A 288,358-nucleotide genomic window follows, 5' to 3' on the forward strand; every position below is an offset into this window, starting at 1 on the left:
TTTGTCATTTGTAAAAGCTTTTGTTGGCTGGGTGAGCTCAGTGGTGGAGTACTCACCTAGGAGGCTTGAAGCCCTGGGTTTCATCCCCAGCATTGGGGAAAAGAGTGATCTTAGTTGCTTTAAGAAATTAAAAATGGGGCTGAGGGGATAGCTCAGTTGGTAGGGTGCTCACCTCGCAAGCACTAAGGCTCTGGGTTTGATCCCCAGCACTACAAAAAAAAAAAAAAGAATTAAAAATGGTGACTTGTTTCAACTTACATTTCTTTTTCTTACTAATTGAGGGAGGCTAAGCCATTAAATCATTTTTAAGTTTTGGGGACTTATGCAGTCTTTATTTTGTGAATTTGTCGGAGTCTTAAGCCCCCTTGCCCTTCTCGACCAGCAGCAAGGGAAGGCGACCCTCCCCAACAAGGTCAGATCAGGATAGGTAAGGCCGACTGATCGCCCGCTCCCAGCCCTCCAGGCGGAGGACAATCAGACACATCAGGGAGACCCGTCACAGCAGGAACTCGTTTATTGAGGAAATCCCACAGCTTTTATGTAGGGTGGGAGCTAGGCGGGAACCAATCGGCTTAAAGGTCAGCAAGGCAGGGGTGTTCACGCAGGCGAGAGTCCCATTGGACTATATGGCAAGCACGAGCTGATCACGTTCGCGGAACTGTTGTTAACCAATCCCTGACGGTGGTCCCGTTTATCGTCATGAACCTTTGAAACCGCCTTTGAGCCTTGATTTTGCTCACTCGCCAGGGAGTAAGGAGTCAGCCTGAGTTAGTTAACATGTCATTAGTCCCAACATGAATTATCTTTTTTTGTTCTTGGACTTTTTTTTTCTATTGAAGTATCTTTTCCTAATCAATAAGTTTTTTTTGTCTTTGTTGTTTTGGTTTTTTTAACACGAAAATTCCCAGCATTTATGTAAAATTGTTTATGTTTGACTTTTTAACTTTGTTTTTGTATTTATGTGTCCATGATGGTTTGGATCTCAAACCTTTCCCAGAGGCTCATGGACTGGAGCTTATGTGGTCCTGATGCGCAGGGCTCCCGAGTGCCCGTGGGAGGCGACTGGCTCAGAGAGCTCCGCCCTCACCAGTGCACTGACATGTTTTCAGGTTCATAACTCAGCAGGCTATTGGGAGGTAGTGGAAACTTTTGGAGGAAGTGGTCACTGGGGACATGCCCTTCAAGGGCGGGTATTGTCCCCAGTCCCTTCCTATCTTCCTCTCTCTGGCTACTGTGAGGTGAGCAGCTCTGCACTGCCGCAGGCTCCCCCCTCGATGCTCTACCAGAGGGATAGTGCCAAGCAACCTTTGAAACTGAGCCCAAATAAGCCTTCCTCCCTGACAGGAAGCCCGCTAACACGGTGCCTGGAAAGGCTGTTCCTACTAGCTGTCAGATATATCAGCACTGTATTTTTCTTAGATGTTTCTGGGAGATCAGTTTGTTAAATTAACTTCTCATCCATCTGGAATATAGTTTGGTACGTGTGGAGTGCTTTCATATCTATATATGTTTAAGTCAGTTTTCCCAACACCATTTATGAAATTGTCAGTTCATCTTTGATTTGATATTCCAATTTTATATTCAAAGTTCATACTGATATACATGTGTGTATATAAATATACATATATATTTGTACATTAAAATCTCATTATATTATATATGTGTATATCTCAGTATATATACACCATATATATATAAACTTATTTATATAAATATCACAATATATAAATATATGCATATGTATGTGTGTACACACACACATATATTCAATATACAAGTTTTGGAATTTTCTATTATGTTCTGAAGAGCTATCTCTTTGAGCGATAATATCATAATTTTAGTGCTTATACATTATGGTTTGATTTAAAATCTGAGTGTGTTTAGCAGTATGTGTTAATTTTTAAGCAATTTTTATATCCAATAGTTATATAATATGATTTTATCTTGGATATAAAAATGTTCAATTTTATATAAAATTTTATATAAAAATTATGTATAAGAATTTTATATAAAAAATCTTGTCCATTTTTTTGCAGCTTAAATATACATCGTAACCCTTCTACTATTCTGAAATGAACTACATAGATAATATCATCTAGTTACACATAATATATTGCCCAAATTTTAATAGAAAGTGTAAATGAAAGGAAATTGTATATAATGAAGTAGTTAGTGTGCAGATCAATATGTGTAGGCAGAGGCTCTGTTACATCAGATGATACAGTGAAAGAATCTGCTTCTCACATCCATGTAAGATTGAATTTAAGATAAAAAGTATTAAAAAATTTTCCCCTATATGTATTAGTTATCTTTTGTATTAGTTATTTGAACAGCTTCATTCATAGTTTCTTCTAAGGTTTCTTGCATGTTTTATACTAGATTATTTGCTTTTTGATTGATTCATAAGGGTAATTTATATACTCAGGATCTCAGCCCTGTGTTGGTTTTTTTAAAAAAATCTAAATGATTTGAAAGAAGGGCTTAAGAAATATATCTATCTATTCATAGATTTACACCCAATTCCCAGGAATCTGACAGCTGCTGATAGAGACTGATTGAGAGACGTTGCCACCAGACTTAATTTTCTGAAATGTTGAATAACTCTCAGTCAAGTCCAAACAAACTGAATCACAATCCCTCCCTGATTTGCAATATGACTGCATTCCTGGAAAATTCGATCTATATTAAAACCATGCAAGCAAAGCATAATATGTGAAAACTGGTTAAGTTCTAGGCTTAGATAATCATGAGGTTTTTGCTTATGTTAAAGGACCTTTAAATGTGTATAGGATGATTTTTAGTTGTGCAGTATTACCTAGGTCTTTCTGAGTGTCCAGCATGCCTAGCCCTAATACATTAAATCCCAATAGCACCCTTCAATCACCTTGACTTTTCAAAGCACACCATGAAATTCCTCAAGTGTCCCCTAGGGGGAAGTCTATCCCTGTTAAAAACTACCATCTTAGCAGGTATATATTTTGTAAAACCTAAGAATGTTTATGATTGCTTGCAGAGAAAATAAAGGCACATAAGTAAAAAAATCATATTAATATTTCTGGTATTAGTTTTAGAACTAATCTGCACTCTGAGTGTCTTGTACATAGGAACTGGTTACATGTGACAGATCATGATTCCAATTTTAAAAGTGTACTTCAGTAAGAGATATAATCTTGCAATTATGAAGTTAAAAGTATTCTATTTTAAAAATAATTTTGTAAACAAATTTGTTTAAGAAAACAATTTCAAAGTTAAATAAGTTTATTCAATTTATAAAATTCATCTAATTCAGTATTTAAAAATAAAATTGATTACTTTCTATAAAAATATTAAGGGGAATTTGAATAACCAAATTGTAAAAGTTCTCAGACTTATAAATAAAACCTCAATATTATAATTTAAAATAAAAATTTAAGAATTACTAGATTTTAAATTTTTTAAATTTACTTAATAAGTTGAATATTAATTAAATCCAAGTTGTCACAAATAGGCTTTTCTGTTTATAAAAACTGCTCTCGAGAAAAAAATCCAAAATTCATATATGTACCAGCTACCTTCTCAGCTCTCCTGAGCCAACTGGGTCTTATAAAATTTCCTGTAATATGTGAACTAAGACCGTAAGCGTAAACCAAATTCAGAAAAGCGCTGCACTTAACCATAAGGGAAAATGTTATTTGAACACAATAAAATTAAGAACCTTTATTTCAACAAAAGGCACCATGAGAATGAGAAGTGAAGCCCACAGAGGGAGAAGCTGTTTGCCATACATGCAACCAACACAGGGCTGAGATCCTGAGTATATAAATTACCCTTACGAATCAACAAAAAGCAAATGATCTAGTATAAAACATGCAAGAAACTTTAGAAGAAACTATGAATGAAACTATTCAAATAACTAATACAAAAAATAACTAATACATATAGGGGAAAATGTACGATCTTCTTAGGAATCAGGAGATGTAAATTAAAACTACATTACAAGGAGTTCTGCTTCTGGCTAAAATGTAGAAGGACACCGAAGACTCTTTTTACACTTGAAAAATAAGAAATCACCAAATAAATGAAAAATATATATTTTTATCTAAAGCAGGTGTTGACAAATATTCTATAATAGGCCAGGGAGTAAATACTTTAGGTTTTCAGACCACATATAGTCTCTGTTGTGTATTCTTCTTCTTATCTTTTCTTAACAATCTATAAAACTGTAAAAAAAAAAAAAGTCACTGTTATATCATGGTCTGTACAAAAATAGATGCTGGTTTTGGATTGTGGGCCACAGTTTTCCAACCCCTTCTCTAAAGCTACCAAAGAGCTATGTACAAAGAAATCTAAAATAACCAAACTCTAGAGGAAAAGCTTCTCCTAGACACACTGTCCAGCATCCAATAAAAAAACAAAAAAATTTGTTTTAAAAGACATACAAAGAAGCAGGAGAATGTAAACTGTAATCAAGGAATAAATAAATCAGTTAACAAGAACAGTTTCACAAATGATGTACTTCTTGAAGTTATTAGAAATGTACCTTAAGTGATTATGCTAAATATATTCAAGAATCTAGAAGGAAGTGTAAATATAAGGATAGAGAGAATTAGAAATATCAGATTTATAGCTATAAAAAGGAACTATATGGAAATTATGAAACTGAAAAATAATATATGATTTTTTTTTCACTGGAGGTGTTTAATAGCATACTAGACACATGGGAGAATGTGAACTTAAAATAACCCAAACCAAAGGCATAAAGGAGAAAAAAGAAAAAAAGAGAGAGAAAAACCAATTACCAGAGCCTCCATCACCTGTGGAACAGCATCAAGTTGCCAAACATGTATAACAGGTGAGAAGAGAGAATGGGGGAGAAATAATAAATATTATTAAATAATAAATATTATTAATTATTAAATAATTTTAAAAAATTTAATTATTTAAACAAATTTTTAAATAATTAAAAATTAAATAATAAATATTATTAAAAATAAAATATTATTTTTTCAAGCATAAGCATAACACAGTCAAACTTGAGACAGCCAGATATTAAAACAAGAAAAGCAACAAAATTAACAACAAATTTCTTATTAAAAATATAATGGCAGCCAGAAGACACTGGAACGACATGTGACTTAGCTTTCGGTCACTGAGAGGAAAATACTTGAGAAGATCACCTCATAAGGAGTAGACGTTTATCCCGGTTCACAGCCTCACAAGGTTCTCTCCATGATCACTTGCCCTGTTGCTTGGAGCCTGTGGCCAGGCAGAACATCATGGCTGGGGCACATGATTGCATGGCTGCTGAGAAGCAGAGGGGCGGGAGGGGTTGGGTTTCACTATCCCCTTTGAGGTCATGCTCCCAGGCACCTAACTGCCATCTGCAAGATGCCACCTCCTAAAGGTTCCACCACCTCCCAGCAGCACCACAGGCTGGCGACCAATCCTTTAGCATTTAGGGGTTGTTATGGATTGGTTGGCATCTCCCAAAAGCTCATGTGTGAGACGAGGCAGGAATGCCCAGAGGTGATATGAGGAGATTATGAGAACTGCACCATGTGTCTTCTGGGATTTTTTTTAGACACTTTAAAGTTGATCAAATTATTTTTAATTAAAATATATCTCTCTGGAAGTGTCATTGCATCAGACAGATGCCGTGCAATCCCTTTGAGTAGGTATGTATCATCTGATCCTTCTGGATCCCCAGAAGTGGGTCTGTTTCCATCTCCTCACCTCTTGTAGTGCATGCTCTTGAGCCAGGAAAGGGCTGTAGAATGACCATCAGGGATGGTTGGGGGCCATCGGCTGTCAGTCAGAACTACAAGGACTTCAGCAAGTTTTGCAGTCTCTTTGCTTCAGTTTCCCTCCTCTGTGAAATTGAGTGACAGTTTGGGTCCTCCTGGAATGCAGCTGAAGATGAAGGGAGGTGGTCTGGTGGAGCTGAGCAGAGGACCACAATACCCACTGAGCTGAGCCAGGGTCCAACTATGATGTGGACAGGAGGGTCGTAAGAGTGCCCCAACACTATCTGGACCTCTTTTCCTTTCGGCCCATGGAATACAGTCCAAGGTATTGGTGCCAAGCTGATTTATACAAGGTTAATTAGACACTTTAAAATCGAGTAATTTGCCACATAAACAGAACAAAGGAGAAATGGCCTATGCTAATCTCAGTAGATGCTGTCACTGAAATTTCTAAGCAATTTAGGAATAATTGGGAAATTTATCTTACCAAAGTTTCATATAGAAAAAATGAACAGTAAATATCATGCTTAGTATTGTTAAATTGAGTACATTTCATTTTAGATCCAGAGCAGACAATGATGGTTACTCTGCCCCTCTATTCAGTATAGTGTTAGAGACCCTCGACAGGATAGTGGAAAGGGAAAGAAAAAAGAATCAAACCCAAAAAGGCATCAAGATTGGAAAGGAAGTAAAACTTTCTTCATTCATGTGCAACATTATTGTTTATGTAGAAAACCCTAAGAAATTCCCCAAAAGTTCTAGGATAAGTGAACATAAGACTATTGCAAAAATCAATTATTCATGAATAATAGCAAGGAAAGTTAAAATGATACTCCAATAGCATCAAAGTGTCTTTAAATGACACAATGGCACTTAAAGGAATAAACTATATCAAAATATATGCAAGATAGATGTTCTGTAGGGGCTCAGACCCTGAGAAACAGACTCAAGATCCCTGCGAGTGAAAGAAGACGTGAGGTGTAGTTAGGGTAGTAGTTGTGGTTTGTTCAGAGGCAGCAGCAGCTCCAACCCCCAGCCCCCTGAATCTTTCCTCAGGCCTTCTTTGTATGCAGGCCAGACAAAGAAGGCACATTATCAAAAGGTTAGATAAGTAAGCTCATGCTTGTGACCTTGAGTACAAATGCTGAATCAGGGTGTTTATGACCTTGACTTCATACTAAAACATGGAAGTCTCAGTGAGAGAGCCTAATTCTAGCCATCTTGGGCTTGCCCTACAATATGTAAATTTTAAGACATTGAAAGTCCAAAATATTTCTGAAAGGAATTGAAGGGGATGTAAAAAAAGAAAAGAAAATCCGTATTTGCGAATTGGAAGAATGAAGTTTAAGTTGTCAATACTCCATAAATTGTCCTGTAGCCTCAATACAATCCCAATCAAAATCCCAAAGGATTTTTCTTTTATGAAATTGAGGATTCTCAGTTGTATATGGAAAGGCAGAGGACCTCAAATAGCTATTTTTTTTTCTTTTTCCCTGGAAAAGAACAAAGTTGGAAGATTAATAATACTTGATTTCAAGATTCAGTATAAAACTTCATAATTAAGACCATGTGTGTTGATGTAAGGATAGGCAAGAAGACAGGTGGAACAGAACAGAAATTCCATAAGTAAAGCCAAATATAACTCAGCTGGGTTCCAGCAAAGGTAATAAGGTCATTTAGGAGGGATATATAGTTTTTTTCATCAACTGTTTCTGGAAGATCCATTTGGCAGGCTAATTAAGTATTTGGTCCCACAATATCAGGTCCTAATCCCTGGAACCTGTGAGTATTACCTTTTATGCAAAATTGCACATGTGATTGACTAAGGGTCTTGAGATGGAGAGATGTACTGGATTTCCTAAGTGGGTCCTAACTGCATCACAAGTACCCTTAAAAGAGGGAGGCAGAGGAGGATTTCACTCCTAAAACAGAAGAGGATGGTGTGACCACTGAGGCAGAGGCTGAGGCTGTAGTGATGCAGCCACAAGCCAAGGACCACAGCAGTCACTGGGACCCCGGAGAGGCAGGAAAGAGATTCCCTGTAGACCCTCGGATGCTTCAATATTGGCCCAGTGACACCGAATTCAGACTTCTGCTTTCCAGAGCTGCTAGAGAATACATTTATGTTGTTTTAAACCACCAAGTTTATGGCAATTTGTTACAGTGGCCACAGGAAAAGGAATATATTGCACATGGAAAAAAGGAACCTCAATTTCTACCTCATGCTATGTACGCATTATGAATTGGAGATGAATCACAGACTTAAAAAGAGCTAGGGATGTAGCTCAGTGGTAGAGTGCTTGCCTATCATACACAAGACCCTGGGTCAATTCCCAGCACTGCAAATAAATAAATAATAAATATGAAAGCAAAACTGTGAAACCTGTAGAAGAAATCATAGGAGAACATCTTTGTGCCCTTGAAATAGGCAAAGAATTCAAATCTTTAAAAGAGAAATTACTTATCAAAAAATAACTTCAATTCATCGGATAATATCACTAAGAAAGTAAAAAGGCAGACCAGAAACTGAAAACATTGTTTATAATACATATATTTGATAAGGGACTTATTAAGAATATATAAAGACTGCACAACATTAAAAGAAAAATTGGACACAATTTAGAAAGGGGCAGAAACTTTAAACAAATACTTCCTGAGGTAAGATACAGGAATAGCCAGTAAGCACGCAAAAGGTCTCCCAGGATCTTTAGTCCTTGAGGAAATATAAAATCACATCACAAAGGAATACCATTTCACATGCACTAGAATGGATAAAACTAAAGGCTTACTATGCCAAGTTTTGGAGAGGATCTGGAGTAACTATCATATATTACTAGAGGAGGTTTAAAATGGTACCACCCCTTGGGTTGGCTGTTCTTATAAAGTCAAGCATATACACAGATAAACCTCTATTAATTCTACTCCTTTGTACTTATTCAGAAACAATGAAAGTGTATGTCCAGACAAAGACTTGTACAAAATATTCAGAACAGCCTCATTTATAATAGCCCCCAACAGATGATAACCAGAAAATTATGTTCACAAGGGAATAGTACAATTCCCTTCTTAGAGTATAATTCCCTTGTTAACATACTTTTGAGCAATACATGCTCATTAGATGTGTGATGTGAAAAAGAAATAAAAAGTTCTAGGACTTCCTACCTGTTTCTGGTGCAAAGTCTTTATTTTTATTTTTCACTTTTTGGCCTTTAATATCACCTTGGGCCCTCCTCAGGCTGAGGTCTCCATGTGCTGCTCTGAAAATCTGCGGGGCTCATGATCCAACCATCCAACTCATGACCATGAATGCATTTGCCTGGGACACTCCATCCTTCAGGAGAGGCAGCTCTGGGTGGCAGGCCAGGGCGTCGGAGGCCTCCTGTGCTTCCTTGGGTCAAGCTCCCAGACTACCTACACCTAGCTGGTTAGCGGGTCTGCAGGGAAGCTGCATTCTGAGAGTTGGATTTGGGAGACTCCCTTCTTGCTTTGGAGTGCCCTCTTCTGGCACTATCTCAAACTGCCACCGCAGCTGTGGACATGGCAATGCACAATGGTTTTGAGACTGGAGCAGGCTTGTCCTGAACCTCAAACCAAAAGGACGAGAGGGCAGTTTCTTGGAGCAAAGATTTGTATTGAGAGAGCAGAGACCTCGTGCTGGAAGTGTTTCTCAGCAGCTGTTTAACAAGTCTCCCTAACTCAGTCCTGCCCTATTGACATGACCTCTCTCCCCCAAACACACTGATAGGCCCAGTGGGCACTTGGTCATTCTAGATCCAGTGGTCTTCTTTCCACACCAATCTGGAGAAAGAGAGATAGACAGACAGAGGAGAGTGTAGACATTGAAATTAAAGCCCACTACTCTTACTTTGTGACCGGTGAGACTGACTTGCTGGATATTTAAGATCAAATTTAGAGATTGAGATTAAATACAGAGGTCAAGAAAAGCCAGTATTTGCCCTCAGAGTCAGCCTGAACCCAGAGAATGGGAAAGCTTCTCTAAGAAACCTTGCAACTCTGGGCCACATGACCTCCCGATCAGGGAGATTAATGAGACCACTAGAGGAGGAAAAGCCAATCAGTGCCCCTGCTGCAAAGAGGATGGTCACTGAAAAAGGGAGACATCCCTAATGCTTCCAAAGGAAGCCACCTCATCAAGGAGACCCTACCTAGCAAATGGCACTAAAGGAGCTAAGAAGCTGCTCTCAAGTTCTCCACAAGTAACCCCTATAGGAACTCAGCTGACCCTTAACAACAGATAAGAACAAGGTCAATTTGACTAGCTTGATCTTGAACACCTAGCAAAACAGTTAAATCCAAAACATAGCCATTCCTGGGCATTTAAAAAAAGAAACAATAGTTAAATGTAACTTAAGATGTACACTTATGTTAGTCCTAATAAGTAAGACTGGAGGCTACAAAAGAGATTCAGCCTCAGAACACTTGCTATCTCTTGCTGCTGTTGCTCCACCGCGCCAACGCCTCCCATTCACCTAGGACCCCCAGCCGCTGCTAGGGCTGGACCCTGGTAGGAGAGAGAGATACAGAGGTGACACTCAGGCAGAGAGATCTATAATAAATATCAGGGAGGCCATGGGGCAGCTTCCCTCTGCCCTCTGCCCTCTGCACAGGGAACAGGGGATGTTCAGAGAAGCCAGAGTGAGAGAGAGAATCCTTCCTGTGTTCTGGTTACTAGACCACTTGAGGTCTGGCTGCGCCCCACCATCTGGATTCTGAGAGGTTCTTCAACCTTACTGTCCTGCCGGGTGTGTTTCAAGCTACCAGAACCCTAACCAATCCCTTCTTGGTGGCTGTTTCTGGTGCAATTCACTTAGTCGCTCATTTCATTCATTCAGTCAGCAAATATTTACTGAGAGGTTCTACCTGTCAAGCACTGCTGTAGAACCTGGGGAGAGGGCAGCGGACACAGTGAGAGGGAAGATGGACATTCAGTCAACACCAAGCGCATTACCTGTCATGGGGTGTGGAGGCTGTGAAGACAACTGAAGTGAAGCAAGGAGGACAGTGAATGTAGAAGTGGCAGCTGCTGCTCTGGAGTCTGTCTGTGTTGCTATAACAAAATGCCTGAGGTTGGGTAATTCACTATGAACAAATATTTATTTCTCATACTTCAGGAGGTTGGAAATCCAAGATGGAGTCACCAACATTTGGTGTCTGGTGAAACCTGCATCCTCCAGAGCAGAGGAACATGCGTCCTCCCACAGCAGATGGCAGGAGAGCAAAGAGACAAACTCCCTCCATCAGGCCTTTTGAAAGGGCACCCAACCCCAATCACCAGGAAGGAGTTCTCTGGTCTGATCACCTCTCAAGAGTTCCTACCTCTTAATGCTATCACACTGGCAACACCTGAAGTTTGGAGGAAACACATTTAAACACCAGCAGATATCCTCTCAAGAAGGGCATCTCTCCCAGGGTAGGACTTAACCCAAAATTTGAAGGAACTGAGGAAAAAGAGGGAGTCATGTAGCAACTTGGGGGAAATCTGGTCATATTGATAAACATTGGACAGACAAAAAACAGCAAATGCAAAGGCCCTGAGGCAGGAAGGGTCTGAAAAGTGGTCAGAGGAGTGAATGGGGGTTATAGGCAAGGTCAGAGTGGTGGAGGAGCCTGGCAGGGCAGGCTATGCATGGGGTGGGGCCATTCAGGGCCTTTTTGTATCAGAAGGACTTGACTTTGCAGCAAGTAAGGCAGAGAACAACCAGAGGGTTTTAAGGTGGTGTTATGGTTAATGGTGGTACTAATATATTTTAAAAAGAGAAGAATCAGACATTGGTGCTTGATCTGGAAGCCTGGGGAAATCCATTCAAGATTCTGGAACTGCAGAAGCATACATAGGGTGGATAACACGCCCTGGAGTGTGCAGGTCTGGAATGGACTTGTAGGAAGAAGGGACCTCACCCAGAACAGACCGGGCTCGGGTAAGGGCCTTTGTTATCTCCAGGTTTTGTCCTTGGGGTTTGTTCTTTTTTGAAAATTTCCATCTTCTTCCCCCACGAGACTGAGAGCTAAAAGCTGGGTCTGGTCTGGTCTACTCTTGCTTAGGAGGACGGATCCCAAAGGGATCTGCCTGGGAGTTTGCATATTAAACAATCTGGAAACTTCCTCAAATTCCCAATTTAAAATCTCTCTTCCATCTTGACACACAGCTCAGCAACTTCCTCTATCTTGTCTTTGATGAGAACCGTGTGCTGGGAAAGTATCTCACTGTAAGGACAGGTACCATCTGAGTCCATGAGGAACGGCTGAGGAGCCTGGGGATCCAGTGTGGCCAGATTGTCTGAATTTTGAAGACAAGGGAAGTCTCAGATGCTTTACAGAAAGATAACATCAGCAGCCACACTGTGGCCGAGTCGGCCTTGGGCGGATCCAGTCAGGGGCCACCAGGCCTCAGCTCCAGGCCTCTGGGAGAAAGGCCTTCTCTCCCTCAGTCTTTCCCCTGATACCCACAGTGCCAGGCCCGTGGCCCCACCTTGGAGTGACCTGCCTCCCTGTCCTCTGCACGGAGGGGACCAGCTTCCTTTAAGTCTTCCTTTTCTGACCCTCATCATCCTGGAGAACTCGGTGGAGCTCCCGGCAGCCTGTGGGGCCACCTCTCACCGCTCCTCCGCGGGTTACTGCGACCTACGTCAGAGCAGAGCCGGTTGCTTCATTCCCCAGCAAGTACTTGGCGGAGTCTCCCCGCCAGACCTTCAGAGCGCACAGGTCACGGCAGGCAGAGCTGCTGGAGCCTACTCCACCAGCCTTGCCCTGGGAGTGTGCTGGATGCTGTGTCATCCGGGTGGCCTTGAATCTTCAGTGGTGCCCCATTTCCCACTTTTAAAATCTAGAAAAGATGCCACCATGGAAAATTAATCCCAAGTCACAAGCCCTCATTCGCAGGTAGTGAGATCACAAGCTGCTCTTGTGATCTCACTACCGTCTACCAAGAGCTTTACAAGTGTTCAGTCCTGCTACCTGCTGGGTGAGTGAGCCCACACCCAGGAATAATTCTGAATTCCCGCTTGCCAGCTCTGCCAGGCTAGATCCGGGATGCAGAACCCGTGGGGCAGGGTGGACCGGGGAGGGGCTCTCTCCCCCCTGTCATTTTCTCCATCCCCATTTATTCCCCACCTATTTTATTTTGTCATAGTTCAGTTTGCTACAACCAAAATAATGAGGTGATATAAACTCTCCCCAAAGACAATGGCTTACAGAACCCTTTTTATGCACTTTTTACTTCCTGTGGGTGTGTGGGCAGCAGGTGTGACTCTGTTGGGCTTGGCTGGGTGGCAGTTTGGTGACCTGACCTTGAGCAGCGTCAGCTGCAGCAGCTTCAATGTTCCTGGCTGGCCTTGGGTCAGTCGAGGTGGCTCTGCCTGAGGGTCTGCCTGATGGGCAGCAGCTCTGTCCTTTTCATGGCGATGGCAGAAGCAGTTTGCAATTGTCATACTGTCACTTTCCATTGGCCTAAGCAAGTCACATGGTCAAGTCCAAAATCAAGTGACCTGGCACTGCTGGGCCTGAAATGCTGCCACCGCAAGGGACGCAGAACCGGGGCTGGGGACCCAATCCACCACTGTGACCAGTGTTCAGTGAATCCTCGTCCCCCATTCCACATGTCAGTTTGCATATTCCCGAGGCTTTGAGAGTGCACCCTGGAACATTCAAAATTGCTGTCTGAGAGGACTTCTTTCACCTGCTTTCTTCAAGGGATCAGGTTCAGCTACGGCACGTGCAGAGGGCCAAGCTGCTTATGGCACTTGGAAAGAATCAAAGAGCTGTTTCAGAAATGAAGCCGACAGCCAGGAGTTGGGGCTTTCAGGACCAGGGCTCCATCACCATGGACTTGAAACATCCATTAGCAGAGTCATTAGTCTGTAGCTGCCTGGGTGAGGTCAAGGAAAGGGCTCCGGGCCAGAATGGAGCTGTCGCTTCATCTGGAAAAGCTCCTCCTGGAAAAAGGCCCAGAAAAGACTAATCAGACACCTGTGCCAAGCGGGGTCCACCCATTATGCCATTTAATGATCAGAGAGCTCCATAAAACTGGTATTTTTAAACCCGCGGAATGGGGCACTTACACGGGTATAATTATAATCCCTCCACTCGCTGGGTAATCATTCAAACTTTGTGGAGTGTGGTGTAGTCCTTTCCCGGCATTGCTGGAGCATTTGGAAACACGGGTCAAGCACCCGCACCTTCAAGTCACAGCATGAAGCAGATCGCTCATTAAGTATGCAGACGAGGGCCTGGGGACAGCCTGCAAGGCCTGCTGTGCACCCTGGCGCAGGGGCTGCTCCGTGGTTCCCCATCTGTGCTCTGACCTGTCCTCAGGCTCCAGTCGCATGGGGGGGGGGATGCTCTGTGGCCTGGGGCAGGCTGGAGACTCTCCAGCCCTCTCGGTGCCACTTGGGATATCTGACAGCCAGGCCTTTGCTGTCCATCCTTCAAGCATATGAGTCTGTGCCAAGAAGCTGCCTGGGAAGGGACAGCATGGGGGTGAGCAGAAGGAAGCATCCTCACCTGTTGCCCTTCTCTACTGCTCCATTTCTTGCCTGGCCACAGTCACACCCTGATTCCCTCCTTCCCCTCCACTCCACCGGGAAAAGGCTGCCTGTCAGGCCCTCTGTCCCTACTCCTCTCCATTCCACCTTCTCAGACTGCCATTTTCCAGTTGAGGAAACCGAGGCCCCAGCAGTCCCTCCAGGTTCTGAAGGCCTTCCATGGCAGAGCTGAACCCCAACGAAGAACTCCAGGCTCTGCACGTTCTTGTCTCCCCCACACTTGATGTTGGTATATTGTAGTGCTTCTGCCAGAAATCACTTGAGAGTCTTGTTAAAATGCAGATTATGATTCAGTAGTTCTGGAAGGGTCCAGCCAAACCAGGTAATACCAATGCTGCCGGTCCGTGAAGCAAATGTTGAATAGCAGGGTAGAGTGTTTTACAGAAAAAAATTAAACTTTTTTTCCCCTCTTTTCTTGATCCTTGTTCCAACCCAGCAAGATTGGCAGGGCAGAAGCAATGCATTTGTATTTTCTGGTTAGTTGGCTGAGGTCCAGAGAGTTGACATGCCTTGTTTGAAGCCCCCTGGATAGCAGGCAGCGTCCAGAAAATGAAGCCAGCCTTCTGATTAGGAACCTTGGGTCTGGCTCATCACACAGCTCAGCTGCAAAGATGTGGCTGCAGTGAAGTGGGGTCCCAGCAGCAGCTGCAAGCCAGCTGTGTGTTTAATGTCACACCCCATCTCTGAGAGCAGCCTTGAAATTGTGGTCATTGTCCTATTATCCTGAGGTCCCATTTTTCCTGGCCCAGTGAGATGTCCCAGTAAAGCCAAAGACTTTGGACAAATTGTGAAGCTGGAGGTGAAGCACACACATCCCAGAGGGCAAAGCTCACTGTTTTCATGTGCAGGATCAAGTGTGCTTTGTGGGTTGTGCTTGGCGGCAAAAATGGGGCATATAAATTATACATTGAAAGTGTAGAGGCTGCTGCAACCTTCCAGGAGGTCTGCAATGGGAGATGGCCCTCTACTGGAGAACTGCAGGCCGGGCCAAGGACAACGAGAGAACTCAAGAAAGGAGGGTACGTCGAGGCCAGGTGTTCAACTTCTGGATCTCCAATCAGCTAAGACATGTTCTTTTATCTGTTGTTCAGGCTTGCTGGCCTTTGACGGAGGACCAACATGCTCAGGGGTTTGGATCTTAGATAGGAAAAAGAGAAGGAAAGCAGTACAACCAGTGAGGGACAGTTTCGCCCGCAGGCAGGCTGAAGCCCCCTGACAGTATCTCCGTCAGAGGGGTGGAGGTGAGCCTGAGCCACAGACAGCGGCATGTTCCCCAGGCTACGAGTACATTGCAGGCAGCTTTGGGGCCAAGGGTTTGGGCTTCTGAATTGTAGTCTCGAGTTCTTCACCTGGCTTCACCTCTGTGCCTTCTCCTGGTCCAGGTCTTGTCTGACTTCTCTTAAGCAGATCAAAGGGGTGGCAGCAGGGAAGCAAACTGAGGAGACTTGGAGAGCAAGGACTCATTCAGGGTGTTATAGTTTAAATCTTGGATGTCCCCAAAGGCCCTTGTGTTGAAGGCTTGGTCCCCAGCCTATGGCGCTATTGGGAGGTGGTGGAATCTATAAGAGGTGAACCCTAGTGCAAGGAACTTGGGTCACTGGAGGCATGCCCTCAAAGGGGACCTAGAGACTTTATCCCCTTTCTGTCTGTCTCTCTTGCACCTGGCCAAAGTGAGGGGAACAGGACTCCTCTACCATGTGCTCCTGCCACAAGGTGCTGTTGCCATCCAAAGCAAAAGGGTCAAGTAACAGTGAACTGAGATCTCTGAAACCATGTTTAATAACCCTTTCCTTCTTTAAAGTTGACTGTCTCAGGTATTTTGTCACAGTAACAGAAAACCGACTAACACAGGAAGTGCACATGGAAAAAGACCATATCTGACATCAGAGAAGACACATTCCAACAAATGGTCATCCCCTTTGACCCCTGTGCAGAGAAGACTTTTTCTTGGGCCTGTTAAAGCTGGCATTTCTAACTGCCTTGCAGTAGATCTTATTGTTTATTTGTCTGACTTTCAGTAAATGTTTGTCAGTCAAATGAGGGAATGAACTATTGTGGGCAAGTTATTTTCCCTGCAGGTCCTCATACTCTTCTCTGACAAACTTGATTGGACACTGCTGTGCAAGACAGGTCCTGTGCCTGGCGTCAGCCATAAAAATTGGAATATTTAGTTTCTTGCTTGCTAAAGTCAGTGGTTTAGGGAGTGTTTTCTTTTTTTTAATTTTGAGATTTTCTATGTAGATGATAATAGAACTTTGTATTTTTCATGGGTAAAATTTGCCTCATGGCCCTATCAGGAAACTCAAATAATAGTAGCTTAAAGGACATCTATAGTAGCTTATTCTCACTCAGCTCTGCCTGTGCAGCCTTTGGAGCCTCCTATCCCCAGGAAACTGCTTCCATTTGCGATCTGAGTTCTCCCACGTAGTCTGCATTCCGATGGGGACAGGAAGGAGGAGGCAGACCCTGGGAATTCTGCTCACATCTAGCTGCAAAGGATGCTGGGAAGCAAGGTCTTTATTCTGCAAGGCCTTGTTTCCAACCTCTTCTGTGAGACGGAAAGGGGCAGCAATTGACCATCCTACTACAATGATGAGATCATGAAGTACCTGATTTCTCTTCTTTTTATTTTTATTCTGTACCAGGAATTGAACCCAGGGGTGCTTAACCACCAAGCTACATCCCCAGCCCTTCTTAATATTTATTTAGAGACAGGGTCTCACTGAGTTGCTTAGGAACTCACTAAGTTGCAGAGGCTGGCTTTGAACATGTGGTCCTCCTGCCTCAGCCTCCCAAGCTGATGGGATCACAGACCTGTACCATTGGGCCCAGTAATGCCTGATTTCTTTATCTTTTCAATAGAATAAACTCTGGCTTGGAGCTGCGCTGGGACAGCTGCCGTGGGCCGCGCTGCGGGCTCCTCCCACACACTCTGCCTCTTCTGTCTGGAGCCAGGTGGGCTTGGGTGTCACTCCCTCTGCTGCTCTGTGCTGCTGACGGGGTGGGGGCAGTTTCTTCATCTTCTTCAGGGCGCTGCAGGTAAGGGGCGGTGGAAGATCCCTCCCAGCTGGGCCGCAGGGACCAGTGCCCCTGCAGCCTCTTCTCAGCCACCCCTCCCAGGCCCCTCGCTGTGAATCACGCATGGCAAGAGGGCCAGGTTCTCCCTCCAGGTCCCAGGCTCCCTGGCACATTCTCAGGGAATGTCAAGGATAAATATTTAAAGCAAGTATGAATTTTACATTCACACTAATAGTGTTCTTAAAATGCATCTATATTTAAAATGGTCTTAAAAAATACATCCAGAAGAGGCTCAGGGAACCAACTAACCCATGACCTCTGACTAGACAAAACATGATAATGTACAGTATTTAGAGAGTAGGTGTCTCCATTAGGGTCCTGGCAAGAAAATCGATATCAGGCAGCCTCAGGGCGCCAGGGGAAAGGCTGCCGTCAGACGTGGAGAGGGAGAGAGCTCTGAGAAGGCAGCTTCTGATGGAGGCTGTGGCCTCAGCCCCAGCAGCCGAAAGGAGGCTCTGGAAGGAGACCATTCCCTGGCAACGCTCTCCTCCCTCCTCCCCTTGCTCTTCAGAGCCTCTCTTCATTTCGGGACTGAAAGGCAACAGCAGGAAGCCAGAGGCAAGGGATCCTGGGGATGCAGTCCTGGAAAGGGCTGGGAAGGCCTGTGGGATGCAGGCAGCCCAGGGGATGGAGGAGGAGGAGCAGGAGAAGGAGGAGGGGGAGGGGCCATGCCACCACTTCCATGGTGCTCCTGAATGGCTCTGTGGGTTTCCGCAGGTTACCTCATTCCATTCTCACAGGGTCAAGAGCAAAGGAGGGCAGAGTGAAGTGAGCAGGCAGCCCTTCCAGGTGACTTCTGGCCGAAAGGTGGAAGCACTCCAGAGAGAGGTGGCTTGGAGCTGGGCCCCGTGGGGTGGAGTGACTTGAAAAGGATACACTTTACTTAAAATGCCCAGACTGAGGCTCGGCAGAGGCGGAAACGGTGCCCCTGGACCAACACGGACAACTTATCTCATGAACCAACAATGACCAGTGAGTGGCATTCTGTGTGTGAGGGCGGGAGGGGTAGCTGGGACAGGAGGACTCTGCATGTTCAGACAGGCTTGGAACCAGGAGGAAGTCACAGACTCTGTTCCTGTAGCTGCCAGCGAGTTGTTTTTGATTACTACCTTTGAGAAGGCCGGGAGAAGGAGGCCTTAGAGGTCATGATACAATGGTGGCCACCATCATTGAGCTCTGTGTGTGCGTGCCATCTATGTCCAGTCCCCACAATCCTGCAAGGTAGGGTAACTGTCGCTTTTGAATAGATGAGAAAACGGAGGACCAGAGAGATTAGGTTAACGTGCCCAAGGTGGCACAGCTAATAGGAGACAAGGTTGTGGCTCAACTCTAAATCCCGTGAGCTTCCAGTTAGGCTCTACTGCTTTCTACACCTGAAACAGACATAAACACAGGAAAGGACAGAAGACAGAGCAAACCATGGGCACGAGTGATGGGGGAGGGGAGGATGTGCAAGGTTGTTCTGGGAGAGAAGCAGGTGCACTGAGAGGGGCAGGAAGGGTCACTGTTAGTGGCGAGAAGGGGAAGAACACTAGTGGAGTCAGAAGGAGCGTGGCTTCCAGCGCCCAGCGAGGAAGCCATCCTGACGAGGCTAACTTGGGGGGACTTTGGTGGCAAGCCTTGGGACAGGCTTCAGTAGGGCTTACGCATCAGACACAATGGAAATGGGGATTAAGGAGGATTAAAATCCAAGGGACACAGTTTATCGCTGCAAACAACTTGAAAGACAGCAGTGCGCACGTGATCCAGGCGTCCGATCAGCTCTTCATAGCCAGCGGCTCCTAAACAGCGTCACGGGCTTCGCTTTTCCTTTAGCAGCAGGTAGAAATGTAGCTAACACCTAAGTAAGTGTTTATTTTTTTTCCTTTTCAGACCTAATGAGTTTAACTGACGCATTATTTATCTAGAAAACGTGCTCACAAATAAACTCTGGGAGTGTGTGTGCCCGCACAGCTTGGAGGGCACTCTTGTGGCTTTGGCAGCATTGGTGGTGGGCACCTGTCATGTGGCGTCGCCATCGCCCCCAGTGCTGCCTAGACCCCCCACAGAGGCTGAGGAGGAGGGCGAGGTCTGAGGAGCTGCAGGACTGGGTGCCTAGACTGGGTTCAGGTGCTGAGCTGCTGGATCTCCTCCACCACCGTGTGCTGAGAACCTGGCAGCTGGTTTTGATTTTATAAAATTTTATAAAATTTTTTATAAAATTTTATAAAATTTTCAAATCAAACTTAAACACACATCACCTGTAATCTCAGTGAGTCAGGAGGCTGAGGCAAGAGGATCACAAGTTTGAGGCCAGCCTCAGGAACTTAGTGAAACCGTGTCTTAACATAAAAAATAAAAAGGGCTGGGGATATAGCTTAGTGGGCAAAGCACCCTAAGGCTCAATCCCAAGGGTTTGAGCCAAGTAAAACAACAGAGCCTAAACACACATCCGTGAGCTGGCCCTAGGGCTCCGTGAGTGAAGGGCAGGAGGAAGGGGGAACCCATTGGTGAGATGCCCGGACAGGGGATCAGGAAAGCTGATGGTCATTGCCCTCCAGCCTGTGGGGAGGCCCTGTGCTAGGTGCCGGGCAGAGTCAAAGACAGCTGAGCCACAGCCACCGGTCCTGGGAGGTCACCTCTTCAAGTACCTCCTGACCCATTCAGGAGCAGGCGTCTTACCCTGGCTCCGCAGACCCCGTGTGGATACTATGTTGCTCCCTGCACTGGGCCGTCATTTGCTAATTGTCCTGTCGTCCTGCGTGCTCCCAGCACTAGGACGTCATTGCTGTGAAAACATTGATCATCCAGGGAAACAAACTAAGGCTTTAACCTAACTGGGAGAGAGAATGAGTAATTTTGAGGTGAAGTCTAAAAATGTCAAAACCTCATAGAAAGTAGAAAGTAGAAGGGTAGCTACCAGGGATTGGGTGGGGTTGTGTTCGTCACAGAGTATCAAGTTGCAGTTCAATGAGATTAAGTCCTGGAAGGGACCCTCTGGGTCACCTGATGTACAGCAGGTGACCATAGTTAATGATCACTTGTGTATATTTGAAAGGTGCCAAGGGCATCAATTTTAAGTACTCCTACCACATACACGTGTGCGCACACACACGTAACTAGGTGAGGTGACAGGTGCGTCAATTAACTTGCTGTGGCAATCAGGTCACAATGTATACCTAAATAAATGTTTATATATTCAGACTTCGCGTGTATACCTTAAATATGCACCATTTTTTTCTTTTTTTTTTTTTTTTGCGATGCTGGGAATCGAACCCAGGACCTTTTGCGTGTGAAGTAAGCACTCTACCAACCGATCTATATCCCCAGCCCCCACGAGTTCTATTTGTTAGTTTTACCTCAATAAAACTGGGTGAAAATAATTTTGGGTTATCTTGCTTTCCTGAGAGAAATGATTTATAAAACATCCTCCAGAGCTCGGAAAGAAACCATCTCAAGTTTTTCTCCCGGGTGACTGTAGAGTTCTTGGGAAACCGCAGCCACCAGGCTTGTGGACACTCGGCTTCTGGGACAGGGTGGACAGTGTGACAGAGCTACTAGGAGGAGCTGCCAGTCCCCTTGACCCCCGTCCTTCTGGGGGAGGAGAATGCTAATGGCATCCCTAGTGGCACTTCATGGCTTCAAGTGCTGGGTGCCCACGCCTGACCAGTGGGGCAACGCAGTGTGGGAAGGGGAAGGACGGCGGGTGATGGGCTGCCAGCTTGTCAAGTGTGGTCACAGGTAAGACTGTCATGTGAAGGAGCGTTTCCTCCTCTTCCCCATGATCTCAGTTCTTCCTTGACCCCCTGTGTTCCTTCTCTTTGTTCTGGAAAATATTGCTTAGGCCTCTGGACAAGGGACAGCGGACGGCATGGGTGATGGGAATGAACCCACATTCCATCCTCCAGATGAGTTCACACGGTGACGCTGGTAAGATGAGTTGACACAAGAAATAGAGTGGTCACACGCTCCTGCCAGGCAGCAGCGGTTACTTAGCAACAAATTGGAAGCTGTGTTAAGTGAGTCCTGCTTGTGTCCTGGTTGAACGTGTAAAGAACCGAAGTCGCTGTTGAACATAGATGGACATTCTGTGCGTGCTTCAAGTTCTCCACAATGGACGGTAATGTGGTCACCTGACGAAGAGTCAGAAAGGCTGGGGCATTTCTGACACTGCCTCCGAGGTCCGGAGCTATGTTAAGAGTGACTTCTCTTATCTCCACAGGCTTTCCCTGGAGTTCCTTAGCATAGCCAGTCTTAAGATCTGCCTTAGTTTCTTGATCCGCCAATACCTCCTATTTTCTATTGCTCGAGTGAGTGATCTTAGAGAACATATTTCATTTCTATTTGCCTCCTGCAATAGAGGTTCAGAGAGGAGAAGGCACATGTTAAGGACAACACAGTATTGCAAGGAAGAAGGATAAAAGATGACCGGACGCCTCCTCCGTCCTATATGATCTCAGTTCTTCCTTCCCCTCCTCTGCCCCTTCTGTGATGCCTATGGGATTTGTGGAAGGTTTCTGCTTTGGGACTTGAATCCCTATCATGTGATTCTCAATGATGGCAGCCAAGGGGACCTTACAAATCTGTGACGTATGTTACCACTCTCCCAAAGCCCAGTATCAAAAGGTTGTGACTGGGCAGGCCCTCCCTCTGGGTCAAGATTCAGGAAGGGCTGAAGTGTGGCTGTAGGCTCTTCCATGTGCACTGCCAGCCCCGGTGGTCGCTGGGGCCCTGAGTAGGTGCTGAGTGAATGAATGAATGGACGGTTCCCCTTCCACCCCCAGCCCTGTCCTAAGCTTGCTGAGCAAGCTGAAGCAGAACATAAGGGTTTCCATGACCCAACACTTAAGGGATTATTTTCCTGTAAATGACACTACTTCTGCTTGTTGCTAGAGAATTCTAAGCTCTCATGGTTCAAACTATTGTTCTTAGTAATTATTGTGGTGACACCGGGAGAGGAACAGAACTGCCCTCTTACGAAACAGTGAGCCCGCTGAGGTCAGGGAGGAGCATGAGCCGGTTTGTGGGGAAACAGGTGACCGGGGACTGCCTGCGGCTCCGTTTGCCAAGGCAAATGCCCTGACAGCACAGAGCCCTCAGGACCCTTGTACAGCCTGGCTGGGAAGTCACGTGGAAGCGATCGGATACCAGCTCAGTCTGCTTCATCCTGAATGCGAGCCCTTCTGATGTAGGCTTATTTCTCAAGGGCTTCCGGTGTTTGTGGCCACGGTGTCTATTTATAAGCTGGGTCTTCAAATAGAAATGAGCGATGCTCAGCCTCGCCTCCCGTCCTAATGCTCCCTCCTAGGCGCCTTCGTGGTGTGCATCCTGTCTCTCAGGCTCTACCCCCACGTGAGGGTCGGAGTAAAATCCTCTGGCCACGATGTTGTTCATGTTCTCAGTTGTGTCTGTTTTATTCTTCTCTCTTGCTCATCAATTTCTTGCCAAGTGGCAGGCACACTGGGAGATGTAAGAAAGATTAAGTTATTCTTCACAGTGACGAAACCCCACTCACAGGCTACAGTGCCTTTGTCTCTGGGGCCAGTTTTATTCCAGATCTACAAGCAAAGAAGGGATCTTTACAACCCAGCAATGCAAACGACTTCGTATTGCTTGTTGTTCGTATTGCTGTCTCTAAAAATCTTTGCACTACTCTGCCTGGAGTTCCAAGGATCTCCTCTCTTTCCTTTGCCTCAGAGGGAGAGATTTTCATCCCTGCCTCCCAGGTGAGTCAGGGAATATCCTGTGAGCCAAAGATGGAGTAGTGCAATCTCACTGTCCTTGCTCTTACTACCCCCACACTGAAGGTGAGTGGCATTAAGATTTAATTTACCCCCACATATAAAGTCATGTCCTACACTTTGTCCTCCCCTCAGCCCCTGCCCTGCCCCTTAGACATAATTTCTGATGAAATACCGTCAAGTGTGGTTTTAAAATACTTACATGCACATAGTTTGTGTATCTTGTTTTTCCTCTTGGCTCATCAGCTCCTTCAGGCGGGGGCTGCATCTCCTTCAATCCCCACCCCTTGGGTTCTCTCTTAGCTCTAGGCATGGTGCTAGGTGAATGGAGTGAAGCTTTGTACATATTTTTGCCAGATGCAAAATGGTTTTCACATTGGGTTTGAATAAATGAATTGGTTCCTTTATGCAACAGAAGTGAACATGTAGGACGGGAAATAAAAACAGCCTTTCAGCTCTGATACTACTGAAGGAACAGGTGAAAAAATTTGGAGTAACATATGTGAGGCGGGGCCAGGTTAGAGTCCCGCCTAACAGTGAGGCTGGGGGCAACTGAACTGGGCAGCACTGTACAGGTTTGAAATTCAATTCCAAAACAAAACAAAATAATAGTGTCAGCCTTAAAAAGCACAGAAACTTGAATTGAGAAGCCAATGAATGAGGGAAGTTTGTCCTTGCCTGCCTGGAATAAATTGATGATGATGATGATAATGGTGATAGTGATGATGATGATACAGGTTGAATATCCCTTATTCAAAATGCTAGACCCAGAAATGTTTCTGATTTTGAGTCTTACAAATTTTGGAATATTTGCATATACATAAAGAGATATTTTAGAAATGGGACTCACATCTAAATAGAAATCATTTATGTTCCATGTACATCTTTTTTTGGGGTGGGTGGGAATGGGGGATTGAACTCAGGGGCACTTGACCACTAAGCCACATCCCCAGCCCTATTTTGTATTTTATTTAGAGACAGGGTCTCACTGAGTTGCTTAGTGCCTTGCCATTGCTGGGGCTGGCTTTGAACTTGTGATCCTTCTGCCTCAGCCTCTTGAGCTGCTGAGAATACAGGCATGCGCCACCATGCCCGGCCCATATACATCTTATACAGTCAGTCTAAGGTAATTTTATGCAATATTTTCAATTATTTTGTGCACGAAGTAAAGTTTCATGGTATGGAGTCTTCCACTCTTGGTGTTCGATTGGTGGTCAAATTTCAAATTTCAGATTACCAGATTAGGGATATTCTACCTATAAATGATAATGATGATGATGGTGGTCATGGTGATGATGGATGATGGTGGTGATGGCGGTCATGGTGATGATGGTGATGATGGTGGTGGTGATGATGGTGGTGATGGTGATGATGGTGGTGGTGGTAGTGATGGTGGTGGTGATGGTGATGATGGTGGTGGTGGTGGTGGTGGTGGTGATGGTGGTGGTGGTGGTGGTGATGGTGGTGGTAATGGTGGTGATGGTGATGATGATGGTGATAATAGTGATAATGGTGTTGATGGTGATGATGGTGGTGGCAAAGTTGGTGGTGGTGGTGATGGTGGTGGTGGTGGTGGTTGGTGATGGTGGTAGTGATGGTAATGGTGGTGAGGATGGTGGTGTGATGGTGTGATGGTGATAATGATAGTAGCAAATCCTTAGAATAACTATGTTCCAGGAGGTGTCTTCCACATTTTATTTGTACTAACTTATTTGAACTTCAGTGACTCTGTAAAGTCTGTCCTTTAGTCTTTCTCACATCCTTTAAAATAGTTGACCTACTTGCTGGGTTAGGACTGGGATATTTTCCAAAAGAATAAAAGAAAGAAGATATGAGCTCTTTGGAGATGGGCAATTCTTTCCCTTCTTATGACCCCAGTGTCTAGCTTGGTGCCAGGCACTGGGATGGCTACATAATTTGCATGGCCAAATGCAAAGTAAAAATGAAAGGCTCCTTGCTCCAAAAGAAGTCTAAAGCTCTTTCCTTTCTTTTTCAGTCTCTCCTTCAACTTGTGTATTTTTTAAAGGTTATTTAATGTTATTACAAGTAAAGAAAAATTAATATTTGAAATTATTAGCATAAAATAATTTTTAGCATTTGCATTTATGTTGTGCAATGCGAGTCTTAAGTACTTAATCATCTAAGTACTTAATTCATTATGAAATCACCAAAATTACACAATTTTCATTTCATGGCTTGTATGTCTTGTGTATTTCATTCTTACCAGGCCAGTGGAAATACTGCAAGAACCAAACTCAGCTGTTTTTCTTTCTCTTCTTGACATGAACAGCTTCTGCCAACTCTCAACCTTCCTTTCCCTGGGAGGAAAATGTTCTCTGGTTCCTGCTCTCCCCCTTTCCTCCCCTGCCTTACCTCTTCAATGTGAGCAGGTGCCCAACACAGGGAAGGTACACAGCAGGAAGCTAGGACGGGGTGCTTGCCTGTCAGTGTTCAATAGAGCATCACGGTCCTCTTTCTGTGTGTGAAGCAAGTCCTGGTGTGATTGAAAAGCCTGGTCTCTGAGTGGAACACACTTCCTTGGGCTCACTTTGAACCTCTTGAACTCTTCTGTGTCCTGGGTCTACCAGAGTTCCATGTTCATGAGGCACTGGGAAAGCTCTATGCAAATAGAGTGAGGAGGGTCATGGACACACACCGAGCGGTCTCCTCTGCCCTTGCCCATGCACCAGTGTCCCAACAGACTTCTCCCCAAACTCAAGATCAAGTTCCAATTGTTAAGAATCTCAAGATGGTCACAGCAGAAAACCAAGCTCAGGGCCCTTTGGAGATGAGGACCCTGCCCATATAGCCGGACTGGCCTGACACATAATAAGTATGCAATAACTATTTGGCTAAATGAATGAACAAATGTTACTTCTTAAGAATAGACCTCATTAACCAAAACTCAATTTTCTATCCAGAGTAGACAGAAATAGTATATTAATCCCTCAAATAATTTTTTAAAACTTTTGAGCCAAGTGTTTTAATTTCCTTTTCTTATATCAGATTGGTCAATCAGTTGCAAATGTTGAGTAGATTTGAGTTTCATCAATTCCATTTTTTGCTAGGCAGTTCTCACGAGAGAAAGGGATGGAAATTGATGGGGGATGGAAATTGATGAGGCATGAAAAATTCATGGTCAGGGAAGCAAGTCTCTGCAAGGGGAAGATTGATTCTCGTGGCAGATAGAGTTTGATGTATTAATAACCACTCTCGTTCAGATGCGCTCACATGAACAAATTTATGAGGCAAAACTACTCCAAAAGTTAGGGGGCTGGCTGGGTGGGTTGCATCTGCATGCTCTGGGCTTTCCTGGAGAAGGCCTGTATTAGTGCCAAGGTGACTAAATGCCACTTAAACAGGGCAGTTTTCCCAAAGGGAATAGGTGAAGAAATCCAGTGACAGATGCCTGGTGTCCTAATATTCCCTTTTATCTTTCTCTTAAACGAAGCTCGTTGTTAAGAGAGAATCAGATCCGCACTAGATTTATTCTTTCAGCCAGCATTTGTCAAGTGCCAGTGTATGTCAGGCACTGTGTTGGGTACTGGTACTTTGCAGTGAGAGTCAGTTAAGTCTTTGTCCTCCAGTGGCTGTCAGTGTATCCTGAAGTGACAGTTCAAGTAGTGGGTGGGACCGGGGCAGGCGGGGGTTGGAGGGACTCCCATTTCCTGGAGCCCTGTGGAATACCTTTTACACCCAGAGCCCTCCCATGTTGGGGGAAGTCATTTAACCCCACAGAGGTTGTCCTAGCTCTGATCACCATGGTAATAGATTACATGGAGCTGGAACTCTGGCGTGCAACCCAGCTGTGAGAGCCGCCTCCTCCTCCTCTGAGCGCCAGCCTGACTGCAAAGCAGAAATCTAGATGTGAGATTTGGCTGGGGAAGAACAAGAGCCTGGGAAGGGGAGGAGGGAAGGGGAACGAGCCACCTGGAATTCACAAAGAATGATAAGCTAAAAAGTACACATTTATTGGACGGTCCTATTGCCAGGCTCTGTGCCAAGCTTGTGCCTCGTTTGGTCTGATATTGGTCACCCTCCTTCCCTCCGTAGAGGGGGCAAGGAAACTGAGACTCAGGAGGGTTACAGGTAGATTGTCCTGGCTGATCCAGTGCTCGCGGTGCCAATGGCCATGGTTCTTAGGAGCAGCAGGTGAATGGCTAAGATGCAGATTCCGAGGCCTGGTTTGACTCTACTGAATCACGATGTCTGGGGATGAGGCCAGGATCAGACATGAAGGGATTTTGGTCAGCAGATCCAAGTGAGGCCTGGAGAGGGGAAGGGACTTGTCCCAGGTACCAGGGTTAACTTGGTCTACGCCAGCTCAGTGAACTTTGAGGGGGCAGGGTGGAGTTTCTCCAGGACCCAGCAAGGTGTAATGGGTCCAAGGGCTGAAAGTCACCCTTCATTTATTATGACAAGGCTCCCTCAAAGTGGCGCTCCAATCAAGAAAAAGGAGAAAGAGAGGCAATCTCTAACTGGTGCTTAATTTATTTTCTTTCCAACATTTCTGTCTGTAAGGCCAACCCACTTCCCAGCTCAGTCACCAGGGTAACCATCACCCCCACCTTGACAGTCAAGTGTGTTTGTGGCTTCTTGCATCACATCCAGGGCCGTGGGACCCGCCCTATAATCAGCCTCCTGCTGCCTCTGCAGGCAACCAGCAGCGACAGTCAGAGCCCCATCACCCCGATCACGGTTCTGCAGACACCCCCTCCCCACGCTCCCACACCCCGATCTGCTTGTGCGCCCACTGCCTCCCAGGAGACAAATGTGCAATCTGCTCTCTGCGTGTATCATCACCTCTGGAGGGAGGGATCTGCCCTCGAGTGGAGGCACAACCCAACACACAGGGCCCACACACGAGAGAACACCCCCTCCCAGAGAAGAAGACCGTGGCAGCCAATGCCCTCTCTCCTGCAGTGACAGCTGAGGGGGTGGCTAGAGTTTAGGAAGAGTTTGCAAAGCGCCCAGCACAGGGGAGGCTGGGCCGTCACCAGAGAAGGGGGTGGGGGGCTGGGCACCCACTGCCTGTTGCTAATGAAACAGCTCCTGCTGCCTGCCCAGCCCCGGTTCTCCCTGCTAGGATCGGTCTTTCCATGGCCACAGACACCTGCAGCAGGACCTGGCAGGTAATGGGTGCACTCCCTCAACAAGTTCAAGGTCCCTGGTAGAACAGTTTCATGAGGCCAGGCTGTGGGGGACAGGAACACTCTGTCAGGACTTTTAAAGCACCCATTCCATCTAGCTTCTTAGGGCTCAGGGAGTCCACCCTAGCACCCGCCAGAGCTCCTTCCTCAATGACCAGAGCCCTGCTGCTTCCTACCAGCTCCATCTCCACCTTTGTTGTGGATGCTCCAGATGTTTAGCTTACTTATCCCCATACTGTCTTGGGATCAGGGATTGTAGTTTGTTTGTTCATTTGTTTGGTACTGGGGATTGAAGGGGATTAAATCCAGGGGCACTTGACCACTGATCCACATCCCCAGTCCATTCTGTATTTTATTTTAGAGACAGGGTCTCACTGAGTTGCTTAGGGCTTCACTAAGTTGCTGAGGCTGACTTTGAACTCACATCCTCCTGTCTCAGCCTCCAGAGATGCTGGGGTTACAGGTATGCACCCCATGCCTGACTGGGATTGCAGTCTTGATTATCCAGCCTCAGTTCCCTGCAGCCAGTGGCCAGTCCCTTCTAGTTCTCCCTTGCTTCCTGACTGGGAAGAAGTCTCCCTTCTCAGGGCTGGGGATGGTCTCCCTGCAGAGGCTGCTTAAAAGTCCATTGAACTGCAAAGGCATTAACTCCCCAAGGAGTGGGGTTCTGGGCAGTGGAGGCCAAGGGTGGAAGGGAGCTTCACCTGCCTCCTTTCCTCAGACAGTTTCCAGGCCTGGGGTTTCTGTCCTCTGTCTGGAGGGCTCTGTGCACTGGCTGAGCCCTGCACGAAGTGGGGCTGCTTGTCTGCTTTCACTGGGATCGCACCTCCGCTGAAGAGGTCCCACCCAAGCTTTGCCTCAGACTATTTTCAAGGGAAGCCAGGCTACTCTGGCACTCAGATTCCAATAGCAGAGAGCTCTCTTTCTATGTTTGCAAACCTGACTCGCTCATTTGACAGAGGGAGCTGAGGCCCAGAGAAAGGAAGTGATTTTCCCAAGTGTTCAGCTAGTGAGTGGAGAAGCTCTGCTTACTTGTTACTACAACGAACAGTTGGTAAGCATCTACCATGTGCTAGGCCCTCCTTGAGGCCCTGCAAATGCAGTGGTGACCCAAATGGATGGAAATCCCTGTCTTTACAGAATACAACATTCTGGGGGAGGAGAAAGAGAAAAAGACCATATTGAATCAATATTCAGTATGCCAGACTGAAAATTGCTGGTTCTGGTGATGATGGAAAAAGTCGGTTAGCTCCTGCCCTAATTGGTACATTGAAGCCTTAATCCCTAGTACTTCTGACTGTATTTGGAGAGCCCTTAAAAAGGTGATTAAGTTAAATTGGTTCTCATTCAGGCTGACTAGTGTCCTTGTAAGACGAGGACATTTGGCACACATCCAAGAATGCCTGTACCCAAAGAAGAGGCCACGTGAGGACTAGAGAGAAGGTGGCTATCTGCAAATCAAGGAGCCAGGCCTCGCGAGAGACCAAACCTGCTGGCGCCTTCATCTTGGACTTACAGCCTCCAAAACTGTGAGAAAATACACTTCTGTTGTTTAAGCCACCCAGCCAGTGGCATTTGGTTATGCCAGCTCTAGCAAACTAACACAGTGTGATTTTAATTTCCCAAAAGGTCTCTGAGTTGGCCTTACCAAGAAGGTGGTATCTGAGCAGAACCTCAAAGTGGGTTATGGAGCAGAAGTTTTGAAAATTCCAGGGAAGAGCATACTGGGCAAAAGGAGTGCCCGAGAGGCTCAGATGGGGTCAAACCTAAGTGACCTTCTGGGGGACAGCAAGGAGGCAGCAGCTGGGGAAGGGAGCAGATAGGAGGATGCCCAATGGGAGAGGCCAGGGCATGTGGAGGGACTTTCTCTCCCGGAGATGGTAGTATTGCAGGGTTTGGGTGGGAAGGAGGCGTTTGGCAGTGTTCAAAGACATTTTTCATTGTCACAGCTGTGGAGCACCCCAAGAAGGGCTATCATGCTGGCATCTAGTGGGAAGAGGTCAGGGGTGCAGCTGAGCATCCTGAGACGTGCAGAAGAGCATTTCCCGCCCCACCCTGCAGCGATCACCAGCCCACGGTGTCCTTGGTGCTGAGGTGGTTCGCTCTGACTGCATTGGAAATGCCTTTAGAGAAGAGGGGCAGAGCAGAGACACTGTTAACCCAGCTGAGAAATCTTGGTGGCTCAGACCAGGTTGGTAGCAGTTCTAACGTGCCAGCTTTTCTTCCCGCTTACTCCTTTTCTGTCTTCTCACGTTCTCAATAAACGTGAACAGAGCCCTTCCAACATGCTAAGCATGGTGTCGGGTGCGGGGCTGGTTCCAACAGCTACGGCCTGCTGGGAACCTGGCCTGGTTCACACAAGTTCAACCTGAAGAACAGGGTGCTGTAGGGGACAGCTGCTGATAAGATGCAGCCAGCAGGTGACTGTGGATGGAGTGCTGGGACAGTCGTTGGCAGGTGCCATCTGCTCAGACACCGAGGAAAGCCCAGAAAGAGCACTGGGTGGTGATGTCCCCATCCGTCCAGTTGTACAAGCCAAAAACCTTGGGAGTCACCCTGAATGCCTCTGCATTTCTGATTGCTCCTCCACCTCTACTCCATCCTGGCTACTTCCAAACTTCTCTTGGATCTGTTCAGAACTCTGTCCTAATAACTCTAGTCTCAGCTGCTGTCAGTTCCCACCTGGTCCCTGTTGTCACTCTAAATAATAAAGCCCTATGGTCTTTTATTAGGATGGACGTCCAAGGGTGCAGAAACAGCTTGAAACCTCAGAGGCTCGACAATGAAGGTTCATTTCTCATTTATGCAAAAGTAGGTGGGGTGACCCTTCTCAGTGACTCAAATTCCCCGCATCTTCTCAGTGGTGTTGTTTTAGTTTGTGATTACATATTTAATGGTACAGTTATTGGATTAATTTTCATTGTTCTCACTGAATAAGCCCTCCTTGGTGGCAGCGTCTGTACCTGCTTGTCACCCTATGTATCCCTAGATACAAGTGGATCAAGGGACAAGGCCTGGATATTACAAGAACTCTGGAAGTATTTCTGAATGAGTGAGTGAATGGATGGGTGGATGAATGAAATGCCTCAACTATAACTGGAAACCATATAATCGCCCCAATCCCAAATATTCTAAAATACTATTTCATGCATAAAAATGATGTAAGATATGTAAGTACATTTTGGGTGTGGGGGTGGGGGTGGGAGATGCTGGGGATCGAAGCCAAGGCCTCACAAATGCTAGGCAAGTGATCTAACACTGAGCTACAACCCCAGTCCCTACATATATGCTTTTTAAGCATAAAGATAAAATAAACACTCCTATATTACTAGCTTATTCAAAACACAACACAAACCAATGCCCTTGGTGGGTACCTCCCTTGTCACATCTCATTTCTAGGAGTTAAACAATACATTGCATTTTGTGCTTTGCTTCCCGCTTCCTTTATGTATATTTTTAGTCATTTTTAACCTTATGGATATTACATGTATTATTGTTTTTGAACACTACGGAAATAGTATCAAGTTGCAATTTGCATTGTTGCTCAACATGCCTGTGAGGTCATCTTGCAGTTCAGAGTCCTGGTTCATTTTCACTTGGTTTCCCATGTACAGTGTCTAATGTAATTAATTGAGCCTTTTGCCTGTGGATGGACATTTTTCCCCAGGTTTTTGTTATTATAATTTGTACTGCTATGAACATTCTTGTGCATCTCTCTCTGTGCAAAGAAGCAAGAGTCCCTCCAGGGTATCTTGCCCTAAAGAGTATATACCTCAAAGAGGAGGTATATTTCATTTTAAAGTTAATGCCAAATTATTATCCAAACTGGGTGCACCAATTTGCACTTCCACTAGTAATGTCAGTTCTTGCTTGCAATCTGTAAAACACTCAAGAGGTAGGACCTTTAAGTGTTTGCCTGTCTAGTGAGTGTGTATATCTGCTTATGCCATTTTGTCAATGAGGGTTGATTTAATTAGTATTAAGGTTTTATTAATCATTCTTAATGAAAAATGGGTGTTTAGCCCCTTTCATAGGTCTATTGATGATTCTTCTGTAAAAGGGATGTTGATATAATTTTTCCTTATTTCCATTTGTCTTTTTACAGATTTTTTAGAGTATTTGATAGTAATCCTTCTATAATTAATTTGTTGCAAATATCTTTTCTCTATGATTTGCCTTCGATGAATACAAATTCTTAATTTTATAGTAGCTAGACTTCTCAGTCTTTGTTTTCATAGTGTACATTTTCCTGTTGCTTAAGACTTTTAGTTAAACATATTTTTTAGATGTTGATAGACCTTTATTTTATTCATTTATTTATATGAGGTGCTGAGAATTGAACCCAGTGCCTCATGCATGGAAGGCAAGAGCTCTACCACTGAGCCACCACCCCAGTCACAAGACTTTCTTGAAACTCATACGTCATAAACTATTTTATATTTTCTTTCAAAAGTTTGAAAGATTTATGTTCATGTTTAGGCTTTTTATTCATCTGAAGTTGGTTTTTCGTGTGCATTCTAAGGTGGAAATCACATTTAAATACTTTTCTCATGCAGATCATTGCATTGTTTCCGAATGCTGTTGTAACAAGTTACCACTGACCTCATGAACACAAATTTCTTATTTTGCAGTTTTGGAAATCAGAGTCTGAAATGGTTTTCACTGGGCTAAGTTCAAGGTGGCAATAGTGCTGTTGTTCTCTTCTGGAGAGTCTCTGGGAGAATTTTCAAGATTTTGGAATCCTCCCCAACTTGAACTTCTACAGGCTGCAGGCTCATGACCTTTCTGTCTTGAAAGCCAACAGCATCTGGTCAAGTCCTTGCATCGAATCAGTTTGACAGTGACACATCTGCCTCCCTCTTCATGTGTAAGGTCCCTATGATTAGGGCTAACTCGAATAATCCAGGATTATCTACGCATGTCAGGATCAGCTTAAATTAGCCACATCAAAGTCCCTTTCGTCAGATAACATCCACAGGCTTAGGGGATTAGACAGGTCATCTTTGGGGAAGCATTATTTTGCCTCTCACAGTAATCAATTAATTCAGTACAATTTTTAGAAATCTTTTCTGAATCTGAGTCCAGAAGAACCCTGGTCTGGTGGCAATAATAATAGTAATAGCAAACATTTGGGCCAGGAATTTTTCTAAGCATCGTGTATGCATATTATCTCGCTTATTCTCCTAATAACCCTTGATGTTTAATACTACCATTATCCTATCTTCGTGAAGAGTAAACTGAGGAACAGAGTGGTTAAGTAGGAAGGTTGGATGTGGAAGAGCTTGGATTTAAGTTAGATAGTTGGGCTCAGAACCCATGTGCTTAGCACCATGTTGTTGTTAAATGAATAAATGAGGTGGGTGAATACAGCTTTCCTTTGCTGTGTGTTCATGCCTAAGTTGCATAACTTCTCTGAGCTGCCGTTTCATTACCTGCCAAACTGGATGAGTGAAGCATCTTTTCTGCACTTTACAGGGCTGCCTTAAGGGGCACTGAGATGACAAGTACAAAAGCAGTGCAGGTGAGAAAGAGGGCCCTGAGAGTCGGTTTACCACTTGTCACTGGCGGAAACAGGACTGGGGCTCAGGTTTCCTGGCGGCCAGGCTGGGCAGGCTGCTTCCATGCTAGGGTGGTAATGAGAGCATTTACAGATTCCAGTCATCAAATTGAGCACCTTCCCTTCGGCAACCTCCTGTTCCCTTACCGTCAACATCAAAGCTACATCTGTGTGTTCAACCAATCCTGTATTAAGAATGCCACTGAGTCTCAGATGATATTGCTCCAAAATCAAAGGTGAGATAATACTCCTTAGCTGCAACAGGTAAAGTTTACAAGTAATATTTAGTATCAGTTACAGATCAAGGAGAAAAGGGGGGAGATGTCCAGAAACTGACAGAAAAGGGAAGCCACAAGGCATGTGCTCAGAACCACCTCCCCAGGACTTTGCCTCTTCTCCATCCGTGTCCGGTCATGTTTCTGCCCCCTTCCTCTGGTCTCTTCACTCCTCGTTAGTGCAGCAGGGATCTAAAAACCAGAATTTTAGCTGTGGGCTTACCACTGACCAGTTTTATTCTGAACTTCAAAGGCAATACTGAAAAAGAGCAAAAGCGGAGAGATTCACTCCATCAGACAGCAGGGCATACACTAGTCTCTATTAACCCACAGGGGATGCACATCCAGACCCCAGTGGAGGGCCTGAAAGCTCAGAAAGTATCCACTGCTCTACGTACCGTGCTTATTCTTATACGTATGTGCTTATGGTAAAGTTTAATTTACAAATTAGACACAGTAAGAGACGAACAATAACAACTAATGATCGCCATCTTAAGAAAAATAAGGTAAGTGAGCACAAGCACCAGAATGCCATGACATGTCTGACCACCAAGGTGGCTCCCAGGTGACAGGGGTAGGCAGCACTCACACGGCCTGTGTACACTGGGCGAAGAGATGATTCGCGTCCGGTCCCGGGTAGGATGGGACAGAAAGGCACATGATGTCATCGCTGCTCAGCACAGCATTGCTGCTCAGAAGGGAGGGCTCGGAATTTTCCGGTGAACACTTTCATACTATGACTGACCATGGGTAACTGAAACCACAGAAAGTGACATCGGAGATGAGCGAGGTGGGACTACCACACAACTGAGCCACAGTGGCAGCCAGCACAGCACTGGCACAAGAACCAACCCGATCCACGGAACAGCAAGGAGAGCCCAGGAACAGACAGGTGTGTCTGTGGAGATGTGGTGCTTGACAGAGATGCCATGACACCCAGAGCGGGTGTGTGGACTGTTGGGTGGTGCTGCCGGGAACTGGCTCCCAGTGCAGAGAAAGCATACTCAAGGTGACCTCGAGACTCACTGCAGTAGTGAAAACATGAAGGAAACAAAGGGGTTGTTCTATGATTGTGAGTGAGAATGGATTGTTAAATAAGACTCGAAAGGTACACTTCCCAAGACTAGCATTTTAAAGCATTTGGCTAGGTCAAAATTAAATAGTTCTCATTCACCGTGGGAGAGCAAAGACACAGTGAGCAGGCTGCACAAGGGACTGTAGGAAATATTTGTAGTCTTTGAAGCTGACAAGGGATTAGTATTTAGAATTTATAAGACCATCCGTCATCCATTCGGAAAAAATGATAGGAAATCCAGTAGAAAAGTAGGCAAAGGATGTAAAATAGGTAATTCATAGAAGGAAAAAATCTCAATGATTAAATATATAGAAAATAGTCAACATATCAATCATCAAAAAAATACAAATGAAAATTATGTGATACTGCTGGGACATTAGGACATTAGCTAATCCTGGATGTGCTGTTGGCTGGAATGTAAATTGGCAAAGTCATCCAGGAGGGCAAGGGTGACATGCCCTGTAGACTCCATGACCCAGCAATTCCTTTGCAAGCTTATGGTTGGCAAGAGTCATATGCAGAACCCCATTCAGCAGTGTGACAGCAAGAGCTGCTGGCAACCTAATGGCCCATTTTGAGGAACTGATAAAATGTGTCAGTTACATAAATGAATCCTATCAGTAGATTAAGGAACTCTTGGTGTATAGAGCCACATGGCTAGCTGGGTCTCTGTTGGGTTTACGGTTTCAATGTTCCTCACAGGCCAGTGGTAAGTCTTGGTTGCCAATCTGAGGTGCTATTAGGAGATGACAGAACCTTCAGGAGGTGGGATCTAGTGGAAGGAAGTTAGGTTGTTGAAGTTGCATCCTTGAAGAAGGTATTGGGACCCTGATCCCTTCTGTCTCGCACTCTTTGCTTCCTTGCATTAATAAAGTGACAGTCTTGCCCTTGGAAGTACTTCTGCTACCATAATATCCTGGAGGGGGGGCACAGCCCAAAGCAACTGGGCCCAGTGACCATGGACGGAAACCTCTGAAACCATGAGTCAAAATAAATCCTTCCTTTAGTTGATTCTCCCAGGTATTTTTCAAAGTGACGGAAAGCTAACACAATCCCTAAGATATTATGCTATAGAAAAAAAACCAGAATTTAATACAATATCATTTATTTTTGTTAAAACAGATACATAACTCTTGGGAAATACCTTATAGGAGAGGGTGCTTGTGGGGGTAGAGGAATGGAGAGGGAATGAGCACAAAATAAAAGAGATGAACCTTGTTGACTCTAACGAGATGAGGAGTATGAACAAAATAACTCTGGTCCCCAAGATCCAAACACTTGCCCCGGCTTCCCTTTCATGGCGACTCAACAAGCCTGCGGAGAAGACTCTGTAAGTTAGGATTCGGATGCCTCTCTTCCCAGCTGGCAGGCACCGGTTCCCAGCTGCCTAGGCTCCACTCGACCGCATTTCCCAGACACGCCCAGGCTTTCATCCCGGGGACCGACTCATCTCTCTTGGTATAAGTCTTGTTGACGAGCTTGGGTATCTGGAGGCCTTCTTCGGACACTGCCATTCCCCAAACGTCGCCCCTTTAGGTATTCTCATATACCTCCCCCATGACCTGCACGCACCTGGTCCTAACTGTTTAATTTGGGTACGCACCCCTCCGCCAGGACTGCAGCTGAGCTCGGGTGGGCCCAGTTGTCAGCAGCCCGTCAGCTGCGGTGCCATCGTAGCAAAACTCGGAAAGTTATACCCTCAGGTGAAGCGAGCACCCAACCCGCCCCCTCTCCCCTGCCTCCTCTCATTGGCTCAGCCGCCCGCGCCCAGCCCCCGCCCCCAGCCCGCCTCCGCCAGCTGTGCTCCGCGCACGCGCCGCGGGATGGGGCGCCTCGGTTGGGGGCGGGGCGAGGGCCAGGGAGGGTAAAGAGGTGCGGACTCAGAGCGACGTTGCCCGGCGGTTGCGTCCCGCCGCGCGCGCGCACAGCGCACGGAGCCCGACGGGGGGCGGGACCGAGGCGGGCTCTGTGGAGACTCCCCGCCTCTGCCCCTCCCCTCCCACCTTGCCCCGCCCCCTCGCCGCCCGCCCCGCCCCCTCGGCGGGCCGCGCTCCAGCTCCCGCCGCCCGCCAGCCGCACGTTCGGTTCCCGCGGTCGAGAGCGGGAGAAAGTCTTGCTGGTGGGCGGCGCGGGACTGCGCGCGTCCGGCATCCCGGGGCCGCTTCGGCCCGGGTGGCTAGGGGTCCCGGCGGTCCATGCATCCGCCGCCGCCGGCCGCCGGCGTCGCGATGGATTTCGGTCAGAACAGCCTGTTCGGCTACATGGAGGACCTGCAGGAGCTCACCATCATCGAGAGGCCGGTCCGCCGGAGCCTCAAGGTGCGCCCCGCCGACAGAGACTGCCCTCAGGGCGCCCGGCCGGCTGACCCGGGGCAGCCCGCCGCCCCCGCCCCTGCCGCGGCGGCCGGACCCTCCGTCCTCCTCAGCGCAGTCGCCGTGTCACCCGAAGCCCTCCTCCCAGGCCCTTCCTCGACGCGGCCCGGCTCCTCAGTCGGACCCTCAGCCCGAGGGCCCGCCCCGGCCCTGCCCAGGCGTGCCGACCCCGGCCTCCCCGCGAACCGCCGGCCCGGCCCCCGCGTCCCCCCGGCGGCCCCCGCGGCCCCTCGGGGCGCCCCGCCCCCGCCCTGCAGGGGCTGCCCCGGCGGCCCGCGCGGTCCCGGGGCCGCAGCCCCTTCCCGCGTCCCCCGCGGCTGGTGCCGCCGGGGTTCTGGCCCCGGCCCTGAGCCCAACTCCTCCCCGCCCGAGCCCCCGATGCCCCGCGCCGCATCTGCTCACGACCCCCACTCCAAGTGAGCTCAAGCTTGGTCCCTGTCCCCAGCGCAGACCGGCCTCCCCTCACGCCCCGGTGGGCGCCGGCACCCGGCGTCGTCCGGGTCCTCAGCCCTCCGCGCCCCTCCTGAGCACCGCTCTTCCTTTCCTCCAGCCCCTCCAGGACCCAGCAGGGACCCGCGCCCCGGCTCCCGTGAGGGAGTCCGCCTTCCGCCTGCGCCCTCCACCCGCTCCCCCGCCCCGCAGAGTCATCTTCCTTCCAGCCCCGCGGTGGTTCCCACCCCCACTGCTGGGAAACCTAGTTTAGGGACCCTCCTCCCTCCTGGCCGGTCTCTTATAGCTGGTTCCCACCTGCCGCAATGTCTGGACCCTTTGATTTTCTTCCAGCTCCTGAGTTTTTTCTCTCCCCTCCCCCCACTCCATATCTCGTCCCTTATATTCCCACTGGACTGCAGTCTTCATTCTCCCCCCTTTGAGCATTTCCTACGGTAGAGTCTCAGGGCAGTAGAGATAAAATGTGTTTATACATATACATATGATACATGCATAAGCATTATATACGCGTAGGAAATTGATTTCAGCAAGGATCCTAAGCTACGATGTGATTAAGCTGCAGTCTGGAACCTAGGAGAGTAAATGCGGAACAAAATAAAACACCCCTTCCCCGTGAGATCACCAATCAGAGACCTTTGTGGTTAATGTTGCCAAGAACCATCAGGTCCTTGATTACTCTTCATTGCTTAGTTTTCAGTGCTTAGTTGGGAAACTTTCATTAGTCTGTACTCATAGAGGGTCACTTGGAGGGGGGCAAGATTGACCAGTGTTTGTGCGTAATTTGTATTTTACCCTTGACAGACACCAGAAGAAATTGAAAGATTGACAGTTGATGAAGACCTCAGTGATATTGAAAGGGCTGTTTATCTGCTCAGGTATTTCCTAGTCTTTCTGTGAAATTGCTGTTCTTTCCTTGTGGTGGCATAGATGAATGCTTTCTGAAATGTCATGTTTCTGTTGTGTTCAGATTTACTTACTCACTTGAATAGAGTACTTTCGCATGCATAATGATTATGATATGAATTAGATTAGGTAAGGACTTAGGAATTTGAGAACTGAAATTGAATAAGATATCTAATATATGTAATTTTGCTTTGGAGGAGAACAAATAATAGGTTGAGTTGAACCTCATCCTTTATTTCTTTTCCAGCTTTTGGTTTTCAGTTAAGTTCAGATGAGACTTAAGACTATCCAGTGATTAATTTTTAAGCTCCCTGTAGAATTTAAATATTATATACCATTTACCATATAGAAAACAATCGCCAAATATGGATTTGCTGCTTAGGACATCCTGTTTATATTACTTTTGCTAGGTGAACTTTTGCCTGAGAGTTCTTTTTTTTTTTTTTTTAATTTAATTGAGCTACTCTCATTGAAGTTTCAAACCCTCTCATAGGCTTTACAGAATTTTTAAGGCAAATGGTTACTGCAAATATTCATAATATTTTTCTGAATTATTTTAAAAATTGGCTACAGATTTAGCTTCCCAAAAACTAATAGTGCACATTAATTAACATATTGATGAAAATTCTTCAGAATTGGAAATTTAAAGTCTTTTTGTGTATATTTACTTAAAAATTTTCCTTAATTTGCACATTTTTTCCTCTTTTGGCAAATTAGTCTTTACTTTCATTTTTCCAGAATCAGATTTTGAAAACTGCTTTTATTTACCTCTTTGGATATTTGTCATCCTTGCTTTTTTAGTTTAGGTCTATTTTGCCAGTTTCAGGTGCTGGCCAGTTTCTTGTTCTCTATTTTGGTTTATAGATCATGTTTTCAAACCCATGTTATTTGTTGGATAAATCTATAAAAAATTCTCCATCCAGGACTTCCAGTTTTTAAATTATTCCTTAGCCTACTGGAGACATCTTGAATTTCTGTCTTTACTAGTCAAAGCATCAGCCTGCTTCCCACGTAGGCCATGCCCGCCAACATTCCATCATTCAGCAGTGCCTCTGGGTCTCAGGCTTCATTTTGACGTTGTTACCCCTCACTCCCTGCTTTTGGTTATCTATTAGCATGGTCTCATAATTACCTCTTTTTTAAAAGAAAACTTGTACTTATGTTATCAATTCTCAGTTTATATTTTTGTTTTAACCTAGAGAACAATACAACTTTTAACCATTTTGATATTTGATTGTGTTATATTTGAAATATTTTATTCCTTAATAATTAATGATGAAAATGGTGAGTGATAGTTGTCAACATTTGTCTTTTCCCATAGGCTTTTTTTTTTAAAAAAATTGAAATACAACTGGTGAAAGTTTGGATAAATTCAATACACAGCATTTGAAGATTTGAAATAATGTCTTCTTACTCCTCCTGAATACTTTTCTTTAGTATAAACACTGCCTTGCAGTTAGGAAATGGAGAATCTTGCTCTCCTTACTTGTGATAGCAGATACCTTATTCTAGATATCAGTGATAAGACTTCTTTTTTAGGAAAGCTTACTTGTTTTCTATTTGCTTTTATTGTTGGTTAGAGAACCAGATCGTCTAGGTTTTCTTTATTTTTCAGACATAAAACATAAGTTGCACTTAGTTCTGGAACTTACAAAGCCCTTATAGAGGCAGATGGGTCCTCCAATTCTTAGAGAAGAGAGTTTTTTAAAAGAGATCCAATGTCTGCTTTAGTTTCTTGTGGCTCACCTACCTGTAAGGAGGGTTCAAGGTGCCTGGGAAGGGGAACACTAGATTGGTTGTCTGGATTCTCTTGCTTGGTTCTTCTTTTGTATTTCCAGCATCTCACCATCTCCTGGGGAAAGTGGGATTTCGCCTTCCAGCCAGCTTCTGGAGGGATGATGCCAAGACTCCCTGAAAGGTTCTTTCTTCCTTGGGATTCAGGGGAAGGGACGGGTTGTCTCCTAGATGTGCTCCAAACTGCCTCTGTCATAGCCTCCTCATCCACTCTGTATTGATAGCTTTCTATTTTAAATGTAATTTATTCCATTTAGAAAGTTTGTTCTTACAAATGCTATAGAACCCAATCCTGACTTCTGCTTTTTTCCTGTTAAAATTTCAGGCTCATTTTTGAATGTTTTACCTTTTCCTTGTATTAGATATTTAATATTCATAGATATATGGATATTGTATATTTATATATTTGCTCTCTGCTTTTGTGTTAGATTTGTTTCTTTAGTTCTCTTATTTTGCTTATTAAAACTCTTGGAATATTATGTTAGATTAGAATTTAGAGTCACATGTATAAGCATCAGCAGGAGAAATGCTTTATGTTAATGGAAATTCTGATAGCTCTTAAATTGAGTCCAATACCTAAAAAAAGTATGTACAGAGTACTGCCATCTAATGAAAAAACAAATGATCCTACCCTGAAATACGATAGGCCCGTTATTAATGCCATTTTCACCATTAAGTTTAGAACATTACTGTATTTGAAGACTTGAAACAGATGAATTTGTGGTTTTGCATAATTATGGTGCTGATATACCCATCTGTGGCTTTTAGCACTGAAGCAAAACAACCTTCCTAATAGTCACAGCTTGTGTCTTAGTCAAAATTGTATTACAGCATCTTTTTCCTGTTCTCTTTCTTCTGTGTGATTTTGTCATATATTTTAGGAATGCACTTGAAATATGCGGATAATTGTGTTAGAGAAGAGTCCTTAGTATATATTCCGTGCTTTCATTAAGTACGTCTTTACTCATGTATCTCTTAATTGCCTATCAGATAAATTCCAGATCTTTAAGCCTGGCTTTCAGAATACTCCATAAATGATTCTGTCTTAGCTGTGCAGTGTGAAGCTCCACCAGTCCCTCACTTTTAAAAATGACTATATGGAAATGTAATTCACATTCCATACAGTTCACTCGTACAGTATACAGTTTAGTGTTTTTTGATGTATTCACAGAATTGTACAGGCATTACCACAATCCATTTTAGAACCTTTTTGTCCCCCCAAAAAGAAAGCTTGCAGTTTAGATCATACCTCCCTTCCCAACTGCTAGCTTTTGGGAACCACTAATCTTCCTTCTTTCCCTCCCTTCCTTCCTTCCTCCCTCCCTCCCTATTCTGACCATTCTTGTAAATGGAATCATAATATATGGCCTTTGTGAGTGACTACTTTTTCTTAGCATTTCGTGTTCAAGGATCATCTGTAAAATTAGCACACAGTTCCTTTATTTTCATCACAATTTTATGGGTAGACGATGCCTTCTTAACAACTTTTGTGCATGATTATTTTTCTTTTCTTTTTTTCTTTTTGGCACCAGGGATTGAACTCAGTGACACTTAACCACTGAGTCACATCCCCAACCCTTTTTGTGTATTTTAATTTAGAGACAGGGTCTCAGTGAGTTGCTTAGCACCTCTCTAAGTCGATGAGGCTGGCTTTGAACTTGTGATTTTTCTGCTTCAGCCTCCTGAGCCATTGGGATTACAGGTGTGCGCCACCACACCTAGCCATGATTATTTTTGAAACATAAGTTCTTAATGAAAACTTTCACCTTTTCACTTAAAGGAAGCATTTTCTGGCTTCTCCTTGGTATATCTGAATTGCCAAAATCATTACCCTTGTGCTTTGGGACCATTATTAAGTTAAAGTAAGCATTTCTGTGCTGCAGGAGAGCCCTGCACGATGAGAGATGTTGAGATGGCACACTATTTAAAACTTATGGATTGTTTATTTCTGGAATTTTCTGTTTAATATTTTCAGAGTATGGTTGACTGCAGGTAACTGAAACCCTGGAAAGCAAAACCTGGGGTAAGGAGGGACATTTTGCTTATCCATTCTTAACATTGGTGGACGGATGTGCGGGGGTGCGGGTTGTTTCTACTCACACCTGCATTTTTTGAAACAGTCATGCTGGCTCTTTACTGTCACTCAGATACATTGTGGTCATCCTTAACTCCACCTTCAGCATCCTGGAGTATCCTTTCATTCTACCTGCCAACATTTTCCATCCCTGGAATGCAGCCACAATCCTGTACTGCCATAAGGAAGCCACATGGATGCCAGGCTTCTCTCAGCTTCCATATGACTTTAGGCTTGCATCCCTCAGCCAGCAATTAATCGTTGCTTTACATTCCTTAGCTTGTGTGTATGTGTCCATTTCTTTAACAGATTGCAAACTCTTGGGAGATAATCCATATTTTGTACATTTTAGTTCTTTCTTGTTCTTTGCTGTAATAGAAATGTAAACCTCTTAACAGAATGAAATGTATTTAAGTTGACAAACATACTAGATGAATTAAGCAATTTCTGATTTTTTTTTTTAATTGTGGGCAGTAGACTCAGAGAGACTTAGGTCTTACCTACTCTATTATTCATTATCTTTGTGACCTTAGCAAAGTTACTTAGGGTTTTTTTTTTTTTTTTTGGTGTTACTGGGGATAGAACTTAGGGCCTTGTGCTTGTGAAGCAAGCACTCTACCAGCTGAGCTATCTTCCCAGCCCCTACTTAGGGTTTTTGAGCCTGGTTTTCTCATCTATAAAATGGAAATAATAATCCCAGTGTCCCTGAGTGGTTGATTAATTGTAGAGCATGTGGCATACAGTGGGTACCCAATTAATGTTAATTACCTTCTGTCTCCCTGCTTTTTGTCCTTTAGGTGCTCAGGGTATGTTTCAAACTCTTAAAGAGATGATGGTACTAATTTTTCCTTCCAATAATTTAATAAAGTAACAAACAAGTTAAGTATATTAACTACAGCTTGTGATAGATATCCATTAACTTCCTTTGCTAATAGTATTTGTCAGAAACTAAAATCTTCACAAATTATAATGAAACATTTTTAACGGACTGATCATAGGTCAGCCTGTTTTATGATTTATATTTTCTGATAAATTACCCCATCTTAAGCAATATTTACCTTTTATATTATGCATTAAATGTGTTGATTAATGTACCTCACCCATGTTTTATGTTGCTTACTTTGAAAGTTGTTTGTGAGTTTTGAACTGTTTTTCACTTCATCTTGTGAGTTTCCATTTTTCTCTTTTCCTCCCATGGTCAGTCAGATTGAGAACTTCGTTCCTATTTTTCTCTTCTTTTCTTTTTCTTTTTTTTCTTTTTCTTTTTTTTTTTTTTAGGGCATTAGTGCTCCCCCTAGTGATATGACAAAGTGAGATTTCTGCCACCAGATCAGTGGACATAAATGCAATACTGTACTGGAGTTAGGCCTCCTGACATCTGAGAGCTGTGTCAACCCTCTGTGGTCAAGATCCAGATGAGCCATCAGTGAGGTGACTGCCAGTGGGCAACTTTCTACTTGTTTAGCTTTTGATTGCTTCATCTTTAAAAATACCTATCTCTCTTGCTATTCTGAAGTAAACATTTGTATTAAAAACTCTTTTTGTATGTGCACAGTTTTCAAATTTTCTGTTTCCTCACGTTTCTTTTACTTTCCTTATGATCTTGATTTCTATTTTTATTCCTTCTGCCTTTTACTACTGTTTCAGTGAGGTGTGGGTGTGAGTGTGTGTGTGTATGTGGACTGAGAGTAAGAGAGAGGGAGAGAGTGTGGGTACGTGTGTGTGTGGTCTCAAGTGTCAGCCTCGCCTGCCTGGTTCTCTTTAGGGATGTACAAGGGAAGTCCTCTTTGAATGCTTCACAATTGAGATGGATAGTTGGTTAGTTAATCCAAAAAATTGTTTAAAGTGGGGACTAATATAAATGACACATACCTTCAACATTTCATTTTAATGTAAAACATAAATTCTTACTCTTTTGCTTGTCTTTTTGATGGAGAGCCTTGACCTTTCCTTTTGAGTGTGGCTCTGGAGATTACAGTTCAGAATCCTCTTTCTTGCATAAATCACCCCTAGATGGCATTTACAATGCCAAGTTCAGTTTTCTCTAAAGTTGAGTGAGAATTTAAAGATGCTTATGAAGCAGTCTGAGAGCATGGTCCCGTTTTTATAATTTTTGCTTGTCTTACAAGTTAAGGCAACTTCTTCCTTATTAGTGGTTTTCTCTGATAACTGAGTTTTTGAAAAACTTTCAACTTAGTTTTCATAGAAATAACTTTTTGTGTTCATATACTTAGGTAGTATTTAACTTATGTAACTGAAAATTTGAGTGAAATTGTGAACTAGTTGAGGAACAAACTGCTTATTCTCAGTTACAACTTAACTAGTGAGAGTGGAAGTCTGGGCATTCTAGACAGTGTGTAGCCTGTTAGCCACCAGCAGCAGGGTGGCAGCTTCCACAGGCAAGGGGTTGGAGAGAGTTGTTTAATGGGGTGAGTCTCAGCACCTCGTTTTCCTCAAAGCATGCTCTGCGATGCCCTTGCTTCATCCTTGGTATTCCTTCTCTGACATCTAGTGAATTCAGTCCCGTAGTCTAGTCCGTTCTTCCTCCCACTTTATACACTTAAAAGAGAAATTTGAAATTTCAGTTAAAGAGGTACTCTCGTGAGCATATATTTTCTGTTTCTAAAAAGTGAGCTTTGAGTATGTGCAGAAATATGCACAAATCATGAATATACCGCTTGTTGGATTTTCGTAAGTGAGCACATCTATGCAACTTGCATCCAGATTAAGAAAGAGAATTACCTATGGTATTCACCTAGTAGCCTCCCTTGTACTCCTGTTCAGTCCCCCCAGCTCCCTGCACAGGGCGGTACTCTGCTGACATCTGACACTATAGATTAGTTTGCCTGACTTTGGGCTTTATATAGTAGAAACCGTGGCCTGTACTCTCTTGTGTCTAGCTTCTTTTGCTCAACATGTAAAAAAAAGAGATTTATCACTACTGTTGCATGGAATAATAGATGATTTTCATTGCTGTATCATATTCTGTTGTATAAATGTACCACAATTTCTTTGTTCTTCTGCTTTTGATGGGTATTTAGGTTTTTTCCAGTTTTGGGCTTTTATGAACAGTGTTATAAGCTTTTTTGTATGTCTCTTATTGAATACATATATAGGTTTCTTTTCATTATCTTCCTAGAGGTAGAATTATTGATGATAGCACATTTGTATGCCTACTTTAAAAAAATTGCTAAGCAATTTTTCAAATGCTTTTTATTAATATCTGCTTCTACCAATAGTGTATAAGTGGTCCTTACAGATATTTTCTAGGAGACAAAAGTGACATACTTTCTGGTATTATCAGTAATCGTTTTAGTCAACTTTTTCACCGCTATGACTAAATGATCTGACCAGCACAATTATAGAGGAGGAAAGGTTTATTTGAGGGCTCATGGTTTCAAAGGTCCTCGTCCATAGAAGGCTGGCTCCATTCCTTGTGGCTCGAGGTGAGGCAGAACATCATGGCAGAAGAGCATGGCAGAGGGAAGAAGCTTGTATCATTAGGAAGCAGAGAGAGAGGGAGTCTGCACTCTCCAGTTACAAAATGTATACCCCAAAGCCATGCCTCAATTCCAGTCTCCTCCAGCCACACCCTGTCACTTCAATTAATCCCACCAGTGATTAATTAATTCACTGATTAGATTAAGACTCTTACAACCCAATCATTCCTCTGAACCTTCCTGCATTGTCTCACATGTGAGCTTTTGGGGGACACTTCACATCCAGACTATAACAGTAATGAACTACCTACCTAATTACCTTTGGAAGTTTTTGTTTTTGGTGCATGATTTTCTTACATTGTCACTTTTTTTCTCTATTCCTATAAGAGAGGGAGTTTCTGTAAGCTTTTATAATTAGTGTTTATACTGCTAGACTGTTGGCTAGAAGACTAGGTTAAAAGGTTGTCTTTTAGGACATGAGACATTTTATGTATTGTCTTTGAGAAACAGAGACAAAGTGGATATTGGAGTCCTTTACCCATTTCCAGAAGTACCACCTCCAGTCCCTGTACTTTAATGATTTCATGAGGTCCTGTTTTGTAAAAAACTGTGAAGAGGATGTACAACTGACTTGCCTTTCTACATAGAAATTGCAGGTGTCTTCATTTTCATTTTGCTTGTCCAGAGGGACCACTGTTTCACATGTTGAGAGAGGTATGTAATGGATTTCAATGGTGTATCTTTCATTATTGCTAAGGCTGAGTTATTTTACTTCTTGGCAAACTCAGAATCCCCTATTTGGAAAAATACTAGGTCTCTGATTATAGGGAGCTTGGGGATTGTTTTCTCCTTTGTCCATGTCTTTTGTTCTGAGGACAACCATGGGAGGCATCTGTTCCTTTTTTCCTGCTTGCTGAAGCTTCAGAAGGCTCTCTTTGTGAATCAGTAGAAAGCAGAATGCTCTCATGGGAACTGTAGGAAAAACTTAAAAATAAAGAGTGGACTATTTTCATCAATGTAAAAGTGACCCATATAACGCCTGGAGCTTAATAGCATGGTATGATTATGAGAGAGCTGAGCAGAATTTTCATCTTGTAAATAGAGCTGTTCGATTACTTATTTAAAACAAACATTTCTATAATAATGTATATTAAAATGAGTGATTATACAGATTTGAATAAAGTACATGTTGTTTGTAAGTGCAGTATAGCTATATTTTATATGTGTTTAAGTGTATGCTTATGTGTATATGTATATTTATTTTCATGAACAATAAATTCATACCAGTACTTTTGGGAATTAGCTAAGTGAGACACAGGAAGACTGAACTTTATTCTAAATCATAGCTAATTCATTGCCAGTAAAAAACTGGAATTATTTTGGTTGGCTTCCAAGCCTTCAGTTGAATTGTATAATGATTTCTTACTATTCACATTAAGAATTAAATTGTTAACTGTACCAAGTGGTAAAAATCACAGCTCTCCTAGAATCATGGTTACATGAAAGAAATTAAACCATCAAATAAGGTCCACTGACCTTTTCAATCTATATATCTTTCAACTTGGATATTTTGGTTATTGTAGTATCTTTCATGGGCCATGTTGGCCATCAGGTATAGGAAGCACGGAGAAAGTTTCCAGGCTTAGTTCTTCAGAGTCACCACTGTCCTTGCTGTTATATAATAATCAGGTCAGAAATAATTGTGAAATCTTTTAGCTTTGTGTATGATGTAATACACAAAATTATAATGTAATTTTCCCTCCAGAGATTTAATAACGGAAAAGATTTGTAATGCAAATAATAGTTCTTTACAATGCTTATTGAATACTTAGGTACTAGGGAATGAACGGCATTGTACTAGTAGATGCCGTATTCAAGGAAGTGCTTGTTTAAAGAAACATTTTCCTTAAATTTCAGCAGCGTAGAGGTCATCTCCAAATAGCAAGTACTTTGGGCATTGAGAGGCAATAGTATGTTGTGTTGGAAATCCTATATGTGAAGATGGACCCAGATTTATTCTTGGAGGCTGAGGCTCACTCCTTTCTTTGACAGACCTTGGGTAAATTGCTTATCTCCTCTGAGCCCAACTGTCCTATCTAAAGTTGGAATACTAATACCTACATTGTAGAATTGTCCAGAAGATTAGAGGGCAGAGGTGTGGTCCAGAGTGAAGTGTTTAGTAGAGAATAGTTGTTAACTGTTATTTTAAATCATCTGTTTGCAGTTGAAAATGTATTTCATTTTGGATATAGAGGAATGTCCCCTTGCAGAAACTTCATGTAGTTATAAAGTTTTCTTTCCACATGATAAGTTTTCTAAGTTGGAACACCCAACCCCACCTCTAATTTTTTGAAAATAACTTTACTCAAGTGTAATTTAAATACAACAAGGCACAGTTTGTTGAGTTTTGACAAATGGATATGGCTTGCATGACTAGCACTCCAGTTAAAATGTAGAACATTTTCTTCACCCCTGAAAAAACACTGATGTCCTTTTGTAGATAGCCCCCTACTCTGGTCCTAGGCAACCACTGATTTGCCTTTTGTCCCTGTTGATCAGTTTTGCCTGTTCTAGACTGTAGACAGTTTTTATATCTCTTGGATAAGTGCCTTAGAATGAAATGCAGTTTTTTTTCCTTTTTAATGGTTTCCTTGAGGTATACTTCACATCTAATAATTTGTAAGCAGATTTAAATATCTATCAGCCTGTGAAAACATTATAAGCAGATAGGAAACACTTCTATCAACCCTGAAAGTTACTTTGTATCCTTTTGTCATTCTTTCCCTCTTCTCTAGGTCCCTTCCCCCCACTATAGACATTGACTGCTCTGTAAATTAATTTTCAGTTTCTAGAATTTTATAGTAGGTATTTTTTTTTGTCTAGCTTCTTTCACTCCATATAATGATTACATTTTGAAGTTCATCCATAATGTTGCATGTATCAGTAGTTTACTCCTTTTTATTATTGATAACCATTCTGTTTTATGGATATAACATTTTGTTCATCCATTCATTGGTTGATGGACATTTGGATCATTTCCAGTTTTGGGCTGTTACAAACTAAGTGGTTATAAACATTCATTTACAAATCTTTGTATGGATAAGTGCTTTCCTTCCTCCTTGTTAAACATCTAGAAGTGAAATGGCTGGGTCATGTAATATGTACTATATTTCATCACATAATCATTTTAGATTTCATGTCAGTTTTTTTTAAAAGGGTGTGACCATTATGTGAACCTTTTTTTTTTTTTTAAATTGTACTGTTACTACTTAAAACTCATTTACTATTAGCTGTAATCCCAGTGGTTTGGGAGGCTGAGTCAGGAGGATTGTGAGTTCAAAGCCAACCTCAGCAACTTAGCGAGACCCTAAGCAACTTAATGAGACCCTGTCTCTAAAATAAATAAATAAGGGCTGGGGATATGGCTTAGTGTACAATCCCTGGTACCAAAAAAAAAAAAAATTTATTATTAAATTGCCTTTGGTGCAAGATTTCAAATGCATGAAATGCTTATGAACATATATTAAAATTGAATAGTCCAAATTGATGTACATCATTTCTTTGTGACAGTTTAGTCAACATTTTTCCATCTGAAAAAAAAGTTAACACATTAGTTGTTATTGATTTGTGCATTATAGTTGAAATATTACATTGGGGAAAATATACTACAGTGTTGCAAAGTATGACTTACAAAATTTTATCTTCTGTGTCCAAAGATCCTGCGTTGGTTATCTGATGCTACATCTTCAGCACCACTCATAAAGTGAGTTAGTACTGCAGTGCTCCAAACAAACCATGCCAGTTGGCTTTCAGAATTATACTGGCATTGCCTATGCTGAGAGGTCTAGGCTCCAAGTTCCCAGTGCATCCATGTGTCATTGGTGAATACATTGCTGCGCTGTTTACCTTTTTAGTGGTGTGAGGAACATAATTATACCATGTGATAGTTATGTGATTGAAGAGTATAAATTAATTTTTGGACTGGAAAACAGGGTGTAATGATTTTGTGGTGGCAGCAATTATGCAGTGAAATTGGTATATGTTTATATTTTATACTTCTTATACTTTTAAGAAATAGCTAAGTGGGTAGGGAGACTGAGGCAGGAGAATTGCAAGATCAAGGCCAGCCTGGGCAACTTAATGAGACCCTGTGTCAAAATAAAATAAAAAAGAGCTGGTGATGTATTTCAGTGCTTTCCTAGCATGTGCCAAGCTTTGAGTTCAATCCCCAGTATTGAAAAAAAAAATTAAAAATAAGAATTAAATTAAAATAGCTAAACTGTTTCCAGAGTGATTATACCATTTTACATTTCTATGAGTAGTGTTTGAGAGTTCAAGTTGCTCTGTTTCCTCATTAATATGTGGTACGTTAGTTAAGCCACTCTAGTGGGTGTGTAGTGTTTATAATTTGGATTTCCACACTAATCAGGGAGGTTATGCATGCTCATGTATGTTTATGAGGCAGCTATATGTCTTGTTTGGTGATGTATCTGTTCAAATCTTTTGCCCACCTTTGGATATACTTTGCAAAATTTTTCTTCCAGTTGGTGGCTTGCCTTTTCATTTTCGTAAGTGTGTCTTTTGAATTTTAAGGGTCTTTATTTTTTTTTTTTCAATTTGCTTTTGTAAATTTCTGTTTAGAGACAGGGTTTCACTAAATTGCTTAGAGACTCGCGAAGTTGCTGAGGCTGACTTTGAACTTGTGATCCTCCTGCCTCAGCTTCCCAAGCTGCTGGGATTATAGGCATGTGCCACTGTGCCCAGCTAAGTCCTTTAATTTTGACAAAGTCTAGTTTATTGATTGTTTTCCTTTATAGTACTTTCTGTACTGAATTTAAGAATTCTTTGGCCAAACCCTAGGTCACCAAGATTTTTTTCCTGTTTTCTTCTAGAAGTTTTCACATTTTAGCTCTTACTTAGATCTCCGATCCATTTCCAGTTAAATTTTGCATATGCTGTAAGTAGTGGTTGAGGTTTCCCCCCCAACCCCCACATGACTTTAGTGTCCAATAGCAAGATCAGTTTGTTATTGTAAAAATCAGGGTATTTGACTTACATATCTGTGATAACATTTTAGTCTCTGAATTTCTTTAGGTATTGTTACTGGCAGGGGTCTCCAGGGGGTCCCAGTTTCAGGTTCTTGGCATATCAAGCAAAGAAGTGAACTAGATGCCAGAGATTGGCAAACAAAGCAGAGGTCCATTGAAAGTGACAGTAGACTCTTGGGAGAGTAGAGTAGGCCCAGCTGCAAGGAGCTCAAGGGCCTGGCTGTTCAGCAGAGTTTGCTTTTACTGGCCTGTGCTAGTTCTTCCCCTTCACCCCGGGTGGATTTGGGGTTGATCGACAACTTGATTGACAGCTGAATTTGTCATAATTTCTTCTCCACGGTTTTCCCCTGGAAAGTGATATAGCTATGTTAACTAGCAACAAGTTAACTTTAGGTCAGTCCCTCAGGCTATTGAGTATGTTTGGGGCCTTTACCTTTAGGGGCTTGAGTTCCCCTGTGATGGTCCAGTTTCTTCCCTTTAACCACAGAATGACCCAGTTTCCCCTCAGAGGAAGTGGCTTCAGGTGGAATGTTAGGTGGGGACTGAGTGCCTTAAGGGGCGGTTCCTTCCCATGTGGAGTCTCCTACCTAACAGTACCATTCTCTGGTTTTCCCACTGGTGGACAAACGATGGGCTGAATCTGATAGAATTTAAGAGTTCTTGATTCAACTGGGTATGCTTAGTTCTGAGAAAGAAGAAAAGAAAAAAGTTGAACCTTAGTTTCTTATTTTCTAGGCAGTACTGATGGGGATGCCTACAGGGCAGAGACTGCTTGGATAGTTTCAGAGCCTTTTAAGAAGGGCCATGTGTAAGGTAGATATTTATAATTCTGACATTGCCTGTGTTTTATTAAGGACTAGGTGCAATAATATTATAATAAAACCCAAACCCTTCATTTTGCAGAACTGAAAAAAAAAATTGGAGTTAATATTCTTTTCTTTAGAGAGTTTTGTACATTGTAGATTTTGCTTGAAAATGTTTTTGGCAGAATAAGTTCCACGGTTAGCATAAAAATGCTTATATATTTAATTATGAAAAATGAGTCTGAGAAGTCTCATTTGTTGAGTTCTCTTGGTAATGTTTATAAATGGAATTACTTGACAATAAGGTTATAAGTTTTTTTTGATAGTGTTTATAACCAGCATTTACTTGCAAGTACAACTGTGAACTATTTGTTTGCAAAGAGGATGATCTTGAAGAGGGAATGATTCACAGAAGGGACAGCTTGGGCCTCTTGGGGAGAGAACAGCTCTCCTCTGGCCCTGATGAGGGGAGGGAAATGATTTATACATGGACGGTCCTACTTAATTATGATATAAAAATATCAGATACTCCCAAGTTTTTAGCCTCTGACATTACATAGATGGTGCCGTTATCTGAGATAAGGAAGCAAACCACATTTGAGTAAAGAACTGAAGGAAATGGAGCTATCAATGCAGGTATCTGAGAAGAAGCACTAAAGCAGAGGGAACAGCAAGTGCAGAAGGCCTGAGGCACGCGTGTACAGTAAGAGTCTAACAAGATCTTTAGTCTGTGTTAATGCGTGGTATTGGTCTATTGGTTTTGTTTCATTTTTTTGGTTTTAGTGTAAAATGCTCCTAAAATGGCTTGAAAAATTTCCTATTTCATGGGGGAGGCTGTGTAGAATTGGTATTATTTCTACCTTAAATGTTAGGTAAATTTCACCAATTAAGTTATCTGGACCTGGAATGGTTTTTGTTCAGAGGTTTTTAGCACAAAATTCAGTTTCTTTAATAGATGCAGGGCTTTTGGGCTGTCTCTTCCCTTACCTGAGTTTTGGTAGTTGGGTAATAAGACTTCAGTCCTTGCTCAGTTTCATCTGAGATATGCTAGGCTAGTGTTCTCTTTTATCCTTTAAACAATCATATCAGTAGCGATGTCTTTTCTTTGATTCCTGATATTAATAATTGGTGTCTTCTTGCTTTTAGTCATGGTTAGCGTAGCTAGAAGTTTATTAATTTTATTGATCTTTTGGAAGAACCAGATTTCGATGTTAATTTTCTTTAGTGCTTTTCTGTTTTCAGTTCTGTTGATTTTTGCTCTAGTCTTTATCATTTCCTTCTTTCTTCTTACTTTGCATTTACTTTTTTTTTCACTGTTTCTTAAGGTGGAAACTTATTCATTTTAGATTTTCTAAATACATGCATTGTATGCTTTACTTTCCCTCCCGGCCTGCTTTAGCTGCTTCTCCCATATTTGGTATGTTGTATCTTCATTTTCATTTGTTTCAAAAAAGTACATATTTTATTTCCTTTGAGATTTCTTCTTTGTTACAGATTTCTGTAGCTAGTTGCATAAAGATCTGAGAACGTGCTCTGTCTGGTTTCTTTGATCTCCTCTTCCATTGTTGCTGTGATTTCATTTCCTACTGTTCCTTCTTCCTTTAGTTTGTACTCCAGTATCCTTGCTGTTCCCCAGAGACACCAAGGACACATGTGCCTCAGGCCTTTTGCACTTGCTGTTTCCTCTGCTTTTAGTGCTTCTTCTCAGATACCTGCAATGCTCGCTCCATTTCTTTTAGCTCTTTACGCAAATGTGGTTTGCTTCCTTATCTCAGATAATGGCACCATCTATGTAATGTCAGAGGCTACAACCCTGGGAGTGTCTGATCTTTTTCCTGTTTTCATCTCTGATACTTAAGCAGATTAAATCTTTCTGTTACAAAATAGGGATGCTCACAAGATTCTGTAGTTTTCTGATACATACATTAAAAATAAACATTTATTTAGTCAATATGGTTTTCAAATACTTGATTAGCAGGAACCTGCTTGGGGGTAGTGGTCTTCAAAATCTGCACTCTGCCCCAGCACCTTGGGCTTGCTAGGCGAGTGCTGTACCACTCAGCTGCTCTCAGCCCAGTGTTTCTACTTTGGAAAACATATTTTTCATCTTTTAGCATATTAGTGGACAAATAAATGTGGCTTTCTTTCTTTTTTTTCAGGAAAATATTTCTTCATGTTCCAAAATAGCACACATTTTATTAGTTTACCTCTAGTCTCTAATTATCCAAGAAAAAACACAATTAGTCTCTAGGCTAATTTTGTTTCTTTTTGTTATGCAGCAATAGATATCTAAGTTCTGTTTTTCTTTTAATCTTTGTTGCTAAGAAACATGGAGCACAGCCACTGACCAGCTGTATGACCTTGGGGACGTAATCTAGCTTCTCTGTGTTCTGTCAATGAAGTGAGGGAGATTTATTAGGCAGACTGTTAAGGTTCTTTGTTGTGCTGTGACTTTGTAAATTAAACTTACTGCTCATCCCAGTTATGAACTTATCTCCAGAGGTGCATGTATTTCTCTAGTCCTTGAAAAATATTTACTATCTAGTTTTCTTAAACAAAGAGCTCAAGGTCAGTTCTGATATTTTTGACTAGTATTTTTTTGAAAATCAGGTTCAGAATTTTTTTTTTTAACTGTTTTAACACGTGCTGCTTTAAATCTTCATTTGTTCAGGTAGACGGTGTATAAGAATGGAATGACTTGTTGCTTTGTCAGAGTCTGTTTTGTATCAATATCTGTTTTGTTTAAAAGGTGGACACAATACCTTCATTTTATTTTTATGTGGTGCTGAGGATTGAACCCAGGGCCACATGCATGTGAGGTGAGCACACCAGCACTGAGCCCCAACGCCCCCAGCCCCTCTACATTTATTTTAAGAAATCCTGTTATATCCTTTAGTTTTTTCATGATTCCCACATAAACAGTATGTGGACCTGGTTTTGTGAATTAATATAAAAATCTTGATATTTAGGAATATACATGTTGTTACAGTTTGATTATTAGGCGTCCCCTGAAAGCTCACATATGAAACAGTACAAGAAAGCGTAGAGGTGAAATGACTGGGTTACGAGAGCCTGGGCCTGATTGGCGCGTTAGTCTCCTGGTAGGGGTTAACTGGGCAGTGACTGTGACTGGAGGAGGTAGGGTGTTGGGGGTGTGCCTTTGGGGTTTATGCTTTGTGGACTGAGCTTAGTCTCTCTGCTTCCTGGTGCCATGTCCCCAGCTGCTTTCCTCCATCACACACTTTTGCCATGATGTTCTCTGAAGACCCTGAAGAATGGAGCCAGCCCTCTATGGACTAAGAGTCCAAAACCTTGAGCACCCCCAAATAAACTTTCCCTCTTCTAATTGTTCTTGTCAGGTCATTTGGTCACAGCAGCAAAAAACCTGACTAAACACATATTTTACTTTAAAAATACATGTGTATTTATATATATTTGTATGTGTATATATAGAGAGATAGCTATATAGAAAACTTACTTGAATTTTTCATACATTTAATTACATGATATTAATAGCAATGTTTGCTTAGACATTTGTATATTTGAAATTTGCTACAAGAGTAGATCTTAAGTACAGTTACATTGCTTAATGACAGGGATGCATTCTGAGACTTCATCATTAGGGGACTCCATCATTGTGTGAACCGCATGGAGTGTACCTACACAAACTAAAACGTCTACTGTGATAGGCAGTATATACGGGACCTCCATCATATGTTTGGTCCCTTATTGATGGAAATGTCTTGTACAGTGCGTTATTGTATTCTCACCACCAAAAACATGAGTATGTGAGGTGGTGGATATACTAATTAGCTTGATTCTGGTAAGCACTTCACAATGTAAACATTAGCCAAATTATCACGATTATTTTGTACCACAAATATATACAATTACAATTTATCAGTTTATAATAAAAGGGTAAAAAACCCATCATATTGTACACTTTGAAGGTACACAGTTATTTTTCAACTATACCTCAGAAAAACTGAAAAAAATTTTTTTCTTTTAGGATAACTGGGGAATATATAATTCATATATTGCTAAAGAAATAATTGTCTAAAATAGTTCTTATTTATAAGGGACATCAGGGAGAAAATTGACTTTCTCTTAAAGAAGAAAACATACATGTGTGAAATTAATTTGAATGAATAGTTATTTAGGAACCATGAAAGATCTTATAGGACAGATAGTCTTTAGAACATGAGACTCTTGCTTTGTGGAGGTGATATTTTGATCCTGACAGAAACTGGTTGACCTTGTACAAGTTCCATCATCTCTGTCAACCTTGCTTCTTCACTTTCACATGTGAAGGATGTGAAGAAGGTGAGTTGGATTTCTGAAGTCCTCTTTAACTCCAGTATCACATTATATATTATTTTATTTTATCCTTAGCTTTAGAGAAAAAGGGATCATTATTTCACACAGCTTTTACAGATTGCTTTTTGGTTGATTGATGAGCTTTTAAATATTATAATTGACTTGTTTGCATTATAATTCTGATTCAGTGCCTCATTTACAGTAATAACACTCAAAGGAACAGACAGGAACCATTTTGTGTTATTTGGGACTCTTTCCAGGTTGTACTGTCTACTCTATATTCCAATCATTGTCTCCATGCCATGACTTGTGAATTTGTAACTGTGGCCTTGACTGTTTCCTCTGGACTTTGGACTTGCTGGCAACCTGACCAGTTTTTCCACCAGTTGTCTCCACCAGAATGTCCTGCTGGCTTTTCAAATTCAGTATGCCTGAAACTGAGCCATCACTTTTTATCTAAATATGCCTCTGTTTGATTGAGAATTGACCATCTTTTAATTCATTCTGAAGGGAAACCTAGGAGTAATTTTATATTCTTTCTTTTCTTCTCAGTACTCAGTCAATATTTATTGCCAGCAGATTCTGTGTAAACACAAAGCATTATTAGATTCTGTTGGAGAATCCAGAACCATCTAAGTATTTCCTGAATGGTTTGACCTATCAGTGTCCCCTGTCTTCTGTAGGTTCTCTTACCCTTGAGTGATAGCTGTTGATCATCCCTTCTTTCTGGAGGAGGTGGAATTTGAGCCTGCGTTTATCTCTGTTTATAACTGTTGGTAACTATTTGCCCTCGTGAGTTTCTCTTCCTGGGTGGTAGTACATCTTCTTAGTAACTTCTTTCCCCTGCTAACATATTTATATGAAGTCCCCTCATAACATATTTATGTATTTTTAAAAAGTGTTTTGGAATTTTTACAACTGTTTGTTAATGAGGAATAGAAACACTGGTTAAAAAACATAGCAGGAAGGAACTTCTTGTGTTTCCAGAAATCTTCCAAGTTTATGTAGTTATTTCTAAACTTATATTTTTTCAATATTCCTGCTATAGCTCATGTATTTAGGACAGACCTTGTTTTTTTCCCCTCTTCTGCAAAATACTGCAGAGCAGTGCTTGTTCAACTTACTTTTTATTTTTTTAACCACAACCCATAATAAGAATACAGTTTAAATTGTGAACCTGCAGATACACATGCATGTTTATGTGCATGTAACTGAAATGAAAATTTAACAATGATTACTATGCTAATAAAGTTAAAAACTAACAGCGGATACAGTTTTGTTGATGTTTAATTATAATGGAGAAAAAATCCAAAATAAGCAACATAAAAAATAAGAAAAGATTTATTAATGCCTCTGGTGTGCTTGCACCTTAATAAGTTCATTTCATTCTGGGGCAGGTGACAATTGTGCTCACCTGTGTGCTGTTGTGAGCTTGGCAGTTAGTGCTCTCTGTATAGCTGGACTTTGTCTCTTCACAATGATGTGAAACTTTTGTTTATTTTGTTGATGAGGCTTTGTGATAGCAGAGGATATACAGCAGAAATTACCAGTAAAGACATTCATTGTAGCACGAATGTTATCAAATGAATCATGTGATAATTCTTGGAAAATTGTCAATTTAAAGAACTTTGTGAACAGGCTCACAGTTAAGCTACTTCTTTTGATGGGACTGATCAGAGGTGGTATCTTGTCTGTCAGTTATGGATTTAGGACTCATGTTAGAATCCTAGCTCTATCTTTACTAATTGAGTGACCTGGGGTGACTTGCATTATATTTTCTGGGCCTGAGTTTCCTCAGCAAGTAAAGTAAAGATAAAAATACATTGCTCATATATTGTAAAGATTAATGAGAAAAGTGCATGTACAGTGCCTTGCCTGGCACATAGTAGGCCCTTAAATTTTAATTTTTCTTTTACCTTTCCTTTGACCCTATTATTGGAAAATAAGTAATTTGCTTCTCTGTGGTCCTAAGTGTGATGACTATAATCAGGTTTAAATGGTTCTCTGACTTTATAAACAATGTTTTGAAGTTTTAACATTAGTTGAATACTCTTGTGGAAATACATCATATTTGAAAAGTTACTGATATTATGGATTGTAGTATTCAGTGTCTTCTGCTTTAGATCCTTTATCTTTCCCTTATCAGGGGGTTTTATCTTTTTTGGATGTTAATTCTCCAAAGGTAATTATTTATTTTGATCTGTTCATTAAAACAAACTGCTTAATCAATGGGAGTAAAGAAATGATTCAGATATCAACTATGTAAAATTTAGTTTTCATTGTGAGCTCTAAGCAAGACCTGCATGTCACCCACTTCATTGCCAGAAAGTCAAGCACAGTATTGATGACTTCGTGTTGTATTTTTGGATCTAAATGACAGCTTCTAGGATTAGTATCACTGGTTCTGTAGGAATACAGATCATTTAATGTTCTGTACATAGTCAGACAGTAGCAAAACTGGGGTCTCAGATACAGTTGTGACTGACACACATCATCTTTTTTGGGAGGCATCTCCTTCTCCTTTCCCTTTCCCAATTGGATTAGGACTAAATAATTATGTACTTTGTTCAGGCCAGGAAGATGTGGGACTTTTTGCTGTAAGTCAAAATTCTTAGTATGTCAATTTGTCTTCCTCTTTAGATTTTGAGTTCTAAGATGGTAGGAGTACTATATAAGGATAGAGAAAGATAATATTGTTAATATCTAGATTCATTCTTTTATTATTTGGTGGTGCCAGGGATGGAACACAGAGATATGCAAGACAAGCACTCTACCACTGAGCCACATTTCCAGCTCTATTTCCATCCATTCTAGCTTGTGACTGTTTTTTGGTAGGGAAGTCAAGGGACTTAGAAAGTGGCAGAGATAGTCTCATTTTTAGAGACCCAAGATGTTTCTGAAAGTGCTTTAGGTAATATCATTTATTAAGGATTTCTGATCCTTTTCTTGATTGCTACATATTGGTTATTTTGTGTTTCTTTATGACATGGGAAACTGGATTCTTTTTTGTAACCTTGGTTCCCACCCCCCCGGTACTGGGGATTTAAAAGCATTAAGCCGTTTTCTCTAGTAGTGCCATATAGCTTAGGAGGAGCAGGAGGGGAATGTAAAGAGCAGATGGATGTCTTTGATGTTTGGAAGGAAGGCAGTAATGGTTGGTAGTATGGGTTTGGAGGTGTGCAGGCCAGATAATTTAGGGCAAGTGTCATTATCTTTCTAAAGGTAAAATAAAATAGAGCCAATAGTAGTGTCTACCCACTTTATAAGATTTTTGTGAGAATTAAGATGAATGCAGGTAAGGTGTTTTTTAGCATAATGCCTGATATATACTCTATTGGATGCTCTGGTTTTCTTGTTATTAGGAGGAGAAGAAGAGGTAAGGTTGTTGATGAGAATCAGCCCAAAGTAATGGTGAGGTTAAGGTTGGCAAGGAAGAAAGTGAAACCAGAGGAAGTAAGAACCTGGAGAATAGGAAGGAATTGAGGGAATAAAGAGGGTGAACATTGGGCTTAGCAATGAAAAGATAAAAGAGTTCATGATCAACAAGCACAATCAGAGTTTGAGACTCTAGAGTTGGAGCATTGCCTGGTAGTAGGATCTTGCCTCTGATAGGAAGGGTGGGCTGCTGACGTGGAGTGGAGATACATCAGTTTAAATGGGTAACTATTTATGAAGCTCTCATTATGTGCTACCGTGCTAGGCTTGGGGAAGGCATAATTTGGACAAACACCCTTGGATTATAGGAGGTCCAAAATTGGTTTTGGTCATTCTTCTGAATGATGTTTACAATGACAATGGAAGAAGCTATGGCAATAAAGATTACTAAACTTTTTTTTTAATTATAGCAAAGAATGCTTGAGTGCATTGACTTGTTTTTCATTGGTTTAATATATTACTATAAATGGCTCTTTAAAATAGGTGCATCTCCCACTGGGAATTAAATAATTAGTAACACTAATTTAGAATTTAAAAGATAGCTGTCCTAAATTCATTTATTTAACTAGTCTTATTTTTCTCTCTTCCCTTTTTAGCCACTAGTGTTCAGATGATGATTAACCCAGTTCTTTTTGGTTTTAGAAGGATGGTTTGCTGAGTGGGCTTGTGTCCTTTTGTTTCTGAGTGAGTATCCTAGAAAAGAAGCTTGTCCCAAAGAGCAGTGCAGTTGGGGCAGACAGGAACAGCTCATGGTGTGGCTGTGGTGGTTGCTCCAGTTGAAAGTTGTAGATTTTGAATTCTTCGAAACTTGCTTTGTTTAAGAAAGAGTATAACATTGATTAAACATTTATTTTAAAATTGCACATACCATATCAAATAGTAGTGTATTTTATGCTTGACTCCTCTATGTTGAATGTTTTGGGGCTCCTTCCATTCAGTGATGGTAGCATACCATACTAATGACACATACATGGTTTCTTTATGTGGACTGTGATCAAAGTCAGCAGGAGATGACAGCATGCCCACGGCCCCAGGGAATTCCCAGGTGTTCAAGTTCAGTTCCCACTTCAGCGCACAACCAAATCTACTCTTCTCAGTTTCTTTTTAAAATGATGTATATAGCCCTTTCCCAAACTGCATCATACTTTTATGCTACCGTGCATTTAAGTAGTCTACAGGTTGTTCCACCTCTGCTGCTTTTTTTTTTTTTTTTTCCCAAGGGACGGTGTACCAGGGATTGAACTCAGGGGTGCTTTACCACTGAGCTATATTCCCAGTCCTTTTTTACATTTTATTTAGAGACAGGGTCTTACTGAGTTGCTTAGGGCCTTCCTAATTGCTGAGGCTGACTTTGAACTTGGGATGCTCCTGCCTCAGCATACCGAGCTACTGGATCATAGGCATGCTCACTGCACCCAACTCTGCTTTTCTTTGCCATAACTTGACCTCATTATTATGAAGAGCCCTATTGCTAGACTAACAGAAGCAGTGAGCGCCTGTTGTCCAGTACCCGATGGACCTTCTGCTTCATCTGGGCAAACTGCTGCTGTACACTTGGTTCACTTCATTTCTGTAGCTTAAAATGGGTGGTTCCTCAGACTCACTCTTGCTTTTTCTCTTTTCTTTTCCTTTCCTGTCCTGTCCTGTCCTTTCTTTTCCCCTTCCTCCCTCCCATCCTTCCTCTGCCCTTCTACCATGATGACTCTGAATATTTGGTCCCCAGCAGTTTTTGATTTCTGTAATTTTACACAAATGAATCATTCAGTAGTATGTATTCTTTTTAGTATGGCTTCTTTCATTCATTGTAATTATTTGGAATTCATGTTTTTGTGTGTATCAGTAGTTAATTCCTTTTCATTGCTGATAGCATTGCATTGTAAGGAGTTATTAGAGTTTGATCAACTGTATACTTGCTAAACATTTGGATTGTTTGCAGTTTTTGTCTATTACAAGCAAAGCTGCTGTGAGTACTCAGTGTTCAGGTGTTCGTGTGGATGTATGCTCTCTTCCCCTGGGTAATGTCTAAGAGTTGAATGTCTGGGTTGTTTGGTAGGTGTATATGTCATCTTTTAAGACACTGTCACACTTTTTTATTCATTAGTAGTATATGAGAGAGCTTGTTTCTCATTGTCCCTGCCAGCATTTGGTGTATTTAGTCTTTACAATTTTATTTATTCTAATGAATGTGTTGTGGTACCTTATTTTGGTTATAATTTGAATCTACTTAAAAATTTTGTTGATCATTTTTAATTGTTTATTTACCATCTGTATTTTTTTTTTTTTTTGGCAGAGAAGCAAGGGCTATATATTCAAAGCATAAAGTGGAACACTTACATTCTAGCGATGTCAGATACCATTTGTATTTTTTGATGAAGTATAAAATCTTTTGTCCTATTTTTTGTTGGATCTTCTTCTTATTAAGTCTAAGAATTCCTTATGTAGTCCATCTACAAGTTTTTTGCTGGATATGTGTTTGTAAATACTTTATACCAGCCTATGATTTGCCTTTTCATTTTTGTAATAGTGCTTTAAAAAGCAAACAATTTAAATTCTCAAGAAGTTTAGTTGATTTTTTTTCTTTTCTACTTTTGCTTTTTGCATCTGTTTTAAGAAATCTTTGTCAGACCCAAACTCACTAGGGTTTTTTGCAGTTTTCCTCTAGAAGTTTAACAGTATTGGCTCTCTAGGCAGAGATTCATTTTATTTGCATATGGCACTTCAGCTGTCCACCCCTGCCCCCACACTCAATTTGTTGAAAAAGATCATTTTCTTATTGAATTGTCTTGTTATCTTTATCAAAATGCAAATGCCCTTTACATTAGGATCTATTTCTGGGTTCACAATTCTTTTCCATTGATCTGTGTGCCAGTACCAAACTATCTTACTGTAACTCTGTAATAGATCTTGAAATCAAATATTTTTAGTTCTCCTTCATTCTTCTTTAATTTTGTTTTGTTTGTTATTTATCCTTTGCATTTTCATATAAATTTTAGAACAAGTTTATTCATTTTTATAAAAAGTCTTCTGGGATTTAGATTGGGGTCACATTGAATATTTCAGTTTGGGTGATTGACATCATAATGGTACTGAGTCTTTAATCCTTGAGTGTATAATATCTCTCCATTTATTTAGGTCTTTTTTATTTCTTTCAAATGTTCTATGGTTTTTGGTCTATAGATATTGAACATATTTTCCCCAATTTCCAAATATGTTTCATATTTGTATGTTAATACAAACTAGATTATTTTAAAATTGTAATTTATGATTTTTTCTATTATATAGAATTACAGTTAACTTTTACATATTGATCTTGTACTCTGCTGCACTGCTAAATTTACTTATTAGTTCTACTAGCTGTTTTGTAAGTTTAGGCTTTTTGTTATAGACAACTATGCTTTCTATGAATAAAGACAATTTAACTCTTCCTATCTCATATGTAAGCTTTTTACTGCTTTTCTTTGCTTTATTGCTTTGACTGAGACCACCAACACAAAGTTGAATAGAAGAGATAAATGTTGAACGACCTTGTTCCTGATAGAAGGAATGTGTTCATTTTTCTACCATTAAGCATGATGTTAGATACAAGATTTTCATAGATACTTTTTATATGATTTAAGAAGTTCCATTTTATTTCTGTTTTGCTGAGAGTTTTAAATCATAAATAAATGTTTGATCTATCAAATTTATCTATTGAGACAGTCACATCTTTTTAAAATTTTTATTAACATTGGTTGATTTTTTAAAAAATTTAACTTTTCATTTTGAGAAAATTATATATTCATATACAGTTGTAAGAAATAATACAGAGAAGTCCATGTACCCTTTAGCAAGTTTCCCCCTATAGTAACCTCTTGAAAAAACTGCAGTACAATATCACAGGATACTGATATATAAGATTTCCACTACCATAGGATTTCTCATGTTACATTTTTATAGGCACACTTATTTCCCTCTTGACTCTATACCCCTCCTTTACTCCTAGAAACCATTCCTACAATTTTGTTATTTCAAAAATGTTATATAAATGGAATCATACAATATGTAGCCTTTTGTGATTGGTATTTTTTTTCTTCACTGCGCATAATTCTTTAGAGAGCCATATAGGTCATTGCACATATTAATGGTTTGTTCTTTTTTAATGCTGAGTAGCATTCCCTGGTATACTTGCTTTAACTTTTCACCCATTTAAGGACATATGGTTGTTTACACTTTTTAATTATTAAAATAAAGGTCTGTAAACACTCATTCATTTTTTTTTAATGGAACATTAAGTTTTCATTTCTTTGGAATAAATGTCCAAGAGTATGTCGTATGCAATTTTTTAAGAAACTGCCAAACTGTATTCCAAAGTGGCTGTACCAGTTTACATCCTTACCAGCGATGAATTAAGTGATCCTGACTACTTTGCTTTTGGTGGTGTCATCATTTTAATTTTGATCAAGCTAATAAGTGTGTAGTGATAGTTCATTGTTTTGAGTATGCCTAATAGTTAATTATATCTAGTATATTTTACTGTGTTTATTTGTACTCTGTATATCATCTTCATTGAAATCTCTCTTTGTGCTTTTTGCCCATTTTCTAATTTAATTGTGTTTTATTACTGTTGGTCTTTGAGAGTTCTTTATATAGTTTAGATACTAGTCCTTTGTCAAACATGTAATTTGCAAATGTTTTCTCTCAGCTTGTTGCTTGTCTTTTCATTCTCTTACAGGGTCTTTCATAGTGCAAAAGTTTTAAGTTTTGATAAAGTTCAACTTAACAGTTTTTCCTTTTATAAATCATGTGAAAGTTTAAGAACTCTTCACCTAGCTCTAGATCCTAGGTGATTTTCTCCTTTTTTTTTTTTCCTAAAAAATTCAGAGTTTTGAGCTGGGGAGATAGCTCAGCTGGTAGAGTACTTGCCTCGCAAGCACAAGGCCCTGAGTTTGATCCCCAGTACCGCAAAAAAAAAAAAAAAAAATTCAGTTTTATATTTACAATAATTTTGAGTTAGGATAAGGCTTTTAGGTCAAGGCTTGTCTTTTTTATTTCTTTTTAAAATGTGTGTGGATACCCGCTTGCTCCAGAACCATTTACTGAAAAGATTGTCTTGTCTCTGTTGATTTACTTTTCTGTTGACTTATGGGTCTGTCCCCGGACCAGTATGATACAGTCTTGGTTACTATAGCTGTGGAATACATTTTGGAAGGACAGGTTCCTCCACTTCATTCTTCTTTTTCAAAATTGTTTTAGCTATTCTTAACTTTGCCTTTCTGAATACATTTTAGAAAAATATTACCTATATTTCCCAAAAATCTTGTTGGGATTTTGATATAAATTGTGTTAAGCCTACATACCAATTGGGGGAGAATTGACCTATTTATTATGTTGAGTTTTCCAATCCACAAGCAGAGCATGTCTCTCATTGTTTAAAATAACCTTTGGTTTCTTTCATCAATGTTTTGTAATTTTCAGTACACAACTACCCATTTTGTTGGTATATTTTTTGAGTGACTGTAAATGATACCAGATTTGTAATTTCAGTGCACACATATTGAATTTTGGCAAATATTTTTCTTCTTGGAAATGATCACGTGTTTTTTTTTTCTTTAGCCTGTTAATATGATGGACTACACTGATTTTGAATCTCTTGAATAATTCCCATTGACAATGGTGTGTAATTATTCCTTTTATATAATACTGTATTTTATGTGCTAATATTTTGTTAGGAATTTTTTCATCTATATTCATGAGGATATTGCTCTATATTTTGTTGTTGTCTTTGCCTGGTTTTGGTTGTCATACTAGCTTCTTCAAATGATTTAGGAAGTGTTCCCTCCTCTTCGGTTTTCTGGACTTTTCCAGAAAGACTGTAGAATGGTGTTAATTCTTCAATAAATATTTAGTTAAAATTTCCAGTGAAACTATCTAGGCCTGAAGGGGTTTTTTTAGTAGTCTGAAAATATGAATTCTGCCATTTAATAATTGTAGGTTATTCAGTTATCCCTTTTATATTGGGTGAGTTGTGGAAGTTTGTGTTTTTTTTGAGGAATTAGTTCATTTTCTAAGTCATCAAATTTGCATGTGTAGAATAATTTGTAGCATTCACTTATTACCCTTTTGTTTCTGTAGGATCTGTAGTGTTGTCTCCTGGTTCAATTCTGATATTGGTAATTTGTGTCTTCTCTTGTTTTTGTTTTTGTTATTCTTGCTAGAGGATATTCAATTTTCTTGATAATTTAAAATAATGAGGTTTTTGTTTTACTCCCTTTCTCTATTATTTTCTCTTCTTATTCTCAATAATTTCTGCTCTTTATTGTTTCTTCTTACATTGTGATTATTTACTCTTTTAGGTTTTTGAGGTGGAAAGCTAGATTATTGATATGCAATTTCTCCTGTTTTATAATGTGTGCATTTAGGAATATAAATTTCCTTCTCTTCACTGCATTAGCTATATTCCACAGATCTTGATACGTTCTATTTTCATTTTCACTTACTTCAACATTTTAAAAAATTTCCCTTGAGGCTCCTTCTTTAACCCTCTTGGAGTATGTAGAAGTGTGTTGTTTTATTTCCATGAGTTTTATGTTACCTTCTGTCACTGATTTCTAGTTTGATTTCATTGTGGTAAGAGAAAACTCATGATTTTAATTTTTAAAAATCTGTTGAAGTTTGTTTTATGGTTCAGAATGTGGTTTTTCTTGATATATGTTCTTTGGATTTTTAAATGAAATGTGTACTCTGTTGGTAGATGTTCTGTTAATGTCTATTAGCTCTTGTTGGTTGGTGGGATTTTTGAACCCTTATATGTCCTTGCTGATTTTATGTGTAGTTTTACTATACAGAGAGATGGGTGTTAAAATCTCCACCTGTGCTTGTTTGTCTGTTCCTCCTTCCCATTCTCTCTTTTTGCTTCACATATTTTGCCACCCTAGGACTGCTCTATCTCTTGGTGTATTGTCCCTTTTATTATTAGGTAATGTCCCTGTCTGTTCCTGGTGGTTTTCTTGTCTCAGAGGATTTCTTTTTCTGCTATTGATATAGCCATTTCTCTTCTTTTAATTCACATTTCCATAATATAGCCTTTTCCTGCTGATACTATTTGAAATGAGCTTCTTATAGGCTGCATATTGTTGAGTCATGTTTTAAAATTCACTTACCAATACCCTGCCTTTTAATTTATGTGTTTAGCCCATTTATATTGAATGTGATTGTTGATATTTTATAGCTAAAGTTTGCCATTTAATTTTTTGTTTCTGTTCACTTTGTTATGTTTATGATTTCTTCTTTTTTTCTTGTTCTTTCTGTGAAGGATTTCATCTTCACATTATGATGCATTAAAGATCGCATTCCTTTTTTTTCCTGTCTAGAAGTTAGTAAATAGTAGAATTTACTGAATATTCAGTATCAAGTATTTCTGACATCTGTTTATCCACTTAGCCATCTATTTACCCCTTCTTTCAAGAGATGTTTACTAAACCTGCACGCTGGGTCAGGCATTGTTATATTGAGATAATTTTTTTTCAGGCACTTCTTTTTGTTCTTTAGTAGTGTATTTAATTCCTATGATTACTGTAACAAATTACCACGGACTGGGTAGCCTAAAACAACAGAATACATTTCCTCATAGTTCTGTAGACAAGAAGTCTGAAATTAAGAAATCAGCTGAGCCCTTGGGAGAATCTATCCTTGGCCTCTCCAATTCCTCGTTGGTGTCAGCATACCTGATATGTGGTTCCATTCCTCCCATCTCGGTCTGTGATCAGATTCCATTCCCCTATTCTGTCTTCTTCTCTGAGTGACTTTTTATTTTGTGGTGTTGGGGATTGAACCCAGGGTCTTGCATATGCTAGGCAGGTACTCTACCACTGAGCTATATCCCCAGCCCACCTCTGGGTGACTCTTTTAAAGATGTTTGTGTTTTTGGATTTAGGGCTGATACAGATGATCCAGGATGATCTCTTCATGTCAAGGTCATTTCTAAAATTAAGCAAAAATTCACAGGCTCCAGGGTTAGGAGTATAGACATCTTTTAGGGGACCCTGATTTGATCCACTACAAGTAGCATTTTTACTATGCCACTTTAAGTTCCCTCTTTTGGTCCTCTCCCCATCTTGGAATGGTCCCTGATTTCATGACTTTTTTTTTTTTTCCATCTTAATTTTGTCTAGTAAAATATTTCCTTAGAAAATGGCGAGAACAATGAAAAGATTATTGTGTCCTATATTTCACAACCCATCATATTGCAACAGGAAGAAAGACTTCTTTGCAGCAGAGTGGCTTCATTTAGAATCAGAGCATACTTCTTAAGAACAGATCTTATAAAACTCTAAGCCAGAAACATATTACTTTAAGAAACTATTTTTAGAAACATGTATTAAAAGTCTTATGTACCTCTGATAACTATAAATAGTTCCATTTCAAGAGAAGAAAAAAACTTTTAAATGAGTGAATATATCATTAATAATTCATATTTAAATTGGTATCAATTAAGAATAGGTAGAATTTCCCTCTGAGGCCATTTATTAGCATCCGTTTGATAAACATTTCAAATGCTTATAGAACATTTGTTACTTATGTGGTATCTTTAAAAACAAATATTATTTTGCAGTTCATAGAAATAGTTTTTTAGAAGAGCTGAACACTTTTTGAAGGCATTTGGCCCACTAGAGTATCACATTGATTATTTTGATAAAACCTTAATGAATGTTATGTCAAAAAGGTATTGTGTAATCAGAACCTACTGACCATGAAGAATAAAGAAGTTTCTAGAAAGTCATGGAGCCAGTCTAATGTAACAAGTAATTTCATTATAGTAAAAGTAAGTTGCATATTTTGTTATAGTTGATTTTACTTGTTCCTATGATTATTATTTTACCAAAATAAAACTTTACCATTTGCTTATGTATTTTTGTAAATTACAGTCAACTGGCAAGGAAGAAAGGAGGTATCATTTTAAAGTGAATTTTAATAGTAGACTCAAGACTTCAAGACTTAAAACGTGTATAAACAGAATATTATTTTTGTACAGTCATAATATCTTCATGTATTTCATTTACTTAATGAAATTTTATTTTTGATATTATTTCTAAATTTCAATGATGTGCTTAAAACTTTGTAGGAAGTCATTAAAAGTAGGCATTTTTCAAATGAATCCATTCTTTTTATAATTATAAATCAAAAAGTTCATAATTATAAATTTAACATTGGTGTTTTCTTTGTAAGTGCTGGTCAAGATATTCAAGGAACAAGTGTGATTGCAAATCTTCCATTTTTGATGCGACAGAATGCTACTGAGACACTTCGGAGAGTCTTGCCAAAAGTCAGAGTAAGTTGGTATGAAATAAGATTTCAGTTTCCTAGTTTTTCCCAGTAGTGTATTGTCATTGTTGGGAGAAAGTTTTGGTGCTTTGATGGCTGATCTTTTTTATCTAATAAGTGAGGAAAGGAAGGATTGCTTTATACATTTTGAATTATAGGAAGACATTTAGGGAGATTTGTTATAAAGATTTCTTCACAAGTTGTTTTTTCATTAGAAACATTTTAAAGTTAGCTCTTTAATAGCTCAAAAATCTTATTCTTGTAAGATTATAAATATTTTATATTTTGTTGACTAAACCTATATTAATATGTTAATTTATATTTACATAGCATTGATAATTTAATGATTTTTCTAATAAGGTCCTATGGTAATTGAAGAATCATCAAATTAAGGTTGAATTATAACCGACAAGACTAAAATGTTGGTTTTATGTTTGTTTTATTGCTTTCTAAACTCCTTCAGAATTAACTTTCCTGCTATGAATATAAAATGTTTGCTCTATACGCTTTTCTTCTGATTACATATTGTTATATTAAATATTTAATCATTAGCACTTACGATTTATTTGCACCTATGTGCAAAGACTCTTCTTTATAAGAACTTGAAAGTATAAAGCAGACAATAGTCTTTGTGTCCTTCAGAAGCTTGCCTGCTCATGGGGTCAGGGAGGTTACATGGCAATGGAGATAATGCTTTGCTAATGGCAAGTTTTGTATACTTTCCTTTGACTTTTCATTTGGTTATAATTTTTTTCTTAAATTTTGTACTGATTTACATATGCTTAAAATACTGTAATTATGTGTGTGCCCTCAGGTTTTCTTTTTAGGCAGATCTGGCATGATTTCAGTTCCTGGGGTTTTAGATCAGGAGTGGAATGTGTCATTTTTACAAGACACCTACATATATATGTAGGTGATATGAATTTTTTATTGGTTAGAGTGGTGAATGCTTAGTTTGGTATTGCATGTCATTCACATGTGAATCAGGCTTTTTCATATCTATTTTTACCCCCAGAATAATGCCATGATTTCAAAGGAATTCTACCTCTACAGACCAGGTTTATTTTCATATTCAATTTCAGTGATATTAACTGACCTAAGACTATTAGCAGGGATCCTGGAAATGCCAGTTAAACAACAGTAGAAAGGAACAGATGTTCAAGTCCTCTTGATTATGGAGCTAATATAAGTAAGCAAATAAGATTTAAAGCCAGAAATATTAAGTAAGCTGCAGATTCTGTGTTGAGCTGGCTAAATCTGTTCCACAGAGAGCATGTTGAAAGTCCAATGCTGTATACAGCAAGAATAAAGGATGAAAGATACAGAGTAGTGACCTTTAGCAGTTTCTAAATTATTTTGCCAAAATTATTTTGCTTATGGCCTCATAATAAAGGCAGTTATGTAACAATTATCAGGAAGCATTAATTTTATGAGAATGTATAAAGAACATACACTTGAATATGTGAGGCCCTGGGTTAAACCCCCAGCACCAAAAAGTTAAGCAAAAAGAATATACATTCATACTATATTTATAGGAAGTATCGGCTGTATCTTCTGAAACTATAAGGCATACCTGAGTTGTGAAAGATACCATTTTATTAAGCTCCTGAAATAATTGAAAGCAATCCATGATACAGAGGATTAACTGATTAAATGCATACAAAGAAAATGTATACTAAAGCTTTTGTATTAAGAAATCTTTATTGCTAAATGTTTGCCTTCATTTGTTTAGTTAATCAATAACAACCATTTATTAGTACCCTCATTTATTGTACACTAAACTAAATTTGAAAGAGATTTAAAAAAAAAAGTAAAAAAATGTCTCAGATTAGATTCTGTGTCAGAAGGGCCTAAAAACTATGAAAAAGAATTAAAGAATTCGGACACAGAATAGAGCATTGTGTGATTCTGACTTTATGTAAAAATGAATGAAACAAACGAGAAGGGCTTTATAGGGGAATCCAGTAATCCTTTGATGGAGTGTTTCACGTGTAATGTAGATCGCCACACATTTGATCAAACCCATTTCAAATGATGAAACCTATGCTTATATGCAAAGTGTTTTAAATCATTGCATTGAGAGACTGTGAAGACTTACTGCTCTCCTGGTTAGCATGCTCTTCGGGTTGGTCCTCTTTCTGTGAGTGCTTACTTTCCAGTGGTGAAACCATGACAGAAATCCTGTAGCCACTTTATTCACCTTGCCATGGCCACAATTTCTTAGTTAATTTTATGAAAAAAATCAATCTTGTCTCCCAAAGTGAGCATTTAGTAATAATGACGTTCTTATTCATTCATAAATATTTATTGAGTGCTTCCCAAGGGGCAGGCACTGTTCTAAGCATTGGGGAAATAAAGAGGAATAAAAGACAGATGAGGAACTTATCCCCAAGAAGGCTGAAGTACAGAAAGGAAACACACTTTTAACAAATAAACAAAAGGTATAATTGTCATTTGTGATAAGGGCTTCCAGTGTAAAGAACAGGAGACAATGATATAAAGTAGCAGGGCTACCTGCTTTACTAGAAGGTCTTTGAAAGCCTCTTTGATGAGCCAAAAACTGAAGGAATGTGGAGGGCAGCCATTTAAGAGTCAGGAATGAGTAGCCCAGATCTGGAGAGCAGCAGGTAGCCTGAAGTTCAAGAGCTTGGTAGAACTGGGAGAGGCAGGTGTGGCTGGAACTAGTGGGTGGGGATGGGATATGACTGGAGAAGAGGTCAGAGCATGTTGGAATTAGTTTTTTATTTTTAGGACTGTGTAAGGCCATTGAAGGCTTCAAGCAGGATAGTGACTTAATCCCACTTAATGGTTTACTGTGATCATTTTGGTTCCTGTGTGGAGAGTGGATTGGAATGGGACAAGTAGAAAGCTTCACTACTGGTCCTTATATTTATGGTGGCTTGGATTAAGATGACTTGTTAGGACAATAGAGTGTGAGATCATACCTGAGATACATTTACTGAAGTTGAGTGACTTCATAATGGCTTGGATTCAGGAAGTGAGGGATGGCTTCCAGATTTCTGACGAGTATATGATGATCCTGCTGTTTTGAGTATCTTAGTTAATAATCTATTAAGTCGGGCTGGGGAGATAGCTCAGTTGGTAGAGTGCTTGCCTTGCAAGCACAATGCCCTGGGTTCGATCCCCAGCACCGCAAAAAAAAAAAAAAAAAACAAAAAAAACTATTAAGTCCATGAGGAAAAATAATCTAAGTACGTACTAGTTCTGGTCTTCTATAAATGATTTACTTTGAAAGAATATAAAAATATCAATGATAAACAGTTTTTATGCAAGAAGTAATCATTTCATGATTCATTTGTGACGGAAGTATGTGCAGTTTTGAGAGCTCACCCTTACCTTGTCTTTACCTTAAAGATCATCAGATAAAATAACACTGGAGATTTTGCTGGCTTTTTGTGTTTTAAAATTTCACCACTGATATTTTTGTTTTGCTGAATTTGCCTTTAATCCTTATGATACTGTTTTAACTGAAAATGGATTTTAAAAAATAGGCTGCTGTTTTCACAGTTTTAGAGATGCAGTAATTTGACATTAAAAATAAAATGACAGAAGCAGTTAGGATTGGAATTGAAATAATTCCAATGTACTTCTATGGTTTATTTTCTAAATTGTATCCAGAGTGGACAATGAGTGGTTAGGTCATCATTCATCGTGTTATGTAATTTAACCCTAGGGTGTTTTTGCAAAAGAAATAAATTTTCTGTGGTCTTTGATTGTTTTAATTATTTTGCCACAATATATTAAATTGAAGTTTTAGTTTTTAGATTTTGATATTTGATTTGAACTTCTGACGTCTGGAAATTTAAAGAATTCGATTGTCAAGATAAATTTCTTCTTTTTTTTTTTAAGTCTTACATATGGGTGCTTTAATTTTTATGGGAAAGATTGACTACTGGAAATAGGTTTGTTGGGTCAAAAGATGAGTACATTCTTAATTGTAAAAGGCACTAGTTTTGTGTATTTTTAAAAGTAGGACTACAAATGGTGATTGTCAAGATACATTTCTAAAATACTGTAGTGTTTTATAAAATTTTAAATGATGATATAATTATACCAATAGCATAGGTGACTTCTTTATAATGCATTACAAAAACAAGTTTCTACCTGTTCAGTTATTAAATTCATTTTCTTGTTTTTCCACTTAGGTTTTGGTTTTTAATCTATATGTCATATAAAACACTACAGTAGAAAATCTGCAATGTCACGTATAAATAAAATAACTACAGCAAATAGTTATTGAGTTCTTTCTTTTGACTGGACTCTTGTCAAACTTGCTATACAGTTTTATCTCTGAATCCTAGTATTATGGTTTAGATGTGGTGTTCTCCCCAAAAGCTCATATGTGAGACAATGCAAGAAGGTTTGGAGAAATAATTAGGTTATAGACTTAACCTAATTAGTGAATTAATCCCCCTGAAAGGGATTAACTGAGTGGTAACTGAAGTGGTAGGGTGTGGCTGTGGGAGGTGGGAATTCGATGTGACTTTAAGGTATATATTTTGTATCTGAAGAATGGAGTCTCTCTCTCTGCTTCCTGGATCACCACGTGAGCTGCTTCCCTCTGCCACACTCTTCGTCCTTGATGTTCTGCCTCACCTTGAGCCTCAAGGAATGAAGCCAGCCTTCTATGGACTAAGACCTCTGAAATTGCGAGCCCTCGTATAAACTTTTCCTCCCCTAAAATTGTTCTGGTCATATTTTTAGTCACAGCAGCAAAAAAGCTGCCTAAAACACCTGCAGTGGATCTATAGCTGTTACTTGATAGAGGAAGAAATAACTTGCCCAAAGCAAAAAGCTACCAAGTGGTATAACTAGGTTTGAACAAGAAACCTGGCTCCTGAACCTTCCTTTTAACTAGTGTTCAGCCTCCTCATTAGTTGATCATGATTGTGGCAGATCTGTGTTTCACTTCTCACTTCGTCATCTCTCATCTGATTACTACAGTAGCCTGCCCCTTTGCCTCCTATTGCTCCCTATTGCCCTTTCACCCAGAGAGATCTTTTAATGCATCAGTCAGCTCTTATCACCATCTTGTATGAGTTACTTATGGGGTGTGGTAAGTAGTAATAATGCTCCCACATCCCCAGATATGAGACCATATTCCCTGGAAACTATGAATATTACCTTATTTGGAAGAAGGGTCTTTTCAGATATGGCTAAATTGAGGATCTTGGTGATTCTGGATTATTTGAGTAGGTCCACATGCCATCACATGTGCCCTTAAAGGAGAAGGCAGAGGAAGATTTGACATACATGGAGAAGAAGGTGGTTGAATACAGAGATTGAAGTGATGCGATCACAAGTCAAGGAATGACAGCCTCCACCAGAAACTGGAAGATGCAAGGAAGAAGATTTGACCCAGGCCCTCTGGAGGGTACCTTCCCAGCTCCTTGGTTTTGACAGAGTGATACTGATTTAGGACTTACCACTTTCCAGATCTGTGAGAGATTAAATGTCCATTGCTTTAAGCCACTTAGTTCAACTTAATTTGTTACAGCAGCCACGGGAAAACAAATACAAGTAACTTCCCTTTTCAGATAGAATAAAAATTCTTTCCATGTCTTTTCTGGCTTGGTACCTACCAGTCTTTTTCTTTCATAAGAGCAGAATCTTTGTCAGTCTAGTTCATTGTTGTATCATGCCTAGCAAATAATAAGCACTTAAAAATAATTCTAAAATAAGTGATGATTGAACTTAACCTATTTTGTTCTGTCCCAGATGTGGATCACCTATAAAAAACTTAAATCAAGCAACAAATATACCACTCGTTAGATTGTTAGATTTAAATTCCAGCTCTACAGTTTTCTAACATGGCACTAAGGTCCTTGTTGCTGTTTGTAATAACCAATAGATAACTCATTGGAAACATGAATACATTTATATTCAGATGAAATTATGGTTTGCGTTATTAAATACCTCAATTTTCAAAAAACCCTGAATATATCATTTATGATAACTTTGAAATAATTAGTTTTTAGAGGTCTATTCTTTTGAGACAAGTAATAAGTGAATGTTAGAGCATTAAAAAATAAATACATGATTTCTAACCTCTGTGTTCATTTCATTGAAACATTCTTAAAATTGAAAACTTGGGGCTTAATAGATTAATATTCTGAGATGATAACTCTCTACCTGAAAAACCAGTGGTGCATTGACCCAATTCTGACGGCATTCCTGGATGAGAAATAAAAATGGAGTGTTAGTGGTGTGTGTAACACTGATTTTTTTGTTCCTAGAGAGACCTTTTATGGGGAAGGGAGGAGAAGGTAGAGCTGTATAATAGAGTAATGATAAAAGAGACATAATAAATCAATATGAAATTTGATTATTTGAAATTGATGGACGTGATATGGCAATATTCTGATCCTAAAAAGATTAACTAACTCTACTTTTATTAATTTTGCATGACTATATTTCATATGTGGAAATATTAGAAAAACATCACCAATTTCTCCCAGTATTTTCTATCTACTGAATATAGGTAGATTTTTAAAAAGTGATCTTACTTTGATTTTTTTTTTATAGAAAGTGCTTTTAATTTCTAAATAATTTTGAATAATAAGCTTTCCTTATTTTTTAAAAGTCTTACTTCAAGTAGCAGAGCACAGTTCCATGGACAAACAATAGTAATGTATAGAGCATTTGCTGTGGGTCACTTCGAGCTTAGGGCCTTAGAAACTCCCACTTCAGTTCTGTCATAACTGCACATCATGTATTTATACTTGTTTTTACAGTTGAGAAAATATAGGCTTAAAAGTTCACTGTTTGAGTATGAATATTTTTGGGGTGGTTTCTAGGAAGCCGTGAAATAATATAATTTGGTTTGATGCTTCTCCCTTTAGTCTGAACTAAGGAAATGGAAGAGTACCAACTAATGATAGAAGTTGCATTCTTCATTGGTTTGCAGCTCAAAACATATCCCTCTCTTATGCACTGTAGATGTTTTCTGAAATAAAGTAAAAGTTAAGTTCTGAAGAAAGCAAAAGAATTTTGTGAAAGCAACAAAATTATGCATCATAAGCAGCACATGTTGTTCCAGATCCCCTGCAGACCATAAAAAGCCCACAGTGGAAAATTCTTGACAGACCAAACATTTAGGGACACTCTAATATGAAGGAAGGCAGAGAAGACAGTGAAATATTACCTCTGTAATGTAAGATTGCTGGAAGGTGATCATTGGGGGCAGGATTGACCTCACTGGGTGGTTTTATGGTCAGCGAGGTAAAATTATATAATTTTTTCCTCCAGTTTACTGAGTAGAAAAAAAAGAAAAGTATTAATTAAAGAAACTAGCATGAACAGATGATACAAAGTCCACTTTCTTCTGTGATTTACAGTTCAAAAATAAAAGTACTTTGACCACAGTATATTTGGATGATAATATTTGCATTGTGTTTTTCTTTTTTTCTATTTGTATTTAAGGACAAAATTGATTGACGTTACTAATTACTTTACAATGATAATTAAAGTTTGATGGAAATGCTTACTGTGAGTATATAGTTTTTCTGGACGTAGTTATATAAACTAACATTTCTAATAGACCTAAAATTTACCTTCCAGAAAATTCTAGTGGAGAACAGTGTTTTCACATGTGCTTCTTAGTCATTCAGCCATTTATTGTTTTTACCCTCCCTACAATAAAAATGAACTAGAATTTCTGAAATTCTTTTTTTTTAATTTTTAATTTTTCTGAAATTCTTTTAAATGTGTAGTTAAGCTTCTAAAAAAATAAGGAAAAGTTCCAGGGCTCAAAAACAAAGCAGTCAGTTCCACTCCCACTTAGGGTGTAGAAAGAAGCAAGAAGCCATCATTCCTGTTCTGACAATAGTAGGTCATCCACAAAATCAACATGTTCATAACTTCCTGAGCATTATCAGAGCTGGTCACAAGGCAACTAAGTGCACTGACCTCTAAAGAGCAAGAAACTGGGGGGGGGGGGATATTAACAGAATGAATCAAAAACTATTACCCTAGGTAAATGTATGATTACACAAATGGTATGCCTCTACTTCATGTACAGAGAAACAAGATGTATCCCATTTGTATACAATACAAATAAATTAAAAAAAAAAAAAAGAGCAAGAAACCTTCTAAGAATGAGACGAAGGGGCAGAATATAGGAGAAAAAGGTGACTACTACACAGGGCAGGGGATCTGAAAAACCAGTTAAACTTTTACCAAATTTTTCTGGTCTGACTCTAGGCTAGCAGAGTCCATTACATTTTGAGTAACTTGGAACTCCTGACCCAGGGGTGTCTTGCACTCACTCACTTGCAGGCTAGAGCCACAGGTCATGAGATTGCTCATGAGACTGGGAGGCACAGCAGGAGACTAGAGAGGGTCCCCCTTGCTGATGCAGGGTTGGTGGTGATTAACTGCTGCTGCGGGATGGGAACCAACTCTGTCCCTTTCCTCAGAACCTTCTCTCTTGTGAAACAAAGGTCTGATCTGCTGGGGGAAGGTGCAGTGAACCTTCCTGCTTCTAGGGCCTTCTTCTGTGGCTGTGTTAGAAGCAAACTCAGCCAAATGTCCCAGATCATGCTTGTGGGAAAAGGGTGGAAAACTGAGCCTCTTGACTTTTGGGGAATGGTGGGAAATGTTAGACCCAAGACCCTAAACTGATAGAAAGCAGTCTGCTACCAGAGTGTAAGGGGCAAGAAACAACTCTACCAAAGACCTCCCCCAACCCTCTCCAAGATACTAGGTCATAGGATAGGAGCACTGATGAAGCTCCAGTGCTGAGGCTCAGGCCAAAAGGCCCCTATCTGAGATGAGGCTGATTATGATAATTAAGAATCTCTTACCTCCACCATTAGCCTAGCATATGATAGTAAGCAACAGTGATCCATGACCAAAGTTTAGAGAGAGACTCCTGCTGAAAACTGAGAGTGGAGCAGAAACACTGAAGGAAATATTTCAGGCTGTGCGTTGAACACAGGGTAGCAGTGGCCTGCTGCTGGAGTAGTTGGAAGCTGCGATGCTGTGAAAGTTAGCAACAGCAGAGCTCGAACCCAGCTGAACTACTGATAGACTTATTCATCCCCTATACAGATAGCCTAGGTTGTTACCTCCATCTTCACTGGAAATCCAGCTTTTAGTCAAAAATTTCTAGACACAAAAGTAAGGTAAAGGATTAATGACCAAGACATAAAGCAAACAACAGGTCTAGTATTAGCAATGCACATAGCTGCCTTGTGACCAGCTCTGATTAGCTAGGAAATTTAAAATAACTGATTAATATGTTAAAAATCGGTAGAAGAAAAATATGCACGGGCATATAGGGAATTTCAACAGTTTTGATATTATATCAAATGGAAATTCTATAAATAAAAAGATGATATCAGAGATTGCTTCATTTGGCTTATCAGGAGTTTGGACACAACTAGAGAAAAGTCAGGGAACATGAAGACAGACATTATCCAAACCAAAACACAAAGGTAAAATAGTGCAGAAAGATAGTTGAGAGTGTCCAGTGGTTCTGAGACAGTATAAAGTGTTCTAATGCCTATAGAGTCTCAGAATGAGAAAAGAGAATAGAGAAGAAAAATCACTTGAAGAAATAATGACCAAGACTTTTCTGAAATTAATGAAAGAACAAAGCATAATCCAGGAATCTCAGAGAGCCCCTAGATACGGTATAATAAAACTGCAAAAAAAAAAAAAAAAAAAAGACAATCCTAGGAACAGCCAGAATCAAAGGAAATGTTACATACCGAAGTACAAAGGTGAGGATTGATCAGAAACTCTGCAGACAGAAAAAAATGGCACATACACAGAGTTAAACAAACAAACCCACACTACCCTTAAAATTTTTAAATGTCAGTTCATTTTCAACATAGGTACAAAGACAATTCAGTACAGAGAGGGTAGACTTTTCAACAAATGGTGTTGGAAAAATTGGAGAAAGAGTCTATACCTTGCACCAAATCAAACACCACCAACAGATCATACACCTAAATGTTAAAAACTAAAATCATAAAAACACCTAGAAGAAAACTTAAAAGTCTTTGTGACCTTGGTGAGGTAGGCAAAGATTTCTTACATACACTGCTTGAAGTTTGATTCATGGAAGAAGAATTTGATAAATGTGAACATTCTTCAGGAGACAGTTAATGTTAAGAGAATGAAAAGACAAGTCAGAATGAGCAAGTATTTGTAAATTACATGTCTGATAGAGGACTTGTGTTTAGAATATGTAAATGAGTCCTAAAACTCAATAATAAGAAAACAATTCAGTTTTTGAAAATGGGAAAAACTTTGAAAGACATCACCAGAGATTTGTGAATGACCAGTAAGCATAAGATATTGAGCATCATTAATCATTACAGAAATGCAAACAAACCTAGTATATACCTATTTAAACAGCCCTGATCATACCAAGTATTGGCAAGAATGTGGAACCACTCCAACACTCTTGCAGCTGTTGGGACTGTAAATTGGCACAACCACTTTGGCAAACACTTTGACAGTTTCTGAAAAATTTAAACATACACCTACTGTATCATTCAGCTGTCTTCCTCCTGAGGATTAAGAAATTCGAAGCATATAATTATAAAAAGACTTATACATAAATGTTCATTGCAGCTTTATTTATAATAGCCAAGCTGAAAACAACCCGAATATCCATCTACCAGTGATGGATAAATTGTGGTATAGCCATCCAATGGATAATACCTTTTCTGTGTTCTCGGTCCAAGCTCTTTGTTGATTATGTGTTTAAATATATTCCAGTCTGTGACTTATCCACATGTCTTAAATTTTATTTGCAAACAATATTGGGTTTTATTTTTCATTTCAATCTGAAAATTTTTATTAGAGCATTTGATCCCAATATGGAGGAAAAAAGAAAAATCATCCTGTTTTTTTAAAAAAATTAATCTATTTACATTTAATATAATTACATGTCACCTTACACTGTTTGCCTTTTCTTTTTGCCAACTTTGCTATGTTCCGTTTTCTTTTATTTATTTCCTTTTAAAAATTATATAGTTTTATTCTACTTTCTCTGCCTTCTGTTAGCTTGGAAGTATATGTATTTTTTATTTGCTTTCATTACTAACCTTAGACACTACAACAAAGACTAAGCAAAATTTAATGTTCCTTGGTATTTTTTGCCCTCTTCCTGTCTGATACATGAGCCTCAGAACTCTTTAATTCCATTAATCTGACTTATGTATTAATGTTATCACTTTAATTTTTTATGTATTTTAAACCTCACAGATATTATTATAGTTATTATTTTATATAATCAATATTTATTTTTAGATTTCCTACATATTTATCAATTCTTATTGCTTATAGTATTTCTATTGGAAACATTTTTTTTTCTTCATGAAGAACACCCTTTAGTATTTTCTTTAGTATAAAACTCCTGGTGACCAATTCTCTGTGTGTTGTTGTTCTGAAATGTATTTCACACCCATTTTAAATGTTTTATTAGCATAGCATTTTACAGTGTCTATATGTAAATTTATTTTGGGGATTATTATATACAGCTTCTTGAATTATTTTGTCAGTTTTGAAAAATTCACTTTTTTTTCAAATGTGCTGTTTCTTAATCTCTCTCTTCTTTTAGGACTCTAATTTCAGACACATTAGATGTTTTCATGGTATTGTGTCTTTTACCTTTTCTTTTCCAGCCTTTTTTCTCATTGTGACTTGTTTTGGGGGTTTTATCCAGACCTGTTTTCCAGTTTACTAGTTCATCTGTGTCTAGCCAGATTTTGATCTTGATTATTATATTTTTCTGGTCTAGAATTTCTATTTAACTTTTTGATACATCTGCCACAAGCTTTTTTAATATATTAGAATTCCCTGTTGAAGTTCTCAGTTGTTTCTTTTATCTTTTGCACCAGGTATATAACAGATAACGCCAGGACCCAGAGGGCTTCCGGTGTTTCTGTTTTCTTGTGGTTTGCTGGTTCTCATTCATGTTGTCTGGATAGTATTGATTATGTGCTTGACCTTGTATGTGACAGGTTATTGTAGAAGTGGTTTGAGACCTAGGGTGAGCTCATTCTTCTTCTGGCCACACTTCAAGAGCCAAAATGTCTCAGTCCTATTCAGCATGGGACTGCTCTCCCCTGCAGGGCCAGCCCACTGCTGGAGGGAAATACTCCTGCTAGTGCAAAGGGGCTTGCCAGGGCCTCTGCAAGGCAGTGAGGGAAGTCCCTGAGGCTTTCCATCTCTTAGGATTCTTCTGCAGTCAGCAGGTATTTCAGGGGGAGAAAGCAGGCCTAGACCTACACATTCACTTTTCTTGATTTCTGTTGTTTCTTGCATCTTGAATGCCTAATTTTCATTATCTTGTTAGTTTCCACATGCCCTTATGGTGAGGGTATCTTTTGTCCAGCTTTAAAAATTATTCTTATCAGGAAAGTGACTGGAATTACTTAGTCTGGAAGAGGAAGAGCCCTTTCCTTTTATCTTTCCTTCTTGGTTTAATCTCAGAATGACATCAACTCATATATTTCTGTTTATAACCTGTATGGGTTTCTATGCACATACACCCTCTACCATGCCCTGTCGTCATCCCTATATCCACTCAGGTCAGTTGGTTATTTTCTAGTGATTTAGTAGGAATACTTTAGAACATAAATATTCTGCCCATACACCACGGCACATGTCCTAATTTAAACATTGTGTTCTTAAACTCCCTTCTTTGGTTAAGGAGGAATTATGTTACAATAGCAAGTCTCCACATTTGTCTCTATTTCCTCCGCGAAAAACCTCATGCCTTTAAATATCATTCATGTAAATTTACTTACTTACCAGCAGACCTTTTCTGAGTATCAGATCTGTATGCACAACTTTCTGCTGGTCATCTCTTTTTATACATCTCAAAGGCATCTCAGAGTTAGCAGTTCCCCATACTCAAGATTCTGCACTGTCCTCCATCCTAATGGGTCCTAATGTTCTCTTCCTGGTTTATAAGCCAGGGTGTTGGGAGTCATCCTTGATACCATTGGTTCTTTTACTGATTAACTAAGTAATCCTGTTTCCTCTGTGTCTTAATATTTCCTGAATCTGCTCACCTCTCTCTGACTGCACTACCTCCACCCCAGCCCATGCTTTTTTGAGGGCTTGTGCAGATAAGATAAGAGCTTTCAAAGGATCTTCACCTTCTGTCTGCCTCCCCTTCCATCCCACCTCTCTCCTTTCTGATTCATTTCCAACTTTATAATCAGCTTGATATTTCAAAGCATTTAAAGCCATAATTTGCATATTCTCTTGCCTAATGCTTCTAAGGCAGTGCATAATTGGCACTATTTCACCGCCTCAGCAAACCCTCTGCTCTGCTCCGGGCACGCTTATGGGTCTTCTTTCAGTTCTTTTAGTCTGCATGCTTCTCCTGCTCTGTGCTGGGAGTGCCTTCTTTCCTACTCTTCCTGCTTGCCTCTCTTCCTTTCCCACTCTTTTGTCTAGCCTTTTCTTTTTCTTCACATATGTCAGTTGTCACGTCTCAGTAAAGCCCTCTCTGACTCCTCGGAGGTCCTTTCTTATGGTGTCTCCTTAGCTCTTATCATAGATTTAATGACAGAATTAGCAGTGTTGTTAAGATGTAACTGCTAACCCTGCATACTGATGGCTAGGTCCCTAGCTCCTACCACAGTGCCTTGAATGGAAACTAAATGAGTATTTTTGAGTGTGAATATACATAACCAGCAGAAGTCTCTCTAAGGCAGAGGACCTACCTTTGGACTTTTTGCCAATTTTCCAGAACCCTTTAGAATGATACTGGTACTTAATGTAATTGAAATTACATTCTCTTCAGAATTAAATTTTTAGTGAACTACTTCAGAGGGAGTTTATGATAAAAGTTTAATGACCGTCTAGAGAAAAAGCCCTATTTCCATTTGCTTATAGAAATTGCCAGACTTGCCATTGCTGCTTTATCACCAGGAAAACAGTTTGTAATTTTTTTCAAAAAGATTGAATTAATTAAATATTGCTATAATGAATTACTTAAAATAGTTATTTATTGTGATCACATCCATTAAGTAGATATTTCTTTCATAAGCACATACTTTTGTTGGCAAAGTTTTAAATTGCTACTTTACGTTTTAAGCCTATCATAAAATTATCCATGATTTTAATTTATTATAATAAAAATGACTTACCAGAATTGTTCAGCTGGAAGTGAAATTTTGAAACCATGGCCTTGACATTCGTTTTGTTGGTCTTGAGATTTTGCATGGCAGAACATTTCACTGTACGTCATAGGAGTCACATAATAGTTGCTGTTGTCCGTGGTATTTCCTTTATAGGAAGGGCCTTTCAAGGTATTTTTATGTGGACTTCCTCATGAACCTTGTGTTTAATCCCTGAAATGTGGATTTAAAGAAGGGTAAACCACACCCCTTCATTGTTCCTGTCTACTGTCTGCACTTCATTTCCCAGTTCAGACTGATTTTCTGGGCTCCCAGTCACTTCTCTCCATCCTCTATTTTGGTGCAGAATGTGGCAGTCAGTTATAGGGAGGAGAATGAGGTATCACAGTGAATTGTAAAGATATTTTAGAGTTGGCATGTTCCAGTTACTCACATTTTAACTCAGTTTTTAAAGTCTTGTAAATATTATAATTTTATAATGAAAAGAGCTATTCTGTCTTTTTTAATTACTGAAAATTTCCATATTTATTACCTTCAATACATGTTTACATCCCTGTTAATTAATTTAAAAAAAAAATTCATGATATCTATAAAAATACACAAAGGCACTTTGTAATTTTCCAGTTCCTTTACCTTATTCCAGCATCATTCACTATAAATGTGCTTTCTAGTTTCATTAAATAAGATTAGTTTCAAAACGTGTAGATTAAAATATTTGCTCTTTTGGAATAAGCCAATGATTTACATAATACTTCTTTATATTGTATATTGTAAAGAGATATGTCTTTTGATGGATGTAATGCAGGTTCATTAGAGACAGGGCTATTTCCCTCTCTGCATGGAAGGAAGATATCACTTTGTTTTACAAAATGCTTTCTTGCACCTTCATACTATACTAACTCAAGAAGGAGTTTTAAACATGTAAGTGTCTGGTGAATTTCCTTCACTGAGTGGGAATAGTTTTTTAAATTTGGAAGTGTACCATTTTCTCATTTATCAACTGTCTCATTTCATTTTTGAGGAATTCAAATTGGGCTGGCAGCCATACAATAGTATATAAGAGGAATGGTAACTGGCCTTAAGGCATGCACTTAAGCAATAGAGAAATTTACTTTTCAGTGTCTTCCAAGGTCCATGAGGATGCACACTTTTATATCCAGAGAGTATGGATCTCACATATATTTGTCCAGAGGGTGTGACTTTGTGGAGGAGAACACTTTGGGGTAAGTATCAAGCTCTTATTGTACTATGTATCAGAAAATACGTTTAGAAATCATTTGATTTTTTTTTTTAGCAGTGATAAAATCTCTTAGTCTGTGCTGGTTTCTTAACAGTGGACAGTTCCAGATGTTGAAGTCAGCACAACAAGAGAAAAACCCAAATCCTGATAAGACTTGAGGATTTTTTCGAAAATTAAATGCAAAATAGTTGGGGCAAATGTTGCTGCGGGAGTCAAGATTAAGTCACGCAGTAAGAAGAATGAAGCCGGAGAGCTCCGCATGTTCTTCTTTGCACACAGTTTGCATATGTGCAGACCCTGGACTTAATGACTTTAGGGGCAGAACTCAGCTCTTGGAACTTAAAACAGCAGACTGACGTGAACTGGAATGTGCATTGTGGCCCTCACTATTTTAATATTTCTTTGCAAAGTCCTCCTGTTTCTGAATAAAAGCTATGCCTTCTGAAATCTGTAAGCGATGCACACTGGCCACATCAGATCTTTTCAAAAGTGTTTTCCAAATTCAAAACTGTTAGTATGAAACAAATGTTTGTTTTGGAAACAGTGAAACAAGGGAGAGGGGAGGTTGGTTTCAGAGACCAATTGCCACTTCTGCTTTATGCCTTAATATTCCTTCTCTTTTCTCTCAGCCAGGAACTCTTAAGACAGATGTGTAATGGACTTTTAGTTGAAAAAACTTGTAAAATAACATTTATGCATGTGATATAAAAGCTTAGAACAAAATAAAACCAAATCCAGCCCCCTGAATATGTGATAGATTACAGAAGCCTTTGCCATGGTGGATGCTACTGCCAGATGTCCCTCACTGCCACATGAAGGCTTAGGATTGGTTTAAGTCTTGCTTTAATCAGTGACAAATGGATGTTCAGGATCAGTGAGGAAGAAATCAGTGCTAAGGGGTCTTTGACTTCTGGCAGGCAAGGGGTAAGTCATAGAGTTGCCAGTTCTTAGCTCACTAGCCTTCAGCAAAGTACTTTCCTGTCCTGAGTGTTTCTTCTTCTGTAAAATTATGTATGTTACCTCTCATATGGTGACTGCTGGTGGTCCCACTGGGCTGAATCAAGGAGACTGGGTATAGGATGTAAACCATGGTCACAGAGATGTTAGGGTAGAAGCTGTCATGGACAGCTCCTTATGGACATGGCAGAAAAAGGATTGAGAATGCATATCTATGTGATCCATTTTTGCTTTACCTTTGGTCAAATTCTACAAATCCCTAATCTTTAGAACTCACCTCAGAATCTCTTGATGCTACCTATTAGGAGATGCGGAAACCATGTGTGAAGGGACAAAGTAACAGGAGCAGAAAGTTTAAGTGAAAGAGCAAGAGACATTTAGTCATCCAGCAGTTGCTTACTGAATGCCTGGTGTGTGCTAGGAGTTGGGGATGCATTAATGATTAAGTGGACAAAAATTCTTGCAGTCAAGTAGATTATGTTCTCGTTGGGGGAGAGAAACCACGAACAAATGCTGCACTGGCTGATGGTGTCCACTGTAAGAGGGTGGTGCGAGCTGGGAGGGGGCACTTTCAGTGTAAAATAGGGTCATCAGGGAAGGACTTGTTGAAAAGATGGTTGAGTAGAGGCTTGAGAGAGGTCAGAGAGGCACCATGTGGAAATCTGAGCTAAAGGGGAACTGAGAACAGATCCTGTAAGTCACTGAAGGGACTTTGACTTTGAAGAGGAAAGCCATTGGAGAATTTTGAGCAGAAAAGTGGTATGATGTGACTTATTTCTTGAAAGCATCTCTCTGGCTGCTGTATAGAGAATAGATAGCAGAGGGGCAGTGGTGGACTCAGGGTAGTTAGGCTAATTCAGGCTGGAGACGATGGTGGCTCAGACTTGGTTGTATTGGTAGAAATGAGAAGTGGTCAGATTCTGGATCTGTTTTGAAGGGAGATTCTTCAGGGTTTATTGATCTTTGATTGGGATGAGTGAGGGGGTGACCCTGGAGTTGTGGGGATGAGCAGCTAGAAGGGCAAAGTTGTCATCTACTCTTCACTGAGATGAGGAAGACTGACCGAGGTGCAGGTTTTGGCAAGAGCACAGTTAAGGTTTGGACCAGGTGAGATTTCTACTTAAATTCTCAAGGGGAATGTAGAGAAAGTTAGTTGAATGTATAGTGGTCATTATTTAAATGCTCATTTTGCACAATAAACTGGTAAGTTGTGAAAAAAAGCAGTTCAAATGATTTTGATATCTATGAAGACTGTGCTATAATTTACATTTTATACATGAGGAAATGATGTAGAAAGATCAGTTTTCCTAAGATCGCAGAAATGAAACTTTGTTTTATGACTGTGATAAATAAATGATGTTCTAATAACTTTATTAGTTGTAAAATAGAGATATGAGAGAAATTACCATAATTTCCGTGATTGAACAAAAACACCTCAACTGCCTGAACATTGTGTGCGCACACGCGCGCGCGCACACACACACACACACACTCCCCCTGACCTGAGTCTCTCTCAGACTTCTAGAGAAGTGCAGGTTATATCTTTGATGAGGTTTGTACTCTTTTATGTGTTGAAAGTTTATATTCTAATGTAGGCTTTTGGTTTGAATACGCATTTTAAAATTCTTTAAACGGTGACTAGAGATGGTTTGAATATAAGTGATTTTTTAAAAGACGTTTTTATATTTAAGAAATTTCTTTTTAAATGTTCACTTCATGGTAATTTATGTAGTTGCCAGTTGTTTTCAGGGGAGAAAACATTGGCACATCCTTAAGTGTATTCCTTTTCATGGTAGGGTGCATAATGTTTATTTTTAAATAGAAATACAAGTAATGAAAACTCATGTGATTAAGCTTTGATGTTATTATTCTAGGTAGAATGACATCTGTATAATACCAGTAGCAAAATAGAAATTCAAACCCATCAAAAATACCTATTCTGTTGTTTGAAAGTTTTGTAACTATTTATAATTTTATTCAGTAAAGTAATGGAATGTTGTTTTTAGAAAAGTCTTAAGACATTTAATATTTCTGTAATCTGCTGAATTAAATGATTAGGAACAGATTGATATAATTCTCATATTAAGTAATAATGCCAAGAATATACCCTTACAGTTCATATGTAGTATTTTGTGGAATATGACTGCATTTGGTCTCTATGATCTTGGAGTTTTAAATATTGTACCTGCTGATTGCTCATCTCTGTAAATAGCAAACTCTCTCTGATTGTACAGGAAGCCCTGCATGTTGCAGGAGTGGAAATGCAGTTAACTGCTGCAGTAGCCTTTCTGACCATTCTGCAGGAAGAATCAGTGTCAGTCCATACGTATGCCCACTCCTTCCTCCAAGTCATTCTCCTGCATCTGGAGCACAGGGACACAGGTCAGGACCTGGCACGCTTCATCATGTTTCTTTATTGTTTCTTGTAAATGGCCATGGCTATTTGAATTCTGTAAGCCTGACGAGGATAACAGAATGAGGCCAGGCTAATAGTTGAGTCATGGTATGACTTAAAACAGCTGTGGTTGTCACCTTTCCAAATGCACAAAATTCAGTGTCCTTGAAAGCTGAAGACCTATTAGTTCATCTTGTGATTTATACTTTCCTCTTAGACTTTGTTATTTGACATTTGTTTACATTATTATAATATAGTAAAATAGCATATCTTGGGTATAAGATAATCCCCCAAATTGTTTTTAAATATAAAAAAATTTTCTATATGTTGCCTAAGAGGAAAAAGTAAAAAAAACCTCTCGAATAGGCTACTTTACTGTTAAATGTTATTGGAACTATTGATGGCTGGGTTGAAATAGGACTTATGAGACATTTAATTTAGCATGTTACATGTGTGTCCATCAGGTGTCAGCAATGCATGGCTGGAAACTCTCCTGGCTGTGATAGAAGTATTGCCAAAGGAAACTCTAAGGCATGAGGTAACACTGGTTTTTGTTGGTGTTGTTGCTTGTAATATGTAAGTCTTCTTTATTTTGGTCAAAAGTGTTTTTTTCAAAAGGAATAAAGTTGTTTCCCATTCTGAAAGCAATACATGATCACTGTACAAAATTTGAATATGACAGAAAATAGAAGGAAGAAAAAGAACTCATGGTTCTGATAATGTGGCTACTTATAAGATTCTTATTTCTTTTCAGATTTCCTTATACATGCTTGTCTTTGCCATATTAGTAATCATGTTGAATATGTGTATGACTGCTTCCCACTTAGCATTATTTTTCTGTGTTCTTTTAGACTTATTTGGTAGTAGCTTAAATATTTAAGACTGTTTTCAGGCTTAAGCTTTACAATCAAAATAAGGCATTAAAGAACATCTCTGTAGTTTTTTCCTGTTTTTCAGAAATTTCTTCAACTATAACTTCCAGAAAAGAGGAGTAATTGGGTCAGAGGGCATTAACATTCTTAAGCTCCTGACTAACAATATGTGAAAATTCTGTTTCCCTAGACTTTTATCAGCAATATTTATTCTCATTAAATTTAATGTGTTAAATATAGAATTAAATTTTAATTAGAATTCAAAAACTATGTTTCTGTTTTCCATATGTTAACATTGGTTAACATCAGTTTGATTCATTCTTTTGGAGTTGTCTGATCTTATCCTTTGAGTGCTATTTATGTATGCCACCTCTCTGTCAGTGTTGCCAATTCTTTGTCATACTTGTAAATATTATTGTAAATATTATACTCAATTTGTTGTCTTTTTTCAATATTAGTATATCTTTCTTGAAAAGTTTTAAGTAAATTAAGATGAGAGAATAGCAAAAATAGAAAGGAAATTTATCCTTTAATGAAATGATTTTACATTCTTTGAAGATTATCCCTGATATATATTTCTTTTCAAATATGTCATGGTTGAAAATCATTTATCAGCTACTGTAATGGTGCCTACTGATTTCGTGAAGTATTTCATATAGTTTATGATACTGTCACAGTGCCAAAATACTTGCTTGAAAATGGGAACTTACCCAGTTATGAGAATGCTTGTATATTTGATGCCAGACATCTAGATGATCACACACATTTAAATTGTGAACATAAAGATGTGCTATTTATATTTTTAAAGAGTCATACAGTTGAATGCATATTTGACTCTAGAATGCTACTTATTTTTAACATGGGATTTTTTTTATTATTTTATTTCTAAACTTTCACTTTTAAATTATATTTATTATTATGCATTCAGAAATTCCAGCTACTTCATTGAGAGGAAGCAAATCACTTGCCCCTTATATTAGAGTCATATTTTAGAACTTGTAGACTCCATAGTGGGACAGGTGCTGATTTCCATGTGAAATAATGAGAAACCTGGGAATGAAAAGGGAAAGGTTTTTGGACACAATGGAGAGCTACAGACTGTCACACTGTTGAGATTTTGAGTGTCTAGCATATGTGCTACACAGTATCAGACACAGATTGTTGTATTCACATAGCAGAATTACCTAAATAACATTTATTTATTTGTTTTTTTTAAATGCCATTAGGATAAATATAAAAATCTATACGGAATTAAAATAGCTTTCCAGGTATCTGGTAATTAATTTGCCTAACGTATATTTCAGAATTATACCTTGTATGCATTTAGATCACTGGAGGATTTGCTATGAGATTTATTTCAGTTATTTGCTTCTAATTGTTTTTAATTGCATAATTTGTCATCATTTTTACCTTAACTCAGAAAACACAGAGTGATCCAGGTAATGAGCCATGTATCTCAAGGTGTAAATCAGCTTCTTTAAAAACATTTAGAGCATTAAAATACTCTGAAGAAAATATCTGACATTAGTGACAAGAATGTATAAAGTTGTCTGAATTTGTTTTTTAAATCTTTTCTCTTTAGATTTTGAATCCACTGGTTTCCAAGGCACAGCTTTCCCAAACAGTCCAGTCTCGTTTAGTTAGTTGTAAGATTTTAGGAAAATTGGCCAACAAATTTGACGCCCATACGTGAGTATTTGCATATAATTTTAGCCTCTTTTATTACATTGATTTAAAATGTATAGTGATTGTATGATTGATAATTATGTTGAATTTATATTATTTCACACTACATGCAATATTTTATAGAATTCACAGACAGAAATTTACTTATTAAGAAGTGTTTCTGCTTGATCTCATGGCTTTTCAAGATCAGTAAGGTTAACTTATTTTCTACTTATCATGTAGTCTTCCCTATCCTACACCTAGTGTACTTTCGAGGATTAAATAGCATTATATTAGGACTTCCAAAATTGGTAAACATGACATAAAGGTAGTTTTTCTGCTTTCTTACATTTTTTCCTGAATTTGTTATTTTGAATAAATCTTACTTTGAAGTGTTATGAATTATATTCATAATTCATATGCTGCCCTCTGCCAAGATGATAAATACCAAGTGAAAGTAATAGGATCTTTGTGTAATTATACCATGAGAGTAAAATATGAAGTTGAAGATACTTTGGTTGATGGTGCCAGAATGAGATATTTCATTGCCATGACCTTTCACTTAGCTATAGACATTCATCTACCAATCCAAAATTAAACATTATTTTTAACCGATCCTGTCATATACATAATTTAATAACATGTAAAAATGATTTGTAAACCAAAAGGCTTATGTTATAGTGTTATTAAAGATAATTTAAGGTTTTGATAATTGTTTGCAAATCTTAATTATTCTTAAACATTCACCCATTGCATTTTTCTTTTATCCTCTTCCTCAGTATTAAAAGAGAAATACTTCCCTTGGTAAAATCACTCTGTCAAGATGTAGAATATGAAGTTCGATCTTGTATGTGTCGGCAATTAGAAAATATAGCTCAGGGCATTGGGTAAGTATACTTTCAATTCCTTATGCTGATGTAGTCTTATTTCTGGATTGTTAGACCCTGTATTCCATGAAAGTGCTATTCAAAGGCTCCACTCTATGTGATCTTTCACAATGATCAATACAGTACTTCCTGATGTGTCTGGATTAAAAAAGGTTAATGGGAATGTGCTTATTACAAGTGGTAGGCATTCAATTAATGTTAATTTCTTTACTTCTCACCTTAGTTATTTAGTTATTGTTCCAAAGGCCTAGATCCAAGAAAGGAACATGTCCCAGTATAAGCCATGCTTGAAATCTAGTAGTTGCATTTCTTTTGGCTGGTTTTTCTCTGGCTGGTAGTGAGTTGTTTCCAATGAAAAGCTGTCATGGCAGCTTCTCTGTTCCTGTGCAGTCTAGGCTTCCACTCCCACTTCTGTTGCTCTCCTTGCCCTTTGGGTGCAACAAGCTCAGGAAGGAAAGGCATAGGACAGCCAATTTATTCTGTTCTCCTCTAAATCATGTTTCATACCAAGTTATAAGAACTTTTGCTTATTTTCTGCAGCGCCTAGACCATCACTTGTTTTCAGCAAATTCTTGCTGCAAGTATGTTGATTTGACTTATTTTCTTTTACTGATTATTGTGCAGGACAGAACTTACAAAAAGTGTGGTGCTCCCTGAATTAATAGAACTCTCTAGGGATGAAGGCAGCAGTGTGCGGCTTGCAGCTTTTGAAACTTTGGTTAATCTGCTGGACATATTTGATACAGGTAAATCTTCACGTGGATACACCTTTGCATCTGAAAGCAGCGTTGTCTCATGTGTCACAAAGTGTAAAGGGTAGATTCAGAATTTTTAAGTTTTGTGATAAAAATTAAGTCTCTCCTCGATTATTTCTTTGGTTGTCTTTCTACTTCCATTTTGACCCTCATGGCATTTAATATTGCTGCGTCTTTCTACTTTTGTCATTTATTTTGTCAGAATTTAACTGATTTGTGTATAGGACAAGAATTTGGTTTGGGAAGTAGCCTTGACTTTTTCCACTAATTCACATTAAGACATATCCTTACTACAACAATGTCTACTTGAGTTTCCCTTAAAAATATTTTAATGCCAGAAATCTTGTGGCTATGGGAGCAAAATTATGGGATGGGGTATGTGAGTGTGAATCAGTAAGGAGGCATTTCTTGGTGTTGTGAAAATCAAGAAGCAAACATGGCTAGTTGCTCTACTAGTGTATGACTAAGATCTCTGACTAACACCAGACAATGAATTTATCAGTACATATTAACCATTTTGGTAGGGTGGAATTTGGAGGGGTAAATGACAAGACTTAGGTGTGAAGCTTAATTGTGTAATTGCAGGATTACATTCTCTGGGATTACCAACTTTTTATCTGAACTAGGAGAGTTTCTTAAGGATTGTTGCAATGTAGACAATAATTTATATGAATATTGCAGAATAATCATTTAGGTAAAGGACAAACCAAAGGAGTAAAAATTGCAATATGTGATATTTGACTGAGCAAATCCTTTTGTCCCTATTAATGGAACAGGAATGCCTGGTTTGGTTTTTGGTCTCTGCCCTTCACTGTGCCAGTCTGCATCAGCGTGGGTCTGGCTCTGTTCCCCCCTGTTCTGTATTTCTCATTTCCCTGTGTTGGCCTTCCAGTCCCACTCAAGGTTATCATGTTCCATTACCACCCACCTTCGTCATCCTCACTTTCAGATATTTTCTGTTACTCTGGGACTAACAGAATTTTTCCCCTGTAATTTCTATGTGTAGCAACTGGGTCTAAATCATATATTATATTGTTTTGTTTTACAGATGACAGAAGTCAAACTATCCTTCCCTTAGTGAAATCGTTTTGTGAAAAATCTCTCAAAGCAGATGAATCGATTCTTATTTCATTATCTTTTCATTTAGGAAAACTATGTCATGGACTATATGGTATGGTATCTTCTAAGAATTTCAAAACTGTAGATAACTTTTCCCTTTTTCTTCTTCCACAGCCAATGAACTTGAGTTCCTCAGTTGTATAAAACCTATCCTTTAAGTGTGTTAGATTTGATGAGATCTTAGAATTTTGATAAAATAATTTAAAGCACATTTAGAAATGACCTTTTCACTAGTAGAACCTGTTTGAAAGAATAAGGACAGAGGAGTCCTTTACTTTTTGGAATGTTTTATGCTTATTTGTTATTAGGTTTGTGGTAGTGGAAGCTCAGGTGTGTGAACTATTGCTATATAGCAAGAATACACATCTTAACTTTTGTTGAGTAATGTATCATGTAAGTAGTTTCACTTAGAGCATAGAATAATACCTTTAAGTCTTGGTATTTTGAACATATTGCTCAGTTCTTAGTTTATGATAATCATGAGAATTAAGTTAAAATTTTTTGGCATTGGAGCACATTTTCTTTATGTGAGTTGTAGACATTTAGTAGATGATCGAAAAGTACATTGCAATACATAATGAATCCCTAGCTCCCTGATAGTGAACAGTGAATGAAAATGGAAGCATTCCCATCACCAAAAATATTTTGAATTTACTTTTCTATTTTCCAGACTCACTCTTTAAGGGATACTCCTATGTTTTTGGCAGGAAAGTTTAGAATATTTACCATAAATAAGTAACATTATAAATAGTGGCAACATTATAATTATTATACTTTTTTTTTCTACAAGCTGCAGAAATTAACACAGACATAATTCCTGCATTACATAGTTCACACTTCTGAAATTAAAGTTAAAATATTAAGATGAATGTAAGGTGAAACAATATGACCTGCTAGATTTCTTCATATTAGTTTATCTTTCCTCATTGCTTTTAATTTATGAACTGTCTGTAACCATATATTTAAATATCCAAATTTGTTTTTATTGTATTTTTATTTTTTATTTTTAAATTTGCAATTGAAATGCTGAACACTGATTTTATATTTGTTTTAGGAATTCTTACTCCAGATCAGCATTTGAGATTTTTGGAGTTTTATAAGAAACTTTGTACATTGGGTTTGCAACAAGAAAATGGACACAATGAAAACCAGATTCCACCCCAAATCCTAGAGCAAGAGAAAAAATATACTTCAGTACGAAAGAATTGTGCCTATAACTTTCCGGTAATAACAATATGTTTATATTTACTGAGAATTTTAATTATAGCTTTAAAATATGTGAACAGATGGCATTAAATGCCATTTTTGACACTTGCTGCTCAGCATTATGTGTGGTATATATAGCAGGCACAGAATAAATATTTGTGGAATTTATGTTTCTCTCTATGTATAAGTTAGAATTATGTGCATGCATTTGGATCTTCCAAATATGATTTCTGATTAAATTCTGATACAGAGAATGTGATTTCATTATAATATTAGGTATTGATGAATGTTTTTTTCCTCCTTCTCATTCATCTTCCCCTCCCACCTTCACTAGGCCATGATTGTTTTTGTTGATCCTAAGAACTTCCACATGGAACTCTATTCTACATTCTTCTGCCTTTGTCATGACCCTGAGGTACCAGTCAGATACACTATTGCTATTTGCTTTTATGAAGTAAGTGTGAAAAATTAATACTGCTCTACATTCATTATTAATTCTATCTGTGTGGACTATATGCTTTTTTGATATTTCATATATTTCTGTTCATAGATTATTGTAAGTTTCAGATTCTCTCTCTCTCTCTCTCTCTCTCTATTTTGGTACTGGGCATTGAACTCAGGGGCACTTGACCATGGAACCACATCACTAGCCCTATTTTATATTTTATTTAGAGACAGGATCTCACTGAGTTGCTTAGCACCTTACTTTTGTTGAGACTGAGTTTAAACTCTTGGTCCTCCTGCCTCAGCCTCCTGAGCCGCTGGGATTACAGGCATGTGCCACCACCACCCAGCCTCCATATCTCTTTTATGTTCCAGTCCTAAATCTGATTTTAAAATTCTCGTAACACTCGTCTTAGTATGTTTATAGAATCCATTTACATGAGTTCAGCATATCTAAACTAAGCCCTTACTTTAATCTAGGTAGTGGTAGTCTTTGTTTCCTTAAAGTGACGCTTTCTGGCATTGATGAAATAGGTGTTCACTGTACAAAATTTGGAAAGTAGTCCCCTTAAATGGTACAGTTATTTAAAATAATTCCAATATTGCATAATTTTATCATCTTTGATACCTACAGAACTCTGCTTTAGGAGGAGGGAGAAGGACAGAGGGCATTCCAGCTGAGCCTCCAGGACAAGCAACCATTTAGGCTTGGTTACCGTGTACATGTGTTTGTTAGGCCAGTGGTCGCCAGGGAAGCTGGCCTAAGATTGGAGTCCAAGAATGCAGCGTTGATGCTATTAATACTAGACTTTCTACTCATGTTGATTTTTATCTCATTCTTGTTTGATTGTAAATATAATATAGCACCATATAACTAAATATACTGAAATGTATGGGTGTATATAAAAATGTTTCATTGGTAAAAGTAAGCTTGGAGATTGTTGATCAACCTATCATCTGGATGGCTAGATTCCATATTCTCACAGTCATACCATGTAAAGTAGGCTAAGAATGATTTTTACCTCTTTAGAATGAAGGACTAGGTTTGGTTTGTCTTTTTAAATAATGAAAATCCACTGGTAGAGTTAAATTTTGTAATTAGTATTAATGCTAGATTTTGATAAATGCCTTATTGTATTGTATTTATTTTTTTATTTTTTTATTTATTTTTTTGCGGTACTGGGGATCAAACCCAGGGCCTGTATTTATTCTTATTTTTCAAAAACATATTATTTTTCAATAATAATTTCTACAAGTCAAAAACAACCCAAAGAAAGGCTTTGGGTTATCTAGGAACCATTTTTTCCCCTAAATTCAACTTTATTCAAGCCCAATTTTTTAAAAATATAAAATAGAAAGTGATAAATCTACCATCAGAGGCTCTTGAGTTTGTTTGGAGAAATAAAGCCACTGTTTACAAGAGGAGGTAGACTATTCTGACTTCCCAAGCTGCGCTCATGCTGATTAAAGTCTTTGGTGAAAAAAAGGAAAGTTGTTTCTCTTTGTTAGGAGTTAGTACTATCCTGTTGACATCACCACAGGCCCTCAGCAGGAACTGCCTTCTTTGGGAAACTTGGAGCTGCTATAATAGTTGTGTCCCTGGGTTATCCTTTAAGACTGTTGACTGCTCTGAGACTTCAGAATGTACGCTAGAGGCATCTGTGATTTGTTACTGCTTTGATGTGAAAGTCATGGCTTTGGAAATCCCATCCACTGTATTTTCTCACCTCCATATATACATACCTGCCTGCCTATGACCACACGCTCCAACATGTTGTAAAGTAGATTTTTAAAGCTGGTTATGGAAGCTGGGGGCAGTGACACACACCTGTAATCCCAGCTTCTCAGGATGCTGAGAAAGATTGCAAGCTTGAGGCCAACCTGGGTAACTTAGCAAGACCCTCTCTTAAAATAAAAACTAAGAAGGGCTTGGAAATGTAGCCCAATGACAGAGCAAGCTCCATCTCCAGCACTGCAAAAAGCTGGTTATGCATGTAACTGAGTTTTTTAGAGATCTAATTTTATATTTTTATTGTGATCTATTTTTATTTTAGAGGAAACATCTAACAAGAATGTAATTTTTAAAAATTATTGGTTTAACCTTTATATATCTAGTTATCTCAAATCTGAGAGACTTCGTTGCTATATTTTAGGTGTCCAAACTTCTGAATTCTGGTGTATATTTAATACAGAAAGAACTGATAACATTATTACAAGACGAATCACTGGAGGTAATACATTACTATTTGGTTTTTACTCTTTCATGTTAAGTCTGAATATATCAATGCCTATTCCCTACTTCCAGAGAGTTGCATTAGCCCCAAAGCTTCAACATGACAACTGAATCATAGACTGGGAATGGAGATCTTTAAAAAATATTAGGACTTAAAATATATTTAGCTTTAAAATGGAAATGTAACTTTAAAATGGAAAAATTTAGAAAGTGTCAAAAATGAGTACCTTGAATTCCAACCACTCTTTAATATTTTTGTTGTATTTTTAATTTTTCTATATAAATATTACAGTATCTTTCTATATAATGGTTTTTATTTTATGCAGTGGTTATCATATGTGACATTTTGTACACGTTTTATTTTAGCATTATTTGTGGATGTTGTATTTAGTACATTCCATTCACCTTAGTGGTACTAACATGCCAGAGTCTACTCATCAGTATTTTGATATCCCTGAAGCTAGTATCTGTTTTAGACCTCCTTTCAAAAGTCAGGAGACAGTTTTGAGCATGTCAACTGTGTAAAAGTAACCAACTCCAATTCAGATGTTTTGAACAACATTGAGAGATGTCTGCACTAATCTCTTTTAAGAAATAGTTTGATCAAGGCAAAAATCTTAGTAGGACTTTGCAGCAAGGAGATAGCAGAGTTAAGAAAATAGAAATCCTCAAAATGTTTGGTAAATAACATTATTTCTGTATATAAATTGATGTGTGGAATTGACTGTTCTAGAAAAATATAGTAATCACTCTAAGAGTAATTAATATTCCTATTAAAAGGTACTAGATGCTCTTGTAGATCATCTTCCAGAAATCTTGGAACTTATGTCTACTGGTGGAGAAAGCAGTGTTCAAGAAAATAAGGTAAATCCCATCTGTCAAAAAAGTCTCTGAACTTTCTAAGTATTATCTACTCTGCAGAGTTGTTGTGAGGTTTGTTTCAGTGAAAGAATGTATGGAAAACATTGGGAATAGTGCTCCCGCTACTGCTCCCCAGAGGGAGCACATCTGGCAGGATCCTTGAGAGGCAGGGTAAGAGGACCCTCAGCTGACTCACAAATTGTAGGAGGTCTTTGCATGTAGAAGAAGAAAGAACAAAAGAATTACTCTCCTGCCTTTATTTGGAAGAGTCTCTGTTGAATATTGATGATTATGTGAAACAGTGTAAGCTCCCTTCTTGAATTCCTTTCTTGTCCCTGAGGAATCCATTACCCAAACCACATGCACCCACTCTGAACTACCTGGAGTCTGTGATGCTGGAAGTGCCACCTTCCTGTCAATGGCTCCCTGACCTCACAGAGCCCACAGTGCCAGGTGCTGCAAGGCTGTGTCCTGGTGCTGAGCACAAAAGGCTGTATGCTCTTCTGTTTTCTCATTTCCAATGTTTCTGCTGTTTGGGTGAAATTCACAATTTCCTTGAAAATCCCAGAAGTAAGGTACTTTTTAAGTACAGCATTTTTTAACCAGCTAATTTACTATTTTTATAGCAAATTAATAAATGAAATAGTGCTTGCCACACAGTGTGTGTTTGCAAAGGTCTGTTGGCAATTGATTAAATTTCCTCTGTAGTTTTTACATTAACAATTTTTACACTACTATGATTCTTAATATCTTTGGCATTCGTGTTTATATTTTCAGCATTAGTGATATTCTGAGAATAACAAAAGGACAATGGGTAGTAACTTAGAAGGTCAAACTGGCCCACAGTAATATAAAGCAAATGTTGAATTGCTGTGGTAACCAACCCAACAGGGAGATTGAGGAGTCCAGTGTCCTTTTCAAAATTTGATTTTCAGTAACTGAATTTTACTTAGGGATTTTAAAAATATATTTCATTTCACCAGATCATGTTCCCTATGACAACCAAGATGCCATGGACTCTGTCTCTGCATTCCTTTTCAGTTGTCCTCTCTGCCTGACTTGATTCCAGCACTCACAGCTGCTGAGCAGCGAGCTGCGACCTCTCTGAAATGGAGAACCCATGAGAAGCTGCTGCAGAAATATGCCTGTCTGCCACAGATCATATCAAGTGATCAGATTTATTACCGTTTCTTGCAAAGAATGTTCACCATCATGATGACAAATGTGAGCCCAGCAACTTTAATTTTATTATTTTGAATTCATGGTTGATTTTGGCATTTCCAAATTCTTCACATTCTCAAAATAGTGCGACCAACTCAGTTCCTTGCATTCTGCCTGGGAGAGTGTTATTCTCCCAGGTCCCTGGGGAGGCAACTTGGTTTCCCTTTGCTTCTCCATTGGCTCTGGGCTTGATCACCTTCCACCTAGCTGGAGGGAGTGGGAGCAGATAGGACTTGCACGTACCTTTGTTTATACACTGCAGGAGCAACTGTGGCCAGCTCACATCATACTTGATACAGTTCTTGTGAGGAAGGTTGACCAGACTCAGCAAATTTACCACAAAGGACCCTCTGTTGTCATTTGCCCCTCTGATGTACCCACACCTCAGTGTCTCACTCCAAGGAGTCTTCTCCCAAGACTTCCCTTAAGCTCCATAATATTAGTTTGGGTTATAGTACCTAATGGGGTGGCTATGTAATAAATAAAGTTTATGCTAAAAACTGTATGTCTTACTACAGATGAACTTTTAGAGTCCGAGGAACAAACACCTGTCCCTTGAAACAGTGTTATACTTAAACCTCCTCAGAAAGTTAGTTGTCTGCTTTTTTCATAAAAAAATTCCAGAGAGGATTGTTTAATCCTTAGATTATTGTATGTTTTATATGATATGGTATATCCCAATACCATTTTGTGAAAGTTTTAAAAACTCCAGATAATGTTTCTATTTTAGAAACTTTCACACATCAAAGCCTGGGTGAGGTGAAGGACTGAAATTTATATGCAGTGTAACAATCTTAAAGAGTGATTTTAACATTGACACATCCTTATAAGTTTCACATTTAATAGCATGAATGTACCACATTGGACATTTCTCATAAAATTGAACAGAATTTATTAGTTAATTTTGTTCCACAGTTATTTATTTGAGTGTGTACTGTATATGCAGCACTTTTCTAAGAGCTCCAGTTATAGGAATGACAACATAGGTGGACAGACTTCTGCTGGAATGGAGCTTGTATTTTTTTCCACCCACTTTTTTTTAAAAAAATTGGTGCATTATAGTTACACATACTGAGGGGATTTGTTGTTAATATTCATACATGCACACAATATACAGTAAAACAACATAATTTGGCTAATATCACCTCCTAGCACTTCCCCATCTCCCTCCCCAAGCCCCACTCCTTGGACCCGTGATCTCTCACTGATTTTCATGAGATCCCCAATCCTGCCACCTTTTTTTCCCCTCCACATATGAGAGAAAACATATGTCTTTTAACCTTCTGAGTTTGACTTATTTTGCTTAACACAATGATTTCTAGTTCTATGCATTTCCCCCCAAATGACATGCTTTCATTTTTCTTTATGGCTGAATAAAACTCCATTGTGTACATAGACCACACTTTATTTACCCATTCATTCATTGATGGACTCCTAGACAGGTTCCATAGCTTGACTATTGTGAATTATGCTGCTATAAACATGGGTATGCATGTATCACTGTAGTATGATGACTTTAATTCTTCAGAATAAGTACTGAGGAGTAGTATAAATGGATCGTATCGTGGTTCCATTCCTAGTCTTTTGAAGAATCTCCGTACTGATTTACATAGTGGTTGTCTAATTTACAGTCTCACCAACCATGTAAAAGTATTTGTTTTTCTCTACATCCTCTCCAGCATTTATTATTTGTATTCTTGATGACTGCCATTGAGTGAAATCTCAGTGTAGTTTTGCATTTCCTTGATTACTAACGATGTTGAACATTTTTTCATGTATTTGTTGGCTATTTGTATTTCTTCTTTTGAGAAGTGTCTGTAGTGTTCCCTTTTATTAATTGAATTATTTGATCTTTTTGGTATGAAACTTTTTGAGTTCTTTATATATTCTATATATTAATCCTCTGTCAGAAGAGTTAGCAAAGATTTCTTCCCACTCTGTAGGTTCTTGCTTCACATTCCAAATTGTTATCTTTGCTGTGCAGAAGCTTCTTAATTCAATGCTGTCTTATTTACAAATTCTTGGCATTATTTTCTAAGCTTTAGGGGTCCTACTGAGGAAGTTATTGTCTGCACCTATGTGCTGGAGTATTAACCCTGTTTTCTTCTAGGAATTGCATAATCCCTAGATCTTTGATCCATTTTGAGTTGATTTTTTGTACAGGGTGTGAGATAAGGGTCTAGTTTCATTCTTGTACATGCGAATAACAAGTTTTCCCAGCCCCATTTGTTGAAAAGGCTGTCTTTTTTCTCCAGTGTATGTTTTTGGCACCTTTGTGAAGGATCAGAAGACTCTAGATATATAGGTTTGTCTCTGTGTCTTCTACTTCTGTACCATTGGTCTGTGTGTCTGTTTTTTATGCCAGTGATATGCACTTTTTGTTACTATAACTTTGTAGTATAATTTGAAGTCAGGTATTGTGATGCCTTCAGTGATGCCTTTTTGTCTTAGAATTGCTTTGGCTGCTTCCAAATGAATTTTAGGACTGCCTTTTCTAGTTCTGTGAAGAATGTCATTAGCATTTTGATGGAGATTACATTGAATCTGTATATTGCTTTCAGTAGTATGACCATTTTAACAATATTAATTCTCCTATCCATGAACTTGGGTAGTCTTTCCATCTTCTGAGGTCTTCTTTAATTTCTTTCTTCAATATTTTATAGTGTTATTTATAGATGTCTTTCACCTTCTTGGTTATGTTTATTTTTTGAGAGTTTTTTTTTTTGTGGCTATTGTGAATGGAATTGTTTTCCTGACTTCTTTCTCAGCAGATTTGTTGTCAGTGTATAGGAAAGCTGTTGATTTTTGTAACCTTACTACTTTGCCAAATTTATTTATTAGCTCTAGCAGTCTTTTGGTGGAGTTCAGTCTTCTAGGTATAGAAACATATCATCTGCAAACAGTGATAACTTCTTCCTTTCCTTTTCCTTTTCTTATCTCTTTAATTTCCTTTACTTGCATAATTGCTCTGGCTAGAAATTCTAGCACTATATTAAACAGGACTGGTGACAATGGACATCCTTGTCAAGATTTTGAAGGAAATACTTTCAGTTTTCCCCCATTTACTATGAAGTCAGCTTTGGGTTTTTCACACATAGCCTTTATGATGTTGAGGTAGTTTCCCTTGTTTCTTCAGTGTTTTTATGAATGGGTGATGAATTTTGTCAAAGTCCTTTTCTGCATCTGTTGGAATGACTAAGTGATTTTTGTCCTTAATTCTATTTATGTAATGAATTACATTTATTGATTTATGTTTATTAAACCATCCTTGGAATAAAACCAAGTTGGTTGTAGCATATGATCTTCTTACTATGTTGTTGAAATGATTTGCTAATATTTTATTAAGTATTTTTGCATCTGAGTTCATCAGGGATATAGGTGTATAGTTTTCTTTCTTTGATGTGTCCTCATCTAGTTTTGATATAAGTGTGATACTGACTTCACAGAATGAATTTTTAAGTGTTCCATCCATTTATTTTTAATTGTAAACAAATGGGATACATGTTGTTTCTCTGTTTGTACATGGAGTAAAGGCATACCATTTGTGTAATCATAAATTTACATAGGGTAATGTTGTTTGATTCATTCTGCTATTTCTCCCTTCCCCCCACCCCTTCCACCCCTCTTTTCCTTCTATACATTCCTTCCTTCCTCCATTCTTGCCCCACTCCCTAACCCTAACCCTAACCCTAACACTAACCCCTCCCATCCCCCATTATGTGTCATCATCTGCTTATCAGCGAGATCATTCGTCCTTTGGTTTTTTGAGATTGGCTTATCTCACTTAGCATGATATTCTCCAGTTTCATCCATTTGCCTGCAAATGCCATAATTTTATCATTCTTTATGGTTGAATAATATTCCATTGTATATATATATACCACAGTTTCTTTATCCATTCATCAACTGAAGGACATCTAGGTTGGTTCCACAATCTGGCTATTGTGAATTGAGCAGCTATGAACATTGATGTGGCTGTATCTCTGTAGTATGCTGATTTTAAGTCCTTTGGGTATAGGCCAAGGAGTGGGACAGCTGGGTCAAATGGTGGTTCCATTCCAAACTTTCTGAGGAATCTCCATACTGCTTTCCAGAGTGGCTGCACTAATTTGCAACCCCACCAGCAATGTATGAGTGTACCTTTTTCGCCACATCCTCGCCAACACCTATTGTTGCTTGTGTTCTTGATAAACGCCATTCTAATTGGGGTGAGATGGAATCTTAGGATAGTTTTGATTTGCATTTCTCTTATTACTAGAGATGTTGAACATTTTTTCATGTATCTGTTGATTGCTTGTAGATCTTCTTCTGTGAAGTGTCTCTTCATTTCCTTAGCCCATTTGTCGATTGGATTATTTGCATTCTTGGTGTAGAGTTTTTTGAATTCTTTATATATTCTGGAAATTAGTGCTCTATCTGAAGTATGAGTGCCAAAGATTTTCTCCCACTCTGTAGGCTCTCTTTTCACATTACTGATAGTTTCCTTTGCTGAGAGAAAGGTTTTTAGTTTGAATCTATCCCAGTTGGTGATTCTTGCTTTTATTTCTTGTGCTATGGGAGTCCTGTTAAGGAAGTCTGATCCTAAGCCGACATGTTGAAGATTTTGACCTACTTTTTCTTCTATAAGATGAAGGGTCTCTGGTCTGATTCTGAGGTCCTTGATCTATTTTGAGTTGAATTTTGTGCAGGGTGAGAGATAGGGATTTAATTTCATTTGTTGCATATGAATTTCCAGTTTTCCCAGCACCATTTGTTGAAGAGGCTATCTTTTCTCCATTGCATATTTTTTGCCCCTTTGTCTAGTATGAGAAAATTGTATTTAATTGGGTTTGTGTCCATGTAGATCAATGGTACAGAATAGAGGACATGTTCCATCCATTTTTACTTCATGGAATAATTTGAGGAGTATTGGCATTAGTTCTTCTTTTAAAAGTTTGGTAGAATTCAGCTGAGAATCTTTCTGGTCCTGGACTTTTCTCTGTTTGAAGGCTTTTTAGTTCTGCTTCTATTTCATGACTAGTTCTTGATCTGTGTAGGTTTTCTGTGTTTCTTGATTCAATTTTGGCATATTGAATTTGTCTAGAAATGTATCCATTTCTTCTAGGTTTTCCAATTTATTGGAATATACATTTTCAAAATAGTCCCTAATGATCCACCGGATTTCTGTGATGTCTGTAGTGATTTCTCCTTTTCCATCTGTAATTTTATTAACTTGGGTTTTCTCTTTTTCTTTTGGACATTTTAGCTAAGGCCTTATCAATCTTGTTTGTCTTTTCAAAGAACCATTGCTTTGTTTCATTGATCTTTTGTATTTTTTTTAACTATTTCATTGATTTTAGCTTTGATCTTAATTATTTCCTCCCTTTTACTGTTTTTGGAATTGGTTGGTTCTTTTTCAAGGGCCTTAAGATGCATGATTAGGTTGTTTATTGGAATCTTTTTGATTTTCTTATGTAGGCACTTACACCTGTAAACTTTCCTCTCGGAACTGCCTTCATAGTGTTGCAGAGGTTCTGATAAGTTGTATCACTATTCTCATTTGAATCTAAGAATTTTCAAAATTTCTTCCCTGATTTCTTCTATTACCCATGCATCGTTGAAAAGTGTGTTGTTCCATCTCCATATCTTTATATGGTTTCTGTAGGATTTTGTTGTATCGGTTTCTAATTTCATACCATTATGATCTGATAAGATGCAAGGAATTATATCAATTTTTTGTATTTGCCAAGAGTTGCTTTGTGACCTGAAATATGAATTCCAAGAGAACACAGGAAACTGAATGAATTAAGGAAGTCAGTATTGGACATGAATGAGAAACTCAATAAGGAGATAGAAATATTGAAAAAGAACCAAACAGGAGGATTTAAAATGATAGATTAGAGAAGGTCACCTTCCTGGTTGCTCTGTGGTGTGAAACTAAGAAATCAGACAAGCAGTTTCTCAGCCAGGTGAGAAGAGGGGACTTTACTGGGAATTAATTCTGGACATTCAAAGCAGATAAGAGGACTAGGTTGGATATAACAAAATAAAATAAAAAAATCCTCAGCTCTGCTTCTGCTGGTGGTGGCGCCTGCCAGTGTGATTCCCTCTGCATTAAAATAGTGGAAGTATACATCAATTAAAGGAACCCACATTTTTAGGAGGTCTGAGGCATGTCTGGGTATGGAGAAATCAGAGATCAAAGACTGCCTGAGTAACCTGAAAGGGTCCTGCACAATATCCTTGTGCAGGAAAGAACCTACCTCTCTCCCAGCTGCCAGGAAGAACAGAGGAAGGAACCATCTACAGCTCCAGTGCTGGGGACTGGTATCTGGAGGAACTGAATCCTAGTAACTTCTGGGCCCAAAATACAGGTTAGAAAACACACATGGCATGACATAGAGTGTGCCTAAGTGACCAGGAGAAAATCAAACATGGAGAGGGGTTTGTATAAGAGACTACGGGGCAAGGAAACCCACGTAGCCCCTCCCTTTTTGCTCCAGCCCAGGTACTTGAAGGATCAGCTGGGAATTCAAAAGGGCTGGGTAGGAATTGATTGAGTTTTGGAGTCTGAACCTGAGAGTCCAGAAAACATGAGGTTCATGAGTGACTGAGGGGAACAAGGATTGGCCCCTCCATTCACTATGCAAGTGAAACCTAGAGGTTTATCCTGGGGGACAGTCTCCCAGAGTGGTCTGGGAACTGCTTGGCCTTGGAAGTGTGCTGATTTAAAATCTTCAGACAAATTGCCATTCAAGGAAGAACCTAGAGGCTGTCTAAACCTAAACCCCTCCCCAAGGAGTCCTGCCTGCAAGATTTCCCCTCACACTCCAGCTACCCCACCAAACATACCTGAGAAGGGAAGCCAAGAATCTTTTGAACTCCAGTAGAAACAATTCTTTAATTCTTCATTGAGATCCTTTTTCTTTCTTTTTTCTTCTCTCTGTTCAATTGTGAACCGATGATTCATGGACACTTACATATATTCATATGTTTCTTTTTTCTCATTCCTTGTATTTTTTGAAGGAGGTTATTTTTCATGGATCAGTATTTTGAGGACTAAAATGTTTGATTAGAACATATTGGTTTTGCTCTTATATTCTTGTTTTTATTATGTTGAATTTTATACCTTTTTTTTCACTATTCTGTTTCCCTTGATTCTCTTTGTTTTTTGCACTGCTAACGCCTAATATTTATTGATCTTTCTCTCTTCATTTTTTACTTCTATTTTCTCTCCTCCCTCACAATCATCACATGCTACATCACTTCTTTTCTATCCCTGTTCACCAATTAAAATTGTAAACCCTTATGTAAACTTACTGTTTTTACTGTGGGCAACAACTGATCATGTCAGTTTTGCTTATTGTGACAATTAACATTGTAGGTGCCAATGCAGGAACTATTTGGTTTAATGCTATAATTGTTTGCATTGGTTGTTGTTATTATCTGTCTCCCCCCAAACTGTGAGGTACTGGAAATCTTTGGGGAACCATAAGTCCACAGGGTAGAAAATCTGCCTTGAATTCATACTGTTAAATGGGTAGACACGCCAACAACATGAAAAAGCCAGGAAACAAATCACTCCAAACAAACCAAAATAATTCAGTAACAGAATCCATCAACACCACAGTGGAATAAGTGTCAGAGAAGGAGTTTAGAATGTTCATAGTTAAATTGATCTGTGAGGTAAGAGATGAAGATGATGGAAGGAGTGACTTCAGGGAGAAAATAAAAGAAGTGAAAGATCACTTCATTAAAGAGATAGAGATTCTGAAAACAAATCAAGCGGAAATACTCAAAATGAAGTAATCAATAAACCATATTAAAAATTCATTGGAAAACATCAATAGCAGACTGGACCACTTGGAAGACAGAGCTCTGTTCAGGCAATGAAGGCAAAATAAATAATCTTGACCATAAAGTTGACCATGGAGAAAAGATGTTAAGAGACCATGAATAGAACTTCCAAGAAATATGGGATGACATGAAAAGACCAAACTTAAAATTTATCAGGATAGGTGAAGGCTTATAAATATAAACCAAAGGAATGCACAGTATTTTCAATGAAATAATATCTGAAAATTTCCCAAATCTTAAGAATAAATGGAAAATCAAATACAGGAGGCACACAGGATCCCAAATATACAAAATTACAAGCAGACCCACACCAAGGCAATTATTATGAAAATGCCTAACATACAGAATAAGGATAAAATTTTAAAGTCTACCAGAGAGAAATGACAGGTTACATTTAGAGGGAAACCAAACTGAATCTCAGCTGATTTCTCAACTCAGACCCTCAAAGCTCAGAGGTCTCGGAACAATATATACCAAGTTCTGAAAGAAAATGGATTCCAACCAAGAATACTATACCCAGCAAAATTTTTTTTATTGTAAACAAATGGGATACATGTTGATTCTCTGTTTGTACATGGCGTAAAGGCATACCATTTGTGTAATCATAAATTTACATAGGGTAATGTTGTTTGATTCATTCTGTTACTTTTTCCCTTCCCCCCACCCCTCCCACCCCTCTTTTCCCTCTATACATTCCTTCCTTCCTCCATTCTTGCCCCCCTCCCTAACCCTAACTCTAACCCTAACAGTAACCCCTCCCATCCCCCATTATGTGTCATCATCCACTTATTAGTGATATCATTCGTCCTTTGGTTTTTTGAGATTGGCTTATCTCACTTAGCATGATATTCTCCAATTTCATCCATTTGCCTACAAATGCCATAATTTTATCTTTCTTTATAGCTGAGTAATATTCCATTGTATATATATACCACAGTTTCTTTATCCATTCATCAATTGAAGGACATCTAGGTTGGTTCCACAATCTGGCTATTGTGAACTGAGCAGCTATGAACATTGTTGTGGCTGTATCTCTGTAATATGCTGATTTTAAGTCCTTTGGGTATAGGCCAAGGAGTGGGACAGCTGGGTCAAATGGTGGTTCCATTCCAAGTTTTCTAAGGAATCTCCACACTGCTTTCCAGAGTGGCTGCACTAATTTGCAACCCCACCAGCAATGTATGAGTGTTCCTTTTTCCCCACATCCTCGCCAACACCTGTTGTTGCTTGTATTCTTGATAATTGCCATTCTAATTGGGGTGAGATGGAATCTTAGGATAGTTTTGATTTGCATTTCTCTTATTACTAGAGATGTTGAACATTTTTCCATATGTTTGTTGATTGCTTGTAGATCTTCTTCTGTGAAGTGTCTATTTATTTCCTTAGCCCATTTGTCGATTGGATTATTTGCATTCTTGGTGTAGAGTTTTTTGAGTTCTTTATAGATTCTGGAGATTAGTGCTCTATTTGAAGTATGATTGGCAAAGATTTTCTCCCACTCTGTAGGCTCTTTCTTCGCATTGCTGATAGTTTCCTTTGCTGAGAGAAAGGTTTTTAGTTTGAATCTATCCCAGTTGGTGATTCTTGCTTTTATTTCTTGTGCTATGGGAGTCCTGTTAAGGAAGTCTGATCCTAAGCCGACATGTTGAAGCTCTGAACCTACTTTTTCTTCTATAAGATGCAAGGTCTCTGGTCTGATTCCGAGATCCTTAATCCATTTTGAGTTTAGTTTCGTGCATGGTGAGAGATATGGGTTAGTTTCATTCTGTTGCATATGGATTTCCAATTCTCCCAGCACCATTTGTTGAAGAGGCTATCTTTTCTCCATTGCATATTTTTGGCCCCTTTGTCTACTATGAGAAAATTGAATTTATTTGGGTTTGTGTCCATGTCCTCTATTCTGTACCATTGATCCACCTTTCTATTTTGGTACCAATACCATGCCGTTTTTGTTACTATTGCTTTGTAGTAGAGTTGAAGATCTGGTATTGCGATACCCCCTGCTTCACTCTTTCTGCTAAGGATTGCTTTAGCTATTCTGGGTTTCTGATTCTTCCAGATGAATTTCATAATTGCTTGCTCTATTTCTGTAAGGTACATCATTGGGATTTTATTTGGAATTGCATTGAATCTGTATAGCACTTTTGGTAGTATGGCCATTTTGACAGTATTAATTCTTCCTAAACATGGGAGATCTTTCCATCTCCTAAGGTTTTCTTTAATTTCTTTCTTTAGTGTTCTGTAGTTCTCATTGTAGAGGTCTTTCACCTCTTTTGATTGATTCCCAAGTATTTTATTTTTTTCGATGCTATTGTGAATGGGGTAGTTTTCCTAATTTCTCTTTCTGAAGATTCATCACTTATGTATAAAAATGCATTAGATTTATGTGCATTGATCTTATATCCCGCTACTTTACTGAATTCACTTATGAGTTCTAAAAGTTTTCTGGTGGAATTTCCTGGTTCCTCTAAGTATATAATCATATCATCAGCAAATAGGGATAGTTTGAGTTCTTCTTTTCCTATTCGTATCCCTGTAATTTCTTTGGTCTGTCTAATTGCTCTGGCTAGAGTTTCAAGGACAATATTGAATAGAAGTGGTGAAAGAGGGCATCCCTGCCTTGTTCCAGTTTTTACGGGGAATGCTTTCAGTTTTTCACCATTAGAATGATATTAGCCATTGGCTTAGCATAGATGGCCTTTACAATGTTAAGGAATGTTCCCACTATCCCTATTTTTTCTAGTGTTTTGAGCATGAAGGGGTGCTGTATTTTATCAAATGCTTTTTCTGCATCTATGGAAATAATCATGTGATTCTTGACTTTAAGTCTACTGATATGGTGAATTACATTTATTGATTTCCTGATGTTGAACCAACCTTGCATCCCTGGGATGAAACCCACTTGATCATGGTGCACTATGTTTTTAATATGTTTTTGTATGCGATTTGCTAAAATTTTGTTGAGAATTTTTGCGTCGATGTTCATTAAGGATATTGGTCTGAAATTTTCTTTCCTCGATGTGTCTCTGTCTGGTTTAGGTATCAGGGTAATATTGGCTTCATAGAATGAGTTTGGGAGGGTTCCCTCCTCTTCTATTTTATGGAATACTTTGAGACGTATTGGAATGAACTCTTCTTTAAAGGTTTTGTAGAACTCGGTTGAGAACCCATCTGGTCCTGGACTTTTCTTTGTTGGTAGGCTTTTGATGACTTCTTCTATTTCATTACTTGAAATTGGTCTATTTAAATTGTGTATGTCCTCCTCGTTCAATTTAGGCAATTCATATGTCTCTAGAAACCTGTTGATGTCTTTGAAATTTTCTATTTTGTTGGAGTATAGATTTTCAAAATAGCTTCTAATTATGTTTTGTATTTCAGTTGTGTCTGTTGTGATATTTCCTTTTTCATTCCGAATTTTAGTGATTTGGGTTTTCTCTCATCTTCTCTTTGTTAGTGTGGCTAAAGGTTTATCAGTTTTGTTTATTTTTTCGAAGAACCAACTATTTATTTTGTCAATTTTTTGTATTGTTTCTTTTGTTTCAATTTCGTTGATTTCAGCTCTGAGTTTAACTATTTCCTGTCTTCTACTACTTTTGGTGTTGGTCTGTTCTTCTTTTATACCCAGCAAAATTTAACTTCAGAATTGATGATGAAATAAAAATCTTCCATGATAAAAAAAGTCAAAAGAATTCACAGTCAGAAAGCCCTCACTATTAGACATACTCAGTAAGCTATTTCATGAGATGAAATGAAAAATAAAAATGAAAACCAGCAAAGGGAGGAACTACACAGAAGAATAGTCAATCAAATGAGAATATAGCTCAAGTAAAGATCAGAAATAAATCAAAATGGCAGGAATAAAAATCATATCTCAATAATAACATTGAATGTAAATGGCATAAATTCATTAATCAAAAGATGTAGACTGGCAGATTGGATTAAAAAATAAGACCTCACAATATGCTGTCTCCAAGAGCCTCACCTCATAGGCAAAGACATACACAGGACTGAAGGTAAAAGGAAAGGAAAAATCATATCATTCACCTGAATCTCGTAAATAAGCAGGGGTTTCTATTATATTATCAAATAAAGTGGACTTCATGTCAAAATTAATCAGAATAGACAAAGAAGAACATTTTATACTGCTTAAGGGAATTCTATATCAACAAGACATAACAATTGTGAACATTTATGCCCCAAACAATGAAGCATATACATACTTCAAACAAACTCTTCTCAATTTCAAGAATAACAACACAATATTACTGGTAGCTTTAACACACCTCTCTCCTCACTGGTTAGATCCTTCAAACAAAAACTAAATAAAGAAGCTATAGAACTAAAAAATACAATTAATAATTTAGACTTAATAGACATAAATAGCATATTTCATCTATTAATGACTAAATACACTTTCTTCTCAGCAGCACATGAATCCTTCTCTAAAATAGAGCATATCTTAGGTTATAAAACAACTTTAGCAGATACAAAAAAATAGAGGTAATACCTTGCATTCTCTCAGATCATAATGAAATGAAATTAGAAATCAATGATAAAATAAAAAAAATAGAAGCAGTTCTAACACTGGGGACCAGTTATACACTATTGAATGACCAATGGATAGCAGAAGAAATCAGGGATAAAATAAAAAAAATACTTAGAGATTAGGAACACAATATATCAAAATATCTGGGACACCTTAAAGATGGTTCCAAAAGGAAAGTTCTTTGCACCGCGCACATTCTTCAAAAGCGTAGGAAGTCACCCAATAAATAATGTAATGTTATGCCTCAAAGCCCTAGAAAAAGAAGAACAAATCAACACCAAAAACACAAGACAGGAAATAATTAAAATTAGAGCTGAAATCAGTGATATTGAAACAAACAAAAATTTTTAAAAAATCAATGAAAAAGTTGTTTCTTTGAAAAATAAGTAAAATTGATAGACCCTTATCCAAGCTTTTGGAAAAAAAGAAAGAAAAAATTCAGATTTCTAAAATTGCGATGAAAAAGGAAATATCACCACAGACACTACTGAAATACAGAGGATAATCAGAAACTATTTTGAAAAACTATATTCCCAACAAAATAGATAATCATGAAGACATTGACAAATTTCTGGAGACATATGATCACCCCAAATTGACTCTGGATGACAGAAAATTTAAAACAGATCAGTTTCAAGCAATGGAATTGAAGATGCCATCAAAAGCCTACCAATAGGGAAAAGCCCAGGACCTGATGAATTCTCAGCTGCATTCTACCAGACCATCAAAGAAGAACTTACACCAGTATTCCTCAAATTATTCCATGAAGTACGAAAATGGAACCCTTCCAAACTCATTCTATGAAGCTAGTAGCACCCTGATACCAAAACCAGACAAAGACACATCAAGGAAAGAAAACTTCAGACCAATATCCCTGATGAACATAGATGCAACAATTCTTTAAAAAATACTGGCAAACTGCACACAGTAACATTAAAAAGATAGTGCACTATGATCAAATGGGGTTCATTCCAGAGATGCAGATATGGTTCAACATATGGAAATCTATAAACATAGTTTTGTCATATCAGTAGACTTAAAGACAAGAATCATATGATTATCTCAACAGACAATGCAAAATACATCATCTATTCATGCTCAAAACACTAGAAAAACTAGGGATAATAGGAACATACCTCAATATTGTAAAAGCTATGTACGACAAACCTGAGGCCAACATCATTCTAAATGGAGAAAAACTGAAAGCATTCCCTCTAAAAACTATAGTAAGACAGGTATGCCCTCTTTCACCACTCTGTTCAATAGTTTTTTGAAACCCTAGTCAGAGAAATTAGGCAAAAGACAGAAGTTAAAGGGATACGAGTAGGAAAAGAAGAGCTCAAACTATCCCTATTTGCCAACATGTTTTTATATTTAGAATACTCAAAAAACTTCACCAGAAGATTCCAGACCTCAAATGAATTCAGCAAAGTAGCAGAATACAAAATTGATAAATCAATGCATTCCTATATACCAATGATGAATCAGAAGAAAGAGAAATTAGGAAAATATTCCATTCACAATAGCCTCAAAAAATTTTGGGCATCCATCTAAAAAAAGAAGTGAATGACCTCTATAATGAAAACTACAGAAGGCTAAAGAAATTGAAGAAGACTTTAGATGTTGGAAAGATCTCCCATGCTCTTGGTTAGGCAGAATTAATATAATCAAAATGGCCAACATGGTTTTGTGCCTTATGAGGGCCCTTCTCCTGGTTAACTGATGACTACGGCTATGGTTGGAGTGTTTGTTCCCTGTAAAGCTCATGTTAAAAACTACCAATGTGACATGACCTCATTAGGTCATGAGGACACTATCCTCATGGGTAGGATTGGTGCTATTTATAAAGGGATAAGAGTGAATTGATCCTCTCTTTCCCTCTTTTAACCCCTTTACCTTTTACCATAGGAGGATGCAGCAAGGCCCTTGCCAGATACTGGCACTTGAGATTGGACTTCCCTGCTGTTATTACTATAAACCAATAAGTTTCGGTTCATTAAAAACTACCTAGTTTATCTGCAAATTGGTATAACCACTATGAAAAGCAGTAGGGAGATTCCTCAGAAAACTTGGGATGGAACCACCATTTGACTCAGCTGTCCCACTCCTTGGTTTATACCCAAAGGACTTAAAATCAGCATATTACAGCAATGCAGCCACATCAATGCTTATAGCACCTCAACTCACTAAAGCTAAACTATGGAACCAAACTAGGTGCCCTTCAATGTATGAATGGATAAAGGAAATGTGGAACATATATAAAATGGAATATTACTTAGCCTTAATGAAGAATGAAATTATGGCATTTGCCAGTAAATAGATGGAGCTGGAGAATATCATGCTAAGTGAAATAAGCCAGTCCCAAAGAACCAAAGACCAAATGTTTTCTCTGATATATTAATTCATAAGAGGGAGGGTTAGGGGAAAATAGAGGTACTTTGGACTAGGCAGAGGGGAGTGAAGGGAGAGGAGGAGGTATGGGGGTAGGAATAATAGTAGAATGAATCAGAGATTATTACCCTATGTGCATATATGATTACAAGACTTGTGTAACTGGACATCATGTACAACCAGATGAATGAGAAGTCAAAAAGCATAACACCAAAAAAAAAGCAAGTAACCCAATCAATAAATGGGCAAAAGAACTGAACAGGAACTTCACAGAAGAAGAAATACAAATGGCGAACAAATATATAAAAAACGTTCAACATCTCCAACAACTAAAGAAATGCAAATTAAAACTACACTGAGATGCCATCTCACTCCAGTCAGAGTGGCAAGTATCAAGAATACAAGTAACATTAAATGTTGGTGAGAATGTGGGGAAAAAGTTCACTCATACATTGCTGGTGGGCCTGCAAATTGGTACAGTATGGAGATTCCTCAAATAAACAGGAATGGAACCACCATTTGACCTAGTTATCCCACTCCTTGGTTTATGCCCAAAGGACTTAAAATCAGCATACTACAGTGATACAACTACACGAATGTTTATAGCAGCTCAGTTCACAATAGCCAAGCTCTGGAACCAGCCTAGATGTCCTTCAACAGAAGAATAGATAAAGAAAATGTGGCATATATACACAATGGAATATTTCTCAGCCATAAAGAAGAATGAAATTATGGCATTTGCCAGTAAATGGATAGGACTGAAACTATCATGCTAATTCAAATAAGCCAGTCCCCCAAAACCAAAGGCCTAGTGTTCTCTCTGATATGTGAATGCTGACACACAATAAGAGGAAGGGAGGGAAAAACAAGTTCATTGGATTAGACAAAGGAGAAGGATGGAGGGCTGGGGTTGTGGCTTAATAGTAGAGTGCTTGCCTAGCATGTGGGAGGCATTGGGTTCAATTCTTAGCACCACATAAAAATGAAGGGATAAAATAAAGATCTATCAACATCTAAAACAATAAATAAAAAGGGGGAAGGGAGGGAGATGGGATTAGGGAAGACAGTAGAATGAACTGGACATAACTTTCTTATGTTCATATATGAATGTATGACCGATGAAACTCCAAAGTACGTATAACCACAAGAATGGGATCCTGATTGGAATAAGTTATACTGTAGGTGTGTATCATATGTCAAAATATACTCTACTGTCATTTATATCTAAAAAGAACAAATAAAAAAAAGAAAAACAAATCTTGGAATTGAAAGACTCAATAAATCAAATAAAAATGTTCAGTTGAAAGTCTCTTTGGTAGAGTAGACCGTGTGGAAGACAGAATCTCAGAACTGGAAGACAAAGTGGCCACCCTTGAACATTCAGACACATTAAAAACAAGAAAATAAATAACCACGATCAGAATATACAGGAACTCTGGGGCACTAAGAGCCCAAATTTAAGAATCATTGGAAGTGAAGCAGGTGGCAAGATACAGGGTAAGGGAATTGCTAACCTCTTCAGGGAAATAATAACAGAACATTTTCCACACCTTGAGAATGAGATGGATCTCCAGATATAGGAGGAGGCATTCAGAACCCCAAATAGACAAGATCAAATAAAGAACCTCTCCCTGACACATTATAATTAAATGCATAACATACCAAATAAGGATAGAATTTTAAAAGCCTTAAGAGAAATATGTCAGATCACTTTTAGAGGCAAACCTACAGAATCACTTCACTTGGTGAAGATTCCTCAGCACCAACTCTAAAAACCAGAATGGCTGGAGATGATGCGTTCCAAGTCCTGAAAGAAAATGTCAATCAAGATGGCTATATCAAGCAAGACTATCCTTCTAATTTGAAGAAGGAAAAAACCTTCCATTATAAGCATAAACTAAAAGAATTCATGACATCTAAGCTGACACTACAGAACTTACTTAACAAAATACTCCACACAGAAGAAATTAAAAAATAAACTCCAGAGTCACAAATGAAGAAATCTAATTTGAAGAGTAACTGAGCAAATGAGATCAAATTAAACATTATAAATATATCTCATTTGAAGACTAAGCACAGGATCAAATTAAGCATTATAAATATATCAAAATGGCAGGAATTAATAAGCATCTCTCTGTAATAACATTGATGGTAAATGGTCTCAGTTCTCCATTTAAAAGACAGGCTGGCAGAATGGATTAAAAAACAAGACCCAACTGTGTTTGCAAGAGATGCGCCTTACAGGCAAAGGCAGCCACAGGTTGAAAGTGAAAAGACAGAAATGTGAATGGAACTGGAAAACAAACTGGAGTAGCTACTCTTATATCTGATAAGGCAGATTTCACACCAAAATTAATCAGAAGAGACAAAGAAGGTCATTTCATAGTGGTAAAGGGAACAATCTACCAAGAAGATATAAAAATAATAAATTTTTATGCCCCAAATATGGGTGCCACTAATTACATAAAAGAGACAATACTCAAATTGAAGCCTCAGATATACCCCAGTACAATAATACTGGGTGATTTCAACACATGTCTCTCAACATTAAGTAGGGCATCCAGACATAAACTCCGTAAAGACTCTTTGGACCTGAAAAATATCATAAATAAATGGACTTAACAGACCTCTATAGAATATTTCATACAACAGTTCAGTACACTTTATTCTCAGCATACCATGGAACCTTATTCAAAATAGACTATGTTTTAGGTCACAAAGCAACTTTGGAGCTTCTAGAGTAAGGATGGTAGAAAGAAGTAATCAAATAATAAATATATTAATAGGAGGTTATAAGTGAAGCTTGATCTTAATTGTTTCAGTCTAATTACACAGGCATGTTTGTGTTTAGGATGTGGAAAAATATATAAATTGTTAACTTCAGGAAAGAGAAATGACTTACAATGTAGAATATGAATGAGTGCTTTTTAGACTGAGAGTTTTTTGTTGTTGTTGTTGTTGTACCAGGAATTGAACCCAGTGGGACTTAACCATTGAGCCACCTCCCCAGCCCTTTTAAAATGTTATTTAGAGACAGGGTCTCACTAAGTTGCTTAGGGTCTCACTAAGCTGCTGAGGCTGACTTTGAACTCAGAATCCTCCTGCCTCAGCCTCCTGAATTGCTGGGATTTATAGACTTGTACCATCATGCCCAGCTGAGAGATGTTTTACTGTTCTCCTTTACAAGGAGATAATTCCACACTCTAAAGCAAATACATAATTATTATAGCACGTTTTCTGTGCTCAAACAGGGCACATAAAAACTTATATTTTTATTTCCATCCTTATATTCATTTAATCATTCATTCATTCATTCAACAAAATTTATAGTGTCCTTACTATGTGCCAAGCATTATTCTAGGTGCCAGGAATATAATAGTGAACAAAAAGGCATAGAACCTGTTCTTGTAGAATTTACATTCTACTGGGGGACATTTGACAACATTCATAATTATTCTTTAATGTCACTTAATATCCAATATATATTAACAGATAAGCAAATTTCTCCTGTGAGCTTTATGATTATTTTATTTCATATAGGATCCAGTTAAGATCTCTACCTTGCCTTTGGTTGTTATATCTCTCAGTTCTCTTTCTCTTTTTTGGGTTATGCTTGGGATTGAACTCACAGCCTAGCACATTCTAAGCAAGTATGATCGCCCACCGCCCACAGGGACAATCACAATGCGTACGCTCTTCTTGATCACAGGAACCAAAAGGGAGTTCATTCCGCAAGTCTCAGACTTATATCGAGAACATCAGCCTATCAGAGAGTAGACTACCAGGAAAGTCAGCCTATCAAGGAACAGTCTCCAGGCAGATACTAGGATTGCCTCATGTACAACAGCCAACCAGAGTTACTTCCTAAAACTTGTATATGAGTGCAGCTATGTTTGGCAAGCTGCCAGGCGCCATCTTAGAGATCAGGCCACGGTGTGGCTCTGGGGCCCTCAGAGCCCGCCCCTGACAAGCAAGTGCTCTACCCCAGAGCTACATTCCCAGCCCTCTGGATTCTCTTTTTATCTAGAACGGTCTCCCTGTCCCTCTCCCCACTTGCTCATAACATGGAATGTGGAAGAAACTGGATGGTTGTCCTGTAGAATATTCTAACTTGCTATTTGTTGGATTGCTGCATCTCTGTGTTCCTAGTAAACTGTAAGTTAGATCTGAGGGCAAGGATTCTTTACAGGTGCTGCTGTGCATTTTATATTACATCACATCTGGGTGGTTGTTCCAATGTTGGTGAGCCAAGATGGTTTTCTCCCTTGTGAACTGTACTGTGGTCTGCAACAGATTCTTCAGCATTCTGAACACCCAGTTTCTTACCAGCTTTTACTCAACAGTTTTAGCACCCATTAGTGATCCTTGCTCAAATTACTTTATTAGAACTTGTAAGAGGGTGATTTTTTAAAACTCCCATCATTTCTTAGACCTCATTGATGGTATTCTTCTATAAAGAAGTGCTTTCCCTCATCCACCTGTATATGTGGTTACCCTGAGATACAGGTAAGATCAGGATGGAATCTTAATTCTTTTGTTTTTCTCTCTGTGTTTCTTTTAGACTCTTTAAAATAATAAATAATATAATAATTTGCAGTCATTATTCTTTATGTTTAAATTGTTATGACTTCAAGATGGCTTTTATGTTCTTTTGACCTGATAGTATATTTATCTTTGATTTCTGACCCAAAAGGATATTTACCTTATGCTATAAGGTATATATTATATATGAGGTATAAACTATATGTAGTTTCATGTGACTAGTATATATGCATTTGAAATTCTTTTATTATACACAAAAGAATAATATGCTTTTATTTAGTCCACTGTTTATGTAAAATTCATTTTAAACCTACTTATGTTTCTGATTATATTTTTTTAAGTTTTCTGTTCTAAATCATAGCAGGTATCCTCTTTTTACATTCAACATGAAATGGTGTCTAGCAGGGTGGGAGTGGCAGGTGTGAAGGGGAGTGGACACGCAGACACTGCTGTCTGAGCACTGGGGCATTTTATTCTGCTTGCATTTCCAGGATTCCCACCGTAATAGTCTCAGTATTCAGTCATTGAGTATTGTGATGTTTTATATGTAATTTAGGATGGTAAATTTGAATTTATAATGGACACAATATACCTGGTTGACTCTTCTCTAATATGTGGTTTGAACATAAACCCAGTAAGTAAGTGGTTGAATTCATTTAGGTTAAGATTCTCGTTAGTGGTGTGACAGGAATTCAAAGGACAGAGGGATTGGTATACTGGTAAGAGAGAGTGACTTGCGTCCTTTGGGTTCTAAGCTTTGTACCATGGGCCAGAGGTTACAGTGAATGATGCTCAGGTTGAGGAACCAGAAGGATAGAAGAGTGGACTTGACCATGGGGTCTCTACCTTTTTATTTCAGAATGAGTGGTACATTTTTGGTGATATATCTGACACATGGTATGTTCTCACAAATGTTTGTTGAATGAATGAGTGACAGAATCCAGGAAATGGGGGCCAGAGCCATATTTGAGGACCATGTCATTTAAGATGATGTGACAAGAAAACAAGAGTCAAACTTAGATGATTTGAACATGACTGCATCACCTTAACTTTGCACTATGTTGTATTAGTTGATTTGTCTGAGTGATATTAACATTTAATTATGAAGACTCTTCCAGAAGGATGTAAATTTAGTGATTTGAAAGGCAGTGAAGACTCCTCTTTTAGACACTAACTTAAAATTGATTTGGTGGGGGCAAATTATTAAGAAAATGTATTAGGTTATAGTGTAATTGTCTTTCTTATTTATTTCTTTTAAGAATGTCTTACCTGTCCAAAAGGCAGCTTCACGAACATTATGTGTTTTTCTACGATATAATCGTAAACAAGAACAGAGACATGAGGTCATTCAAAAATTAATTGAACGTAAGTAATCAAATCTCTTATTTTGAAAACAAAAACCAGAAAGTAACCAAGCCAATAGGCTTTAATTAGATCCGAATTGTGTTAGGTATTGTTTTACCAAAAGCATATAGGCAAGTGTTGGTACATATCTAGTGTGTGCTTTTATTTAAGTTTTGTTGGTTTATTTGTGTTTATTTTGAAATATTCATCTCAGGATCAGATCTATGTTGAATGAAAATGGTGATTACTTGGAGCCTTCTTTTGTGAATTTCAATACTTAAGAAATTAAAATATGTAAATTTATATTGAAAGCCTAGTTTCTTCCTTGATGAAACAGTATTTGGAACTAAAATATGAATAGAATATTTATGAATCCAATCATTTATTTTGTAATTGTTTTCAATATTAGTAGAATTAGTAGAAAAAATTTTTTCCTTGAATAGAGTATGAATCTAGTGAGTCTAGATGGTTTTACCATCTTAAAAAAATAAATCATTCAACAAATGCAAATTCATTTTAATTTGTTAAGGGCTAAAGTGAAGGCAAAAACCTTAGTTAAAGTATTAAGTCTAAAAATAATGTCATATACCTATATATACTTAGTGAATTTGCTATTCATTGAATGTTTTGACTGTTACTTATTGAATAGTAATGGAATTTTCTAGTTATTGGAACTTGCCATTTTGAGCATGAATTGCCACTTTTCAAAAAAATAGAGTACTTTTATAAAATTTTATTTGAGAAAAATTATTGTCAGTACTCTTTGATATTTCTTTTTGTGGTCTATTCTAACTCAATTTTCATTTTCCATGGGTAGGAGCTCACATTTAGAATGTTTTAGTTTGCAAGAAGATTCTATTTGGTTTTAATATTAAGAACTTTTCTGCTGAACATTTATTTATGTGAAAAGAACTTTATTCACTCAAAGCATATTTGAGGAAATAAGAATAATCTGATTATTAAAAGATTTTGAAGTTATATAGTTCTGCACTCAATTCTGAATCATAGCACTAGCATCCTTATATTTTAGGAGGGGTAAGTATGTGCATGCCAGTGGATTGCTTTTCAGGGTTAAATGAGATATCTTGTGTAAGTACTTAGGATATAGTGAGTGATCAAAAAATAGTAGACCTAGTCTTTCAATAATTAATATTTATGGACTTAATTCAGTGTTAATAACATCTTTTGCTGATTTTTGAGATGCCAGTAATCTTGGAGTCTACAAATCTGGGGACTATCATGTGTTGAATAAATTTGTCACATATTATGTGTGTTTAATATTGTCATGCATAATTTCATGTAGGAAAAGTTAACTTATGTTTTTGTTGTTGTTCTAGAACTTGGTCAAGGAAGAAGTTACTGGAATAGGCTTCGATTTTTGGACACCTGTGAATTTATCATAGAAATATTTTCCAAATCATTTTTCTGTAAATATTTCTTTCTGCCTGCCATTGAGCTGACACATGATCCAGTAGCAAACGTGAGGTATGTCACCGATCCCACTCTGTAGGCTCTCTCTTCACATTCTTGTTTCCTTTGCTGTTCAGAAGCTTTTTAATGTGCTGCCATCTCACTTGTTGATGCTTGGTTTTATTTCTTGAGCTTTAGGAGTCTTGTTAAGGAAGTTGGTGTTTGTACCAAAGCAATGGGGTATTGACCCCATATGTTTTCTTCTAACAATTGTGACGTTTCTGGTGTAATTCCTATCTTTGATTCATTTTGATTTGATTGTTGTGAGAGATAGGGATCAAGATTCATTTTTCTACATAGGAATATACAGTTTTTCCATCATCATTAGTTAAAAAGGCTGTCTTTTCTTCAATATATAGTTTTTGCATCTTTGTCAAGTATCAAATGGCTTTTAAGTATGTGGGTTTGTCTCTGTGCTTTCTGTTCTATTTCATTGGTCTTTGTGTCTGTTTAGATGCCAGTGCCATGCTGTTTTTATTACGTAGCTCTGTAGTATAATTCGATATCAGGTATTTTGATGCCTCATACATTGCTCTTCTTGCTCAGGATTGCTTTGGCTATTCTGAGTCTTTTAGTCTTCCAAATGAATTGTAGGACTCTTTTTTAGTTCTGTGAAGAATATCATTGATATTTCGATGGAAATTGCATTGAATTCATATATTGCTTTTGATAGTATAGCCATTTGACAATATTAATTCTGCCTATCCAAGAATGTGGGAGGTCTTTCCATCATCTGAGGTCTTCTTTAATTTCTTCCTTCATTCAATGTTCTATAATTTTCATTGCAGAGATCTTTCACCTCCTTTGTTAGATTAATTTCTAAGTATTTTATATCTAATTTTTGAGGTACAAAATCAACTTTCCATATGATAAACCCACTTATAAAAGCAGTTGATAAAAATAATTTGAAAGAAAATGAATCATCTGTACTTGGGTCAGTGTGACGAACAGCAGTGCAGACTCTTAGAGAAAGCCATCTGCTAGTTCAGAAATCAAGTGAAGATTAATCAAATATCACTCCATGAATTTGGGTTGGGGTAGAAGATCATTGCATAGGAATTTATCTTGGTCCTCACTCTCCTGCCTGGTCAGCTGTCAGCCAAAGATGCATCCAGCAATACCTAATACTACCTGGCTTTTGGGTACCAAAGCCTTTATCTAGTGCTTTAGGGATGTGTAGATAGGATGAAGGCTACCACAGGCTAGAGTGGTAGGATCACATAGGTCAAGAGGATTGTTTCTGGAGCCACACTGCCTGAGCTGCAATTACACTTCTACACTGGCTGTGTATCTGTGGGCAAGTCATAAGACATCTTTGTGCACTAATTTCCTTAGTACCTAATTGGTAGGCTATTTTAAGGAATACTTACCTGTGATAATTTACACAAAGTACTTTGCTTACCAGAAATGTGTGGTCCTTAATCTCAAGAGTTTGATAAAGTTACGGGCCCAGGATTCTTATAGAGATTCATTACTGCTGCGCCTTTTGTAGCTTATTTGAATATGTTTTCTAGACATTCCATGTGTAAAAAAAAATGAAGCATGCATAGACTGTCAAGTGTTTTTATTCTTCCCTAAGTGAATGTTCAAAATTTAAATTAACTGAGTTTAGATAATATAAAGGCTAGGAAAACCCTGTTGGTATTTAAAGAAGTCTCTCCTCAGCTGCCAGAAACGAAATGCTTTCTCCTTGGGGCACTAGGACTCCTTGGTTGGAGAAAGTATCACTGGTTTTTGTGGTGAGTGCTGGGTGAGAGCATGGCCATTATTACTGTTCAGTGCTGAACGTGCTAGAGAAAGACCTACTTTACCCTTTTTGATGCATAAATAGCAAATTTTGTAATATATGAAGACTTCTCAACTGAAGATTCTGCTTAAACCATCCTGGAAACTCTCCAAATGAGATGTAGCTATCTCAAAGCTTGCAATGGAAATAAAAAGTTGCAATCTGGAGAGCACACAGATGAATGAATGAATACAACAGTCATGAGAGAGACAGCCGCCCAGCATCCCTGCCCCAAACTGGCTCTGGCAGAGATGTCGAGTTTCACAGAGCAGAATGTTTCCTCGGCACCACCTCCTCCTGGGAAGGTGTTCTTTACTTTTCAGGTTCCCTCTTCCTGCCCAGTATTAGTCATCCTCCTTGCTTCTTCCTGGTTGACCTAACCTAGACCATGTGTATTCCAGAAGGTTTTCTTTTATCTCTCTATTCTCTCAAGGCACTTGGCACCTTGGCAGTCTCTCAGATCTCATGGTTTGACTGTTACCTGCATGCTGAGAGTGTGTGACTTTATCTCCTGCAAGGACAGCTATCTGGATAACAGCCCATGTGGCATTTCCATTGCATATCTAATAGGCACTCTGTTCAGAATTCAATCCTGATCGTCCTTAACTTGCTTTTGCTCCTTCTGCAGTCATCTCCATCTCAGTAAACAACCATTTCATCTTCTCACTTGCTCAGGTCAAAATCTTAACTCCTTTTTTCCCCTGTCATTGCACCTCCAGTCTTGCGGAATATGTCTAGAATCCAGCCACTTCTTATGCCCTCTGCTGCTGCCTCTCTGTGCAGTTGACCATCGGCTCTTACAAAGGCCTTTTCTCTCATTTCTCTTTTCTCCTTTACCACCTACAATCTAATCTCAAAACAGCAGCCAGATGATATGACATTTCTCACTGTACTCATAATAGAAGCTAGTCTCCCTACTATGACCTGCAAAGCCATGAACTGGCCTCTTGTCACCACAGTGAGGCCTCCTGCGAATCTCACTTTGACTGTTCTCACACAAGTCAGTTTGCTAAGGTGGACCACTTACTAATTTGGGGCAATACCAGAGGCAATGTCCCTGTAATGCTCCTCTCCAGATACTTTTGTGGTTCATACTCTGCTACTCTTCAGGTCTTTGCTTAAATATCTTATTTCCAGTGAAACCTTCACTGATCTCCTCACTCACCACCTGCTTCAAAGTTGACCCATCCCTTCCTAGCACCCCGCTCCCATCTTGTTTCCCTGATTTGTTTCTCTGTAGCACTTAAACAGCTGTAAGACAAAAATTGTGCACATTTGTTTATTCTCTCTTCCCTGTCCCTATATTGGAATGTGAATTCCCTAAGAGCAAAGAATATTGTTGATTTTATTCATGTTCATAGCTCAATATCCAGAATGATGAATGTTAGACACATAATAGGCACTCCACAAATATTTGTTCCATGAATAAATGAATTCCCAGGCTATCTCACGCTTGAATTTTCTTTGTTCCATGTTACTATTATTCTGAATTATCACATTCATTCTAAATGTTAACTTATTACAGAATGAAACTTTGTTATCTGTTACCCAAAGTGAAGTCAACGCTGAAGATTCCTGCAGATAAGCATCTACTTCAGCAGTTAGAAATGTGTGTGCGAAAACTGCTGTGCCAGGAAAAAGACAAAGACGTTCTGGCTATTGTGAAGAGAGTGAGTATCCCTCTTGCCACAGCCTTGTGTTTTCTGCATTTGCATAGTATTAAGTGTGGCTTCTCTACTTTAGCTTGACAGGGTAGCAGTTTGTTAAGATATTTATATCCTTGCTAAAGTAGTAATAGGTAAGTGATTTGGTTGGTGTGTGCTACAACTGGACATGAAAGTTCCTTCTGAAGGGCCATTAGATGTTGAGCTCCTTGGGGAGCTTGGCACATGGTGCTCAGTGAACATTGCTCAATTAATAATGAATGCTTCACTCACCAGATTTTCCTCAGAAGTGATTACACTCCAGTAAAGTTTGGTTGGTAAAATTGAAAAGTCATCTCTTATAGAAACAGCCTTGGAAGGGTCCTCAGAGTTACTTCAGTGGTCAGCTTGACTTTTATAATAGCCCTTGACCTAGAAATTCTGTTTTTGCTGAAGATGGCTTTAGTAAGTAGCAGAGCCAGGACTTGAACTGAGAGCTGGTATTGACCCCTTGACCACATTTCTTTTTAAATACTGTAAAATTTATTATTTTTGTTTTGTTTTGTTTTGTTTCAGCATGAGGTCTCATTGTTCGGATTGTTTGGGAAAACTAGAACAATAAGTATTTGGGTTAGTAAGCTCAAATCTTAAAATGCTTTATAGTTTTCAAAAACTTTGCTTAATATATAACTGGAAACTCTGGAAATTAGAGCGTTAGAAGACTTGGATCTAAGATCAAACCAAATAAAGTAGTTACTTTTATGAAGCTGAATATGAACTTTAGGATAATTTTTGAGTATTTATGTTTTTGTGAGAGAGATTAATTCATTAATGTTGTAAATAAATTAGCACCATTGATAAGAAAAAAAAACAAAATCCTGTGATTTTCCCCTTTTTTTATTCTAAAGATTGTTGCCAGATGTCATGAGGACTTTATTAAAGTGATTTGATAACATTATTAATCAGTATAATAATTTACTGAAATGTGAATTCCTCTTTCCTCAGTAAAAATAACCAGAAATACCCCACGCTAGACAATGCAGGTAGATCTAAACATATACACATGCATGCACATTTGGTTCTACCAGACCGTTCTGTCCTTAATATTTATGTATAATTATTTTAACTGGTCAAAATAATAAACTTGAGAGACTAGGTTACTTTTCCAAAAGAAGTTATTAATTCAAGAGATATTATAAGGTGGGGTGGATCTCCTAAAAATCAAAGGGAGATCAGTAGAGAAAAGGGATGAAGATGGGAAGTAGGGAGGGAGGGGGGAAATGCTGGGGAGGAATATTGGTTGAATGATATTGTTACATTGTGTACATGAATGAATATGTAGCAACAAAACCTCTCAATATGTACAAAAATTTTTTAAACCTACAAAAAAGAGAGATATAAGCTACTCCCAAAAATAGGTACAATAATGACATAATTAAATTAGTACATTATTAATCCACAATGTGTTATTCTGGAGTGTAGCTTTTATTTTAAGCCCACTTTTCACAATGAAGTCAGTCTGTCTCATGAAAATTCTGTAGTTAACATTGATCAGGCTGAGGTATTATTAATATGGGAAACTGAGGGAGCTGCACTAAGCTTGGAGATAAAAATGGAATAGTTTAGCCTAACCAGTTTTTTAATATGGAAAGTAATTGTATCTAAAAGGGACATTTCATGGCATAAAGCATACATTTTTGGAAATTTGGTCATACAAATAAAGTGTCAAATCTTATATGTTTGCAATAGATAGCTTTGGGCTTATGAATATATATTTACTTTGGTGATTAGGTTTACTTTTGTAGAATAAATTTTAGGAGTACTCTTCTCTGTCAGAAATAGAACTATGGATTAGATTGACCATTGTTTGATTAGAATTATGTTTTCAGACCATTGTATTCTGAAAGACATACTGAATTAGGAGAGAAGTTTTAGAGCAAAGCCTTTTCTATTGATCAGACTATTGAAATGATAAACAGTCTCTGTGGAAAGGACCTAAGAATTTTAATCCAATTGAGAGCTTGCTCCATGCATATTTAGCTAAGAGACTTTTTAACATTTCAAAAACTATATTCTATTTCTGAAAGTTCAGAAAAGATTGGCACTGGGAGTTAGAAATCAAATTGTATGCATTTAGTTTTTAAAATATGCCTTTAGACTTGCTCTTCTTAACGTTAAAAACTTTGAAATGTTAAAATAGATTCTGGCACTAATACACAGAAGTTGATTGTACACACCATGTAGAACTGGGTAGAACCACAGTTTTCTGTTTAGCCCTGCTCCTAGCCTGGTAGTCTTCCCATTGACCCTCCTGGGAAGGAGTATCTGAGAAACAGTTGATTGCTTGAATTTGGTTACTGTTGAATAATTCTGAAAATTTCCTTTCTAGACTGTACTAGAGTTGGACAGAATGGAAATGTCCATGGATGCTGTAAGTGTACTCTCTTTACCTTATATTGAAAGAAATGTTTAAACATTGGCACAGAGTCATCATGAATGTTTGGCAATGTCTTTACAGTTTCAGAAAAAGTTTTATGAAAAAGATTTGTTGGATCAAGAGAAAGAAAGAGAAGAACTACTTCTTTTGGAAATGGTATGTTTTTTTTTTTAACACACACACACACACACACACACACACACATACACATGCTCTTTTTTTGATCAGTGTTAACTGACTTTCTTATTAAACTTAAAAAATAATTTATCATATTACTTTTTTTCTTCCTAATGACTTAAGAAGCATTTTGATTTTCTGAAATCTATTTTTATTAATTGGGGAAATATACTACATATTAGAGCCTTAAAAAACCCTTACCATATAGCAGTAAAACCTACATACAATTAACTGCATATATTTAAAGCATACAGTTTGATGAGTTTTGATATATGGACCTACTTGACCCTGTCACCACCATCAAAGTACCAAACATTTCCATTCTCCCATGTTTTTACATGCCCCTTGGTAATTTATATCTTCTCTTCTAGTCCCTAGAATCCACTGAGCTAGTTTCTTTCACTAAACAGTTGCATTTTCTAGTATTTTTATAAATTGAGTCATTTGTCATTCTTCTTTCCATCAATGTAATGATTTTGAAATTCATCCATTTATTGTACGTATCAATAGGTCTTTTCTCTTTATTTCGGGGTAGTATTCTGTATTATGCATATACAACAATTTGCTTTTGTATTTAACTTTTAACAGATATCTGGGTTACTTCTAGTTTGGGGATATTACAATAAAGCTGCTACAGCTATTCTAGTGGGTATGTAATAGTGTCTCATTATGGTTTTAAATTGTATAAACCTGGTGCCTAAAGATGTTGAGCATCTTTCCTTTTGTTTATTGGCCCCTTGATGAAATTTGTTTTCAAAATTTACAGCACATGGTTCTTATTATTATTGAGATATAAGAGTTCTTCGTGCATTCTAAATACAACTCTTGTTAATCTGCATATTATAAATATTTTCTTGGAGTCTGTGGTTTATCTTTTCATTTACTTAGTATTTTGAAGAACATAAGTTTTTAATTTTAACATAAGTTTTTAATTTTTTCTCTTTCATTCTGTTAATATACTGACTTATACTGATTTTGTAAATAGCAAACCAATTTTATGCTGGGGGCATAAACCTACTTGGTGATGACATAGTGTCCTTTTCTTTCTCTATTTTGGCCAATGTTTTTGTTAAGGAATTTTACAATCTGTATTCATTGATTTCATAGTGAAATTGGTTCATAATTTTATTTTTTGTAACTTTTTGGGTCAGATTTGGTATTAGAATTAATCTGGCCTCATAAAACAAGATGGACACTGTTCCTGCCTCCTCTGTTTTCTGACAGCTCGTATAGACCATTTTCTTTTCTTTCAATCTTTTTAAAGAAAAATATTATTTTACCATTTATCAATTAGAAATTGAAATAGCCAATGCTAACATATATTTTGCTTATGAGCATTAGTAAATACCTTCTAGAAAATAAAGGCTTATTATAACAACGATGCAAAACTCAGTGTTTTAGTTTGGTAAACCAGAAACTCTGTAGATTTGTAAAAGAGCACAAATTTGGAAGGACAGTGAGTTCTTTAGACACAAATATGGAAAAACTCCACTTTTAAAAGACAGTTTTCCAAACTAATTGTATCTCAGAAGCTTGATTCTCACCAGAACTTCCTAACTCTATTTAAGCTTTTCCTTTAATATGAGGACACTCTTCTCCTAACAGGAGCAATTAGAGAAGGAGAAGCAACAGAATGATGGAAGGCCCCCGGGTGACAAGATCTTTGATAAGAAACGTAAGTTGTTTGTGAAAATTGCTTGCTTGGTGTAGCACAGATGCTAGGAATACATGAATAAACGGCAGCAGCCAGTGTAAGATTCAGACCCTTCCAAAGGGAAGTTGGAGTTTGGTAATAGCTGTAGGATTGTGCAATTGATCACTGAATAGCAAAGAAAACATGGAAGTATATAAAATAATACTGTTTGGAAAAGAATGCTGCTTAACTAGGGTCAGTGATTCCTATTTTCTGTGTTTTACATTTGTGAAGATTAGTTAGGACTCAGAGGAAGTTATAAAACTTAAAACAGAGTTTGTTTTAGGCAGAGACACTAAGACACTGACGCAAAGTCTGCCCAAGAACATCCCCATTTCTGTTCCTGGACCCTCTTCTAGCACCCCATCAACAAGTAAGAAATGATTTTTTATGTCTTTCATAAACTTTTTTTGTTTAAAAAAATCTGCTAGATAAGATATGTTATCCTGAAACATCTTTTGGCCTTTTATTGTTAATCATTTTGGTGGTTCTCAGTGGGTAGAGTGGGTAAGGGATGCTCCATTCTGCTCGAACTAGGAAGAATGCTCAGTCCATCTGTGTTTTACTGAAAATGATGGGGGTTGGGGAGGAAGTGGGGTGAGGGCAATGAGGGTAGACTGAACAATTGCATTTTCCTTTTTTCTGTTTATCACTCTAGGCAAAGAAATCAAGAAATCCAAATTGATTCGAAGCCAGTCTTTTAATAATCAAGCTTTTCATGCAAAATATGGCAACTTAGAGAAATGTACTAGGTATGACCTGTTAGCTCTTCACTTTTAACTTTGTATTTTATAGTCACGCATGTATATTTATGTGAAATGTTTACATTATAATAAAAATCAGAATTAATCTTGTGGGTTGTTTAAATAAAGCAATAAAGTATTCTCATCTATAAAGACTATTACACTTAAAATTGGGGCTGTGGATGTATCTCAGTGGCAGAGCACTTGGCTGTCATGCTCAGGGGCCTTTAATTCAATCCCTAATACTACCAAAAAGAAAAAGAAAGTGTCCAAATTTGCATAAACATTGGTGTCTTGACATTCTAGGAAGAATACTGCCAGGACACTAAGTAAGAACATCATGGAATCCATGTGTCATTTATGAGAGGGTGGCACTATATCACATTGGATGGGCATGAGGATGCCTCCATTGTTAAGTGGCTGTGGACACCCATTTACTATTAATGCTATTTTCCTGCCTATAAAGAAGCCACTGGCATGATGGTACAGTAAGATGGTCACAAGAGAGTTCTGACAATAGGCAAATGTCTGGTTTCAATTTTTTAGTCTAGGAGATAAAATTATAAATAGTTAAGATCAGGAGAGAAGTAGCACAAATTAAAATTACCATGCTTTAAGCAAAGTAATTTTAAGAAAACATAAATGTCTTTAAAAGCATTCATATCTCAAGATAAATAACTTGTTACAGAAAAAACATTTTTCTTTTATTAAAAATAACTTATTCCAGATTTTTAGCTATAGTTTGGGGAAGTAGATCCAACTAGAGTTCCCAGTCAATAGGGTGATATTAGGATGCACAGAGGGGAGAGACTATGACTAAAGAGAAGTTATTTTCAGGAAAATTTTCCCATTTTACCTGGGTTGGCTGAACTCTAAAGAAAAACTGTGGTTCTGATGAAACAAAAGTTTAAGGAAATGCCTTTAATTTATAGATGTAAGTGTCCTGAGGCATGGAATGTAAAAAGAGAGAGAGAGAAATAAAAGCAGAAAGCATATTTTATAAGTAGTAGAGGGAAGTATTTACAAAACAAGATTAAAAGCCAAAGTGTAGCGATCCACGGCTGAGAAGCAGTTTTCTGTATTTTAACTGGAGTCATGTTCTTTTCCAGTAAGAGTTCTGTAGCAGCATATGCACCCTCTGTCTCAGGGTTAACAAAGACTTCTGTGCTTTCACTAACGGGTAAGTAGTCATCTAAACGCTTTGAAAAAAAAGTTCTTAAACTTAACAAAATATTATTTTCTTTAAATGACTTAGTTCTTTATTTCTAGATAGTTTTTCCTAAATTTATTTCTTTATCGAATCTCTGAGAAATTAAACTTTTCCCTAGCAATTGAGAAAATGCTGGACTGTAGTCTTTTGTTTTTACTGTGTCAAGATTCAGAGCTTAATACTTGGAAAAGGCAAGTGTGATAGAATGGCTTCACTGTGGTCTCAGGGCCTACTGAGGCATAGGCCAGAAGTTTCCCAATTTTAAGGGAGTTGAAAGCAGTAGGGAGTCACTCTAACTTATGCGCAGCTGAACATTCACCATCTTATGTGTATGATAGTTTGTTCCCAGTGTTGGCAAACTTCAGTAAAGGGCAGATCACAAATATTTCAGATTGGTCTGTCACAATTACTCAACTCTGATGTTGTAGCATAAAACTAGCCACAGATAATACCTAATGAATCAGTGTGGCTGTGTTCCAATAAAATTTTAGTGACAAAAATAGGCAGCAGGGAAGATTTGCCCAAAGGCTGTAGTTTGCTGACCTCTGGCTTGTATAATAGGAAGATAGAATTACATGGTGAACACAGTAGAGTATAATGTTAAAAATTACTGATGGCTGTATGTGTATTTTTAACTTTCTGCTTTGGGAATATTTTGAAAGTTGTAATAATGATTGGTGGTAATTTTTTTAGTGTAGATGATGGTTAATCTGCTAAATGCTTTGAAATTCTTATGGGCCTAATTTTATTTCATTTTTAGGTTACATTTTGAATATTCTGTCTTCCCCTTACTTGTGTTTAATTCTAATGAAGAATATGTATACTCATTGACTGTTTTATTAACAGTTTTTCATTTGTTAGAACAGAAAATCATTCTAAAATTAAAGCATTGATATTCATATGTAGTACATAGTGTGGTTTTACAAGGTGGACTGTGGTCATCACAAGAAATCTGAAATACTTTGAAGGTAGACAGTTGTTGAATTACAGTTATCATATCTTGAAGTCAGGGTTATAAGTAATAAAACTGTTGATTCCTTTTATTGCAGCAAAGCAGTGAATCCCTTAGGATGTACTTATTAAGGAACATTTAGTGTTCAACAATTTATTTACAATACAGAGTGCCTTTAAAAATTTTAGATGCATATGAAAACCAGTTTAAATTAACTCAACTTTGAGTTAATGGTACAAATGATTATAAGAGTCTATAAGGGATTCTTCAGATGTGGATGGGTCGACCTATCCTCTTGGGGATTCCTTCACCCAGCTACAAATAGGCATCTTTACTCATAAATTGTAGCAATTTCCCTCAAGAACCATCTCTACCTAAATCACCAAGAATATTGATTTAGAACTGGTTTTTAAAATTATATGTTAATTTCTTCAGTTTTTATTTTGCTAGGTCTTAAGTGATCTTGAGAATCAAGAGAGTGGATATGGATTATAGACCCTAAAACTTAACATCCAGTGTCTTAAATAAAAGCATGTATTTTATAAGGGTAACTCTTTTTACTAAAATATTTGAAAAAATTCTATCTTAAGGACTCAGTACATTTTGGGGGATGCCTATAAGTTGAGTGAAATATCTCCTAAGGTTTTGGGTTGAGACAATGTGCTTATTATCTGTTATTATGTATTACTTAATGAAAAACATACTGAAGAAAAAGTCAGTATATAATCACACATCTTAGCAATAAAGAGAAAATGGAAGCAAGTGTCTTTTAACAAGTATATGAGGTGTTGACAGAGAGATTGTATTAGTTGTGGGACTCACAGTGGGCTGTCATTTGAGCTGACCCTTAAGGTGTGCTAGAATTTTCAAAACAGAGGTGGTTTTGGAATAATACCCAGGCAGAATACCAGACATACACAAAGACTGGTTGTTGGTGTCTTCAGGAAGCATCTGCCAGCCAGTTTGGCTAGAGTATGTGTGTGAAGGAGTGTTATAAGATAAAACTAAAAGGAAAGGTTGAAGTCATAACTTGGAAGATTGGATTGGATACTTTTTACTGAATGTGGACCCACCATTAATTGTGTGGTGACATTTGCCTGTCATTAGTTGCAATATTCTGCCCAAGGTTATGTGGACATAGCAGACTGTGGGAGGAAAAAAGAGAACGCTAGTGAGAATTCAGGGAAACAAATTGCAGTATCTCTTGTTAGTGGATATCAAAATCAGTAAAACCCTTTTGAAAAGCAGTTAAGTTATAAGAATCCTAGTTTATAAATTATAATCTGCCTCAAAAAATTCTCATTTCTAATGATGTAATGAAGTAATAAAGTACATAAAACTGGTCAATATGTCATTATATGTACCTTTGATATGATGCAAATGACACTTCACTTGTCATTCTCCTCCAAAACCATAAACTCTAGTCTAATCTTAAGAAAAACATCAGGCAAATACCAAAAGAGGGGCATCACAGTACTCCTCAGAACTGGCAAGGTCAGTGTTAACTTTTTGACAAAATTGTTTTCTCACCTGAGAAAACAATTTAAAAGGAGGGAAGAAGCTGATCATGGTGGTGGTGCCTGTAATCTTAGCAACTTGGGAGGCTGAGGTAGGAAAATCACAAGTTTGAGGCCAACCTCAGCAACTTAGAGAGACCTTGTCTTAAAATAAAAATGAGGGCTGGGGGTATAGCTTGGTTGTAGCAACCCCTGGGTTCAATCCCCAGTACCCTCCCCTGCAAAAAAGGAAAAAAAGTTTTATCTAAACTCACAGTTTCAGAGGTTTCGGTTTGTGGTTGGTTGGTTGGCACCATTACTATAGGCCTGTGGTGAGGTGGTACATAATGGTGGAAAGGTATGACAGAGCAAAGCTATTTGCCTCGTGGCAGCTGGTAAGCAGGGGGGCAGGTAAGGGTGATCAGGACAACGTGGCCTGTGTTGCCATATGTAGTCAGTTGATTTTCAACAGTGGCTCCGAGATAAATCAGCATTCAAAAAATGGTGCTGATGACCTAATTCTTTGAAGGACACAATCTCCCAAAATTCACACAAAAAGAAGTAGACAATATGAATAGACTTTATCTGTTAAAGAAATTGAGTCAATAATCAATAACATTCCAAAACAGAAAGCACCAGATCCAGATTGGTTTACAGGTGAATTCTACCAAACATTTAAGGAAGAAATTATACCAATTCTCCTTCACAAATAGAAGTAGTGGGAATATATCCTAATGTATACCCCGATACCAAAACCAGACAAAGGTGTTAACAAGAAAACTGTCTAGTTTCCAAGATCCTCAACAAAACATCAGCAAATCAGATCTAACAATCCATAGAAATAATTATACGCCACAACCAAGCAGATTTTACACTGGGTATATATGACTGGTTCAATATTAAAATGTTAGCTAATGTAATCCATCACATAAACGGGAAAGAAGCGAAGTCACACAATTATGTCAATAGATACATAGAAAGCATTTGACAAAATCCAACACCCATTAATGGTAAAAATTCTCAGTAATAAGGAATATTTACAAAAACCTACGGTTAACATCCTACTCAATGGCAAGAAACTAGAAGCCTTTCCACTAAGATTAGAATACGGCAAGGATTTCTCCTCTCATCTCCCCTTTCAACATCATACTACCTAGAAGAGAAAATAAAAGATATACTGATTTGGAGGGAAGAAATAAAACTGTCTTTGTTCACAGATTACGTGAGTATGTAAAACATCTAAAAAAAAAAACCCCTGAAACTAATAATTATAGCAAGATTTCAGGATACAGGTTAATAGAAAAAAAGTCAACTCCTTTCTTATATTTCATCAATGAATAAGTAGAATTTGGTATAATACTATTTATATTAGCACCAAAATAAATGAAATACTTAGGCATAAATCTAACAAAATATATAAAGACACATATGAGGAAAATGACAAAACTCTGATGAAAGAAATCAAAGAACTAAATATATAGATATTCCATGTTCATGGTTATAGGGACATTCAGTATTCTGAAGATCATTTCTTCTCAACTTGATCTGTAGATGTGCAATCCTAGTCAAAATCCCAGCAAGTGAATACAAACAAACCAATTCTAGAATTTATTTAAAAAAATTTTTTTTTTTTTTTTTTGGTACAGAGATTGAACCCAGGGGCTCTTAACCACTGAGCCACATCCCCAGCTCTTTTTACTTTTTTTTAATAATTTGAGACAGGGTCTCACCAAGTTGCTGGAACTGGCTTTGAACTTGAGATCCTTCTGTCTCAATCTCCCCAGTCACTGGGATTACAGGAGTGCACCACTGCACCCATCCTGATTCTGGGGTTTAAATGGGGAAGGAAAAGACTCAGAATAGCCCATACACACTGAATAAGAAGAACCAAATTGGAAATTTGATACCATCTGACTTTAAGACTTAACTGTAAAACCACAGTAACCAAGACAGTGTGGTATTTGCAAAAGAAGACACATTAATGGAACCAATAGGAACCCAGAAATAGGTTCACATAAATGTAGTCAGGTGATCCTTGACAAGGGAGCAAAGCCAACGCAATGGGGAAAGTTGGTCTTTTTAACAAATGGTGCTGGAACAACTAGAAACCAACATAGTAAGTATAGATTAATAATAGATTAATACCCGTCACAAAAATTAAGTTAATTACAGACCTAAATATAAAATGCCAAGTTATGAAATTCCTAAAAGATAATGTAGGAGAAAAATCAAGATGACCTTGAGTATAGCAGTGCCTCTTTTTTTTTTTTTTTTCCATTAACATCAAAGGCATGATATGTGAAAGAAACAATTGATAAGCTGGACTTCTTAAAATGAAAACTACAAGGAGAGTGAGATGACTAGAGACAGAATGGGAGAAGATATTTGCAAAGATACAGCTGGTGAAGTTCTGTTATCCAAAATTAACAATAATAAAAACTTATCAATAAGAAAACTAAAAATCTGATTTAAAAATTAACAAAGACTTGAATAGATACCTCTCCAGAGAAGATATATAGATGACAAGCATATAAATATAAAAAGATGTTCATTATTACGTGTGTTAGTCAGCTTTTTGTTACAGTGACCAAAATACCAGACAAGAACAACCTAGAGAAGGAAAAGTTTCCTTGGGCTCACGGTTTCACAGGTTCAGTCCAGGTCGGCTGACTCCATGGCCGTGGGACTGCAGTGACACAGAAACACATAGTGAAGGAATGCTGCTTACCCTGTAACAGCCTGGAAGCAGAGAGGCAGGGAGGGAGAGGAAGATGAACCCTGCCAGGGCACAGCTCCAGGGGTGGCCTCTTCTAGCCACACCCCACCTACATAAGGTTAACACCCAGTAAGTTCAGACTAGGATGGATCAATGAGGTCACAGTGCTCACCTTTACCTCTGGATATTCCTGCATCAACACAGGAGCTTTGGAGGGACACCTTATATCTATATCACATTCAACCTCTGACCCCCAAAGCTCATGTCCATAACACAGTGCAAAATGCATTTAGTCCATCTCCCAAGAGTCTCCATATTCTTAACAGTTCCAGGGTTGCCCAAAAGTCTCCTCTGAGACTCAAGGCAAACTCTTGGCTGCGAGCCCCTTTATAAAAAAATCAAAAGCAAGTTGCAAATATCTAATATACAATGGCACACTGTAAACATTCATATTCCAAAAGGGAGGAATAGGGGCATAGAAAGATAGGACCAAAACAAGACAAAAAACCAGCTGGGCAAACAAGTCCTGTAGCTCCATATCTGACATCTGGGGCACATGGCGGTGAGATGTGATGTTCAGAGGACTTGGGCAGCCCTGCCCCTTTGGCCTTGACAGTTGCAGCCCACATGGTCTCTCTGTTAGTTTGGCTGTCTGTAGCCAGCAAGTTTCCTTGGCAGATGTTCCACATTTCTAGCATCTCTTAATCCCTGGGGTATCCATTCAGCTTCAGCTTCACCTTCACAGCTTCACACATCACTCTCTCAGCTTCACTCTCTCAGGGGCAACCAATAGGAATTCTCACCCTGTTACACATTGTCTTCCCTTGAAATCTCAGTGGACGTCTCCATGACCCCTAAACCCCAGTTTCCAGCATTCCTGCAGAACCAGCACCAAGGTCTGATGCCATCTTGAGCAGTTGCTGGCTCCCCTTGGACCTTGGTTGTAGCAGCAACTGAGTACCTGGGTGATTGAGCACAGTGACTTAAATCCTGGGAAAACAGCTAGGCATCCCTGTGTAAGCAGGGTGCCCCTAAATTTTCTTCTCAAAGAAATTTTTAGTTTTATACTCTGGAGCTCGCAAACCCATTGTTTGGTCTTGCTAATTCTTAAGATATCCTCAAGACATTGTTTCTGTTATCTCTGTGCAAAGTCTTAACTTTTCTTTAGTGGTGGTAATCTCTTCAATAATCATGTTGGCCCCGATTTTATAGCACTTTTCTGGCCAAACTGCAAGTTTTAAGAATCCTCCTTCTCTGTTTTCTCCTCCCAATTCTTACTGTAAACCTGGCAGAAAGCTGATAGCAATATCCATGCCACTGCCTGGATGCTGTGCTGCCTTCAAGTTTTCTGTCAGATTAACTACCCTTAAATTTGACCGCAGGCAAAGTGTTAGAACATGAGCAAAATGTAGATAAGTTCTTTGCCAGAAGGTAACATCAATGGCCTCTAATACAATTCCCAGCAGTCCCCATTCACCTCAGAAACCTCATGAGCACAGGCTTTACCATCCATATACCTGCTGGCATTCTTGTCTTCTAAGCTCCCACCAGAATTATCCATTAAACTCCACTTACAACATTCTAAGGCTTCTCTAGCCTGCATCTCTAAACTTTTCCAGATGCCTTCTGCAAACCTGCTTCAAAGGCTTCTGAACCACATGGTTAGGTTAGTTACAGCAACATCTCCGTTCCTGATACCAATTTGTTAGTCAGCTTTCTGTCACTGTGACCAAAATACCAGACAAGATCAACTTAAAGGAGAAAAAGTTTATTTGGGTGGGCTCATGGTTTCAGAGGTTCAGTCCATGGTTAGATAATTTCATTGCTGTGGGCCTGAGGTGAGGCAACATCATGGCAGAAGAGTGTGGTGAAGGGAAACTGCTCCCTGCGTAGCATCCAGCAAGCAGGGGCTACAGATGAACCCTTCTAGGGCATACCTGCTGTGACCCACCTACTCCAGCCTCACCCCACCTGCCTACAGTTACCACCCAGTTAGTCCATTCAAATTAAGGAGGACTGATTAAGTTATAATGTAACCATTTATCTCTGAATGATTATAATGTAATCATTTACCTCTGAATAGTCCTGCATCTACATAGGAGCTTTGGGGGGGATACTTTATATTCAAACCATAACAATATGTCACTAGGTAACTACAAATTAAAGCCATAGATATCACTGCCCATCTACTAGAATGATCAAAATCCAAATAATATGTCAAGTACACTCTACTCTCATGTATATCTAAAAAGAACAAATTAAAAAATTAAAAACATCAGTGCAAAAAAAAGAAAATCCAAAACATCGACAACACCCAATGTTGTTGAGGATGTGGGGCAGCAGGAATTCTGATTCTTTGCTGATGGAAATCCTTTTATCAATTTGGTTGTGTGTTAAAAAAATAAATGTACTCTTATAATGACTCAGCAGTCATGCTCCTTGGCATTTACCTACGGGAGTTTAAAATTCTGTCTACACAGAATTTCTAGCAGCTCTGACTGATGAAAAGGTGCCCGTTATAACGAACACACAACTCTTGGGGGAGATGTAGATCACGAGGCGCTGTGCGGGAGCAGGTACAGGGTTATGGGAAGTCTGTACCTTCCTCTTACTTTTGTTGCTAACCTAAAACTTCTCTAAAAAAGTAAATCTGTTTTCTTAAATGGCGTCAGAACTATTGGGTGTCCATGTTAAAAACAATAAAATCCAACAAACAAACAGAATCCCCCCACCACCAAACAAAACTGAATCTCAGTTTTTATCTCACATTATAAACAAAATCAATTCAAAATGTAAACCTAAGCATAAAAGCGAACACTTTATCTTCTGAAGAAGACAATAGAAAAAGGTCTTTGTAATTTTGAAACAGATGTAGATTTCTCCTGTTAGCATATTAAACTTCATCAAAATTTTATATCTTTGGGCTTTGAAACAAGCAAAAAATAAAAGGGCCTGGATTGGGAGAAAATATTCATAATATATATACTTGACAAAAGACTTGTATTTAGAAGACACAAAAAAATCTTTAAAACTAAAAAGGCACCTAATATTAAAAATGGGTGAAAGATTTAAATCTGACCTTTAAAAAAGAAGATATACATTGAAGTGCATGAAAAGATGCTTAAAATCACTAATCACTAGGGAAATGCAAATGAGGATATTAAGCACACAAGAAGATGACACTTGACACCCACTAGAATGTCAGGAATTAAAAAGACTTCCAATATCCAAAGTGTGAGGTGGGAGCGCCTCTCCAGAACTCTCAGATCTGTCACTGCCGAAAGTGACGGAGACACAGAGAGGACACGCTCTGGACCACACTCTGGCAGTTTGTCTTGAAGATAAATACATACTTGCTATTTGATTCAGTAATTCTACTCCTAGGTGTTTACTGGAGAATACTAAAATGTGTACACACCAACTTGTACATGAATGTTCCAAGCAGCTTTGTTTGAAATAGTCAAAAACTGGAAAAAATCCAAATGTTTGTCTACACATTATATTTAAACCAATTTTGGCATACCCATACAATACTAGTCAGAAATAAAAATGAAGTATCAATCTACACAACATGGATGAATCTTAGAATAATTATGCTGAATGAAAGAAGCCAGATAAAACAGATAATTACATACTGTAGGGTTCCATTTATGTAACATCCTAGAAAATGCAGCTTCCCTGTAGTGACAGGAGGCAGATCAGTGGTTTGGAGAGGAAGACTGAAAGGGGGCAGGAGGGGACATACAGGTGTTCCACATCTTGATCGTGCTGATGGCTTCATGGGGGAATACATATGCTAAAATATTAACTTTGTGAAGTTTATTATGTATAAATTCCACCAGGTTTCCTTAAAAAGCTATCATGAGCCTTTTCTCTTCAGTTAACATCTTTCTAGTGTGTTCCTCTGTCTAACTCTACTTGTGTTACTTTCAGATGATTCATTCCGGACTCGAAATACCAGTAATGTTCCAACTTCCTTTCCTCCTAATCCTGCCTTACCGAGCACCTCCCGTGGGACCGGTAGCACAGCTGATTCTAAGAATGGTGGGAGTAAAGATCCGCAGCCACGGAAGGCCGCGTCGTAAGTAGTCCACAGTGCACTGCCGAGTGCGCCCCACCCTCCCGCAGCATGCTTTACTTCTCACTGAAGTACTTCCCAGAGCCTAGGGAGTGTCCACCCTGAGGAGGGGCTGCAAGTCCAAGCGGGTGGAACTCATGGGAGGCCTGGCCACGTTAGGTAGTGTGCATGAGATGATTAGTGTGTGGCGAAGGCCTCGTCACCTCAGGGAATCAACACAAGCTATTGAAATGACCTCCGCTAGCATCTGAGATCTGCTTTTCTTCTGTGAAACTTTTGCTTTCAGGGAATTTCTCTCTGAAAAGGTGGTAGGTGGTATAGTTGCATCCCTTTAAACAGCCAGCTATGGAATATAATCCCTCATTGCTTAGAAAGATGGGTGTAACAAATGCCACCTAAAGAAATGCTGCTCTAGCCCAGAACCAGAGTTGCAGGTTTAGTAAACTGACATTTCTGACTATACCTGTGCCGTGAAGTTGAATTTATAAAGGGCCTTTCTTTATTCTCCTTTCTCCACGGTTCCTTTTTACGAGCTGTATGCATCTTGTTTAATCGCTAAAGCCTTCGTTTCTTTTAGCTTGATCATTAAAGAGGGTAGTACCATAAAAGTCATCATAAGAGACTGTAGCAAGGCACAGATGATTCAGCCAGGATGCAGGTTTGTGCTCTCAAACAGAACTCCTGATTCTTCTGATTAGAACAGAACTTAGACAAGATTCAGATTTCTTTTTTAAATTCATGGACAGTTTCAAAGTAAGTTTCTCTTGTGAATCCTTTTGCAAAAACTCCATGCCAGAATTCCTTTTAGAAGTTAAATTATATTATAATTTATTTTTTAAATTTTATTTGACCATTGGGTATATACCCAACTTCATTTAGAATTTAGAAAACTTTTATTCAGTGCAACTCACAAAAGAGTAGGTCTATACACTACAAAAAGTAATAGTTCTAGGAAAAAGTGATATTGGTATTATAGATTAGCACTGTTAGTGTGAACACTCCTACTAACCAGAATACTGCACCCACAAGCTACTGCCTTAGTGATGACCCTGTGGGCGTTCCACTTAGAAGCCATGCAAGCAGAGGTAGGAGAGTGGCGAGCCCCCACCAAGCAGCAGGGCTCAGTTCAGTTCACCCCTCAGGCCACATTGTGTTATCTGTGCTGACCCACAACTGGTCATGTAAGAAGCCTTTCTGTTCTGCATCCTGATGTCCTGCCTCTCTGTCCACTGAGATCCTCTTGCTCTCAGAGGGTTGCCCTGGACGCTCCTATTGTGGACATGTTTAGTAACAGCACTTTCCGTTCTCTACTTACTCTTCTAAATGTGATAAGCGTTTTTTAAAGTTATGGCCATTGAAACCTAGTATATTCACACCAGCTTGTTTTACTTCAATCCCTGTTTCTGATCTTTCATCATCCAGCACATCTTTCCTTCTTATGTAATTGGTGGTTACAAAAATGAGTCCAAAAACAGACTGATAAGAAATCACGTCAGGCTTGTTTCTTCTGTTCTGATTGTTCTGAAGAAAGAGGAATGCTGGGCTCCACAGCTGTTTCCCAACCACATGCCTGGATGTCCACAAACCCGGCTGAGTTTCTTACAATGGGGGTCTCGTGTGGACTCTCGGAAGTACGCACCGCCACTTATCTGGGATGGTGGCTGATATCTACCAGGCTCTTTTTTCTGTGAAGTATTATCCACAGTTCAGAACCATGTCATAGCCAAATGAAAATATGTCCTTTTTATTTAAATAAGCCTATGAAGTATTTCAGAGCATGTTAATTACTTCAGTTCTTATTTCTCAAGAAAATTCTATGCCACACATAAAAAGACACATCTGGTATTTAGAAATCACAGTGTCTTAAAGGAAGTAAAAGTGTGCACTATGTCTTTTTTTTTTTTTTTTTTTTTTTTTTTATAGTTCTTTTTTTTTTTTTTTTATTTACTTATTTTTTTTACGTTTACATAGGGTAATGATGTTTATTATATTTTTCCCCTCCCCCCCACCCCTCCCACCCCTCCCACCCCTCCCACCCCTCTTTTCCCTCTACACAGTCCTTCTTTCCTTCATTCTTACTGCTCTCCTTAGCCTAACTCTAAACCTAACCCTAAACCTAATGCTAGCCCCTCCCACCCCCCATTATATGTCCTCATCCGCTTATCAGCGAGATCATTTGTCCTTTAGTTTTTTGAGATTGGCTTATCTCACTTAGCATGATATTCTCCAATTTCGACCATTTGCCTACAAATGCCATAATTTTATCATTCTTCATTGCGGAGTAATATTCCATTGTATAAATATGCCACAGTTTCTTTATCCATTCATCAACTGAAGGGCATCTAGGTTGGTTCCACAATCTGGCTATGGTGAATTGAGCAGCAATGAACATTGATGTGGCTGTATCTCTGTAGTATGCTGATTTTAAGTCCTTTGGGTATAGGCCAAGGAGTGGGATAGCTGGGTCAAATGGTGTTTCCATTCCAAGCTTTCTGAGGAATCTCCACACTGCTTTCCAGAGTGGTTGCACTAATTTGCAACCCCACCAGCAATGTATGAGTGTTCCTTTTTCACCACATCCTCGCCAACACCTATTGTTGCTTGTATTCTTGATAATCGCCATTCTAATTGGGGTGAGATGAAATCTTAGAGTGGTTTTGATTTGCATTTCCCTTATTACTAGGGATGTTGAACATTTTTTCATATATCTGGTGATTACTTGTACATCTTCTTCTGTGAAGTGTCTGTTCATTTCCTTAGCCCATTTGTTGATTGGATTATTTGTATTCTTCGTGTAGAGTTTTTTGAGTTCTTTATAGATTCTGGAAATTAGCGCTCTATCTGAGGTATGGTTGGCAAAGATATTCTCCCACTCTGTAGGCTCTCTCTTCACATTTCTGATAGTTTCCTTTGCTGAGAGAAAGCTTTTTAGTTTGAATCTATCCCTGCACTATGTCTTTTAAGGCCAGGCAGTCTATATATTTAGTTCTGTGTGATTTCCATTGTGGCTATACAAAATTTAAAAAGAAGGAAAAGTTGTATGAACTAAATTGAATGCTATGTTAAGTGCACACTTGATTGTTTTGGTCATTAAAGGTAATTCTGAGTAATTTTTAATATGTATTTTATTTTTTCCTTTAATCAGAGTCTCATATATTAACTTTATCCAAAGTATCTTTTCTTTATTTACTTAGTAGGCATTATATAAAATTTTTCATGTTTTCTTCTTTCTCCCCTCTCCTCTCCATCCCTTACTTCCCTCCTTCCATCCCTCTTTCCTTCAGGAAATCCAGAAAATCCAACCCTTAAATCCACTGCTTAATGAAGGAGGCAAAGCAGAGACAGCTGGAGATGATGTGATTGATGGGAAAAAGCTAAAGCAATGGCTGGGACTTCTTTTAAGTTTTTTTTTTTTTTTTTTCTTTTTTTAAATGAATGAAAAAAGAATGGCAGCTGATGTTAAACTTACCCTATTTGGAATTAGATCCCTAGGAGGTATAATTAATAGATATTTCTTAATAATGTGGTTACAGAATTCCAGTGTTAACAGTGCAATGTAATGAAAAATAACTTTAGGTGTGTGCTTTAGTGACTGCTGCAGGGAGCCACACCTGCCTTTATTTGTGCAGGAACCCACCTATCTCATTGCCCTAGAGGTTAGTATTTAGATAGTATAAGATGGTGCAAGTCAGCTGAGATCAGCCTTGCTGGGTTGTCACTTGGACAGGAGCTTGGGAAGTAAGGACATTAGTGCACCTTCTCACGGCTCTCCAAGCCAAGTTGAAAAGGCAAACTAAACAGCTGTCCACAGTTTTATGATTGTGGTGACAGTGTGTCATACCTGGACATCCCCAAATTTTGATTTGGCATTGAAAATTCTGTAAAGACTTGTGATAACTTTGAGCTACAAATACCTTAAAAAATAATAGATTGATGATTTCCTTTATTTCCTAGAAGAATTTCTTTTATACATACTTTGTTTACATTTTAGATTGTATTTGTCCTTAATTTAAAATGATGAATCTGGTTTGAATCAGCTGTTATTCCAAGCTATCATGCTTAAGCTTTGTCAACAGCATTTATTTGTCCTATTATTTCCATCAGAGCTGCCTGTGGAACATGTACAGTTCTTAAGTTTAAAACGTCAGTTCTTGAGATATACTGTATGAAGCTATTGTCAGCTTCTCTATTTCAAATGCAATCAGCAAATAACTATATTGATATTAGAAAATATTTGTTTTTTAAAATATATTGATGTATGATAAGGATGATCTAATTTGTGAATGCATATGCGTGTGTGGTTACTTTTTATAATGTGAAATGGATAATGAATTGACTCAAAATAAAACATAGGTTAATGAGATACCTGTGTTTGTGAAAAAAGTTTTAAATACTTATCTGCAATTTTTATTCTATCATTAAAGAGCAAGACAGCCATTTCAAGTAATGAATAATAGAAGCACAGCAGTGTCAACTGTAAATTACTCAGGGGACAGTTATTCAGTGTGAGTCTTTTTCATGCCATTTGTTTTCTTTCCTTCCATGTAGCCTCTTTTTGGCCATTTTCAGTGATGTGCTATATATCTTTCATCAAAGGATAAATGGAACCATTCAACTGTTTATTTTGTCGGTATAGATCCAGTAGGTGTGAGAAATTTGACAACACTAGTTAAAAGAATTCACTATGGTTTTTGTTTAACTATTTTCATTATGTCTCCTACTAGCATCAGTAATGCGGAATTGAACATTTATGATCTGGAGAATTTGTGGTGCATAATGGGACATCAAAGCTGCATCCGTTTTTCCAGTACTTTTATTCATAGTCAGCTTGACTCTGTTACTTTAAATAAAATGGAGAATTTCAGTTTAATTGTTAAAAAATAATTTAGTTGAGTTGTTAGCTTTTATTTTCCCATGATGGATGTGGAAAAAGGGGAAGGAAGAAAAATATTACCACTACTTATAAAGTTCAAGAATGTAAAGAAGTTAATTGAAATTTTACTCCTAGGCATTAAATTCTCAGCTATAACAGTCAATCATGCCAGGTGTGGGTGGTGCACACCTGTAATTCCACTGGTTTAGGAGGCCGAGGCAGGAGGATTGCAAGTTCAAAGTCAGCCTCAGTAACTTAGCAAGACCCTGTTTCAAAATTTTAAAAAAGTAGAGGGAGCAGGGGATGTGGCTCAGTCATTAAGAGCCTCTGGTAACAAACAAAAACATAATTACTTTGGGTCAATCATAATTACTTTGGGAAGTTTTCTTTTTCATGAACATGATAACTTTTAAGGTTTTTGAATTGTTTTTAGATTTATACTTTCAAGAACAGATTGTAGACACAATAAAAAATGGCGACAGTTATGGAAATCCACAAATATCTCCACTGACACCAGAAACAAGACCAATGTTCTTATGAAAGTTGTGCTTAACAACTTACTAGGTAGATCCCATCACTAGGTATAAAGAAAGCTTTCCTTCCACCTGTGGCCCTTAACGATGGACCTTTCTGTACTGGGTTCAGTCATGTTTATTTCAGAGTGTTGTGTTCTCAGAGACCTTCTTTTCTTAATTTTATCTCTTAAAAGTGAGAAATTTGCCTGAACTCTCTGTCTCTGTCTGTTTTTACAGATCATATTTTTACACAAACAAACCTGAGTAACTGAACATAAACAAGGTACTCAGAACTGTCTGTTGGAGTTAGCCATCTCTCTCTTTGTCTTTCTTTCTAGGCTCTGGAATTTCCTGGTCCTAAAGGAATGTCAGGACTTGGACTACAGGGATGAATTCATGTTCATATTTGAGAATGATGGAGTCAGTCTTTAAACTACCTCTTAATATTACCACCCATTCAACATTATTCTGATTTATATTAATAATTAAAATAATCAATAAATTTTAGGTATGTTTAAACATTATATAGAAACAGAAGTTAATTAGGCATTTGTCAACACTATTGACATTCCAAAATTAGTTCTGTGATTACTCTTAGTTCCTTGTTTCCAGACAGAAAATGACTGCTGGAGCGAGCTTCGGGGATATTTCCTATTTTCCCTTTCACCTAGACGAGCACTTTGTGATGAGTGCACCCTGTTTAGCAGGACCCCACCCGATGCTTTAGGGAGAGGGAAGGAGGAGTGGAAAGATTGGGGACAAAAGGCAAGGAGGAGGCCTCTGGGGCACCTTTGCTGCATAGTGGCCTGGGACAGGTCTTTTCTTCCCACTGAGATATAAGGTGTGGCCTGTCCATGAGGTACAGAGGCACAATGCCAAAGGCCCACCATGAAGATGCTGTACTTCTAGCAATAAGCATGGTACTTACTTTGCTCTGGTGGATTGGTGAATGTAATCCAGAATAACATTCATTTCATACCAATGCAGTTTTAAAATATAATTTTAGTATGTGTATGTGTGTATGTACGTATGTATGTAGATATATATGTATATATGTGTATATGTTTTTTTCTTTCTCATCAAGGGGCCCATGAAGGCAAAAAATGCCTGGTGCCCATGAAAGTTACAACGTGACCCTGTTTCTTTGTGAGATGAAGGTGTTGAACTGGACTTATTTGCACCAGAAAGAAGTGGAGAGAGAAGTAGGACTCAAGGAGATGTGTACATGTGTTCCCGCTAAAGGCTTTCTCTCAAAATAGTGTTGTGACCAACTGTTCTTAAAGTTCAGGTGTGTGAGCAACCGAGAAAGGTAGAGGGATTCTACACGGCTAGTCTTCAGGCAGTTAGCCTGGCTCTCCAACCAGCCTGGTGAAGATGCTGGACAGAGTGCAGCAACATCTTAGGATGTTTATCAATTCAATCCTTGTGTTCATCTGAGAACAGCCTGAACGAGCCGAGGACAGAGGGGACACTGCTCTGCCATCCAGTGCTGACGTCCTCTGTGGGTTCAGATTCTGGTTTGAGCACCTGCTGTCACACTCATGAGAGCTCATGCTCTTGTGGGTCACGGGAGAGTTGGATTCACCACCTGCAGAAACAGGAGCATCCTTGAGCCTTCCTGGTGGACCATGAAGTGGAAGCGCCGGTCCACCTCCATGTGGGAGGCAGGGAATAAGCAGTAATTTCTGACAGGTTTCCTGCCACCGCCTCAGTTCCTTTCTTATCAGCCTCAATCACTGATTCTTATAAAGCCTAGAAAAGGAAATGAAGTGGAAGACCATTCCTGTGGCAGGGGAGAGAGGGAATTAACTGAGCCCTTGAAATTCTTCAAGGTGCTCCTACCCACATGGCCACGCTTCTAGGATTTAGTGGTACAGGGCCCATCTATGTCAGGAGTCACAGTCTGGGGATGTACCAGGGACTGCCTCAGAAATCTAAAACAATGCCAGGAGACCTCACGAACCCAGTGTGAATTGTGTAATACGTGAAAGAAATTCTGTGCTTGGAGCTAGGGACCCTGACTGGCAAATTTATGCATACAATAAATTTTTAATGAGCACATATTCTGTGCTACTGATTCTTGTATTGAACTGGTACCCATGGAAGGTTTTGAATTGCCTGGATCTCCTGTGTCCTTTGACTTACCTTCTGGCAGGGTGGGGGCAAGGTGTGGTGAGTCTTTGGTGGCAACTCTCCAGTGCCTGGTGCTGTTCTGTGGCATTCCCTGGGGAAAGTCTGAGGGTTCTTGAACCCTTCCTAAACTCTTGCTTACACTCGGGCTGCCTGCCTGTTGTTAAGAGCTTTTGTCCAGGAACCTAATGGAATGTGAAGGATGTACCTTTATAATTATTTTATGAGGAGTAAATGAAAACATCAACATAATAATACCTAGAAATTCTCTAATTTTCTGGGTTGAAAATTTACTCTCAAGAGCAAACACAGGGAGAGTATTTAATAGTTCACATTTAAAGCTTCATAGTGAGACCTTGTAAAACAGCACGTCTTCAATTTTCCTTGTGTTCCCAGCAGAAACTCGGGTCTGCAGGATTGTCAATAGTCTTGCTTCCCCTGGTATGGTGAGGCCTGACCGCAGGCCAAGGTTCTCTACTGTGTCCTGCTAAAGTGGATTCCATTTGTCCTCTTGGAGTTGAGAGTTGTAATTGTAGGAGAAAATATGAGCCGACTCCAAAGCCAAGGAAGACGTGACAAGACCTGGCTGCCGTGTGGAGATGTACATGGGCGTTTTCTTGGTCACAGTATGATGGGTGCTGGGGAGGGCAGAGCGGGCTGCTGCTGGCCTCAGTGGGCATGGGCTCGAATGCAACCCAGTGCCCAGCAAGGCACAGAGTTGCTCCAGCCCACAGATGGTTCTCCAAGCCAAGAGCACCTCCCTTGAGAAGCACTGATTGGCTGCGGGGATTAATTCTGAGGAGGTCTTAGCCTCGTCTTAGCAGTTTAGAGATAAAAGGATCAAGATACAGAGTTAGGGAGAAGTAACAGGTCAATATATATATTTTTGAAAATAACCATCTGAGGATTGGGCGGGACGAAATAAATCCTGTTCACTGGAAACATGATGGCCCCACAGGGGTTTTCTAGAGGGTATGTCCAAGGCAGGTGGCGACTTGGGCCTTGTGACGTCAGGGTTTCTTTCATCCTGAAGGGGGTGGGATTCCATGCGCTCTTTCAGCATTTGGCTGCGCTGGTGGATCTGCAAGCCAGTCCTCTTCAGGAGCATCAGGAGAAAGGGGACAGGGCTCTTTCAAGTCTGGAATTTAAATCTGATTCTCTACTACAACCAGGCATTTTATCAAAACTGAGTGGTTTGCAGACCTATTTGTTGGTTTTGGTGGCATCATGTGCTTAGGATTGGGCCCCAGTGGAGACCCCGAAGGCATCCTGCTGTGGCTGAGTTTGCTGAGGCCAACCAAGGGTGAGAAGGTTCTTCTGACGCCCATTTGCTTGAGCAGCTCATGTGTCTCATACTTCTGGTCCAGCTTGAACTTGAGGAAGAAAACCTCCATTTTCCTGAGGCACAAGTTCAGACCACAGTGAGATGCAGATAAAGCCACCATCCGTGAATGCTGAAAAGGACACGTTTTTCTTTTTTCTTTTCCCCCTTTCTCCAAGGTTATTTCCATTAACAATATTGCTCACACCCTTCTTCTGTAATGGTGAATCTCAGAGAAAATACTTCTGTCTTTTCAAATACTACTTGAGTTTCTGTGAACCAGTTTCATTTCTCAGCTGATAACTCATTCTTCTGAACAAAGAACCACAGTGTCTATTTTCCTATGGTCTAAAAACAACCAAAACCCATCTAACAGCTGCTTCCTGCAACCCCTCAGATGCCTGGAGGATGACTGTTCCCAACCCCTGGATCCCTAGGTCCCTGGAGTTCCCAGGAGAAACCCAGGAGTCAGACGGATAGGCCGCGGCAGCAGAAGGAGCTCTCCACCCTTGCCCTCTGTACCAGGAAGACTTGGCTCCTACCTAAATAAATAAATAAATAAATAAATAAATAAATAAAATAAAGGTCCACTGACAACTAAAAGTACATTAAAAAAGAAAGCATAAAAAACTAAAAAGCACGAAAATTACTAATCAGTACTAAAAGAATTTCTAATTTCTTACTCTATGAAGTACAGTTTCAAAAATACCAATGCCAATTTTACAGGAGATCAGAAAAATAATACATGCCAAGTACCCAGATAACGGTGTGCAGTTGGGATCAATCAAAGTGTGTTCCCGCCTGCCCGGGCAGCTCTTTGTCCTCCGGGTTGCACGACTGGCCCAGCTGGCAGGCTGGAGTACCACTGAGGATATGCCATGTCCCGAGGGTTCCTTTACCATTTATTCATTCAGCAGACATTTTTTTGTTGATGGCCCATGCTGTTTGAGAACTTTGCTAGGTTTGAGGAAAAATGAAAGATTAAGGAAAATAAAACTAACACCAGGGACCCTAAGCTGAGGTCTCTGGGCCACACCCTGGGCCAGCAGGATTGAGAAGGCACAGCCACAGAACGCCGCGGCAGCTGCTGTCCTGTAACCAGGAGGTGGACTCGTGTCTTGGTCATCGGAGCCCTGCTCTGTGCTTCAACTCCTCCCTCTGCACGGCCACCTCCCTGTCCTGGCAAGGCCATCAGTCAAGGCCAGTCTTACGGTTCCAAATCCCAAGCACGTGCTGACAGCTCTCGGGTTTGTGTTTCCAGCCTGGCCTGGCACCGGAGTCCACATCCAACTTCTTGGCATCTCCACTTGGATGCCCAATAAGCTTGACTCCAATTTGAAGACTAAAACTCGAATTCTCCCTAGACCTGTTCTCCCCACATTTTCCCCATTTCACTGAATGGCGGAGCCATCCTTCCGGTTGCTAAGGCCAAAAGCCAAGATCACCTTTCACTGATGGCTCTTCCTTTCTCTCAGCCCCACCAATCCATTAGCAGCAGATTTTGCTAACTCTTGCTTCTTTATGCAGATCCAGAATCCAGCTGCTCCTTGTCACCACCACTGTCAGCCCCACAGTCCAAGCAGTGGCATGGATCTGGGTTCTAACCTAACCTCTAACAGGTCTCCAGCTTTCACGCTCGTCCTCCAAGTGTCTTCGCCACGCAGACTCTTGAATCTTTTAGTCAGAACATTGCACCTCTGCTGAGACCTCCAGTGCCCTTCGGTCTCCTCTCCAAAGCCCACGTCTTCTCTGGGGCTTGCATGGGGAACGGGGCTGGCCTTGCGGCTCCTCAGCCTCGGCAGGCAGGCTCCCTTTTCATGACTGGCCTCTACCTCTATGCTCTCCATGAAGTTACCCCCACGTCTCGCCCGTTAGCTTCAGATGTCTGCCTGCTGCTTTCTTAGGCCTTTCTGGAGCCCCTCTCACCTGCTGCTGTCCTGTCCTCCTGGGTGTCTCCCTTGTCGGGGCACAAGCTTCAGGGGCCGGGAGTCGCCTCTTTTCCTCCCTGCTGCGTCCCTCGCACTGGGTAGGCACGGGGCAGGAGGAGCTCTATGAGTACTGACTGAGTGAGTGGCAGGAGGAGCCAGGCCTGCCATCCTGCTGCGGGTGGGGTGGGAAACGGCCAAAGCTGACTCCGCCCTTGGGAGCTAAGAGCTCACAGGGGGAGACTGGCGTGGAGCCACTGGCCTCGGATGAAACTGCAGTGAGCACTCGCAAGGACAAATGGGCTGAGACTGCAGGCGTGCCTGGTCTTCATGTTCCCGCCCCACGTCTCCACCAGCTCTGTGGGCAGACAGTCTTCCAGGGCAAGGTCACCCAGGATCCCCATGAGGACTGCCAGCATGGTGGTGTTTCCTTGGTAGGGCAGCCCGAGGATGTGGCAGTGAAAAGTCTTGTCAAAGGTGGAGGCGAACTTGCCCGCCCCGTACATCGTGGGCACCTTGACTGCCTTGGATGTGTCCATGTGGAAAGTGTCACTTTGGTGAAGATAGGGTCAAATGGGGTCAGCTGCTTCCCTGAATGAGTGAGAAGAAAGCTCATGTGGAGAGCAGCCTCTGCCAAAAGCAAGGGTCTCGCGTGGTGGAGGGAGAGGTTCTGCTGCCTTCTGCCCGACCAGGGGCCACCTTCCCTGATGGAGTTTGCTGGGGCCACCACTCAGGCAGGCCAAATCAATCACCCAGCGATCTCGGCTCTTCGGGGCAAATACAGCTCTACCCACAAGCCCTGCTGGAGACGCACATGAGGCAGGGGAATGTCTCCCAGTCCCTGTTCCCCTTCTTCTTGTAGACCTGGACAAAACTCACTCATTCCCTCATTAGCTCCAGTCTGGAGAAGACCTGGGACCTTTGCCTGGCCCTGTCTGTGGAAGTGGCTCCCTGGCTGCCATTCTGTCCAGCCCACACCCCACAGTGACACACAGTGACAGCATTTCTGGCCCATCCACTCCCAGTCCAGGGGAGGCCCCTCGCACCATCTGCACGACCCTCTATATGCAGCATCTGTTGGGGTGTGGCCTGGCTGGCTGCAAAGTGGCTTCCCCTCCTGGCGCCTCGCTGGTCTCCTGGGCTGGCTCTTTGTTCTAGTGCATCCACACCATGTCCTATGCCCACTGGAGAACCTGGGACCAGGGTGCCGGGAGACCCTAGTTTGTGCCTGGCCTGGGCACGTATTGTGTGACTGTGCAGTTCACCCCGCAGACTCTGCTTTCAGCTCTTTTCAGGAGACAGCTGCTCCTGCTGTACCCCACATGTTGGCACTAGGAAGACAGAGTTTAGAGGTCCCCATGTATGTAGTGCCTAGTACGTGTCAAGCCCAAGTGGGCACTTGACACTCATTATCTCGTGTGCCCTCATGACACTGGAGCAGGTGGGGGTTGCCTGTTTTCTATATGAGAATTGGAGGACAGAGGTTTTGCTACTTGTTCAAGGCACAAAAGCAGAGAAGGAAGAAGAGAAAAACGCAACCCTAAATTTCTCGGGGATCAGTTAGAAGTGCTGGGAACAGAGTAAGAAGTGGAGGCATATGGGAAGAACAGGGCAGGGCCTGGCGCGTCTGGCACCGTCCCACGCTCACTCCAACTGGCTGTGAAACCGAGAACAGGTTCCCAGAAGTCCTTGGGCATAAGCCACTCCTGAGCAGGGGTAGGGAAGCAAGAGACAGCCATGGACCCTTTGGTTTGAGAGAGCAGAACAGGGTCCAAGTCCCTTGGAACAAGATGTGATCCACAAGAATTACTTTGTTTCTGGGTTTAATCTCATCAAATGGTTTGGGAATTTCCCCGAGTCTCTGCTTATGTGATGATTCCTGAGCCCCTGGGCCTGCGGGCGTTGTGAAAATTCCCAGGCACACACTCTGTATCAAGGAACCTCTTGGATTAATTGGGGAAGGTCTCTGACATCAAATCCTTGTGGATGAAGGTAGAACTCCCCCGCGAGGCCCCGCTGGGGGTGCTGGAGAGGGCCTCGCTGAGCCGCGGAGCGAGGGCTGGCAGGAGTGGGGCCTCCGTGTGGCTGCGGGCTGCGGGTGGGGCCGCCCTCCACCTGGCTCTCGTCTGCCCTCTGGCCCAGCACCGAGCCTGCCATGGTCAAGGACACGTCCAGTGGCGAGAAGACCAGCTGCCGCCATCCCTCACGGAGATCTTTCGCAGGAGGTTGAACCCAAAGTTTGACATCTGGCCCTTGGCCAGGCCTCGGCCACCCCTCCTCGTCCCCCCATCAGTAGGAGCCTGCACTTTCCCCTGAGCCTGGTTCTGAGGAGGCTGAGCCTCCAGAGTGTCCAGCCCTGCCTGGGCTTCTGGCTGGGAACTGAGGGCCAGGCCAAGCACCAGCCACACCTCTGCCAGGAGGACAGGGAGCAGGGGGCTCAGGGCCACCCTCTTGTGGTCAGCTGCAGAGGCCAAGGACCGCTTCCCTTCAGCAGACTTCCTGTGTAGAAAAGGGGACAGGGATTGCTTTAATGCCTCAAATAACGCATCATTGGTGAGGGGTGTCCGTCCCTCCAGCAGCCCCAGCTCCTCTGCAGGATCCCCTGGGGGCTCGACCCTGGTTGTAGGGGGAGCCCTGGAGCTCCATTCACCAAGGAGGGAGCGATACTCACTCAGCAGGACTACTCCCTGCCCGGGGCCTCGGGCAGCGCCTGGTCTCCAGTTCCTCTTTCCTCTTCATTCCCTTCCCTCCCCTTCTCTGGGGACAGGTGGCAGTGTCAGAGCAGGGTCAGGTGCCATCAGGGGGCCTTCCATAAAGCAGCCCCTCCACACGGGGCCACAGGACCTCGGATGTGATGAATGTGGCTGGGGATTTGGAGGGTCTGAGAGGCAATCAGGCAAGGAAGAGAGAAAGCCCGCCTCGCTGGTGTCTGCTGGACAAGGCCTGCCTGGCCTGCATGACCTGCAGAGTCCAGGGGTCCCCCTCCTCCTCCAGCGGGACGCCCAGCATGGCTGGAGGAGGCGCAGCCCATCCTTCCTGCGCTGGCCTGGGCCCAATGCCTGCCCTCCTCACAGCAGCCTGGACGTGCTGGCTTCACGGCCCCAGCCTCACCGTCCAGGGCAGCAGACTTCCCGCCCTCCCCACACTCCTCCCCACTGCCAGTCCCCTTACTCCACCACCCCAGGTCCCTCCATGTCCCTGGGCACATAGGCTGGCTCCTAGGCTGTGCCCCTGTCTGTGTCCACCCTTGGTTCTTGTGTTCAGCCATACCCCAGGCCTGGCTTGGCAGGACACCGAGAGACCCCCTCTCCCTCATCCTCACCCTGTGCTGGGTCCATGAGGACCTGGGCGGGGCAGGACATCCAGGCCAGTGGTGGGGTACGCCGCGGGCCTCACAAGATCCCATCAGCGGAGACCCTGCCTGACCCAGGGCCCTGTGTCCAGGTGTAACGTCACGGCAAATCTCCCAGGTGGCCCTCCCCGGGCAGGGCACCAAACCACACCCAGCCCTGGCATGTGGCCCACGGCTCCTCACTTTGCTAAAGAGCACCACCGAATCAGGGCTCCCTCTTGCGGCCCGGGTGGCGCTCACAGTCAGTACATTACTTGAGTGGCGTTTTTCCAGGGTCATGCTTCAGCTCCTCTCCGCCCCTCAGTGGCAAGCCCGTGGTTGGTCGGTCACTCTATCACTGTCACAGTTGGGTAAGTCCCTCCTTCCGTGTGCCAATCCCCCCACCTCGTTCCAGGCCTTGCAATGAGACAAGGAAATAATAGGAACTGCTACCGTTGTGTGTTATGCAGTAATAATAAACTGTATTTGTCTGGACTTGTAAAACTAAAATCATAAAAGGCGCCTGGTGACAAACTTGCTGTGTGACACTCCTGAGCAATGCCGACACGAACCTTGATCTGTGATTTGAGTGGGGGCTCCTGGTCTAGTCGTGTTCTGGTCTTTGTCAATGAAGACCAGAGCGTGACTGGGCTGCAGATCACGACTTAAACCCCTGGACTTTTGGAGCAAACTGTCAGCAGCACTGTGACCAGACGACTCCACGTGGCTCTGTCTCTTGACTGCCCCGGCTGCTGTCCACACTATCGCCGATTGCTGATCGACCGTTGTCACCGAGGCCAGGCGGCTAACCACAGCTACCGTGATGATGACTGCCACCCAGCTTCCGACTCATCAGACACCCGAGGACATCCAAAGACACCCGAGGAGCTGAGAGAGGCTATGGCTGAGAAGAGTCCCCTCGGTCTTGCTGACTGACTTCTTGGCTAAGAGAAGTTGCATTGAGTAAGTCCGTGGGGATTGGACTCTAGGTGAACAGGGAGTGAATCTTCAATGTATTTGTGACTTGCTGTCATTAGAGTGTTGAGTCGAGTGTGCACTGCATGGATAAAATCCACTTTTTGGAACCAAACCTGATTCCTCTCTTACTCACTGCTCGAGACAGTTGGCGTAGTTGGCAGTTGCCAATTATGGCAATTAGCAAATGGCAGTCAACAGTAGCTGGAGTAATTGAGAATTTATTATCTTTTTTGCTTTGAATTCCACGTTTTGCCCATCAAAATGTTCACCTGCGCTGAAACCTCAAAAGGCACGACTATTTAGTCTAAGACAGGCAAGGGACTCAAGTCCCTTGGGACTCAGTCCCAAGGTGGCGGATGCACGGTGAAACTGGCTGATACTGGTACGAACATGTGGAGGCAAAAGCGACAGCTCTGGTATTTCTATTAACATTCGTAGGCTTTTACAATTACATAATAATGGTAGAAGTTGATTTGGCACCACCAGGTGTCTCCAGACCTTGATTCTGGACAAAATAGGTTCCACATTACATGATCTTGTCTTATCCATAAATGAAACTTCGAGGCCAGCTTGGGAATTCAAATTATGGAAATTGAGAATTTTATTCAAAGTAGCGAGATGTCTAGGTTGAATAAGTGGTTTGGCAAACTTTCTTTAAAATCTGAAGAAACAGTATTAAAACCACAATCTCCATGGAGGAAATGTGAAAAGATAGTGCAGGAAAAATGACCTAAATATGATAAGGATAATAAAATATCTATACCTCTCAGTAATCCTGATGTAGTAGAACCTATACTAGCTTGAGCGGATAAAAGGGAGGTCCCAAGGATCTTATGTAAAATTATTGATGATGTTGATAATGACAGACTGAGAGGGAAAAAATTAGTACGAGAGGCGATCGCCAGAAGTAAAAATAATCCGTTCCTGCAGGACATATGCGCAGGCAACCCTGTTAGCACTGTGAAAACCACAGCCACACCGACCTTCAGAACACCAGGAGAGATGAGGCGCGCGCACTCACTCGTGCTGAATTCAACAGTGTAGACAGGACTTTGCACAGAGGGAAACTAAAGACGGAAATCTCTTATACAAACTCTGGGACAAAGGTGCAAATACCATTAGATTAAGTACAGACCAAATGAGGCACCTAACTGACATTGTAGAACTCCCAGTTTTACACGGGACCTTGCAGATGATGCTGGAACCTTATTCGGGTGGATTGCGGATGCATGGAGACATGCATTGCCTAACCTCAAAGATTTAAATTCTTTCAAAAACTCAATGCAGATGGCCCACCATTGACAAAGCGATCAAGTTGTACAGGAAAATAGGAGTCATTTGCATGATATATGAGCGTGATAGAAATATCACGCCTCTTAGGATAGAACTTACGCCAGCAATAAGGCGCCTCATAATAAAAGGGGCACCAGAACATTTATGGTTGATGCTTACAGCCGTGTTGTCAGGACATCAGTTTATAATACAGGTAGTAGAGTACCTTAAACAGGCCAGAGACTTGCAGTGACAGCATAATTGACCTTTACAGTAACAGTAACTAAAAACGAACCTTTTACCAGGATGCCCCCATTTACATTGGCCACACAATTTACCAGAGAAAGGGTCGACCCCAACAACAACCTCGATTTACTCAAAGATGATGTGACAGGCACAGCCCTTGTATAACTGCAGATTTAATAATATTGTTCCAAAAAATGACCACGGCCCCAGCCAGAGCCGTACTCAGCCGGGCAGGGACAGCAGAAACCCAATTACCAGCAAACCCGCCCTCCTTATCGACCAAGACCAACAGGAACCCAGCAGAGGCGATGGCAACCTCACAAGAGAGAGGACCAGCGCCCAAACTAGCATATCAGGTCACCCCTGCAGTAATGTCATTTCCAAATGACAACAGGCCATATGTTTTATTGACTTGTAACATTTTTGATAGACAAATAGACATCCATTTTTTAGTAGATACAGGAAGTACAATTACCATAACACAACCTCTATTTAACTGTGCATTATGAAAAGTCCCTACCACTAAAGTAACGGGCATATCGGGCTCCATTTCAACTGGGCACGTCATTCCCATAACAATTTTACTCTTTAATAGAGAACCTACCTTCATGACCGAGGCTCCATCAACAATATTAGGAATGGACAATATTCCTAGAATATTTGAGGCATGGCTTCCCCTTAAAAGGTTGAAGGGATGTTTTGTGTTAGCAACAGTGAAAATTGAACCAGAAGTGCTACCTACAGTGAAATCAGCAAAGTTCTTAGGTGTACTATGGACCTCTGGTGGCCCTCAAGTACCAGATTGGTAATTGATAAAATAGCACAGGTCCCAATCCCTAAGGACAAAATGGCAGCCCAACACATCATAGGCCTGTTCAGATATTGGCGCCAACACAGTCCCTTTCTACAATTAAATTTACCACTTATAAATAAGGTAACCTGAAAGCAGCAGATTTTGAATGGGGTGCTGCCCAACAAGTTGCTTTCCAAATAGCACTTGACTATTTGCAAATGTTTTCTAAATTATATATCCAAAGGACTCAGAAACTTTGGTAATTGACATACTTTTAAAAAATGACTATAGTAATTGGGAAGTTCATGTCAAACAGTCAGGAATGACTAAACCATTTGGCTTCTATTGCAAACGCGTTCCTTACACACCCAACAGATACTTGCTATTTGAAAAATTGGCTTGGACATTATGTGAGGCAATGAAACACCTTGGTTTCTCAGTTAATAACCACTGTCTTATATTCCAAACACCAGTACCTATCCTGGACTGGATCAACATGGAGGAAGCATCCCTATGAGGATGACCCATGGAACCTAAAGTTCTACAGTGGAAATGGTACCTACAAAATGCCCTAGAAGGCACACTGGTGAAATCCTCTAAGGATACTGCCAGATTAACGGAAGAATTGGCAGCAATGCCATTACTTCCTGTACCTGTAGAACCAGTACCAGAAAAATGGAATCTCATTGCAAAATGGGGTGCAGATAACAAGCATCATAACTGCTGGTTCACTGACGGATCTGCTGTTATTAAAAATGGGAAGCTGCACTGGAAAGCTGCAGCCTTCAGACCCTCCAACGGACAAGTTTGAACTGACCAGGGGGTGGATGCCTCAGCACAGATAGCAGAATAACATGCAGTAAAATTGGTAGTGGAATTTAGTCAGAAACATAATGATAAAATCGTACACATATTTTGTGACTCATGGTGCATTTGCAATGGTCTAAGACGCTCTCTGGTCAGCAAAATGGAAACATACTGACTGTAATGTACAAAGCTGCTCCCCCGCCCTTTCTGTTGCAGCCATTTCCCCACCTCCCAACTACTGTCAGTCTGTGAACATCCTAGCTAGCTATTGGTTCATCAGTCAGCTTGCAAGTATCCTTCTCTGTTATTGGTCCCCTGTTAGCCCGGTGGATTTCAACTGCTTCACGGTAGCTACCCTGCCATCTTTTCTCATGCTTTTCTCTCTCCTATTCACTTTCTCTATCCTCCTCGCTTTTCCACTCTCTCTAGCGCTCGCCCTTTCTTGTTCCCTTTCTTTTCCTCTCATTTTCTCTCTTACCCTGCAGGGAGACACTCTGTTTGCTTAATAAAATCCCTTATGTGATTTCCCGTGTCCGGCGTGGTTTTTGTGGGATCCCTTACACTGACTTCAAAATCAATGGTAAAGATGTATGGGGAAAAGTTATATGGAAATATTTGACAGATGCACCTGTTAAAATATTTGTTTCACATGTTGACACTCATACTGGAAAATTAGGCGAGAACTCTAAAAATAATGATATAGTTGATAAGTTGGTCAAAATAGTGACACTCAGACTAGTAAAGAGGGAACTGTGGGCAGTGACAAAGAGGTCAGATACTAAATTAACATTGCATCCATCACCACAATGGGAGATACAACGCAATGAACTCAGGAATTAATTATTACTAAACCAGAGCTGCTGGAAATCCATAAAATTATGGGTCACATAGGTACACATGCTTTATACACTTGATATCTTAGACGGAATCTCAAGCCATCATGGAATTCTTGCACTGGTGCTATCAGAACATGTTCAGTGGATCCAAGATGGCAGATAAGAGGGAGGCCGTGTTCCTTGTTGCTCTGTAATTTGGGTTTCAAGCAGAGGATATCTGTTTCATGGTGAGGCAGTTTTTGCTGCTTATCGATCCCTTACTGTTTACCCCATTTGTCTACTGCAATCACCTGCAGTCAGCCAGCATATTGACTACTTTTTGAGTGCAGATTGCTCACTGTCAGGCACCTATCATTTGCCACTTGCCTGCCATTCATCTATCCATCACCCATGGCCCGAGGTTCACCTGCCAATTGTCTGACAGCAGTCAGCAAACTGACCACAGACCACCAATGGAGCACCAGTTGCCTGCTGTTGCCTGAAAGGTCATTGTCACAGTACCTGCAGGTTTGGTTACATGTGGCTGCCACCATTTTGAGACAACAGCCAGGACCTGTAGGACTCCTGGATGACTGACTGAGCCCCATCTCCAGGATCCCTCAGTCTGACCGATCACTCCCTGCCTCTGGGGCCCTCACATCGACTGACTGCTCCCTGACACCAGGACCCCCCATGCTGACTGTGCACTTTCACCAGGACCCCCAGACTGACTGATTGCACCCCGCCTCCAGGACCCCTGCCTGACCAACTGCACCCCGCCTCCAGGACCTCCAGCTGACCACGGCCACACCCTGAGCTGCAGCTCCCCATTTGCCAACACATTTTGAAGCCAGAGCGGCCATCTTGGGTAATCCTGGAAGCCCTAGTTCTGATCTTTAGGTGGGGCAAATCCCATCCTGAGATACCTGCTGGAGACCTGAAGCTCATTGTCAGGTATCTCTCAGACATCAGGCTACTGAAGACTGAGAGGTTTGAATACTGTGTGACTGTTATAGTATAGATTTTCTTTTTCTCCTTATTGAAAAATTTTGTTTTTATTTCTTTACTTTTCTCGTTCTCTTTTCCTTTTGTTTACCTGTTCCCTCAGAGTCTCTTTCTCCCTTTTCACATGCTAATAACCACCTTCTTTTGATTACACTCTTACTCTTTCTATTATCTAGAACTTCTATATATTCTTTTCTTATCCCATTAACAGCTACATCCTACACCGCTCCACATCCTCTTTGTCCTCCATTAGAAACTGCAGACCTTATTGCAAATCTATTTGTTGTACTGAAGAGAATAATTGAAATCATTCGGTTTATTATGACAATATTGTTAACATCCTCACAGGGGTTATTTGGTATACGGTTGCATACTATCTGAACTGGGCACTGCTAATATTGAACTCCCCCTTAAAGAAAAGGTTTTGGAAATCTATAGGGCCACTATAAGCCTATAGGGGGGAAACTGCAATACCCCAGATCTGCACTGCTAGAGGGGAAGATACAAGAACAACATGAAAAAACAAGGGAAGAAAATAATCCAAACAAATCTAGAACCTACATTAATAGAATCCAGTGACAGTATGTTAGAAGAAATGTCAGAAAAGGACTTCAGATTACACATGATTAAGATGATTAATGAAGCAAAGGATGAAATAAGAGAGCAAATGCAGGCAATGAATGATCATACCAATAAGCAGTTGAAAGAGCACCTGCAGGAAGCATAAGATTATTTCAACAAAGAGATACAGATTCTCAAAAAAAAAAAAAACCAAATGGAAATCCTTGAAATGAAGGAAACAATAAACCAAATAAAAAACTCAATGGAAAGCATCACCAAAAGACTAGACCACTTGGAAGACAGAACCTCAGACAATGAAGACAAAATATTTAATCTTGAAAATAAAGTTGCCCAGAGAAGATGGTAAGAAATCATGAACAAAACCTCCAAAAATTGGGACATCATGAAAAGACCAAATTTAAGAATTATTGGGATTGAGGAAGGCACAGAGAAACAAACAAAAGGAATGAACAACCTATTCATTGAAATAATATCAGAAAATTTCCCAAACCTGAAGAATGAAATGGAAAATCAAATACAAGAGGCTTACAGAACAGCAAATGCACAAAATCACAACAGATCCACACCAAGGCACATTATAATGAAAATGCCTAACATACGAAATAAAGATAGGATTTTGAAGGCTGCAAGAGAAAAGCATCAGATTACATAGAGGGGGAAACCAATACAGATATCAGCAGATTTCTCAGCCCAGACTCTAAAAACTAGAAGGGCCTGGAACAACATATTTCAAGCTCTGAAAGAACATGGTTGCCAACAAAGAGTCTACCCAGAAAAACTAACCTTCAGATTTAAAGATGAAATAAAATCCTTACATGATAAACAAAAGTTAAAAGAATTTACAAATAGAAAGCCTGCACTGCCGAATATTCTCAACAAAATATTCCATGAGGAGGAAATGAAAAACAACAATGTAGGTCAGCAAAGGGAGGAACTACCTTAAAGAAAAATCCATTCAAAGGAGAAACCAAGCCAAGTTAAAAACCAAAAATAAGCCCAAATGACTGGGAATACAAATCATACTTCAATAATAACCCTGAACATTAATGGCCTAAATTCACCAATCAAAGACATAGACTGGCAGAATGGATTGAAAAGAAAGACCCAACAATATGCTGCCTTCAAGAGACTCATCTCAGAAAAAGACATCCACAGACTAAAGGTGAAAGGATGGGAAAAAAAAATCTACCACGCACATGAACTCAGTAAAAAAGTGGGGGTTTCTATCCTTATTTCAGATAAAGTGGACTTGAAGCCAAAGTTAGTCAGAAGGGATAAAGAAGGACATTTCATAGTGCTTAAGGGAACCATAAATCAGGAAGACATAACGATCATAAATATTTATGTCCCAAACAATGATGCATCTGTGTACGTCAAACAAATCCTTCTCAATTCCAGGAATCAGACCACAACACAATAATTTTGGGTGACTTTAACACACCGCTGTCACCACTGGATAGATCTTCCAAACAAAAACTAAACAAAGAAACCATAGAACTCAATAACGCAATCAATAACCTAGACTTAACAGACATATATAGAATATTCCACCCATCAACGAGTGAATTCACTTACTTCTCAGAAGCATGTGGAAAATTCTCGAAAATAGACCATATATTATGCCACAAAGCAGCCCTTAGTAAATGCAAAAAAATAGAGATACTGCCTTGTGTTCTATCAGATCATAATGGAATGAAATTAGAAATCAATGACAAAATAAAAAACAGAAATTACTCCAACACCTGGAGATAAAATAATATGCTAGTGAATGACATGGATAAGAGAAAACATCAGGGAGGAGATAAAAAAATTCTTAGAGGTCAATGAGAATGACGATACAACATATCAGAATCTCTGGGACACTATGAAAGCAGTACTAAGAGGAAAATTCATTGCATGGAGTGCATTCAAGAAAAGAATAAAAAGTCAACAACTAAATGACCTAACATTACAGCTCAAAACCCTAGAAAAAGAAGAACAGAACAACACCAAAAGTAGTAGAAGACAGGAAATAATTAAAATCAGAGCTGAAATCAATGAAATTGAAACAAAAGAAACAATTCAAAAAATTGACAAAACAAAAAGTTGGTTCTTTGGAAAAGTAAACAAAATAGACAAATCCTTAACCAAACTAACAAAGAGGAGACAGAAAACTCAAATTACTAAAATTCATGATGAAAATGGAAATATCATGACAGACAACACTGAGATACATAACATAATGAGAAACTACTTTGAAAATCTATATTCCAACAAAATAGAAAATACCAAAGACATTGACAAATTTCTAGAGACATATGCTCCTCCCAAACTGAACCAGGAGGACATGCACAATTTAAACAGATCTATATCAAGCAATGAAATAGAAGAAGCCATCAAAAGCCTACTATCCAAGAAAGCCCAGGACCAGACAGATTCTCAGCCGAGTTCTATAAGACCTTCAAGAAGAACTCATTCCAATACTTCTCAAAGTATTCCAGGAAATAGAAAAGGAGGGAATCCTATCAAACTCATTCTATGAAGCTAATATCACCCTCATACCTAAACCAGGCAAAGACAAATCAAGGAAAGAAAATTTTAGACCAATATCCTTGATGAATATAGATGCAAAGATCCTTAAGAAAATACTGGCAAACTGTATCCAAAAACATATTAAGAAAATTGTGCACCATGATCAAGTGGGGTTCATCCCAGGAATGCAAGGTTGGTTTAACATCCGTAAATCAATAAATGTAATCCATCATGTCAATAGACTTAAGGATAAGAATCATATGGTTATTTCAATAGATGCAGAAAAAGTGTTTGACAAAATACAACATCCCTTCATGCTCAAAACACTAGAAAAAATAGGGATAGTAGGAACATACCTGAACATTGTAAAGGCTATTTATGCTAAGCCCACAACCAACATCATTCTTAATGGAGAAAAACTTAAAGCATTCCCTTTAAAAACGGGAACAAGACAGGGATGTCCTCTTTCACCACTTCTATTCAACATCATCCTTAAAATACTAGCCAGAGCAATTAGACAGACTAAAGAAATTAAAGGAATACAAATAGGAAAAGAGGAACTTAAGCTGTTACTATTTGCTGATGACATGATTCTCTATTTAGAGGATCAAAAAAACTCCTCCAGAAAACTTCTAGACCTCATAAATGAATTCAACAAAATAGCAGGTTAAAAATCAACACATATAAATCTGAAGCATTTTTATACATAAGCGATGAAACATCTGAAAGGGAAATGAGGAAAACAACTCCATTCTCAATAGCCTCGAAAAAAATAAAATACTTGGGAATCAATCTAACCAAAGAGGTAAAAGATCTCTACAATGAAAACTACAAAGAAGAAAGAAATTGAGGAAGACCTTAGAAGATGGAAAGGTCTCCCATGTTCTTGGATAGGCAGAGTTAATATTATCAAAATGACCATACTTCCAATGGTGCTATACAAACTTAATGCAATTCCAATTAAAATCCCTATGACATTTCTCATAGAAACAGAAAAATCAATCATGAAATTCATGTGGAAGAACAAAAGACCCAGAATAGCCAAAGCAACCCTGGGTAGGAAGAGTGATACAGGAGGTATCACAACACCAGACCTTAAACTCTACCATAGGGCAATAGAAACAAAAATGGCATGGTACTGGGCACCAAAATAGACAGTTAGATCAATGGTACAGGATAGAAGACATGGAGACATACCCACGTAAGTACAGTAACCTCATACTAGACAAGGGTACCAAAAACATACAGTGGAGAAAAGATAGCCTGTTCAACAAATGGTGCTGGGAAAACTGGAAATCCATATGCAGTAAAATAAAATTAAACCCCTATCTCTCACCCTGTACAAAACTCAACTCAAAATGCATCAAAGATCTAGGAATTAGACCTGAGACCCTTCACCAAATAGAAGAAAAAGTAGGCCCGAATCTCCATCATGTTGGCTTAGGACCAGACTTCCTTAGCAAGACCCCTATAGCGTGAGAAATAAAATCAAGAATCAATAAATGGGAGAGATTCAAACTAAAAAGTTTTTTCTCAGCAATCAATAATGTGAAACAATCAATAATGTGAAAAGAGAGCCCACAGAGTGGGAGAAAATCTTTTCCACACACACTTCAGACAGAGCACTAATCTCCAAAGTTTATAAAGAACTTAAAAAACTTTACAACCAAAATACAAAGAACCCAATCAATAAATGGGCTAAGGAAATGGGCAGACATTTCACAGAAGATGATACCAGGTGATCAACAAATATATGAAAAAGTGCTCATCTTACCTAGTAATTAGAGAAATGCAAATTAAAACCACCCTAAGATTTCAGCTAACTCCAATTAGAATGACTGTTATCAAGAACACAAGCAATAATAAGTGTTGGCGTGGATGTGGGGAAAAAGGCACACTCATACATTGCTGGTGGAGTTGCAAATTGGTACATCCACTCTGGAAAGCAGTATGGAGATTCCTCAGAAAGCTTGGAATGGACCCACCATTTGACCCAGCTATCCCACTGTTCGGTTTATATCCAAAGGACTTAAAATCAGTATACCAAGTGACACAGCCACATCAGTGTTCATAGCAGCTCAATTCACAATAGCTAGATGGTGGAACCAACCATCAATAAATCAATAAATGGGCTGAACATTCTTTATCCATTCAATTGATGAATGGATAAAGAAACTATGGTATATGTACACAATGGAATATTACTCAGCCATAAAGAAGAATAAAATTATGGCATTTGCTGGTAAATGGATGAAGTTGGGAAATATCATGTTAAGTGAAATATGCCAAGCCCAAAAAACCAAAGGCTGAATGTTTTCTCTGGTAAGTGCATGACAATAGATAATGATGGGGGGTGGCTGGGGGAAGAGAAGAATGAAGGAACTTTGGATGGTGTAGAGGAAAAAGGGGTGGGAGGGGGTGGGAATGGAAAAACAGTAGAATGAAACAGTATTACCCTATATATATATGTATGATTACATGAATGTTGTGAATCTACATTTTGTACAACCATAGAAATGAAAAGTTGTACCCCATTTGTATACAATGAATCAAAATATATCTGTAAAAATAAAAAATATTTTAATTAAAAAAAAAAGAACGTGTCCAAACTGCCCTAATGCAGCTACAAGATTTAGAAGAAATCCACCGTCCCACATCTCTTCACCAAGACATTCCAACTATATGGTCCAAATAGCCTTTATAGGACCAATTCGGTCACACCACTACGTATGCATGATGGTAGACACTCACTCTGGCCTAGAATTGGTGAAACAGGCATCAAAGGCAAACCAGCTTCTACTATACTTATGATATGGTTGTGGTGCACCACATAGGCCTGCCATGTGTTACTGCATCAGACCAAGGATCCCATTTTACTGGGAAACTTACACAAAAATTATCAGAAATATTAGACATCCAATGGGATTTTCATGTAGCCTATCATCCCACAGCCTCAGGCTATGTAGAACGCTTCAGTGGATTACTGAAGATGAAACTGTCCGACCTCTCGGATACACCACTCAATCAGGCAATCTTGATAGTGGTATATGAATTAAATTACAGACCCAGACTACACAGACCCTCCCCATTTGAAACAATTTTCCCACCAAGTTACATACAATATGTCCTGAGTAAAGAGCAACAAAGAATACTGATGGATAAATGCCTCATACGTTCTGGGGACCACTCAACATTACAAGCTGGTGACATTGTCAGACAAGGACCCAGCGTATCGGTTTGGACATCTATACAGGAAAGGGTGAGTTAAAACTCACAAAACTCAAAGATTTGGCCTCCGTATGACATGCTTCATGAAATATCTGTGCAAAAGTATACAGATCCTAGTGACCCTCACACTATCATATGTAACCTTTGTGATAACCATGCACTCCATGTGGGGCCACGCCCACAGAAAGTGTGGCGAAGGAAACAGCACCAGCACACGCAGCGGCGGAAAGTTCACCAATTACACACTATGTCCCTTGGAATCCATCTTTTAACCACAATATTAGTCATACTTGTTCTGAGCGGTACTACATCAGAAGTAGTTACTACGACTCCCTCTACCACCACTCATTTTGAACATCGCAGGGCTCCAAGCTCCACAATAAAGAAGAACATCACATCATACTTATAAGGATCTCACCAAGGATGCACAGAAGTGGAAGGACATGTACCTGAATACTGGAGACATAATCCTTGGCTCTACAACCATACAGCCTTTAACCAGCTGTTCTGGAACAAATATGCCTTTTGCACAGCAATCAACAAACTCAGCAAGTGTCACAGGCCAATGGCTGCCCATATTGAGAGCAACTGACACAGAAGAAGAAACCAATGTTTTGGAAAGGAACCCCCTACGCTATCACAGAAAGGAAATTATCAGGAATTCATGGGGATCGCATCCACAGTACGCATACTATTGGAAAACCGTGACACCACACTATGCGATTGTACCGCTACATTGTAGCAACCCCAGCCTCACGATTATTCGGACCCCTGATGACCCTGATATTTTCACTTGTGATGAGGCATCCAAGTTTTCTTTGGCTGCCGCAGTTATGGCCTGGTGGGATAAAAGTAACCAACCGGAGGATGACTTATTTCCATTACAAAGGAGAAGAAGATGAAGAAGATGAAGACAATGAAGAAGGAGAACAAGCAACTGAAAGTCCAGGAGCCACAACGCTGACTACACGGGCATGGAACTGGCATAAACCCCTAACGCGAATTAACTGATATAAACCCCAATTTAAGTGGCCCGCACTGTTATCGGAGCCCTTTGTCGGACCATGCTCTGTGGACATGACAGCAACTCACAAACACACACTCTCTGAGTATACAGTATGTGATGACCCATATTCTGTGTGTCATAATAATGGGAATAACCATAAACTAATGGCAAAAGTCATCTGTGTTGCTGATTTCCCCAACCTACCAACTTAGGGACACTTTGAAATACTCAATGCCTATAGACCAGATCTTACAATATCCAACATCTCTTTCCCTCCAATAAGCAATTGGTGGAAAATTATGGCTCTGGGGACCCATACACACAGATGGCCTCTGGTACTTACAGATCCAATACCACAACCATTTCCTTTTATTCTGTACCAGGAACCAGTGAAAAAGAAGTGCTCAGATGAAATAAACAAATATTATTGCATCAGGTCAATTTTCGCAGATACCAATACAACAGAAAATGAAGGCTTGAAGCACAGCAACTACTCTGCACCAGTTACAGCTGGATTCATTTGCATAAAAAGGTTAAGATACTTCGCTACATGTCAAAACGTGTTTATGGGTAATAACAAGATATCCCTACGAGGACACTGTTATGACATATCTTCAGACTCACTAAAACAAATTTTTCATCCAACTTTCATGATATATCCAGGTAACTTTTCAAACACTTCTTCAACAGACTGGTACCAGTCAGTGTACATTGTATCCATCAACCCAACCAGTATTCATAATGAAAAGGATCCTGCTGGACAGCCATTACCAATGCACATTCAAGAACCACCATAAATAACGGTAGTACATGGCATGGGTGGCCCTGGATAAACTGGAACGACCCCAGCGAAGTACCACCAGGAAACTATACGTGGAACTTAACACACTTTTACTTCCACAATAGAACCTTGCTACGAAATGAAGACCCACACACAAGCATCCCAAAGGTGAAATATCCTGTCTGGCTAGTCCACAAGCTCACCATACAAGTTGGTTTCATGAGGATGCCCACCACTACTGACTCAAATCCTCCAATATCAGACACAACACCACATTTATCATTTACATCCTTCATCCCTGTTGTTTCGTTACAACATAACAACGCTTTATGGGATAACATACATAACTGAATGCTACACGGGAACTGCCAACTTCCATTTGCACACTCATCCATCTGCCACATAAAAGGCAGCATTCGAACCACAAATGTATCGTATTATGACATACCATGAGATGTATGTAACCAATCAGTAGCGAGGGAAACCTATAAATACAATCTGACACACCAAACTTAAACCCACTGTAACAATATTGGGCTACAAGGATCCACGAATCCGTGAAAGCTTTTTTAACCTTAACCCAACATGTAATCGGATGGACGATTCTATTGTACATTACAACATCAAAGAAGCGGACAACAGGTCCCTCTCCTGGTGGCTCACCACAGGAATGAACTTCTCCTCATGGGAACATGTCACACAGATTGGTAAACTTCCATACTATTTGTATATGGTACTTCCAGGATCTGACAATAAATGGTACGTTGTTGATATGGTATCACACATCTTACATAATGAAACTGACTTCACTGAGGGACTGTCATTGAAATATGCCAAATCATACGCTTTCAAAATTATCGAGAATGCTACATAAGAGAAAACAGCACGACCCCCTGCTTCATCCACAGGGGAGGTTTTAATGCCACACACAGATCCATCTCAGCACACTTATTGCGGGAGCAATGACAGAAGAAGTCCGAGTTAAGGTGGGTTCACTACGGCCCTTATCGGATCAGCAGAACAAAGCGATACTGTCTAATTCTAAATCACTACATGCAAGTGCTGTACTCTTAGACAAATGACATCTGGAACAAGACACTCAGGAGAGAAATCAATGCTTTCCATACAATGAAAAGAAGAGACTCCAAGCCCTAAAATAACGTAATTAATGAACTCAGGATACAGAGCGCGCGTGATCCCCTTAGTGCATTAATGCAAGCAGTGCTTCAGGAAATTACTAATCTATTTTTAACTGGCAGAGGACAAGAAGGACAGTGGTCCATAACGATCCTAGACCCACAAAGGGAATCACTCTGTGAAAATGGACTACGTGAGATACACCTATGGGACATTTCAACGACAACAGCTGTCGTGGGATACCATGCGATGCGTATCCCTAAACGAACAGGCGAACAATGAATCATCCCACATGGACAGTATCTGTGGGTTAACCCACATGATCACTCATGGTGTATTCATATTGAAGATTCTATCCAATTGGAAGACAGACAGTCATAGCGTTCAACACCTTTTCCACAGACCTACTTACATCCTAAGAAGCACTATATTCAGTTGACTCTAAGATACTTGATCTAGGCAATTACTGAATATTAACCAGCAGCAATCAAGAATATACAATCAAACGGCATCATAATATATCATATTCTGATAATGTGACACTGCCTGCTGGATGCCATATATCCAATAATGTCATAGCAGTGACACATACGGAAATTAATAGGATGGTAATCACACACTTATGTAATCATAGCTTCGGACTTAGACATTTCTTCCAAATGCCAAAGTCCGTGGGGATTGGGCTCTAGGTGAACAAGGGAGTGACTCTTCAATGTATTTGTGACTTGCTATCATTAGGAGTGTTGAGCTGAGTGTGCACTGCATGGATAAAATCCACTTGTTGCAACCCAACCTGATTCCTCTCTTACTCACTGCTTGCGACAGGCCTTCACTGTCATCATGAGCTGAATGATTGTGCCCCTCCGAAACTCACAAGTAGAAGCCTTCGCTCACGAAATGACGTGTGAGGAGGTGGGGCCTTTGGGAGGCTATAGGTGGGGATGAGGTCATGAGGGCGTGGTCCTGTGTGGGGATGAGGTCATGAGGGCGTGGTCCTGTGTGGGGATGAGGTCATGAGGGCGTGGCCCTGTGCTGGGGATGAGGTCACGAGGGCATGGCCCTGTGCTGGGGATGAGGTCACGGGGGCGTGGTCCTGTGTGGGGATAAGGTCACGAGGGCGTGGTCCTGTGCTGGGGATGAGGTCACGAGGGCGTGGTCCTGTGTGGGGATGAGGCCATGAGGGCGTGGTCCTGTGTGGGGATAAGGTCACAAGGGCGTGGCCCTGTGTGGGGATGAGGTCACGAGGGCGTGGCCCTGTGTGGGGATGAGGTCACGAGGGCGTGGCCCTGTGCTGGGATTAGGGTCCTTATAATAAGAGGACAAGAGCCGAGAACCTCTTCTCCCCATGAAGGACACAGCATGAGAAGGTGGCCAGCTGCAAACCAGGGAGAGGGCCCTACCAGCACCCTGCTGTCACACTCTGAGCCTCCGGGACTGTGACAGATACCGTTTAGGCCCCAGACCAAGGCGTTTCCTTAGCGCCCATGCTGAGACAGTTCCAAGACAGTCTTTAGCCCTACTTTGTATGGTAAACCCTCAGCAGAACACTTCTGAAGTTGGTCACTCCTCTGTCACAGCACATCAGCCAGATGTCACCCCTTCCAAATGCTGTGTCACCTCACTGCTCCCGAAGTTCCTCCTTCAGTCTGTGGGTGAGAGTCCGTAAGAGCAGGCGGTTCCCGCAGCTCACTGGACCATCTGGCCTGTGCTCCTCAGCGGAACGGTGAGGACCCAGGTGCAGGGCCATTCCTTGGACTAGGACACCATCCAGCTCAGTGAGGGCACACCTTCCCAGACCGCAGCTGACTGGCAGGAAATCCTGGGCACCTGCCACTCAGCCCGGTGCAGTGTGCCAGGATTGGCAGCACCCGTCCACTCCTGCCCTGGCACAGTGAGTCATGACGGAGGAGATGCCAAGCCTCTGCAGCCCTTCCCCTGGCCTCCTTCCTGCAGGGTAGCCCACCCTTCTCCAGCCCCCTGCTTGGGTTTACAGTCCCCACCAAGTCTAGGGTTGACGACTCTGTGCTGCTGGCCACTGACCCCTCACTTTGGAGCCCACCCAGAGCTGGTAAGAGAATCTCCTCTCCTCTGCCCTCCGGTTAGACTCCAAAGGTCTCCCTGGGGTCCACCGCCTCTTACCAGTGAGGGGCCTCTGGTGCCTAGGAAGATCATCCAAAGAAAAGATGAAAGCTCGGGTTTTGTAGCCCAAGGCCTTCAGTAAATATTTGCAATTCCAAAGTATGATCCCCTCAGGACTGTTACTGTTTAACATCCTGCTTGGAGATGGTGGAACTTCTGGAAACCACACACCAGGAGGGAGGCTTCCCACATTCCTTCCTGTGGCCTCAAACTTGATTGGAATTCACTTCTGCTTTTCAACTCAAGCCTCCGCCCTGAGTCTCTCAGCTCTGGGCGGGAACGGGGGATTTCTGTTGAGTGACTCTGGGGACTGCACACCTGGTGAGGGAGAAGGCAATGGTGGGTCTCCGGCTGCCAGGGCAGCGCTGATGCTCTCCCACCCCAAGAACTGTCAGTTCAGTGCAAGAGATCAAGTAGATCAGTACTTACAACCCAAAGCCTATTTCAAGGCAAATTTGATACTCTCAGGACTCAGACTGGATGGACCCTCAAGGATTCAAGGCTGGTGGAGACCCTTTAAGCCCAACTTCTCAGACCTATTGACCTCCTTTTTTTATAATATTTGGTTATGTGCCCCTTACCACCCTTGAAGCAAAATTTACAGTTAATATAACCTACCCACAATTTAAAAAAAATTAATAGTGCTTTAAGATGAAGGCAAAATACAATTATAAGCTAGGCACAGTGTCATCCTGCACACCTGTAATCCCAGCAGCTCGGGAGGCTGAGGCAGGAGGGTCGCAAGTTCAAGGCCAGCCTCTGCAATTCAGGCTCAGCAACATGTGAACACACACAACAACATGCACAATACATGCATGTGTTTCTATCCTTAACTGTGAACTGGTTATTTACCCATTCTTTTGTGCTTCTGGTCATTGCTTATTTTTGTTTTCACTCGAAGTTTTAAATTTTTGAATTATCTGGAAAGAATAGCACCAAGACTGCCTATATCCCTCTCTCCAGAATCACTAGTTAACTTTTTCCATGTTTTGCAATTCTCTTCTCCAGGTAGCCATATCTACGTTTGTACATCAGCACAAATACTCACATGTATTATCTTTTTTAAAAGGGCTTATGACATCCTTTTTTCAAGTCACATAGAGCAGCACATCCTGTTAATGTAAAATGTTCATGCACATGAGATGAACAAATCATTAGCAAGTTTTTAAAGGTCTGTAAGGGCATACCAAATGTTTCAGTCAACTTTTTTTGTTGCTGTGACCAAAAGACCCTAAAAGACCAGTTTCGGAGGAGGGAAGGTTTATTTGGTGCTCACAGTTCCGGTGGTCTCAGTCCATAGACCGTCAGCTCCTTTGCTCTGTGCCTGAGACGAGGCAGAACATCAAGGTGGAAGGTTGTGGCCTGACAATCAGAAAGCAGACAGAACCTTCCTCACCAGGGACAGAATATATACCCAGAGGAGGGTGTGACCCATCTCTTTCAGCTGAAAGGCCCCAGCTCTTTGTCTTAAACCCATGACCTAGGACACTCTACCAAACCCCCCCCCCCTGGGAAGGTTGCACGGCCTACCTGGAGGTCGTTAAACTGATAACTAGGTTAAGAAAGAATAGGGCGGTTGGGAAAGCATAGATCATCGGGTCCCAGGGAGTGCCTGAACAATCAGGAACTGATAAGCGGGAACCAGGAACCATAAAAATACCAAGAATACCAAGTAATAATTGTGGATTTTTTTGGGATATAATAACCTTACCCTTCAAGTAACCTATGTGCTGTGTACGTGCTGGATTCAAAATAACCAATAGGAAACCTGTTGCTTACCACGCGCGCGAAACCTGCCCCTTTACCCTATAAAAACCTGTACCCCAAAAAGCCCGGTGTGCCACATAACCGAAGCTCCGGCTGAGGTTTTGTTGCGCACCTGCAGGCGCCTGTGTAACCAATAAACTGCCTCTTGCTTTTGCAGCCAGTGATTACGTGAGTTCTTCCTTGGACAGGGGGGCTTAGGGTCTTTCATTTGGAGGTCCCACCGAGATCAGACGAGATCACCCCGGACCCCTGCCCGAGGAACGGCCGAAAGTACTCTGGGAGGTAAGCTGGCCAGCACAAAAATTTTTTTGTTCTTGTCTGTCTTGGTTTGTGTAGTTGTTCTGTCTTTCTGTCTTGAAGCGCAGCGATAGTACTTTGTAGGGGCACGCGTGTTCCATTTGTAATTTTTGGGCAGCCTGAGAAGGAGTTGACGAACTCTGACTTCTCCCCTGCCACCCTGGGAGACGTCCCAGGGATCTCGGGCGCCCGATTTTTCGGGGCCTCAGGTGTCTCCAAAGGATACACCGTTTTGAGATTTGGCCAAGAACTCCCCAGTTCGTTGGCACCCTTAGATACTTTCGGCTTGTGTTGAAAGCGCGCAGCGATTGTCTTTTGTGGTTTTGTCTTTGTCTTGTTGTGTACTTTTCTTTACCTCCTTTTACATCCTGAGGCAAAGATGGGGCAATCCATGGTAACCCCTCTAAGTCTCACTCTCGACCATTGGCAGGATGTCCGGAGCCGAGCCAACAACATGTCGGTCGAGATTACAAAGAAAAAATGGATAGCACTCTGCTCCTCTGAATGGCCAGCTTTCAATGTCGGTTGGCCCAAAGAAGGAACCTTTAACCTTGATCTTATTTCACAGGTCAAATCCCAAGTTTTCATTCTAGGACCCAGAGGACACCCAGATCAAGTCCCCTACATCGTGACTTGGGAAAATCTAGTCTCTAACCCACCCCCATGGGTCACCCCTTTCTCCTCACTTAAGCCCTCTCCCCCTTCTCCTCTAAGCCCCTCACCTCTCCCATCTGCACCCCTTGCTCCCATTCCGGCACCATCTACCCAAAGTTCTAGGTTGTACCCTATATTAGATAAGTCTAAACCCCCAGCCTCAAGCAGGTCAAAGTCGCGAACGATCCTTCCACCCGATGAATCCACCCTGATGGACCTGATGACAGAGGAACCCCCACCCTATCCACCCCAACCTCTTCCAGCTCCCCATTCAGATTCCTCCGAAGAAGAGGAAGAATCACCTGTCGCCGGTGCCCCTCCAGACCCATCCCCCATGGTGGGGCGACTCCGGGGACGCCGAGAACCCCCAAATCTGGGGAAAACTTCAAAAGCCTTCCCCTTGCGCCAGACCGGGGGCCCTAATAGTCCATACCAGTATTGGCCATTCTCCGCCTCTGATCTTTATAATTGGAAGGCTCATAACCCTCCTTTCTCTAGTGACCCAGTTGCCTTGATTTCTCTGATTGAGTCTGTTCTAGTGACCCACCAGCCAACCTGGGATGATTGTCAGCAACTTCTCCAGACTCTCCTCACCTCTGAGGAGAAACAAAAAGTGTTACTGGAGCCTCGAAAAAATGTTCCAGGGGATAATGGGCGTCCCACTCAACTACCAAACCTGATCAATGAAGCCTTTCCTTTGACCCGACCAGATTGGGACTATAGCACTGATGAAGGTAGGAACCACCTACGTCTCTATCGCCAGTTGCTTATAGCGGGTCTCCATGGAGCAGGGCGACGGCCCACTAATTTGGCCCAGGTAAGACAGACTATCCAGCGGGCGGAAGAAACCCCGACCGCATTTCTAGAAAGGTTGAAAGAGGCTTATCGAAGATTCACTCCCTTCGATCCAGATAGTGAGGAGCAGAAAGGTAACGTCTCCATGGCATTTATCTGGCAATCAGTCCCAGATATAAGAAGCAAGTTACAAAGGTTGGATAATCTGCAGGACTATTCCTTGGCAGATCTACTGAAGGAAGCAGAAAGGATTTTTAATAAGAGGGAAACTCCAGAAGAAAGGGAAGAAAGAATTAGGAAAGTGCAAGAGGAAAGAGAGATGAGATACAAAGAGGAATTAGATAGAAGGGAAAGGGAAAGAGATCGAAAGAGAAATAAAGAATTAAGTAAAATACTGGCCACGGTCGCGCAGGCAGAACTAAAGGAGAATAGGCTAGGAAAGGAAAAAGGGCGAAGCAGGCCCCTCGTAGAGCATGACCAATGTGCCTACTGCAAGGAAAAAGGACACTGGGTTAAGGACTGTCCAAAGAACCCAAAAAGGCTTCCCAACTTAAGGAAGTACCCAAACCGAGCCCCCCAATTGCTGGCTTTAGATGATGAAGATTAGGGGCGTCAGGGCCAGGAGCTCCCCCCTGAGCCCCGGGTAACTCTTCGAGTAGGGGAGCAACCGATTACTTTCCTAGTAGACACCGGAGCCCAACATTCGGTACTAACCCAAGCTCCAGGGCCCTTGAGCAGCAAGACCACATGGGTCCAAGGAGCCACCGGGTGCAAATCTTACCGATGGACCACCAAAAGAGAAGTGCATCTTGCCTCAGGTAAAGTCTCCCACTCATTCTTACATGTACCTGACTGTCCATACCCACTACTAGGAAGAGACTTACTAACTAAATTGAAAGCCCAAATTCATTTTGAAAATGGGAAAGCCTCAGTCAGCGGACCAAACGGGGCTCCTTTACATATACTAACCTTTAAATTGGAAGATGAGTACCGACTATTTGATAGCACCCCACAACCCGATCGGAACATGGACTATTGGATTACTACTTACCCAGAAGCTTGGGCAGAAACCGGGGAAGTGGGGATGGCAATACGCCAGCCCCCTATAGTGATTCCACTTAAGACTACTGCCTCCCCTATTAACATCAAGCAGTACCCCATGTCAATGGAGGCTTACCAGGGCATTAAGCCACACATCCAGCGGCTCTTAGACCAAGGCATTCTAACCCCTTGTCGATCGCCCTGGAATACCCCCTTACTCCCAGTTAAGAAGCCCGGGACTAAAGATTACTGGCCAGTTCAGGACTTAAGAGAAGTAAATAAAAGGGCAGAAGATATTCACCCCACGGTGCCTAATCCCTACAACCTCCTGAGCACCCTGCCTCCCACTCACACCTGGTACACAGTATTGGATTTAAAGGACGCATTCTTCTGCCTAAGGTTAAGCCCCCAAAGCCAGGCCCTCTTTGCATTTGAATGGAGGGATCCTGAGAAGGGGCTCTCTGGGCAGCTGACCTGGACCAGACTACCGCAGGGATTCAAGAACAGCCCGACACTCTTTGACGAGGCTTTACACCAGGACTTGGCCGACTTCCGGGTAAGACACCCCTCCTTAATAATGCTCCAATATGTGGATGACATCTTATTGGCAGCTACCTCTGAGGAGGAATGCCTGGAAGGAATGAAAGCGTTATTGCAAACCCTAGGGCAACTAGGGTACCGGGCATCAGCCAAAAAGGCACAAATTTGTCAAACCAAAGTTACTTACCTTGGCTATGAGCTACGTGATGGCCAAAGGTGGCTGACCCCAGCCAGAAAAGAGACTATTTCAAGCATCCCAGTCCCCAAGAACCCCAAGCAGCTGCGGGAATTTCTAGGGACTGCAGGATTTTGCAGACTATGGATTCCTGGGTTCGCGGAAATTGCAGCCCCTTTGTACCCACTGACAAAACAAAACAACCCATTTACTTGGACTGAGGAACATCAGATGGCATTTGATCAAATTAAATTGGCCCTCCTGTCTGCCCCTGCCTTGGGTCTGCCAGATGTCACCAGACCCTTCGATCTGTTTGTAGACGAGAAACAAGGCTATGCTAAAGGAGTCCTAACCCAAAAATTAGGACCTTGGAGGCGTCCTATAGCCTACTTGTCCAAGAAATTGGATCCTGTAGCATCAGGATGGCCCCCTTGCCTTCGGATGGTGGCGGCAGTCGCCATCCTAATTAAAGATGCCACCAAATTGACTCTGGGACAGCCATTAACTTTACTAACACCCCATACCATCGAGGCCATTATTCGTCAACCTCCCGACCGCTGGATTTCTAATGCCCGGCTCACCCACTACCAATCTCTGCTGCTGGACACGGACCGAATCCAATTCGGCCCCGTTGTCACCTTAAACCCAGCAACACTCCTGCCCCTTCCAGGAGGACCTACCCCCCATAACTGCCAGCAGATTCTTGCAGAAACCCAAGGAACCAGACCAGATCTCACAGATCAACCTATGAAGGACGCAGAGCTGGTATGGTACACTGATGGAAGCAGTTATCTACTTGATGGGGAACGACGGGCGGGAGCAGCTATCACCACCGAGTCAGAGGTAATTTGGGCAAGTGCACTACCGGGAGGAACTTCAGCTCAGCGGGCAGAATTGATAGCCTTAACACAGGCATTAAAACTAGCTGAAGGAAAGAAACTCAATGTGTATACAGACAGTAGGTATGCCTTTGCCACCACCCACATTCATGGAGAAATTTATCGACGGCGAGGATTGCTAACTTCAGATGGAAAGGAGATCAAAAATAAAACTGAAATTTTAGCCTTACTAAAAGCCTTGTTCTTGCCAAAGAAACTAAGCATAGTACACTGTCCCGGTCACCAGAAGGGGGATCACCCGGAGGCAAAAGGGAACAGGCTGGCAGACGAAACTGCAAGAAATGCGGCTCTAGGACCACAACTCCTAGTGACCACCCTATTGCCACAAAAGGTTAAGAAGTCGCCTGAGGACTTCGATGAACACTGGGTCTATGAGGACCCAGATTTGGACATTGTGCAACACCTAGAGGCCACCTATAACCCGGCTGAAGGCACATGGGAATACCAGGGAAAAACTGTAATGCCTATCAAACACACCAAAGAACTAATAAGGTCCTTGCACCGACTTACTCATTTGGGAGCTAAAAAGATGAGAACCCTCTTGGATCATGGAGAAGGAAATCTATACCTGCCCCACAGAGACTCAATCATCAGGCAAGTCGTGAGAAATTGTCAAGCTTGTGCTCAGGTTAACGCAGGTAAAATAAAATTTGGGATTGGAATCCGGGCCAGAGGGCACAAGCCTGGAACCAGTTGGGAAGTCGACTTCACAGAAATCAAGCCTGGTATGTATGGATACAGGTATCTTTTAGTTTTTGTAGACACTTTTTCAGGATGGGTAGAAGCATATCCCACTCGGCATGAGACTGCTAAAGTCGTAGCAAAGAAGCTACTGGAAGAAATCTTTCCAAGGTATGGTGTACCTGGGGCCATTGGTTCAGATAACGGGCCTGCCTTCACCTCCCAGGTAAGTCAGTTAGTGGCCGGTACATTGGGGATTAATTGGAAATTACATTGTGCTTACCGACCCCAAAGCTCAGGGCAGGTAGAAAGAATGAATAGAACTATCAAGGAGACTTTAACCAAATTAACGCTTGAAACTGGCACTAGAGACTGGGTGCAACTCCTGCCTTTAGCTTTGTACAGGGCCAGGAACACCCCTGGCCCTCAAGGACTAACCCCCTTTGAAATTCTGTATGGTGCCCCACCACCCGCTGTCAATTTCTATGAAACTGAGATTTCTGCTCTACTCACCCCCACCCTGCAGACCCATTTGCGTGCATTGCAGTTAGTCCAAAATGAAGTCTGGAAGCCCCTAGCGGCAGCCTATAAGGAACAGCTGGAGAAACCAACAGTTCCACACTCCTTCAAGATAGGAGACACCGTCTGGGTCCGGAGACATCAGAGCAAAAATCTTGAACCTCGCTGGAAAGGACCTTACACCGTCTTGCTGACCACCCCTACCGCCATCAAGGTAGACGGCATTGCAGCCTGGATCCACGCAGCCCACGCGAAAGCGGCACATCCACAAGACTCCGCCCCGACACCCCAGGAATCAACATGGAGGTTACGACGCACCCAAAATCCGCTAAAGATAAGACTTTCACGTTGTTAATTATCTTAGCTTTGTTTCCTGTGATGCCCTATGGCAGTCCGCATGTATCCAGAAATCTAGTTTGGTCTATTCACAATATTGAAACTGGAAAGAAATTAGTCCTGGCTCAAGGGCATCATGCCCTAAACACCTGGTGGCCGGACTTAACTTTCGATCTTTGTAAGTTAGCTGAAGGATCTTGGGAACACACTCAGAAAACCAAAGGGGACTCCTATCCACCCTGCAGATTCCGATCTTGGTATTTTTGCCCTGGGCGCACCAGAACCTACCAATGTGGGGGGCCAGAAGCCTACTATTGTGCCTCATGGGGTTGTGAAACTAGTTCAAATGGGTATTGGCTCAAGGGAAAACCTAGAAGTGACTACGTGCAATTTTCAGAAACAACCCCAGGTGAATCTAATGTAACTATCAGATTTACCCAGGAAGGAAAAAAAACAAATAGCATGGCTCCAAGGATATTTATGGGGAGTTCGCCTACACACCCCGCAAGGCGATCCAGGGCTCCTATTCCGAATTCAGGTAGAAGCAAAAGAAACAAAAACCCCAGTAGGCCCCAATTTGGTTCTTGGAGACCAGCGGGTACCCTCAGTCCCTGAATCGAAAGAACCCTCCAAGACCGTACCCCCACCTACTAGCCCTGCGTCCACACCATCAGATAGCGTCCTTCCCAGAAGCCCCTTTGTTGAATCTCCTCCTCTGGGCACTGGGGATCGGCTGTTGCGCCTAGTCCAAGGAGCGTTTCAAGCCCTCAATTCCACCAGTCCAGACAAAACCCTAGACTGTTGGTTATGTCTAGCCTCTAGCCCACCTTATTACGAGGGAATCGCCACCACAGCTGGCTGGACGAATAGTAGTACCCCTAATAGCAAGTGTTCCTCCCTACCTAGCTCTAAACTTACAATCCCTGAAGTCAGTGGGCAAGGCCTATGTATAGGCAAGGTACCTAGGTCACATTACTCCCTTTGTAATCAGACCCTCCCAACTCAGGACGGCCATCAATATATCTGGGGACCTAGCGGGACCTACTGGGCATGCAACACTGGACTGCCGTTTTAAATGTCACAACCGATTTCTGTGTATTAGTTCAACTATGGCCTAGGATATCCTATTTACAATCAGAGTATGTTCTGAGTCACTTAGAAGGCCAAAAGAGGTACCCCCGGGAACCCATTAGCCTGACCATAGCTCTGTTGCTAGGAGTAGGGGGAATTGCTGCAGGAATCGGTACAGGAACAGCTGCAATAATACAGGGAAATCAATACTTATATCTACAAGCCGCCATGAATGAGGACCTAACTGCTATGGCAAAATCTATTACAGCCCTGGAGAAATCTCTTACTTCCCTCTCTGAGGTTGTGCTGCAGAACAGAAGAGGACTAGATCTATTGTTCTTGCAAGAAGGAGGCCTCTGTGTAGCCCTAAAAGAACAGTGTTGCTTTTATGCAGATCATACAGGAGTAGTCAGAGAAACCATGGAAAAGGTAACAGAAAGATTAGCCAAACGGCAGAGAGAACTTGAGACACAACAAGGATGGTTTGAACATTGGTTTAGTAAGTCTCCCTGGTTGACTACCTTGCTATCTACTATAGCTGGCCCTCTGATAATTTTAATACTAATCTTCACCTTCGGGCCCTGCATCTTGAACAGACTAGTACAGTTTATGAAGGATCGACTTTCCACGATCCAGACTATGGTCCTTACTCAACAGTACCAAATGATTAAGCAGACTGATGAATACTCTCCATAACCGAGGCGGAATGAACAAATGGATATAAGATTCTATCCATGATAAAGAAAAAGGGGGGAAATGAAAGGCCCCAGCTCTTTGTCTTAAACCCATGACCTAGGACACTCTACCAAACCCCCCCCCTGGGAAGGTTGCACGGCCTACCTGGAGGTCGTTAAACTGATAACTAGGTTAAGAAAGAATAGGGCGGTTGGGAAAGCATAGATCATCGGGTCCCAGGGAGTGCCTGAACAATCAGGAACTGATAAGCGGGAACCAGGAACCATAAAAATACCAAGAATACCAAGTAATAATTGTGGATTTTTTTGGGATATAATAACCTTACCCTTCAAGTAACCTATGTGCTGTGTACGTGCTGGATTCAAAATAACCAATAGGAAACCTGTTGCTTACCGCGCGCGCGAAACCTGCCCCTTTACCCTATAAAAACCTGTACCCCAAAAAGCCCGGTGTGCCACATAACCGAAGCTCCGGCTGAGGTTTTGTTGCGCACCCGCAGGCGCCTGTGTAACCAATAAACTGCCTCTTGCTTTTGCAGCCAGTGATTACGTGAGTTCTTCCTTGGACAGGGGGGCTTAGGGTCTTTCACAGCCACACTCTAGCTGTCTATGGTTACCACCCAGTTAATCCCTATCAATGGGTTAACACACTGATTAGTTTAAGACTCTCACAACCCAATCATTTCACCTCTGAACCATCTTGCATTGTCTCAACTATGAGTTCTGGAGGACACCTCACATCTACACCACACACCAAATATGCTTAAAATGATGTGCTTTTTCACTTCCCAAATTAAAAATTGTGCTTATTTCTTACCTACTCTTGCCCCCAGCACTCTTCATGAAAAAATTCAATATACTTAAAAGATATTCTACTAGTCAATCCAAACCTCTCTTTCATAAGTATGGAGGAGAGTAAGGATGCACCCATGCACACAGTTTCCACAAAGAAAAGAATAGTAACACCCAAACAAAAGCTTCACTGAAAAAAAAATCTCCTTGGGATGTTAGCAGATCAAAAACATGGCAATGAATTTTTTTTTTTTTCTTTTTTGGTACCAGGGATTGAACCCAGGGGTGCTTAATTACCGAGTCTTGCTAAGTTGCTAAGGGCCTTGTTAAGTTGCTGAGGCTGGCTTTAAATTCACGATCGTCCTGCCTCGGCCTCCCAATTCGCTGGAATTAGAAGCTTGCACCACCATGCCCAGCTCTGGCAATGAGGGTTTTAAAGCTTTGTGCCTGAACCTTAGGAACACAGAAGCTACCAAGTGCAAGTTTCCCCAGAAGCGACTGCTCTGTGCCTTCCTTCCAAAGTTGACTCAATTTCTGATTTTTCCACATACGCAAAAAGTGGCAGAAGTGTAAGCAACCTGACATAAAATGAATGTCTTCTTTCATCAGAAAAAGGAACCATCAGATCGAGGCCTGAGGTCAGAGCGTATTCTCCTCCTGGCCAGGCACACAAGTGTTGGAAACATCGGGGGTCTTGGGCACCCCGGGAGCCGGAATCAACACTCAGAGACAATCAGTTCTGTCGGCAAGGCAAGGATTTTACTTTTAGAGCAGAAGGGTGCACAGCAATCAAAACCAAAAGCAGGGCTGGGGTTGTGGCTCAGTGGTAGAGCGCTTGCCTAGCACGATAAGGCACTGGTTCAATTCTCAGCACCACATGAAAATAAGTGAACAAAATGAAGGTCTATTAACATTAAAAAACAAAAATACAGAAGCAGGCGCCCGAGCAGGCAGTCTGCTGGCCTTTACCTCTGATGTGACGGTGCTTGGCTGGGGCCCATTGGTCAGTGTCACCCCACAATCTTTGGCAGGAACAGCTACTGAGGAGAAGGGCGCTTGGTGGCAGCCCCTTGCTGACTGCGCTGCCTCCTGTTGGGGTGTTTAAGGGAACGCGCCTGTGCGGGGAAGGTCCTCTTGGGTCGAATGCCTCTGGCGACCGGGCAGTTACCCAGGAGCAAGCCGGGGAAGCTCAGCTGTTGGAAAGGCAGGCAGCCTGGTCAGGAGACGGCAGTCGGAGAGAGCAGTTAACAGGAGCGTCTGGCTGGACGCAAGAGCTGGTGGGCCTGCTACCCAAAGCAGTGGCCACGGTGACTTCACCCTCTGGGAAGCCGTAAGGGAGCTCCAGTGTCCGCTGAGGCGTGTGCAGATCACACCGAGGCAACTCGATTAAGAAAATGCGCCTGGATGTCACGAGCTGTTGACGTGAGGAGTGTCCCCCAGCGCTGGCTTACCCACGCGCACGCTCACACCCCTGGAGCTCACGCTGCTCTCAGCCTGACTCTAGCCTCACACCAACACCCCGGGCTCACCAGGTGGCGTGTCTGAGGCCGGCCACCCAGAGTCCACCCACCCGGAGGGCGTGTGGAGGACTCACCCCAGGGAGGCGGAGGCTGGCGGCCTTCTCCGTCATCTCGTCGGGCTTGCGGCTCAGCTCGGCTGGGTCTCAGCTCTCTGGTGTTCTCATCTCTCTGACGTCCGGTCCCCTGCTCTCTGACTGGTCTTCTAGTTCTTGTGTCGGCCGTGGCTCCGTAAGGTGGACGGCACTGGGCGTCGGGTGGTTGTTCTAGACTGTCTCTCATTGGTCACACCTCTTTTGGGGGGTCTGTCACTGGTCACACCTTTTTAGGGTCACATCATTGGGGTTTTGCACAGTCACACATAACACTGCATAGTTCACATAACATTCCATATAGTAAAATATACTTTGTGTTTGAAGCTGCCCAGCTGGGGGTGAGTTGTTTCCTCCTCTTAGGAAACACACACGTTGTGTTGCCAGTTCTCTTCACGGGACTTCTGCATCCCCCGGCCGTGCAGTGTCTTTGCAGTCGGCAGCGGGTCCATCCAGCTTCCACACCTTTGCCCACTCAGTGGAGAGGAAATGGTATTTCAGGTAGTTTTAGTTTGTGTTTTTTATTTTGAGTGAAGTTGAACATATTTCCCATGTTTAATCACTTTACGTAGCTATGTATGCCTGTTCATTTATTTTGCTGATTTTTATATAAGATTTAAAAATTTTTGTCCTTCAGTTTGGAAAAGGTTTCCTATCATTAGTGATCTTAGCTTCTTATTGACGATCCAATCTGCAGACATTTTCTTTGAGGTTCTCAGTTGTCTTGGGACTTGCTCATGTAATTCTTTTCTGTAGTCGAGTTTCTCAGTCTCTAATTCCATCTGGGTTTAGAGTTGAGGTTAGAAAGCCTTGTCCTACCCCTAAACCATGAGAAATGTACCACGTTTCCTCCTGGCACTTCCCGGTTCATTTTACACTGAGATCTCTTAGTTTATCCCTGTGCACGATGCCAGGCTTAGTTCTGATTTTACCTTTTAATGTTTTTTTAAAATGGCCATCCTTAGGGCTGGGGATATAGCTCAGTTGGCAGAGAGCTTGCCTGTCAAGCACAAGGCCCTGGGTTCAATCCCCAGTCTCACAGGAAAAAAAAAAAAAAAAAAAAAAAAAAAAGACCATTCTGCTGTCTCGATATTATTTAAAGTCTTTCTTTATCAAATTCAAAGTTTCCAATTATACTCGGGTCTGTTTCCAGACTTTCTCACCCACTTTGCTGGTCTGCCTGTCTATCTACTCATGTACCAGGGCCCTGGTTTCAATTCAGGAGTCTGTGCCATGTGCCTTGGTGTCTGTCAGATGGCTTCCCCCTCTTCCCCCACCCACCCCTACAGCTTTTCCTTTTCAGTGTTTTCCTAGCTATTCACGCGTGTTTACTTTTCTATATGGATTTTAGAATCATCTTGTCTAACTTCAAGAAAACAATTTTTTCTAAGGTACTGGGGAGTGAACCCAGAGCCCCATGCATGCTAGGCAAGGGCTCTGCCGCTGAGCTACATCCCCAGCCCCATTGTTGGAATTTTTATTGAAATCCTAATAAACTGATAAGTTAGATTAGGGAAAGCCGATATGCAGACGATGTTGAGTAACCTTATTCCAGGAGGGGTATGGTTCCATCCCTTCAAGGCTGATTTTTAAGGAGTGTTTTATAATTTTCTCAGTGGAGGTAGATCTTGCACTTTCTTGTGACATTCCGTGTTGCATCTCTGTTGCTGTTGGGTTTTCTCCTCCACTGTGCTTTCTCACTGGCCGTCACTTGTGCATGCTAATTCTGTGTCCTAATACCTTGCTGCATTCTTTTATTGTCTGAGTTTGTGTTGTTGAGTTGCGTGTTTACCTTTCTCTACAGACTTGGATATCTAGTTTAGTTAGTTAGGGAGATGTGTTGCCAGGCCCTACGCAGAGAGAGAGAGAGAGAGAGAGAGAGAGAGAGAGAGAGAGAGAGAGAGAGAGAGATCTTGATTCTGTTTTGTTTTTTCCGATTCTTATGTCTCTGCTTCTGTGTAGTTGCATTGTCTAATAAATCCCCACAGCACAATGTGAAATGGTATTGAATATAATGAGTAGCTTTGTCTTTGTCTTGATTTTAACTTTAGTGAGAACACATTTAGGGTTTTGTTGTTTAAGTAAGATGCCAGCATTAAGAATCAGGGTGTGTGTGTGTCTGTGTGTATTAGATAAATGTATAAATATGTGTATTTAAGGAAGTATCTTTCAACCACTGTTTCTCAAGGTGCATGCTATATTCTTTCTTTCTATCTATCTATCTATCTATCTATCTATCTATCTATCTATCTATCTATCTATAATCTATCTATTGTATATTTATTTTTCTACCAATCACCTAGTTTTTGTCTTATTTAATGTTTTTGGCCTTGACCAGGAAGATGAATCCAATTCCTCCTGCAGTGTCTCTCTAGCGCCCTCTACTGACAGAGCTTCACACCATGATTGTAAAGAACAGTTGGAAACCTCCAGATGGATTTCGGCAAAACGACAGTGAAGGGAAGATTTGCAGCTGAGAAGCAAGAAATCAAAAATAAGCATACACAAATATAATGTTATTATTTTTGCTTTAAGCAGTTAATTATATTTAGAATATATTTTTGAAATATTTTATATTTTTTTGCCCATATATTTATCCTTTCATCCTTTTGTGTTGATCCAGGTTTCCATCTAAAGAACTAGTTTTAAAACTTTTTTCATAAAAGTCATATATTTTCTCTGTTTTCACTTGAAAAAATCTTAGTTTTCATTTTGAAGGATCATTTTGCTTTTTAAAAAAAAATACATTAGGACATTTTTTTTTCCCTTCAGAAACGTAAAGATGTCTTTTCCTTGTGTTATGGCTTGCATGATTTCTTATTGTCTTAAAAACTTTTTATTTAGAAAGAACTTTAGACCTACAAAAATTTGCAAAAATAATAGTGTTTCCATGTACCCTTCTTCCAGCTTACAAGTACAGTCACATTATAGAACCGTAATACAAGCCTCTGTACAATGATCAAAACCAGGAAATTACAGGAACACTATCTTGCATTGATCTTATCCAATTTTTTTCCACTCGTCCCACCGAGTCCTTTTCCTGGTCCTGAGTCCCACCTGGGAGTGCCTGTTGTATTTGATTTCATGCCGGCTTATTTCCTATCCATCTAGGACAGAAATGGGATTGTTTTTTCCTCACCCAGGCCTTTGGGAGAGCACTGACTGTGTAATACCACAGAAGTACCTGTGCCCCTCAGGGCGGTGCCTCCCTCCAGCTCACGTGCTCTCTGGTGAGAAATGGAGACTCACCTCTATCTTTGTGTCCTGGATACAATGTGACTTTTGTTTTCTGGATGCTTTAGGTGTTCTTCTCTTGATTCTTGGTTTTGAGCAATTTGATTATGCTCTACCTTGATTGGTAGAGCCGCTACCTTGGCTGGTATTTTGTGCTTCTTGTTTGGGGTTTGTTGAATTTCTTGGACCTGTGTATTTACAGCTTTCATCAAATTTGGAAAACAAAAATGTTGCCATTGTTTTTTCAAATATGTCTTAGTCCCCTGTGCCTGCCCTTCCCTGGGGCTCCGATTTCAGGTACTGATGCCGTGCTGAAGAGCCAGGTCCCGCGTAGCCTCACCGGTACTTCCGCTGACCCCTGACATGCTGGGAGGATGCACGAGACACCCCTGTTTCTGTGGCCGTCAGTCCTCCAGAGCCAGACACAGCTCTGTTTCAGTGTTTTAAAAACAGTGATTGACTTGTCCAAGAAATGAGCTCTTCTGACATTTTTGACAGTTTGTAATTTGCCTTTTAAATCCGATTTTACTTATTTTTCCTTTTTATTATAACTGTAACACATATTAACTGTACAAACACAGTGGACTTCATTGTGACATTTTCATACCTGCAATGTACTCAGACACTTTGATCATATCGACCCTTTTTAAAACCCCTTTCCTGGGGTTCCCTTTCCCTTCCATAATAGTCCTCCTTCTGCTTTCATGTAGTAGAACATGAACATATTTCCCCCTAGATGTCATAAACGAGAGGAAACATGGAATGCTTGTCTTTCTGAGTCTGGCTTAATTCACTTAACATGATAATCTCTAGTTGCATTCATTTTTCCTGCAAATGACATGATTTTATTCTTTTTATGGCTGAATAGTATTCCCTTGTGTACATTTACCACGTTCTCTTTATTCTTTCATACATTTTTGGATATCTAAACTGATCCCATGACTTGGCTATTATGAATAGTGTTAGAATAAATTATGGGTATGCAGGTATCTCTATTATAGACTGACTTTGATTCCTTTGTTATATACCCAAGAGTGGATCATATGGTAGTACTATTAGTTTTTTGAGGAACCTCCACACTGATTTCCATAGTGGCTATACTAATTTACATTCCCACCAACAGAAAATAAGGATTCCTTTTTCCCTACATCCTCACCACCATTTTTAATTTTTTTTTTCCTGATAATAGTCATTCTGACTGGGGTGAGATGGAATCTTAATGTAGTTTTGATTTGCATTTCCCTGATGGTTAAAGATGCTGAACATTTTTGTTTGTTTGTTTGTTTAACAACTGGCCATTTGTGCTTCTTTTGAGAAGTGTCTCTTTAGCTCCTTTGCCTACTTACTGATTGAATCGCTTATTCTCTTGGCACTGGATTTTTTGTGTTCTTTATATATTCTGAATAGTAGTCCTTTGTCAGATGAATAGCTGGCAAAGATTTTCTCCCATTCTGTAGGCTGTCTCTTCACTCTGTTGATTGTTTCTTTTGCTGTGAAGAAGCTTTTTAATTTGATACAATCCTGTTTGACAATTCTTGGTATTATTTCATGAGCTATTTGATATCCTGTTCAGGAAATCATGGTCCATATCAATGTTTTCTCTGTTTTCCTCTAGTACTTTCAAAGTTTTAGGTCTTTCATTAAGATCTTTGATTCACTATGTATTGAGTTTTGTACAAGGTGAGAGATAGGGATATTGTTTCAATCTTCTACATGCAGATATCCAATTTTCCTGGCATCATTTTTTTCTAATTACAACATTTGGAGCATTTATTGCTAATAATTTTCTAATAAGCACATAGTAACATCTAATATTTAAATATGTTCTTAGTGTTTTCTTCTAACTGGCTTCCTCCCTCACTATTTCCCCACCACCACTTTAAATGCATTTTAAAAAATTGGTTCTTTTTAGTTATACTTGACAGTAGAGTGTATTTTGACATATCATACATACATGGAATATAACTTCCCATTCACATGGTTGTACACAATGTGGAGTTTCACTGGTTGTGTATTCATACACGAACATAGGAAAATTATGTCCAATTCATTCTACTGTCTTTCCTAATCCCATCCTCTCTCCCTTCCCTTCATTCCTCTTTGTCTAATCCAGTGAGCTTCTATTCTTCCCTCCCCCTACCTATTTGTGTGTTAGTTTCCGCAGATCAGAGAGAACATTCAGCTTTTGGTTTTGGGAGGATTGTCTAATCCTGGCAACGATTTATTTTTTTGGCTGCATTGTCAAGAATCAGATGGCTATAGATGTATGGGCTTATTGCACAGTCTTCTATTCTAGTCCATTGGTTTTTATGTCTCATTTAAAAGTGTATTGTTAAAAAAAAAAGTGTATTGTTCAATCCCCACGTGTTTGTATAATTTTTGCAGTTTCTTTTGCTATTGGTTTCTAGTTTCATTCTGTTATGGCCTGGTAAGATTCAATACATTATTTCAACGTTTTTGTAATTGTTAAGATTTGATTTATAGCCTAAAATGTGGTCTATTTTGGAGAAAATTCTGTGTGTTGATAAAAAAATGTTCTCTGAAGTTGTTGGAAGAAATACTCTGTAGATGTCCATTAGGTAGAGTTGATCTATAGTATAATTCAGCTCTGATGCTGCTTTCTTGATATTTAAATCTGGAAGATGTATCTATGGGTGAAAGTGGAGTACTCAACTCACCCACAGTTATTGTATTGAGGCTTATCTCCTACTTTAAGTCCTATAGTGATTGTTCTATAAAATTAAATGCTTTGATGTTTAGTGCATATGTGTGTGTATATGAATCTATTTACAATCATCACATCTTCTTGTTGAATTGTTTCCTTTATCAATATGTTGTGATCTTATTTGTCTCTTTTGACTGATTTGGACTTGAAGTCTCTTTTATCAGCTATGGACATAGTTAATCCTGCTTGATTTTGGGTTCCATTTGATTGGAATTTCATTCTCCGACCTTTCACTATCAGTCTATATTTGCCTTTGCTGGTGAGGTGAGTTTCTTGTAGACAGCAAGGAGTTGGGTTTTGTTTTTAAATCCAATTAACTAGACTATCTTTTAATTGGAGAATTCAGACTGTTTACATTCTGGGTTATTATTAATGGCATGTACAAGTTCCCGTGATTTTGCTGTATTTTTCTGATTCTTTTGAAGGATCTATGTTTGTTTCTTTCTCCCTTATTTATCTTTTCCCATTATTCATCTTTACTGAATTAATCGTGTTTGATTCTTTCCTAATTCTCTTTTGCTCATGTATTCTTCTAGTAAGATTGATATTTTCCCCTGTGCGCTCATGACCGTCTTGTTTCCTCTTCTGTGGGTAGGAATCCTGTACATATTTTCAGCAATTCTGATTTGGAGGTCATGAATCCCTTTAGTTTATGTGTATCTTGGATGGTCTTTTATTTACCTTTGATAAATTTGCTGGATATAGTAATCTAGGTTGGCAGTTATTTTCTTTCAGGGATCGAATGACATTAATGCCCTCATCAGAGACCCCAGGTGGACAGAATGGACTGAGACCTCGGCCTGGGGTTGCAACCGCTCCTTCGTAAGTGCGTCACTGCTGGTGCCGCCCCTCTCAATCACACTTGTCCTGAGAGTCGCAGTGACTGCTGTTTATTACAAGACGCATACATGTAGGAACAATTGTGCGTGGGTGGAGGAGAAACTGGAGAAGATGGGGGAAATCTCCCACCCGCTCAGAGTCAGACGGTGCTGTGGCTCGGGGTGAGTGTGCTCTCAGGCCGGGTTCACCACCTGGCCCAGGAACAGGCTGCTCCACGTGAAGTGGTCGAAGATCATGAGGAGGAAGGGCCGGGCGAAGTTTATGGTGAGTGGCTCAGACGCCAGTGGCTCAGGCCCCTGGAGGGCGCCCTTGGTGGCAGCTGGCGTCACGCCCCCCTCATCCAGTTGCAGCACGGCCTTATGGATCACCTGTTAAGAATGCACCCGAGGCAGGAGGTGATTCCTTGTGCCTTCTGCTTTGTGGAAGGTGAAACTGAGACTCTGAAGGGGTCACTTGCTGGATCCTCATGTAAGTGGCAGCCCCAGGCTAGAGTCCCTGTCATCTACTTTCAGACCCTGGACCACAATGACGCTTCCTAGACCAGTGCAGCTGGGCTCCCACATCCATACTGGGTGTTCCTTACCAGTCCCAGGCTGGGGGAGGGAGAGCTCGTTCTGTCCACCTTGCTCGGTAAATACCAGGTTGACCTTACGTGAAGTGCTTGAACCTACCCTGCAGGGGAAAGCCCCGGCAGGAGCTAGAATGTCAGTCTTCGATTGCTGCTATGTTCAAATTAGGAGGAATTCTGAAATCAGTACAATGTTTGACAAGTTTATATTGAAAACCTTTGATTGATCGTAATCTGGTAAGTCACATAGCAAGTGACATTTAATGCACGCAGACCCTGTGGGAAGGGGGCTCTTATTGGGTCCACTCTCCAGCAAGGACTCTAAGGCTCTGAGTGACTCTGCGAGGCAGCCATAGCTAGGAAGAAGCTGAGCTGGTTTTGGGATCCCTTCAGTGGGTCTCGAGAAGAGGTTTTGAGTTAACAAACCTAAAGTCAAGGGTCAGACTATTATTTTCTGGCTCTGTGACTATGGCAAGCTCTTCGCCCTCCCTGTGTGAGGTAATCTGAGAAAATGGGGTAACACTCACCTACCAGGAGGGCATGCACAGAGCCACCTGGCTCTCCTGTTCACCAGCATGCATTCTCCTGACCAGTTACCACCGTGACCACAAAGCCCTTGGGCTCTGAGGGTAGGGGCCATTTCCGAGTAATGAAATCATCCCCAGAGCCTAGCACAGTTTGGAGCACATAGTAGGTGCTCAAATAAAAAAAAATTCTGAATGAATTTTTCATTCATCAAGTGGAAGGATAACGAATATAACTGGATAGAAGGCTCAGTGTGACCCCAGTTAGACTTTTATCACACGCTCTGTTTTTTTTTTCCCACCAGGTACTGCTCAGTTCTGCCATGACAACTTAGTGTCCCAGTGTCCCCTCTGTGTGGTCTGGTGGGAGGGGTAGACTGGTGGGCCGTGTCACCAGCTTCCTGTGTGGACTTGGGGTTGCTGCGTTTTCCTGCTGTGGCTGGGGGGACCTGACCTGGAGCCCTCAGCCTGGGACCTAGAGGCCCACCCATGAATGGGCTCAGTGCTACTTATTGCTGTTATTTCTACTGTGAAATTTGGAAGGAAAAAGTAGCTTCCCACGACACTTACCTTTGATAACTTCAGCTGCTCCCCATGGCTGATGCCTGAGAAATTTGCCTGGTTGGTGAACAGGTCTTCAATGCCCATGTCTGCCAGCATGCCCCTGAGGTCATAGGTGCCAGAGATGGAGACCTTTGGGATGTACAGGTGCACCTGGCTGCTTGGGAGTAAGCGGATGAGGTTAGATATTTCAGGGCTGGGCCTGGCACTGGAGAGAGCCCTACACCCTCCCCCAGCCAGACCCACTTCCTCATGTGATCCCTCTGGCTCCTGCCTCCCACCCTGACCTGCTCACTGGGGCCAGGGGAGAGGACAGGGAAAGTGGTAGGACCTGCTCGTCCTCTACCATGTATGCGGCCTCTTCTTTGGGTCTCTGAACTGCACAGTTCTATCGACCGCCATGCCACCTTGAACATGCCCATCCTCTGAATTGCATCCCCTCCTGCTGAGATTCCTTTAAGCTGATTCCACCTGCGATACAGCTGGACCACTGGCCATCAAAGACAGTGGCCCTTGGAGAAGTTCTTTTGGTCCCTAAGAACCTCCTGCTAGCAACACGGGTAGAGGGAGCACCCACCCAGAGCTGCACCTGTGCCACTATTGCTGTGTGACTTTAGCCAGGTCCTGCCCCTCTGTGCTAGTGTCCTCATCTACATACAGTGAGCAGATGCCCCACTGGACCCTGGGTGCTGAAACGCCACGATTCTGCAAGAACTAGACGATCCTGCTGGCGTGGAGGAGGTAAGAGCAGTCATGCCAGATGGGCTGGGGCGGGGAGGGGGGCTGAGCAGGGCAGCTATACTCTGCCCTATCAAGGCATTAGTTTTTACTTTTGAATGTCTTCCTCTTCCTGTTCTCCAGAGGGAGAGAAGATGCCCAAGGCCTGAGGCCAAGCATGTCAGCAAAAGCACCCGTGCTCTCTGGCAGGTGCAGGGAAGGGGCTGTCCCTCTGAGCAGAAGCAGCCCTGGAGGCCTGGAGACTGGTCACGGGCAGCATGATGTTTAAGCTGCACTGTTCCAAAGGAGCTGAGGATGACTCGGAGATGAATGGGACTATAGACGGGGAGTACGGCTGAGAGTGAGACACGAAACACCCACACCTGGTCTGGGCATCCGCCTTCCCCCGAGCTCATCACACACTCGAAACCGCATGAAGCCGCAATCCACATCTTCAATTCCAGATTGAGACTGAGACCCAGAGAGGTTCCCCCCGGGGACTCCCACGCAATTGGGAGGTAGCAGAACCCTGAAGAAACCAGGACTATCCCGGTGCTTTCTGCCTGCTGCTGGTGTGGACAGCTCTCTGAGGGCAAGCGCCAGGCCACGGGGCTCGAGGCATGGTTACTTATTCACCTGGTTCCAGTTGATGCGTTTTCACAAGGACATTTCTTTTGGTGGAAAGAGAAAGATTTCCTTCACCTCATTTTCAACAGAATAGGATCCGGAATTTATTTTAATCATGATGTATTCTCAGCACCTGGTGGCAACATCTAAGTGACAGGTTCCCTTGGACCAGAGGTGAGAGACAGAAGGTATCCATTGGCAGCGTCTCCTGCCCACTGCCCGCCAGCATGCACACCCTGGTCCTCTTATTCCTTTATTACCTAATATGGTCTCACTTTCTTATTTACTGATTGATTGATTGGCAGGTTGATTGATCGAAGCTCTGAGTGATCTAAGAACCATCCATGATGGATGCAGATATGACAAAACTGACAAATGGGGGTCTGGGGGCTTGATGAGCTCACTTTAAGAAATTGATGTAAAATATGATCATGCAGAGGGTGGCAAACGGGAACAGGTGGCAAAGAGGAGCAAACAGGAACTTTGCTTCACTTTGTGGCATGCCCAGAGTACCCAAGTGCCGACTGATTGGTGGAGAACCTCACAGCCTATGGGGACCCAGCGGACAGGAAGACAGGGAGCCCTGGAGGGTGAGTCAAGGGAAGAAGGATGCCCGGGAACGTGGGCATTGCCGAAACCGACGTGCTGGTGGAGGGCTTACCTCCTGGCCAGGGACGAGGACCATCTCTGAATCGTGTCCCGGCTCAGCGCAGCAGTGATTCTGCCCATCTGCCCCGGCTCGGGAAGGATGAAGAAGATGGTCTGGTTGCCCCTGTAGTCCAGTTGCACCACATGGCAGGGGAGCTCGGGGTCGGGAAGGTGCTTGATGGCGCCCGACTGGAACATCATGGGCACCTTCACCGTGGTCTTCTCATTCACGTGGAAGTTCTCCTCCACGGTTCTCTCCGGGTCGAAGGGCTGTGCCCACGTGCCTGGGAAGGGGCGGGAGAGTGCACAGGAGCTCGGCCTGTGGGGCAGGATGAAGGGCAGCAGCAGAGCAGCAGGTGTGCCCGAGAGACGGGCCACCCTGCAGCCTGTCGTGTGCCCGGGTTGTCCCCACTCCAGCTGCCAGAAGCTTCTGAAAGATGTGGTCGTTCCCAGAGGCTTGAAGCCTGTTTTATCCTCTTTCTCTGGGAATGGTGGAGGATGAACTCTCAAGATTGGCTTCCAAACAGGAAGAAGGGAGAGGCCAAGAGGCTGCTGGGCCTTGGACTTGGGGGTAGGGCTCACTTAAGCCAGGCTTTGCCGTGGGCCCCCTGACCCAGAGGGGTCCCTGCTCTGAGGGTTCTAGAAGTGGGGCCAGGACTCAAGTCTTCATCTCAAGGTGGGGAGGTGAAGGGGCCGGTTTGGGAAAATAGGCCATCCATTCCATTTCTGCCCTGAAGGAGCCTGGCCAGTCCCTGAAGGAGGCTCCTGCCACCTGCCACCTGGGTCCTCACTCCAGACCACATTTCCTGGATGCACAGCCAGCGTGAGAAGACTCGTGGGGTCACAGACTTCCACCCTCCCCGCAGTTGGACCCTGGGTCCTCTCTACCGTGATGTCACCATCTAGACTGCTTTTTCCCTCAGAACGGGGAGCCCTCTACTCTCACAGATGGGGCTGTGCAGACTGGTCCACTCTGATGGGAAGAGAGTTGGTGTTCAGACTGAGCCAAAGCCTGCCCGACTGCGGGGCCTCCCCATGAGCCTCTTCGGACTTTCTGAACTTACTCCAAAAACCCTACGTTTTCTTGCAGGATGTTTTAAGACGCGGGTGAAATCTCAGCAGGCCCTCTTCTGTGTAGTTTAGGGATCCACGGCTCAGGAGAGGACCTGAGCTCAGCAGGTCCCAGGTGTCCTGACCGTCCTTGACCTCGGGCTCTGAAGACCTGTGAGACCACTATTTCCGGCTGAAGCTGTTTCAAGGTGGCCAGAACATAGCTCCAGGCAGACCTTCTCCATCCCATGCCAGACCTTGGACTGCACGGCCAAAAGTCTTGGTTTTGGGTGGAGGCGATGGGGAGAGGGTGGAGAGGGTAGGTAAATGATCTGTGGGTGCAGCCTAGAGGCCCTGGAGCTGTGCCTGGTCATCCTGAGTGGCCTCTTTGGGCTCCGTGACTGCAGACCCTGATTCAGGGTAAACTCATCGTCTAATCGTCTCATGGCGAGTGAGATAACTTGAGATTCTCAAGCCACCCTCCAGAGGAAGCCCAGGGTCCTCAGAACCGGAACACGTCGGACGTTGTACTTACTGGTCCCTGTGTTCCTTTCTTCAGTTCTACCTGCCTGTCTTTGAACAGGGCTGCTTCAGTGGAACTGAACCACGAGGTACATGTTATAACAAGATGATGGCTAAGATGAGTCCTAGACAAGCCGGTTACACGGAGCTAAGGGTTTTCCGGGGGAATCAGGGGGGGCTTCCCAGAGGAGGTGAGTTTTTAAGCTAAGACCCGAAGGGCGGGAAGATGTTTTAGGCAGTCAGATAAATAGAGGATCGCAGGTGGCTTCTAGAGGTTGGAAAAGGCTCGGAGATATCTGTGTTGCTTTAAGGCGCCTCGTCTGCTGTGATTCATCCCAACAGCATTAGGAGACTAACACAGGCTTCACGGAGGTGGTGCGCTCAAGGATGGGAAAGGACCGTGGTATGGTCAGAATCCGTGCGTGTGCGTGTGCATGCACACGTCGTGTCTGTATGTGCGTCTGTGTGGGTGTGCCCGTGTGTGTCAGTGTGTGTGTCTCTGTATGTGTGTGAGTGTGGGTGTGTCTGTGTGTGTTGGGACCCTGGAAGAGGGAAAATGCTGAGACCTGAGGCTGGGGAAGACGGACGCCTCTGGGGACTCTGCCCAGGCCTTCTCGGCCTGTGGACGTTCCAGGGCAGTGCCACTGGGGGGCGCTGTCCTGTGCACTGTGAGGAGCTGTTCAGCACCCTCTCTGAACTCTACCCACTAGACACCAGTAGCCCACTCTACCTCTCTCCTAGCTGTGACACCAACAATGTCCCCAGGCATGGCCTAAGGTTTCTGGGAGGGTTGCTCTGGCCTGGGGATTGTCACTCAGGACAAGAAGGCGATTCCATTCTCAGGGATGATGTCTCCAAATGACCTGATCGTAGAACTCATCTGGGAGGGCTGGAGGGGGCACTCACTAAAACCAGGAATTCTGGGGTTTCTGGCATGTGCTCTGCAATTGAATTTTAACAAGTCTTCCTGGAGATTATTTTTTATAGCATGTTGAAGACCCAGCTCTGAACTGGTGGGGACTGAGGTCTGGCCCAGGCGGGGCCTCGTCAGAGCTGGCTGAGAGCCCAGAGCCGGTGTGGGCAGGATGTCCCTCAGAGCACCGGGGGACTGAGGGAAGGCTGTGTCTGGAAGTCCCAGGGGCTTCCAGCCCAGAGGTCGCCTCTCTATCAGTGCTCCATCAATACACGGAGACACCGAGGCAGCCGCTCTGTTCCTGGAGATGGTACCGGCCTTGAGCCAACCTCCCAGAACCTGGGCAAATCACACGGCTCTTCCATCACGTTGATTTTTGTCAAGTGATGTAATTCCACCTTCCCAGCAGCCTGCGGTGAAGATGGAGGCCCCAGGTGTGACTGTGCCTTGGGAAATCCAAGGCTTTGCCCCAGTGTGGATGTGGGTAGCTGCCACCATTCCTGGCACCGGGTGCAGGGTTTCTCAGAGTGGGGTGAGGGGAGGTACCTTTGAAGAAGATGTAGTTGAGCAGGGCCAGTACGGCCGGGCTCTGCGGGCCTGAGAACAGGTCTGCAATTTTCCCCTGGGTCTTATTCTTGATGTACTCATTGATCTGTCTGCTGGTGGTAGCCCAGTCCTGGAAGTCTACAGCCAAGGCCTCTGACCCATAGTAGCGTTTGATGTCTTCCGAGAACGAGGGGAGCAGCTCCAGGTTGTGGTGGAGTAAGGTGCTGCCCATAGCCATTTCCAAGCTGGGGTCTGCCTCACTTAGGAGCTGCTGGAGGTTTTGGAAGCTCTGGTGTATCTCACCTTCGGATATCTCAGTGAGGTTGAAGCCCAGACCCTGGAGAACCTGGGTCCGTGTGTGGCCACCAGCACCCAGACTCACCATAGCCAAGGCCATGGAGACGCTCACCGGGGAGATGAACGTGTTCTCGTCAGGACCTGAGGCCACCAGGCGCTTATACAGGCTGAAGGCAAAATCAACGTTGATTGGAGCCAAGCCGCGGTGAGGGTTTTCCATGCTTGTCACAGCATCGGGGTCCTCAGCCTGTACGGTCCAGAGGCCGCTGGTGGACAGCCAGAGAAGACAGGTGTACAGGGCGAGTGGCATTGTCAAGTATGGCCAGAACCTGCCAAATCAAGAATGTGTGTTAGATGTTGTGGTGGCCTCTGAATCAGCAGGCCGAGCTGCCACAGGAAGCAGATGAAAGAGGTACTTTACCACGGAGTTACATCCCCAGCCCTTTAAAAAGTTTTTTATTTTGAGAGATCTTGCTAAGTTGTTGAGGATGGCCTCGAACTTTCAATCCTCCTATCTTAGCCTCCTGAGTCGCTGGGATTATAGGTGTGCACCACCGTGCCCATGGGTTTTAGTTTCCTTATTTGAAAATATGAGTTATACTCACTGTGATTGATCAAGTGTTAGTAGGTTCCCACCACTGATTTAGGGATTTTACTTATATTCTCCCATCTAACCTTCACCCAAGCATTTATAAAGTAAATATTACTAACCTGATTTTAGGCAGTCAGAAGCAGATACACAGAAAGGTTAAATATCCACCATCCGAAGTGCTGAAAGAAAAACAAAACAAGGCTGTCAACCAAGAATCCTATATCTGGCAAAACTGTCCTTCAGAAATGAGGTTGAAATTAAGACTTTCCTAGAAAAAGCTGAGAAATCTCATTACCACATACCTTCCCTGGAAGAAATGTAAGTATTTCATTTCATATTGAAATGAAAATATAGTGGACTGTCACTTGAAACTGGATGGGGCAATAAAGATCTCTGGTAAAAGTAAACAACATGGGCAATTATTGGAGTTAGTATTATTGTAATTCTAGTTTATATTTTTAGATTAATGCATAAAACAATTATTAGTTTGTGTTTTTGAGTACACAATGCCAAAAGACATGATTAGCAAAATCAGTAACTGAAAGAGAGGGGTCAAAAGTATGAAGGAGCCAAGTTTTTTGTATATTATTTAAGTTAAGCTGGGATAAATTCAAATGAGAGTGTTATAATTTTGGACATTAACTGTAATTCTCATGGACACAATAAAGAACACCTCTAAAGAGAATGTGCAGAAAGGAGTGAGAGGAGAATTAAAATGTTTCTCTTCAAAAATCGACTAAGCACAAAAGAAGACAGTAATATAGAAGATGAGAAACAAAAAAGCTTTAAGACAAATAGAAAACAAATCACAAAATGTCAGAAGTAAATTCTTCCTTTTCAGTAATTACTTTAAGTGTAAATGGGTCAGAATCTACAGTCAAAAGACAGGGATTGACAGAATGGATGTAATGGTTGTGAGTCAGGTTGACTGGGTTAAGGGAAGTTCAAGTAGCTGGTGTCTCAGTCCATTCAGGCTGCTCCAACAAAATACCACAGGCCCGGTAATTTACAAAGAACAGAAATTTATTGCTCATAGTTCTGGAGCCTGGAAAGCCCAGGATCAAGGCATCTGCAGATCTAGTCTGAGAGGGCTAGTTCTTTGCTTCATGAGAGGTGCCATGTTTCTGCCTTCTCACATGGCGGAAGGAGTGACAATTCCCCTCAGGCTTCTTTTATAAGGGCATTTGTACCATTCCTGAGGGTGAAGTCCTCATGACCTAATCGCCTTCCAAAGACCCTGCCTTGTAACACTACCACGGTGGAAATTAGCTTTCAACATAGGAAGTTTGGCAGGCACAAACATCCAGGTCATAGCAGTTGCTAAAACATTTCTGGGTGTGTCTGTGAGAGTACTTCCAGGAGAGATTAGCATTTGAGTCAGTAGATTGAGTAAGAAAATCCAACTTCATCAATGTGGGTATGTATCATCCAATTGAGGACCCAAAAGAAAGGGTGTTAGAAGGAAATTCTCTCTGTCTTTGAGCTGAATCACCCACTTTCTCCTGCCCTTGGACATTGGAGCTCCTGGTTCTTAGATCTTTGGACTCTGGGAGTTATACCAGCAGCCCCCTGTCCATCCTTGAGCCTTTGACTTGACACTGGAGTTACAGAATTGGCTCCCTTGATCATCAGAACATCAGATTCAAAACTGATACCACACACTTTCCAAGGTCTCCAGCATGCAGACTGTGGGACTCTGGGACTCTGGGTCTCTTGGTCTCCACTATCACATGCGCCAATTCTCATAGCAAGCTCCCTCTCTTTCTCTCCCCCCACCACACACATCGGAACAGTGATGAAAGAAAGAAGACATAAAGATGAAAAGTCATCTATGTTCATGGATTGGAAGGCAGTACTGTTAAGTGAAAATACTATCCAAAGTAATCTCTGGATTCAAAGCAATTCCCATCAATCCTAATGATATAGTTTGCAGGAATAGAAAAATCCATCCTAAAATTCATGTGGAATCTCAAGGAACCCTGTATAGCCAAAACAATCTTGAAAAAGAACAACAAAATTGAGGGTTTCATGTTTCCTTGGGTCACGTGAGAGATCAAGCTGGATTGGGGTCCCAGCACTGCTATTTCTGAACTAGGTGATGTGGGGTGAGCTAGTTAAGCTCTGCCTCAGTTTCTCAGTATGAAATAGAGCCAACGGTAACTCTCACTTCAGCCTTGGCTGCTTTTACGCTTTTGTCTTCTCTTATCCGGTCCCAGTGTGTGGCCCAAGGTGGCGGCTCTGCACTTCTCCCGGGACTCAGCAGTCACCCGCCTGTAATCCCCCTGCCTACTGATCAGCCCATCCCAAGCCCTTCTCTCCCCTTCAGTCAGTGCCTGTCTAAGGCTTCAGTAACTCCTGTTGCCCACGGATGAGGTTTGTCTCATGACGTGGCCCAGGGGCTCCCTGGCCTTAGCCTTAGATGGAGCCCTTAATGTCCTAGCTACAGCAATGCTGGCTATCAGAGGCCTCTCCTGGCATCCCTCAGACTTTCATCTGGCTGCAGGTCTGGGCGGGGCAGGGCAGGGCAGGTCATCTCTGTCCGCCAGTGTTTGCTGAACCCTGCTCTGGGCTGAGAACCGGAGATTAAAAATGGACCCGTCCCAGCCCTGCCCCATGTGGCTCCACTCCAGGTCCATCCCCTCCCTGTCTAGCCCGTCTCACTCCTTGGTCTTCGAGACTCAGTGCTAGGTTACTGCCTCCAGGAAGCCTTTGCTTCAGCACTGGTCACTGCACACCTGTCTGTGATCCCTCTTGGGAGAGGACCCTGGGCAGCACAAGGTTTTCCCTGTCTCTGGGGAGACTGTGGGCCTGACCCCTCCTGTATTAATTCTCCAAGATGGGGGTTAAAACTCTCCCCATTTCTCAAGATGGATGTGAGAAACAGTCACAGCACACAGCAATGCCTAGCCTCTGTGACCTCACTTTATGGTTCTTTCTGGACCCATTTACAGATGGGAAAACAGGCCGAGGAGGCAGAGCCACCCGTACAGGGCTGGGGTCTGAGCCAGAAGTCGGACTTCACTGCTGGGGTCCCGACATTCTCCACAGAACAGCTCCCCAAAGTACCCAGCCCTACGAAAAGGCAGGGGACCCATATTTGTTGCATTTTAGGAATGTCCCCTGTCCCTCATGCCTACAGTGGGAAGAGCCGCTGTGTTCCCTGTTTTCACGAACGCACTCAGGGCAGGTACAGGTCTAGGACTTCTATCAGTCCCCGGTCACCGAGGGAGGACTGTGGAGAGGGGTGTGGGACTCTGTAGGCGCCCCGACTGTGCCAGCCGTGCAGCCCCACGGACTCCCTCCCAGGCTGGCACCCCCCACCAGGGCTCTGCCTGGCACTCCTCCGTCTCCATTCCCAGACCCCCACTCTGCACCTGCGGCTGCTGCTGGGCTTGGGAACCTCAGCTGTGGGTGGGAAAGCAGCTTAGCAGGGCCTCAGTGACAGCCCCCTGCAAGGCAGGAGCCCAGGGGAAATTAAAACCCCCATGGGTGACCCACAGGCCTCGGGACCTGGGAAGTCCTCCGCGGGGCTGTTTTATCATTGCTGGCTGCCCTAGTGTTCAATGCCCTGTTGAAAAGAATCCAAACAAGCAAGCAAACTGCGAATGTCGCTTAGCTCTGGAGCAGGGATGGGGCGGGAGGATGGCGCGTCCTGGGGAGTCACTCACGGTCTGCCGTGGCTGTGCTTGCTGGCTCGTGCCTGCTGCCAGGGATTCCAGCATGTGTACAGTAAGTGGTGGGAAGCCGCTGCTAAATCCTCTAAATCTTGTTTGCCAGTTTCCCTGCTGGTTAATGGTTAGAGGGGGGACAGTGGCCTTTACCGTTCGGTGGTCCCCACCCCCCAGCCATTAACCAATGGGAGGCTTTTCAAGAAATTCAAGTAAACACAGCAATGTGCAAATTAACTTTCTTTGGAAGTTTTATTTTTTAATATCAAAATGTGGCCAGGGTTGCGTCAGTGTTTGTGGCTGCTCTGTGGCAGCTGGCAGAGGAGTCATAGGTCCCTAATGAAGAGCCAAGCCACAGACACCCGGGAAAACCAGATGCCTAGCTGCAGCTGGGATGAAGCAGGCAAGGTCCTGCCTTCCAGGGGGCCTCAGTTTGGCGGGAGAGACAGACGTGCAGTGATACCAACCGAGGGCTTCCGGTGGGTGAACTCGCTGGATGTTCTCAGAGAGTCTAGGAATGTACTCCTGTTGACATTCTTCAGGAGGAAACCGAGGTGCAGGGCGGTCGAGTGATCTGCCCTGGAGATTCCAGTCTAAGACCACCATTTGACTCTAAATCCTAGCTCTTTTTCCCTGACCCACACTTCTGTTCTTTGGTTTCATTGTAGGAGACAGACATTAAGCTCAAATTATTTTAAAGAAAAAAAAAGAATGTTGTTTGGGTTTCATGAATGAGAGTCCCCCAAAGTGGAAAAAACTTCAGGCACGGCAGACGTTGGGATCGGGGGTCCCAAATCTGTCATTAGAGGTCTCCCTTTCTTTTCTTTTTCTGTTTTTGGAACTGGGGACTTAACTCACTTTACCACTGAGCTATATTCTCAGCCATTCGTTCATTCATTCATTCACTTCGTATCTGTTCCTCCACTATTTCAAAGGAAGGCCGGGAAGGCCAGGTAGCATGCGCCAGGGTTGCAATACCTGCCTGCAGCCCCTGAGGGAGCCATGTGAGAAGCTGTGAGAATAAGGCCAAAGCTGGGGTGGAGGCCACAGGGACTGAGAGATGTCAAAATGTGGAACATCTGCTGGAGAAAGCTGCAGGAAGGGAAGAGCACCAGGCCCAGAGAGAGGCCGCGGGCTGCAGCTGGAGAATCCATCAGCCAGGGCTGCCCAGCGCTTGGAGATTGCCTTTCACTACCATGTGTCCCAGAGGCTGCACGTGAAGCCACTGAATTTGTTTGCCCGGTGGGGTTTTCGTCTTGTTTTAGTCCCACCCCTTCTTTCTATCCATATTCCATCCCTTGGAAATGGGAATGCTTGCTCTGTAACTTGCTTTTGATTTTTACAGGGGTTCACAGCCAAGAGTTTGTCTTGACACTTTGGACTTAGACTTGAGCAATGCTGGAATTTCTAAGACTCTGGGGATTCTTGGAGACGGAATGCATTTTGCATGGTAAGATGGACAAGAGCTTTGGGGGACCAGGGTGGAATGGTAGGACTTGGAAGAGAGGTGTTCCCCCCAAAAGCTCATGTGTTAGGCAACGCAGAAATGTTCGGAGGGTAAGTGGTTGGATTATGAGAACTGCGACCTCATCAGTGGACTAACATGCCCTCTGGATTTATTATTTGAGTGGACTTCTGGGTGGCGACTATAAGCACAGCTGGAGGGAGTGGGTCGCTGGGCGCATGCCCTGGGGGGGGATCGCAGCTTGAACCTGGCTCCTCACACACTCTGCTTCCTGGCTGCCGTGAGTGAGCGCTTATCTTCCACCAGGCCCTTTTGCCATAATGTTTTGCCTCACTTTCAGGCCAGAGCAACGGAGTCAGCTGACCATGGACTGAATCTGTGAAAGCGTGGGCGCAAAATAAAAATTTCCTGCTCGAAAATGAATGTCAGTATCATAAAAGAAATTAATATGTCACCCTATTAGAGGAGACTAAAGGAACATGACATACGTAATGCTGTGATTTCAGAGAAGAAGGTGGCCATTTTTAAAGGGCTTTGGCAAGGAGCTCCTTCCAGGAATTGGGGAGATCCACTGAAAGTCCAGCAAACCATCCTTGAAAACTTATTACCTACAGAACCTAGTCCTTTACAGAGGAAGCATGTGCTGTGCTATAGAAGATATTATTGAGATAACTGACAAAATTGGAACATGGATAGTATATGAGATAAAAGTATTGTATTCATGATAAATTTCCTGAAGTTGATAGCTTTACTGAAAAATAATATTCAAAAAAATTTGGGAGCTGTTTACTGAAGTATTTAAGGATAAAGGGGTATGATGTTTAAAATGTGTTCAACATATATTATGAAAATGTGCAAATATATATGCACGTGTGTGTGTGTATGTGTGTGTGTGTGTGTGAGAGAGAGAGAGAGAGAGAGAGAGAGAGAGAAAGAGAGAGAGAGAGAGAGAGAGAGAGAGGAGAGAGAAAGTTTACGGGACAAGAGGAAGGGCATATGGGTGTTTGTACTGTTTTTGTTCTTGCAACTTTTCTGTGGGTTAGAAATCATTTCCAAACATGAAGTTTAAAGAAAGGGGGTGGGCTCTGGCTTTTTCTCTGCTACTGTGAGTTGACATTTTTCTTCTCTGAGAGCATTCACTCACCTCTCTCAGAACTACAAGAGTCCCTGCCTCGTGGGGTGACCAGGAGAGCTGGATGACACTGTGACCTAGCATAGCAGCTGACACATCTTAAGGCATCCGTCAAGAGAACCATTGCTAAAATTATGATTTCAATACTGGATCCTGCATGGACTGTGCCCGACAAGACCTTTGATTAATTGATTAGTAACTTCTTTGCCTCTTAAAATAGAAACATTTTCTTTTTAAATATAAGAATATTCTTCACAAACACTTTTGGTCATTTACTGCTGGTTCTTGAGTCACTGCTCTGTGTCCACCAGGCCCTGGTTGGTGACCCTCAGTGAGTGAGACCTGTTCCCAGCTTACCATGAAGCTCAGTTGTCCCCTCAGAGGCAGGGTTAAATCTGACCCAGGTGTCCTTTTCCAGGTACTGAGCAGACACTTTTGCATCTGGGTCTCATTAGAGAATGATTTGCTGGTCTTTCAAGAGTCACCCCAAATCCTGGCAGGAGCTTGTGGCTGAAGCCCTCTGTGAATGACCATGTCTCCTCTCAGATCACACAATTATTGATGTGCTACTGAGTTGCACTGTCCCAACTCTGCTGACCACAAAAGTTGGACCTGGAGGGTTGGTCAAGGTTTCTGAACACCAGGTGTGTGATTAAGCAGTGCTCTTTGGAATCTCCTCTCTAGGAAAATATGGCCCAGGCCTTGCTGGTGTGGGGGTGGCATGGGCAGCTGCGAGTGCTCCCAGGGCTTCCAAGATCTCTCTGGAAGCCTGGGCTCCTGAAGCTGGACCTGGGGTGTTTGTTATTGACACTGGGACCTGCCTTTTCTTCCTTGAGTATAAGAGAACTTCCTGGATCCTCTTCACCTCTGGGTCCACCTATCATATCCTCAGACACAGGTTTGGGGCAGTTTCTGAAGCAAGTGGGACTGTCGTCCCCTCTCAACCTCATCTGTTCAGACAAGCAGGAAAATAGCCTGGAGGTGCCATCAGTTTGTTTTTATCTCCCGTGGCTTTTACCTCCCTTCTCCCCTCCCACCTTCAGTTCCTGCTCTACTCTGGTCTCCCAGCAGCATGTAAAGCACTGGGCACAGCGCCTGGCACCTCACAAGAGTAGTGGGAGCCCTCCCCAGGTGCCCGCTTGCTGTTGGGTGTGTATCGACCCCTTCGATCCTTGGAAGAGTCCCGTGGGGGTAGCATGAGTCAAAAGCAAGAGCTCTGGGTGTGAATTCAGGTCTCGCACTTTGCTGTGTGACCTGGGGCGGGTCCTAGAGTCACTCTGGCACCTACAATCTCTTTGGATAGTTGTAAAGATTAGATGAGGAAATATGTGGAAAGGACACAGAACAGTAGCTGAGGTACTGTAAGTGCGTTCATCGAGGACATTGACGCGCATGGCCCTTTCCATTTGGCAGATTGGAGTTCTGTGGCTCAGAAAAGTTAGATGTGCTTAAGTCACACAACTAAGTAGAGAAGTCAGATATGAACCCAGGGGCCGTGCTCTTACCACAGAGTTCTACAGCCTCCATCTTTGCCCAGCCCTTCTATGCCGAATGCCAACTTGAGGCAGAGGTCATGGGATTCCAAGCTGAGTCCTGAGGAACTCTGCTGGGCAGATTCTGGCCCTGGGATCTAGATCAGGGTGTTGGTTGGAGCGTGCAGCGGCGGTGGGAATGCTCCCCACTGCTCCGGGGGTGGTACTTGAGGACACAAGTCGATGGCAGCCTGAAACACCCGAACTGGGTGACTTAATAAAAAAGAGGCTTATTTTGCTCAGTTTTGGAGGTTGAAGGGCATGTTACGGGCATCCGCTTGGCTCTGGGGAGAACCTCATGGTGGATGTCATCACAATGGTGAGAGCACCCACGGAAGGGAGAGGTGACATGGCAAGACAGGAAGCCCGAAGTGACTGGGGACTAAACGGGGCCCCACGAGAGCTACACGTGCCCTCTGAGGGCACACCCAGTTGCTGAAGAACCTCCCACTAGGCAGCTCTCCATGTCCCAGTGCCACAACGCCATCACGCTGAGGACCAAGCCTCCGCGCCTTGTAATCTCGGGGGGACAAACCACACCCAAACCAGAACACTCAGATTCTTTGTAAAAATTATTTCTAATTTTAATTTTATACTTGATTTTTTTTTCAGTTTTAGTGATCAAAGACCTTGCACATGCTCGGCAGGCACTCTGCCACTGAGCTATTTTCCTGGACATCTTTTAAAAATTTTGAGACAGGGTCTTGCTGAGTGGCTGAGGCTGTCCTCAAACTTGTCATCCTCCTGCCTCAGCTTCTCGAGTAGTTGGAATAACAGTGTGCTACCATGCCTGGCTTACTTTTAACTTTTAATTGACCATTTATAAATATATACATATATATATATATTATGATACAATGTGAAGTTATGATATATGTGCAAAATGTGCAGTAAATAAATTAAACTAATTGAAATATCCATCACCTCACATATTTATTTTTTGTGATGAAAACTTTTGAAATTTACTCTCTTAGCAGTTTTGAAATATAAGGAACCTCATTATTAACTATAATCATTGTGCTATACAATAGAGTTCAACAGATCTCCTGGCTAACAGACTTTGTACCCTTTGACCAATAACTTCCCATCCCCACTCCTTCCCAGTCACTGGTAATCACCACGCTACTCTCTGGCTCTACAGATTCAACTAAAAGTGAGCTCATGCAAAACATGTCTTTCTGTGTTCAGCTTATTCATTTGGTATGGTGTCCTCCAGGTTATTCATGTTGTAGCAAATGACAGAATTTTCTTCTTTCTAAAAGCTGACCACTATTTCATTGTGTATACATACCACATTTTCTTTATCCATTCATTGGTTGATGGACACTAAGGTCGATTCTTAATCCCACTAAGTGGGATTGCAGAACCACTCACTCGGTAGTTCTATATTTAGTTTTTGGAGGAATCTCCATAGTTTGACATAATTGTTTTACCAATTTACATCCTCACCAACAGTATGCAAAGTTCTCTTTTCTCTATGTTCTTACCAATACTTATTATCTTTCTTTTCACAAATTATGAGTGATGTTGAGCGTTTTCCCATTTATCTATTGACCATTTTTATGACTGCTTTTGAGAAGTCTGTTTGGATCTGTTGTCCATTTTTTGATTAGATATGCACAACAGTAGGGTGTATTTTGACATACCTACATGGGTCCCATCCATTCCAGTTTGATCCCATCCTTGTGGTTGACCGTGATGTGGAGTTTCACTGTTGTGTATTTATACATGAACATGAACACAGGAAAGTTATGTCCAATTCATTCTACTGTCCTGCTTATTCCTGTCCCCTCCCTTCCCTTCCTTCCCCTTTGTCTAATCCAATGAACTTCTTCTATACCTCCCCTCCTACTCTTTTGTCCATTTTAAAACCAGCTTATTTGCTTTCTTGCTTTTTAGTTGTTTGTGTTCTTTATGTATTTTGGATATTAATCCCTTATCAGATGTATGGTTTGTAGATATTTTCTCCAAATCCATAGGTTGTTTCTTCACTCTGTTGTTTCCTCTGTGGTCCAGAGCTTTTGATGCAATCCCATTTATCATTTTTTGTACTTGTTGCCTGTGCTTTTAAAATCAAATCTGAAAAAAAGTCATTGCCCAGACCAATGTCATGTAGTTTTCTCCCCAAAATTTTGTAGCTTCAGACCTTTCATTTAAGTGTTTAATCCATTTTGAGATGACTTTTGAAGGGGGTGTGAAGTAAGGTTTAATTTTTTTGTGTGTGGTGCTGGGGATTGAACTGAGGGCTTTGTGCATGGGAGGCAAGCTCTCTACTGACTGAACTATATCTCCAGTCCAAAGTAAGAGTTTAATTTCATCCTTCTTCATGTGGCTATGCAGTTTTCCATTACCATTTATTGATGAGACAGTCCTTTTCTCTTTGGTATTCTTGGCACCTTTCTTGAAAATCAGTTAACCATAAATATGTGGATTTATTTCAGGGCTTTACTCTGTTCTGTTGGTCTGTGTGTCTGTTTTTATGACTGTACCATACTGTTTGATTATTATAGATTTGTAATATAGTTTGAAATCTGATAATCTGATGACTCTGATTTTATTGTTTTGTTCAATATGGCCTTGGCTATTCCAGGTATTTTGTGGTTTCATATGAATTTTAGATTTTTTTTTCTATTTCTATGAAAAATGCTTTTCAGATTTGATTAAAGATTGAATTTGATCTGCAGATTGTTTTAAGTACCATATTATATTTTAACAATATTGACTCAATCCATAAATATAGGGTATCTTTCCATTTATTTGTGACTTTTAAAATATTTCTCACCAACTTATAATTTTCAGTATATAGGTGTTTCACCTTCTTGGAAGAATTTATTTCTAAGTATTTTTATTTTTTATAGGGATATTTTCTTGGATTCTTTTTTTCTGATAGATGGATAGCTTGTTGTTTAGTATACAGGAAATCATTTTGCATGTTTATATTCTACAACTTTACTGAATTTATTATTCTAATGATTTTTGGTGGGTGGAGTCTTTAGGGTTTTCTATATATAAAATCATGTCATCAACAGAGACAATTTAACTTCTTCCTTCCCTACTTGAGACTCAGCTTCTCAACACCCTATCTTCACAGAGGACGAGGATGCAGGGAGTTAGAACCAAGAAGCTAAAGAGGGAACCCATGATCAGTCAGACCAGTCTTCCCACCTCAGTTTTTTTTTTTAATTTAAAAATTTTTTTGTTCTAATTAGTTGTACATGACAGTAGAATGCATTATAGATTTTGATAGATCATACATAAATGGAGTGTAATCTCTCATTTATGATTATACATATTGTAGGATCACATCTATTACCCCACCTCAGTTTTCTGATACATTGAATGAAGCAAAGAATAATTACCCACCTGAGAGGGTTTGTGGGGTTGAGAGAGATGATTAAGCAATGGTTTCAGCACACAAGGTCAGCAGTTTTTCTTTCACTACTGGTTTTGGTGTCAGGGTCTTCCTGTCATGCCTGTTAAACAGTTTGCAGCGTAGGAAGGCGTCTCTGGATTCTAAAATGCAGAAAAGCGTATAAGCTTGACATTAGTGTTTCCTTAATTTGTCAGAGAAATCATTTGGGCTTACAATTTTCTTTAGGAGAATTTTTTGCTTGTTTATGAATTTGATTTCTTTCTTTTCTTTCTTTTTTCTTTGTTTCTTTTTAGATTTGATTTATTTCATTGAGAACTATTCTGATTTTCTATTTCTTTCTTTTTGCTTTTTGATACTGGGGATTGAACCCAGGGGTTCTTAACCACCGAGCCACATCCCAGCCCTTTTTAAAAAAATATTTAGAGACAAGGTCTCGTGAGTTACTTAGGGCCTCACTAAGTTGCTGAGGTTGGCTTTGAACCCACAGTCCTCCTGCCGTAGCCTCTTGAGTGGCTTCTATGTCTTTAAGTAGTATTTTAAAAAAGAAATCTGTCCACTTCATCTAATTGTAAAGTTTATTTAGGCAGCTTTCATATTCTGTTGTTATCTCTTTACTATGTTCCAGATTCATAGGAATGGCCCCTTAGTCATTCCTGACTTGTGTTTCTTGTGCTTTTCTCTTTTTCTTGATGAATCTCACTGAGTCATCAAAGTTACTTCAATTAAGGAGTCATTAAATATATGTCCAAAGAACTGACTTTTGGATTTCTTGATCTATCTTGTTTATGTTTGCTTCCTGTTTCATTAATTTATTTTAGGTTTCTTATTTCCTTTCTACTGTGTTGTTCTGTTTGACTCTTCCTTTTCCTCCTCCCCCTTCCTCTTCCTTCTCTCCCTCCCTCCCCCCTGCTTCCTCCTCCCTGTTCTTCTTGGTACTGCAAATTGAACCCAGGGCCTCACACATGCTAGGCAAGAGCTCTGCAACTGAGTTACACCCCCATTTCTTTAAAAATTTTATTTTGAGGCAGAGTTTCACTAAATTACCCAGGCTAATGATCCTCCTGCCTCAGCCTCCTGAGTAGCTGGTGCACACCTGACCTGACCTGTACTTCTTTTTCTAACTTATTGTAATTATGATACCTCAAAGATTTAAAAACTTTTAGATGTTACTGTATGTATTAGAAACAGTACAATCTCCTCCTAAACATAGTATTAGATGTTTTATTGAGATGTAACTTAAACGCATGGTCAGTGTATGATTCAATGAGTCTTAGTTATGGAGTTGTACCAACACCACCATGATCCAGTTTGAGATCATTTCTCAATCTTTTGTAGCCAATTGTCACTCCTAGCTATATCCAAAGGCCACCACTGACTGGCTTTCTGACTCCACACTCTTGCCTTTCCAGATAATTCTTGTTTGTCCTCTGGGTCTGACTTTCTTCCACTTAGTGTACTTTTCCAAGGTTCATCCACGTTGCATCTGCATTTATCAGCAGATCATTCCTTTTTATTGCTGAAGAGCATTCCATTGTACAGGATTTTATTGATCCACTCACATGTTGATGGACGTTTGTATTATTTCCAGTTTGAGGCTGTTATTTATGTATGAATTTATATTATTTACATGCTATTCTATTCCTATGTTCACATATTTTAGTATGTGAATTTATATTATTTTAATGAACTTGTGTTCATGTGCAAGTCTGTTTCTGTGTGGACATAATTTTCATTTCTGTCTGGTAGATTCCTCAGAGTGGAATTGCTGGGTCAAATGGTAAGTTTACATTTAACTTTTGATGAAACTGCCAAATTGCTTTATGCAGTGGCAGCACCATTATATACTCTGGCCAGCAAGGTTTGAGTCCCAGGTTCTCTGTCTTTGCCGGCACTTGATATTGTCTGATTATAGACATTCCAGGGAATGTGTAGTTGTAACTCACCATGTTTGGTTTTAATCTGCACTTCTCTGATAACTAAATGGAGCAACTTTTCATGTGCATTTTAGCCATCTGTAGGTCTTTTTTTTTTGGTGAATGCTTATTCAAGTCTTTGGTCATTGTGAAAGTAGGGTAACTCATTTGTTTACATATTGAGTTGTAGGCATTCCTATGTATTCTGGATTCAAATTCTTTACCAGATATATTATTTACAAATATTTTTCCTATTTATAGTGCACATGCACACGTGTGCACACACACACACACACACACACACACACACACACACATACATGAAGTTTTAAGTTTTAGATGCACAGGCAAATTGCAAAGATATTACAGAAAGATCCCATACACCCTCAGTTCAGACCACCATATTCTTAACAGCTTACATATGTATGACATATTTGTTATAATCACTGAACCCATTATCAATACATTATTATAAACTAAAGCCTGTACTTACATTTCAATGTGAGTCTCTCTTACCTATGTTCTTTTTTCTGCCCTGGTATCCCATCCATTTCCAAATTACACTTAGTCATTATGTCTCCTTCAGCTCCTCTTTTGAGTGACAGTTTTTCTGGCTGTCCTTGTTTTTGATGACCTGGTAGTCAAATATTTTGTAGGATCTCTGTCTCCTGGAATTTGTGTGTTTTTCTCAGGTTTCAACTGAGGTTATGGGTTCTTCAGAGGGTGGTCACAGAGGTCAAGTCTGTCCCCATCACATCATATCAAAGCTATGTAGTATCAGCCGAACTCATCCGTGTTGACATTGACCTTGATCTCTTGGCAGAGGTATGTTTATCAAGTTGCTTCACTGTAAAGTTATTATTTCCTCCCTCTTTTCCATTCTGTGCCTTTGGAAGGATGTCAGTTTGTGTAGCCCACACTTAAGGGTGGGAAATTAAATGACACCTGAAGGCTGGGTATTTACATAAATTATTTGAAATTCTTCTGCATGAAAGATTTTTTTTCCAATTTATTTTTCAATTTGATTTATGTCAGTATGGACTTGTGGATATTTATTTAATAGTTTGAATTATAATCTAGTATGTATGTATACACACCACTATAATCTATTACACTATTTTATTTTTTGTTCAGATTGATCCAACTTTGGACATCAGGAGTTCTTTCTGTTGACTCCGTGTTCCACTGACCTGCCCCAGCGTTGTAGGGTTTTTAAAGTACTTCCTTATCACCGGGTGGGCTGGTGCACCCCTGTAATTCCAGAGGCTTGGCAGGCTGGGGTAGGAGGATCACAAGTTCAAAACCAACCTCAGCAACTTAGAGAATCCCTGAGCAACTCAGTGAGCCTCTGTCCCTAAATAAAATATATAAAAAGGGCTGGGGATGTGGCTCAGTGATGAAGTGCCCCTGTGTTCAATCCCTGGCCCAAAGGAAAAAAAAAAGTACTCCTTACTTTCTAGCAGTGTAAGATGCTCCAGGTCGTACGTACTTCCCACCGTGGTCCTAGAATCAGCGGTTTCTCTAAGGAGTCCTGGTTGCTTTGTTGGAGAGTGGTGTTAGAAACCAAGGTCTTGTGCTCATTGCTACTGAGGTTCCCTTGCTCACAGACCTTCTCCGTTGATGAGCCGGGGATACAGGCATGTACACCACCTGCTTACTGCACGTTCTGTGAGCCTTGACCTACGTAATCCTCTCTGTCTATATTAAGTTGAATCTGAGTTCATACCGGCATCTCCAACTCTGAGCCCCAGAGTATTTTAGTTTCTCTTTCTTGTCTATAATCACCCTCTACCCTCCACGCACTTCATTTGGCTAATTGTTTAATTCCTGGACACAGGGACAGTGGCGTCTGAATGGTTAACTGCCCAGCTGTGGGAATCAGCCAAGGTGACCAGAGCAGAGTGCTCAGCTGCCACCTGCTCACCTTTGGCCTTTCCACACTCCCTCCCAGAGGCACTTCGGTTGCAACCCGTCCCTCAGTGAAGTTGCTTTACGCTTTCGTAATAGGATTGGGTTGTTTTGCCACACTGACTTTCCTCCTGAGATCCCCAGCTCCTAAATGATTTTTTTTGCTTGCCTGTTTTCAGGCTCATATTTTGTCTGTAAAGTTTTATGGGTTTTGACAAACGCCGGTGTCACACACCACCATTACCTCGTCACACAAAATGCTTCCATCGCCCTAAGTTCCCCGTCCGACTCTTCCCTCCACCCTGGGAACTCCTGGCAAGTGCTGGTCTTTTTATCGTTGCCACAGTTTCGCCTTTTCCAGAAGGTCCTGCAGATGGAATCATGCAGCGCGCAACCTTTCAGACCAGCTTCTTTTTAAAATTTTTAAAAAATTTATTGGTTCTTTTTAGTTACCCAGGACAGCAGAATCCATTTTGGTGTAATTATGCAAACATGGAAAATATCTTATTCTAGTTAAGAGATCATTCTTGTGGCTGTCCATGAAGGTGGGATGCAGTGTTTTGTTTTCATATATGTGCCTGGGAAAATTATGCCAGATTCATTCCACTCCTTTCCTTTTCCTACCCCCATTCCCCATTATCTAATCTATTGAACTTCTATTCTTCCCTCCCTCCTTGTGGGTTAGCTTCCATACATCAGAGGAAACATTTGAACTATGGCTTTTCAGGATGGGCTTATTTCACTCAGCACGATAGTCTCCAGATCCATTCCTTTACTGGCAAATGTTGTAAAGTCATTCTTCTTCGGGGCTGACTAATAATCCATTAAGTATATCATTTACCATGTTTTCTTTATCCATTCATCTGTTGAGGGGCACCTAGGTTGGCACCATAGCTTAGCTATTGTGAACTGAGCTGCTATAAGCATTCATGTGGCTGTGTCACCCTAATTTGCTGATTTTAAGACTAGCTTCTTTCACTCAGCACCATGCAGTTAAGGTCCCCGCATGTCTCTTGTGATTCGACAGGTCCATTCTTCTTATCACTTTATCTTGATTGCTGAATGACACATCCCGGTCTGCATGTACCACAGTTTGTTTATCCATTCACCTGTTGAAGGAAATCTTGGCCGCTCCCAGTTTTGGTGATTGTGAATAAAACTGGCATAAACATTTGGGTACGGGATTTTGTGTAGGTGACATTTTCAAGTGAGTTGGGTAACTACCTAGATGAGTATTGCTGGATATAAGACTGTTTCACTCTGTAAGAAACTTGTGGCTTCATCTTCCTAATAGTATTGTTTGAAGTGTAAACACTTTATTTTAGTGAAGTTCAACTTATCATTTTTGGGGACAGGGAGGGAACCTACTGGAGGACCATGTTCAAAGCAATGAAAAGAAGCAGTTTTGTTTTTCTTTTCTTTTTTTGCAGTGCTGGGGATTGAACTCAGGGCCTCGTGCCTGTTAGATAAGTGTTCTACTGCTGAGCTGCACCTCTGCTCCCCAAAGAGGATGGAACTGTCCTGGTTTGTCTGGAAGCTTCCTTAATTCTAGCAGGGAAGTCTGCATCTGGTGACTTCCAGTTATAAAACTCAAGCTCCTGTGTCATGGGACTCTTGCATTCCCAGGCAGACTGGGATGGCCAGGTGCCCTAATTTGGATACAGAAGAATCAATAACTTTCTCAAGCAATGGTGCGTTAGCTGGAAGGGAAAATGTTTATCTATCTGTCTGTTGGGAGAAATCCTAGTTCTTGGCTGGCAGCAGTGAACGTCTCAAGTGTGTAAGGAAAACTTGTAGGGAGGAGCGATCCGCTTTGGCTACCTAGGAAAGTAAACAACTGCCCCAAGTTGACTCAGCGTTACCAAGGGAACCTATATAAGAACCTGGTGGTCTGATCCCCCGTGGCACATTGGGATTGGGCAGGAAACCTATAAAATGTATAGCTGTTCCTGCAATAAATGAGTTTGCAGGCTGCTCACCGCAAGCCTGCTTCCACCCAGCTCCCAGAGTCTGGGTCTTCACGCCGCACCCTTACCCTGCGTATGAGCTAGCCCGGCACAAGAGAAGCTACTTCTCTCTATCCATCTATGGATCTGTCTGTCCATCTATCTCTGTTTTTATAAGAAAGCAATAACAGTGTGTTCACATCCCGATGGAAAAACCCAGTGAGAGGGAGGATGTGTGTGGGGGTCTGATAGAGGAGTGGGGAGCTGGGGGTGTCTCTGAGCGAGTGAGATGCACACGGCCTGGCGTGGTGGAGGGCTGGCCTCGGGGAGGATGGGGAAGGGCACCGGTGCAACAGGAGGTGGAGCAGGGCCTGAGTGATGGTGGGTGGGCAGCAGGGCGCCTCCTGCCTTTTGCCAGTGAAAGAGGCAGTGAGATCACCAGCTGAGAGGGATTTGGGACACAGGACTGGGAGGCAAGGGGGTAGGGAGGAAGGCGGGCCATGTTGATTCAGGCCAGCGGAGCCTGAGAGGGCTGCAGGGTGGCTGCCTGCCAGGACCCAGGCTCTCCTTGAGATTAGTGATCTTGAGATTAAAATGAGACCAGTTAGTGGGTGTGTGTTCCACTAGCCTCGTTCAGTGGCTGGAACTTGGAATAGGGAGAGAGTTGGCAGGCTTTGCCAAGTGACTTTGATAAAGCCAGAGACGAACAGAGGATCTGGGAATGGGATTGATCGTGGAGGAAGTGAGGACCCGGGGAAGAAAGCACAGTGGCCACTAGGCCAGCAATGGGTCGAGCATCCCAGGGGGTTGAAGGATGGTGGGTTGGGAATGAGACAAATGGGCCGGACAGAAAGGAGGCTGTGGTCAGAGTGGAACAGCTGAGGTCATAGGGCTGGCTTACAGGACCGTCTGGAGAGACCACACGGCCGTCCAAGCTCCCGTGGGTTCCCATCGACGGGCGGCACCTGCCCTTTGGCATCAGCTTGAGCTGCTCCTTCTCTCACCCCCACCCACCATGAGGCAGACTCAGCCAGTGCTGGGCTGCTCTCCCACTCTGCTTAGAACTCCATCTGACACACCTGCCATCTCTGTAGAGCAAGGGAATGGATCACGCCGGTGACCTTGCTCATGTACCCAGGGTGGCTGTAGGACGGCAGTGTGTCACTCACACCTGCATCTTGAAGGTGACCCTCTCGGTTTCCTCCAACCTTGCATGAAGTTGGCACCCAAGGAATGCTGACTCCAGCGATCAGTGGCGGACGGAAGGTCAGAGGGAGACTCTGGCGAAGGAGTCAGTGCCTGCCCTGCACTGTCCTCTCAGGGAGAGGCTCCCTCTCGAACAGCACTGGTTGGAAGGTCTTAGGGAGTGTTTGTGCTGGGTCATCTTTTGTGGGAACCAAGTTGGTGGCAACGTGGAATTGAACAGCCTCTCATCAAAGAGACTCCGAGTCCTGGGCATGCTTTTCTTCTCAGTTACTTATGAAGGAGAGGGACTCGGCTGGTACCTTGTCAGTCTCGAGTTGCCAGAGGCCACAGGCAGCAATGACAAGGACGGTCCTGCCTCTATGTCTCACAAACGGGCTCCCAGGCCACTCCCAGCAATCAGGTCTTTCCAGGGCAACAGCCTCCCCAGTAACACCAGAGTGCTACCTGCACTTGCCACTTTATTGAATCAATTCTACAAAGAAGCACAGTTTCACTGTAATCCGGGTGGCAAGGGTCAGAGGAAGTCAGAGGAAGGGAAAGGTCCATAATCAGCAGAGGAAGGGGAGCTAGGGAAAGGTCAGGAGAGACTCGGCTCTAGGAACCTCATGGGAAGGTTGGTGTTGGGGCTGCGAATTTGACCTTTGAAAGTGCAAGATTGTGCCCTGCACCTTGATTTGCTAGTCTCGAAGTGAGGACAATCCCTCGGCGGGATTTGTGCAAAGACCCAGAAGATGGATCCCTAGTTGTGTGCTCGAGTCAATGAGTTCCGGTCCTGTTTTCCATTTTCTCTTGGAGCCCCCAGGAAGATTGGGGCTGGGTGGGAGGATGAAGAGGCAGGCCCTCTTGTCACCTGGCTCTATGATGCTTTGGGATTTGTCACTTTCCCTATGAAGAGAAGGTTGTGGCTGCCTTCCTTAAAGAGGAACAGTAGGAAGGGCTTGTTGAAGTAAATGCCAGGGATCTGGTACTTGGGAAGGTACTTGAAGTTGGCAACGTTTTCCCCTTCTGTTCCTTTCTCATCCATGATCAGTTCCACCCTGTGAACTGCCTTTGGGGACCAAGGTTCACAGTGTCAACCTGAGCAGAAATAGCCCCTTCTCCCAGGCGGTACCACCCTGACCCTCACTCTGAGCTGTGCCCAGAAGCCCTAGAGCAATCCTGGGGCTTCCTGACTAGAGGCAGGACCTGGCGTGGCCTGGAGACGCCACTTCTCATCTCCAGGGCCTCCAGGATGCTCTGCAGTGATCTGCTGTGTGGGCCAGGGCTCTCTAAAGCTCAGATCCAGCCATCCACCTCCTGCTCAAAGCCTTGTGGCCTTCTCCCCACTCCTGAGTGACCTCGCACCTTAGCCAGGATCCTGGTAACCAGGAACCAGGAACCAGGTAACTGGTTCTAAAAGCTGCGCCCACGGCCATTCCCATTCCCCATGTGCCCATGCCCCCCCTCCAGCTTCTTTTTCCCAAAGTTAGCCAGGATTTCTGCACATTTCTTTTTTCTGTTCCTTGGAGGGTCCCATGGTGGTGGTGTAGCTTAGGCACCATCTCTGGGGACCTCACTGTGCTGCCCCATCCCTCTCTACCCCACATCCTGTGTAACTGCTTCTGCAATTGGACCCAGCTCGCGTAGCTCCCTCAACATGAGGTACCCGCCCTCCCCAGAGGACTCAGTATTGCAAAAACACGTCCAGCTTGGAGGACCCCAGGGCTCCTTCTCCCCACAGAGCAGGTGGTGAGCTTGGGAGCCCCTCCTGCCCAGGTTCAGCCCTCTCCAGGGCACCCCTGGGGGCTGCTGTTCTCCATTTCCGCCTCTGACATCACCAGGAACCGGAAGGGCACAGGGACAGCCCCCTTGGCTGAATGAACAAGGAAGTGAGCAAACCTGGACTTGTTACAACGCCCTGGACTCCAGGGCTCTGACTTACCTTGGAGAGCCTCATGGGGATGGTTTGCACAGAAATGCCCGAGAGGCCGAGGTCGTAACTGAATACATCCAGGCTGTCCCGCGAGAGCACCAGCTTGTCCAGGTCCATGTTCCCCGTTAGGGAGAGTTTAGGAAAATACAGCTTCCTCCTGCTACGCGGGAGAATGAGAGAAGACCGAGCTGAAGTGACACCTGTGGCTCGACGTGCTGCCCGTCCCACGTCCCGCCCTCTGTAGGCCCAGCCTAACGGCTCTGAAGTCCTGGGGCAGGACCCAGCTGCACCTTCGGGTTCCCCGCCTGTTCACCTTTCCACGTCTGCACGTCAAGAGCCCAGGAGGGGAAGTGATCCCACTTACAGGTGAAAAGGTCACTCTCACAGAAGCAGAGTGGAAGGCTGGTGGCTGGGGCTGGCAGTGGGGTGGGGGAGGTGGGGCCACGTGCCAGCCAGGCAGACGAACGTTCTGGATTTCTCTCGTGCAGCATGGTGAGTGGAGGTGTTAATACCATGCTGCACACTTGACCTTGGCTGAGAGTAGCTCTTACGTGTTCTTGCCATACACAAAAAGAGGGGGCCGTGCGAGGCCAGGGCGTGCCACCCAGCTGGATCATCCTACGTGTTTTGCCGTGTGTGCACCTTGACTCACCAGGTTGCCCACCTTAAACATATACAATTGTTGTTTGTCGAGGACAGCAATAAGGTTGGGGGGAGAAACCCCACCAACTCAGGAAACAAAGACTAGCCCCTGTGGGGACTGGCCCTGCAGGGCGGTAGATGGAGGCTCCGGGGGGACTGTGCACTGAGGACCCGTCTTCCAAGCTTTAGTTTCTCTGCTTCGGCCCCAAGAAAGTGTGTCTTCTCCCTTCCACTGTCACTTCCAGGCAGCCCCAGGGGTGTCCTTGGGTGACCAAGCAACAGGAGCTGTGTTGGAGGCTCCCTGCCACCTCCGGGGAGCATGAGCAGGCCCTGTCAGGAGGCGCGACTCCTGGCTGGGTGAGGCTCACCCTGGCACCTGCCAGGCATTTGCAGGTCAAGGAAGACTCAGGGCTGAGTGCAGTGCCAGGCCCCGCTTCCACACCCTCGGACACCCAGGATTCCTGGTCTAGGACAAGAGCAGCTTTGACTCCCAGATCATGAGATCGGCAACAACTGGGGGCGTATTTGGCTGTCCCAACTGGGAGTGGGGCGTGACCCTGACACCCAGCAGCTGGAGCAGCGGGGGATCCTGCCAAACTTCCTCTCCTGCACAGGACAGCCCTGCACACTCGAAGATTCTCAGGCCCATAATGTGCCCGGGTTGAGAAGACAGGGTCGGGGCGAAGAGAGAGGGTGGGTGTGGAGAAGGAACTTGGGAGAGAGCACACTCGTCACCACTTGGATGGTTTGTAAAGATGGGGAGCGGGGAGATCTGTCCGGAAGCAACGGGATTCTCCTGGGTCTAGGTCGGAGCTTCTCAATCTTTCACATGTGCATTAATCACCTGAGATCTTATGAAAAGAAGATCCTGATTCACAGGCGTGGGGTGGGGCCTGAGGTCCTGTATTTCTAGCAAACTCCCAGATGAAGCCAGTGACGGAGGCCAGACTTTGAGTAGCAAGGTGCCTTAAATACCTGAGGGAAACAAGCCATCGATCTCAGGGCCCTGCCAAGGGGCGTGCAGTGGTGGTCACGTCATGGACTTTCCTAGAAAGCCTCCCTGGCAAGGTGACCAGGAAAGAGTCCGGGTCCTGGATCCCTCTGTGCTGCTTACCCGTTGCCTGAAATATACCCGCTTATGAGCCAGGAGGGAAGACCCTTGGCAGCCACCAGACTGTGGGTTCCATGGGACTGTTGCTGTTTATGGGTCTTTTGTTGAGCTGAGTGTTGTGTGGGAATCCTGTCTGGGAAGTGCTTGGTAGAGCTAAGTTAAATATTGCCCATTTCTTTACAGATTCTCAATGCTTCCAAATGCTAAGGCGACCTGTAATCTGAAGGGGGCTGCTCGGTGGTGATGTGCTGATAACGTGGCTGCAGATGATTTTGAACCACTGTTCCCTGCTCTCGGAGGACTGAGTGGCTGAGTCCTGTGTGACAATCAGTGTGTGATCGGGTTCCAGCCCCTCATGTCATGGCCCAAAGACCGGCAGGGTCTCAGCTCCCAGCCGCAGAGGGCTGGCAGTGGCTCTTGCAAGAGCCTCGCGTCACACAGGCGCGGACACAGCTGGGGGTTTACCTCAGTGGGAAAGGCCGAGTCCACTGGTCAAAATTGTCCTTGTTCAGTGCCGCCTCTGCCTTGGCGACCTTCCCCTTTTCAGGAAGAACGAAGATGGCAGTGGTGTTGCAGGCGCAGGGCACCCGGAGGACGTGACTGTGCATGTGGTGGAAGTACTGCAGCTGGAACCAGCCCAGCTTCTGCATCATGGGCACCGGGACCGTGAGCTCATCGCTCACTGAGAAGGGCATGAGCTTCGTGACCTGCTGGTCAAAGTGGTACTTCCATTTCCCTATGAGAGAGCACGCGGGTGTCAGGGGACAGCAGTGGCCATGGGAACGTCATTCATTTGGAGATACTTAGGGAGGAGCTGCTGTTGTTGGGGCAGAAGATGCAGGCACACATGAGCGGTCCCTGTCCACATGGATCTTACACACCAGGGGAAACAGGAGCAGGACAAATAAGAAAAGAACCATGTGATACGTGCCAAGGAGAGAAATAAAGCCAGAGGAAGTAAGGGATGTCAGGGAAGGAGAGTTAATATTTCACATATAGCCTTCCTGAGAATGCGGTGTGGAGTGAAGACTTAAGAGACGAAGGGACTGAGCCAGGCATACTTGGCAGGAACCCACAAGGAAGGAAATGACCGGTGCAAAGGCCCAGCGGCAGGAAGAGGCCTGTCATGTGCAAGGGACCTGGGGAAGGCTGTGTAGCTGGAGCAGGAGTGAGACAGATATGGCAGGTGAGGCCAGAGAGGGAAGGGTCCATTAGTGTCCTCCCGTGTCAACTGTGGCCGGACATAGCCTTCTTGTTGGGTACCTGAGACACTCAGCGAGGAGTGGAAGCATATCCGAGTGCGACTCCCAGCACGTGGCTGCTGCTCAGACCTCAGACTCTGCACGCTCAAAGCACACAGTGCCCTCCCCACTTTGATGGTGACGGGAAGGGTCACCAGATCAAATATGGGGTGCCCAGTAAAATCTGGATTTCAGGAAGTGATCATTGTTAAATGAGAGCCCCACTCTGAGGTTGCTGGTTTGCTTCTAAAGCTGGCAGCCCCTGGGGGACCCTGTCCAGGAGCCTTTCTGGGGCAGTGACTTCTGCCCTGAGTGCCTACTGGTGGGAAGTGGCGGGGAGGTGGGCACTAACAGGTCCGCATAAAGACCCTCGGGCAAGAGAGATGGTGTTGTGCAGGGCGGGTGCTAATTCCCTTGGCCTGTGGCAGGAAGGGTAACCAGAAATGTGGCTGGTGAGGTCAGCAGGGGACCATCCCTCCTGCAGGTATGAAGCATTATCCTAGGGGTCACAGCTGGGCCGGGCGCTGAAAAGGTTAGCAGTGAAGTTCAAGGTCAGATTTGGCTTCTGGAAGGATCACCTTTCCAGGGTGGAAACTGAACTGGGGAGCCCGTGGGCAGGGAAGCCACGGACTCAGAGGACTGGTTAAGAAGCAGGTGCAATGGTCTGAGCAGAAGACAGTGTGATCTGAGCAAGGACAGCGGCCATGGGAAGGCCTGGTCCAGCTGAAGAGAGGTGGAGAGGTAAAGTCCCCAGCTTGCAGTGGCAGCTTGGTACCTTGTGTAGGAGAGAAAAGAGAAAAGAGAACCTGAGGGGACCCTGGGGTCCTGGATTGGGACAGGAGCTGGGGCCATTTACTGAGATTTGGAGGAAAGGAGCAGGAAGAGGGGACTTCACAGGGTGGAGGAGGTGACGGGAAGACGTGCTTTCAGTTTGGAACGTGCTGAGCTTGAGGTGCTGCTGTCAGAAGAAGGTGACCAGGTAGCTGGTGGGGATGGGGGTCTGGATGCAGAGCACGGGGGTCTGCAGTGTGCAAGAGAGTCACCTGAGGAGACGGTGGAAAGAGAAGGATGAGGACAGGTCTCTGGAGTGCCCACCGTGCAAAGGGCCCACGTGACGGGCAGGTGCCCCAGCAGAGGAAGGACTGGAAGGGCCACTCTGAGCCCCAGAGAGGAGAGGGGGTCCACAAAACAGTCCCACAGGGCCTGCAAGGAGGGTGTGGGCGGATGTGGTGTCCCAGCGTGACCAGTAGTTTCTTTTGTGGGTTGGTGGGTGGGAGACAGTCTGACAGAACCATTTGACAAGGTGAGTCTTGTCTCAGGCACGTGTGGGTGGCCGGGAGGCACTTGCTCCTGGGAGCACGGTGGCTCCGGGGGCACGCCACAGAACCCTGCGGGCAGTTTAACACCTAGCGGTCACCATCTTGAGATGTGCCTTTGGAACAAAGGGCCCCCCGTGTTCACTGGTCACTCAGTCCTACAAATGAAGCAGTGGGTCCAGTGGGAGGTGTCCCTTCCTAAAGCTCTGCTTAGGACAGGGAGCGGGGAAGGGGCCAGTGCTAGAAAGTGAAGACGCTGGAGGAGAGAGCTTGAAGGAATGGGAGAGAGGCTGATCTGTGGGGGACGTCAGAGGCACTGCAGCTCCAGGCAAGGGCAGGGGACATTTCCATCTTGGATGGAATGGGGCTTGACTTTGCAGTCAACTGCGAGGAGGTCAGTAGAGGGTCATTTACCTTTAAAGAACATGTAATTGGCCAGAATCAAGACCGAGTGCAGCTTCATCCCCCGGAAAAGGCCCTTGATCTTGCCGTGGGTCTTCTTCTCCATAGCCAGGTTCATCTGATGCTGGGCCACCTGGGCGTTCTTGAAGGATGTGGGGAAGATCTCAGTGCGGTACAGGTTCTGGGCTCTTTGAGCAAACTTCAGCACTGGGTCTCGCCTCTGACCCAGGAAAAGCATGCTGCCGGTGTCCGTCTGGCAGTCCCCGGGGGGCGGCAGGAAGGCCCCCAGGAGCTGACTGTAGTGCTCGAGCACCCTGTCTTCAGGGACCTTGACAATGGGAAGTCCCAGTTCATGCAGAATCGTGGCGCGGGCTTTTGGTGTGGCCTGGAGGGCCAGCAGCGTGAGGGGAAGGGAGAAGCTCAGTGGGGAGAAGAGCACGTTCCTGCTTGGGTCAGGGGCCGTCAACCGTCGGTACAGGTTGAAGGCGAAGTGGGAATTGTCCGGGAAGGCAGAGGAGGCTGGCTGTTCCGCAGGTGTTGGACGACTTTCCTGGGTAGTTGTAATTTGGCCATAGGCACAAGGACCCAGCCCGGCCACCAGCAGCCAGAGAGACAAAATGGGGTGTGCCATCCTAGACAAAGAGACACAGCACAGTCACCCAGCTCGGCCACACAGCCCAGCAAGGAGTGTCGCCCCAAGGGCTCCCTGCGGCTCCCTGCGGCTCTGCCCCTCCCTTAGGGGCCCACGGGATGGACTTTAGTGGTGACTTCAGGGGAACAGGGCGTCACGGCTTGGGCTTTGGTGACAGAAGCCTGACATGGGTTTGCTCCACAGTGTTGTGACAGGCATATTCCTGCCCCTCCCTGGTGGAGACCACAGGTGTGCACACCTGCCAGGTGGAACTGTGTGAGGCTTGAGTGAGAACAGCAGGTGTTCAGGCAAACACAGGTGTCGAGACCCGGAGCCCTCTCTGTAGCTTGTAGCTTCTAGTTGGAATACGGTGCCCTGTGTGTCACATGTTCTCGATGTGTGGGACATGAAGGAAAAGTCCATCACCCACCACACTGTTGGCCAAGCCCAGACCCTTCCTGGGCCCTTCCCAGCCCTTTGTGTGGAGAGGCTGACCCCTCCTGCCTGTGATGTGGAGCCCTGGCAGGAGCAGGGCGGCCGGTGTCCATCCTACTCCCTGGCTGCCTGAGCTGCACTCCCCTGCAGTGCTGGCCTCCCTCCCTGTGGCTCCAGTCCCCTCTGTTCCTCTGAGCTCCTTCACCTTCTCTTCATTAAAGTCATGTGCCCTGAGCCTTGGGTGGCTCCATTCAGTCCTCACGGCCAACCCCTGCAAAACAGTGACCCCAGGGAGGTCAAGAGGCCGGTGCAAAGTGGGCAGCCAGCTGACGAATGAGCCGGGATTCTAGCCCAGGTCTAAGGCCTCCAAAGGCTGGGGCTGGCTCCCTATTTCAAGGTAATGTGTCCGTGTGCAATAAGATCCACAAGCTCATGAGCCTTCCAGGTCCTTTGCCCCGACACCCACGGCTCTGTAAGACTCGGCTCTGCTGCCCCAGCTACTGCCCGCGGCTGTGCAGGAAGCTCTCTTCCCAGCTGCAAACTGAGAGCCCGGGGATTGAACCTAAAGCAACTTCTACTTACAGATCAGGTCCTGGGCGTCTGATGTATCCACAGTGCCCTTGGATCTGGCCTTGTGGGCAGCTGTCCTGGACTGAGGGACTGAGTGGGCAGCAAACCACTTGCCAATCCCGGTGGTGACAGTCATATGGGAAGGTCAGCTTGTACCTTCCTCAGGCGAATGTTCCAGCTACACTGTGTGGTGCTCAATGGGGCATAGTGAACTTGAGGGACAGAAACTGCCGAGCCAGACTAGCGTGGAAGGAGCTTGGGGGTTCACAGTGCACTCAGGCTGAGGAGGAAGGGTAGACACCTCCACCAGGGAAATGCTTTCCCACTGTCTCGCTCTCTTTTCCCACCATCCACCCACCCACCCACCCATCTATCTACCCACCCATCCATCCATCCACCCACTTCTGAAGCACCTGCTATATGTCTGACCATGGGTGGACATTGAGGGGGGATTAGGGAAGAGGACCTCTAATACCTTTGGGAGAGTGGGTGAGGCTGTAGGAAAAAACTCTGGACAGGGGAAACCCTCAATTGATTGAAAACCCTTGAGTTGACAAAGTTTCTGTGGAACAAACAGAATCCTACCAGAATTCACCAAGATGAAGTGGACACACAGGCAAAACACACAACTTGTTTTTTTCTTGTTTATAATTTTCTCTACAGTTTCTTTGGGCACACTGTCTTGGGATGAAATGGTTAATAGTTTCTGATACTTCACTGTCAAGCAATTGACTGGGCTGCCTGAGAGAGCTGGTTGAGGAAGTGTTTGAGACACTATCTCTCTGTGGGGAACCATCTTATATCCATACTGGGAATGGGCCCAGGAAGTGGTGAAATGACGCACGTGTGGAATGAATCCATCCTGACCTCGGATGTTGTATTAGTCATCTTTTAAGGATGACAATGTAATATCCAAGGCAGTTTAATAAAGAAGAGATTTATTTAGCTCACAGCTTTGGAGATTCAAGGGCATGGTGCTGGCCTTGGCTCAATTCTGGTGATGACCTTTGTGCTGGCAAAGTCCTGAGGTGACCCGTGACATCACATGGCAAGATACAGGGAGCACGCCTGTGCATGCCTGTGTCTGCTTACACTCCCACTTTAATGAAGCCATATGTATTCAGTCATGGGGTGAGGGCCAGAGATGTAGCTCAGAGGTAGAGTGCTTGCCTAGCATGCATGTGGTCCTGGCTTCAACAACAACAAAAAAGTATTCAATCATCAGGCTCCACCTTGATGACTTTATTTAAACCTAATCACTTTCCAAAGGCTCCACCTTGAAATATCATGGTTGTATTTAATTTCCTCTTAATACTATTGACATATGACTTAGGGGAGTAAACTCCTACATGAATGTGTCCGTGGGGGAACTATATTCAAGCCACTCCCGATGCCCAGGAGTTCCAAAAAGGTAGAGAGAGCAATTTCTAGGAGCTAGTTTACGTAAATCCAGGACACAAAATCCAGAATGCTGGTCCTAGTGAGAATGACGGATAACTGGTTTGGGAAAGCAGAACATGGAACAGCAGGGAAATTCATACCATGACCTCATACCCTAAGCCATCCCAAATATTTACTGCATGAAAACCTTGAAAGATGCAAAATGAAGTCAGTTTCTAGCCAAGGAAAAGATGAGACCTAGAAAACTTAGCACCTCAAAGATAGTTTAGCACCTGTAGGATAGGATAGTGAGTGGTTTCCATGGAGACTGCCATTTTGGATTTCTTTCAGTGGTTCCTGGAGTATTATCTTGAAGCTACATCTCTGAGTAAAGATGGAAATGAGCTACTGCTGATCGGCAATGTCTGTCATGGGTGTGGGAGCAGAAGGAATGGCACCCAGGCCACATGCTTGCCATTTTTAGTGGAGCACAGAGTTCTTGTAGATGAGGAAGCAGAGGCTGGGGGAAGGGACAGGGACTCAGCAAGAGTGGCACAGCTCGGAACAGGTGAGAATTGGAAAGCTGTCTCCTATTCTGCGTGAACAGGCATTCTTTCTAGTCTACCAGGCAGTAAGTTAGGACAAGTAAGAAATTTTGGCTAATTCTCACGGCATCCAATAGGGATAAACAGCTGGTATCAGCTGAGTATTGATTCTGACCTCCACAGTCCTGCTGACCTTCAGCAGTAGCCACTTGTTTATTGAACAAACAAGCCTTTGAGCCTGTTTATGAATCCTCATGAGGCTTATCTCAATCCTATTTCAGGATATTTGAACCCATTTCTTGAGCACTTACTGTGTACTTGGAGCTTTATGAGTTGACACCCTATCCAATCCTTTCAATGACCTTAGAAGGAAGCGATGATTTCCCACGTCTTTGTGAACGAGAGAGTGGAGTCAAGTGGTTTGCCCAAGTGGAGGTGACTTTTTCATGGTTAGTCCCAGGAGTGGAACCCCAGCTCCAGCCACTCCCTTGCTATGCCAAGATTGCTTGGGTTCTTGTGGGTTTTTAAACAAACTTATCTGATGTCTTAATTTGTAGATCAGCATTGGGTGTCAAAAGTCAACAAGAGCAAAACTTCCATGCTTATAGCCCAATTATTGGACATTAGTTGGCCTTCAGATCCCATGGACAATGACTTCTCTTCATTATCACTCATGTCTTCCCAAGGCAAACATTAGCCCATGCTCAGTTCCCACGTCCCCACACTCCACAGTAGAAACTCTCTTTACTACAATGCTGCCCAAAGTCCTACTTGCATTATTATTCAAGTTCAGGTTCAAGGATGTGAATAAGTGCTTGCCAGTTCCCAGATACTTTCTGCTGTGATTATTAGGAAAAAAAGTTTCTGTATGAGTTTGCCGACTTAAACAACTAAAATTTAATATTTCACAGTTCTTGAGGCAGGGAGTTCTATAGAGAAGCGAAGTGAGTTGTACAGGAAGGATCTGTTCCAGGCCTCTCTCCTTGGCTTCCAGATGGCCATCTTCATGTTCACAAGGTGTTCTCTCTGTGCCTTCACATAATGTTCCCGCTGTGTACATGTCTCCTGTTCAAATTCCCCCTTTTCATAAGGATGTCGGTCATATTGGATTAAGGATTACCCTAGTAATCTCATTTTAACTTGATTACCTCCATAAAAACTATCTCTAAAATAGGATCACATTCCAAGTTATTGGGAACTGGAGATTCAACACATGAATTTTGGGGAAGACATAATTCAGGCCACAGCAGCCTCTTTTAGCCTATGTATAACATGACTACATTTTATTATGAATATTTTCAAACCTATAGAAAAGATTTTACAGTGGACACCCTAAATCTGCCACTTGGATTTTACCATGCACATTCCTGTTTTATCACTATCTTGCACAAAAGAAACACTGCCCCTCCCTTTTCTTTTACCAGTCAGATGTTGCCATATGGCAGGTGTACCACTTAGCCAGAATATGGGTTGAATTTCAGGCCTTGTACTTCCCCTGTCAGACATCCATGTGCAATGCACAACCTGCACCACTGTCTACATTGACCTGAAGGACCATATCTTGAATAAACAACAGAACAAGAGTGTATTTGCTTCTTTTTACAAAGAAGTTTGAAATTCAAAATGGTGCACCAAGCTGGGCATGGTGGTACATGTCTGTAATCCCAGCTGAGGCAGGAGGATTGCAATTTCAAGACCACCCTGGGAACTTTAGTGAGACTCAAAATAAAAAGCAAAAAGAACTAAGGATATAGCTTAGTGATAGAGTACTCCTGAGTCCAATCCCCAGCCAGGCAAAAAAAAAATTGTTCACTGAACTTGCACAGAACACACACACAGCAAAAGGCATAGCCCAGGATTGGTATGTGGTAAGTGCATAGTATGAGATGGTTGAGTGAATGAATGATTTACTCAAAGCAAGGTGGTTGACTGAATCCAATTCATTAGCTTAGTTATGAAAACAATGACTAGCAATCACAAAATTTTCCCAACACTAAACACGCGGGATGTCCACCAAGAAGAAATATATTCTAAGAAGTAGCTTAACGGTGCAATGATTGTAATGGACAAGATGGCGGCTCTCCAGAACCCTGGATTGACAATTCACATTTTTTTCTTCAGGGCTTCCGCTCCCACTCAGTTTCCCACCAGTTTTTGCCCTGTTCCATGTAAGGAACCTCTAACGTGTAGCCAAAGAGATCATAGCTGCATGTTGATGGGGTCAAGCAAGAAGCCTTGAAGAACTGGTCAACAAGATGAGAAAAACAACATTAATCAGGGCAGTGACTTTGGGGCTGGCTGATGCTTCCCCAGGCTGGAGGCGAGGTTAATATTAACAGGCCCAAGGTGATGTGGGCTTGTGTAATCATGGGCCTGTCCTCTTTCCCAGCAGGCAGTCCTGTTCATTCACCTCATCTCCAGTACCTCAGTTGCCCTCTAGTTAACGCCCAGGAAGGAGGAAGGAGGCTGGACTCTGGGCAGTGGTCCTACCAACTGCTGTGGTGCTGCCACTCTGAACCAGGAATGCCAACTCTCGTCTGCCGCATCTCGGATATCTCGGTGTCTCAGGAGGACGGGGGCATCAGAAAGCACTTGTGCCATTCTGAGCCCGAAGGCACATCAGTCCAGAGGGCAGCTGGTGTGCACGATGGGATAGTGAGGTCTGGGATCTCCTTACACCTGATATTGCCCCCCTAATACTCCCCTTGCCGCTGCCCAAGTGAGACACTGACTTGCAAACCAGCCCTTGCCACTGCTCCGCTTCAGAGTCACTTCACCTACTGCAGCTTTTGGCAGAGTGTCTTCAATGGAATGCTAGATTGGTTTGTGAATAAAATGGGTTTCATGGGCAAATCAGTTTGGAGGATACTATCCTTTTTCTCCTACTCAAGTGGTTATATTTGAAAGGATCCAAGAAGTCTTTTGGTAAAGATTTATCATAGTTTTCTAAACCCATTTAACCATGTGTTATGCTTTGGACATGAAGTGTCTCTCAAAAGCTTCTTTGTTAATGTAGGAATGTTTAGAGGTGAAATGACCAGATTATAAAAGTTGTAACCTAATAAGTGCATTAATCCATTTGATGAATTAATAATTTGTAAGGACTACAGTACTGAGTGGTAACTGTAGGCAAGTGGGCATGGCTGGAGAGGGTGGGTCATGCGGGGTGTTTCCTTAAGATTGCATCTTGTCTCTCTGGATCCTCCTACTCTCTCTGCTTCCTGACTGACATAAGCTGAGCAGCATTTCCCCTCATGCCCTTCGGCCATGATACTCTGCCTCACCTTAGGCTGACCATGAATTGAAACTTTGAAACCATGAGTTCAAAATAAACTTTTCCTCCTCTAAGTTTTTCTGGTCAGGAATTTTGATCACAGCAATGAAAATCTAACACGGTAATTGGTACCAGGGGTAGGGTTGTTGATGTGACTAACCTGACTGTGTGATTCAGAAGACATTGGAACTAGTGTGCAGAGGGAATTTGGAAAAGTTTGGAGATGCAGACTAGAGAAGTCTTAGAATGTTGTAAGTGTCGAATGCAATATTATGGTGGGAACTCAGAAGACCAGAATGCCAATAGGAATATGAACAGAAAAGACTACTCATAAGGTTTCAGAGAGGAGATGGGATTCTATTGGAAATTGGACTAGAGGTCATTCATATTATATTCTGACAAATAACTTGTCCAGATTTTGCCCATGTCTTGAGATCTTAGGTGAAGCTAAATTTAAAGGTGTTTGATTAACTAATCTGGTAGGGAAAATTTCAAGGTAGCACAGAATTCAGACTGTGGCCTAAATATTGCCGGCCACTATTAGTCAGGTTTAATTAAGAATCAGAAGCAAAAAGCAGAGAGGAGATTTTAAAACTTGTAGTTAACTTGCTAGAAAAATTCAGTTAAAACTGGAGCCAAGGAAAGTATAGTTGTTGAAGAGATTATAGTAACTAAAGAGATGCTCAGTACTTTGCACATAGGCAATAGAATGGCATCTTGGGAATTGGCAAGATCACACTGGTATTTTTCCTGGTCTCCAAGAACTTCCTTTGAAATCTCAGTGAAAGCCTCTGTGATCTCCTAACTCCAGAATCATGCATTCCTGTAGAACCAGCACCTTGTGGAAAACGCCAACATTGCTGGGCCCTCTGGAACCAAGGCTTCAGTGACTCATGAGTGCTTGGATGGCTGAACATGGTGAAACAACTACCTAGGGCCCCCCTATGTGAATAGGGTTCCCCCGATGATCTCTCCTCAAAGAGTTTTCACATTTACATCCTTGAGCCTGTAATGGGTGTATTGTTAAAAATGGACATGTGTGTTCAGGGAAGAAGTTATGCTATGAACTCTGTTCTGTCTTTTGCTTTTTCCCATATTGTTTGACCTCAGAGATCTTTTTCTATTAGCCCAAACAGAGCTAGCCTCACACTTTTGAAAGGCTGCATGACTTTTCATTTTAAGGATGCATTTATATTTATAAAATTGATTTCCTATAAATTTTTTCCCTATTTGAACAATGCTGCAAGCTGTAAAAAAGAATATTTTTTGACATTTGTATTATTTGTAAATTTTCCCATGGAGTAAATTCCAGTAGTGGGCTTCCTGAGTCAAAAAGTGGAATTATTTTTTGTTTAACTTTAATATATGTTACCAAATTATCTTCTGATGAGATTGCACATATATAATCTATAATGTATAAAATATATATCATATATTATCATAATATATGATAATGTCTATCTTCTCACATGCTGACAAAATTGTATGTTTGTGCCAATCTAATAGTTGGAAAATGGCACTCCATTAAATACATTTGTGTTTTTAAAATTATAAATGAGGTTTTCAGTTCTTGCAAATTTCCATCAGTTATTACTGTTTTCTTTTGTATTCTGCCTGTATTCTTTGCTGATTTTCTATTAGATTACTTACTTTTTCTTTTCTTTTCTTTTAAAAACATTCTTACTACTCTTACTGTTTCTTTATGGATTTAAAAGAGTTCTTTAAATGAAAAGAATTTTCTCTTTGTCCTACCCATTACAGAACTTTTCAGTTTGTCCTTTGGATTTGAATGACATCCTTAACTATGCAACTGAATATACATTTTTAACAAATTGATTTAAAAATAACATGCAAAGATAGGATTGTACTAGCTCAGTATGTCAGAAATTTCATTGACTTATTTAGAAAATATTTGTAATACAATTATTATTTTATTTAAATGCAATTCATATTTTAAAGTTTTTTTTTTTTTTTTACTTTTACAGACTGCATTTTGATTCATTGTACACAAATGGGGTACAACTTTTCATGAAGTTGGAAAATATCATGCTAAGTGAAATATGCCAAGCCCAAAAAACCAAAGACCAAATGTTTTCTCTGATAAGTGGATGATGATATATAAAGTTTTCAATTGTGGTGAAATACATGTAAAATGAAATCTGCCATCTTTAGTATATTTTTTATTGGCACACTATAATTCTGCATAATGGTGGGACTCATTAAGCCATATTTGTACAAGCTCATGACATAATCTGATCACTCTCATTCCCTTTGTCTTTCCTCCCTTCCTTCCTCCTCCTGACCTACTTTCTCTACTCTACTGATCCCCCTCTATTTTGGTTTATTCATTTATCTGCTGATGAAACATTGGATTCCTTCCACCTTTTACTTATTGTGAATAGTGCTGATAAAACTGAGTGTACTACTCTCTCTCTCTAAGATTAGTTTTTCAATTCTTGTGGATTGGGAGAGAAAAAGCTAGGTCATTCAGGTTTTGACTTAACTATCCATGCATGGAATATAATTTGTTCCACTTCAGTCCCCAGGACTTCCTATTTCCCCCTCCTCCCTCCTTCTGTTCCCTTCCCTTTACTTTACTGGTCTCCGTTTATTTATTTATAGCTTTTTAAAGTTGGTGCTTAGAGGAGTACATAAAGGTGAAATTCACTCAGCCATGGAGAAGGATTTTTCATTTTTTTGAGGGTCACCCACGCTGCTTTTCAGAGTGACTGCACCTACCACTCTACATTCCCACCCATCGGGTGCAAGGATTTTTTTCCCGCACATCCCGTCAGCACGTGTTCCTTGACACATAGATGTGAGGTGCGATCTCATTGTGGTTTTGATTTGCATTTTCCTGACCATCAGTGACGCTGAGTATCTTTTCATGTGGTTGTTGGTCATTTATATGTTACTGGGGAAACATCTGAGCATGCAAGTTTGTCGTCCATTCCTTAATCACGTTGCTTGGGTTTTCAGTGTTGTTGAGTTATTGGAGTTTAACATGTGTATACTGGAAATTAGTCGCTTGTCAGATCTATGATTGGCAAATGTGTCCTTCCATTCTGTGGGTTGCCTTTTCACTCAATTGACTGTGTCTTTTGATGCACAGGAATTTTAAATTTGATGTAGTTCAATTCATCTATTTTAGCTTTTGTTGCTTATGCCTTTGATGTCATATCCACAAAATCATTGCCAAATTCAATGCCATGAAATTTTACCCTGAGTTTTCTTCTAAGAGTCTTATAGTTTGAATGCTTATGTTTGGGTCTTTGATACATTTTGAGTTAATTTTGTATATCGTGTTAATTTTGTAATTGTGTATATTGTGCATATTGAAAATCAGTCTCCATAGTAATGCTTATTGAATAAGTGATCCTTTTGACCAGTGAATGGTCTTAGCACCTTCAATAAAAATCAACTGACCATAAATGTGAGGGTCTGCCTCATTGGTCTACATGTTTGTCTTTATGCCAATACCATACTGTTTTAATTACTATAGCTTTGAAATCAGGAAATGTAAGACTTCCAAATTTGTTCATTCTTTTTCAAGATTGTTGTGGCTATTTCGAACCTCCTGATACTCCATGTACATTTTACCATAGATCCTTCTAACCGGAAAAAAAAAAATTAATGGGATTTTGTTAGAAATTGCACTAATCTATAGATTGCTTTGGGTAGCATCAATTTCTTAATAGTAGTAAGTTGTTCAGTCTATGAACACAAAATATCCTTCCACTTATGTATCCCACCTTTAATTTCTTTCAGCAATATTTTGTGGTTTTTCAGTGTACATGACTTTCACACTATTCCAAAGTATTTCATTCTTTTTGAGGCAGTTGTAAATGAAATGGCTTTCTCGATTTCTGTGTAGAATTGTCTATTGTTAGTGTATGGAAACACAATTGGTTTTTGTGTGTTGATGTTAAATCCTGAAATTTTGTTGAACTTGCTTATTGAATGAATAGTTGTGTGTGTGCACGTGTCTGTGTGTGTGTGTGTGTGTGTGTGTGTGTGTGAGATCTTTTGAGTTTCCTATGTATGAGGCCATGCTGTTTCTTTCATTCTAATTCTTTCTTTTCCTCCAGCTCTGGTTGGAGCTTCCATCACTATGTTAAACAGAAGTGATGAAAGCGGACTTCCTTCTCTATGTTCCTGATCTGAGAAAAGCTTTCAGTCTCATCATTGAATTGTTAACTGTGGGTTTTTCATACATGGCCTGGAGACAGTTTCTCGATTCCTGTTTGATGGAGGGTTTTTTATCATGATAGGGTGCTGAATTTTGCCAAAGGCTTTTTTGTGTCAACTCAGATGATCGTGTGTATTGCTGTTCTTGTTGTTGTTGTTGTGGTTTTGTTGCACCAGGGATCCAACCCAGGGCCTCATGCACCCTGCTACTGAGCCTACAGCCCTTTATAAAACATATTTTAGGTAATTAATTCATTATTTTCGTAGCACTGAGAATCTAACCCAGGGCCTTGTGAATGCTAGGCAAGCACTCAGTCACTGAGCTATATCCCCAGCTCTTCATATCTAATTTTGATGCAGGGTTTCATTAATCTGCCCAGGCTGGCCTAGAGCTTGCACTTCCTGCCTCAGCCTCCTGAGTAGGTGGGATTCCAGGCCTGTGTCACCACACCCGGTGGGTTGTTTGCGGTTTTTCCCCCTTCAGTCTGTTCATATGGTCTTCTACATTGGCTGATTTTTACATGTTAAGCAAAGCCCAGGTTCTAGGTACAAACCTTACTTGGTGTTTTGGTCACCTGTTTTTGCTGCTGTGACCAAAAGACCTGACAAGAACAATTACAGGAGGAAAAGTCTATTTTATGGCTCATGGTTTCAGAGTTCTCAGTCCATAGAAGGCTGACTCCATTGTTGCCATGACACCACAAGAAAGGGGTGTGTGTGAGAGAGAGAGGGAGTGGGGCGGACAGACAGACAGACACAACTCCACTCTCCTGGGTCAAAATACGCACCCCAAAGGCGTGGCCCCAGTGACCCAGCTCCTCCAGCCACACCCACCTGCCCACAGTTACCACCCAGGTAATCCCATGGGGATCAATGCACTGAGTAGGTCCAGGGTCTCATAACCCAATTGCTTCACCTCTAAGCTTTCTTGCTCTGTCTCTCACATGAGCTTTTGGGGGACCCCTCACATCCATACCATAACCTGGGTCATGGTGTGTATTCCTTTCAATGTGCAACTGAACTCTCTTTGATAGTATTTTGTCCTAATGTTCATTCGAACTTTTGTTTCAGTTTTCTTTTGTCTTTGTCTTTGCCGTCAGGGTGGTTAGGGCTCCACAGAATAAGTTACTGTACCCAATTCTCCAGATTTTTGGAAGAGTTTGAAGAGAATTGGTATAAATTCTTCTCTTTTTTTTCTGACTCAATTGTCAATTTTCTTTGTAAAGAATAACTCTTGGTTTTGTTGATTTTCTCTACTGTTATTCTGATATCTTGTATTAATGATGTTCTCCATTTCTTTAAATAACCATCTATTTTGTAGATCTCTGCTCCGATCTTTAATTTCATTCCTTCTGTCCTCTTTGTTCTAGTTTGTAAAGGTAGAATGTTAGGTGGCTGCTTTGAGAACAAGCGTTTGAGAAGTCTCCCTCTTAGCACTGTTTTTGCGGCATCCAATGAGTTGAGCTATGTTGTATTGAAGACACATTTCCATTTTCTCAAGACATCATCTCATTCTCTACGTGGTGTTTTTCTTAGACCATTAGTTCTTCAAGAGAATGCTGTTTCATTTCCCTATTTGTTGATTTCCCAGGGTTCCTTCTGCTACTGAGTTTTAGTTCTATTCCATTGTGATTTGCAGAGACTGGTTATGATTTCCGCCTGTTGACACTTGTGAAGACGTGGTTCATGACCTCCAGCCATGCTCTGTGGTCCACCTGACTTTAGAACAAGGTGTGGAGGCTGCTGCTGAGTGGAGCAATCTGCATGTATCTCGGGGTCCTGTTGCTCCTCAGTGATGTACAACAGCCTTAGGGTGGGTATTGATCTTCTGTCTGGTTGCTCTATTGATTATTGAAAGTGGGCGTGATGAGGTCTCCCACTGCCATTGCTTCACCGTCTGTCCACTCCACAGAACCTGTTTACTTCTCACATTCAGGACCTCTGCTGCTGTGTGCGCACATATTTTTAACTGTTATTTCTTCTTGGTGGCACATTTTTCCTATTCTGTTTTCTATAAGTCAAATATATCAATTGTTGCTTTTATGATTTCTAGGTTATTTTTTGTCTTGTTTAGAAAGGGTTTATCCCTCTGAAAATCACAAAACTGATCAACACATGCTTTCTTTTAGCACATTTGATTTTTATGTCTTAGTGTTTGGTCCACCCAGAGACCGGAGCAAGGTTTATTTGACTTGACCTTTAGCTGTAGACACTGCACACACTGTGGTCCCTCCTCAGGGGTTGACTCCTGAGTTCTTCTGCTTGTTTGGCCTTTGGCTTTTCCTGGCCTTGCTGGTATCTGCCCTGACCATCTCTCTCCCCTGACTCCAAACCCTCCATCAGGAATCCCAGCTGAACTCCACAGAGCTCTCTTCCTGGCATTGCTGGCTCTTGTACACACTATGTCTCCTGCTGGAAAACAACCACTCGTCACATCAGGTGAGCTGTGGAGCTGGGGACACGGGCCAGAGAAGCAGTGAGGCACCAATGGGGGAAGGGTGGGGCCATGAACCCAGATAAGAAAGAGCGAGGAGGGGGCTGAAAGGGCAGCCAGGTCGCCTGAGGAGTTAATGAACACACCGCTCCCTGGGGGACCTGGAGATCAAGGGCAGAGGCCCCTGGGGCAGGAGGGAGGGGCCGGTGACAGGGGGGAGAGGACCCTGGACCTTCCTCAGGAATTCTGGGGACCCAGCTTGCTGGGCTGAGCTACAAGGGCCCCCTTTCTCCCTGAGGGAGGTGGGGACATGCAGTGCAAAGCCCCTGACTGGGTCCCTGGCTTGGGCTGGATTCCCGAAGGAGCCGGGTGAGGAGACAGAGGCAGAGGCCCAGCTGCAGAAGAGGGCAGGGGCTGCCCAGGCCTCCTCCTCCAGCCTCTGCAGGGCAGAGGCCAGCAAAGACAGGTGGCCGAGCCACTCCACGTGTGGAGGGGCACAGGAGGGAGTGTCCCAGGTCAGCTCCCACCCAGTGCTCACCCTGTGGGCCCACTGTGTGCTGGGGGCGGCAGAGCCAGGCGGTTCACCCTCCCCGAGTCTCCCGGCAGCACGGCCAAGGCTCAGTCACCTGGGCTCAGATCCAGCTCTGCCCGTGGGTCTTGCTGCTGTGTGTGCCTCTGTTTCTCCGGGTGGACCCGGGATGCCGAGCCAGGTGGGGAGCCTCTGACCACCCACGTAAGCTCAGGAGGTTGGTGGAGAAGGCCTTACTGGGCAGAGCCCGCAGAGCCACTGGGAGGGCTGTGGACCCGCCCTGCTGTTTCTCCCCGGTGACTCCGCACCTGTGTTGCCGTGTCCTTCCGGCCCCTGCGCTCTGCGTCTGTGTTGATCTCCCCCACCTGGCGCCTGCCGAGCACCTCTTGGAGGCTCGCTGCGCGGTTCCCCTGTGTGCACCCTTCCCTGCCTCCATGACTCAGGTCCAGGCCTCGCTCCAGCCAGTCTGGGAGTTGTGGCTGTCCTGGTCAGGACGGGGGGACCTGCTGCAGCCACCGAGAAGCCCAGAGCTTAAAGGCTCCCCACAACCCGGGTTGGCTTCTCTCTCTGCATGCTCCTGGGGGGAGGGACAGAGGGCTCTGCGTCCTGGTGGCGCCTGGACCAGGCTGAGAGTGACTGGTCTGCTCTGCGTCCCTGCCCGGATGGTCTCCTTCTGGTTCCTGGGGGCCTTCCTGACACCACAGCCCCCGTCACAGCTGAGAGGCCAACAGTGGCTGACAGAGCACTCCCGGCACCTGAGGGCCACCGTCGACACCTCTGAGCTCGAAAGACCAGCCCCTGTGTCCAGCCAAGGGACACGCACTCGAGGAAAAGGACAGAAGCATGAAAGGAGGCAGAAACGGCAGCTTTGTTTCTGATCAGTGTGTGGGAGCACGCGGCTGATGTCTGTGGGAACCTGCCCGCCCACCTGCCCGCTGAGCCAGCCTCACACCCTCCAGCACGGGCCCCAGGAGGCCGTCCCGCTGAGCACAGCCAGGACAGGGGCCTTCAGAGGACGCCACTTCACTGGATTCTCACGGAGGACTGGAGAGTAGATAGCAAGACCCATGTTTAACATGGGGACAAAGGGACACAGAGTAGTTGAGGACACTGACCTAGGCCACCTGTCCTCCATGACTCTGCAATAGTCACCTGCGCTCTTGGCCACTTGTGACCTTGCTGGGCAGGGAGCTGGGGAGGGCAGCTTCCTCTGACTCCTGTGCTCAGGAGCCACCAAGTGGCCTCCAGGAAGCTGCTCAGGTCCACACAGGAGCTGCCCTGGCCGTGTGTCCAGCTGTGTGCTCCACTGGCCAAGCAGCCTGTGGACATGAGCCTGGGAGGACAGCGAGAGTCCTCAGCCCTGCAGGGTGGCGGGTGGGGGAGTTTGGTGTGGCCACTTGGAGATGGAGACTCAGGGCTCTGGAGGGGTCTGTGTTGCCCACTGACCGACGTCCACCACAGCAGAGCAGTGTGCTCCCAGGGTGAGACGGGGCCTCCTTCTGTCCCCAGATGGAACACGTGGTGTGTCTGTGGTGGCAGGAGGCCCGCTCTCCCAGCGGCCGTTGCTCACTCCTTCACCTCTCACCCTGCCGAGTGCGAGGGCCCGGGAAGGCCGTTGCTCTGATGTCCCTGGCTGAGCTGGGCGCCTGCTTTGTGTCCCCCGTGATCTGTGCAGAGCAGAGCCGGCTCCCTGCCTGCAGAGGGAGCCTGCCCTGGAGCCCCCAGAGCCCAGGCGACTGCTGTCAGCTGGAGGGGGTGGGCCTTTGATGCAGCGCAGCTACAGCTGGCAGTGTGGGTAGGCGCTGCATGGACTGGGCGGTGTGAGCCGCGGGGTGGCCAGGTCACCAGGGAGAAGCCCTGCCTTCTAGGCCCAGCTGGATGGGTCCGTAAGCTGGGGGAGTCACTGTCCCCCAAAGGTATCGATTTCTCATCTGTATTCCTCAGGGTGTGTTTGAAGAGCTGGCTGGACAGAGGCCTCGTTTGGCATTTTTTATTGTGCTAGAGCACACATGACATTACCGTGGCCACCTCGATGCTTGTTATGGAGTGTCGGGGGCTCGGCCCCGATCACCTCCTCTGCCCTCTTCCCTGGTTGCCTCCCTGACCCTCTCTGTCTGAACTTGGCTCTTGTACTACGTACGTGGAATCATATGGTTTTGTGCTTTTACAACTGGGTCCTTTCACTTGACCTGATGTCCTCCCGGTTCACGGACGCTCTCGCCGGTCTCCAAACAGCCATTGTTTTTCATGAATGAATGGTTTTCCTTTCTACGCGTCAAGCCTTTTGCCTGTGGGTCTGTATATCAAAGGATGCTTGGAAGTTCGCGCGTTTTAAATGTGAGGTTTGGATATGAGGTGTTCACGTGACCAAGTAGGAGTGTTGGGAGTGGAATGATTGGACTATGAAAGCTGTAACCTAATCAGGGGGTTAATCAATACAATGGTCAGCATCTGAAGAGAAAGCTGGATGGTGGCTGTCGGCAGGTGGGGCACGTCCTTGGGACTTACATGTTCCGTCCAGCACCCACAGCACCCCTCCCAGCTGTCTGGAGCTGAGCAGGTTCCTCCGTCAGCCCTTCTGCCACAGTGTCTTGCCTCACCTCCGTCTCAGCACAATGGAGCCGGCAGACCGTGGACTGAACCTCGGACACCAGGTGCCCGGATACACCTTTCCTCCGCTAAGTTGTTCCTGTCAGGGCTTTTGGTTACAGTGACCAAAAGCTGAACAACACAGAACAGGGGTGTGCAAATGTCTCCTTTAGAGTTATTAAAAATTTTTTAGGTATATTGAAGAAATGGAATTGCATTATAATAATTATTTATAATTTTTTGAGGAATTGCTGTATTGTTTCTCACAGTGCCTATACCATCTGATGTTCCCACTGAGGTGACAAGGGTTCCAATTTCTCTATAGCCTCAACAACACATGTTCTCTTCTCTTTTGCCTTACCAGGGTGGAACCCAGGGCCTGTTCTCTGCCCCTGAGCTTCATCGTCAGCCCTTACTTCACTTTGTTATATTTTAGACATGGTCACTAACTTGCCCGGGCTGGCCTTGAATTTGTGATCCTCCTGCATTGGCCTCCTGAGTAACTGGAGTTGCAGGTGTGCACCACTGTGCCTGGTTATTGTAACTTTTAAAAATAATTATTATCCTGATATGTGTGAAGTTGTATGATGTGAATTTTGATTTTTGTTTCCCTAATAATCAATGCTATTGAGCGTCTCTTCATGTGCTTACAGGACATTGTGCATCTCCTTTGGGGATGTCTATTCAAGTCATGAGTTCATTACTTAACGACTTTCTTTGTTGTGTGGTAGTTGAGGTTTAGGTGTTCTCTATATTTTTTGGATGTTAGTCCCTTATCCAATATCCGATCTCTATATTTTTTGGATGTTAGTCCCTTATCCAATATATTTTCTCATGTTCTATGGGTATCTTTACTCTATTGATAGTGATTTCTGATGCACAAATTTGATTTTTTTTCCATGAAGTCCCATTTGCCTATTTTTGTGTTGGTTGCCCATCTTCAGTGTCATATCCATGAAATCATTGCCAAATTCAATGCCATGAAGCTTTTCCCTGTTTTCCTCTAAGAGTTTTATAGCCTGAATTCTCTTATTTAGACCTCCAATCCGTTGTGAGCTCCTTTTCATAGGTGCTATGAGTCTAGCTTCATTAATTGCTTGCAAATATTCAGTTTTCCCAGTGGAACTGGGTGAAAAAGTCGTCCTTTTTCTGTTGGGTGTTCTTGGCCCGCTTGACAAGCTCCCCTGACCTCGCAGGCGAGGGTTTGTTTCTGGGCCCCCTGCCTTGCCCTTGGTCCCGAGCACCTACGTTCCGCCGGCAGCACGCTGTTAGCATTGCTGGAGCTGTGAAGTAAGTTCTGAAACCAGGACGTGTGACTCCTCCAGCTTTGCCTGAAAAGGTGTAAAAAGAGCACAGGAGCCAAGCAAAGCCGAAGCTATGGCTGTCTTTCCAGGGAGGTGTGGTCGTCTTCGCACAACCAAGCTGTGCAGACCGCTGCCCACCTCTGACTGGTCCCTGCTGGTTCTCCAGGAGCCCATGATCCCCTCTGGAGAGTTCAGATTTTTTATTTGGTGCATTGTAATTATATGCAGCTGTGGAATTCACGAGACTTACTTGTAACATGCACGAAACAGGATTTGATCAATTCTACTCTTCACTCTCTCCCTTTCCCTTTCCTCCTCCCCTCCCCCCAGTCCCTTCCTCTACTTTACTTGTCTCTCTTCTGTTCTCATGGGATCCTTCCCCTCCCCTTTTCTCTCTAGTTTCCACATGAGAAAAAAAACACACATATGACCCTTAGCTTTCTGAGTCTGGCTGATTTCACCCAACACAGGAATCTTCAGTTCCACCCATGTTCCTGCAGATGACGGAATTTCATTCTTCTGTATGACTGAATAAATCTCCATTGTGTATATAAACTATATATTCTCTCTATATTCACCTGCCAATGGACACCGAGGCTGGTTCCAGAATTTGGCTATTATGAATTGTGCTGCTATACACATGGGTATGTATGTACCCCTGCAGCAGGTGACTTAGGTCTGTAGGTTAAATACTGAGGTGTGTTGTAGCCGGGTCATGTGGTGGTTCTATGCCTAGTCTTTTAAGGAATGTCCATAGTGATCATTAATTTATAATCCCATCAAGAGTATATGCATCCCTTTTCCCCCACGTCCTCTCCAGCATTTATTATCATTTGTATTCTTTTTAAAATTATTTTTTAGATGTTGATAGACCTTTGTTTTATTCATTGTCCCGACCCGCGGGACATCAACGCAGGACGGCAAACCTAAGAGAGAAGGAATGAAGGGACAAGAGACACAGGGAGTGACAGCAAGACAGGAATTCTGATCAAGCTGCAAATTTTTATTGTTCTCAAGGATATTTATGCTGAGGGAATGAGGGACATGATGAGACACAGGCTGGTTGGCTGTGTTTTTCTTTTGGGCTCCTGATAAGGTGCAAGTTCACGCTGGCGGGAAGGTGAAATCCCGGAAGAGAAGTGGGGGCGGGCCATAGGCAAAACCATCAGCCGGGAGTGGGGAGGGGGCGCGCTCCGGGAATCCGTCAGCCTTCAGCTGCAGGGTGCCTGAGTCAGCTGCAGGGTGTTTGTGCAGGGGAGGCAACCGCAAAATGCTCCCTGGGCTGCTGCTTATCATAAAGGTCAGAACGTCCTCAGAATGAGAACTTCTTCTTGGTCCCTGACAATTCATTGATTTATATGTGGTGCTGAGAATTGAACCTAGTGCCTCACACATGCTAGGCAAGTGCTCTATCACTGAGTCCCAATCCCAGCCTATCTTTTGTATTCTTCTTTTTATTTGTTCTAATTAGTTGTACATGACAATAGAATGCATTTATACATTCTATTCATACAATATGTATAGATCATTCATACAATAAGTATAATCAGAAAAATTTTTCTGATTATACATATTATAGGATCACATCAGTCATTTGTATTCTTGATGATTGCCATTCTCACTGGAGTGAGATGAAATCTCAGTGTAGTTTTGATCTGCATTTCCATGATTGCTAAAGACACTGAACACTTTTTAAACATATTTCACTTTTTAAATATATTTTTTGTCACTGGTATTTCTTCTTTTGAAAACTAATAGTTTTTGTTGTTTTTTTTATTGTAAACAAATGGGATACATGTTGTTTCTCTGTACATGGAGTAAAGGTGTACCATTTGTGTAATCATACATTTACATAGGGCAATGTTGTTTGATTCATAGTTTTTTTGCCCATTTAGTGATTGGTTTTGTTTGTGTATGTGTGTTAATTGAGTTCTTTACATATTCTGGATATTAATCCTCTGCCAGGAGAGTACACAGCAAAGACGTTCTTCCCTTCTGTTAGCTCTCTCTTTACACCGTTAATTGCTTCTTTTGCTGTGCAGAAGTATTTTAATTTGATGCCACCCCATTTATTGATTCTTGGCATTATTTCCTGAACTTTAGGGGTCCTAGTCAGAAAGCAGTTGCCTGCACCTACATGTTGGAGTATTTCTCCTGTGTTTTCTTCTGGCGATTGCAGTGCTTCTGGTCTAATTCTTAGATTTTTAATCCATTTTCAGTTGATTTTGGGGTGGGGTGATGGACGGAGATTGGGTTTCATTCTTCTACACATAGAGTACAGTTTTGCTCAATGCCATTTATTTAAAAGGTTGTCATTTTGCCAGCATATATTTTGAGCACATCAAGGATCAGAAGACGGTAGATGTGTGCGTTTGTCTCTATGCTTTCTCTACCCGGTTGGTATACGTGTCTGTTTATGTGATAATACCATACTGTTTTGTTACTATGGCTTTGTAGTGTAGTTTGGAACTGATTACTGTGGTGCCTCAGGATTGCTCTTTTTGCTTTGCCTTGCTTTGGTTATTCTGTTTTTTATAAATTTTAAGACTTTTTTTTTTCTAGTTCTGTGAAGAATGTCATTGGTGTTTTAACGTGCATTATATTGACTTTAGATTGCTTTTAGTACTATAAGCATTTGGATAATATTAATTCTGCCCATCCATGAACTTGGGAGGCCTTTCCATCTTCTAGCATCTTTTTCTATTTCTTTTTTCAATAGGTATTATAATTAATTAATTAATTATTTTTATTTTGGTACTAGAAATTGAATACAGGAGTTCTTTTCCATTGAGCTACACCCCCAGTACTTTTTATTTATTTCTTATTTTGAGACAGATTCTTGCTAAATTGTTGAGGCTCTTGCTAAATTGCTGAGGTTGGCCTTGAACTTGCAATCCTCCTGCCTCTGTTCCTGAGTAACCAGGCTTAACAGCATGTACCACCATGCCTGGTTCTTTCTTTATTGTTTTGAGGCTCTTGTGAACAGAATTGCTTTCCAGATTTCTTTCTCAGTGGATTCATTTTTGGTGTATAGAAGATGGCTGACTTTTCTATTTCATATCCTTTTAGTTTGCTGAATTTATCTATCAGTTGCATGAGTTTTCTGATGGAACTTTTGGGATATTATAAGTAGAAGATCATATTATGTACAAACAGGGACAATTTGACTTCTTCCTTTCTTGTTTATACCCCTTTTATTTTTTTCTTTTGATTAATTGCTTTGGCTAAAATTCAAGTACTATATTGAATGAGAGTTAGTAATCTTGTATTGTTCTTGACTTTCCAGGAAACAATTTTAGTTTTTCCCTATTTGGGATGATGTTGGCTTTGGGTTTCTCATATATAGACTTTATGTTAGTGTAAGTTCTACTTATTCTTATTTTCTCCAGTTTTTTTTTTTTTTTTTCATTATGAATGGGTGCTAAATCTTGTCAAGGCTTATTCTGCATCTATTGAAATGATCATGTGATTTTTGTCCTTGATTCTACTTATGTGGTGAATTACCTTTGTTGATTTGTGTCTTGCATCCCTGAGATTGATTGAGACCAACTCGATCATGATGTACAATCTTCTTACTGTGTTGTTGAGTAGGATTTGCTAATATTTTATTAAGGATTTTGCATCTAAGTTCATCAGGGATATTGGTCCGTAGTTTTCTTTCCTCGATGTGTTCTTATCTGGTTTTGATATCAGGGTGATACTGGCTTCATAGAGCAAATGTGGAAGTGTTCCCTCTATTTCATGTACTGATTTGAGAAGTATTGGCATTATTCCTTCAAAGATTTGGTAGAATTCAACCAGGAATCCATATGATCCTGGGTCTTTCTTTGTTGAAAGACTTATTTACTGCTTCAATCTCATTGCTTATGAATGGTCTGTTTAAAATTTCTGTCCTTTTGGTTCAATTTTAGTAGTTTATATGTGTCTGGAAATTTATTCATTTTGACTAGATTTTCTAATTTATTGGATGATATGGTTTTCAAAATAGTCCCTGCTGATTCTCTGTATTTCAGAGATGTCTGTGGTGGTATCTCCTTTTTCAACTCCAATTGTAGGAATTTGGGTCTTCTCTTTATTTTGGTTAGATTGGCTAAGAGTTTATCAGTAATGTTTATCTTTCAAAGAACAAACTTTTTGTTATATTGATCCTTTTACTCTCTTTTGAATTTTGGCTCTGATCTTAATTATTTCCTTATTTCTATTGGTTTTGAAATTGGTTTATTCTTGTTTTTCTAGGGTTTAAAACATATCATTAGCTTGGTATTTGGAATCTTTCTAATTTCCTAAATTAGAAAATGTCTGTTAAGTCCTTTTGATTATTAGTATTTTTTAGGTCTGAAGTGTATTTGCTTATTTTACCTCTGGTTAGCCTATCTATTGGTGAGTAAGGTGTGTTGAAATCAGTCAATATTATTTTTACTAGGTACTCACAGCTATAAAATTTCCTCTTAGGACTGCCTTCAGAGATTATAGTATACTTTATCTCTATTCTTACTTGATTCTAAGAATTTTTAAATTTCTCCCCTGATTTCTTCTATGACCCATTAAACATTTAAAGTTATTATTAACCTCTATGTGTTTATGTCATTTCTGTAGTACTTCTTGTTGTTGATTTCTAATTTCATTCCATTATGTTCTGATAAGATGCAAGGGATTACATTGACCTTAAAATATTTACTCTGACTTTCTTTGTGGATTGAATACAGTCTATTTGGGAGAAAAGTTCCATGAGAATCTTACAAGAAAGTATATTCAGCTTCTATTGGATGAAATACTCTAATGTCTGTTAAGTCCTTTTGACTAATAGTATATATACATATATATATATATATATATTTTTTTTTTTTTTTTGGTCTGAAGTGTATTTTCTTATTTTGTGTTTGGTTAACCTATCTATTGGTAAGTATGGTATGTTGAAATTAGTTACTATTATTGTATTAGTATTCACCTGAGGCTTTACATCAAATTGTGTTAGTTTTTTTGTGGTGGGGGGTACTGGGGTTTGAACTCAGGGGCACTCAACCACTGAGACACATCCCCAGCCCTATTTTGTATTTTATTTAGAAACAGGGCCTCACTGAGTTGCTTAGTGCCTCACCATTACTGAGGCTGGCTTTGAACTTGAGATCCTCCTGTTCAATCTCCCACACCACTGGGATTACAGGCGTGTGCCACCATGCTCAGCAAGTTGTGTTAGTTTTATGTACATAGGTACACTAATGTTTGGGGAATAAATACCTACAATTACTATATCTTCTTGTTGGATTGTTGTTCCCTTTGCCAGTATGTAGTAATCTTTTTTCTCTCATGATTAATTTTGGCTTAGAGTTTGTTTTGATGGATATGACAGTAGCAATTCCTACTTGCTTTTAGGATCCATTTGCATGGAACATAATTTTCCATTATTTCTCTCAACCTGTGGATATCTTTGCCTGTGAGGTTTAACTCTTTAAGGTGGCATGTAGTTCAATCTTCTTTTTAAATTGAATCTGTCAATCTATGTCTTAGAGAGTTGAGACCATTTACTTCAAGTATTATTATAAAGAGGTACACAGTATTTCCTACATTTTGATGTACTTCTAATGCTTAATTTGATCCTAACTTTCATTTGATTAACTACTCTTCTAATGATATTTATTCTTTCCTGAACTCTGATGTCTATTTTTATCTTCTGTGTGTAACATGTGTTTTTAAAGATTGCTGTACAATACTGTCTTAGTAGTCATGAATCCTTTTGGTTTATGCTCACCTTGGGAGACACTTTTTTCTTCTATTATGAAGGATAGCTTTGTTGGGTATAGCAATCTTGGTTGAATGATATTTTCTTTCAGGGTTTGAAAGATATCTGTCCAAGTCTTCCTGGATCTTAGGATTTCTTCTGAGAGAACTGATTTATACTGTTATTATACTGGTGTTATACTGACTGATTTAATTCTAACTGTGATCTAGTGTTTCTATCTTGATTCTTTTAAATTCTATCCTTATTCTTTAGACTTGGCATTTTAATTATAAAATGTCATGAAGAGGTTCTTTTTTAGTCTTGTCTATTTGAAGTTGAAAATGCTTTCCGTATGTGAATATCCATCTCATTCCCAAGGTTGGAAAATTTTTCTGCTATTATATCACTGAATAGGTTATCAAATCAAGTGCTTGTGTCTCTGCTCTTTTGTTTATACCATAAGTCTTATGTTTGGTCTCTGAATGTTGTCCTAATGTTCTTGTAAAATAATTTCTTCCTTTTTAAAAAGCACTTCCTGAATATTTAAGGTTTGTCTTTCAGCTCCTACATTCTGTGTTCTACTTGATTTAATCTATTGAAGTAATATTCAACAGAACTTTTTATTTGATTCATGAGTCTTTCATTTCCAAGATTTCTGTTTGATTCTTTTCCAGAATCTCTATCTCTTTATTAAAATGATCTTTTTACATCTTGTATTTTCTCCCTTAGTCATTCCTTAGATTGGTTATATATTTATTTATTATTTTAACAATCAACTTTTTGAATTCTTTGTGTGAGATTTCATCACTTCCATATCTTTGGATTTAGTTGCTGGGGAGTTATAAACTTGTGGTGGCATCTTGCTGGCTTATTTCCTCATGATTCTTGAGGTTCTATATTTTTACATCTGTTGTGATATATTCCTCTTCCTTTTTTAATGTGAGTGTCTTTCAGTGAGCAGCTTTCTTTTTATAATAAGCATTGGACTGGGGTATATCTTAGCTCAAACACATCCAATCAGTGTTATCAAAGTTCTGATTTCAACAACCAATGCCACTTTGAGAAGAGAGAGTAACCATCATTAACAGTGGACAGAGTAACCACCAGGTTATAAAGTAGGATGAAAGAAAGGGGAAAGGAATGGGGATGAGAAAGTATGGAGAGAGAAACAAAGTACTTGATAAAATATGTAAAATTAGCCCTCTGAAAAACATAGAATGTGAGAAGACACTACAAATCAGTTTACACTAAGCTAATGCAACAACAGTCATAAAAAGATTTGGTGTTCTTCTTTCTGAAGTTTTGAAGATAAATGTATTTTTTTCTGGGGTTTCAATTTTAGAATCTCCCAGCTAGGAAGATGTTCACATGATACAAATACCATGTTATTGATTTGTTCTCAGTTCTGATCCAAACCAGCCAACTGTCACAGGAAGTCCATGCTCTGAGCTCTGCTCCCTTCTTTCCTGGCAGCAACTATTTGAGAAAGGTCATCCATTTAATAGTAGAATTCACCCTCAAAATTGGTTTTGTGGTTGTGACTAGGATAGCAGTGTAGCTCTGGTAGGTCCCACACAGAGGGGGACCATCCGATTGCACTGCCCCCTCTTCCTGAGAGCCTTGGTATGTGGGATGCAGCAGCCTATCCTCCAAGCCCTTGTAGGCATGGGGTAAGTGGCACCTGTCCCCTTGTAGAATTTTTCAAGGTCACCACTTTCTACTGGACCCTAATCTATGCCAGTTCCACCTCCGTCAACCACACTCCTTATCACTGAGTTCAGACCGCCAGTTTCTCATGAAAGCACCCTTCTCTATTCTCTGCTCTGAGGATTTTAGACCAGCAACCAAGGCTCCCATTGCTGCCCAGAGCTTCTCCAAGTCTCTGTTGCAGTCTCGTTCATGCACACAGATTGGCTTATGACTTGGGAGCCCACTGATCTGGTAAAAAGTAAAGCCGACGTGACTACTGGGTCTTCGGTACTCACAAGGAAAGAAGACCAACATGGAATAAAAATTAAAAAAAAAAAAAGCAAAAAGTGAAAAACAAAGGTAAATTCCAGTCTCCCCTTGGGAAGTCCAGAGTCTCCAAACTTGCTGCTTTCCCTCTTTCCCTAACCCCTCTGGAAAGTCCCAGGGCCGCCTCCCCTGTAGGCTCACTGCACAGTACCTGAGTGTATTTTCCGCTCAGGTTGACATTTGCTGGACAGCAGCACTTTTTTTACCCCTGCAGGAGCATTTCTTTGCCTTGTTTGGAGGGGGGCTTCTCCTGCCGCGCTGTCACCACAGCCCTGGCACTGCAGGTCCATTCCTTGTCTCCAGTCTCCTTCTAGTCCAAGCTGGTGTTCGTAGCCTTCACTGTTTGCTAGCTCTCTGAGGTGCCTGCTGGCGTGTCCCCACAGCCTTCCTACCTCAGTGTGCCACCGCAGAATCCTTGTGGGAATCCTATTTTGGCAGCAGCTCTGATGTGGTAGTTTCCTCTAATCTGCCATTTTTTCTCCTCCTACCCTAGGGATTGATTTACAGGTAGTTTGCATTGGGTATGTCCCAACCAGAGTCCTGAATAATTTTATTACACATTATCCTTATAAGAAAAATGATAACTTCTGAGGTGTATGTCTTACATAGCTTGCTTTCTATTTCTGCAACTTCATTAAGAGAATTGGGCAATTTATTAAGAATAGAGTTTTGTCCAGCTTAGAGTCCTGGAGATTAGGAGGTCCAAGATCATGGAGCTACTTCTGTTGAGAGCCTTCTCACTCATGGGGACTCCCTGCAGAGACTCAAGTCAACACAAGGCAAGAGAGGCCCATACAAGAGATGAATCTCCCTGGCTTCTATGACAGACCCCCTCTGAGATAGCCCATTATCACTTTAATCCAGGAATGGATTAATTCATTCATGAAGACAGAGCCTCATGGTCTCAACACTTCTTCAAGGTCCCACCTGTTAATTTCTCACAATGAGAATGAAATTCATCATGAGTTTGAGTGGGGCCTTCAAACCACAGTGGTTCTCTCAGCTCCTTTAGTCCATTTTCAGTCCCTGGACTCTCAGGATTGTATCCAGCCTCAGCATCTCCTCCCTTTCTCCCACGAATGACAGTTTGGGGAGCATGGTTTTTGCCCTGGGCTGTGGTCTGTTAACATTTGGGGCAGGATGAAGTCTAGCAGATCAACACCTTCTCCACGGAGTGGTGGGATATTTTTCTTGTGGAAACATCCTAAACTTCAGTCATGGGCCACCAAGTTTCTTCATGGTTCAAGGAGAAACTTTATTCTGCATGGTTCTGGTGTGGTCCTTTGGGAGGAAGGGTAGGGCAAGGTGGTAAGCTTTGGAGAAATGAGCAGGGTCCATGAAAGCAGCTAAGCTGCCAGCTAGCTATGTGAGCATGAGCAAGACTCCTAGCTCCCAGAGTTTCAGTTCCCTCACGAGCATAATAGCTGCATAATTGCATACCAGATGCATAAAATGCCGCTCTTAGTACTCAATGAGGAAATGTTTGCACAGCACTGCCCAGGGTGCCTGGCTCACAGACAGCTCTTAACTGGAGCAAGCATTGTTTCTCACATTGGCACATGCTCTGTTATAGTGGAAAAGCCATAACTTTTGTTATGCACAATGAGGATATTGAGTCTCAGAGAGGTTTGACAACTTTACTCAGGCCACACAGCTGGTGTGTGGCAGAGCCTGAGCATGAATCCAGGTCATGGGAGAGATTAGGAGCACCAGACCTGAGGCTCTCTCAGGAGGACCACGGAATGACCCTGGGAAGAAAAGTCAGGTACATGAGGCCTCCAGAGAGAACTTAGCCAAAGGTGGGTTCCATAGGAGTTTCCCTTCCTCTCCAAGAGCAGAGGAATCCTTGTCAAGATTTTCTGGAGACATCCATGGCACCATGACATCCATGGTCATATGTCTAGTGAGAAGAAGAGGACACAGGGAAAGAGGCTTGGGACCTGATTGTTCTGGTGAGTTTGAGGAGGAGACAGAGACCAAGACATATTCTTGCTCAGTGGGGAAAGGGGAGCTTCTTCTAAGAGATATGTGAGTCTTCTTTGGCAGCAGTGGAATGACAAAGAAAGAGGTCCCTGTTCTAGTGCAGCCCACAGAGAAAGCGATCCATGGACTCCCTACCTATGCTGTTTTCAGGATGCACCCTGTGAGAGGAACATTCCTTTCAGATGTGATCATTCATACTTACCTGCATCCTGCCATGATGGTGACTCTCTACTAGGGGCCAGGCAACTGGCAACACCCAATCTTGAACTTGAACCTCTAAACTGCTGAGTTTCAGTCTTGCTTTGGACTGACTCCTCCTTCCATTTCCCGAGTCTTCCCTTCAGGAATGAGAAGGTTCACCTGCGCCTGTCCCCCAATTGTGTCTCAGAAGTATGTGACTTGTTTTCAGATTTTAGAGGGGCTCACAGCTGAGCTTGCCTTGAGTCTCATATGAGACTTTGGACTTGGACTTTTGAACAACGTTGGAACAGTTAAGACCTCGAGACTCTTGGGGATGGAGTGACTGCATTGTGCATTGACACATAGACACACACCTTTGGGGGCTAGAAATGGAGTGCTGTCTATGGTTTGGATGTTGTCTGTCCCCCAAGGCCATGTGTTAAAGGCGTAGTGGTGCTGTCAGGAGCGAGTGGAGCCGATGCTGGGCAGGAGGACTTCGCCTTGGTGAAGGTGGGAAGGAAAGTAGACGAGGTGAGTGAGCACACTGGCAAGGCTCTCCCTAGGCCTTCTGCCCAAGAAGGGAGACTGGCACTGACCAGGGTTCGGGCTGGCTCTGAGGACAAAGGGTTTTATCTGTGTGAAAGGGCTGTTTATAGGAGGGGCTAATTGACTTGAGTACCTTTCAAAGGTGTGTTTCTCTTTTCCTAAGAGGACACTTTTGCTCTGAGGGAGATACAGTCACCTGGTCATCCTGGAGACAAACGTCAGTCTTTCACATCGATGATGCTGCATCACCATCAACGTCTCTGCCCTGTGATAAGGACGAGCCGCTGTAGCAGTTCAGCGATCACAGGTGGAAAATGGAAGAGCCACAAATCATGGCAGGTAATCTGATGGCTCCTCACCAGTCTCTATCCTTCATGTTTGTCCATAGAGAGTCGTGGCAAGAGCTTCCTGGCCCTGATGATATACCTGATCCCTGGAGCTCTAAGAAAGCTGCCATGCCAGGCACAGTGGGGCACCCCTGTAATTTCAGCTTCAGGAGGCTGAAGCAGGAGGATGGCAAATTCGAGGCCAGCCTCAGCAACTCAGCAAGACTCTCTTTCAAAAAATAAAAGGGGTTGGGATGTAGCTCAGTGATAAAGCACCCCTGGGTTTAATCCCAAGTTTCAAAAAACAAGCAAGGAAGGAAACTGCCTGCGTCTTATGAAACCATATTCCTGCAGGGAAGAAATTCTCTGGGTAGATTTACCTTGATGTCACAAGGGGACAGAGGAGGCGAGAAGGGCCCACGTCCATCGTGAGAGGTCAACATGAGTCTTGAGGCTCTGATTCTTCACTTCATTGCGAGTGGCGAGAAGACCATGGTTGGGTCATTTCCACTGAGGTCCCTCGGTGTTGTTTCAGAAGACACAGTTTCCAGGTCTCTGACTGTGAACACTGGTTGTCACCAGTGGGTGGGTCTCGGAAACTCTTTACCTGATGAAGAAGCCCCCTCACACAATGCATGGAGCCCCATGATGCTTAGACACATCTGAATTCAGGAAAGCAGGAGATGCCGTGGCTGTATTAGCAAGGGCATGAGCCTCCTGTGACTATACTTAAGTCACAAGTCAAGTCATGTTTTCCAGTGACAGTTCACCCGATTGCCATTAGAGATAACAAGGCCACCCAACGGATTCAGTTCACTTTGGCACTTTTTAAAATGCTGTTGGTGCTTTCAAGTTCTCCAGAAGACTGAGAGCAGCAGGGACGATGATAGCCATGTTGAATTCAATGCCTTATTTGTCTTATGATTTGTGTAGGGTGATGGGTTTCTCTGTCATGGAAATTTCTTCAGGGGTGTCTCATCAAGGAAATACAGCTTCTAATAACTTCCTGGCAATAATCATGGCATTGGATTTCCTATCTAGAAAAGCTTTTATCCAACCCACAGTTTACAAACTACTAGAAATGCCAGCTGGACCCTGTTTGAAGGTGGCGACTGGATGAAGAACCCATGTAGATGTTCAAATGTCCCATCAGGTGGTGGACATGTCCCCCCTTAAAGTTTTTGCTGCCTTTCCAGGGTTTGGGTTTGGTGAACCAAATATGGATTGTTCTCAATTGCAAACATTTTTGGCAATTCTCTGACAGCCACAGCTCCAGTGTTTTCATCATTTGGGTTATCGTGCCTGTTTTAAAATAATGAGACATGGAATGCAGCAATGGGGAGGGTCAGGCCACCATCTGGGCCTTTGATGAGGCCATGATTAGCCCATTTACATGCTTTCAGATACTAATTTTATTTCCAGAATAGGAGCATCTCACTGTTTATTGAATAGATCATCATAGGGAACTTGATTTGGACCAATCACATGGCATTCATTCAAATCACATATAATTTTTAGTACTGGCAGAATTAGCATGAAAATCTGCCAAAGCATTTCCTTTGTTTCTAATTATATTTTGTCCCTTGTTGTTTTAGGAATTTTATGAAACTTATCTGTTTCTTCAGTTTGTGCTGGCAAATCTTACCTAGTCTAATGTATGGTCAGGTTCATAGGCGTTTGGTAAGATTTCTGGATTATACATTCATGATGGGTTTAACACGGGTAGAGTTAGCATTATTATTTGACTGTGCTTCCCATATAATTTACTGTAACAAATAAACTCCATAACTTACCCTGGTCATGCACTAACAAATGTTTGCTTCTACACTCATGACTCTAAGCTCTGCTGGGCCAGAAGTCTGCATTACCAAAGGAGGAGGCACAAGAACAATTCCATTGAACTTGACTTTTAGACTTCCATCTGGCTAATTTGGGCTTCTCCTACCCCGGTGTCAACTGTCTGAGGAGGAAATTATAATACTGCATGGGGTAGCTGATCCTGACTGCCAAGAAGAAACTGGACTACCACTTAGTAATGGAGGTAAAGGGGAGTTTGTAAGGAGTTTCCCCAGATGTCTTAGTGCTCCATGCCCTGGGACTAAGGTCAATGGGAAAATACAGTCACCCTGCCCAAGCAAGGCCAGGAATGACCCAGACTCTTCAGGGATGAAGGTTTGGGTCACAACACCAGGTGCTTGCTGAGCTGCTTGCTAAAGGCAAAAATAACACAGAATAAGCTGTAGAAGAACATGGCTACCAATACCAGTTACGAAGACATATCTAGAATTGTCACGCACATTCTCTTTCTATTTTCTTAAGAATATGTCTGCATGTGTGTGTGTGTGTGTGTGTGTGTAGCAATATCTTTGTTTCTAATTTATCTTTTATTCTTTTATTCCTTCATTTTAAACATAAATGCATTGACATTTCATTATTTAAGTCTTGATTTTACATTGTATTATATAAATCATGGGCTCCGTGGAGGGGAGCGACATCACTCAAGGACTTACCTCCTCTTCTGGGGAAGAGATTGGTGTTTTGTGGGTTGCCCGCGGGTTATTTGCCTCGTGTTAGGTAAACTGGTGCTCTACCCACGTCTTCATTCGGAAATGCAGTGTGGTTTAGGGAGGTTCATATGGGTACCAAGTTGGCGATGAGTGGATGTGTAATGGTTATTTTCCTGTGTCATTTTGACAGGATTAAGAACTACCAAGAAACCTGGAGAAGCATTATTTTGGATGTGTCAGTGAGGATGTTTGCAGAGTATGTGAGTTGAAGTGAACGAGGCGGGGAAGACTGATCCTCAGTGTAGGTAGACCCCACCCAATCAAGGTGTGTTGGCGTGTCCCCGAGTGCTGTTCACGCCCGTCTCCTGCCTTGGACATCAGAACTCAGGGCTTGATGGCCCTCGGACCCCAAGACATGCCAGCAACGCCCCCGCCAACACGCCAGGGATGTAGGACTTCAACCTTGACTTGAGAGTTAACCATCAGCTCTCCAGGTGCTGAGGCCTTGGGGGTTGCCCGGAGCCATGCTAGTGACATTCCAAGGTCTCTAGCACGCAGACAAGCTGCCAGGATCAGGCCAGCCAATTCTCCCTCTCATAGAGCGTGTCTCCTACATAGCCTGTCGATTCTGTCTCTCTTCAGAAGCCCGACTAATCCATCCTTTATGTGGGAATTTCATCCTACTTGTATCTATTTAACTCACATATTCTTATTGTCTGTCCTGAAATGCTTATATCGATAAGATGCTAAACAACTAGCCATTTCCCCAGGTCTTCTCCTCTTTGCCTACTTTTTAATGTAGAGATAACGTAATGTAATTGTATATCAGTAATCCTAGGTAAGAAAACGGGTGCTCCCGAGTTGGACCTAATGATGAAATCCTGAAGATGCATCTGTTCTCCAGACCCACAATATGCTCATTCAAACACTGCCCCTGCCATAGAGCTTGAAAAGTCTTTGAATCAGTTCATAATTGTTTCTGACACATGAAGAGAACTTCATTTATATAAGTGTTTACTTTTTTTTCCTTTTCAAACCAATTAAATAAAACTCTTTGACCATTTAACTTGAAAATATAAGGAAATGGGAACATTATCAGACATATGTGTCCATACGGACAGGCAGACATAGCAGACAGAGAGCTGTAACAGAATCAGCTTGGCCTCCAGGTTTACATCCTGTAATTTGCCTACATGAGAGAGGATGTGCTGGCCTGCAGCACACGGTCACCCCACACCCGGCCTGACAGACTTCCAGTGGGGGCGGAGCCTTGGTGAGCTTGTTGCATGGGCAGATGGCCCACACCACGCATGCGCACACGCACACACACACGCACAGCCCTGCACTCAGCCCATCAGAGAGCCAGTGGCCGCCCCACCAACCAGAGACTGCCACACAGCTGTCTGCCCCAGAGCAGCTGTGCCCAGCCTGTCAAGTGGTGGCCCTGTCCCCAGAAAAAGGCATCACACCACACCTCCCTGCAGGCTGGGTCACAGAGGCAACCTGGGACCTCACTGGCGAAGACACTGCAGAGGAAGCACCGTGCAGAGAGTGGTCCAAGTGACCGCAGGCCTGATGCCTACCGGCCAGAGACTCTTAAAGTTTTTAAGAATCCCCACAAAACTGGAAAAGACATGTTGTTCTAGATTCCTACATATGCACACAAGAATCGTAAAGAAGCAAGGGAAGGAAGCGTCTCCGAGGGATAGAGGAGGAGACAGGGCCATCTGTTCCTTCCACCTGTGCTATGTCTGCAGCCCAGGGTAGCATGACTGGGGGAAGCCCCCTGTAGCTCCGGGGTCCCAGCTTGTTCCCTGGCACTGCGGAGGCCCTTCCTGTGCCTCTGAGACTCCCGAGAGATTTCAAGTCCTCCAGACCAGATACCCTAGGTTGCCGCTCTGTTCCAGCAGCCTCAAGCCTGCGGGACCTCAGTCCCAACGCCTGTACTCACTCTGTCTTGCAGCCGGGTGTGCACACAGCTGGGTAGCCGTCCACGGGGCTCAGGACAGGGCAGAGGGCAGAGGACCACAGCAGCCCTGTCCCCTCCCCTGGCCCCACCCAGGCCCTGCCTATCCCACACGCTGGCCACAGGGAAGCGGCCTGCACACAGGCTCCTACCAGGCCACCCACTCAGTGTCACCAAGCCTACTGTGGCCATCACAAGCCTGGAGAGGCAGCAATACCAGGTCACCAGCTGCTGCATTCCAGGGAGGGGAAAGCACCCAGCCGGCCACCCTCCCTTGGCCAGGCCCATTCTTTGTTTTCTGTGGTCATCGCCTGTGGACCCAGGGGCTGACTGGAGCCACCTCCCCACAGGGCTGCTGCTCTCATTAACCAGGGACAGTCCCATTCTGCTGGCAATGAGAGAGTCTCACAATGGCGTGATGCTGTGCTCGTTGTATCCACCCAATTACACCAACACCTCCACAGGCTCAGAAGGAAAGGAGACGTTCAAGGTCATGCACCAAATTAGGGAATGAAGGGCCCAGTGCCCAGCTAACTGCAGGGCCCCTGCTCTTTGCTCAGGAAAGGGCTGAGGCTGGGATTCGCGTGGCTCAGCCCATCTGTCCTTTTCGACTGTGAAATCGGGGCTGTCTCTCTGCCCCCCACTTTGAACAGTGTTCCCAAGACGCTGGTGCTGGTGCTGGCTAGGCCCTGTTACGCTCCCAGGGCCCCAGGCCTGGAGCTTCCCTCATCACAGGGCCCTGTGTGTGACCACCAGCCAGGACGGTGTGTGGGTGTGGCCAGGCGTAGAGCTGGCCTGGCAAAGCAGAGGACGGGTGGCACCCAGGAGGCGTGACCTCCGTGTTCAGCCGGCAGGGCCCCACACCCTCCAGGATGCTTCCCTGCCTGCCCCTGATTCTGAGGCCGGTTCTGGCGCCTTTGGAGTGGTGAGGACTCGTATTCACGGACACCTTTAAAATACGTTTCTTCTTTGCGGCACTGGGGACCCAAACCAGGGCCTTGAGCCTGCTAGAGGAGCCCCCGCCGCTCAGCAGCGACCCCAGCCCACTTTGTGTTTCCTACTTTCCTGTATTTCGAGGGACGGTCTCATTACATTGCCTGGGCTGGCCTCTAGCGTGGCGTCCTGCGCCGGCCTCCTGAGGAGCGGGATTGGGGGGAGGGAGGCCTTTACACCAGAGCCCACGGTCCACCAGAGCCCTGGGCACCCTGACCTCAGCCGCAGAGAGAGCACGTCCACCAGGTGACCTGTACACTGGGCCCTCCCGTCTGGAACCTGTGCGTGACACCTGTCAGGACAAGAGGGACTTTCCAGGTGTGATTAGGGTAAAGACCTAGGAATGGGGAGAGCGTCACGGGTCACCCAGGTGGGTCCTCAGCGTAATCTCAGGTTCCTCAGAGGAAGAGATGCGGAGATGGAGTGAGAGGAGGTGATGTCACGCCGAGGGCGGGGGGACCTGGGGTCGGGGGGTGTCTCTCCAGGGGGAGGAAGAGGACCCTCCCCTGGAGCCCCCAGAAGGAACAGGCCCTGCCCACCTGGGACTGTGGCCCAGCGAGGCCTATGCGGCTTCCCAGCCGTAAGAGGATAAATGTCCTGTGTCAGCCTCTGCGTTTGTGAGGTGAGGTCACAGCAGCAACAGGAGCAAGAAGGAGCCCAGACAGCCCCCGGACGGAACTGCCTTGGGAAAGAGGGGGCCTCGCAGGAACCTGTGGCTCTTCCCGGCTGGGCACTGCCCGTGCTATGGCCATCCAAGGTTGAGAGGCGCCACAGGTGTGGTTTTCCAAGTCAACAGATTGAGGAATATCTCGGGGAACTGGGAACGATCCATGTTGTCACTCAGAAGGGCCCCGAGAAAGTGGGGGCTGAGGGCAGGTCAGTTTTGAAGGGAGGGGTCTGGGGGCCTCAGGGCTCAGTACCCCAGGGGTTAGTCGCCAGGGCTGCTGTAGCCCAAGGCCATGCTGGGTGGCTTAGACCCCAGGAAGAAAGTTTCTCTGCAGTTCTGGAGGCTGGACGCCCTCCTGGGTCAGGCCTGGACCCTCACGACCCTCTTTGCCTTAAGTACTTCCTAAGGGCTTTTCCAAATCCTGTCACCTGGAGATTAGGGCCTGTGGGAATTGTGGGAGGACACGGCTCAGTCCATGGCACCCTGGTGGGGGCACAGGGAGGGCCAGTGGTCAGGATGGGGGACTTGGCTCCAGGAGCCTGTTAGGGCCTGGGAGGGCTGGGAGTGGGGAAGGGCTTTGGGGGCAGAGCCCAGGAGCGTGGGTGGCCTTTGCCACCCTGCTCGGTGGGCGGAGGCTGGCTCTGCCTGCCCTCTGCTCCGGGTACTGGGCCCGGGCCCACCCTGGCCTTGGAGGGTGGAGGCACACCCGCCAGGAGCTTGGGGCTGTTCCTGCTGTGAACGGGGTTCCAGTCTTGGATCCCAGTGGGGGGACCACTCAGCCCCCTTTGCCTGGGAAGGAGGGACTTTCCCAGGCTGTGGGACAGTCAGTGCCAAACCAGCCGAGACCCTGGCAAGCCGGGGGCGTTGGACCCTCACTTTCTGGCTCTTGACTAATTTGGGATGTGGCCTTGGCCTCAAGCTCCTGATCTAGCCTTGGGTCTTAGTGATGTTCCCAGGTCCCTGTCTCCTCACTCTGAGGGGCTGGCAATCCTGCCGTCAGCCTCTGCAATGATCCTGCTGTGGGCCACCTGCCTGTCACCTGTCTGTCACTTGCCTGCCTGCAAGAGATGGGGGGACCATACGGAGGAGGAGAGGACCAGGGAGAAGACAGGGAGAGAACTCTGGGTCCCACAAAGACCCTGCATAGAGGAAGGAGAGCTGTCTGAGGGGACAGAGATGCAGGGGAAGGAGCGGCTGATTCCAAGGGAGGAGACGGGAGCCACTGCCAGGGTCAGGGTCAGCAGGACCTTCAGGCAGGGTGAGGGGAGTCAGTGGCTCCCAGAGGCCACGAGGGGCTCAGTGGGGCCTGGGGGCTGCAGGCTAAGTCGAGGTGCCGTCAGGTCTGGCAGCCCCTTGGCAGAGAGGCTTGGGGATGACAGGTTGGAGGTGCTGTGATAGGAGGCGACTTGGCTGGGAGCGAGGTCTTCACAGGTCTGTGCTCTCAGGAGACAGTCAGTGAGGGGACAGTGGCCACTCGTGGAGGGACAACCCCCAGTGCCAAGGGGCCACAGACTTGAGAGGACAGAGGAGAAAGAGCAGCTCTTGAGCAGCTGGAGAAGAGAGCATGGGGTTTCCTGGGTGGCCACAGTGAGGGACCACAGTGAGGGACCACACCGTGTGGTTCGAAGCACAGAGCTGCCTCTTGCGTTCAGCAGCCACAAGCCCACGTCCAGGTGTTGGCACAGGCCTGCTCGCCAGGAGGCAGCTATGCAGAGTGCTTGCTGGGTGACTCTGAGAGCCTGGTGACATTGCTGGCCCCTGCACTCTGTCCCCCAGCCCTGCTCAGCAGCCAGCAGCAGAGGTGGCCAACTGGGGAGGGCTACCTCCGCCTGCTGGGAGCCTCCGTGGACTGTCTCCCAGGCCTTAGGTCTCAGGTTGAAGGCCGTCGAGTCCTTTCTAGACTCTGCCCAGGCTGCGGTGAAATTAGCATCCTTCCTCCAGAATGAGTGTCATCCCAACCTAAGGCCCAGGCAGGCAGGATGGCTTTGCTGTCCACTGACGTCTAGGGCAGCCACGAGCCGGCTGGTGTGGGCAACTCCACACGGGGCGGGGCATGTTTTGCTCTGCTCAGTGAGTGTTTGTAAGAATTTTGAACAGAAATGACTTGAAAAGAGGGTTTTTCCTGTCCCACCTGTCTTGTCTCAACTGTGGCCAGCCTCTTCACCTGAGAGGCAAAGAACCTGGCCCCTAGCCAGTGCGTGTAACTGTGACCCTGCACTAAAGCAGACTCATGATTAAAGATGAAATATGACAACAACAGTTACCATTTGTGTGGCACCAAGGAGGAAGCGGACATGTGGACACTCAAGGAATGCCCCATGGGTTGTGACCCAGGCACGGCCCTCTCTACTTCACAGCTGAGGCACCCAAGGCACAGAGAAGGCCCATGTACCACACCCAGTGTCCTGTGCTGAATTGTGTCTCCCACTTATGTGGAAGTCCTAGGTCCCAGTACCTCAGAATGTGGCCTTAACTGGAAATGGGGTCCTTGGGGATGTAGTAAGATAAGATGGGGTCACACTGGAGCAGGGTGGGCCCCCGATCCCATAAGATGTTATTTTAAATAGGGAAAATTTGAACGAAGAGAGAAAAGGAAGGAGAGAGAGAGGGAGAGAGGGAGGGAGAGAGGAGGAGAGGGGGAGGGAGGGAGGGAGCGCCCCATGCAGCAGCCCCTGCAGCGAGCCTTCCGCCCTTCGGAGGCGATGGCCAGCGACCCTGGGAGCCAGGGCAGCATGGTGGCCCACGTCCTCTCGCAGCCTCACGTGGACCAACACCTGGAGTGCAGACTCGTGGCCTCCGGAGCGTGAGGGCAGCAAGGCGGAGGACGGGCCAGGTGCAGGCTCTGGGCTCCATGGCCGGATGTCTCCTGAGCGCGCGGCCGGCCTCCTGCATGGCAGAGCCTGGGGCTGGGGTTCTGGTCTCACCTCAGACAGGGGCCCAGGTGGACGCCACAGAGCGCCGCCTCCCGCCCTCCCCGCCACTGCGTCCTCATTTGTCCTCCCGTCTGGAACTCGCAGCCCCGCTCCTGCCTCCCCGCTGCACCAGGCGTGACGCACAGGAGGCGCACACATGCCCGCACCCTGCGCTGGAGTCCAGGGCCTTCGCGTGCCGGAGGACAGCCTGCCACTCCCTCGCCCAGGTGAGCTTGCCGCACGGTGCAGAGGCCTCTGCTCTCCTGCTGGAAGGTGGCCACGGCCTCTCGGGCAGGCCCGCTCCTCTGCTGCTCACTGAGGACCCGAGGAGCCGGCCTCCCTGGGCGCCCAGCGAGGGCCCCGCGGACCAGACACCCCACGGGCGGCCACAGTGAGGCGGCCTGGGCGGCTCTGGAGGAGCAGGTTCTCCTGCATGGAGTCTGCAGTCGCTTATTTTTAATTCTCTCAAAGGGCCCTTTGAACTCTGAGGAGCAGGAACAAACATGTGCCCCATCAGTGCCAGGCCAAGGGTGTCCAGGTACTGCCCAGAACAAGGAGCCCGTGACCTCGCACCCAGCTCTTCCGTCAAGTCCCACATCCACGCGGCTGCTCATTCACTAATCAAGTGCCGGGTGGTCCTCTGCTTTACAGGGTGACCAGGGGCTGGGGAGCTCAAGGACTGGGGGGTGGACAGGGCCCTGCCTCGAGATGCCTCGTCAGAGGGGCTGGGTGGGGTGGGCGGGAAGGAGGCTCAGGTCAGCAGTGTTCAAGGGAGGATCACAGCCCGCTCGGGTGGATGAAGCACTGGTGTGGACCTCGGTAGACAGCAGACTCTCAGGGACGGGGACCTGGCTGAGAAAGGCCTGGAGGACAAGCTGCAGGCCACCTGGGGAAACGCAGGACCTTCCATAGCTGGCATCACAGGACACACGCGGGACTGTGTCCCTGCTAGACCTACTGAGAGAAAGGGAGAGAGCTGGAGAACTGAAGGCTGATCTAGAACCTTCTGGAAGCTCAAGCAGGACTTTCCGTAGCTGGCATCACAGGACACATGAAAGAAAGAGAAGTGACTGAGGCAGGAGAGGCTGCCAGGGACAGGGACAGGCAGGACTTTGCAGATAAATGCCTTTGAACTTCATCTTATTGGCAAGAGGGAGGCTTGGACTGGTTTTGAGTAGGAGAGGGACGAGCTTCATCAGCGAGAGGAGCTGTCACTTCACAGCTGACGAGATGACTTGCTCCCCTCCTCTCCTCCATCACACCCGGGCTTCCCACATTCACAGCAGAGCCATTGCCATAGCAACCCCAGACTTTGACCTTCTGCAGGCCTGTCTTCCATCCACCTGCAGGCCTCTGCAGGGACAGATGTGAGTCAGCTGGACATGACTTTATTTCCTTCCTGGCTCTGGAAAACCAGAATCTGACTTCCCAGCAGGTGGGTGAGGGGGCACAGGATCGGGCCTGGAGCTCAGTGGCCTGCTGTGCAGCCAGTGGCTTCCCAGGAGAGGAGGGGTTCTGCTCTGCCTTGGGAGGGGCCCTGAGGTCCTGAGCCTGCAATTGTGGCCCAGGGCAGGTGGATGGACCCCAGAAGGGTCCAGCTCAGCATTTCCCTCCTTCAGGATAGTCTCATGGTTGACATCTTCCCGAGGTGTCCTGAGGGCCACTGGAGCTGTTTCAGAGTTGGGAAGGGAGGACAGTCCTGCCCCTCCCTGTGGCTCTCTAGCAGGGATTCCCTGTGAGGGGCGCTGCCTGGGCTCCAGTGCTCCTGGCTTGGCTTCCTGGCTCCCCACCAGCAGGCCTGTTCTGGGCGTGAGGCAGGACACATGCCCATGTCCCACAGCCGTCAGCGTAGGAGGTGGCTCTCCAGCCTGCTCTCCTGGGTCACTAGTGAACATGCTGGCTTTGTGGCATGGGACATCCTGGGTGCCAGAGACGTGGGCTTATTCTTGAGCCCCTGTCCTGAGTTCTTCAGACCTGGCCACGAGTTCCTTAGACACTAAGTCAGGGGAGGGGACATGGCATGTGATCTCCGACCCTGAAGCCTGTAGATCTCCTTGAGCTGGTCCCACTAGGAACCCCACTTTCCATCCAGAACAGACTGTGAAGAGACTGAGCCAGCTGGACCTACTGAGCATGGGGGAGAGAACTTGGGAGCTGTGCTAATCTAGAACCTTCTGGAAGCTCAGATGGGAATGTCTAGAAAAGGGCCTACAGAACATCTCCAGGTTTGGGAAACCCCTCCTGGGATCCTGCAAAAGTCTGAGTAGGAAAAGTGCCAAATAAGAAGGCTTGGGGTCCAAGGGCACTGGCTTGATGGGAGATCGCCACTGAGAAGTGGCAGCACCAGGGCCACAGGATCTCAACCGATGCCCCAAAGGAGTGTTTAATAAACTCAAGTCCTTTCATGATAGAGGCTCTCAACAAATTAGCTAGAGAAAAAAAGACAGCTCCAGACAATTAAGATGACATAGGACAGCTAAGGTCATACTGAACCAGGAAGGGCTGAAATCCTCCAAGATCAGGAAGGAGACAGGAAGTCCACTCTCCCCACTCTGAAGGACGTGGCGTGGAAGGCCGAGTCAGAGCTACTAAGCCGGAGAAAGAGATCAAGGACATTGAATTGCCAAACTACCCATTCTTAGATGACTTGACTCAAAGTTATCCTCCTCTACAATTGCTCTGGTCGAGTCTTTTGGTCACAGCAGCGAAAAGGTAACTAAAACTGGGAGGGGGGTGTTGGGTGGGCATGGCCTGCTCTTGGGGGGCATGGGGAAAATGGGGGGTGTGGGGACTCTGGATGGATCCTGGGCCTTGGGCCGCTGTCGAGCCCCACGACCCCCTCAGGATTCCCAGACAGGACTGAGATCTCAGGCATGGACGTGCCCAGGGCCCAAAGGATGTGGTCTCAGTCAGTCACCGCTGGCCAGCACATGCCTGTGCAGCACAGGGACCTTCCACGCATGACCCAGTGTCACTGTGAGATGCTGTGACCTGGAGTTCTCACACCCTCAGGACACAAAGGGAGACACAGAGACCACAGCGTGAGGAATTTGCGGGTCACCCACAGACATTGCCCAGACCAGCTCAATTTAATGTGACTTGGCCTAGAGGGGAGGGGCTGAAGCTGGAGAACAGCTATTTCTGAATGGGATTCACCACTTTGGCGCCAAAGAGGGGAAAGTTAGTGTACTCATCCTTGACAATGAGCAGGAAGGGCCTGTTGAACTGGAGAGTGGGGGCCTTAGACAAGGCGTTATCTTCCCACTTGGTGGCCCCAGAGGTCACTATCTCTTTCTTGTCCAAGGTCAGCACAGCCTTATGCAGGGCCTGGAGGGGAGAGAAGCACAGGGGCTCTGAGGCCCAGCCGCCCACCCAGCTGCACCAGCCCCCTAGTGGGAGCCTCATGCCCGGAGGTCCTCACGGGACCTTCTCCTCCCGGACCAGCCTGCCCTGTCTATGGCCTCCCTGTTGGTCACCCAGGTCCCCCTGCCCCATCTCAGCCTCCGCCTGACTCAGCCTACTCCCCTCCCCCTCCTTCCCTTGGACACAACCTCAGCTGCACAAGAGAAAGACCATCGGCCTCCATGGGACCTCCACACGTACCCCCTTTCCATGTCGGGTCATGAGCTCCTTGTCATGAGGACTCTGGTGGTCACCTTCCCAGTGCCCAGACCCCAAGGTCCACCCATGTGGACCTGTGGTTGCTCCCGGTCCCCTCTCGCTTTCCTCAGCAAGTGACTCATTTGTCTGAGCTCAGTAATAATTCAGAATTGGGGGTTCACCAGTAGCTCTCAGTGTCACAGATGGAAGATTCCAGAACATCTCTGCAGTCACTGAGCCTAAGCCTCTCTGTGTCAATGTGGGTCAACAGAAGCCCAAGGGCTCAAAGGTCCCGGGAAAGGAAGAGGCGGCCTGCAGACCCCTGGACCGTGGTCCTCACGTGCCCTCACCTGGGAGAGACTCAGGGGAGCTTTCTCTGTGATCCCTGATAGGTCAGCGCCGTTGCTGAAGACCTTGGTGATGCCCAGTCTGCTCAGGAGAATCCTCAGATCATAGGTTCCAGAGATGGACAGTTTGGGGAAGTGCAGATTGACTGACCTGGCATGAAGGTAGGAAATGAAGGGGTTTCTCAGTTTCTGGGGTTCTGCTACCCCCGACCCTGAGCTGAGAAAGTGTTTCCTCTCCTGCTTGACTCTCCCACTTAGTGCCCTGTCCCCTCCCAGGGCAGGTCGGGAAGTCCCTTGGCTTGCTGTCCATTAGCATCCTGGACACCTGGTGTGCTCTAGACTCAGCTCCACGTCCCCAGGGACAGGGCGAGGCCACACACTGGCACTTGGGCTCAGGGACCAGTCCCAGGCTGCCTTGTGCTCTGTTCCCGGTCCCGTATGGGGACCTCAGGGGGGCCGGGTGGCCCTGTGGTGGTGACATGGGTGCAGTTTAACCTGCACGTGTGCCTGTCTGCAGTGTGCCTCCTGCACCAGCGCCCAGCTGGGCTCTTGGGGTGCCCGATGCCCTGCTCTGTGCCACACACGCAGCTGTGTGGCTCCCGGGGCCCAGTGAGCCAGCCTAGACGTGACAGAGAGGTGGAGCCTGTGGGAAGGTGCCCCGAGCTTCCGGTGGGGCCTGTTCCTGTTCTGGGCCTTTCCATGCAGGCTCTCCCCTGTGCACCTCGACCAGTCCTCCCGCAAGTCCTCCCTGGGGCCGCCCTGGCCTGCAGGCCCGGCCTTTGTTCTTGGTCCTGACAAACGTGCTGGCATTGCAGTTTCTGCCCAGGTACTGGGTGAAGGGCCGGGCACTGTTCTTGGAGGGCAGTGAAGTCCTCTAGGCCAGGGTCTGGGTCTGCCCTCGGCTGGTCCCTCCCCCTCTCTGAGCCTACCGACACTGATGGTGTGCCTGGCCCTGCGGAAGGGCCCCTCCCTGCGGGTCACTGGCAGCTCCCATGTGGGGCCCTGGGCTGGGGAGTCACCTCAGGTCAATGGCGCTCAGGATATCCTCAAAGTGCCTTTGGGTCAGTTTCTTCTCCACCTGCTCCATCTTCCCCGGGTCTGGCAGGATGGCGAAGGCAGTGGCGTCGCCCAGGTAGTGCTGAACCAGAACCCAGCTGGACAGCTCCTTGTCCCGATGCAGGAAGAAATTGCCCAGGCAGTTGATCATGGGCACCTTGACTGTGGTCTTCTTGTTCACGTGAAAGTCTTCTGTGATGTGCCGCTCAGCCTCGGCCTCCTCGTTCCATCTGGCTGGAGCGGGGGGGAGAGCAAGGTTTGGGTTCGTGGGCAGCCCCACGGCGCCCTGACCCGCTTCCCGCGAAGCTCGCTGAGCCTCTGCTTCAGCATCTGTCTGATGGGGTTAAGAGGAAATGTCGGGCTGCTGAAAGGTTTATGTGGAAACAGTTGAAAGCTGGAGGAGGTTTTAGGGTTTTGATACCGTCAGACTTATTTTGAAAACCCCTTTTCCAAAGAGGCAACCCTGTACTGGGACTTAAAGTTGATTTAATAGTAACCTGGAGGGGGTAAGGACTTTAATGGGCATGACCACACCAGGCACTTCTTTCCTGACAGTTTCCTGTCCCTGTGGAGACATGGTTTTGAATGTATTCAGGGCAAACATTGCAGGCACTCCTAAGTCCTCGACCTGGTCACATGCAACACACAGACGCCCGGAGTTCCCCTGTGCCGTACAACAGCTCCAACCCTCGCAACCAGCGCTGTGGCAGGTGCCACAGGGAAGCCTGAGCCTCCATATCTCGTTGGACAGGAGGAGGTCGGGTTGGGAGGGACAAGATCCTCCCTAAGTTTGGCAAAGTTGATGGTGGCCTGGGGCTCAGCACGGCAGGACTCTGACCAGGAACAAGGCATCCAAGATGGAGAGGAGCTGCCCCTGGCCTTGACCCCTCTGGCCTCCCCAGGCCATTGCCCTGGGGCAGTGGATGCTGCCTTAGGACCTGGGCCCTGTGGTCCTGGCTACTGGGTCGGCTGGGGAGCCACACAAGCTGCTTAGCTATGATGTGCCCCATAGTCCCCTGTGTAACTTAGGTCCTCCTTTCAGACCTGACAATTGGGTATAGTTTGTTCATGAAAAGACAGGAAGTCACATCCCAAAGAGGGTGAGATGCCTTGTCCAATGTGGAGGCCAACGACAGGTGGAGGCGGGATTCGAACCCAGCTCCTGCTCACCTGAGCTGCCACTCTTCCAGAGCAAGGGCTGTCCAAAGCACCATGCAAGCCACTCCCTGCCACCGCCTGCTTCAACTTGCATTTGTGTCTCTCTGGTTAGGACACGTCACATGTGCCCCTCCCGGGCGGGGATTCCCAGGGGGCCTGAGGACAGCCAGGGCTCTGACAAGTCCTGCAGAGATGACCCCTGACCTGTGCTGGCTCTTCCTCCCCGGCCTCCTTGGTTCAGGGAATGGATTAAACTGTTCCCTAGTGGAAAGCTGCCCTGTGGACCGCCTGCCCTGTTCCTTTCCCAATTGCTAAGGAAGGTTTAGGAAGTGGAAGTTTGAGCACCACCTGGATTATTTCTCTGGAACCTGCTCAGGCCGGTGGCGCCGCCTTACCGTGGAAGGAAATGTAGTTCACCAGGGCAAGAGTCGTGCCGTTCTTCAGATCCTTGACCAGACCCTTTACTTTTCTTTGGGTTTTCTGCTCCATGTGACTGTTGATCTGTTTCTTAGCTCCTTTGATGTTCTTGAAGTTGACGGGGACGATATCTGAGTGGTACAGATTCCTGGAGTCCTGTAGGAACTTATCCAGGAGCTTCAGCCTTCTCTGGATGAAGAGGCTGCTGTTCATGGTCAGCTGCCGCCGTTTGCCCGGCTGCTGGAAGACGAGGAGGAGGTGCCGGAAGCACTCATGGATCTGAGCCTCAGGCGTCCCCCTGGATTTCAGCTTCAGGCCCTCCAGGATCTGGGTGTGTGTGTCACCCTTGGTCCCCATGGAGAGCATCGCAAAGGCCATAGCGATGCTCACGGGGGAGAATAAGATATTGGTGTGTCTGGACCAGGTGGCTGGCTCCCTGTATAAGGTGAAGGCCAGGTCGATGATGTCCGCGGAGAAATTATGGCAGGGCAGAGGTTCCTGGTGCTGGTGGCCGTGATCAGACGAGTCTATCTCCTGGAGCTCTGCCATCTGGAAGCCTGGGGCCAGGCAGCACAGGCCTGCCAGCAAGAGGAGGCCCCAGGAGCTGCAGGAAGGCATCGTCCTGCAAGACAGACAGGCGGGGCCGCGTCCTGAGCACCGGCCAAGGCCACTCCCTGGCCAGTGACTGACACCAAGCAGAACAGTCTGTTGGTTGGCCCTGTGCCGCGTGCCCAGCCTGGGCGGGCCTCTCCCGTCCCCATCCGCAATGATGACAGGCTCGCTGCACCTGAAGCCCACGCCCGGGCTAGTCCCCGTGGCGAGGTCTCCAGGGCGCAGAGACGGGACGAGGCTCCGGGCAGGCACTTAGGACCCAATAAGGGCCTCGGGGTGCAGCCCCGTGGTTGAGTCTGGAGGTATTGGATGAGAGGTCGGAGGAGGCACACACACGTGCTCCCTGGGCCTGGCCATGGATCCCCTGTGCACCTCACGACATCTGGGAGACAAGAAAGCCCTCCCCAGATATGGATCCTGAGCCATGAGTCCAGACCGACCTCCCCTCACCATGAGCTGCCCAGTACGAAATGTGCCAAGACTCATCACTGAAGAAACCCAGGAAAATACCCAAACCAGCGCGAGGCTGTCCCTCTGGCAAGCTCTGTCCCTGCTCTCGCCCGTGTTCACGCTTCACTTTCTTGTCAGTGCGGAGAGGAGAACTGTAACTACCCACCATTACTGAGGAAGCTGAAGCCCAGAGAGGTTAAGGCACACGTCCAAGGTCAGCCAGCAAGTCAAGCAGCAGAACCAGCTCACCCGCCAGGCAGGCTGGGTCCTGAGCCCACGCGCTTGGCCACTCCACTTGCAGCTACAATGACCTTGATCTGTAAGTGCCAAAGCCCACACTGTACAACGAGGAAACTGAGGCACAGGAAGCCTAAGGGAACTGCTCGGGTACCCAGCAGATGGGCTCCGTCAGGATCAGGAAGGACTTTCAAGCACCAGAAACATTTCTGCTGCCCGTCTCCGATCCCCATTATACAATAGATGGAGCAGTTGCTGCCCAGAGAGGGCAGGACCTTTTGCCAAGACACACAGCCAGAACACAGAGTAGCTGTGTTCCTGCATGACTCCAGTCCAGGCGCCCCGGATCCAAACACCTCGTGCACTTCCCTCTTCTCCCAACCACAGCGGCCCCCACTTCATAAGCCACCTGAATTTGGTATTTGTTTGAGTCCTGTGACATTCCTGACCTGGGAAAAGCTACTGATAAAGAGCCCCAAGATCACCCTGGTCCTTGACACTTATGGACATTAGCTTTGGTCTCGAAGCACGTCTTATTCTATTTTACAGGATGGGGGAAAGCAAGACTCAGAGTGGTTTAGGAACTCACTCAAGACCACACAGCAGGTCAAACTGAGCTGGGACCAGACTTGCCTCCAGTCTGGCCCGGTGCTCTGTGGGCAGCTGGGGTGGTTCCCGTAGTTCTAACTCCTCTGCAGTTGGGAGTGTGGCCACTGCTCAGGGCTGGGCAGATTCCTGGTCCTGCCAGTGTAGACTACTGAGCTGGGAGATACCTTGCCATGGGACTGCTGCAGGTTTGGCAGCAGCCTCGAAAACGCTAGGTGTCTGGGGTAACGCTGCAGTCCCTGATGTGACAATAAAGCTCTCCAGATGTTGGAGTGTCCCCTGTGGAGCACCCTTGCAGAAGGGCTTGCCACCCCAAATTTTTTGTCCTCTTTCTGGACTGGACGGGACTTTCCTATGCAATGTGGGTTGAGTTACACAAGACCTGGTTGAATCTGCCACATGGAGCCAAAGTGTCCCCTGGACCCAGGCACTTGGGATGTTTCTCCTTCCTGGGTGAGGACGATGAGGGTCCCAAGGATTCCTCTGAGGCTGCTGTGCCTGCCCTGCAGGAGACAACAGCTGGTCTCCTGAGCATCAGGGGGCAGCTCAGAGCCACGGGGTCCACAGTCCACCTGGAGCACAGTGCCCCTGGGGTCAGGGCAGTGTCCTTGAAGTACCCTGCTACGATTGTCCCCAGGGCCCTGCACATACATAGCTAAGGCCCTGTCAGCAGTCCAGTGCTCTGTCCTGGCCACCAATATTGTTCCAGACCTATTGTGGACATGGCGAGGTTGGTCTCTCTAGAAGATCAGTTTTGGGGGCACGAGGAAATTAAAACAGACCTGAATTCTCTTCCAGGTTGCCAAGAGTAAGCTGTGCCACCCCCGAGGAATAGTGGAACCTCTCTGAACCTCTTCTTTAAAATAGGATGGGGGAAATTAAGTGAAATAAACGTAGGTGTCAAAACTTCCATCCAGATAGGAGCCGAGAGGGCAGCTCCTGGGCAGAGGCGGGGCTTTGCAGACCCACAGCCTTCAGGACGGCGAGGGGCTGACAGATGGGGTGCAAAGCCTTGAACCTATCAAGAGAGAGTGAGGAGGGCAGACTGGGCAGCCAGGTCACCTGAGGAGTTAATGAACACACCGCTCCCTGGGGGACCTGGAGATCAAGGGCAGAGGCCCCTGGGGCAGGAGGGAGGGGCCGGTGACAGGGGGGAGAGGACCCTGGACCTTCCTCAGGAATTCTGGGGAACCAGCTTCCTGGGCTGAGCTACAAGGGCCCCCTTTCTCCCTGAGGGAGGTGGGGACATGCAGTGCAAAGCCCCTGACTGGGTCTCTGGCTTGGGCTGGATTCCCGAAGGAGCCGGGTGAGGAGAGGGAGGCAGAGGCCCAGCTGCAGAAGAGGGCAGGGGCTGCCCAGGCCTCCTCCTCCAGCCTCTGCAGGGCAGAGACCAGCAAAGACAGGTGGCCGAGCCAGTCCACGTGTGGAGGGGCCACAGGAGGGAGGGTCGCAGGTCAGCTCCCACCCAGCGCTCACCCTGTGGGCCCACTGTGTGCTGGGGGCGGCAGAGCCAGGCGGTTCACCCTCCCGGAGTCTCCCAGCAGCACGGCCAAGGCTCGGTCACCTGGGCTCAGATCCAGCTCTGCCCGTGGGTCCTGCTGCTGTGTGTGCCTCTGTTTCTCCTGGGTGGACCCGGGATGCCGAGCCAGGCGGAGAAGCCCCGAGCACTGCCCAAGTCAGCTCAGGAGGCTGGTGGAGAAGGACTCGCTGGCTCACCTGCCCCCTGAGTTGGCTCCTCACTCACGTGCATCCCTCGGGGACTTATAGGCCACTTTAGGAGTGTGGGGACACTGAGTTCCCATGTGAGCAGGGCCCTTCTGTGCTGGACACGAGCCTCGGGCGCCTCCTGAAGCTGGCCAGGTGTCTGCCTGCAAGGTGCCCCTGTCACCTGAGGCCTTGCTGCCCTCCCTGACCTGGTCAGTGCAGTGGAACCAGCTGGAGCCCGGCCATCAGTGGGGAGGTGGGAGCAGCCTTGTGACTCCCTGACCCAGGGGTCTTCTCTGCTGAGACACACCTCAGCGTCGCAGAGAGGAAGCAGCAGGTTCCTCATGTGAAGAGTCGTGTCCCACACCTGGAATCCCAGCAACTCAGGAGGCTGAGACAGGAGGCTTGCAAGTTCAAAGTCAGTCTCAGCAACTTAGTGAGGTCCTAAGCAACTTAGCAAGACTCTGTCTCTAAATAAAACATATATAGGGCTTGGGATGTGGCTAAGTGTCCCTGAGCTCCATCCCCAGTACCGAAAAAAAAAGAAGAAAAATAAAAGAGCCGTGAACTGTGCCTAATCCATGGGACGTTCGATTATTCTACTCGCTGAAGTTGTAGGGCTCTTTTCTTCCCTTTTTTAGTATCAGCGTTGAACCCAGGGCTGCTCTATCACTGAGCCATATCCCAGGGCCTTTTAATTTTTTTGTTTTGAGACCGGGTCTCACTACCTTGCTGAGGCTGGCCTTGACCTTGGGATCCTCCTGCCTCAGCCTCCTGTGTCACTGGGATTACAGGCATGGGCCATCGTGTGGCTGGCTACAGGCAGTTTCTCCTTTGCAGCGTGACCTGGGAAGTTTCTCGCCAGGACCCGCCAAGTGTCTCTCAGGCCCTAAGACCGTAGACCCGAGACAGTGGCCCAGTGCCAAGTGGCACAGAGGCCCCGGGTTTGATTGGGAAGGATCAGCTCTACTGACCCACAAATCCTAAGAAGTTCCCGACCCCTCGTACTCACTAAGCCTACCTCTGTTCCCTGTGTCAACCTAAAGGCCAGACAGACGCTCAGGAAAAACGAGCATCGCAACGTGTGGGGCCGAGGGAAGGACACCGCCTTCCCGAGCGGCCACAGGCGTGTTCCAGCCCGGGGAGCTTCTGGGGCACGCCGAGGCTGTCTGACCCAGCGAATGCCGTCTCAAGGCCATTGCAAGCCACGCCAGGGAAGAGCGGCACCAGGATCACTGGCGCTGTTGACCCACAGCGTGAGCGACACTTCAGAAAATTTCACGGGCTGTTTCCTGTCATCAGGCGGATAATGCCTGGGAGCCCTGTGGCCTTCCTTAATTCAGGTTCTACCGATGTTCATGCTTGGAAGACACTTAGCCGCGCACGCACACGGAGACGCACAGACACGCAGGGCAACGCGCACTCTGTCCTGCCTCCCCAGGCCACACGAGCACCAGGAAAGGCCACACCCTAACGGGCCTTCCCGGGCCAGGGCCTGGCAGTGGAGAGATGCAGAAGCCACACCAACGTCACCTGGTGACAGCATGCGCCACACAGGGTGGAGATGGAGACTCTCCTCACTCAGCGAGAGAGAGCAGCGTGGCTCAGGGAGTGGCTTGTCCTTCCTGCAAGGCCACAGCCTTGAGTCTGCTCTCAGGTCCGGGCCAGGCCCTCCCACAGGGACTGACCCCGATCTGCCTCTCCCAGCAGCCCCTGAGCGGCCCGTCCTCTGTTTCCCTCTCAGAGCCTCAGTTTCCCTCAAGTAAAGAACCTGACAAGGCCTGCTGCGCCTGCTGCACCGGAAGCAACCTCCAGGGCAGACCTCCCGAATTGTAGAGGGTTACAACGCCCCTCGGCGGATGGCCCCTCCGCCTGCCTCCCTCAGAGCAGCCCCGTTATGGTGAGGTACGCCTCCTCCACTTGAGTGTGACAGTTTGTTCTAGTCCTTTCTGTGAGCTCAGACAGAAGCACACAGGGAGGCGTGCAGGAGGCGGGGCCCCGGGGCAGGAGAAGCCACCCTGGAACAGGTGCTGTCGTGGTCGGGGGAGGCAGGCTCCCTCTCCCTACCCTGCTTCCTCCTCAGGGACCCCAGGTCTCTCGGCTTGCAGCAGACCTGGAGACCATCCCAAGTGTCCATGAGATGTTCTGTGGGCCCATGGGCACAGGACACTCCCGAAACCACGCTGGCTGCCACATCTGCCTGTTGTCCCTCCCGCCTGTGCGGGCTCGCTGTGGGAGGACGACCCCCAAGGAGGTGAACCCGCCTTCGTCCACCCTGGCCCTGCTGGGCCCATTCATTCCCAGGGTCACGACCACATCATCTCCCACCCCTCGGGGTCCAGCTTCACTCCCATCAGCTCCAGCCCCAGCGTGACCAGGTTTGTGATTTACTTCTGAGCTGGTTTGCTGCCAGTGACCAGAGACGGGGAGCCGCCGGGCACCACCCAGAGCCCTTCTCACGGAGCCCGCAGTCTTGATGGCAGTTTTCAGGGAGGAAACCTGACAGGTGGGTCTCATTTTCCCATCTTGCCACTGAGGAGGGCAGAGAAAGGGAGGCGTGGGATTCGCACCCTGCTCAGTGGGAGGCTTCTGGGTCTCCGCCCTGTCACAAGGCACTTTTCTTCCTGAAAATATGATGCTGAAAGTCACCTTGGAAATACAGGCAGTTGATCTTGAGAGTTCTGGGTTCAACAGGACATCTTTGCCTCATGCGGGCTTCGAACTTTGTTCCCTGTGTTCTTTGTTCGACTAGCACAATGGAATTTTTTAAAAGAATGTGTCACCTCTGACTGTTCATTATGTTAGTTCATGTTGTTCTCAGGTAACCTTGACTAATCAGCAGCTTTGACTCTGAAGAGCACAGTCCCCTGTAAACTACTGGTCAAGGGCGCTGGGGTGGGGGACGGTCCCTGCTGGCCTGTCCTGCCTGCTCTCATCCTCCGCAGCCCCACTCTGCCTGTGTGCCCCGCAGCCTCCTGGCACCTTCTTGCCAGGGGCCCGTGAGCATGTGCCAAGCCCTGTGTCGCCAGCCTTCCCCTGGCGATCCCTCCTGAAGGCTGTTCTCCTTGCCTTGGGTGCCTCTCAGGTCCTAGGCCACATGCCAGGCCAGGATGGGAGGTGAAAATGGTTGAATGACTTTGATGAATTCTGGCTACATCAGTCAGGACGGGGGGACCTGCTGCAGCCACCGAGAAGCCCAGAGCTTAAAGGCTCCCCCCAAACTGGGTTGGCTTCTCCTCTCTCTGCATGCTCCTGGGGGAGGGACAGAGGGCTCTGCGTCCTGGTGGCGCCTGGACCAGGCTGAGAGCGGTTGGTCTGCTCTGTGTTCCTGCCCGGATGGTCTCCCTCTGGTTCCTGGGGGCCTTCCTGACGCCACAGCCCCCGTCACAGCCGTGAGGCCAACAGTGGCTGACAGACCACTCCCGGCACCTGAGGGCCACCGTCGACACCTCTGAGCTGGAAAGACCAGCCCCTGTGTCCAGCCAAGGGACAAGCTCTAGAGCAAAAGTCTGGACATGGGAGTACGGTGTGGGCATGGGCTCAAGGGGCTCTGGCATCCAGGCGCTGAGGCCCCACCTCCCCTGGCCCAGCTCACAGCCCCAGGAGGCTGCCTGGGCTGGGCATGACCAGGATGTAGACTCGAGAAAGGCGCCGTCTCCCTGTGTTCTCATGGAGACTCTGCAAGAGGGATGTTTCTGCCCACGCGCTCGACGAGGACACTGAGGCGGAGGTATTGACGACCAGGTCACACCGGCTCTTCACCATCCGTCCTCTGTCAAACTACACTAGTCGCCTGCTCACTTGGCCACTTCTGACCGTGCTGGCCAGGGAGCTGGGGAGGGCAGTTTTCCTCCAACTCCTGTGCTCAGGAGCCACCAAGTGGCCAGGAAGCTGCTCAGGTCCACACAGAAGCCGCCCTGTTCCTGTGGTGTCCGGCTGTGCACGTGGCTAGCTGTGCAGCCCATGGACACTGACCCGGGAGGACAGTGAAAGTTCCCAGCCCTGCAGGGTGGTGGGTGTAAACTCAAGGGCGAGGGCCAGTGGCCAAACAAAAGTGGACAGAAACATCGAAGCAAAGCTTTATTGGAATTTAGCTCTTGGGTGAAATTCCCAGCCCCTGGGGTACAGGCCAGGGTGGAGAGCCGGAGAAAATCGCATGTGGCCCCAGCTGCCCAGGGTCTTTATAGGCCAGAATAGGCAGGGGTCCTGCTGAGTGACCAGTGGACGTAAGGGTCAGTGGGGTTTATCTGTCCGTGTTTGACTGGTCGCTCTTTGATGCGCTGCCCGCTTCCTCAGTTGTTCCCTCCCATGTAACTGCATAAGTCCCGACCTAACACCCCGACCTTTTTGGTGATATAGGGTGCCAGAGTCCATCTGGCTACTTCCTGTGTGTTAGGGGGCATCATGGGGACAAAACGGTTTGGGTTCTACGTCGGTGGGGATGCGGCTGTAAGGGTGTAGGAGCATCTGGTTGTAGGTCACCCTGCAACCTCACTCATGCAGTTCCAGGCAAACCTGAGAAGACAGGGAGGAATTGTTAGCAGAAATCCTATCACAAATAGGGGAGTAAGGGTAGGGGTCAGCCAGGTGACCAGAGTGGAGTTCAGCCATCCTGCCAGGGGTCGTTTGATTGCTGTTGCTTTAGCCTTTCACTCAGATGTCTGAGAATGTCGACCTTTTTTTCCATCAGACCGGATTCACTGACGCAGCAACAACATTCTACTCTTAGGAAGGAGCGTGTTCCCCCTTTGTCTGCGATCGTATCTAGCGCTCGGCAGTTCTGTAAGGAAACTTGAGCAATAAATATTATTTGTCTTTGTATGGATGCCAGGGAGGCAGCAGATGCTTCTACTGCCTTCTGGAGTTGCTGTTCTAGCTTTTGGGTGGCAGTGACCACATAACCAAGTCCTCTTGATGGTATAACCTGTGTTTAGTAGAGCTCTCTATATTTCTGTGACTAAGGGCTAGATAATCATACTAGCAAGCATAGATTAAGCCTACCTGTGTAGCTTAGAAGGATCTGTAGGCCTGAAATAGACCAAAACTCCTGACTCTGGCAGTTTCTCTTCATAGTTATCACTCTTTATTTATTCTAGGGGGTTAACACAAGTGTACATCTTAAGTTACATCTAACTATTGTTTCTTTTAAGTGCCCAAGAATGGCTATATTTTGGCTTTCACTGTTTTGCTAGGTGTTTAAGACCAAGCCGGTCAAATTGACCTGTTCCTGTCTGTTAAGAATCGGCTGAGTTCCCACAGGGGTCACTCGTGGGGAACTTAAGAGCAGCTTCTTGGCTCCATTAGTACTGTTTGTTAGGCAGGGTCTCCTCAGTGAGGTGGCTTCCCTTGGAAGCATCAGGAATGTCTCCCTTTTTCATGACCCTTCTTTGCAGCAGTTCCACTGATTGGATTTTCATCCTCCAGTGGTCTGATCAGTCTCCCTGATCGGGAGGTTGTGTGGCCCAGAGTTGCAAAGCCCCTAAGAGAAGTTCTCTTGTTCCCTGGATTCAGGCTGACTCTGAGGGCAAGAGCCAAACTGGTATTCTTGGTCCCTTTGTTTTAATCTCAGTCTCTAAGTTTGATCTTAAACATCCAACAAGTTAGTCTCACCAGTCATAAAGTAAGAGTACTGGGCTTTAACTTCAATGTCTATAATTTTACAGTTATTTATCCCCTTTCATCTAATTGAGGTGTATATTATCTGTTCTATAGGTGATGGCTTACTATTTCAAGTTAATTTACATTGTTTGTTCTTGAAGCAGTACTTCTGCAAAACATCAATCAGGTAACAGTTACAGAGTTTACAAGGAAAATATAAAATGGTATCACCAACAGCAAAACATTCAGTTTGTGCAATAGCTATCTTGAATTTCAGTTGAGTTATTCATTATATCCCCTGTTTGAGATCACAGTAATCTTTACAACAAACATCAAACTTTTGAACACAACTTTAAATGAGTTAAGGTCTGGCTTACTTTGGAGCCATTCTAACATGCAGCAGGGTGGGTGAGGCAGAGCCTTATCTCAGGTAAGACAGGGTTCTTCATAAATCTTAGGCAAAGTGTTCTAATTCTGAAGCTGATTTTTGTCTCTTTTGCCACAACCAGCATGACCAAACTCTCAGGTCCAGCAAAGGGAAAAGGAGGATTGGAAAATAAAGCTTTATAAACACAGATTTTGAAGAGTAAGCTGGGATCAGATGGAGCTCTGTTCTTTGATGGAAATGCAGATCTAAAGAGTTACACCAGCAATCTTTATTTATATATTTCTTATTATCTAGTTAAAGACTATGTAAGCATTATTCTTTGTTTCCAGGAAATTAGAGAGACTAGGACATCTATGTAACTTTTTCACAGCTGCAAAGTGCAATGTTAGGAGCCTTGTGTAGCTCTCAAGGAAGTTCACTGTCCCAAGTTACTGTAAGTGGGCAGGAACCAGAGAAGGGAGCTGATGAAACACTGGTTATCTAGCTCCTGCCCAGGAGCTGTGTGCCTGAGACCAATGTCAGAGCTGAGAGGACTCCTGCACAGAGCCTCCCCAGGGAGGGGACTGCCACAGCAGCCATGCACAGGAACACTCTCAGGCCTCAGGCATGCCACAGCTGTGAGGTCATCAGAGACCCCAGTCTCAGTCACTGTTGTCCCATTTTTCGCTATCACCCTTCACACTCTTTCTTAAATGTCATTTTACAAAGTTTGTATATTTTGCTTTCAGAGTTTATATAAACACTAGTTAACACAATATAACATTATATCTAAAATATAAAGTACCATCACAGACAAGCTTTGCTTGGAGAACAGCAGTCTGACATATTTTCTGTTTTAAAGACTTTCGTACCTGGAAGATAGGAACATATTTACTATAACCCTGTAAATTAATCAGATGTCTCCAAGAAACACATTTGAGTAATCCCATATGTGTCAAATCCAATTTACTTATTTTACTGTACAAACCAAGATGTCAGATAGGTATACTTTGACCAGTATCTGCCATCTCTTTTCTGTTGGAGAAAAGTCCTAGAAACAAGTGATTCACATTTTTAATTCGACCACCCGGATACTTGTGAGGCAAGTCCTGATATCGTGTACATGATTTTTGGACACACAAGAGACAGACAACACAATATACACCTAACACAAAAACAAAGGCCTTGTAGTTTTTATAGGTGAGATTTCCATTGCAATGTAGCAGATATTCAAAAACTTGAGTTGAATAAAAATAGGACTGATCAAAAAACATCAATGTTGTGAGCTCAAAAAATACAGAATTTAAGGAAAAGGAAACGAGAGTCCTGGAAAAATGACATGGCTGTTAATTCTTACTTTGTTGAAGTTCAGGTAAAAGGCTTTTCTTGTGCGCGTGGGGAGAGTTATGTCCGTTAGGTGGACCTGGTTGGCATGATCTTGTGGTGTCTGTTGGATGCAGGGTTGTTAGTCTGGGGTGAGAGCAGAAGAAAGACATGCCAAGTGAGATCATAAGTCTGGGAAAGATATCTAAATTCCTAAATATAAGTAGAGGAATCAGCAGAGAAAGACCCTAAACGTTTGGAGTGAGAATGGAACGTGGACTCACACAATGCCCTCTGCACCAACAACATCCCCGAGGGGACAAAGAAGCTGTGGGTCAGGCGGTCGGAGGGTCTGATGAGATCGGTGTGCCTGCGCTAACAGGGGAGGAGGGGACGGAGTGGGTGGAGGGGAGGTGGGAGGGCTCTGCGGAGGAGGAGGAGGAGCTGCATCTGCAGGAGGAGGGGGCTTGCAGGAGGAGGACAGGAAGGAGGGGGAAGTCTGGCCAGAGTAAGGAGGGGGAGAGGTTTGGGACCATCCCTAGTGAGGAGAACTTGGGTGATGGAACAGATGGAAAAAATGGTGGGGCGAACACACAAAATCCAAAAAGCTTGCAAATGGTCGTGGGTGCCCTCTGGTGGCCGTTTTGAGCCATTATCTAAAATGTACTGCCACTTATGTATGAATCTTGGGCGAGTCCTAATTGAGTGAAATTATGGTGGAGGCAGCCCAAAGGAGTTTTGGGGTCTAGGGGGTTCCCAATGTTTCCCTACGGAGTCCTCATCACCTACCAACATCCAGTTTTACTTGGGGTGCACAGAAGAAGAAAAAGGCATTCCAATACCCGCTTGTGAACACTCCCCCAAAATGGTGGACTGGCCAAAAGCCAAAACGTCTTTCAACTTTTGGGGGTCCAGAGTGAAATAAACGGGGGTTAACTGGAGGCTAGGACATCTCCACAGCTACCAGAGCCCAAATGGAACGGGTGGGGTCTGTGGCACTTGTGACTTACGGACAGACCCTGCTTATCAGGGACGCGTGACTTACGGACAGACCCTGCTTATCGGGGAGTAAAAATCGGAATGTGTAGTGAGACAAGGAAAGGACAGGAACTGCTACTGTTGTGTGTTATGCAGTAATAATAAGCTGTATTTGTTATTTGCCTGAACTTGTAAAACTAAAATCATAAAAGGCACCTGGTGACAAACTTGCTGTGTGGCAGGATGACACTCCTGAGTAATGCCGACATGAACCTTGACCTGTGATTTGAGTGGGGGCTCCTGGTCTAGTCGTGTTCTGGTCTTTGTCAATGAAGACCAGAGCGTGACTGGGCTGAAAATCACGACTTAAACCCCTGGACTTTTGGAGCAAGCTGTCAGCAGCACCGTGACCAGAGGACTCCACGTGGCTCTGTCTCTTGACTGCCCCGGCTGCTGTCTCCTCCATCACTGAATGCTGATCGACTGTTATCACCAAGGCCAGACAACTGACCACCTCTCCCGCAGCAACGACTGCCACCCAGCCTCTGGCTTATCAGACACCCAAGGACATCCAAAGACATCCGAGGAGCTGAGAGAGGCTACGGCTGAGAAGAATCTCCTCAGTCTTGCTGACTGACTTCTTGGCTAAGAGACATTGCATGGAGTAAGTCCATAGGGATTGGACTCTAGGTGAACAGGGAGTGACTCTTCAATGTATTTGTGACTTGCTGTCATTAGGAGTGTTGAGTGTGCACTGCATGAATAAAATCCACTCGTTGGAACCAAACCTGATTCCTCTCTTATTGCTTGCGACAGTATAGCAAACAGGAAAATGGGAAAACCCAGGGAACTGTGGCCAAATAAAGAGAAACGGGTGGAGCGGAACGGAGCAGAGCAGAATGGAACGGAATCTCCTGGTTCGTCTGAGGGAGAGGGTGGACCTCAACCTGATGGGGGAGGCCCCCAAACCCTCCTGAATTTCTGCACCAAATGTAAGCTCGAGGGCCAGGGCGAGGGCTGGTGGCCAGACAAAAGCCAACAGAAACGGCCGAAGCAAAGCTTTATTGGAATTTGGCTCTCGGGTGAAATTCCCAGCCCCCGGGAAATAGGCCAGGGTGGAGAGCCGGAGAAAATCACACGTGGCCCCGGCCGCCCAGGTCGTTATAGGCTGGAATAGGCGGGGGTCAGTGGGGCTTATCTGTCCGTGTTTGATCGGTTGCTCTTTGGCGCACTGCCCACTGCCTCAGTTGTTCTGTTCCCTCCCTTGTAGCCGTTTAAGTCCCGACCTAACAGTGGGTGGGGGAGGTTGGTGTGGCCACTTGGAGATGGAGACTCAGGGCTCTGGAGGGGTCTGTGTTGCCCACTGACCCTATGGAGGCCTTATCACCTACTGACCTCCACCACAGCAGAGCAGTGCGCTGCCGGGCCTCGCTCTCTCTGGCCCCAGATGGGGCATGTGGTGTGTTTGTGGTTTCAGCAGGGGCCCTCCTGGGCTTGTGGAGTGGACTATTAATAAGACAACAGTTAAGGGAGGCCATTGTTCTGGGCTGAGCTCTGCCCCAGGTCCCAAGAGGCCAGTCACAACCAAAATGGAGTCACTCATGCTAAATGCCACATAATCCAAAGAACTTTAAAGAAGCAGAGAACGCTGGGCACGTGGCACAGGCCTATAATTCCAGCAGCTCTGGAGGCTGAGACAGGAGGATTGAGAGTTCAAAGCCAGCCTCAGCAATGGTGAGGTGCTAAGCAACTCAGTGAGACCCTCTCTCTAAATAAAATACAAAATGGTGCTGGGGATGAAGCTCAGTGGTTGAGTGCCCCTGAGTTCAATCCCTGGTAACCCAAAAAAGAGGCAGATAAATACCCAAACAGACCAGTTTCTCCTGAAAACAGGAGATTCTAGTCTACTAGAGTCAGATTACTAAGGAAGTCCCCGCTGCTTCAACTCTTTAACAAAATGTAACTGAAGGAAACTGATCTTAACAGCTGGTTTTCCCCGGAGTTCTGTTTCCTTGGTCTGAACACACTGCTCTGCCCTTGCCCAGTGGGGGTCCTCATCTGTTCTGGAGAGAGGAGGCTGCCTGGATTCAGGAATTACAAATGGAAGTCAGGCAGGTAACTAACTTTGCTGTCCTTTTGTCTTTTGACCTGATTGAGCGTGTTCCTGGGGTGGGGGACACGTACCTGAAGCTCCCACTTCTGACTCAGCTCCCCCGCAGCCCCAGGAGCAGTGTGGTGTGTTCCTCGCCATGTGAAGGGGCTCAGATGGCCCCCCCAAGGCAGGGCCGCTCTCCCAGCGGCCGTCGCTCACTCCTTCACCTCTCACCCTGCCGAGTGCGAGGGCCCGGGTGAGCTGGACGCCTGCTTTGTGTCCCCCATGATCTGTGCAGAGCAGAGCCGGCTCCCTGCCTGCAGAGGGAGCCTGCCCTGGAGCCCCCAGAGCCCAGGTGGCTGTGCCAGGGTGGGGCCTTTGATGCAGCGCAGCCAGTGTGGGTAGGTGCTGCGTGGACTGGGCGGTGTGAGTCTCGGGGTGGCCATGCCAGGAGGGAGGAGCCCTGCCCTCTGGGCCCAGTAGGCAGGCCTGTTAAGCTGGGGACTCAATCTTTCCCTTCTGTGACTTGGTTTCCAGCCAGCGTCCTTCAAGGACTGGTGTTGAGGCCCATGTTGGCTGCGGCAGCAGAGCTGAGGACTGAGGCCACGTGCTCCTCATAGCAGGGTGGCCCAAAGCTCTGCCCACGCCCAGCTGGTCCCTGGTGGGTCCCATGATGCCATGAAGTCCCCTCTAAGGCCTTAGGCTCTCCCAAGTAGAGTCCTGACTCATTTAATGACAGACATTTCTTATAAATTAAACGATGGGTCCGAGGTCCGAGCCCCCTGCCCCTTCCTCCTCCCTCCCCTGATCTCTAGGGCGGCAGCTGGCCAGGCCTCTCCTGCCTTCTCCCACAGAATGCCCGTGTGGGGCCCGCATGGGGCTCTGTGGGTGGCTTCTCAGAGCCTTGGGCTGCTGAGGCAGGGCCTCCCTCCATGCGGGGCAGCGGGCTCTTCCTAGGGAAGCACGGCGGCCACCAACCACAGTGCAAGCGACTCTCATGGTTTAGGAGGAATTACTGCCCAGGAGTCCCGAGGGGGACAGAAGAGCCCAGAGACGTGGTTAGCAGGAACAACCCGACTCCCTCACTCGCCTGGGGACGGTGACAACGTAGGGGAGGGCCAGCCTCCATGGGCAGTGATTTTCTCCTGTGCGACTTGGAAGAACACAGGTATCTGCTTGGAGCATCATGGTGCTGCCTGGGATTCAGTGGGGAGAAACTGGGAAAGCAGTCCCCCTGCAGTCTCCGTGTCCCCGCCCGCTCTGGTCATAGCTCGGTCACAGCTCTGAGAGGGCTCAGTCAATGCCTAACTGGAATCTCAGGCCAGCTCGAGTGTGGGCTGCACTATCAGCAGTGAGGAACAGGGACCCAGAGAGGTCTGACAGCTGCACTCAGGTCACACAGCTGGTCTGTCGAAATCCAGGTCTCAGGACACTCAGGTGGCATCGTTTATGTGGAAGTTGGGGGTCCTGTGAGAGAAACCCAGAGATCCTCTTTCTTCTTCAGGAAGAAGTGAGGACCATGGATGGACTGTCATGTGAAATTGCACAGATGTGACCGTTCATGACAACTGGTCATGACTCCACCTAGGGGACATGTCCACGCACCTCCCCTGAGTGGAGACCAGGACTCTGAGATTGCCCTGGGATGTCAGAGCCACTCCCAGACAAAAAGCTCCCGGGCGCCGCGCGTCCCGCGTCACCTTTCAGGGCCAACCCTGGCACTGCAGACACAGGACAGGAGAAGGGTGCATAGGTGAGTGGCCTTGGGGCCTGGGGACCTGGTGGGCTTGAGGAGGACACCCTGCTGCTCCCTGGGAGGAGGGGCTTATCCAGGAGGGGACGTGTGAGGTCCCTGGAGAGCGATGGAAAGACCAGGATGGAGGTCAGAGTCCTGGCCCAGCCCCACTGAGGAAGGGCTCCACCCACCGTCTCCTCCAGCCAACCTCAGGATGTGCCCTGTGGGGTGCAGCAGCTGGGCCTGGCCAGGGTCCCTGTGACTAGAAGGGGTGAGGGTCGCCTCCCTGCTGTGGCTGCAGAAGCAGACCTGCAAAGCAAGGGTCAGAGCAGCCGGGTCCGGAGCACAGGGAGGGTCGTGGTGGAATGTGCTGTGAATCCCCGGAGCTCACAGGGGAGAGCAGCCGGGTCTGGAGTCCAGGGAGTGTTGTAGTGGGATGTGAGGGTCCCAGAGCTCACACCAGAGAGCAGCCAGGTTAGGAGCCCAGGGACGGTTGTGGTGGGACGTGAGGGTCCCCAGAGCCTATGAGTGAGAGCAGCCGGGTCCGGAGCGCAGGGAGGGTCGTGGTGGGACGTGAAGATCCTCAGAGCTGATGTGCAAGAGCAGCCAGGTCTGGAGCCCAGGGAGATTATGGTGGGATGTCAGGGTCCCCAGAGCTCACACGAGAGAGCAGCCAGGTCTGAAACCCTGGGAGGGTCCTGGTGTGATGTGAGGGTCCTAAGAGCTGATGTGCAAGAGTAGCCAGGTCTGGAGTCCAGGGAGGGTCGGGTTGGGATGTGAGGGTCCACAGAGCTCACACGTGAGAGCAGTCTTGTCTGGAGCCCAGGGAGGTTTGTGGTGGGGTCTCCAGAGCTCACGTGTGAGTGCAGACATGTCTGGAGCCAGGGAGGGTCATGGTGGAATGTGCTGTGTCCCCAGAGCTCACACTTGAAAGCAACCAGGTCTGGAGCCCATAGAGGGTCGTCGTGGGATGTAGGGTCCCCAGAGCTCATGTGTAGAGCAGTCGGGTCTGGAGCCCAGGGAGGGTCGTGTTGGGATTTGCTCTGTGTCCCCAGAGCTCACGAGTGAGAGCAGATGTGTCTGGAGCCCAGGGAGGGTCATTGTGGAATGTGCTCTGTGTCCCCAGAGCTCACGTGTGAGACAGTGCGAGAGGCTGAGAGGTGAAGTGACTAGTCATAGGAGCCTCAACCCAAGCAGCGGACCAACCCTCCCCACCGAGGGGATTACCCAAGTGGTGACCTCAGTGGGTGTGACTGGAGGGTGGGCATCAGGGCTGTGCCTTTGGGGTATTTATTTTGTATCTCGTGAGTGGAGTCTCTCTCTGCTTCCTGATTAGCCCCTTCCTTCCACCACACGATTTCTCCATGATGTCCTGCCTCTCCCTGAGCCCAAGGAATGGAGTTGGCTCTCTGTGGACTGAGACCTCTGAAACAGAGAGCCCCAAATAAACCTTTCCTCCTATAAAATTGTTCTGGTCAGGTTTTAGTCACACCAGCAAAGAGGCTGGCTAGCAGGGAGGGGCAGCGCTGGGCGGGCCTGGCCAGCCGTGCTTGGGGGAGGCTGCTGCATGGAGCTGCCTGTACGGTGAGGATTCCCAGGGGGCCTCGGGCCGCTGTCGAGCACCAAGACCCCCTCAGGATTCCCAGACAGGACTGAGATCTCAGGCATGGACGTGCCCAGGACGTGGTCTCAGTCAGTCACCGCTGGCCAGCACAGGCCTGTGCAGCACAGGGACCTTCCACGCATGACCCAGTGTCACTGAGAGATGCTGTGACCTGGAGTTCTCACACCCTCAGGACACAAAGGGAGACACAGAGACCACAGGTGAAGGTTGGCCAACCCTTCTTTAATGTCATCAGGGAGGGGCGCAGGCAGGGCAGGAGAGGAGGGGCTGGTGCCCGAGGTGGCTACTGCTTTGTGGGGTCCACCACCTTCCCCACAAATAGGGGGCTCTTGGTGTAGTGCTCATAGATTACAAAGAAGAAGGGACGGTCGAATTTCACTTCAGGGGGAAGAGACATGGGGATGGCTTCCAAAAATGTGGCCCCCGAAGCCTCTGTCCCTTTCTCATCGATGGTCAGCACAGCCTTATGCAGGGCCTGGAGGGGAGAGAAGCACAGGGGCTCTGAGGCCCAGCCGCCCACCCAGCTGCACCGGCCCCCTGGTGGGAGCCTCATGCCCGGAGGTCCTCACGGGACCTTCTCCTCCCGGACCAGCCTGCCCTGTCTATGGCCTCCCTGTTGGTCACCCAGGTCCCCCTGCCCCATCTCAGCTTCCGCCTGACTCAGCCTACTCCCCTCCCCCTCCTTCCCTTGGACACAACCTCAGCTGCACAAGAGAAAGACCATCGGCCTCCATGGGACCTCCACACGTACCCCCTTTCCATGTCGGGTCATGAGCTCCTTGTCACGAGGACTCTGGTGGTCACCTTCCCAGTGCCCAGACCCCAAGGTCCACCCATGTGGACCTGTGGTTGCTCCTGGTCCCCTCTCGCTTTCCTCAGCAAGTGACCCATTTGTCTGAGCTCAGTAATAATTCAGAATTGGGGGTTCACCAGTAGCTCTCAGTGTCACAGATGGAAGATTCCAGAACATTCTCTGCAGTCACTGAGCCTAAGCCTCTCTGTGTCAATGTGGGTCAACAGAAGCCCAAGGGCTCAAAGGTCCCGGGAAAGGAAGAGGCCAAGGGTGAGTGGCCCCCTCAGGGCCAGCAGCACAGGAGGCCACCTCCCTGCCTCCGTCCTCTCCCTGCTGGAGCTCGTGAAGCTCTGCATGTGCGGGAGGAGCTCGCTGGACCTTGCTGTGCCCCTTGGCCTCTCCCTCAGCCTCAGGCCCGAGCAGGCCCCACCCACCCTGGCCTGCAGACCCTGGACCGTGGTCCTCACGTGCCCTCACCTGGGAGAGACTGAGGGGAGCATCCTCTGTGATCCCTGATAGGTCAGCGCCGTTGCTGAAGACCTTGGTGATGCCCAGTCTGCTCAGGACACTCTTCAGATCATAGGTTCCAGAGATGGACAGTTTGGGCAAGTGCAGATTGGCTGACCTGGCATGAAGGTAGGAAATGAAGGGGTTTCTCAGTTTCTGGGGTTCTGCTGCCCCCGACCCTGGGCTGAGAAAGTGTTTCCTCTCCTGCTTGACTCTCCCACTTAGTGCCCTGTCCCCTCCCAGGGCAGGTCGGGAAGTCCCTTGGCTTGCTGTCCATTAGCTTCCTGGACACCTGGTGTGCTCTAGACTCAGCTCCACGTCCACAGGGACAGGGCGAGGCCACACACTGGCACTTGGGCTCGGGGACCAGTCCCAGGCTGCCTTGTGCTCTGTTCCCGGTCCCGTATGGGGACCTCAGGGGGGCCGGGTGGCCCTGTGGTGGTGACATGGGCGCAGTTTAACCTGCACGTGTGCCTGTCTGCAGTGTGCCTCCTGCAGCAGCGCCCAGCTGGGCTCTTAGGGTGCCCAATGCCCTGCTCTGTGCCACACACGCAGCTGTGTGGCTCCCGGGGCCCAGTGAGCCAGCCTAGACGTGACAGAGAGGTGGAGCCTGTGGGAAGGTGCCCCAAGCTTCCAGTGGGACCTGTTCCTGTTCTGGGCCTTTCCATGCAGGCTCTCCCCTGTGCACCTCGGCCAGTCCTTCCGCAAGTCCTTCCTCGGGCCACCCTGACCTGCAAGCCTCGGCCTTTGTTCTTGATTCTGCCATAACGTGTGCTCTTGTTGCTACCCTGGCCAGGCCCTGGATATTGGGAAGGAGTGGTGTACATTCTTGGGAAGGAAGCCCCCCTCAAGTTGGACCTAGGCCCCTCTTTGATCACTGTCCCCTCACAGCTGCTACCTGACCTGAGCCCTGACATCTCTAGCACAGGGTCATTGGCTGTGGCTGTGGCCCCAGGAGTGGGTCCCCCTCTGCAGCTTGCTCTCTGGACGCGTTGGTCCTGAGGGGCTTGGCTGTACCCAGGCCACCCATGGTCCCTGCCTGGACCCACCTGATGTGCCTGTTTTTCAGGAACTTGGAGAGGAGTTCCGTAGTGACGGTGTCCTCCAGGTGCTGCAGCTTCCCCTCGTCGGGCAGGAGGAAGATGGCGGTGGCGTTGCCCAGGTAGTCCATCTGCAGCACCCAGCTGGCCAGCGTGCTGCAGTAGTGCAGGTTGAACATGCCCAGGCGCTTCATCATGGGCACCTTCACCGTGGTTGCCTGGTCCACGTGGAAGTCTTCTTCCGTGGTGTGCTCCGCCTCAAAGGGCTTCTCCCATTTGCCTGGACAGAGGGAAGGTGGATGGAGGGGCAGGTGTGAGCGGAGAGGACAGGAGCCCGGAGCCTGCCTGGTGAGAAGCTGCTCACCACACCTCTGCTGCCTGGTGGGCAGGAGGGTCTCCATCCACCCCACCAGGCTGGCGAAGGGGAGAGCGAGGGACATTCAGGACTAGAGGAGCAGCCGGGCTTCCTAGATCATGGAGGCTGAGATGCCCTCCTGACTGTTTCCGGTAAGCATTTCTATTAAAATTATGTTTGTTTAAGGGCAACCAGGGATTACAAGTGACAAACTTTGGTCCCAGTCACATTGGGACCAGATACCTCTCTTCTCCTGGAGCTCCAGGCTCCTTGTTGATTGGCAGTTCAGTTGTCACTTAGGCCAAACATTCAGAGCTTCCCTAAGTCCTTGTTCTGGACCCACATGAGAAGCACAGATGTGCAGGCAGCCCCTCCTCGCTGGACAACAGCTCCTCACCCTCTGGACCAGCAGACTGGGCAGGTACTACAGGGGACCCTGAGCCCACAGTGGTGCTGGGAGGGACAAGACCCACCCTTAAGTCCAGCAGAGCTGGCCCCTCCTGGGCCTCAGCACTGCAGGACTCTGCCCAGGAACAAGGGAACCAGGGTGGGGAGGAAGCTGCCCCTGGCCTCGTGTTATGGTTTAGAAGTAGTGTCCCCCGACAGTCCACATGTGAGACCATGCAAGAAGGTTTGGAGGAAAAATGATTGGGCTGTAGCCTTAACCTAATCAATGAATCAATCCCTGATGGGACGAACCGAGTGGTACCTGGAGGCGGGTGGGTGTGGCTGGAGGAAGTGGTTCACTGGGGGCGTGGCTATGGGGTATATATTTTGTATTTGGTGAGTGGAGTCTCTCTGCTTTCTGATCACCATGTGAGCTGCTTCCCTCCACCACACTCTTCCTCCACGATGTCCTGCCTTACCTTAAGCCCCAAAGAATGGAGCTGGCCTTCTACGGATTGAGACCTCTGAAACCATGAGCCCCCTAATAAACTTTTCTTCCTCTACAATTTTGCTGGTCGGGTCTTTAAGTCGCACCAGTAAAAAGCTGACGAAAACATCCTGACTCCCCTGGTCTCCCCTGGTCTCCTCTGGCCTCCCCAGTCCATTGCCCTGGGGCAGTGGATGCCGCCTTAGGACCTGGGCCCTGCGGTCCTGGCTACTGGGCCTGCTGGGGACCACACAAGCTTCTCAGCTGTGACGTGCCCCATAGTCCCCTGTGCAACTTAGGTCCTCCTTTCAGACCTGACAACCAGGTATTGTTTGTGACAAGACAGGAAGTCACATCCCAAAGAGGTGAGACGGCTCGTCCAATGTGGAGGCCAATGAGTGGTGGAGGTGGGATTCGAACCCAGCTCCTGCTCACCCTGAGCTGCCACTCTTCCAGAGCAAGGGCTGTCCAAAGCCCCATGCAAGCCACTCCCTGCCACCGCCTGCTTCAACTTGTATTTATGTCTCTCTGGTTAGGACACGTCACATGTGCCCCTCCTGGGCGGGGATTCCCAGGGGGCCTGAGGACAGCCAGGGCTCTGACAAGTCCTGCAGAGAAGTCGATGGTTTTGCCCGTGTGATCAACTTCCCAATCGTAATTGATGATGGGGAG

At 43.5% G+C, this 288,358-nt stretch overlaps 7 protein-coding genes and 2 long non-coding RNA genes across 21 annotated transcripts in view; 4 read left to right on the forward strand and 5 right to left on the reverse strand.

Moving 5' to 3' along the window:
- Positions 1 to 37,197: 37,197 nt before the first annotated feature.
- On the forward strand, positions 37,198 to 143,935 carry Ppp4r4 (protein phosphatase 4 regulatory subunit 4). 6 transcript variants are annotated; one of them, XM_047541857.1, is made up of 25 exons: positions 37,198 to 37,457; positions 38,763 to 38,836; positions 68,980 to 69,082; positions 87,639 to 87,786; positions 88,264 to 88,337; positions 90,254 to 90,360; positions 91,116 to 91,223; positions 91,848 to 91,969; positions 93,027 to 93,149; positions 94,152 to 94,321; positions 94,638 to 94,757; positions 96,901 to 96,978; positions 97,761 to 97,844; positions 98,883 to 99,065; positions 119,637 to 119,742; positions 121,059 to 121,206; positions 124,503 to 124,647; positions 127,010 to 127,051; positions 127,139 to 127,213; positions 128,840 to 128,909; positions 129,214 to 129,300; positions 129,586 to 129,679; positions 130,780 to 130,850; positions 139,978 to 140,125; positions 143,407 to 143,935. In XM_047541857.1, exons 1-25 carry the CDS (start codon positions 37,335 to 37,337, stop codon positions 143,429 to 143,431), a joined length of 2,628 nt encoding a protein of 875 aa, XP_047397813.1. In that variant the 5' UTR covers positions 37,198 to 37,334; the 3' UTR covers positions 143,432 to 143,935. The 6 variants fall into 6 exon arrangements, 5 of the variants coding, with proteins under 5 accessions (XP_047397813.1, XP_047397814.1, XP_047397816.1 ...); XM_047541859.1 differs by lacking the exon at positions 37,198 to 37,457 and adding an exon at positions 65,368 to 65,427 and having other exon boundaries at positions 38,770 to 38,836; XM_047541858.1 differs by lacking the exon at positions 129,214 to 129,300.
- A 3,139-nt stretch (positions 143,936 to 147,074) lies between these two features.
- Serpina10 (serpin family A member 10) lies at positions 147,075 to 171,548 on the reverse strand. The gene is given in 13 exon segments (XM_053743350.1): positions 147,075 to 147,169; positions 147,172 to 147,252; positions 148,538 to 148,736; positions 148,810 to 149,038; positions 151,208 to 151,439; positions 151,442 to 151,470; positions 152,659 to 152,743; positions 152,746 to 152,784; positions 152,787 to 152,989; positions 152,991 to 153,078; positions 153,081 to 153,385; positions 153,558 to 153,767; positions 171,518 to 171,548. Coding segments are annotated over 12 exon segments (1,653 nt in total). The 5' UTR covers positions 153,626 to 153,767; positions 171,518 to 171,548.
- A 2,412-nt stretch (positions 171,549 to 173,960) lies between these two features.
- On the forward strand, positions 173,961 to 179,240 carry LOC124976643 (uncharacterized). The gene is given in 1 exon segment (XM_047539414.1): positions 173,961 to 179,240. A coding segment is annotated over 1 exon segment (5,280 nt).
- Positions 179,241 to 190,221: 10,981 nt separating this feature from the next.
- Positions 190,222 to 201,548, reverse strand: Serpina6 (serpin family A member 6). Of its 2 annotated transcripts, none has more exons than XM_047541219.1 (6): positions 201,421 to 201,548; positions 197,872 to 197,931; positions 196,864 to 197,489; positions 193,846 to 194,116; positions 191,850 to 191,997; positions 190,222 to 190,555 (listed from the first exon to the last, which is right to left on the reverse strand). In XM_047541219.1, exons 3-6 carry the CDS (start codon positions 197,468 to 197,470, stop codon positions 190,361 to 190,363), a joined length of 1,221 nt encoding a protein of 406 aa, XP_047397175.1. In that variant the 5' UTR covers positions 197,471 to 197,489; positions 197,872 to 197,931; positions 201,421 to 201,548; the 3' UTR covers positions 190,222 to 190,360. The 2 variants fall into 2 exon arrangements, with proteins under 2 accessions (XP_047397175.1, XP_047397174.1); XM_047541218.1 differs by having other exon boundaries at positions 191,850 to 192,000.
- Positions 201,549 to 201,743: 195 nt separating this feature from the next.
- LOC124973126 (uncharacterized) lies at positions 201,744 to 203,564 on the forward strand. 2 transcript variants are annotated; one of them, XR_007106621.1, is made up of 3 exons: positions 201,744 to 201,899; positions 202,766 to 202,870; positions 203,226 to 203,564. It is a non-coding gene; the product is annotated as an uncharacterized LOC124973126 (long non-coding RNA). The 2 variants fall into 2 exon arrangements; XR_007106623.1 differs by lacking the exon at positions 201,744 to 201,899 and adding an exon at positions 202,474 to 202,662.
- A 4,710-nt stretch (positions 203,565 to 208,274) lies between these two features.
- Positions 208,275 to 224,299, reverse strand: LOC124977449 (alpha-1-antiproteinase-like). 2 transcript variants are annotated; one of them, XM_047541005.1, is made up of 5 exons: positions 224,168 to 224,299; positions 222,532 to 223,151; positions 220,026 to 220,296; positions 217,817 to 217,967; positions 208,275 to 209,062 (listed from the first exon to the last, which is right to left on the reverse strand). In XM_047541005.1, the coding sequence occupies exons 2-5, from the start codon at positions 223,148 to 223,150 to the stop codon at positions 209,003 to 209,005; spliced, it is 1,101 nt and encodes a 366-aa protein (XP_047396961.1). In that variant the 5' UTR covers position 223,151; positions 224,168 to 224,299; the 3' UTR covers positions 208,275 to 209,002. The 2 variants fall into 2 exon arrangements, with proteins under 2 accessions (XP_047396961.1, XP_047396960.1); XM_047541004.1 differs by lacking the exon at positions 208,275 to 209,062 and adding an exon at positions 216,349 to 216,943.
- A 4,233-nt stretch (positions 224,300 to 228,532) lies between these two features.
- Positions 228,533 to 254,743, forward strand: LOC124978286 (uncharacterized). Of its 5 annotated transcripts, XR_007107356.1 has the most exons (9): positions 228,533 to 228,740; positions 235,182 to 235,355; positions 235,886 to 235,981; positions 250,526 to 250,827; positions 251,006 to 251,181; positions 251,523 to 251,719; positions 252,764 to 252,848; positions 253,010 to 253,209; positions 253,866 to 254,743. It is a non-coding gene; the product is annotated as an uncharacterized LOC124978286 (long non-coding RNA). The 5 variants fall into 5 exon arrangements; XR_007107357.1 differs by lacking the exon at positions 252,764 to 252,848; XR_007107353.1 differs by having other exon boundaries at positions 251,523 to 253,209.
- Positions 254,744 to 263,323: 8,580 nt separating this feature from the next.
- LOC124978051 (putative alpha-1-antitrypsin-related protein) lies at positions 263,324 to 270,289 on the reverse strand. The gene is made up of 5 exons (XM_047542079.1): positions 270,173 to 270,289; positions 266,770 to 267,413; positions 265,180 to 265,450; positions 264,164 to 264,311; positions 263,324 to 263,540 (listed from the first exon to the last, which is right to left on the reverse strand). The coding sequence occupies exons 2-5, from the start codon at positions 267,407 to 267,409 to the stop codon at positions 263,349 to 263,351; spliced, it is 1,251 nt and encodes a 416-aa protein (XP_047398035.1). The 5' UTR covers positions 267,410 to 267,413; positions 270,173 to 270,289; the 3' UTR covers positions 263,324 to 263,348.
- Positions 270,290 to 284,318: 14,029 nt separating this feature from the next.
- LOC124978126 (alpha-1-antiproteinase-like) overlaps positions 284,319 to 288,358 on the reverse strand; it is a 9,444-nt gene continuing 5,404 nt past the window's right edge. The window contains exons 3-5 of the mRNA XM_047542216.1: positions 286,467 to 286,737; positions 285,388 to 285,535; positions 284,319 to 284,592 (exon numbers count right to left, since the gene is read on the reverse strand). Coding sequence (XP_047398172.1) covers positions 284,401 to 284,592; positions 285,388 to 285,535; positions 286,467 to 286,737 — 611 coding nt within the window. The 3' untranslated portion in view covers positions 284,319 to 284,400. The remainder of the gene's footprint in view (positions 284,593 to 285,387; positions 285,536 to 286,466; positions 286,738 to 288,358) is intronic.

The sequence above is a fragment of the Sciurus carolinensis genome, chromosome 2 (genome assembly GCF_902686445.1).
Source record: "Sciurus carolinensis chromosome 2, mSciCar1.2, whole genome shotgun sequence".
In the NCBI taxonomy this organism is placed as follows: Eukaryota; Metazoa; Chordata; class Mammalia; order Rodentia; family Sciuridae; genus Sciurus; species Sciurus carolinensis.

Excerpts from the sequence above, each read along its gene's own strand:
- LOC124977449 (XM_047541004.1), bottom strand. The coding sequence starts at position 223,150 with ATGGCACACCCCATTTTGTCTCTCTGGCTGCTGGTGGCCGGGCTGGGT. Across the intron at positions 220,297-222,531 it reads CAATTACATGTTCTTTAAAG|GGAAATGGAAGTACCACTTT; the intron begins GTAAATGACCCT and ends GCTCTCTCATAG. Across the intron at positions 216,944-217,816 it reads TCCCCATGAGGCTCTCCAAG|GCAGTTCACAGGGTGGAACT; the intron begins GTAAGTCAGAGC and ends TGGTCCCCAAAG.
- LOC124978051 (XM_047542079.1), bottom strand. The coding sequence starts at position 267,409 with ATGCCTTCCTGCAGCTCCTGGGGCCTCCTCTTGCTGGCAGGCCTGTGC. Across the intron at positions 265,451-266,769 it reads GAACTACATTTCCTTCCACG|CCAGATGGAACGAGGAGGCC; the intron begins GTAAGGCGGCGC and ends CCCCCGCTCCAG. Across the intron at positions 263,541-264,163 it reads CTCCCCTGAGTCTCTCCCAG|GCCCTGCATAAGGCTGTGCT; the intron begins GTGAGGGCACGT and ends TCTCCCCTCCAG.
- Ppp4r4 (XM_047541857.1), top strand. The coding sequence starts at position 37,335 with ATGCATCCGCCGCCGCCGGCCGCCGGCGTCGCGATGGATTTCGGTCAG. Across the intron at positions 124,648-127,009 it reads TTCTGGCTATTGTGAAGAGA|ACTGTACTAGAGTTGGACAG; the intron begins GTGAGTATCCCT and ends TTTCCTTTCTAG. Across the intron at positions 127,052-127,138 it reads TGGAAATGTCCATGGATGCT|TTTCAGAAAAAGTTTTATGA; the intron begins GTAAGTGTACTC and ends ATGTCTTTACAG.
- Serpina6 (XM_047541218.1), bottom strand. The coding sequence starts at position 197,470 with ATGCCACTCGCCCTGTACACCTGTCTTCTCTGGCTGTCCACCAGCGGC. Across the intron at positions 194,117-196,863 it reads CAACTACATCTTCTTCAAAG|GCACGTGGGCACAGCCCTTC; the intron begins GTACCTCCCCTC and ends GCCCCTTCCCAG. Across the intron at positions 190,556-191,849 it reads AGCAGCTGAAGTTATCAAAG|GTGATCCATAAGGCCGTGCT; the intron begins GTAAGTGTCGTG and ends CATTCTTAACAG.